Source organism: Mus musculus, chromosome 10 (genome assembly GCF_000001635.26).
Source record: "Mus musculus strain C57BL/6J chromosome 10, GRCm38.p6 C57BL/6J".
In the NCBI taxonomy this organism is placed as follows: domain Eukaryota; kingdom Metazoa; phylum Chordata; class Mammalia; order Rodentia; family Muridae; genus Mus; species Mus musculus.
In genome coordinates this window covers 82,965,515-83,253,872 of record NC_000076.6, presented here as the reverse complement: position 1 = coordinate 83,253,872, position 288,358 = coordinate 82,965,515, and the positions used below count along the sequence as shown (strand labels likewise).

At 48.4% G+C, this 288,358-nt stretch overlaps 2 protein-coding genes and 1 long non-coding RNA gene across 7 annotated transcripts in view; 2 read left to right on the top strand and 1 right to left on the bottom strand.

The window, feature by feature from the left end:
• Positions 1-23,025, top strand: part of Slc41a2 (solute carrier family 41, member 2) — a 107,190-nt gene extending 84,165 nt beyond the window's left edge. For 2 of the 3 annotated variants that reach the window (XM_006513811.4, XM_011243498.2), the window contains exon 11: positions 20,123-23,025. In XM_006513811.4, the coding sequence (XP_006513874.1) occupies positions 20,123-20,308 (186 nt within the window). In that variant the 3' untranslated portion in view covers positions 20,309-23,025. The remainder of the gene's footprint in view (positions 1-20,122) is intronic. The other variant, NM_177388.3, reaches the window with a different exon arrangement.
• A 34,943-nt stretch (positions 23,026-57,968) lies between these two features.
• Chst11 (carbohydrate sulfotransferase 11) lies at positions 57,969-269,433 on the bottom strand. Of its 3 annotated transcripts, none has more exons than XM_006513909.4 (3): positions 267,906-269,433; positions 161,719-161,804; positions 57,969-62,928 (listed from the first exon to the last, which is right to left on the bottom strand). In XM_006513909.4, the coding sequence occupies exons 1-3, from the start codon at positions 268,006-268,008 to the stop codon at positions 62,074-62,076; spliced, it is 1,044 nt and encodes a 347-aa protein (XP_006513972.1). In that variant the 5' UTR covers positions 268,009-269,433; the 3' UTR covers positions 57,969-62,073. The 3 variants fall into 3 exon arrangements, with proteins under 3 accessions (XP_006513972.1, XP_006513971.1, NP_067414.2); XM_006513908.4 differs by lacking the exon at positions 267,906-269,433 and adding an exon at positions 220,108-220,447; NM_021439.2 differs by having other exon boundaries at positions 57,973-62,928; positions 267,891-268,376.
• LOC115487465 lies at positions 112,776-139,462 on the top strand. Its single transcript, XR_003949026.1, has 3 exons — positions 112,776-119,535; positions 134,325-135,349; positions 137,101-139,462. It is a non-coding gene; the product is annotated as an uncharacterized LOC115487465 (long non-coding RNA).
• Positions 269,434-288,358: the final 18,925 nt, after the last annotated feature.

Sequence of the window (288,358 nt, the reverse complement as noted above, 5' to 3'; positions counted from 1 at the left end):
ACCTCGAATGTTGGGGCTTGCCTTCCACCCTGTTTGAGGCAGTGTGTTGTATCACACTAGCTGTCCCATGAGCCTCTAGCGAGTCTCTGGACTCTGCCTCCCGTCCTCCTGCAGAAGTGCTGGGATCCAGATGTGCCCCTCTGCACTCAGCTTTCTGAGTGTCCCAGAGGCACAAACCCAGGTCCTTACACCCATGGGACAGGCACTTTTCCCACACGGCTGTTTCTTCCACTGCATGTGACTTGGGCTTTAATTTTCCAGCAGCTTTAAGAGCTGTGCCTCTTCTCTTTCTCTTGTTGGAAGTTTTTAAATTATATGCTGATGAACTCTGGTATGGGTATAAGCTGTCTCTTGTTTGACTCTTTATTAGTCAGGAACTCATGCTCTTCCATTCTGGGGAATACGTCTTTAAATATTATTTTTGATGAATTTTCTTTTCTTTTCTTTCTTGATATATAACCCAAGCTGGTCTCAAAACTCAAAAGTAACCCAGACGGGCCTCAAACTAGTGACCTGCTGGCCTTTGCCTGCGAGTACTGGGTTACAGTAGTCTCTACTGTGCCTGGCTCTTCATGGGTCCTGTAGGGTTACTAGACGTCGATCAAACTTACTTTTAAACAGCCTCTGTTTCATTCTCTGTTTTCCTTTTAGATTACTACTGCTCTGTGTTGTGTAGAAGGCTTTTACTTTTTACACTTTAGAAATTTTCTTTTATGTAAGCAAACCCTTACCTGTGTGCTGATAAACAAATCTCTAATGAAACTCATTGGGTCTCACAGATAGACAGACAGACAGACAGACAGACAGACACACACACACACACACACAGAGACTCAAAAGATGAAAGCAGAAGGGGTCCTGGTTTGGAAGAAGAAGGAGTTTGGAAAGGGTAATAAATGGAATGCCTACGTGAATATAAAAATACATTATGTACGTGTGTGAAAATATAATGTAAGCCATTATTATTATGTATAATTAATATATGCCAGCAAAACCATTTAAAAGTGTGCTGCTATAAGAAATGTACACATTTTAAATATTAAATAGTACCAAAAGGTTCTACGTCCCTAGATCTGTTTCTCAGAGACCATCATTTTGAAATACCTTAGCTGTTTTTTCTGCCATTATTGGTAAATTTTAAAGTAATGTGCCTAAACTTTAAGTTTATGATTAATTCCATTTTGACGTTGGCTAAAAAATAAACAAATAATGATTGAGGACTTTTGGACTGTTAAAATGTGGTCCCATATTTTCCACATACTTATACCACAACTTTAAAAAAAATTGTTAAAGTTGGTTAGTGGTGGCACGTACCTTTGATCCCTGCCTTCTGGAGGCAGAGGCAAGTGGATCTCTGAGTTCGAGTCCAGCCTGGTCTACAGAGCAAGTTCCAGGACAGCCAGGGCTACACAGAGAAACCCTGTCTCAAAAAAAAAAAAAAAAAAAGAAAGAAAGAGAAAAAAAAAAAAGGATTGTCAGTATGTAATTAAGCCTACTTTAATGTTTTCACTGTGGCTTGCTCTGCCTGCATTTCTTTGTGTGTGTGTTATTTTCCTTGATGTTAGTAATTCTTTCCTTTTTCACTTGGGTCTCTTCCCATAAGCCTTAGTGTTTCAGCTGCCCCAGCTTCTCAGGACTGACTTCTTGTTTAACCACAGGGACTGGATACTCCCTACAGAGAGGAGTGCCGGAGCCTTCAGAGGCAGATGAAAAGGATGCCCGAGGAGGTTCTTGCGCTTGGCCTTCAAGGGACTTGCCCTGGAGGAAGCTGGCTAGGGAAGGTGGACAGAGAGGATTCCAGCCAGGACTCTTAGGGTTTTATAGTCTGCTTGCTTCGGCTAAACATGAAACCAAAACTCGGTTTTACTATTTTGTCTTTTTCCCTTTCACTGTGCTGATGATAGATGTGTGCAGGCCATCTTAACATTTTGGTGCTAAAAACATCTCTGGGAGGAAGAAAGGGGAAGTTTCTAGCCTTTTATCCCTTTTGAATTCCAAGGAAGCATTTATTCACACAACCCGTAAACAATGACTTGAAGTCATTTGTCAGTGCAGCTTTTAATTATTTTAGGCACTGGTTGTTTCATAAGAAAATGAGATCATTAAGAATGCTATGAATACTTTAGAACAAAATTCCATGGCAAATTTATCATTAAAGTCTCATTATATAAACCTTTGCCCCGAGACAGAGAAACACATTTCTCTTGTAGCTAGAGAGATGGTTCAGTGGGTTAGAGCAGGCGCTGCTCTTCAGAGGACCTGAGGTCCGGTCTCATCCAGAGACTCACAACTGCCTATCATTCCAGCTCCTGGGGACCTGACGCCCTCTTCTGGCCTCTGTGGGAACTGTACTCACGTGTGGAAACTCACATGTCTACTGACTTAAGAAATAAATATAAAATAATGTTTCCCTTAATGTAAAGTGACAACAGATTCTCTGTATGTAAAGTTAGAAATGAAAATTCCAGGATTTCGTCGGGTCGTGTGCTAGTCACTGTCAAAAGAAACTGATGACACCGTTTCTGTCCCTGTGCTTCTGTTAGCTGCAGGATATGAGACAGATTAAGAGGCAATTAGAGAAGAGGACGTCTTACCTTCTTATTAACAATGTAGTCTTCTGAACTCTACAATCAAACCTCTTGTCTATCATTCTTGAAGAACACTTGGATACTCTTAAAGAAAGGATCGAAGAGTATATGTTGTAGCTGCTAAGTTACTTTCAGCAAATATATTGGTCTTAGTAACAGGTATATGATTCTTAGTAACATAATTTAAAAGACAGGTTTCTTTGATTCCTGTTATTACTACATCTCAGATTTGAAATTTATACTTACGTACAAATTATAACATCTTCTATTTCCTGGCAAATTGATTTTCTAAATGACTGTTCTCAACGAGCCCCATACCCACTTTAAACAAGCAGATGATGCCCCTCACGCCTCCCTTAGGAACGTGGCGACATCTTAGTTCTCAGGCCTCCTTTAAGTAAACATCGGTGGCTATAGAGAGTGACAAGCCACCACATGTGGCACTGGGACCAGCACTGCTTCCCCACTGCCGTGCCAAAACTCCATGGCATTCCTCGGAGTCAGTCCTCTACATAATGAAGCACAGGGCCCCACAGCAGTGTGGCCTCACGTGGAACCTCAGGACAGCCACCCACAAAGCAAGTTAATTAGCTTTCTCTCAGGAAGTTATGAGTTCTCGGGAGTCTTGCTGTCTGTGCACAGAAGGTGCGCACTTCATCCGCCTTGCATGGAGCTGTAATAGCTGAGTAGCTGATACACCATCTCTTATTAAACGATGGACCTAAAGTTTATCCTCTAACATGGCCCTCCAAAGGAAAGAGCCAAGCAGCCAAGGGGGCTGGGTCTTCTTTTGGGTTTTATTGCCATGAAGAGACACCACGACCACAGCAGCTCTTATAAGGAAAACATTTAACTGGGGCTGCTTGCAGCGTTAGAGGTTCAGTGCATGGTCATGGCTGGAAACATGGCAGCGTGTAGCAGACATGGTGCTGTAGAGGAAGCTGAGAGGTCTGCATTTTGATCTGCAGGCAGCAAGACACACTGGCCAGACTTGAGTTTATAAGACCTCAAAGCCCACCCCCAAAGTGACACACTTCCTCCAACAAGATCACACCTACTCCAGCAAGGCCCTACCTAGTAATTGTGCTACTCACTATGGGCCAGGCGTTCACACAGGAGTGTATGGGGCCATTCCTATTCAAAACACCACAGTTGTATTGGCCTTATTAGCATGGTCTCACCCACGTTCCTCATTGCTTCTTATTCTTTGGGATTTAAAATCTACCAGATTTCAATTAGAAAGACTTTCTTTACTCTTTTTTAGTAGTTTTTTTTTAAGAGATAGTTTTATGTAGACCAGGCTGTCCTTAAACTTGATATATAGCTGAGGTTGGCCTCAAACTCTTGACCCTCTTGCTGGCATATTCTGGTTGCTGGTATTACAGGTGTGTGCCCCACACCTGGTGTGTTTATTCTTTCCATGTGAGTGGTCTCCTTTTGTTTCTTGGTTTTGACTGTCAGCTTTGGTTGAAGAGGTCCTGTGAAGAAAAAGATGTCATGCCAGGAGGAAGTATATAGTTTCTAACTTTCCTTCTAATTGTAACAATATCTACCTTGAAACTAGATTGGTAGAAAGCAGGTGGATTGTGGAGGTTTCTTTTTAGGAGTCTTCAGTTGCTTATCTGAAATACTGTGCTCTTATGGCTGTTGGCATATGGTACTGTGCTCTTATGGCTGTTGGCATATGGTACTGTGCTCTTATGGCTGTTGGCATATGGTACTGTGCTCTTATGGCTGTTGGCATATGGTACTGTGCTCTTATGGCTGTTGGCATATGGTACTGTGCTCTTATGGGTGTTGGTATGTGGTACTGTGGTCTTATGATTGTTGGTATATGGTACTGTGGTCTTATGGGTATTGGCATATGGTACTGTGCTCTTATGGCTGTTGGCATATGGTACTATGCTCTTATGGGTGTTGGTATATGGTACTGTGGTCTTATGGGTGTTGGTATGTAGTACTGTGGTCTTATGACTGTTGGTATGTGGTATATGTGGTCTTATGACTGTTGGTATATGGTTCTGTGGTCTTATGGGTGTTAGTATATGGTATGTGTGGTCTTTTGGCTGTTGGTATGTGGTATGTGTGGTCTTGTGCCTGTTGGTATGTGGTATGTGTGGTCTTATGCTGTTGGTATGTGGTACTGTGGTCTTATGCCTGTTGGTATGTGGTGTGTGTGGTCTTGTGGCCATTGGTATATGGTGATATTATGCTGTTGTTCTGGTAGCTAAGGGGAAAGATCTTCATAGCCAAGTGCTTTTCTCAGTTCGTGTTTCTCAGTAGAGCTTTAGGTGGGTGTTCCTGGGTTGCCACAGAAAGTCACATGGCTGCCTCTTATGGAGGAGCAGCACTCTGGACCTCTGGGGAGGCACTGGGGAAGGGTCCCTCTCAGTTTTGTCAGGCCCCATAAAAATGAAGCCAAACCGGAGCTTTCCCCAGATGTTCTGCTTAGGGTCTTACTGTCCTTACTCTGAACGCAGCTGGAATTTCACATTTAACTTAGAGGAGAGTCACATATACAGCACATAGTACCATAACACACACACACACACACACACACACACACACACACACACACACACCTCAGCTGTGCCAAAGCACAGTATTATAAAGCAGAAAGTAGCTGGGTACAGGGTGCTCGCCGGTTTTGCTGTACTTGTGAATCTAAGGCACGGGGTGTTCCAGGAGTTCTGGGCTACAGAGAGGCCTTGTCTCCTAAAGCAACAGTGTCAAAGGACGGTGGAGCAGTCACTCAGTATGGGAGCTAAAAAGACAGCTTTTCCCGTGTGGTGACAGGCTGGTAGAGTGGTCTGTGCCGCTTAGCTAGAGCGTTAGAGAATCTCGGCTTCAGGGACCAGCCAAGTGGCTGGATGTCACCCATGGAAGTTAGATGATGGGTGTGATTCCTGGAAAGAGTTAGTTCCCGTGCTGGCTACTTTAGAAACTAGGACTTCCATTGGTTGGTAGTTTCGTTTGTTGCTAAAAGGAGCTGAAAGCAGTCTAGTAGCTGTTCGTTCCTGTGTCTGAGAACAGGCCAGTCTTCTCCTAGGAGTGTGGTAGGGTTTGTCTTACTTCCCGCCTTTGGTCCTCACCATGGAGAGCCCTGCAGACATCCCCCTACCCACACCCCCGTTGCTTCTCCTTGACGTGGTATATGAAGCACTTCCAGTGAAAGTGTTAGCTTAACAGCTTTTCCTCTCTGTTTTCTTTCCTTGTTGTTGAATCATTTGTAGAAACATCTGCCGGGACGGTATCCAGACAAAAGCCTTTGAGACACTGAACAGTAACCATTAAGTGGCTGTGAGACAAAAAATAACAATCAGATCTATTTTACGGAAGGATTTGAAGGCTTCACTAGTCGGTCTCTATGTCTCAGAGGCAGCCAGATGGCTTCCCTGTAGTTTAGAAATTCCGTTCAGCCTGAAATGTTAGCCGTGCTTTTGGCCGGCCAAAAGAAAGTCCAAAGACACTGTACTATCTTTAATGCTTTATTTTTATTTTATGTTCTTTAGTGTTTTGCCTGCATGTCTGTCTGTGTGAGGGTGTCAGAAATCACGGGACTAGAGTTACAGGCAGGTATGAACTGACCAGTGGGTGCTGGGAATTGAACCCGTGTCCTCTGGAAGAGACTCTCTTAACTGCTGAACACTCTTCCCAGCTCCCACCTTAGTATCTTTTAATTATTATTTATTAGCTGTAATTATTTGGGCTAAGGAAATTAAATCATGTCTTCAGGGCCTGAGCTGTTTTATTTAGTATGTTTGCAAAAGTAAAGAACCAGTTTTTGTTGTTGTTGTTGTTGACAACTTCAAACTGTTCCGTTCCTCCTGGAGCTTGATGCCTTAATAATGCCTCAGCACCATCAGCCCTGGCCCAGTGAGGCGCGGCTGTCAGCGAGCTGGGGGCGTATAGCCTCGGTCGGCGCAAAACTCCATAGGAAGATTGCCCTGGTTCCTGGCTGGCACTGAAGACCTTGCGTCTGAGGCAGAGGCCAGAGCCAGGAATTGATTAGGACCTGGGGTTTATAGAGAGGAGGGCACAGAGGAAGACGACATAGAACTTCATGTCAGTGGTCTTGGCTGGGACTAGCTGCTTTGTGTCGTCACACAAAACCTTCAGTTAATAGGCTACCCCCCTATTGTGGGTTAGGTCTTGCTAGTGCTGCTAAGGTCCCCTCTACTTTTACAGTGGATAGACTGGGGCGGGGGGGGGGGCATGTAGCCAGTGGATGGAGGGGGAGATGTAGCCAGTGGATGGAGAGAGGGGGATGTAGTCAGTGGATGGAGAGAGGGGGATGTAGCCAGTGGATGGAGAGGAAGGGGTGTAGCCAATGGATGGAGGGGGAGATGTAGCCAGTGGATGGAGAGGAAGGGGTGTAGCCAGTGGATGGAGAGGAAGGGGTGTAGCCAGTGGATGGAGAGGAAGGGGTGTAGCCAGTGGATGGAGAGGAAGGGGTGTAGCCAGTGGATGGAGAGGAAGGGGTGTAGCCAGTGGATGGAGAGGAAGGGGTGTAGCCAGTGGATGGAGAGGGGGGATGTAGGCAGGTCAGGCTCTTTCCAGGGACTGCTTTATTCATCATTGCAAGCTCAGCTAATACATACTTGCAAAATGAGTATTTAGTCATAGAGATTCTCATTTTACTGAAAGCTGTGTCTTAGTCTCCGAATTCTCTAGACATCTTACTAGTGTGTCTTACATGTTAGTCATAAATGATCACATTTTTTTTAAAGACTCACTGAATATATCTAGTATTGGTAAGAGGTGAAACATTTGACAAGGCTCTTCTTGCAAAGCGGTGACAGAGCAGTTGGAGATCAGAAATGCACACATTTAACAAACTGAAGTGTTTCTTGACGTCACAGGCCCATGCTCCACAGGGACGGTAAAACCTTGTGCCGGTGACTAGGGCATTACAGCCACGTAGATGTTTTAACATCTGAGCCATGTGACAGTGTTTGTGTATTGGTGTCCCTAACTGTTCCTCTGCTCAGCTCGCCTATGCGCCTCCTCTCTGAGCCTTTGAAGGTTCATCTTGATCTTAGTTTCAGACGGGCCCCGGTGTTTGTTCTTCATGCTCCTTAGGCAGGTCACAGTTCGTTAGTGTGGAAGCATGTTGTATGTTCCATTTTAAATATTCCACTAGCCAAGGAAAAAGTAGATGCATTCGGCACCATAGTTCCTGTCCAAATCCCTGGCGTTCAGACCAGTAGTCAGATCCACAGACCCCGGGACAGTGAACAGTCAGATCCACAGACCCTGGGTCAGTGAGCGGTCAGATCCACAGACCCCGGGACAGTGAGCATGTCTGAGCTGCCTCAAGATGCAAGCTGATGCCCCCAGGCCTTCCTAGCCTCTGCCTCCTCAGAGCTGTCCCCAGTGCCTCATTACCATTTCCAGGATGCTGACTAGATTAATTAGTGTCTCTTCCTATTGTCCAGAGAACTAGCCTCCTCTTCCCTCCGGCTGCTGAGGCCTTCAGTGAACACAGAAGCAGGGTTCTGGTTTCCGACTTCTGAGTTATCTTCCATTCTGTCCTTTGTGCTCTCTCCTTGCCACTAAGCAAACAGGCTTCTTTTCAGCCTTCCCACCTCGTGTCAGAAATGTTCCAAACGTTGTTACTGCTGTTATGTTGTTTCTGAGATAGCGCCTGCCCAAGCAGTCCAAGCTGGGTCTAAATTTGTAATCCTCCTGCCTCAGCTTTCCAGAATACGGGGTCACAGGAATGAGCAACTGTGTACTGCTATACCTGTATTTTTCTTTATTAGCTATGATCCTCCTGGCTGTGCCTCTCCTCGTGCTGGGCTGTGTGTATCTGAGTCTCTCTCTCTGGTGTGTTCTGAATGGAGCCACACTGAGTATATTATTCGTAGGGCTTTTCTCTGCACTTGTTTCTGAGAGTTGTGTTTCACTGTTAGATCATGCCCTTGTATGAATATTAAAGAAATTCTTTACTTCTTAAGTTTTCTTTTCATTTTTCTATTTCACACATGTATTTTTTTCCTATATGTCTGTGCACCATGTGTATGCAGTGCCCTCAAGGACCTGAAGAGGGCGTCAGATTCCCTTGAACTGGAGGTACAGCCACTTGTGAGCTGCCATATGGGTGCTGGGACTTGAACCTGGGTCCCCTGGAAAAGCATCCAGTGCTCTTAACCACTGAGCCATCTCTTGAGCCCCTAGTCACTCTTTTTTTTTTTTTTTTTCCGTTCTGAGCCTTTAGCTGATTTCTGCCCTGTGACTATTGAATCTGAGTTGTTTAATTGTGGGTCTTCTGGATTCTTGTGCACTTTTGTCTCATGGACTCCCTGAGAATTTTTTAATACTATGGGTCACTTTTCAAAATTAGGGTTTTCCTTTTTTTAAAAATCTCTTTGTGCTGGGGATTTGAACTCTAGGCCTCCAGTGCAGTAAGTCATGCTGTCTCATTGGGCTACACCCCGAGCCCCCCAAATCAAGTTTTAAATGCACACAGTCAATTGTAGTCCTATGAAAGAAAATGTTTCCTCTTTCCAAAATACATGCATATTTTAGTAGTGTTTTTATTGTCGAACAGTCATGATTTTTCAAGTATAAACATAATACACAAAAGAGAATAATAGAAAAAAATAATAACTATACTGACATTAAAAGATCTGTACAGGGCATGAATGTTGAAGATTGTGTTGTCGTTTTGAGGTGTGGTTTTAGGCCACCAAGGTTGGCCTGCATAGTTGATCATGACCTTGAACCCCTGATCCTCCTGCTTCTTCCTCAGAAGTGTGGGGGTGGGGGATGCCAGGCGCGACCACCATGCCTGGCTTGAAGACTATTATTGCACTCAGGACCTTGTGCACTCCCACTGAAGCTAAGCAGTCAAGAGTGAGGCTGTGTTTTCCTAGGTTCTTTAACTTAGGAAATGTCTGCATAGTCTGAGAACAAAGGTCAGATGCACTTAAATGCTGCACGTGTGAGCGCCTGCCTGGCTTGTTGACTTTTGACCTTTGCTCTCAGATTCTTCGAATGAATGACACATGCGTGATCTGCTACTACTGTTGTCTGACTGATGCTCACAGCAGTGTCTGAGATAGGAGGGGGATGTTGGAAACCACTGTTACACCTTAGCAGATGGGAGGAGAGGGAGTCAGTGAAGAAAGGAAGGAAGGAAGAAAGAGAAAGCTGGAAATACCAGAAATCACAGTCTATCCCAACTTTAATTTTAAAAATTACATTTATTTATGTATTTATATGTTGTGTGTGCGTGCGTGTGTGTGTGTGTGTGTGTGCGTGAGTGTGTGTGTGTGTGTGTGTGTGTGTGTGAGAGAGAGAGAGAGAGAGAGAGAGGGAGAGAACGTACTTTCAAGAGTCCTCTCCATCCACCATATAAATAAGTCATCGAGAGTGAATGAATGGGTGCCGTGATGCTTGTGTGGAGGTCACAAGGTCCTCACTTTCCACCCTTTTGCCATTGCATGCGCCAGAGCAGCACTGCAGGGACACTGCAGGGACCACCTGAAGATATCCAAGGCCACATGGCTATCTGATGCTGGATTCAGGACCTAACTTGCAGTTAGGGAATTTTCTGAGGGATGGTTCTTTTTTCTCTGAGTGTAGTCAGACCAATTTCCCACCTTTCCCTGAGGACGCATTTACGCCTTACACAGGGTGGTTCCTTTTAGTCTTTGCATCTTCTGTTCGTTCGGGTTATTTTACTTTCTTTTCTAGGCTCCACACTGTTAAAACCAGAGAGGTAGGGTGTGCAGACGGCTGGGTATGGTTTGTATTCAGTGATGCAGCCTGTCCAAGGGCTTTGGGTCTTGTCAATAACTCAGGGGCCAGCAGCCTCCACATTTCTTGTCCCTCTCCCTTTGAGACCTCTGAGATTTCCTGCCAGCTCAGTGGTACTTTTAAATAACATTGTTTTAGCTAGGTGGTGGAGGCCCATGCCTATAATCTCAGCACTTAAAAGGCAGAGGCAGGAGGATCTCTGCGAGTTCAAAGACAGCCTGGTCTACAGAAGTAGTTCCAGGTTAGCCAGGACTACACAAAAAGACCCTGTCTCAAAAATAAAACAACAACAAAAAGACATTGTTTTCCAAAAGTAGCTAAGCATTTGAAGTTGTTCTCAATGAATGAGTTGTTTGTAATGCTCTGGTCAAGTCTCATTGCTCATTTGGAAGGGCTGTCTGTCTGTTTAAGGCTTGGACCTGGACCTGCCATGTATTTAATCTATAGGCAGAAATCTTTCTTTTCTGTCTGCTTTCAGTCTCTGTTCAACAGACCCAGCCTGGGATGGAGAGAGCAGTGTAGGCTTTGGAGTTCCACAGTTGGACTTTATTCTCGGTGGTTGTCTGAACAGACAAGTCACATAGCCTTTCCTTTCTCCATTCAATTTCCCCTCTGCAGATAAAGATGACAATGCCCACCACGGTCCTGTCACGCCTCAGCAGCACTCATAGAAAACCTAATCAAGACATGTCAGATCAGAAAGACATCTTATCTAAATATCAGAGGAGACTGAATTCCTGCCCAATGATAATCCTGAGTTACCCCCTGCCATTTAAATACTAGAGACCATCTAGTATTTATATGGTCTAATCAGTGGGTGATTTTTAGTCTGGAGACTGAGGCTCCAGAGGGCATGAATTCAACCTTTGCAAAGCTCTGAGTTAGCAAAGACTGTCCTCATTTCTACTTCTGAGGTTTATCTGTGTCATATCGCTAAGTGTTCCTCTGCCTAAGCAGTCACCGCTCTTCACACAATGTACAAGACGGCTGCTGGCAACCGCAGCTCTAAAGGAATGCTAATGCACGCGAAATGTTGATCCGAGCCCCGAGGAGGAGCAGAGAGAAAGGCAGTAGCGGCCAAAGCAAATATGTATTCTTGTGCTCACATATTTATTTAAATTCTAGGCAATGCATTTATAACTTGCATAATTAGCCAGGGCTACAAAGTTGCCTTTTAGAAGGCATATTTACCCAGAGAAGTTATGCATATTTCATAAAGAGCAGGCGATGTTGAAACTCAGTGTACCCTTGGCTTGGTATCTGCTGTGGAAAGCACTCGTTCCTTAGTGAATGATTTCATTTTGAGGCAAAACATATTACATTAATAAGGCTCTGATATTCACCATGATTTTTGTAATTTACACCCAGAGATCTGAAATAAGCACTAATAAATTTTGCCTACCTGAAAAAAAAATTTTTTTAAAAATGTAAACCTGTTTAAAGTCATCTTTAAAAAGAAATCATGTAAGAAGCTGACTTGATTCTGTGACCTGTTGTGCAGAGCAAATGGAATAAGAATCTGGAAGAGAAAGCACAGAGAAGAGGTCACTGTATATGTGTGACCTTGTGTGACAGAGGCTATTCCCTTTGTGGTTTACAGCTAGAACACTCTGCAAAGGCAAGTCCACTCGTTCTAAGGAACCAAGGCACGGAGGAAGTGTCACAGCACTCACTCGCCGGTGTTAGAGACCCATGCTAGAAACCGGTGCTCACTTCTGTTCCCATTCAGCATCTGAGCTATAGGTGCCGACAGTGGTGGAGGCTGTGGAGCAATTACTGTGACCTTGGCACTGGCGAAGCCTTTGATGGCATCTCGTTCAGTGCTGCTGTGCCCTGTGGGTTGGTGACTGTTGCTCATTTTAGAGGTTAAGGTAAGGAAGACTTGGGGACATCTTCTGTGGACAGCAGCAGTTACCACCGCGGAGCCTCTGCCACGAGACTGTCTTCACATAGTGCTTGGAATGTTCAAGAGTCTACAAGACATGCACACTGCCTCTTCAGGGTGGGTGCCTCTTCAGTTAGTGGGGTCCCACTGCCTCAGAGCTCATAGCTAACCACATATCCGCCACTCAGCTTCAGCAACCCTGAAGTTACCTGAAGTGGATATTTCAGAATGATAAATAAAAGCACACATGTAAGTGCCACCCACACACCAATCCCACCCCCTCTCCATTCTGCTCTGGTGTTGTCGGCGCCCTGACCTGTCATCTGTCCTTGCTTTGCCTGTGCTGATGTCTGAATACCGTCGTATTTTCAATCTTTGGGAGCTATTGAAATGTTGTGCTTTGCAGGGTTGCAGCTGTTTACCTTCAACCTTAGGCTTCTGACACACTGTCATACAGGCCTGTCTTTTGTCGTTCATGGTATACTCTGTCTCGTGTTCACATGTCTGGCCTGAGACTTAGCGCCACCCTTCTCTCTCAGGTCATGTCCAGCTCTTGGCTTTCAGAACATGAAAGATGCAGTGAGGGGTCTTGCTTCCCTCTCAGTACGTGCTGAGAAGAATTTCTCTGGCTTCCCACAAGGACCCTGAGGTTTTGCTCTTGATCCTGTGGGGATACCCAGGGACCTCAGAGCAGAAGAGCCCCCATTCCTTAGCTCTGAAAAGTTTCTCCCTCTATCCTGGTGTTTCAGGGAATGAGAAGAGAGTAGAACATTGTTTCTGCATGGGATCTTCATATAACACATACAGACCATTGTCCTTTGTGTTGGATCTGCATATGACATGTACAGGCCATTGTCCTCTGCATGGGATTTGCATATGACATGTACAAACAGTTGTCCTCTACACGGGATCTACATATGACACATACAGACAGTTGTCCTCTGCATGGGATCTGCATATGACACATACAGACTGTTGTCCTCTGCCTGAGATCTGCATATGACATGTACTGACAGTTGTCTTCCAGGAGAGCCAGCCAGTGTCCACTGATGGAGGGTTCCTCTCTGCTGAGAGACAGGACTGAGAGAACTTGGGCTTTATGTCTGTATGAATCTGAGCCTTATTCAACCTGTAAGCTGGGTGTTTGTTTCTTATCAGGGGAAAAAAAACCTTTGATAAACACAAAACCACTATTAATACCCTCAAATTTTTTCTTTCATTTTCTTCTTCTCCTCCTCCTCCTTCTTTGTATGTGTGTGTGTGTGTGTTTCAAGACAGGCTTTCTCTGCATGGCGATGGGTATCTTGAAGCTCTCTGTAGACCAGGCTGGCCTTGAACTCAGAGATCTGCCTGCCTCTGCCTCTGCCTCATCAGCTGTGGGATCAAAGGTGTGTGTTGTCACCACTGCCCAGCTACTCTCAATTTCTATTACACTCATTTTTAAAGATTGTTTTTATTATGCACATTAATTAAAGCCTCTTAAGCATTCTTCTGTCCAGTAGAACTGATACAACAAACTAAGACACTCTCTGAAGTACCGGCACTCAGGAAAGCCTGTCTTAGTGTCACCTTTGCCCTAAAGATGCTCGCCACACAAGCCTGGCAACCTTCCATGATCCTGGGAACCAACTTGTCCTCTGACCCCTGTGCATGTGCCATGACACACATCTCCCCCAGTAAATCAGGGGCACACATAAAAATTTTGATTATGGCTGGGCGTGGTGACCCACACCCTTAATCCTAGCACTCAGGAGGCAGAGGCCAGCGGATTTCTGAGTTCCAGGCCAGCCTGGTCTACAAAGTGAGTTCCAGGACAGCCAGGGCTATGCAGAGAAACCCTGTCTCCAAAACAAAACAAAACAAATCAAAATTTTTTATTACATTTTCTTGTTCTATGTGTTTACATGTACGTATTCATGTTTGTGTGAATGCATCTGTGTGTCCATATGTGCAGAGGCCTGAGGACCACCTTGGATGTCATTCTCCTACCTGACCCCAACCCCTCTGTATTGAAACTTGGTCTCTCTCTCACTGGCCTAGAGCTAGCTAAGCACTGGCCACATAGACTCTGGGTGGCCAGGGAGCCCCAGAGATCTTCCTATTTTGCTCCCCAGTGCTGTGATGCTGAGCGTGTACACCACACCTGGCCTTTAACATGGGTTCTGGATTGAACGTAGGCCTTCATGCTTGGGAGACAAATGCTCCACAGGCAGGACCTCTCCTCAACCACCCGAAAGCTCACTCCAACTGAGTAGCTACTGGCTTTTATCTCTTCCTCTTTTTCTCTTTAGATTTACCCCTGCCTTCCCATTTCTCCTTCCTCCTCCTGCTCTTCCTCCCGCTCCTCCTCCTGCTGCTGCTGCTCCTCCTCCTCCTCCTATTCCTCCTCCTGCTCCTCCTCCTCCTCCTCCTGCTCCTCCTCCTCCTCCTCCTGCTCCTGCTGCTCCTCCTCCTGCTCCTGCTCCTCCTCCTCCTCCTCCTGCTGCTGCTGCTGCTCCTCCTCCTGCTCCTCCTCCTCCTCCTGCTCCTGCTCCTCCTCCTGCTGCTCCTGCTCCTCCTGCTCCTCCTCCTCCTCCTGCTCCTCCTCCTGCTCCTCTTCCCGCTCCCATTCATTTAATTTTCTTCTTCCAGTGTTCCCTCTTTGTCCTCTTCGAGGACCTCCCCGGCCACCTTGGCAAAGGTTTTCATTGCTTAGTTTCCCCTTCTGTTCTCTGGGCATCTTCCATGCCTGTCTTTCTCCTTGTATTTGATAAAAATTCATCTTCTTTTGTGTTGTAGACATTTTACACTCAGATGGAACTGGGTGGCCCAGGGCCACCCTGAGTGTGGTCAACAGTGGCCCTGCCTTGCCCAGCACTGATGCTCTGAGCTGACAATCTTGGGCCGTTTTCTTAAACTCTGTCTGTTTAGTTCTCTCCTGGGCCAATGACGGATAGTAGCCCAAATAAATATGGTCTGGGAGTTAACATCAGCTCATGCACGGTGGACCTCTTTGGACGCCACGTGGTCCCATTACAGACCATCTAAAAGACGATGTTTGCTATCATTACAGTTTACATTTTATTTTTCCCATGACATGAGCATGGGATGGAACACACAGGTTAAAACACCATTTCATGCTCTCCTCGTGGGAAAAGCCCAGATGATTTGTGTGCCTTGTCAGTGAGTCCAAGCATCTTGTTTCTTGGCTCTTGCGTTTCTTTTCTCTCTTGCTGGGTTCTTCTTGTGAACTGTAGGAATTCTCAGTAGTCCCCCAGACTATTCTGACCACTAACTCTTCACCTGTTGAATTTGAACTGCAGAAGTATTCACTGCGACTTAACACTGTTCACTCAATATAGGTTTCATTTATAAATTCATCTCCCAAATCAAGATCAGATATTCTCTTATGAAGTTTTTTTAAATCTACATTTTACCTAGAATATCTGTTGAGGTGTAGGGGTAAGGCTGGCAGTTCCTGTCCCTTTGCCCCTTTTTTTGAGAGGTGGTAGCATGTGAGCAAGTCCAGCCTGGCCTGGAACTCAGGGTTCTCTTGCCTCAGCCTCCTGCACACTACAGTAGCCATCTTCTTTTTGTCCTATGTTCTTCTGGATAGGTGCACACCTTTTTCTGTGAGTTGCCAGATTACAAGGTAACAAATTCTTAAATCTCTGTGGGTTGCCTCTCTGGGACAACTGCATAGCTATTTAAATCTCTCTGGTGGGATTTTTCCAAGTGAATCTTAGGGGTAATAAAACAAGGACTCAGAAGCAGACTCAACAGGAGATAAGGGTGGTGTGGAGTTGTGTTCTGATAAAACTTTATTTATAGATGTAGGTGACAGGTTGATGATGTCATGAGGTGTCACTACCGATGTCTGTTTTGGACCAGGGCTTCATATACGGTTTCCATTTGTGATCTCTTTTCTCCTAAGAAATTGTTATGTGACCATGGTATATGGCTCTATAAAACAAGGGTATATACATAGTACACTTATATTAATAGATAGATCATAACAAAATTTATTTTAAAACAATTATTTGATAAACTTAAAATTTTTTACCATTAATTATAGGTGAAAGGGCCAGCAATATGCCTTAGCCGGTAAAGGAGCTTGTCTTGAAACCTGACAGCCCAAGTTTGCTCCCCAGGACCCTCATAAAGGTAGAATAAGACCATCAGCTCTCCAAAACTGTGACCTCCATGTGCACAGTGGCACATGCCACCTCCCATAACATGCATGAACATGCACATGCATACACAATAACTAGTCTTATTAAGAAGCCAGCTCTCGCACTTGGGAGGCAGAGGCAGGCGGATTTCTGCGTTCAAGGCCAGCCTGGTCTACAGAGTGAGTTCCAGGACAGCCAGGGCTATACGGAGAAACCCTGTCTTGAAAAACAAAAAAACAAGAAAACAAACAAACAAAAAAAGCCAGTTCTCATCTCATACCAATGACATGGCCATGCTTGGTCATGCTTGGTCATGCTTGGTCATGTGTGAGCGAGGAAATCTTGGCTCACTGTTTGGTTCTGCAGGATGTCAAGTGTCTTCAATATCTCCCAGAATTGATCACTATTTTGGTTTTGTAAACATCAATGCCAAAATACCACTTTGAATATATGCACAAAGTGGAAGGAATATGCTTAGACCCATCTCAGAAATTCTGTCCTAATTGCAACCTAAATTCATCTCACAAGCACACCCCCACCTCCCCACACCCATACACATTAATGAAACTCAAGTGTGCAACTCAAAACAGTAATTTTAAAAATCAAATATTATAATAATACAGTATAAAGATAACTTGGTATTTAAATGTTGAGGAATAACAGTACGAAAGGTTGTCTTTATGTCCATATTAAAACATTGTGTTTCTATAAGAGCAGAGAAGTGCACATAAAATAAGAAAAAATATCACAGACACACACACACATACATGCACACAGACATAATGTTATACAACAGTCGCAAATTCGAGCTAAAGTGTTTGAAGCAACATTCACTGGCGTCATAGGGAGAGACGGCCTGCACTGTGCACGGTGCGTGTGTCTTACGTGCAGAACCAAGGCTGCAGTGATGCCACCTGACACACAATGGAACACAGAAATGCCTTGAAGTCTTTATGCATTTGATTTGAATTAACTTTCTGTAATTGTATTTGGAAGCCTTTCCCTGTCTCCAGGTTTTTTGGGATCTCTATATTTAGTTGTATAACCCACTTAGGGCTGAGACACACAGTTGAGGAAGCTAGATTCTAGGCTGGACTCTCACCCATTTTATATCATGCCAGGAATGAGTAAATTACACGTGTATCACATGTAACTCCAGAATTATACAAATACACTTAGCATGTTACAGTAGTATCATAGAATGAGCTAGCCCTATTCTCTTCAAAGAGTTACTTCTGTCTGCATCAATCTCTCAGCCAACAGATGTCTTTCCATTGTATGCTAGAGTTTTAAAACGTTCCCTTTTAATCTCTTCAGTTCCCCATTGATCATCTAAAAGATGTTCCTCGCTTTTTATATGTGTGTGTGCTCACATGCCACAGTGTGTGTCTGGAAGTCAGAGGACAGCTTTGTAGCCTGGCTTTCTCCTTCCACCTTTCCCTGGATTCTAAGGATTGAATTCAGGTAGTCAGGCCTGCAGGGGCAAACATTGTTCCCACTGAGCCACCACGAGCACCACCGGGGGCACCGTCTGCTGTGTGGGATTTAACACTTGCCTTCTTTACTTTCCAGAATTACCATGATGCAGGCATTTGTTTGCTGAAAGTTTTTTATGTGTCTTAAAGGTAGTCTGTCTGTCTGACTAACTAGGTTAATTCTAAAATCCCTGCTTGTTTTTGGCTTATTGTGGAAGTATTCTCTTTTATTTTTCTTTTCATGGATTGACATTTTCAACTCTGAGGGGTTCCCATTAGTTCTCTTTTCTGTCTTTTCTGAAGTCTTCATTCAAGTCCCCAATTTTTTTTTTTCATTTCTTTATGTTGCTGGTCTCGGGCCTCTTGCATCTTACCAGGTTGTCTTAGGAATGCTGCTGTGATCTCTTTTCTGCACCTCATAGGTTTTCTTCGAATTGAGAGCATTTCTGGAGCATTACGTTGTTCTTTGTGGTTCATGTTTCCTCCGCATTCCTCTGTCTTATGTTGGTGGCTGGTGTGTGTGTGTTTGTCAGTCCTGACCCCATGAAGGACCTTCTGTAGGAAAGGCTGTTTGTGTGTAGGTGGGGATGTCAGTCAGGTTGGATACTTGGGGTTGGTTCCAAAGACCACAACAGCACGTCTTCGTGCATTTTCTCCCTCTCACTGATGTCTGCATGGCTGCGAGTGAGCACCTTCACCGTCTAGACTGCAGCCTGAAGGAACTGTATGACCTTGCGGTGGTGGAAGTGAGTGTCCAGAGGTCTCTTCAGCTTCCACAGTCTAGCCGCAGTGGTGTTTTGGCGACGGCCGCTGCTGCAGCCTTGGTGTGCATGGAATGTGGAGAGGGTGAGCTTTAGGTCCCTCAGGGCAAGTGTAGGAGAGACCAAGGAACAACCCCAGTAGCCACAGGATTTCCACAAGGAGATATTTCCTGGGACTCTCAGGTTTCTGTGTAAGATGCCTGCAGCTGTGGCTTGGCTGTAATGGATACAAGGCAGGTTGGGTCAGAAGAGCACAGGCTTGGAAGGGTTTGGAAACAAAGGAGAGGCTCTATTGGTCCTCCTGCATGGCTGTTAAATTGCCGCTGGTGTTGGTGGGCTGAGGAGGAGGCTTTCCTGATTCCTTTGAGACCAGCACAGATGGACTCTGGGTAGTAGCAACAACAGCCTCTGATCCCAAGGCTACACAATGCCAAAGGAGACTCTCCCACCAAGTGAGCCACACACTGGCCCAAGGCTTCTGGTGGGCCAGGCATTTGGCTGCTGGCTAGGGCAGCGTCTAGCAGTGGCTGGTATGGTCAATTTTCTGAGTTTGGGGGAGATACAAGGTAAGTGCCTCCCGTGGAGCAGAGGCTTTGCTTTTAGACCAGCTGGCTCCAGGGACTGGCTCCAAAGCCCGTGGGGTCTGAGTCTGGACTGCTGGGCTACTGTCCAGGGTGCTGGCATTTTGCCACTTTGAGCTTTTAAGGCTCTGTCGTATTCCTTTTCCTTCAAATAAGTGATGGACACCCAGATTCATAAGAAACCTTCCCAAAGAACAAATTAAGAATCAAATCCAAACCTTTCAGCTTTGAGACAGATCTTCATAAAGCAGGCCTTGAACTCAGATCTTCATAGAGCAGGCCTTGAACTCAGATCTTCATAGAGCAGGCCTTGAACTCCGGCTGGTTTTGAGTCATGGTATCCTCTCGGTGTTCCACAAGCTGGAATCACCAGCCAAGTTCCTAAGTCTACAACACAGACGGTCAGGATCCTAACAGTCTCTGCTTCCTCCACTCTCAAAACAGTCTGAGTTAGTTCTAGCTGATCCCAAGGCAGCCTCTGCCAGAGAAACAGGAAGGAAGTGTTGGCCTCACCCAAGGGGCAGCAGGGCTTGGTGTGTGATGTCTCTGACAGGAGTCCAGGGCATCTCATAAGTGCCCCTAGGAGCTTGCCTTTGTTGTGGACAACCACCCCCTTTCTGGTTAAGGTGTCAGAGCCAAAATGATAGCACTTGGCCTAATGTAATGCATGGCAGAGATTGGTCCTAGATGTGTTCACCAGCAGTGAGGTGAAGGGAGGTGCAGCCTATGAGAAGTGGGGCCCATTGAGCTTCTCAGGAGTCCATGAGATGTGCGTTATACAGAGTGCGTTCCTATTAATTAGCTGCCTCTTGCAAGTGTGGTTCTTGACCTGGACACAAGCCGTTCTTTCCAGAAACAAGCAGTTGAAGGGCCGGGAGATACAGGCGGCAAGCATCATCTCTGGTCATGTCTTGCAGGTGTTCACCCTGCTGTGGATCGCCGACTGGATGGTCCATCGCTTCTGGAGAAAAGGAAAGGACCCAGACAGTTTCTCCATCCCGTACCTCACGGCGCTGGGCGATCTGCTTGGGACTGCTCTGCTGGCCTTAAGCTTCCATTTTCTCTGGCTCATTGGAGACCGAGATGGAGACGTTGGAGACTAATGGGACCTAGAAGCTGTCGTGGGGTCACACAGGGGAAGGATACAGGCAGCCATTGCTGCCCCTCCCCAAAGCTCTTCATCTGTCCTGTAACTTATGCCAGGGTAGTCTGCAGTTCACCCTGACTCCGTAAATGGCCTTAATGTACTTTTTAAGGAATTTGTGCCGAAACCACAATGAATGGTATTTGTGCTGCTTTTTGTAGAATAAATAATTTGACACAGACATAGATACAAGCTCACATTCTAAAGTTAATTAGGAAAGAATTTAGGATGTTTACAATGAGTTAATTTTGAAACCACAGACCTAGCAGAAATAGACTTTATTATTAAGTTATAATGCACAGTTAGAGGCAAGGGAGTGTTAGCCTTGTCTTACAGCTGTGTCACACTACAGAGTGCCATGACTGATGTGACGGGGGCCAGCTGAACGTCCCTAAGTGTTCATTAGGCCTTCCTCCCTGGGAGCTAAGGTTACCAGTTACTTAACTCACAATACCCCTCCCACTGAACATAACAACCAGCTCACTTTTACCCATATCTAAAACTGCCCTGCGCCAACGTTCATCTCTGCTCAGCGAGTTCTCAACAGCTAACCCTTTAGTAGATTTGTTTATTCTTTCGTGGAGACAGGGCTTGCTATGTTGTCCCTGTAGTCTTTTCACTTGCAGTCCCCCTTGCTTTGGCTCCCTTCTCCTGGTGCTAAAAGCACTGAGCTGTCTCGCTCATCCTGTGTTGAAAAAGGTTGATCCGATTTAGAAAACCGTGATTAAAGCAGAAGGTGTGCTGAGCTGTGTTTGTGGGCCCAAGATGGAGTGCGTGCGTGTGCGCATGTGTGAGGGACAGGCCCGAGAAAGACAGAGACAAAGTAGTTTCTTTCTCAAAAATGAGTACCATTTAATATAATGCAGACCTAGGATCTGGGACGTGCAGGTGGTCCTGTTGCCCTTTAAGGCGCCCTACCTGTTGGATGTCCCAAGTTGGCGGCTTACCTCAGCATCTACTGCATCAGGGCTCCATCTCCTGGGACCGCCTCATGGCCGTGGCTGCGCTCCTCAGATGTCTTTCTGAACGTAAGCACCTAACCCCTGGCTATTCAGTAGTAAGCACTTTAAAATTGCCCGGCAATCGTTCAAGGCCGTTAAATATTTAATAATTTAAACTGCTGAGGGCATGGACTCCGCATGACGTTGATTGTCATGGCGAGGTTGTGCTGGTGAAGAACTAGCAGGTAGCTTGTAAATATACTGAGGAAGTTTCTCACTAAATCTTTATGGAGGCTGTGGTTTAGAGTTGTATATTTTTGCTTATTTTTAAACTTCGTTCAATTCTCCTGCCTTATAATCAAACATTTAAGGCATAGAACGGAATGAATTACAGGATCTCTCCTTTGGAGAGTTAGTGTCACGGAGTGACCATTCTGACAAAATAAGCATAAAGTTTAAGTTGATGAATAAGTATTTAGTTGCAAAGATTATTTTATTTAAAAATTAATGAATACTACCTTTCATTTTATTATAAAAGCATTTGTGAATTTGGGTTTTGCATTTGGCTGTACATTCTTTTGGTTTTTGTTTTGTTTTGTTTTGTTTTGTTTTGTTTTGTTTTGTTTTTGAGACAGAGTCTTGCCCAGGCTTAAACTTCAGCTCCACCTGCCTTAGCCTGTTGGGATTCATTTTCTTTAACTCACAAAGAGTATGCAGAGTAAGCCCCAGTGTTAGCCTGGTTGGCAGTGTTAGGCATATTCCTAAGCACGGGAAGATGTGTGAGCTACCGTGTGTGGTGCTGACAGCCTCGCCTGGCAGGTGGGTTGAATGGAGACTCCTGTCTGTGTTTTATCAAGGGGGAAATACAGAGGAGTGACATTTGTAAGATTTCACAGCTATGCAGGGAACAGACTCTTCACATGTGTGTCCCACCCCCAGATGTGCAAAGGGTCTACCTAGTTAGCTGAGAAAAAGCCCAATCAAGTGTTACTAGTCTTTTAGATTGGCAGCAGGGAAACCTCCACCTAGTGTGGACCAACTGTGAACTCTCCCCGTTCCTAAGGTCAGAGAGACTGTATATGAACATTTACCTTATAAAATATTTTTTATTTTATAATGAAGACCTTTAGACTAAAGAACAATGCCTCGATTCTTCAGGCCTCCAAGAGCCAGCCCTCTTCCTAGATCTGCTGTGTCAGGCAGTAGAGGCTTTATCGGAACAGCAAAATATCTAAGACACATGTAGTGGGCAGAAATAGACTCGGACTGAATGCATTGTGAAGGGATATGCACTGTTAATTACAGATCTTTGAAAGTCTCTGTGTAAGTATGTAAGTTTTATTTATCCATAAAAAGGTAAATGAATAATATTTTTATACCACACAAACCCTGCTTTCCAAAACTGGTTTCCCACTAACTTACCAGGCACATTATACACACAGCCAAAAAAGATCATATTTTTTTAATTCTTGACCATCCACTTATTTTGAAATTTCCAAACAAAGTTTCTTAGAAGCTAGTAAGATAGAAACACGCGGAGGCATGTCTTATGGAGATGTCAGAAAGTGTTGCATCAGAGATTGTCTGTGATGTAGCCAAATGCATCTTTTAAACGTCTGTCAGTGGTGGGGTGTGCCTACCTTCCCTGTTTCTGAAGTATAGTTTACCCACTAGTAGTGGGATCTGGCACCTTGGGATTGCTGTAAACCCAAATCAAAATAAAAATTGAGAAGCATTTTCTTGTGCCATTGTGGTTTTTTTCTTAATTACTCTGTCAGCTACAGACCAGGTACCATGTTTGGAAATCCCCCAGAAGGGTCCAGGTAGCCTGTGTTCATGGAACATGGTAACTGGGCTCTGATGACAGCTATTCCTGCAGCCCACTGCTCCACTGTGAGAGCTTCTGCCTTCCCGCCATCGTCATTGGACACAGAGTATTGGGTCCATCAGTCCGTCCCAGACAGAGCCTGGCTCTCACAAAACATAGCTCACATTCTGCCTTCTGTTCCTCTCTGTCTCTGACTCTTGTCTCCCCTCTCTCCCCTCCCCTCAGCCCTGAACCATGGAGTATGGCCTAAGAAGGACATATGCCCACTCTGTCCTGCCTTACATCAAATGCCTTCAGTGGCAGGCAGCTTCATGTACTGCTGACAACTGTCACCACTTATCCTTGGGACAGTGACCTGTCCTCACCAGTTCTATAAAGCACATTCATCCAGGTCACCAACAGTCTGTAATTGTGCCAAATCTAGTGGTTAATTCCCACCAAAATGAGTCACATTAAAAACATCACTATACAACACAGTGGGAGGTTGTCATCGGAGTGCATGGAACAGCTGGACATCTGTCCTAACTCTGCTCCAGGGATCTGCCCAGGTTCTCTTCCCTATACCCTGAGGCCCCCTTCCTTATTTCCCAGGTTTGTTCTTTCTCAGTGTCTCAGTGTTGGGATGCTCATCTCTGTCTCCTCAGAGTCTACTGTATTCTAGGCCTCCCGCAACATTGTTACATGGTCTATGCTAATTCCTAGTTTACCTACTCCCCAACCCCCAACAGTCCCATCTTCTCCCATCCTGTGAGTTCCCAGTCTGCTCTTTCCAATGCCAGTGGATGGTGCCGCTCTTAAATGACTGACAGCTGTTTGAACAACATTGTCACCACAGTAGCTACAGAGTACTCATTAAAGGCTGACTCACCTGTGAAGAACTTCTGTAAGTCAGTGTCTTAGTTAGGGTTTTACTCCTGTTAACAGACACCGTGACCAAGGCAAGTCTTATAAAAAAAAACAACATTTAATTGGGGCTGGCTTACAGGTTCAGAGGTTCAGTCCATTATCATCAAGGCAGGAGCATGGCGCATCCAGGCAGGCATGGTGCAGGAGAAGCTGAGAGTTCTACATCTTCATCCAAAGGCTGCCAGTGGAAGACTGAACTTCCAGGCAACTAGAGTGATACACCCATTCCAACCAGGTCACACCTATTGCAACAAGGCCACACCTTCAGTTGGTGCCACTCCCTGGTCCAAGGATATACAAACCATCACAGTCAGGAACCAATGAAGCAGCCTGTGGAGGGATGGCTCAGTGACAGAAACAATCGATGCTCAGTCCTTAAGATCAAAACAAGGTCAGGGAAGGGGAGCTGGTGGTGTGATCCCAGCCCTCGGGAGGTGGAGGCAGGAGGATCAGGGTTGCAGGTCATTCCTCAACAACAAGTCAAGTTTGAGATACATGAGCCCCTGACTCGAGAAACAAAACGTGAAGTGAAGTGATGCTTCATACTGTATATTACCTATTAGACTGACAAAAACTCAAAACTGAAGAAAACGTGCTCTTGGCAAGGCTGTAGGGAGGTGGACAGATCTGATGGTGATAAAACCAGGTAGTAACAGTCCACAGTGGGGACTCTGGCCACTTCTGACTGGTTAGAAGCCAGTATTTATGGGGACAATGGATGCTGGATGAAAGTAGTTTTGAATGAATGATCTTAAGGAAATGCAAGGCCAAAAAAAAAAAAAAAATCTATTCGGTTTCAACAAAGCAGGTTCTGAAGAGCCATGGCAGTGAGTGTTAACAACAGGGAGTGATGGGCCTTTCTCTGGAAAGTAGGAAATTAGCCAGAAACAGTGCACACACACACACACACACACACACACACACACACACATGATGGTCCCTGGGCTCCACTCAGGCTAGACTGACCGGTAAACAGAATTGCTACTTAGAATCAGTATTTCTCAGAAACCTTGCAAAGGGGGTTTCTGCTTGCCAGGAAAAGCCATTACTTTCTTATCTGCCCTAGCTCCGGAAAAGAGTCTAGTTCTCTATTAACTCAAACAAGCCTTCAGTAGATCAAAGCCCAACACTGGTTCCCAGATAAACTCGCCTACCTCCTGCTCCAGCGTAACCCCTCATAACTGACACACTTCTTCCACCACTTCTCATCTCTCTGACCCCAGAGAGCTAGCCTTGGCAAATTGAACTTTTCCTTCTCCACCCATGTGAACTCTCCTTCGTTGGGTTCACAGGGCCCTCACGTCTCTTTTCTCCCCATTGCATTACAGCTTCAGGGATAACCCACTCCAAGGAGTTTGTTAAACAGTTTCAAATGAGGACAGGGTCCTGGCAAAGAATGTTTACCCAGAATCCCCCATGTCCTAGGGGTCCCTCATACACAACCAACTCAGAATATTCCCAAACACATAGCAACCTACATCAAGGCTTGTAACAGATGAGAAATTTGTTTGCAAACGGCTGCGCTGAGTGCTCCAAGATACTAAGGGTTAAGAAAAGACTTGGGATAGAATAGAAAGTTTCCCAGTGTATGGGACCAAGCAAGGTACCAGACAAAAAGAAAAAAAAAACCATCATAGAGAGGGAACAAAGAGCGAGTGGTACATGGAACAGAGAAGACCTGCATGTGTATACTTCTTCAGATCCAAATGACTGTTGGGGTTGGGTCACCCCCAAAGCCTCCTGCATGCTGTGAAAATCATCTAGACACTTTTCAACAAACCTCTGATTCAGGAAGGTGCTATCCTTGAGACTAACATGGCCTCAGGTGGGCTGTAGCCGCGTGTGGGGGACAGGTCCAGTGTCTCAGAAAATCGGTGGCCAGCAAAGCCACCCTGGGCCAGTAGCTTCTGGGTCCTTGTGAATTCAAAGAATGAAATTCACTGGCTGCAGAAGGGTGAGTTTCAGGAGGCAGACTTCTTGTAAGTTTATAGGCAGGCGCCTTAAGATGGCAGAGACACTGTATAGCAAGTGTGTCCAGCCTTGGCATGCTACAGAGCTTTCAGCCCAGGGGCTTTTGACAGAAACTGGAGTGAGCTGTGCAGGGTGGGACAGATGAGGACTGTCCCTCACAGTACTCAACCGTCTCATCCTCAGTCAGAGGTGCTGTTAGGGAAGTCATGGGACCTTTAGGAGCCAGAGCCTCGCTGGAGGAAGTGTGCCACTGGGAGTGGTCTTTGAAGGGTTATAACTTTGCCCCGCTTCCTGTTCTTCCCCAGTGGAGATAACAATGTGACCAGGCAGCTTCCTGTACCTGCCGCCATACCACAACCATAATACCTTTATGGACTCTGTCTATTCCTCTGGAATCACAAGCTGAAACAACCTTTCTTTCTTATGTTGCTTTGGTCGGGATATTTTACCAGAATATAACAGAAAAGTACCCTTTAGTGAGGGGTGGGCGGGGTCCTCCAGTCGGCCCACCCACGACATGTTCAGGTGCCTCTCCGTTTTCATCCTATCCTTACAGACGGTTTCCAGGCGGTGTGCTTGCTCATTTGGGGGATGAGAGATGACAAACCAGATCTTTCTAGTATTCCTGGCCTCCCAAGGGCAGAAGTGTCGAGAACAAGAACCAGGTGATAAGACTCTTACAACGTAAAGCATTTATAACCGCTCACTTCCAGGAGCCCTGCCAGTCTTCATCTCTGTTCTCACCATGAGGGACTTCATGGCATGGAAGATACCGGCCCCCTCACCTCAGCTGACAGTCGTCTGCAGCAGGCATCACCTGGGAGCCCAGAGACGTCCCCAAAGCAGCCAGGCTCTGCCACAGTGCCCAGGGCTATCCTCACAGGCCTGCCTCCTCTAAACCTGGGGCTGAGTTTGGAAAATCAACTTTAGACATTTTTGGTTTGTCTGTTTGTTTGTTTGTTTTTCATGGTCATACGTTCATTCTGCAGAGTGCTGGTTCCACACAGACAATTTCTCTCTAGTATATCATGCGCTTTGGCCAAAATCACCTTTGAGGGTCAGTTTCCTCCTTTTAAAAAGCAGTTGTGAGATGTTACTTACAGATTTGATGAACTTTAGGAGTAGCATACACATAAGGCTGAACTGATATTAAGGACGGTTCTGGTACAGTTAAAATACATTTTTTTCCCCACTTTGGTGCAAAGTCATAGGTGTCGCCCTTGGCTTTGAAACTTGCTCTCATCTCCAACAGAACAGCACAAACCTGGATTGCTGTTTATGTGTTTATTTTTATTTTACACATGTGAGTGTTTTGCCTGTACATATGTACGTAAACTACATGCATGCAGGACTCATAGAGGCCAGGAGGCAGCGTTAGCTCCTCTAACGTGTGGGCGCTGGGAACCAAACACAGGTCCTCTGCAAAAGCAGCAAGTGGTGTTTAAGTGGGGATTCATCTTTCCAGATGTGTGTGTATGTATGTGTGCATGCATGTATGCATGCTTATTTCAATTTTATTTTATTTTTCTGGGTAGGATATTTAATCCCAAAGACTCAGGCGTTTTTCTCATCTATAAAATGCAGTAGCAGTGCCTGCCTCATAAGACAGCCAAGACATTCAAACAAGAAAAAGCCCAGCAAACGGGAGAGAGGTGGGATGAGCCGGAGAAATATCACTTTCTCCAAATGACTTATTCAAGTTTGAATAACAACAGCACAGGATCCAGAATAACAGCATCTGAACTTCCACAGGAAAAGCGATTGGAAAGTGTCTTTCCTGTAGGGCTCAGAAAAATAGGTTTTGTGACCTGGGAAATCGAAGCTCAGAGAGCCCCACCCGCAGGGGTCTGGGCTCTAACTCCCTAGCAGATGCCAAGAGGCCTGGTCTTCGGTTGACTTATGTGATAGATTATTTTTAAACCATAAGTTGAAAGAATCAGGAACCAGAGGCAGGGAAAGACCAAACCAAACCAAACAAAAACCTTTTCAGCTGGAAAAAAAATTGCAGATATTACTTTATCTGGGAAGCGTAATTACCCGCCGCTATAGACAAGTCTCAAACAGTGTGCTCGGCAGCTGCCCCTTCAGAGAAAAGAAAGACAAGACTGGGCCAGCTTTGTATTTTCGAGGACAGACCAGTTTGACAGAAGGAGACTGGCAAATGCTGAAATCATATCTTTCTCATGAATCTGAAGAAATTATAGCTTTTACAATAGGTATTTTTAGAAAGCCCCGCCACCGCCATGTATAAAGCCATCTATAGCTAGAAGTACCCACCTCAACCTATATTTTTTAAATATATGATCCTAGGGGCCTCCAGGCCTTCGGGGCACTGCAGAACCTATGCCTCTTTGACAGCAGCCTCTCTCAGAATAGGAATGGGAGCAGACTTGAAAAGTCAAACTGTGTAATGTGCAGGGGTTGGGGATATGCCTGTAACCTGGCCCTCTGAAGAGGTGGGCAGGGGAATTTCAAGTTAAAAGCCATCCTGGGCTATGTCAACAGTCCAAGGTCAGGATGGGCTGCACAGTGTCAAAAAAATAAAAAAAAGTAGGGCCTAGAGCGATGGCACAGTGGTTAGGAGCACTGTCTGCTTTTCCAGAGGATTGGGCTTGCATTTCCAGACTCCACATCCAGTTTCAGGGATCCGATGCCCTCTTCTGGCCTTGATGGGTACTTCAGGGATGGGATGCACAAACATCTGTACAGACAAAACACCCATACACATAAAAATAAAATAAAATAAAATAAAATAAAATAAAATCAAGACAACAAAAAGTAGAACAAATAGTAAAACAGTCAAGTCAAACATCTTTGAATTCGAATAGAGGTGTTATGGGATGAGAAGGGAGGTGTTATGGGATGAGAAGGGAGGTGTTATGGGATGAGAAGGGAGGTGTTATGGGATGAGAAGAGAGGTGTTATGGGATGAGAAGGGGAAGCAAATGTGAGGCAAGGCAAAGTCCACAAAAGAACTCAGTAGAGTTCTCTCAGTTGGTAGTGGTGTGCCTAGCATGCAGGAGGCCTGGGTTTGTCTCCAGCATGGCCCGAGTACCCAGAGCTTGGGAGGCAAAGGCAGGAGGATCAGAAGTTGGAGGTCATCCTTGGCCTCATAAAGGGCAGCCTAGGCTATATGAGATCCTGTCAAAAATACAACAGAAACAAAACCAAACAAAACCAAAGGACGTCAGCAGATAAGAACCCCAAGAAAGGACTAGGTGAGTTGAAGCCCTCCTTCTCATTCTTGGAAATTTCCAGAAGTATCTCATTTTTAGTGTGTGTTTTCATGTGTGTTCATATGTATGTGTTTAGGTGCACATGCTTATGTGCACACATGTGGATGCACAGGTAGACATCAGGCGTCTCACCTCTACCTCTCTCCACTTTATTTCTTGATGCAGCAACTCTCATGAGAGTTCACTGACTGCCTAGACTGGTTGCCCGTAAGATCTTGGGTGCCATCTTCTCTGTCCTCCTAGTCCTAGAGTGACAGGCATGTGCCACCACACTTGGCTTTTATGTGGGTGCTAGGAATCCTAACAGTTTCTCATACTTCCATGGCAAACATTTACCCACTGAGCCATCTCTGCAGCCCCCAGAAATATGGGGAATTCTTACCATAGGTGGGATGAAGCTTGTGTTCTTCAAGACAGGATGGGGTGAAACCCTGTGACTCCACACAGAAGGCTTGAAGCCAGGTGTGGGTCATGAGGTTCCCTTTCCTACACAGCCACATCGTCTTCAACACGCAACCTCCAAACTCAGCACAGAGGGAAAACACCCATCTCCCCCAGAACACTCATAATAATCTATAGTCTTTTCACAGAAAACCCTGATACCATGGAGAGAGACAGCATCATAACACACAACAGGAGGTGGTTTCACATTGGCCATTAGTCAAGTGTCCCATGTGGTACAGGTTGACAGTGTGGATCCTGCCACACTGGAATCAAACAGTTAACTGTGTGCATGGCTGATGGAGGAGGCCAGGGTTCTCACTGCTGAGGTGGGAGGTTACAGAAAGACAGAGAGGCTGGAGTGACCCAATGGAGTAGAGAAAGGAACTGTGATGTCCAGGAAGCAGGCATGGGAATGACTTGTCACTTTCATCCAAGGCCCAATTTAACTGCAAGGAATGCTGGGGAGCATGGTCTTTCTGTCTGCCCAAGAAGAAGGAAAGGAGGCAAAACTTGACTGACCTGAACCATTTATCTTCACTCAAGACATTTGACTTGATGTTCAAGAATGCTGTGGTCTAGAAGGCTGAACGGCTTGAGAGACTTCAGGAAACTCAAAGCCATATAGCTGAGAGACTCAGCAAGAGTTGCTGTTCCTAGCTACTCATAGTGGAAAATCTAAGTGAGTCACTGCCATGATAGCAGTGACCTCTTCCAGCACCAGGTCCTGAGGGACCCTAAAGACTTTTTCCAGTCCTACAGCCTCCTTACAGCTTCCCCTCCTGTCTGGGGTCAAGACTAGGTCAAGTTCCATTCTCCACCCACAGGAACATTCTTTAGTAAAATATTCTCACCCCCCCCCCAAAAAAAACCCAAAAAACAAAAAATCCCACAGTATGTACTGATTGGTAGTCAACTAACCCTCTAAAAAGTTCCAGGTAGATTTCAAATGTGTGTCATGCTTGCTAGCCAATAGATTTAAAGCTCGATATGCTTAGCCAATAAGTTTGAACTGTAACCTCGCTGATGTAACATGTGCCCATAAAAAATATGTAAACTGCTTATAATAGCCATCTGAGGTTGCTTTCTAGTCACTCACCTAGAGGGACTGACTGAGGGTTGACCCCAACTCTCCAGAAAATGAACCTCTTGCTTTTTCATTGATCTGTGCATCTCAGTGTCTCACTCGGGGGCATCTTGAAGTAAGTACCACTGACCTAGGGTCGGGGGTCTTACAGTCCACTACCAAAATGTAAAGAAAGAGGGGCACACACCAGGTCAGTGTGCATGCCACATGTTAGTGTTCTGTTGCTGTGAAATGACCCAGAGACCAAGACAATGCAAAAAGAAAGCATTTAATTGGGGGATTTCCTTACAATTTCAGAGGGTGAGTTTATGACCATCATGATGGGGAGTGTGGTGGTGGCAGACAGACAGACAGACAGACAGGCAGGCAGGCAGGCATGGTGCTGGAGCAGTAGCTTACATCTTATCCACAAGTTGGAGGTTGGAGAGAGAGAGAGAGAGAGAGAGAGAGAGAGAGAGAGAGAGAGAGAGAGAAGAGGGGAGGGGAGGGGGGAGGGGAGGTGAGGGGAGCCTGGCGAAGGCTTTTGAAACCTAAAATCTCACCCCCAGTGATATACCTCTCCTAACAAAGCCATACCTCCCGATCCTTCTAAAAACAGTTCCATCAAGTAGGGACAAAGCATTAAATATAAGAGCCTATAAAGGGGAGGGGAACACCACACAATTCTCATGCAGTCCATCATGTCAAAGGAAGGTGACCGCCATTGTATGACTTGCTCAGAGCAAATGAGCAACCACTTTTGCCCTATACATCATGATTTTCTCATCCAAGCATCTTCAGTAGGAAAAGAAGCAAAATGAAGTCACATGACATATGTGATGCTATCCCTGGCTGCCATCTTGACTACATCTGGAATGAACTACAATTCAGAAATGGAGGGCACACCTGTGGTCCAGATCTCGAGACTTTTGACCCAGATCTTGACATGGAGAGCCTGAGGCATAGTGACCATGACATGCTTAAACCCAGGCAAGGTAGAACACACCTTTAATCCTAGGAGATTGAGGCAAGCAGATCTCTGAGTTCAAGATCAGCAAGTTCCAAATCCAGGCGTGGTGGTACACACCTATATTGTGAGCCACACCTTCTGCTAGAGGCCTACATAAGGACATTGAAAGAAGGAAGACTCCCTCTTCTTCACCTGTTTGCACTTACCTGCCAGCACATCTGTTGGAACTTACTTCTTCAGGATTCCAGCTTATACAGAAGACCAGCTGAAACAACTAGACTCCTGGACTGAGCAACTACTAGATTCTTGGACTTCCCATTCACATCTGCCCATTGTTGGGTTAGTTGGACTACAGACTGTAAGTCATTACAATAAATTTCCTCAATATAGGGAGAGATTGCATAAGTTCTGTGATTCTAGAGAACCCTGACTGATACAACGTAGAAAGACATTAAAGCCTAAAAGTAGCTGTGAACACATGATCAGAGAGAGGGAAGGAAAGAGGAAGAGCGGGAAGGACATTATACACAGCAAATATGTAGAAAGTATTTCCTCAAACAAAGACTGCTTTCCAAATGTTAAATCTCTTTTCGCTTGTTTAACAAATAAGTTATCCTTCCAAATCCTTTCTATTCAAATAAAAATGACAATGTCTACAGAGAAATCCTGGAGCCTGGTCCAACCCTTCCCAGGGGGTGGAAAGTTCGTCTGAACTTTACTGCAGATAACTTGTAATTTCCCAGCAACTAGGGGTTCAGGAGAGCCCCATTTAGTTCAGCCTACATGAGGGAAATTTTGAAACTAGTCTTTAAAAGCTTCTAGAAGGTTTTCTTTTGCTTTGGGACAAAGGTCTCCACTCACCTGGCATCACATCCCTCAGTGAACTGACAGATGAAGCTGGATTCCAGAATCCTAATGTTACCATCTCACATGCAGCCACGTATGTGTACATACAGGTGGGGTCATCCAATCCAGACTTATGAAATGATCTGCACACACACAGGCACATCCAACCTTTTGCTACTCCAACATGATATCATCCGCAAGCCATGCAATCTAACTACAAAAAAAACCACAAAATCTTGTGTTTAGGGAAGCCTTAGAGTGTTGTGTAAACCAGCATCCATTGCTCTCCTCGGCCACACACAGCCCATGGGCCTCAGTGGGGGTGGGGGTGGGGCACACATCTGCCTGGACAGCACAGAAAACTCCAGAAGGTAATTTGAGCTAAGAACTGTCTATGGCTTGCCACAGAGTTTCTCTTTTATTTAACTTCATTTATTTGTCTTATGTTTACAAGTGTCTTTTTTTTTTTTTTTTTTGTCTGCAGATCTGACCATGTGTGTGCCTGGTGCCTACAGAGGCCAGAGGAAGGCACTGAATTCCCTGGGACTGGAGTTACAGATGGTTGGGAGCCCTTATGTGAGTTCTGGGAATTGAACCCTGGTCCTCTGAAAGAGCAGCCAGTGCTCTTGAGCCATCTCCCTAGAGACATAGTTCCTCTTGTAATGAAACCCTTGGATATGGAGTCTGTTCCTGTAGTTATAGACAAATATTCACAGTAGAGTCATTACAAAGTATCTGAAAATGGTATTTAGCTTCTCTGGGCACTTAAGGGTTTCTACTAATAGCAATTCAAAACTCAAATAGAACTGAATGGGAAATGCCTGTTTGTGGGGAGAACAGCTTGTGGTCGGTGGCTAATTGGATCTGGCACACTCTTGTGAGTTGCTATGGCTTTGTATTAAGGAGACAGGTGTTATTGGGCATCAGTGCAACCACTATGGACCATACGGGAAGTTAAAAGAGTCTTCGTTACATGCCATACGTGAAACCACTCCTCCTCTTGACATAGAAATAGAGAAGTCCAGTGTGCCTAACAAATAACACGCGGGAAGGCCGGTGATCTACACGTGAGAAGGTGCGTGTGCCAATACGGGTTGATGATTGTAAAGATGCCAAACATTCAACGCTTAATTTATAAAATACATGCTGTCATGTACAATTCTATTTCTCCAGATATTTCATAATGTTAAGGGGAAAAGCGAGTTGTGTATGTGCACCTTAACACTCTGCCCCAACCATGTGTTCCACCGTCGTGTCCCCCCCCACACCCCGCCCCCAGGGGTCAGGGAGAAGCCAAAAAGCCAGCATGATGCAACCCAGGGAGGAGCGGCCACAGGAGGGCCACGAAGCCTCCTCAGACCTTATTCTAAGGTGAACAGAGGCAGAACTCAAGCCCTCCCTAGTCCGGCTGTTCACGTCTGCCCCTACTGGAGAAAAGAGAAACTGCAAGGAGAGCTGGAGTCACGGAGCCTGGCTGAGGGATTCCTGTCTCTATGGAAGATGAGGAAGGGCAAAGGGTCCCACAAGGAGGCCCGCAGGGATGAAGGAAGGTCCATTGAGATCCATCTGTCTTGGGAGCGTACGGAATTGGATGCCAGAGGCTGACGTCAGGTGTCTTCCTTTATTATTCTCTCTGTTATTTAAAAAAAAATTTTTGTTACATTCTTTATTATTAAGATGGAGTACTGTGCACATAACAGCGTGCACGTAGAAAAAATTTGATGGAGTTGGTTCTCTCCTTCTGCACGTGGATTCTGGGCACTGAACTCTGCTCTTCAGCCTTAGAGCCAGGACCTTTAGCCACTGAGTAATCATACCAGCCCTTCTTGTGACATGGTCTAGGCCTAGAGTTAATGATTCAGCTACAGGGGCGGCCCAGCAGGCCCCTGGGACTCATCTGTCTCCCCAACACTAGAATTACAGACAAATGTCAGCACACCCACATTTTGTGGGTGCTTGGGATTCAAACTCAGGTCCTTGTGTTTATACAGTAATCACGCTACCCACTTAGACATCTGGCCAGCCTCTCCGTTCTGCTGGAGAGACATTTATAGATTGGCTTTGAGCTTGAGCTCAATGCTTCTGTGAACAATCCCATCTGAGGAAGAATTTGGGATTTTGTGATCTTTTCTCCAGAGACTCGTGGCAGATAGAGACACTTTTGTGGAGCCTCAGCTATGAATCTGGACAAAGGACAATGTGGCCTCAGAGGAATCAACATATTAACCATTCTGTGGGAATTTAAAACCATTCTGCACGGGTTAATGGGCACAATTAACACCAGAATTAGACAGACTGTGTAAGTAATTGAGACTATTGAACATAGCTATTGACTATACCACCCCTGGTCTGTGGATCAGGCTGCCTCACAATTCATTAGAGAATGTAATTAGCAAGACCTTATTGGATTTTATTATTGGCTCCAGGGTAGTTTTGCATGGAAAATACTTGGTAGGTGGCTTTCTGAGAATAACCAAGTGATGGTCATTTTGGTGTGTGCTTTTGAGATAAAGTTTACCAGTATAAAATGAATTTCCAGTTTCCCACCCCCTGCCCCCGCCACACATACACACACTTCTCTTCAGTCTCCAAAGGATCCTTCTCCACCATATTAAGTGGCTTGGTCTGCTCAGTCACTAGGATCCTTCTTAGCGCTTGGTCAGCCATTTTGCTTTGAGTTAACTGGTGTTTTATCTCCCAGCTCCTATGTGGCTGACTCCTGTCAACACTGGGTAAAGTGCTATTTACTGAGGGGGGAAAACCCTAACCTGTTAAGCTACAATAGGGAGAAAGAAAAGACAACTGTTTGAACCTTTCAGGAGGGTTGTCTTGGTGCACAAACCAGTCCATTACTTACAGAGAGAAACAGTTCGTTTTGGCTCGTGCTTTCAAAGGTTCCAGTCCATGACTCACTGGTCCCAAGGAAGAGCAGCAAGTCAGGCTGGAGTGTGTGTGTGTGGCAGAATGAATCTGGTTACCTCGTGGCTGGGTTGCAAAAGAGAAGGGTCTCGAGGCCCGTGGTCCTCTGCAAGGGCACACACACACACACACACACACACACACACAGGAGCCTCAAACTATCGTGCAGGTCAATCACCTGGTGCCTTTGCTGGGGGGAAGATGCTAGTTTTGTAGGTCTGGAGCAAGACTTGGGAGTCTACACTGCCTAGATGTTCTCAGATCTGCTGCTGCTGCTGCTGCTGGCGATGATTGTGATGATGGTGATGACGATGACGACAATGACGATGCTGTCTGTGCATCCTTCTGAGATGAGATAACCCAATGGCGAGGATGATGAAGTGACATGGGATGTGTAGACTGGAATGATGTTGCATCCAAAAAGCAGCTGCTTTACTGATGAGAACTCTCTACCCAGACAAATGAAAATCAAGTCTCCTCAAACCTCACCAACATGCGTACAAATGAGGTCCTAAGCTGACACTGTCTTTATAGCCATGCTTCCATGCTCATTGCCCAATGTGCTCAGCAGACACCCGGCTCTCTGTTATTTCTAAGAATGTAGGGATCACATCTCCCTTCAGCCAGGGTCCTCTGGGCTCTGTTGCTCAGGATCCCCTCTGTTCACATGCAAAGCTCAGGACCCCATTTGGGGAGGGAGGTTATGGGTGAGGGAACTGAGACTCCCTGACGGCTCAGATCTCTACTCTGAAGAAGGCACATGTTCATGGGGCACAAAGTTGTGAGTCACTGAGAGGCCTGAGCCAGTCTTTGTTCCGGAGCCAAAGTTCCCCCTATCTCCCCCCACCCTCTCTACACCCTGCTTGCCCAACACCCCCAGTCCCTTCTCAGCAGTTTGGCTTGGTCCCTGCTGTGTCAAGTTTTCGTCTCTTTGGAAGTTGTATCAGGTTCCAGCTGCAGCCCTCCCTGGGCCAAATCCACAGCTGGCAAAGAAGCAGACATCTTATCTGTCTTGGCCAAGACAAAGGGAATACACAAGGTTTTCTACGGGAACAGAGCTGATAGACGGACTATATAGTCCGAAGGGGGTTTACTAGAAAGGCTTACATGATAAAATGGTCTGGGAAGTCCAACAGAGGCTGGAGAGTCTGAGAACCTGGCGCCTGCGCAATCTAAAAGACTGTCTGTCTGATCAGTCGCAAGCTGATGCTGAAGGCCTGGAAGATTTCTGGAGAGTCACTGGTCTTTGGGGGTCTTCAGTCCAAGCTGGAGGGCTAAATAAGTGGATTCTGATGTCCGTGAAGGGCAGCGGCAGCGGCCCGGGGTGGCTACACTTAACCGCTTCTTCCTCAGAACTCTATCTCTGGGTAATGCCTGCCAGTAGCCCTCCTGCTCTGAGGGAGGGCTTTCTCCCCTTAGCGTGTCCTTTCTGGATGTGCCCTCACAGATCCACCCCAGTCAGGTCTCTTAGTTGATTCCAGATCCTATCAAATTGATGATCACGATTAACCGTGGTATTAATTGGACATATTAACTTCAGGGCTTCAGATTCCCAGAGCGTGTTTAATATGCTACTACGTTTATGGTTTTGGACATCTGGAAGTGGGTTTTCTCCTATCTGAGCTTTTGCACTAAGTTTTTGCACATGTGAAAATGTGTCATGATCCCTAACACTTGATTCATATTTAAGTCAATTCTGCATTAAACATGTTTTTATTCTGCCAGAGTTTGGAAGCAGCTCTTTCCCGATTTCTAAAAGGAAGTGGTAGTTAAGGAATTGAGGTAATCGGGCAGGTTTCAGGTATGAACCTCATTTTCCCGTGAGCCAGCTGTGTGTGGTGGATAAGCTCCTCATTTTCAACTGGAAAAAACACATGCAAATAGTAGCCAGTTCTTAGGAGTATTTCAAGGTTTAAAGACCTATTTTTTAAATTTGTATTTGTGTGTGTGTGTGTGTGTGTGTGTGTGTGTGTGGTGTGGTGGTGGTTGTGTGTATATGCGTTTGTGTGTACGTTTGTGTGTGTGGTGGTGGTGGTCGTGTGTGTTTGTGTGTGTTTGTGTGTGTTTATGTGTGTGTGTATGGTATGTGGTGGTGGTGGTCATGTGTATGTGTTTGTGTGTGTTTATGTGTGTGTGTGGTGTGTGATGGTAGTATGTATGTGTGTTTGTGTGTATTTGTGTATGTTTGTGTGTATGTGTGTGTATGTGTGTGTGTGCCATGTAAGTGTAGATGCCTACAAGGCCAAGACGTTTATTTTATTTTTTGTTTTTCCAACATAATATTTTTATTGATTGCTTGCTGATTTCACATCATACACTGTATCAAATTTGTTTCCTAGTCGTTCCTTGTGTGCCCCATCCCCAGTGACCTCCCTCCCCCAAAAAAGTGCAATTTTGTTATCTGTATACTCACTGGAGCATGGTCAAACTCTCAGCCTGTTAAGTAGAGCTAAGTCTCCCCTCCCACACCTCTGCTGGAAGCCATCTATTGTGGAGAGACACTTCAGCATTCTATCACAGTTTTTAAGAGTAACTAGGCTGTTACCGTTTGGGGGTGGGCATGGGGTGGAGGGAGGGGTTGTCACAGAAGCCGTCCACTTCCCTTTTTCTCAACTGTGCGTCTGCAGTCATTGATGTCACCGTCAAAGGAGTTTATTTGCTTTTTATGAACTGGGAGAGCATGAATCATGGGTTTCACATGGTTTCTGAAGTCAGCACAGACCACAAACAAGGCTCCCAGTTGCAGTAGGGCCAGGACCCAGACAAGGCCCTCTGATGAAGCTGGGATTATGGTCATCACCATGGCTTCAGGCGGGAGCATAGACCATGGATTTCCACATGGACTTTGGGTAGCACAGGCCACAGACATCAATGCAGATCCAGCTACACTAAGACCGCAGACCCTAATATGGCCCTCTGTGACAGGACGAACCTGGACATCACCATGACCTTAGGTATCAGTTGCAAGGTAAGTATTGGTGCAGCTGGGTCTATGTTGATGTCCATGGCGTGTGCTACCACCAAAGGCTGTATAGATGTCCATGGTCTGTGTTGCAGACTGAGACCATGTTGATGTCTGTGGGTAATGCTGCCACTGGGGGCCACATCATGTGGGTAGCTGTGCTGTCACTGGGGGCCACGGTGATTCCAGCCCCATGTTGCCACTGAGAGCCACATCCTGGTCCATAGTCTTACTGCACCTAGCGCTGCCAGGCCTATGTTGATGTTCATGGCCCTGCTACCACCTAAGGCCACGAGGATGACTGTAGTCTGTGGTTCTGCTTTAAATGCCCTGAGCTGAAGTTACAGGTGGTTGGGAGCTGCCCCGTGTGGAACAGCAGGAAGCACTCTTAAAGGCCGAATCATCTCTCCTGGCCCTATTGTGCGTGAAGTTTAAATGAACTAATACATGTCACGTGTTTGAAGCAGCTGTTGAATAATGAGTCTCATAAGAGGGCCAGCTTTTTTTAAAAATCAACTCCATCAGCCTCTATCCTGAGTGTTCTGAAATGTCATAATTCGAAAGCTCTCTGAGACACTTTATTCATATCAGACTTGGAACTTAGGAGGCCGTTAGAATATCTGTCTTTACATCTGGGAAGTTTTGTTTTTGTTTTATATTAAAGGCGTGTTTATTGGGAAGCTGGTCTCTGGCAAGTTCACTGGCTCCAAGGATTGAGGCCAAAGTAATCCCCATAGGGAGGAGTGGGGGAGAGGATAAAGAGAAAAAGGACAGAGAGAAAGAGAGAGAGAGAGAGAGAGAGAGAGAGAGAGAGAGAGAGAGAGAGAGAGAGAGAGAGGAAGAAGAAGAGGAAGAGCAAGGGGAAAGAGGAAAGGACAGGGGAGGGAGGGAAAGAAGGCAGGAGTAAAGGAAGGAGACAGAGAAGAGAGAGAGAGAGATCATTTAAATTGAAAATTATTTCATGCCTCCCCCACTCTCATTCTTATTCTGGGATAACTCAGTTAAAGTCCACTTTTCTCTGATTTCACCTTCCATATTTGTCTTTCTTTTTCATTTCAGATTTTTCATCCCTTTGCCTTTTCATCTTATGTTCTTTTAAAAATAAGTTACTTAACTTTATTTTATGTGTATTGATGTGAGGTTGTCAGGTCCCTTGGCATGGGAGTTACAGACAGTTGTGAACTGCCATGTGGTGCTGGAAATTGAACCTGGATCCCTTGGAAGAACAGACTCAACCACTGAGCCATCTCTCCAGCCTCTTGTTTCATGTTTTGAGAGATTTTTTCCATCCATTTCTCTTATCCAGTTTACTACATTATTAATTTATGCCTTTCTGTCTTTACTTTTCAAAACTTACTTCATGATCTCTGTTCTTTTGTTTGTTTGTTGTTGTTGTTGTTAGTGCTTTGAAGTTTTTAAAGAGCACATTATCTATTCATATATCTTTGTGATTTTTCTATTAGATATGTTTCATAGCCTCTGCTTTCTGCTCTGTCACTTTGCTTGCTTCCACACCGTGACTGGCAGCTGTCATTTACAGATCTCCAACATCCTTATTGAACATTATCTCCATTTGATTGTTCTTCACAATATTAACTCCCCCTTTCCATAACAAACATTTTTAAAATTGCATTCCCAGCTCCCTGTATCTAGGATGTAGATGTCAGTTTTTCCACCAACATCTTTTATTTCTGTTGCTGTGGTAAGACAACCTGATAAAGGCAACCTTAAGAAAGAAAGCATTTATTCAACTCACAATTCCAGTCCGCAGCAGTCACTGCAGGTAAGTCAAACAGCAGCTACTTGAAGCAGATCACCACATCTGCAGTCAAGAGCAGAGAAAGAATGCATGCATGCTCACAACTCAGCTCACCTTCTCCACACTTATACAACGCAGGGCTCCTGCATAGGGAATGGTGCCGCCCACAGTGGTCTGGTTCTCCCCAGATCAATGAAAACAGACTGTCTCCATAGACACGCCCATAAACTAGACTGATGTAGACAATCCCTTACTGACACTGTGTTCCTAGGTTATTCTAAATTGTGCCACGTTGACAGTTAAAACTAACAGTCACAATCAACATATGTTCCTTAGAAAACTTTGTCTATAGTTTCAAGAGGAAAACACTTGGACCACCTGGCACTGTTCGGCTGATACAGGAGAGCAGGAAAAAAGAGGCATAGCAGCTCTGGTGTTAGTAGCTGCAGGGACCACTTTGGTTTCTCTTCCTGACCAGTTCTTGTGCCACATCACTGGAGACTCAGCTTAGAAGCGATTCCCCTTGTTCCTTTAAAGATTGGCCAAAGGGCTGGAGAGTACTCAGTGACTAAGAGTACTTGCTCTTCAGAGAGTCCAGATTGAATTTCTATCACTCAAGTAGTACCCATAACCTGTGGTTACTCCAGTTCCAGGGATCCAGACACACACAAAAACAAAACACCCATATGCATAAAATAATAAAATAAAAATAAAAGATTGACCAAGAATATATTCCTAGTAATGAAGTTCCCCCAGATTATTGCAATTTTCCCAAGTGTCTCTATAATCTTACCACACAATGTTCAAGGAGACGCAACACCGCATATTCATGCCCACGTGTAGTCCTCCTTCACAGTGTGTGTGTGGGTTGGGCAGACTGAGAGAAGAAATGTTAAACATTGCTTCTGCAACTAGGGGATAAAAGACTGCCCAGGAGCTAGGGAAATGGCTCTGTCGATTAAGAGCTTGCCTCACAAGTCTGAGGACTTGAGCTTTGGTTCCCAGAAGCCAAGTAGAAAGGTGGATATGAAGGATGTGGTTGTAATGCAAGCTCTGATGATATGGGAGACAGAGGCAGGCAGGTCCTTGGAAGCCCATCTCAAACCAAAGATGGAAGGACTCACACCTAAGGGTGTCTTCTGAGCCCCACACAATATGTGCCTCCCCTCTATGGATACACACACACACACACACACACACACACACACACACCCCACTATACCTTCATTCTTAGACATTCTCTAGCTTTCTTGTGGAATGCCCCCTCCCCCCATCCCCCGGAGAAATCTGATTCCGACAACTATCAGATGGCCCTCTGGACTGGCCCCCGTGGCTGGCAAGCAGGCAGAGGTGTCAAAGCCATGTGAGTGAACTGGGGAGCCCCTCACTCTCTGTCAGTCAGCCTTTAAGATGAGATCACAGCCCAGCACTCAGCTATGTGATGATGGACATTTGAGTAGGAGCTGCTTGGCTGGATGACACTTGATTCTGACAGAGCCCAGGGGACTCAATGATGCTTCTCAGATATGGAGCCTCATTCTCTGGCGGCCGATCGCACACAGGCATCACATCAACCACTCTTCCACTCTGCTTCCTCCCAGCCCATCCTCTTGTGGCCCTGTTCATTTATCTCCATAGGTGGCAACTCTGCTTTTCCAGGTGCTGGGGACAAAAATCTGATGACGTCCCTGGATTCTTTCTTTGTGGCAGATTCTGAAACCATCTACAAGGCCCATCAGATGTAGCTACAAAGTATCCCTGAAGTCAGCCCTTGTCTTACCACCCACCAGCACGGGGCAAAACACTGTCCTCTTGTCCATGGACCACTGCAAAGCTCCCCTCACTCTCCCTCAAACCCATGACTCCCTTCCTTGCTCACCTAGCATCTTTTCAAATCAGCACCGAAAAGACCTGTTTAAAGGCAGGTCATTTTAGCCCAAAGTCCTCCTGTGACTGTCCCTCTCCCTCCCAGAAGTGACTGACTTTCACAATGAAATGAAAAGTTATAGGAAATGTGAACTTATCCACTACAGCTCTCCACTCTCTTCCCCATGGCACTGCACCCTGCAGCATCTGTTGTGTCCAGAGCCAGTTCCAACCCCAGGGCCTTTGCACTAGCTGTTCTTCCTGGATGCTTTCCTGATGGAAGGAACCTTGTCTGTTTGGCTCATTGCCATCTGTGCAACACCTCAGCTCCCACGGATCTTTCAGTAGTTATTGGAAAACTGGGTAAATCCAGTTAGATGAGACACTGGGCTCTGTAGCTGAAAGCCAGGCTTACACAAGATACATTGTTTCCTCTGGCCCTAGCTCTTTCTCCTTTGTGCTGGAGTGTTTCCTTGGATGATGTCATCGTGGGTGACCCGGTGACCTGTTTCCCGGTGACCTGTTTCTATTCATTGCTGAAATGCTGGGTTCATTCACTTAGGTAATTGGTGCGGTTTTCTGTTTTTGCTGGTCTTTCCCTTGAGTGACAGCCTACCGTCTGTCCTTTTTCTCTTTCCTCTCCTCTCTTGTTTGGGGTGGCAGCTGCATCCTGGAGCACTGAATAGAGGCATCACTGAGAACTTGGACTAAAACATGCCTGGGCTGGAGATGGATAGTAGTGAGTTCATGTCACCCCCAGTTACCCTAAATCTTACTTTGATTCCCTTTGTTTTTACTATTTGTTTTATTTTTTATTTTAAGGGTCTCATGTACCCTAGTACTTTAGGCTAGCTCAGAACTTGCTATGCAGATACGAATGGCCTTGAACTCCTGATCCTCTCGGCTCTACTTCTTGGGACCTGGTACTGCAGACGTGGACCTCTTCACCTGCTTTTATGCCCAGCTGGGAACTGAACCCAGGGTCTGATGCATGCTGAGCAAACACTTTAGTGACAGAGCAATATCTCAGGGCCAGCTGAATTCTTTTGAGGGTATTTTCCAGCTTGGAGATGAGTGCTCCATCCTGGTTAGATGTGAGGGAAGCTAGTGTCTGCGTTGTTTCTATAACACCCATTGACAAAAGCTCTGTGACCCACATCCAAACTTTACTAAGGCCAGAAGGGTCCTGCGCGAGGGAGCCCGTACCACGTACCCAGAGACGGGAACCTCCCTGCTCACTGGGGTCACCCCAGTTTTTCCCTACCCTCCTCATAGTCAAACCCTAAACCCACGGAGGCTGGCTCCCTTTCCGTTCTCAGCATCGGCATTAGCCTGACATCAGCATCTTCCTCATCTCTCTTTGCTGCTGCTGAGTTTCCAGGCAGAAGAGAAGTTAAGTCAACGGTGATGACGTACAGGCCCGAGCACCCCTCATTACACTGCAGTTTCCCGCTGGGCTTCTCCAGTGATCAATAGCTTTACTCTCTTTATATCCTTCTGCGCACGGAGCCTCTTCCTAGCGCACGCACGCACGCAGCTTTATGATAATGGACCTCTTGTGGGTGGTTTTAAGTCATCGTGTTGAACATAGGCTCTGTCCTTTATTTCCGGGAAAGCTTCTGGTTCTTTCTGATCATTTCCTGCCTGTTATTTTATGTTCTCGGGGTCCCAATTAGCTGGGTATTGCACCTCCCGGGAAAATTAACCACCGCCCTCATCTCTCGCTTTTCTCTCTATAATTTAAAATCTTCTTTCTGTGCATTTTCTTCGGCTTTATCTCCCCATCCTCCAGCTAAATTTGTTTGGGTTAAGCTATTTAAAATTTTCTAGAGCCTCTTTGGTCTCTTGTTCTTGGCACCTCTGTGTAAACAATTTCCTCCCTTACCTCTTGGCTGTTTTGTTTTTCTGCTATTTCCTCTAGATTTTTTTTTTTTTCTCTTAGTTCCACATGTTTTCTTTTGCTCCAGATGGCTTTCTGAATACCTGGGGGCTCCCGGCTGTGTGCTTATGTTCAAGAGTCACTCACGGCCTTCACTCGTCAGTAGTGAAAAATTAAATTATTACGACAGTTGGGTGTGCCTAGAGGGAACGTTCTCTGGGCCCACCTGGCAGGTGTATTTGTTACAAGGCCTGCTCCCACACGGGCTGACGGTGTCAGCAGAGAGGTGGCACTGTCTAAACATGACCCTACACTGTGTCCTTACAGAGTGCCGTGGTGTGAATGTGCTCTCTACCCCACCAAGTTCGCGTCAAAATTTGATTGCTATTGAGACAGCGTGGTGGGCAGGACCTGGGGGAGACACTCAGGTCCTCTGCTGTCACCAATGGGTTGATGGCTTTGTCACAGATGTACATTAACAATCATGTGGGTTTCTGGTAAAAGGGTGAGTGTGGACTTGCCCCCCTCTCTCACGTGTGCCTGCGTCCCCTCCCCCATATTAGGTCACAGCAAGAAGTTCTTTCCCCAGGAGTCGGTGCTATGCTGGTGACTTCCCAGCCTCCAAAACCATGAACCATGACTTTGTCTTCAGTGCTGGCATGATAGAAACTTCATTTCTTTGCTTATTTAAGTTGTCAAGGTCCAGCTTGGCATCAAACTCAATATATAGGAGAATAGCCTCTACTGTTAGCCTCCTGCCTCCACCTTCCAGGGGCTAAGAATACAGGTGTGTGTCACATGGTTTGTGTCATCCTAGGGAGTGAACCTAGGACTTCCTGTGTGCGAGGCAAATGCTCCACCAATTGACTACACCCCCAGACCAATAAAGCCTTTCCCTAGTTCTGTAAGACTTTGGAGCGATAGAAATAACCGAGCTTTCCCAAATTAACTGTGCCTTATTTATTTGCATAATGCAAAGTTATACACTAATGGATTTTAGGAAGTGTTCTCTTCAGTCTTACAATGTAGTAGAGGAAAAAAAAACCCACAAACATAAGAAATATCAGTTTGGCAAATGCTGTGTTAGTATTAACACCTCAAAAATAGTACTTAGGGGTAAAGAGTAAGCCGGTGGCTGACTGGGAGCCTCGCTGCACTCACAGAGGCTCTAAGCAATCCTTGGGCTTGGAAGCAAAATTCTAAACCCGGAAAAATCACCTTGGGCTTCGCTCTTATCATTTGCAGTGCAGATCTGTAAATTAACACATGGAAATCCGAAGTGACAGGCAGGTGTGAAACGGAACCCGGAGAACAGCTGCTTTCAGGGATAATATTGAAAATACATAAAAGCTGTTAATAAATAAAAAGAAGCCCATATGTGTAGTTTTGAAACCCAAAGCTCTTCATTCCTGGCTTCTTCCCACTCCCTAAGAGTAAATAGATTTTTTTTTTTAAGTTAACCAGTTCTGCCTAGATTTACAAAGATCCTTACACAAGTGCCAGGATAAGATTTGGTTTAGTGCAAAAGATTAAGAGGTGATAGTTCTCGTCAAGACAAGAAGAGTGTCTGGAAAAGGTAGAATTCAGCTTGGGTTCACAAAAATGGGGGCTGGAGGAGGTCGGTCCCTGAAGTGAGAAGGCAGCTTCCACCGGAGCAGCTGGAACCAAAGGAGTCCGCCAGCTCTGGGACTCCCGGCATGCTCTGTGGGTCTTGGGTTGCACTAGGCTGAAGGGATAAGCGGGTATCACATCACCTCAGCTCCCTTGCACCACTACAGCAGCAGAGCAGACCAGGGCATGTCTCCTTTGGCAGACATCATTTCTACAAAGGATTTTGTGTGACCCCAGTATTTCCAGTCTCTGCAGAGCTCACAGGAAGGTTACCACATCTGCACAAGAAGCCACCCCGTGGGGTGGAAGGTGGGCTTGTGCTGAGTGCAAGTCACAGGAGCATCCACCCTCAGGCAGGAAAAATGGACAGGCCTTGCTAGTCTTGTCAGGAACTCGATGGACTGAGTAGTGTAAGCTGCTGTGACCTTTCCCATGGGAAGGCCAACGCTATTAGAAGTCACTGAAGATCAATGTTCTGACCTGCATGGTAAGCTGTATCCAGACAGTGCAAAGAATGATATGTATACACACAGGAGCAGCGATCAAAGAAAGATGACTCTAGTCCCAGCTGGAAGGATCTGAGATGAAAGAAACATTGAGACATAAGAATGAAACAAGTTTCAATTACAGAGAAGGGAATGGAGTAAGAGAGGCCATCCAGCATTCCCTAGGGCTGGCCAGGTTGACCTTTAAAGGCTGGGTTGACCTTCCTCTTGACTTTACACCCAGGCCAGGTTGACCTTGCTCTTAGAATAAAAAGGTTCTGAAATAATTCACTGACTCTAGATCCCACAGCTGCAAGGCCTGTCATGGGGAAGGGCATCAGTAACAGCTTAGACTGGAAGGAAGTTCTCCTGAAATGGAAAATTTCTAGAACCTTCCCAGAGGCGTGGCCAGCAAGGGAATGTAAATGTTTATAAATCAGACTATGAAACACAAAAAGCCACAATGCAAATTCTGTAAAGAGTTGGGATTCCTGGGTTAGTCCACATGTCTATCCTCCAGAGTTCCTAGCAGGCTCTCAATAGTTGCTTTTTTTTTTTTTTTTTTTTTTCTTTTTGAGACATCATAACCTAGATGCCTCAAGCTCACTGTGCTAGTTGAAGATGACCTTGAACTTCTGACCCTCCTGCCCACAACTCCCCAGTGCTGGGATCGCAGGCGTGCATTAGCAGGTCTAGTTTATGTGCTGCTGGGATACACCCCAGAGCTTCCAGCATGCTAAGTAAGTGCTTCGTCGATTGCGCTACATCCCAACCTCTGATAATTGCATACCGATGTGTCCTGGGGACAATACTAGATCAGAAGAAAATGGTGGTAACAACATAGTCATAGTCTACATGGGTTGAAAGGGAAGAACTGAGACCTGGTGATTTCCTGTAGCACATATGCCGATACAGAGAGAAATCGAGCCACAGCTGTGGTAAAAACTGAGTTGAGATGGTGATAAACAGAGGCATCAATGTAAGAGGGGGAGGGGAGGGAAGGGTGGAGTCCTGTGCATAAAAACACTGAGAACACAATCTGGGGCTGGTGAGGTGGTTCAGTGGATCGCGCGCTTGCCACAAACAGGAGGATCTGAGTTCTGATCCCAGCATCTAAGGAACAAGCCAGATGTGGTGGCAGTGAGGTGCCTATAATCTTCTATCTGGAGAGACAGAGCCAGGAGGATCCTGAGTGCTCACCAGCCAGCTCTAGCTTGCGTTCTGAATTGGTCAGTTCCCTGCATACAACACCCATCCAAGAACAAAATCTAGTCATTATGGCCAAAAGAAACACACTCATAAATGAAAGTTATTCAAGATGTAGTATCTTACAGTCCTACAAAATGTCACGAGGTTACACACATTGTAACACTGTAATTCTGTTTGATCTGTCATCCAAGCTCAGGAATACTTTGTACACAAGGAAATTCAGACACCCATTATCCAGAGAGAAGATGCACAATTTTCCTATGAACAGAAGAAGGAAAAATAAATTGAACCATTTTCTAGGTGCTGTTACTCACGGTTCCAGCTAAAGGAAAGAAATTAAAGCAGATAAGCCTGGAGCCAGCAACCAGCAGAGATATGTACCCCTGTTCCCAGGCAACAGGAGCATGCGGAGCTTTCTGGAGACAATAAAGAAACATGGCAGCAGGAGCCACAGAATGGCTCAGTCTCATCCTTTGCCCTGGCACCTGGATCTGACGGAGACTGACTTTCAATGGAAATAAAAGGAGCTTTAAAAAAAAAAGTAACATTCATATTGACATATATTTCCTAAATGAGAGAAATCACTAGAAGAAAACAATAGAAAATTGGTTACAAGTTTTATTTTTTTTGTACATTTAAAAAAAATGTTGTGTTAGTTGTGTTATAAATGTTAGTTTGACAGTGCATGTGCAGAGGTCAGAAGACAACTTGCAAGAGTCACTTGCCTTCCATCATGTGGGTCCTGGGATCAAGCTTAGGTCCTCAGGCTTGGTTCTGGCATCTTATTCTCTGAGCCATCTTGCAGAATCTCCCTCCACATTTTTTAAGATTAGAAAAGTGTCACTAAGTTTGCAGTGTCACAGTGAGTTACCCATCCATTGCACACAGGTCTGATGTGCGCTCCACCACAAATAGTCAGATTTCTGCAACTGACCATGACAATGAGTCAGGACCAGAATCAACCTGACACAATTAAAATCAAAACAAGGGGCTGAGGAGTTGGCTCAGCAAAGCACTTGTTGGGCAAGTATGAAGACCCGAGTTTGGGTCCTCAGCACCCACATAAAAAGCTGGGTGTGGCAATGCACAGCTGCCATTTCAGTGCTATGGAGGCAGAGAGGAGAATCCTGGAGCTCATACCCAGCCAGTCCAGCCAATCAGTGAGCTCCAAGTACATGAACCCTTTTTACAAAAAATAAGGCAAAGAGCAGTTGAGAAAGATATTCATATTGTGGACATCTGGCCTCTGCACATACATGCATGCACATGTGCATGTAAATGCACATACATATGCACATACATTCATGCACATATGCACATATATGCATGCACATATGCACTTACATGTATATATGTGTGCACATACAAAACCTAGGAAATACAATAGACAGCTATTTTTAGGCACTTGGACCCCAAGACCCATTGGATCCCCAAGGAAAGGCAGCAAAGGTGTCAGGTCCAATATTGCTGAGACTTTTTTAATACATGGAATCTCTTGTATCTCAGGCTGACCTTGAACTCACTGTGTAGCTGAGGATGACCCTGGACTTCTGATGGCAGGAGTGCCATTACCTCCTGAGTGCTGGGATAAGTAGGTGTGTGCTACGACACCTGTTTTATGAGTTGCTGGGGATGGAACCCAAGACGTGATGTACACTAGGCAAGCACTCTACCAATTGAGCTACATTCTCATCCCCGTTGTGAAGATTTTCTGTCTGGAGAGAATTAATACCCAGCCTGGGATCACAGACAGGGAATGCCTGCAATCCTGTTAATAATTGAGGAGCAAGTTCTGGAAGACCAAGCAGGCTAGAGCTGGGTGCAGATCTGGTAGAGAGCACCACAGAAGAATAAATGTGCATGCTGAGTAAAATCCCAAAGTCCGGCTAAGAGTGGATTTAAGAACCAAGCCTCTCAAAGGTTCCAACACTGCCCAGTAGCATCATGGGCTGGAGACCACACCTTTGACACAGAGGCTTCTGAGGGATCTAGGTCTACCCAAACTGTAGCGGGACACAACCCCAACTAAAACAGCAGCTGAGTAATTCAGTTTCATTCAAATAAAAGATGTTTGCTTTCTATTGCTGTAATAAACACCATGGCCCAATGCAATATGGGAAGGGGCTTATGTGGGCCATCATTTGGGAAGAGGTTTCAGCAAGAACTCAGGCAGGAATCTGGAGGCAGGAACTGAAGCAGAAATCCTTGGTTACTGGCTTGTTTCATCTACCTTTCTTATAAAGCACAGACCCATTGCCTAGGGATCGCAACACCCTTAGTGGGCTGGACCCTCCTGCATCAGTTATGTTAAGAAAATGCCTGACAAACATGGTCACAGATCAGCCTGATCCGAGCAGTTCTTCAGTTGAGGACCTACCTGCCTTCCCAGGTGATTGGTTTGTGTCAACTTGACAGCTACATATTGAGTTCAAGGCTAGTTTGGACTATATAGAAAGACTTTGTCTCAAAACGAAAAGCACACAACCAAACCAACCAACCACAACAGCAAAAGGACAAGCCTTTAAACATGAAAACAGGCAAAGACCTTGAATAGCTACTTCTTTGAAGGAGATATAGAACTGTGTATGTATATTACCATAAAGCAATGCAAATTGTCTCAATATGTAATTCGGATATACACTGTGAGATTCAGAAATGAATCACAAAATGATTCTGAGTTCAATATTCATTGGAATACTTTAAAATGGATTTAAGGGGACATATTTTTAGGGAGCTTAAATTGATTTGGGTGGGTGATGGATAAAGATGACTTTGGTAACATGATCCTGGGTTTTCAATCATCTCCTGGCAATAAGAGAAGGCAGACGCATTGTATCTCATGAGGCTTCTTTTCAGATTTACATTGCTTCTAGGCAGAAGTGCTGGTGGTCTGTCTCTGCTGATACTTTTGGGGGCCAGCTGTGTTTCACTGAGTAGAGGGAGGTCTCTTTGCTATGGCTGGTGCAGAGGTGGGAACCTGGCTTGTTCTGGACCCAGCGGGGCCTGAGGAGCAGGAACTGGCAACGCGCTTATTGTCAGCATGGGATTCTCCAGGTTGTTTCTGTCAGCCAGGGCTCACTCACAGATCTTTCCAGAATCTGCTGGCTTCCTTCCATTCCTTGACCTTACCGCTGGCATCTGCTGTACCTGGTCACCCAGAGGAGATTGAGGGCCCCTCTAGCTTTGGGTTGGATGCCCTAGGCCCCCGTGAGGCTGTGGTGCAGGGCGGACCTTCCGGCGCCCATCCTCCTCACCGGAAGTGACTGGTCCCTGGGCTTCTCTGGCCCTCACCCGTGTGCTTCGGGCAGAAAGCTTCATCATTGCTGTGACTGGAGGCCAGGGCTCTTCCTAGAGCAGGGCTATGCTCCGTGAGCTTCTTGAATCTCCTGTGGCAAGGGCAGATGAAGGGATGAGCTGTGACCTGGCCTTTGGGGGGGGGGCACAGTTTCTCTGTCTATAAAATCAAGGGGATACAACATTTGGCACAGATGCCATTTAGAAGGGACACATTCTCAGTGTAAACTGCATGTGTGTCCACCCCCAACCCCTGCTTCCTGGCAGAGAGCGAGGGTGCTCTCCCCTGGTAAAACATGTGAATATTTCAGCAAGAAATGCTCAGATTTTCACAGAAAGTGGGACAAGCACAGACTATAATTAGCCTCATGTTAGCTAAGGTCAGGGTTTGCTGCCAAGCGAGCTTACCTCAAACCTGTCTTTAAAAAAATCTTTTAAGGATTTTCTCCCTTTAATATTCAAGGGTTTTTATGAGTTTCAAAGCTGCAGATGAGGGATGTGGTATTATTCGGCTGAAGCCTTGGGCGCTGTGCAGTGCGATCTCTAGGAGCCCCGCATTTAGGGCCCATTGCTTGGCAGGCAGAGTACGAAAAGGGGACCCTGCTTTTCAGGGTAAACGTCAGCCCTACCCTGAGCTGGATTTTTATGCAGTGTACAACCTGTGCAGTTAGATTCGTTGCTCCGGACCCTGCACATCCCCAGGTTTCTGAAGCATAGGCAACAGTGCGAGGTGTCCTTCTCCATTAAAGTCAGAGCTTTACCTCCGATCCGTACTCCCAGCCAGCAAATGGGAATGTGTCCATATCGTCCCATGGAACTTAAAACACTGCGGGGCTGGATAGTGTCCGAAACAGTAAACGTTAGCACCCACGGCCCACAGAGCATCCTTTGTGAGGTCCGAGAACCTCTCCTTTATGGCCCCAAATGCTGGTCTTCACTCATCAAGTTCCATAGCCCACATCCCTCAGCTGGTTCCTGCTTGTAATTCCCATCCACAGGCACTACCTTTCCAGGTGGTCACATGGCAACTCTCCCTGCCCCTCCTTCTTCTCAGATCCTGAGAACCAGGGGGTTCCATCTACTTGTGTTCTTGATTACTGTAGGAACTCAGGCCCCCCAGCCTGGTTGTTCCTGACCCTGGGTGCCAGGCAGTTATTTGCTGTGGGGATTGGTCTGTAGGGGTCCCAGATCCCGTTTGGTTGAGGATCATTCCTCCAATCACTTTACCTTCCCTCCACCCCTTGGGCCAGTCTTTCCTAAGCAGAATTTAGTATTTTGTCTGTGTATAAATCAGCAATCCTTTAATATAGACCCACATGGGTCAGGACAACTCTGAATGCAGCTTAATGCAGAATCAGAAACTTACCTAAAACATTACCAGTTTTTTGCCATGTGTGTGTGTGTGTGTATGTGTGTGTGTGTGTGATCTGATTGTGTGGCTTACTGTGTGAACTTCGTACATGAGAACATTATGTCTGAATATCAAAAGGTTGGGGGTGTGTGTGCTAGTATCTGGGAAGATGTCTGCATTCGTCCTTGATGAAGAGTCTAAGTCTTTCATGCTCTCTGCCCCTGGCAATGGGTCTGACCTTGGTGGATGCCCTGCCTTTGAGTGAGTGAACAATTCTCTCTGCACAGATGCCAGCTCCTGGAAATGGTGGTGGAGGGAAGCTGGGGACGTCCCAGACTCTCTGCTGCTCACAGATCTGCCCGAGGACAGGGGTGTACAATGGCTTGGGTCTACCCACAGGGAGCTCCACCCAGAGCGAGCTCTGTTCATGGAGACCGTGGGCAACTAAGGCTAAGCGTGTCTAAGACATTCCCACTGCCCACTGGCCTTTTTCTCACCTTGGTTTTGGAAGGCCACTCATCCTATGGCGCTGTCCCCACAGTGCTCACAGTGTGACTTTCCTGTGGGACAGGTGACTTGGACATGGTGTCTTCCCCCTGAGCTGCTGCCCTGAATATTTTGCAGGTGCTGCTGGCCAATAGCACAAGATACTTATAGCTCACCCTGCCATTTAACAGTCCCTGGGACATGCCCCACCCCCACCCCCACCCCATGACTTCCACTTTGTCATTGGCTTTATATAAGTCTAGCCCTTCTGAATACTTGGTCTACATCTGGTAATGACCAGTCCGATAGTTTTTGAAGGCTGGGCCTTTGTTTGGAAGATGGCCCAGCTTTCTGTGTCTGTTTTAGCCTGAATGTTGTCCTTTTTCTGCCGGTTCTCTTATGTTATCCCATGTTGACGATGTCTGTCAACTTGCTGGCCAGCTTCTGTCCCCATAGCTCAGGTTCGACTATTCCTGTTTCTTCCCGGATCTCCTCCTCCCCTCCCCCTCTTCCTCCTCTTCTTCCTCTTCTTCCCGCTCTCCCCTCCTCCTCTTCTTCCTCTTTCTCCTTCTCCCTCCTCCTCCTCCTCTTCTCCTTCTTCCTCTTCCTCCTCCTTCTAAATCTCAGCTCACTAAAGACACATAATACCTGTGAACTCTGGGGTCACCAGATCTGGGGTCAATCCCCTCTCTTTTGCTGTTGGGATGAGTGGGTTGTAGCAGTTGTTAACTATCCTAATCTGAATTCTTATCTGAAGAAAGCGCCCATGCCTTCGCCTTACTTGTTTCTATGGAAAGCACGGATCACCCTGCACGATTTATACTAAATTATGCACTAATGCATAAAGGTTGCTTCCCTCTTGGCCAGCTTTTCTTATGAAAACACATAGCTTGCTGCCTGGCATGATGGTTCAGTGAGCCAGGGGGCTTGCGGCCAATCCTAATGAGTTCCATCTCCAGAACTCACATGGTAGAATGAGAACCCACTCCCTCCACTTGTGCTCTGACATCCACACACAAACCGTCACACACGTAAATACAGAAAATTTAATAACAAAGGAGAAAATACATAATTTGGGGGTTGGGATCTCAGTGAGGGAAGTACGAGCCAGGCGGCGAGCCTGGCAGCCTGAGTCTGGATCCCCATGTCTCTGGTAGCTGGAGTCCTGTCCAAGTGTTTCCAGATTCTTGGCCTCTAATGCAAAGAATTGAAAATAAGGGATGGATTCGCATAGACTTGCAGAGAAGCAAGATAGCTTTATTCAGAGTGTAGATTATAGAGGGATGTCCTGTTAAAATTGACAGCAGGCCACCTGAGTGACAGAACTCAAACTCTGTTACTCTCTGGGGCTAAGGAGAGGGGCTGGTTACTAAGGGGGTTAATTTGGGCGGTTCTTTATTCTGATTGACAGGTTAGGTCATATATTCATTTTCCCCACTACACATGCCCCTTCCCATAATGCATTCTATCTTATGCACACCCAAGTATGCATAGGCATAAGATGCTAAGTAGGGGCTTCTCCCTAAAAGGTTTGAGGATACATTTCTGCTTTACTGTGCATGTAACCCAAACCAGTTCAGACCAGATCATCCCTTCTGTTCTTTGTATATAGATACACTGGGAATACACTTGAATAGAAAGTGACTAAATTTGCTTGTTACCTGGAGTGGCAAAAATCTGTGCTACTGTTCAGGGCTGTGAGCGCCTGGAACCTGATGCGAGGGGGGTGAGGAGGGTCTCCTGAGGTTGCTAGGTGCATTTTGGAGAGGAGTTAGTATATATAGCATATGCAAGTGAACTAGGTTGCAGTGTGTGTGTGTGTGTGTGTGTGTGTGTGTGTGTGTGTGTGTGTGTGTGCACGAGCACGTGCATGTGCATGCATAACCCAAAACCAAATGGGATTCCAAGCTAAACTCTCCTATACTTACGTCACCATTCAATTGTTGGCAGAGACTCACAGAGCCACTCATGAGCCTGGAATTCCCGAGCAGCCACGGTAAGATGGCAGGCAGAGACCCGAGGCTCTAAGAGCACATGTGACAGCTAGCATGGTGTGTGCACCAGTGAACAAAGAGAGACTCTTTCCAAGACAAGGTTGATGGCAAGGGTGACTCCTGAGGCAGACCTCGGACCTCCACATGTGCTCTGTGATACACGTGTGTCCAAATCCACCCACACACTTATATCCAAACACAACATGCACGCATGCGCGCGCGCGCGCGCGCGCACACACACACACACACACACTCACAGAGACAGACAGACAGACAGACATAATTTGGAAAAAGCCACATTGAAAGCAAACATTTTAAGATCCCTTGAGGCATTTGGGACGAGGGCAGAGTGGCTCTTCAGGGACCTTAAGGTCCACACCCAGAGCCCATTCTGGCATTGGACAGTTTGTTCTTTCTGTCTTCAGCTTGGTTCCAGGCAGTGGCTGTTTCTGACTTAACCCAAAAGGTAAAGGGCCTGACTAGGCCCGGCTCCTTCATGCCAATGGGAAAGATCCTGAGCCTTTGTCTTTTCTCCACCATGATGTACTATCACCTTAAAAATATTGCGGAAGAGCTGTGGGTGTGGCCTGGCCGCAGAGCACTTGGCCAGCATGCGCCTCATCCCTGGGTTCAATTCTAAATTTAGCCGTGGACTGTATGCCTGGTAGTTCCAGGAACTGGGCAAGAGGAGGTAGAAGGATCAGGAGCATAAGGTTATCTTCTGATACATAGCAAGCTCAAGCCCTGGGCTCCAGGAGAAAACAAACAAGAAGGAGGAGGAGGAGGAGGAGGAGGAGGAGGAGGAACAGCAGCAGTTCATTAATGCGGAGGTTATTTTTTATTTCCATATTTTGAATGAAGATGCTCCTTGTCTCCCTGGCACACCATACAGGAAGTATATACTTTGATTTCTTACTTGAATTTGGGTATAAACTAATTCTTCCTCTTTTTTTTTTTTTTTTTTTTGGTTTTGTTTTTCGAGACAGGGTTTCTCTGTGTAGCCCTGGCTGTCCTGGAACTCACTTTGTACACCAGGCTGGCCTCGAACTCAGAAATCCTCCTGCCTCTGCCTCCCGAGTGCTGGGATTAAAGGCGTGCGCCACCACGCCCGGCTTAATTCTTCCTCTCTTAAAAAAACCCTTTTTGTTTTATTTATCTGTGTGTCTATTATAAAATGTTCTTATTAAAAGACTGTTGGAAAGTCATACTTTGGGAAAATCTACCTCTTCTCAAGATGGGGCACTTTGCCCTTTTCCCTAATCATCTGTACCTGTCTCTTGGGGGCGAGGCCAGGAGGGAGGGCTTTGCCCACACAAGCCGCAGTCGCTGCACTTCCTGCAGTGTCCAGTTGAGGGCGCCAGTGACACCATCGGAATTTCCTACTGACTGACTGGCTGCAAACAAGCCATTCAGCACTTCTCTCAAGATGAAGCCAGGAAGGTCTTAGTCTGCTCGGCATCCCATGGACCTGCACAGTGGCCGTGAAGGGTCAGGGCTGGGTTAGATGGCGAAGTTACATTCAGTCTGCTTAGCGGGCCTCCTTTGAGGTGACTAAGCCCTGAGGTCTGGGCATGGTGTGAGCTCTTCTGCTGGTGGCAAAGACAGCCAGATGAGTGGACTCATCAGGAACCATACATGGTGTGTCTGAAAACAGAATCAAGGGCTGAGTAGGAGGACTCAGTCAAGTGCTTGCTAAGCAGGGATGAGGATGAAAGTTAGACCTCAACACTCATGTGAGAAAACAAAAACCAGGGCACAGAAGTGTGCACGCGTAATCCCAGCTCTGGGGCTGGCTAGCCTGCCAGCCTAGCTGAAACTGGTGAGCCCAGTGACTCTGTCCAAGATACAAGGTGGGTAGTATCTGAGGAATGATACTCAAAGCTGATCTCTGACGGACACACTCACACACTTACACACATATATACATACACTCATACACATACACACATATATACATTCACACACACACTCACATACTCACACTCTCACACATATACACACTCACACATACACACACATATTCACACTCATACACATACACCAATACACTCACACAATACACACATAGTACACACACTCACACACATAACTCACATATACATAGTCTCAAATACACTCACACACATACATACATAGTCACATACACATACTCTCTCACACATACATACATACAGTCACACATACACACATATTCACACACACACACACACAGAGACACAGTTTTTTAAGCAATGTAATACCATTTTGTTCAGGCTTAAGTTCAGTTCAGGGCAATCCTCCTGCCTCAGTGAGTGCTGGAATTCCGAGCTTGCCAGCCCGCCAAGTATCCCTTCCTTTTGTTTTACTGATAGCTGTTCTGTGTGGCTTTTCTGAGATTTGGGTTTTAGAAACAGCTTTCAAGTGGGATTTTGTGTGTGTGTGTGTGTGTGTGTGTGTGTGTGTGTGTGTGTGTGTGTATAAAAACATGGAAAAGTGTCCTGGCAACAAAGCTAGAAGATTCTGGGGTTTGGATAGCAAATGAGCGTGTACCTTAAGATCTGTATCTGGTGGTAATAAAGCCATCAAAGGGAATGGGGACTCTCAAGCTGGCTCCTGAGTCCATCTTTCCTTCTGGATCCCCCCCCCCCCCAGGTGGCCGTTCTCTTCCCATTTCTGTTATATCACGATGGACCCGAAAGCTCTCTTTTTTTTCTACACAATTCTATTACCTGAATCAGGAACCAAATAAATGTGCTTATCACTTAACCACCTCAAGTATTATGTTACAACAACAGAAAGCAGACCAAGACAATGCCCAGCTGTGGTGTTAACTATCAACTTGATGGAGATTTAGAGTCACCATGGGAACAAACCTCTCGGCATGTGAGAGGTGTTTTCAGACTGAGTTAATTGAGATGATACGGCCATTGTGGGCAGCATCATGCCCTGGGCTGGGATTCTGAACTGAATGAAAAGGAGAAAGTGAGCTGAGCACCAGCCTTCATCTTTGAAAGCCTCCTGGCTGTGGATGCGAGGTGACCAACTGCCACACCCTCCTCACCAAGACTTATGGATCTCTCACACCGTGAGCCAGAACAGGCTCATTCCTTAAGTTGTCCCAGTCACAGGAAGTGATGTGGCGCATCAGAGAGGAGCAGAGGTGAGTCTGCAGATCAGCTCTGTGGTTTCCTAGTTGCAGGAACGGACATCTGCTCAGAGGGAGACATGGTCTAGTGCCAGGGTGTAGGCTGTGAGGATTGGCTCTGCCACCACCCACGGGGGGGGGGGGCTTTATTTCCTCGCTCTTGACACAGAGGCAGGACCACACTAGCCAGAGAATCTTCCAGTGTGCGCAGAGACTTCTAGAGAAAAGCAGAATGAAGCAAAGTTTCCATTCACCCATTTAACAAGGAGGACCTGGCCACTGGGGGCAAGCAAGCTCCACCCTGGCCACTGAGGGGAAGGGGGCTTCACCCTGGCTGGATGACTAGCAGAGTCTCATCTCCACACTCACACACATGAGCAGATCACTTGCAGGCTGAAGGGCACAGCCCACCCCACTGCACTCCCCAGTCTTTCATTAATGAACCAAAAATAGTCCACACACAGAAAACAGATTCTGGCTTTTTTTTTTTCTTCTTCAATTTAATTGAAGTTACTTAGAAAAATAATCAGGCTTGAATGGCTTTTCCTGGAGGAACATTTCACGCATCTGTTGGCAACATAGAATTCAGCTTCTTTAACAGTATAGTAAGATACAGGGAGAGAATTCTACAACAGGCCCTCCTCGACTGCATACAAATATGTAAAAAACACACACTCCACAGAGATGTTAAATTCTATGTCCATATGCTTACTGAGCATGCTCAGAAGAGAATACGGATACCACCTTTTGTACCTGATGAGAGCAGATCAAAATCTGCCTGCTGCTGTCCAAGGGTTCAGCTGTTTCTAGAAGGTCCTGTTGTCTATTCAGAGGGGCTGTTTAGCTCTGCTGGGGGAAAGCTGGGGGGTGCTGGTGGGCAAAACCTGAGGGAGTGATGGAGTCAGTCCTGCTGACAAAGAGGTGGGCCAGGATGGGACATGGGTACCAGGAGTGCACAGGCTTGGGCAATTTGTGTATGTGTGTGTGCACATTTATGTGTGCATGTGTGTGTATGCATGTCTGTGCATGTGTGTCTATGTATACCCATGTGTGCATGTCTACTGTGCATGTGTGTATGCCTATCAATGTGTGCATGTATATGTATATATGCATGTCTATTGTGCATGTGTGTATATGTATACCCATGTGTGCATGTGTGTGTGCATGTCTATTGTGCATGTGTGTGTATACATGCCCATGTGTGTATGTATACGTATGGAGGAGGCCTGGGCAGAGGAAGAGAGTAGGAAAGCAAGCAAAATTCTCTGTGGTTTTGTCAGTTAAAGCAGGATAGTAATGCAATCATTATCACATGAGCTAAGAGTCCTAGGGGCTTATACAATGCTCAGGAGCATTCTTGGAGCATGGGCTAAACCTGTGTGCTCAGAAGGGCTGACCAAAGAGAAGTTTCTGGTTCCCATGTTCTCCTTGTGGCTGCAGAGAAAGCCTTACTCCCAGAACCAGGAAGAAAGGGTTGTCTGAGCCCCCCTCAATGGGCTGCCCTGATTCCCAGACCAGCTGAGAAAGGCACTGGGGCAGGGGGAGGCTATAGGGACTGCAGGCAGGGACCCCTGTGGCTCATAGTCTAAACTTTCTCGATAAATGAGTACACTAAGCAGGCATGTCCTTATCACTCTGCCTGTACCTAGTCCTAAAACACAGCTGCACCTTTGAACAGTGGCTCAGAGCTGGGACGCTGGCAGCTCCCCTTTCTAGCTAAGCACAAGAGGCATGCAGGAGAAAGCTTTTCCAACATTTTTTTTTCCTCAGTAGAAAACACTTGGATTTCCAAGCACATTTCACCAATGGATGTCTTTAGCCAGGAACACAGAAACCTTTCTACACTCTACAATAAACAGTCAAGCCGATACATATTTTGAAAATTGTCACTAGGAAGTGTGAACACAAGACAGGAGAAAGACTCCCTCATTCTGGAAGCGTATTGATACACTCTCCCCAGAAGGACAGTCTTTCTCCCTGTAAGAGAGAGAAAGGGAGTAAGTACCATCTGCACACAGCACTGGACCACAGACGGAAGACAAACAGATGCGGACCATGGAAATCAACACGAATCTCCATTTAAAACTCCTGAAGCACACAGTGAACAGTTCCAAACTGTGGGTGGAAGTGAGGAGTATCCCCACGAGGCCATTATCCCCACCAAGTGGCCTTTAAGGTGTCCTTAAGCCACCTGCCCCACTCCATAACACCCTAGGCTTCCCTCCGCTGTGCTTGGAGGGACGGGATCACTCTCTGGGGCAGTATCCAGATGAAGACACCCCAACTAGGTAAAGCAACACTCTCATAAAGTTCCCAGATGGACACTGTTTCTGCTGATTTGTGGAAGGATCTAGGAAGCAGCTGTCAATCTTTGCAGACCTCAGACAGGCTAGATCACCCTCACTGAAGGCTACTGTGTGAAAAACCAGCTAAGACATGGTCTGCCATACAGGATACCTAGGTCATGCAGCCCAGAAATGCTACATTCTCCCAGTTTCACAAGGCAGACTATGTATTCAAGGCTCTGAAAACTCCTGCAGACAGGAACCTGACTTAATTTTGTTTTCTAAGGATATGTGACCACAAACTGATGCCTTGGAGAGCCTGGGCTCGGTGGGACATGCATCAGCTACACCACGCCCAGGGCCTGAGCACCATGACTGCCTCTCTATTCCAGGGACAGCCAAGATCTGTCACTGTTCTTGGTCACACACATGACATAAATCTATTTATTAAAGGCGAGGGGAGAGAAATTGGGGAAGGTACCTGCGTTTTATAAATAGCCTCAGGCAGCCACTCTGGCTCACATTTCTCTCACATTAAATAAAATAATTTCCTCTGCGAGACAGTGTAGCAGTTACCGCTGCCCCCAGCCTCCTTGTGAGCCTAACAATACCATTTTAATAGTTTCTGTGAATAAATTACTCAATTTTATGTTTTTCAGAATATTCTTACCCCCTTCACTCTATACTGCATCAAAACAAACAAAACCCCACAAAAACACAAAAAGCAAAATTTACAGCCTACCAGCTCCCTTATCATCAGAACTATGTACAGCATCTGCTACGTACCCGGACACTGGCTGTCATGGGAATGTGGCTCAAATGTCAACCGCAAAGTATCAGAAACAACTAGAAATGAGGAATAGGTTTGGGCATTGATCAGCAAGGAACAGGAAAGAGCAAATTTCCAACCTTCTGGAGGAGAGGGAGGTCCTGGATGCTCTGCCAATGCAGGACATGGAGGGTGGGCATGTGCCTGTGGGTACCAACACTCCACCTTTGACCTTCACACTTGAACTCCGCCAGTCTCCAAATGTATGCAGTGCACTGTTTTAAGTGGCAGGCAGGACAAGATGTGGACTGGAGATCACAGTAGGAGGCCCTTGAGAAATGTTCCTCCCTTTCCTTAGTCAAGGCAGACATCACTAATCAATCACAGCAGTCCTCCATCCTTGCGCTTGGAGAATATTGTGGCTTATAGGCTTCTACTATGAAGACACTGCACTAGATATACATGATCAAAAGGGTTTCTGTCATTTCTTGTGTTGGGCAATGAACTACTTAGCTAGTTAAGTGGCCTGATCCAAATGTGTGGCTTTCAAATTTGAACTGTAGAAATACGCAAATTTGCTAGGGTCCTGGACCCTCTGGACCACTTGAGAATAGTCTAAAGTCTGTGTGAGGACCAAAGGGATGGGGGTGTTGGTTCACTGTTGAGCTGGATGCCCTGTGTTCACATAAAGCTTGCTGAAGGCCAAGGCTCCTGGTTTCACTCAATGTGCTATCTGCAGTCAAGCCTGGAGAATAGTAGATGCTCAATACTTATTGACTAGAAAACAACCATTATTCTGCCTTCGCTAGCACTGGAAAGTGCCACTTAAAGATTTCCACAGAAAGCCTATTCTTATAGCCTGCTAATTTCGGTAAAGAGAAATCGCTATCATCTGCTCTCTTCTTGGGTTAAAAAAATTTGCATTTCTTTACTACAAGGGACTTTGGGGTTGCTAGCAATCGGTTTGAACCAGTCTCATCCCTGTTTCTTAGTGCAAGGACAATTGACTTCTTTCTAGCAGGGTTTCTTGAATGGCCACAGGCACACATCCCGCAGCTGTCACCATGGGATTCTACACACGGTCAGTGGGGGAGATAACCCCCTCCCCTCCCCCAATGAGCCATAGCCAGCGAAGCACAGACTGTACTCTCCTCTGCACAGACAGGAGCAGGCTGCTGCCACAGACCACGTTTAAATAACTATAAATAAGATTCATTAGACTTTATGGAATGCAGTTTGTGGACTTCACCAGAACACAAGGACACCTTGGAGACAGTGTTGCAGTATCCACTTCTAAAAACAGGGATATTCCACCCCGCTCCCCTGCAAAGACAGCTGTCCTTCCCCGTGGAGAATTTTTAAATAATTCTTAACCATGCCGCTCGCAGCATCTCCCCCGAAGACATATTAACTTACAAAATAACCCAGTCTCCATAGAATTCTTTTGACAAATAAAAATCTTAAATTAAAAAGCAGGATTCTCTCCCTCTCCCCCAACCACCCCTCCCCCTCCCCTCCGCAGCCCTCTAATCCAACTTCAGGTAGTTTGGCACTGAGTAGTTGAACATTAAAAAGTCCAGTTTGTAGACTTCGTACAGCTGTGTCTGGTGCTCGGCGCTGATGTTCTGGAAGAACTCCGTGGTCATCTCGTCGGTAGTTCGGGTGGACTTTGCATAGGTGGGGAACTTCAGGTAGCCGCTCACTCCGGCCAGCTGCAGTACGTAATTGGAGTCCTCCTCCAGTGTCTCATACTTGCCCACGAGGTCGTAGTGGATGTGGCACGGGTGGCAGAGAGAGTAGACCGTCTGCCAGTGCTCGTTGAAGGGCTCCTCCCGCTGGGTGTGGGGGTCGATGAGGTAGGCCACGAACTCCTCGAACTTGACATCGTCCCCCTTGCGCAGGGCCTCCTGCGTGGCGTTCTTCCGCTGGCGTCGGATGATCTTGGTGCCGTAGCGCTTGTGGAAGGAGGTGTTGTACTTCTGCGTGAACTTGTTGCGGTAGGCAGACACCAGCCTCTCGAAGGGTTCCCGCACGAACAGGAACTTCATGTAGCTTTTCAAGCGGTGGTTGATCTCTGGGATGCTGTACTGGTTAAGGGTCTTCAGGTTGGCCGACACGTGGGCTTCGTTGGCTGGGATCTCCATGGGATCGCTGTACTTGCCCCGGCCACTCAGGACCATCATGAGCCTCTTCCAGTTGGTGCACGCTACCTTGGGCACATAGCAGTAGATGAGTTCGTGGTCCTCATCCACCACCAGGTGCTTCAGGTCGTTGGGGGTCAGCACCCTGCGCTTGCGGCTCATGGCACTGTTGGCCCGGCAGGTGTCTGTCACCTGGTCCCGTCTCATCTGGTGCAGGATGGCAGTGTTGGATAGCTCCAGCTGCAGAGGGGACAGAGAAGGAAGGAGAGATGAGTGCTTATCTGTGATTACCGTGGAAAGCTGATCCCTTTGTTCAAGCAGTTATCTAGACCCGGTCAGGTACAAAGCTTGCCTCCAAAGGGCAAGGTGAGATTTAGCCTAACTGCTTAGTGTGGGAGGCACACAGAGGTCAGAGGGGAATGCTTGGGAAGATGTCCGTGTTCTCTGAGAGCAAAAGCTCCTCCCTAAAGTAGATGTTCTGGTTAGTTTTAACTGTCGACTTGACACAACCTAGAATTGTCTGGTACGAGTCTAAATGAGTAGTTACTTAGATTAGATTGGTTTGTGGTCACATCTATGGAGGGCTGTCTCCATTGTTAACTGAGGTAGAAAAACCCAGCCCACCGTGGGCAGCACTATTCCCTAGGCTGGGCTCTGAACTATGTCAGAGTGAGAAAAGCTAGCAAGTGAGCAAGGATGTGTTTATTTCCCCTTTGCTCTTGCCTGAGTATGGTTGCCTTCATTTTCCCCCCAGTGATGGACGATAGTCGGGGACTGTAAGCCAAATGTAGTGTTTTCAATATGCTTGGCCCAGGAAGTGGCACTGTCTGGAGGTGTGGCCTTTAAGACCCTTGTCCTAGCAGTTTGGAAGTCAGTCTTCTTCTGTTTGCCTTCAGAACAAGATGTAGAACTCTCAGTAACTCCTGCACCATGCCTGCCTGGACACTGCCATGATGATAGTGGACTGAACCTCTGACCCCACAAGCTAGCCCCAAGTAAATGTTGTCCTTATGAGAGTTGCCTTGGTCATGGGGTTCACAGTAACGAAACCCTAACTAAGACACCAAGCAAATCCCTTTCTCCCCACTAAGTTGCTTTTGGTCAGGATATTTTATCATTAGCAACAGAATTGGAGCTAGAACGACCAATCATTTCCAGTCAGAACCAGTTCACCCAGATAGAAAAAAATCTACCTGTCTTGGTCAGCTACCATTTTGGTCCCCAACATGCTGAAGCTCAGAGATCCTGTGGAGTGTGGACCCCATTATTTAGCTTGGTACATTCTGTCATTTACCTAGCTGGCTTGTGCAATATGGCCTCTTTTTTTAAAAATATCAACGGAATTTCATCTTGACTTTGAGGTTCTGGAGAAACTAGGGTCGGGGGCTGTGTAGCAGCTGCTCTGGGTGTCAGGTGGTGGACAGTCCTGTGTTCCTCCTCACCCCAAGGTCAAGGTCTCCATTCAGATGCTTGCCCTTTGACATCCACAGTCCACTACCAACCTGCCTCCCCATCTTCATGCCCACATTCTACCCATTCTGAACAGAGGGTACTTCCGAGAAACCAGCTGTTCACCTTTCACTATTGCGCCTGCATTCTGTGCTGGGCCTGTTAGACTCTCCACTTATCTCTATTGATACAAACTTGGCTACTCTTCATGGCGCAGTACACTCTTCTGCCACACCACAAAAGAACATTCCATCTTTGGTGTCCTTCATAGCCCAACTCCGAGTGTTCTTCATGCTTTCCCCGTAGTCACTACTGACTGTCCCATGGCCACTGGCTCTTTAGGCCAGATTAGAAGCTGCCTCAAGACCTGAGACTACAGGAGGATCATTAGAATGTCTAAGGCACTGGGGTCAGTGCCCAGGGGTCAGGTGGGACCCATGAAGCCAGCCCAGAACCTCTGATACTGAGTCATAATTTGTATGATTCATCCCCGAAAAATTAATCTCTGTGTAGAATGGCCCAAAGACAGGAACCCTGATTTCAGTGAGCCTTGCATACTTATACTTAAAACCGCAAAGTGTAAGGCGTTGACCATCTTCAAAGTTGGGTACAGACACCATTCAGTCTCAGGGCTCAAATACTGCAGACTCAGTCCCCAGTGCCCTCACTTGATTAATACATATTTTTCTTTTCTGCTTATTTCTAACCAGGTCAAGATGATAAGATGGAATGTCCTGGTGTCCCTTAGGACATCAATGAGTACCAGCACCCTGATGTGACATGGTGGGAACTAGCTTATCTAGGGTGGGGCTTGTAACTCAGAAATGCTTAATGGCTTCAAAAGATATCACCAATGCAGCTGGAGAGATGGCTCAATAATTAAGAGCACTGTCTGCTCACTCAAGGCCCACGTGGTGACTCACAACTATCTGAAACTCAGATTCCAGGGCATCTGACACCTTTTGTGGGCACCAGTGTACACACATCATACACAGATGTACTCTGCAGATGATACACACACACACACACACACACACACACACACACACACACACACAAAAAAAATCAAATCAAACCACCAAAATCAAAACACAAACGTGATGAGCTTCTTACAGAGGACCCTAGGCCACGGGAATTCTACTTGGCCCCTGGCCTCTTCAAAGCCTGCTTTAAGAGACCTGGTGGGTTTAGGGGAGTCCTGAACAGGGTGGAGAAAGAGAGACATTCTTTGCTTGAAGGCTGAGACTGAGATGGAGAGAGATAGCTAGAACGCCCACTCACAGGACAATGAAGAGTTATGTCACGCAGCTTAAAAACCCATTAATGCCACGTCCCCATGTCTCAGCTACAGGAAGGCGTTCTCGTCTTCAACCAGGGCTCGCAGGAGCTGTAGTGATGGTCCTAACTTTCACAAATAACACATCCACTGCACAGTCTATACAGAGTTCAAGCTGTCTGAGGGGCTTAGCTATCTGAGGGACAGCTCTTTGGGGACAGCAGAAGACAAAGGGATAAAGAAGACACATTAGTGGCAAATAGCTTGTTCCCTACCACTGGAAGGAAACATGGCTGCTTGCCGACCACGGTCCATCAGTTTTACAAAGCAGGGGTGTGATGGTTTGTATATGCTCAGCCCAGGGAGTGGTACTATTAGGAGGTGTGGCCTTGTTAGAGTAGGTGTGGCTTTGTTGGAGTAGGTGTGTCACTATAGGTGTGGGCTTTAAAACCCTCATCCTAGCTGCCTGGAAGCCAGCTAGCTGCCTTCAGATGAAGATGTAGACCTCTCAGTTCCCCCTGCACCATGCCTGCCTGGATGCTGCCATGCTCCCGCCTTGATGATACTGGACTGAAACTGTGAACCTGTAAGCCAGCCCCAATTAAATGTTGTTCTTATAAGAGTTTCCTTGGTCACGGTGTCTGTTCACAGCAGTAAAACCCTAAGACAAGGGGTTTGTGGCCCTGTCGGTGAGTAAACCTGAAGGTGAATTCACCTTCTAGGTTTCCTATTCTTTCCCAACTCCCTGTCCTTTGTTTTTCAAAAGGGTTTGAAGAGATCATAGCAGAGAAGTTGTGCACAGTTTTGAGAGTTGATATTAAGGATCTTATTTGGTTGTAAGCTTCCAAGCATCACACACAAAGTGGGAAGTGAGAATCTTCCTTGCTCTTGTTATCAAAGAGAAAAGCATTTTGACTGTTGGTGGTCAGAAAGCAAACCAGATGATCTAAGGAATTCAGAAAAGTCAGCCAGGGAGCGGGGGTGGGGGGGGGTGGGGGGGGTGTTTCTTGTGTTCAGAGTCTTCAAAGTGCACTATCTTTGGCTGACTGAATACCAACACTGGCATTCACTCCTACTTGCCCACAGAAGGTGGTAATGTGTACAGTTCCTCTCAAGGAAGGAGCCCACTGAGACTCTTACAGAGCAGAATCCATGGAAAGATAATCCGCCCTGCGGAGCAGCCCTCACACCCAGCACTGTCAGCCTTTCCTGGGCTGGCTCCCGTCAGCATCAGTGACAGTTTATGCTGGTGTGTCTCCAACTTCACATGTGTGGGTGTCACCCTGAGGGCTTGTTCCAGCACTTTCTGGCTTCCAGCCAGAGCTGGGGATGTGGCAGGGCAGAGGGTCTGCCAGGGTTCCTCTGCCAAAATTGTGCCAGATACCTCAGAAGGAGGCTCAACCCATCGTAGTGTGTTCCCGACAGTAATGGTGGCTGAAGTCCAAGATGAAGTCCCCAGGATGGCATCCCCTTGACCCCATGATGGCCTCTACTGACAGCTCTTCACATTCTCCTCTTCCCTAACAAACGCCCTTAAACCAGCGTACCATCTGAGTAGCTTTAGTGGCATCTTAAAGACCCTCTCTCCAACTCTCTCACATCCTAATGCCAAGCGCTGCTGCTGGGCTGGACCACGCTTTGAGAGCTGCAGATCTGCGCTATGTAGAAATGACAGTATTCTAACATCTTGGACCAATTCACAGCCACCCTTAATAACAGAACACAGAACAGTTCGCCATCAGACACCAAGGGACTCTACCCTCGGCCTTGCCACCAATTCCTTTCATCTCCCTGTGATGTCCACAAAGTATAGGGCAGAGAAAGGCAGAGTCTAGGATGTCCTGAACACAGCTCCTGGCTTTGGGCTGCATCCGGCATGCTGGATTTGATGTCTATTTTTAATTTGGATGTTTTGGAAGTGAACTGTAATTAGTGTAAGGACCAAGCTCAGGGGTTGTTTTAAGAAGTCTTTAAAGTTTTACTCTATTTCATCTTAAAAGGAAGAGCCGGTCCACCCTGTGAGGTCTGCATTCTCTTTGGATGTAACACCCACGCCCAAGTGTACCCACCTCATTGCCTGTGGTTGGGCAGATAATACCAGATAAAGAGGTAAATCTGGAGGCTTCCAATGACTCCCAACGGCTCTTGTTTTGTAATTCGAACATCTGAATTCCAGGCCATGGGGTACGACTCAGCTGGTGACACCCTTGCGCGTGAGTATGAGGGACGGAGTTCCTTTCCTGAAACCCACTTACAGAAAGCTGGGCATGGTGGCACATGCTTGTTTTGCCAGCACCGTGGAGGTGACACAGTCCTTCCCTGCACTTTTTTGGCACCTCTGCCACCTGTTGTCTTGGGTTTTCAGGGATGGAGGGATTTGATGTAGAAACCGCAGCCCCAGCAAACACAAGCACCATATCTACTAGCTGCATTGGAACACTACTGCACAAGTTGCCGCTGAGCCACACACTTGGAAGCAGGTATCATCGGCGTTTCTAACTTCCAGAGAGGGAAACTGAGGCACTGGGGACGATGCAGGTTGCTCAAGGTCCCAGAGATAGGAACTGGGACTGTAAGTTCAGGTGCTGGTAGACACTGACTTGTGTGACTCCTGGAGTCAGAAGCCACACCTGGGGACTCCCACCTCTGGATTAAGCCACCTGGGGACTCAATCCTGGCAGTCCAGAGGTATCATGGTGATAGGCTGGGTCCTATTTCTATCCCAGAGGTCTGCTATACCTTCTCCGGCTGTTGCCGGTGGTCCCAGGGTCCTAGTACTGCCCGGGTAGGAACCACAGCTTCAGAGGGCCTAGAGTCCTATGTATACTAGGGCTGGACCACACTGGAACCTGGGTGTGAGCCTTGTCGAGTCTCACTAAACCTGCTGGGGCTGGTGTTGTCTGTGAGTAACCAGCTGGTGTTCTCCCTGGCATCTGAGGGCTGTAACACACCTTCTTGGAGCCTCTGGTTCACCCATCCTAGGTGCACAGCTTAAAGACCCCTGGGGAAAAAGAACCAGCCAGGCTGTGAGCATCCTGCGAAAAGTACTCAGTCAGTTTATTAAGAGCAAGTTTTGAGGCTCAAGCCCTTGCCTGGCTGCTCTCTTGCAACAGCCACCATCTTGTATGCGTGTCACACACCACTGACTCGCTCTGGCCTCTCTCCCTCCTAGCATGCTAATTCCAGGGTGCAGGTGTCTTCCACTTTTTTTTCCCTCTAATACATTACTAATTCTTGGCCCATAGGAGACACTCGAAGGTTTGTCTGAATTAAAGTGAGAATGCATGAATGCATACGAGTCAGTGCGCACATGCATGTATGAATGTATGCTTACACTCAGGAGTGAATGTAATATATGCACATATGCATGTATGAATAGATGCAGGTATATGTCAATAATGTGGGGTGTATAGGGATTGTGCAGGTTCTGGGTGACTGGAGAGGCTGCTGTGTGCTCCTCTGGTGCCTACATCTGCTGCCCCAGCCCATCCTCCTACTGAGGTTTGGAGCCAGAGTCTGAAGCTGCACCAACGCATTAGCAGATAGGCTGTTCGTCTTAGGAGAAGTCGGCTCTGATGAAACAGCTTTGATCATGGGAGGACTCCTCTGGAGCTTTCTACCTGAGTCAGCCCAGGAAACAGGAGGAGGAGTCATGCCATGCTGGAGGGCAAAGATACCAGAAGAGGTTGGAAGAGCTCTGCACAGGGCTCCGTGAGTTGGGGCGCCTTTCCAGGAAGCCAGATGTAGCTGGAGGGGCCTTATTTACATCCCACAGTCTCTGGGCTCCGGGAGGTTTGGGCCTGGTGCAGAAGGCTTCAGGCTTAGGAATGGGACCATTGCCAAGCTGGCCTGGCTTCCTATGAATGGTGGCCCAGAACAGGGACAAGGGTGAGGAAGGGACAGGGTTCCGACACCAAGGAGGCTGGTCCTTCAGAAGTCTGAAATCAGAGGGGCAGGCAGGCTCTGTGCCTGTTGACTGACACACTCTGGGGATATCGGAAGTCACTTCTGACAGGAGGAAGGAAGCTGGGCCCCTTCTCTCAGCCTCGAGGCTGGCAACTCCCCCCCAGGGCTGGGCTGTCTGTGGTATTTTAGGGAGGCAGGTAGGTGTGTGTGTGGGAGAATATGGCTTGGCCCTGCAGGTTCTCTTGGCTTCTGACTGGACAATTTGGCTTTGTGGTTTCCTTCCTGCCTCTCTCCAGAGACTCAGCACGCCTTACTGAACATTTGACTGAGCATCTTGAGCCCTCAGGCCTTGGTTCCCCATTCTGTACCATGGGGACAATAGTTGTGCATTCTGGGGGTTGCTTTGATGATTGAGGGCTCAGAAAAAAAACATATGGCACCATGCCTGTGTCTTGTGAACACCACGGAAGTAGAAATTCACTTCCTGTTTAACGTCATTGTGGAGGATTGTCTGGAAAGGGGCTGGCAGTAGAACCAGGCAGCAAAGCCTTGACTGAACCTGAATGCTGACTCCCTGTGTTGTCTGGTGACTGTAACTCCTTGACTCCACCTTAGCCATCTGACTGTACGGTCAGTGTGGGTGGTCCAGGCACCTGCTCCTAGCCACGGTCCTGGGGTATTTCCATCAGATCAGCTCTGGTGTCTCTGTTACACCCGAGGAACTGCTGGTTGGGTATTCTTCTCCGGGAGTGGGCTCTGCAGGAATGCCAGACACATCTGGCATCTGCTCACGAGGCCTGACTCATGCACATCTGGTATCTCACTGACAGAAAATGACTGATAGACATTAGCTGGAATAACATCCTGGCTGGACAGTTGAAGAAAGGGGCAACATCGCGATGAGCTATCAGTACAGTCAACACACTGTAAAGCAGGCGGTGGATTTCAGGATGCTAGAACTGTAGGCTATTGTGTGTGTGTGTGTGTGTGGTGTGTGTGTGTGTGTGTGTGTGTGTGTGTGTGTGTGTGTGTACTTGTGGAGGTCGATCTTGGGTATTAGGTATCATTCCTTAGACGCTGTCCATCACTCTCCTTCAACAACAATAACAACAACTACTACAACAGTGTTTCTTATTGGCCTGAAACCTACGCTGGGATAACAGACACACATCACAATGCTCAGTGTTTGTTTGTTTGTTTGTTTTTTGCTCCCCCCTATCCGTTCTAGGGATGGAAGCCAGGACCTCAGGCCTGTGCAGCAAGCACTGTACTGGTTGATCTATCTCTGATGCCTCCTGGTCTATCAACACCCCATCTCCCTCATTAATACAAGTTACCCACGTACCATTCCTGGTGGGGAAGAGGCTAGAATTGGGCCAGCCCAGCAGATACCACCGCAAAGTATTCCTCCCTTTCCCACCTGCTAGGCACCTTCTACCCCTTCCACAAGTCACCCACAAACCCAAAAGTCCAAGAAGCCACCCCCAGCATCAGGCCTCACTGTCTCTAGCTGCCCAGCCTTCAACAGTTACAACATTGTGAATGAATACAGCCTGTGCCTTCCCTGCCTGCAGGGCTGCTGGCCCAGGTCTAAATGTCTTGTGTGTCTCAAGCACTTGGTGCTGAATCCTTGCAGGACTCAGAGAAGGAGGGTTAGCATTGTGCCAACACATTAGTGCCTCTCTCCTGCTAAGTCTTTTTCAAGAGAGATGGCCATTTGTCATCCACACGGCAGTGTAACGGGAAGGCCACAGGGAGGCGCCACTGAGACCAGTATCGCTGAATTCACTAGCTGAGGAATGTAAGCGACTGCATTGATTTTTAGGTCACAGCTGAGGATACACAGCGGTGCACAACAGCCACACAGACAACCTGGAGCCCAGAGATGAGTAAGACACCCACAAGCTGAGGACATCAGAGGTGTAAATACCGTGTAACTGGTAGATTTTTGAGCTACTGCGTATGTGGGGGTGGAGGGGGTTGTTGCTCATAACCCAGGTGGAGCATTTCTCTGCGCCCACCTAATCCCAACTCAGCCACCCATTCCTAGGACGCAGCACTGAGGAGGACTTTCCTTGTCTCTCTAACCAGCAGCCCCCTGGAGGTACAGGGATGAATCCCAGGCCAGAGCATGGGACGAGTCAGCCAAGGGGCTTACTGCTATGTATGTGGTTCTAGGCCACCTCTGTGCACCGAGGAAAATACCCCCTCTCCTTTGCCCTCCCTACTATGGTTCATTTGTTTGCAGGTGCGCGTGTGTGCCTGTGCACACAGAGAAAACCAGAGGGTAACCCCTGCTCCTTCAGGTGCCGCTTCCTCCCCCTCTTTTAAAGACAGCATCACATGGGTCAGAAGCTGCCAGTCTGTCTCAGCTTCTAATGAATCAGATCCCATTACAGATGGCTCCGAGCCACTGTGTGGTTGCTGGGAATTGAGCTCAGGACCTCTGGAAGTACAGCCTGTGCTCTTAAGTGCTGAGCCATCTCTCCAGCCCCACGTGCCCAGCTTTTTACGTGGGTTCCAGGAACTGAGCACAGGTTCTCAGGCTGCTGCTGACTGAGCCGGTCTCCCAAGCTCTCAGGGGACATTTCTGTGAAACCCGTGGAGTGTAGAGTCCGGATGGCTGCAAGTTCAGAAACTCAGCGGGAGCAGGTGGCCTACTTTCGTCACCAAGGCAGGGAATGTGGGCTAGGCTCTCCTGGGCTGGCCTGATTTGGGAACTCATTAAAATGAGCAAAAAAACCTGAAAATGGCAGGTTCTCTTTTAAAGGACAGTGCCTCTGCTTGGGCTAACAGGAGAGACAAAACGAATCTATTTCAGGATATAATATTTAACCCTAACCCAACCTCTGAGTGGTCTATGGTCCTTGTCCTTTGGCTTCTCTGCCTCACTTGGGAGAGCTAGGACAGAAGGATATTGGTAGGGGTGGGGTGGGGGGTTCAGGGTAGAAGATGAGAGAAGCTTAGGCACTTTTGTTCACACCAGACTCTACAGGGGCCAACTGTCTAGTGGGGTGTCTCCCCTGGGTCTAGTTTCCTACATAGGAAGTCAGTACGCTGGACAGCTAAGTAGCCAGTCCCTGAGAGCGGGCCAGATGAGTGGCCTTCAGGAAGAGAGTGATCCTTTGGGCAGTGGCAGGCTGATGAAAATGAGGGGATTAGGAGAGAGGCTGGGCCAGACTCCCTCCTTGGGCCTCTGTGTGCTCATTTGTAAAATGGGCCCCAAAGCACCATGGCTCTATGACGGCTGTTGAGTCAGGCACCAGCAGGGAGTTGTGCGCGCCCACATGTGAGTGCGCCCAAGTGCTGGGCCACATGGCAGGGAAGAGGTGAGGTGCACAGAGGTGTCTTGAGCGCTTGGGTGACATCAGCCCACCCTGACCTCTGAGGAGGAAGCATGAAGAGCCGGTTCAGCTTAGGAGGAAATCTATTGATTTTCCCCAAATAGGGATGTTCGGTAAAGCCTTTGGGGAGATTAGAAACTGGCTGCCCAAAAGGTAGTGGGGGGAAGTTGGGGGACATAGGGCAGCCAGGGCAAGACCTTGGCTGATTCAATGTGTGGTATGCCCGCAGGCTGTGTGTGTGTTTCCAGGGCCCCAGGAATAGATTGGGAATAGATCGACACATCGAAGCTGGACCAGTCTGGGGTGGGGAGGCCCTTGGGAAGGAAGCTTTTAGTCGTAATTACAATTGCACTGGTCACAAAGGGAGGGGTGCTGGGAACTTTTTGTTTTTGTTTTTTGTTTTTTTTTCACTCTGAGTGCCATTTTCTGTGTCAAAGCAATGAACAGAGAGGCTCTGAAAAGCAAGTTGGGCTAGGGCCTGGGGACCGGTCCTATGGGGACGGCTGATGGTCACAAATGAAAGCATCTGCTTCCATGTAACTGTTGCTCTAGCTGTGGAGAATAAAGGCACCTGGTAACAGCGGGGACAGCCCTGCGGCCGGACTTCTATGCAGACTCACCCAATTGGGTTAGTCTCGGTCTCTTGGTCTCTTGGTCTCCACCACCCCACCCCACCCCGCCCATGCGAGTGCAAAGTCAACCTTGGGTATTTTTCCTAAAGCACTATCCGCTATGGATTTTATTTTGTAAGATAAGTTCTCTCAGTAGCTCAGACCTCACTAATTACGCTATGCTGGCTAACTAGTGACCCCAGGGACCTGCCTTGTCTCTTCTTCCCGGGTGTTGGGACTATAAAGTATGTATCACTATGCATGCCTGACTTTTTACCTGGGTTCTGAATATACAAACTCAGGCCTCATGCTTTCATGGCAAGCACTGTGTATGTCCCCAGATATGTTCTCTTATGGAAAGAATTAAAACAACAACCCCCCAAAACTATAGTCTGTCAAGAAAAGGCAGGGATACTTCCACTCTGCCCATTGGGTTGCCCCGAGGAAGGCACTGGGGAGACAGCCAGTGAGAGGTCTGGAGAGAAACAGGAGGGTGGAGGCTATTCTAGGTCACATGATTATTTATGACCATGTCTGATTCCAAGGTGGCTGGGAAAAAGGGGGGCTGACTACATACTTACCTGTGGAGATCTGTGCTCAGGAATCCAACCAACCAAGGACCAGCCATTTCCCATCTTGAGGTGAGATTGGCAGTTTACAGACCAGTAAACTGAAGGTCAGAGTCTTAACATGACTGTTAGAGCCCAAGTCTCACAGCATAAAAAATACAAAGCCCAAATTTATCCCTACTATCCTGTGCTGGGTACTAGTCTTCAGCTTGAAACAGGCTACAGACTTTGACTTCTATCTGATCCATCCATGAGAACAGGCTAGCTGAGTGAAACTCCTGGGCACAAGGAAGCCCCAGGAACAAAAGTTAGCATTGTAGAACTTTCCCTCTGAATTGAAACATTCCCTCCAGGAGCAAGGTCAGCAAAGAAAACTTGGAGGATTTAGGAAGTAAAGGAAACTCACAAGTCTCAGGAAGTCCCTAAAACAGAGAAGACTTGCAAGGCCCCTTGTTCTGTGAGGCATAACAATTGCTGGGGAGAGGGGACTCTCTGAGGCTGCCTGAAAGTTGTGCATAGAGCTCTTGTGAGTTGTCATTTATGCAGTGGTGGGCTTTTTGGTGATGTGGCTGCCTCTGAGTTATCCACATTCCTGTACAGAACCTCTCATCCATACTTACATAACTAACTCCAATGACCTCATCCATTCACTCAGCTAGTTTGGGCAGAGTTGTTTCTTTGGTCTGTCATTAATATGCTAACTGGGGTCCACACCTGTGCAGGAAAAGTCACACAGCACAATTTAACTAAACCTCACAGGAGACACCAAATTCATAACTTTTCCTGAAGTCAGTGCACAGAACCTGCTCAGTGGGATGCATCCTAATGTTAGAGGGATATCCAGGTTTTCCCTCTAAGCTGTTTGCAGCCCCGCTGAGCATGATTTTGCCTTCTAGTCTTCCAAAGACATAGTTTACCCATCAAGACACACAATGAGGACCTTTAGGCAGCTTAGGGTGTGTTTCCTTCTAGCTGCTGCAGGCCAGAGCTTCAGGATGGTGAGCATACAGCTCCTAGCACAACTATGGGTTTGCAGGGCTAGGCCCTGTCTTTCACAGATACCTGGGTGGGGTTAGGACTGAACTCCCTTTTGGCCCTCACAGGCTCTCCAGATGCACTCAGCAAGAGACCCGTGCATCTCTCAAGAACTTGGCTATAGCCCAGTAATCCTGGGACACTCTCCAAAGTGGGCCAGAACCCAGAAGGGCAAGGCATTGTCTCTGGTCTTTGGACTCTTTTAACCAGAAACATCTGGAAATCCATGTGTGATGGCTATCCTTGCTTGTCAACTTTACTCTATCTGGAGTTAACTAAAACCCAAGGGGATGATAACCTGCAACACAGTTTTGTTTTGTTTTTTTCCCATTCAATCGTTGAGGTGGAAAGACATGTCTTTAATCCAGATCTTCTGAGGTGGGAAGGTCCATCCTTCATCTGGGCTATTCCTTCTGCTGTCAGCCATATAAAGGACATGGAAGAAGGACATGCTCTCTTTGCCTGCTTGCCCTCCCTCTTGCTGGCAAGTGATTCTTTCTCTGGCATTAGAGCCTGCTTCTTCGGGATTCCAGTGTACACTGAAAACTGATTGAGACATCAAGCCTTGCGGACTGAACAACTACCGGGTTCTTGGCCCTTCTAATGGTAAACTGCCATTGTTGAACTACTTGGACCACAGCCTGCAAGCCACTCTAATAAATCCCTCTATGTATACAAAGACTCATTCTCTGAGTTCTGCTCTTATAGAAAACCCTGACTAATATACCACAGGACTAAACTGGATGCCTCAGGGTACGTCTGCAGCTCAGAGGCAAGGCCTTGGCTTGTGAGTCACAGGCTTGTTTTCCAGCTTCTTTCCCTGACAGTATCTTCCGTCCCTCCATCTCTCACTTCCTCTCCTGACTGAACATCCCACACTGGTGTCATCTTCATGGCCACCGAACCTCCTTCTCTACGGAATGTGCTTTCTCCATACCTTGTAGGGTACAAGGACGGCCATTTTGGGGGGAGCATTAGCAAGGTAGGATTCACAAGTCAGGGATCAAGAGTACACTCCTATCTTCCTCTTAGTTACTCAGCTGAGAACATTCTACAGGAACCCCAAACTCCAACCCAATAAAGGTGTCTCTCTGGCACATCTCTGCACCGTCATAAGGATAACACTGCTGTCTATACAGGTGATTCTGCTAGAACCAGGGTGTGGCCTCTGTGACTCTCTCCTCATCTTGACAACCCCAGGGTAGACACGTCACCTCTAGATCTGGCTGCTGCTGACAGACCCTACTGTTACTCTGAACACAGTGTGGATGCCCGCCCTCCTTCCTTCAAGTCGTCCATGGGATGCTCAGCCGCCCGGGCCTGGTGACAGCTCTGGCATGTCCTCACTCTGCCTACCCCTTGCAGCTCTGTCTCAGGACCTCATGGCTGACAGGATGCGCTTTCTCACATCTAAGGGACTCACAGAGGGTAGAGTCCTGTGCCTCAGAATGTCCCTCCTGAATGTCACTCTCTTACTGATTCCTGTTTCCTGACTTCATCTAGTCTCACACTTCCTCTAAAATGGTGCCTCTGATGGCTCAGGCCAGATGCTAACTGCCTCTGCCAGGGATCTAGGCTGTCTCTCTTTCTGTCATCATTAACACCAACAAGAGCTGGTATATGTGATGTGCTGTGTGGGTGTAAGTGCTGGTACCTCTAGTGGGGCTTCTGGCCACAGCTCCTGCTTAAGCACAAAGTGAAGGTTAAGAGGACGGCAAACTGGAGTTCAAAGCCCGGTGCCTCTCAGTGGAGAGTATCAGGAGAGAGTTGTTAACAATCAACAGCAGAGGGCCGGGCTCAAGCCCCAGTTACATGAAGCCAAAAATGTCTTGCCACTGAGCCTCGTGATCAATTAGGAGGCCTGGAAGGAAGAAGCCAGTAAGAACCTGGAGGTTAACACATCAACTGATGCTGTAAGTTGCTTGGACAGAGCCCAGGCTCTGCAACTGCACAGATTACAAACCCAGCTGAGCTCAGCTTTTGTTACAGACACCAAAGAATGCTGGGACTAAAACTTCAGGGGCCCAGGAAGCAACAGGTATGTTACTGTATAGCACTGGGCACAGCAGACCTTCCCATCTGTCTCCCCATCCTGGACCCCTTGGATGGTGAGTTGGAGAGGGGGCAGGAGATGGGGAGCAACTCAGAGTTAGGAAAGCAGAGATGGGCTTATCTCTAGAGTGACCAAAGATAAATGTTCACACACACACACACACACACACACACACACACAGAGAGAGAGAGAGAGAGAGGCAGAGAGACAGAGAGACAGAGAGAGAGAGAGACAGAGAGAGACAGACAGAAGAGGTAAAGAGGGAGGAGAGACAGTCTTGGCACACCTGGACCACATCAGCAGAGCCCATGCCCCCTGGGAGGTCTGATCGCAAAGAGACCGACATAATCCACTACCCCTCCTACCCCCGGCATGAAGCACCATTAGAAGATGCCTTCTGGTGACCCCATTATAGTCTTCCCCCTAGAGAGACTGAGCTGAGCCGCAGCCCCAGTCCTTTTGGCCCAGCAAGAAAGGAAGATGATGAAGCTGACCAACCACCATCACTGCTGATTCCAAGAAACTTCTAGTGAGGGAGTATGTCTCAGAAGTGTCCCCGAAGATGAGGACAGAGCCAGGCACTCAAAAGATATCCAGTGAACAAGTGTGCAAGGAATCACCACACAGGTGCACAGTCTACAGAAGGGAAGGAAAAGATACCAAACAGGCCACACCAAGTCCCCTTGGCTCTGGGACTTCCACAAGCTCATCTTGGGTGTATAAACAAGAATCTGCCAGGCAGTGGTGGCGCATGCCTTTAATCCCAGCACTTGGGAGGCAGAGGCAGGCGGATTTCTGAGTTCGAGGCCAGCCTGGTCTACAAAGTGAGTTCCAGGACAGCCAGGGCTACACAGAGAAACCCTGTCTCATAAAACAAAACAAAACAAAACAACCCAAGAATCTGAGACTGGAGGGGCCAAGGCCATGGGACACAGCGAGTGAGAAGCAAGGGTCCCTGTCTTCATGGCTATTTAGAGCCAGCCCTAGAGTCTGACAATAGAGAACGGGCCATAAAGCTCATACAGTAAGATGAATCCAGGGGGCTGTGAGGTCAACTGGCGCTCTGCCTTGGTGGTCTCTGGTCAGGGTACACTCCACTTAGACACTTGGTGTTCTCATCCTCTTAGGTCTGCCCAGAACCCCCATCCTCAACTCTCTTGGGTTCTGAGTTCACAGTTATGCTGGCTTTGTGTGACAGCTTGACACACGCTACAGTCATCAGAGAGGGAGAAGCCTCGGTTGGGGAAATGACTCCAGGAGATCCAGCTGTAAGGCATTTTCTCAACTCTTCATCAATGGAGGAGGGCTCAGCCATGGTGAGTGATGCCATCCCTGGCCTGGTGGTCCTGGGTTCTATGAGAAAGCAGTCTGAGCAAGCCAGGGGAAGCAAGCCAGTAAGCAGCACCCCTCCATGGCCTCTGCATGAACTCCTGCCTCCATAGTAGTAGTAGTACTGTACTACTGTAGTAGGTTGGCCCTGTAGTAGGTTAGCCTACTTATATTCTAATGCTAAGATTTGGAGTCAGTACTCAGATTCAGGGAACCTGACCCTAGTTAATTCTGATTGGTAAATAAAGATGCCAGCAGCCAATACCCGGGAAGAAGAGAGGAAGGTGGGGCTTAGGTTTCCTGGGCTGGGGACAATGAGGAGAGAGAGAGGGAGAGAAAGAGAGATCTGCCATGCCTTAGGAGGGTGTGAAGGAGGGGAGATAGAAAAGCGGCCGTGGAAGGGTAAGAGTGTGCAGGAGGGAGAACCAGCGTCGCCATGCAAAAGGGCCAAGAGAACGTGGTCCAGAGGGCTGCTCAACTGGGGAAAGAGCAGCCAAGATGGAGCATGGAAGTTAGAAAGTAATAACTTGGAGTTTATCGGTGGGAGGTAGATTCTAACAGCATGGAAGTTAGGCAGCTGCCCAACTACTATGCTGCTTAAGGCATATTAAATATAAATGCTGTGTGTGTGTGTGTGTGTGTGTCTGTCTGTCTGTCTGTCTGTCTGTGTCTGTCTGTCTTCTGGAAATATAAATAGTCATAGGCAGGAAAGACCCCTGCTCTGAGATTTATTAAAATATCACTCTAACTCTACACTGCCCTGTTTGAGTTCCTGTCCTGACTTCCTTCAATAATGAACAGTGATATGGAAGTGTAAGCCAAATAAACTGTTTCCTCCCCCATGTGCTTTTTGGTCATGGTGTTTCATTGCAGCAATAGAAACCCTAAGGAAGATAACAGTACTCCACCATCTGGCCATTCCACCCACCATGAGACTCAACATCCATGGGTCATTCCTTCAGTGAGTTCCAGTTGTGGCAAGATAATAAACCAGGTTTCTGATTTCAATATTGGGTCACTCCTAACTGCCATGCAGCTATCTGCGGGTCACTCCTGAAAGCCATTTGTCTGTCCTCATGCCATGCGGCTGTCTGCTTCCAGCACTGCCCCATGTGCTATATTCAATGTGGGAACCCAGGGGAATGAGTGGGGAGAGGCAGATTCCTACCCCGGGCTTTCAGAGTCCATTCTGCATAGCAGGCCTGAGAATCCACACTTCTCCACGGATCACCCGGAAGGAACACAACTGTGCCACAAATGACAGCGACTCTGTGTGTGTAAAGTTCCTGTAATGGGTGTGTATGTATGTGTATGTGTGTGTTTGTAGTGTGAGATATATGTGTATGTGGTATGTATGTATGTGGTGTGTGTGAGAGATGTATGTGTGTATGTGGTGTGTGTGTGTGTCAATTACCAGGACCTGCCTGGAACATGAAGGCCATAGACCGCCTGGTCTAATTAGGGCCCTGCGAATTCTCAGGAGGCCCAGGAGATGCCTGCTCTTGCTGACAGTGAACATGGGCAGCAGGGTAAGCGCAGACTCCCTTCCTACCCGCTGTTCTGGGGATGCGTCTATCTCAGCACATTTTAACTTTTTTTCCCATTTCCACTTTCTCTTGCCTACTATAACTATTAAAACAAGTCTAGAAACTAGAGAGTGCTGGAGGCAAACTGTGAGGGGAATAAAAGTCCCAGTTCCTCATGAACCAGAGGACTGTGCACGCTCTGCCGTGGCTGCCTGGCTTCTTTCTTACACTTCTGTTGGTGTGAAACTAATCCACATGTCTATGTGTGTGTATATGTGGTGTGTGTGTGTGTGTGTGTGTGTGTGTGTGTGTGTGTGAGAGAGAGAGAGAGAGAGAGAGAGAGAGAGAGAGAGAGAGAGAGAGAGAGATGTATATGGTGTATGTGTGGTATCTTGCCAGTTGCTGGGACCTGCATGGACTATCACAGACACAGACCAGCTGGTCTATGTATGCACATGCGTGTGTGCAGACATGCATGTGAGATGTTGACCTCAGTGTCTTTTAATTGCTTTCGACCTTATTTTTCCAAGACGAGGTCTCCCACTGAACATGGGCTCCCTGATTCTGAAAGACAGGCTAGAGAGCCCCAAGGATCCTCCTGCCTACTGCTCCAGCAATAGGGTCGCAGGCAGGTACTATCACACCTGGCTTTTTACTTGTGTGCAAGGGCTCCATACTCAAGTCTTCATGCTTGCATGCTAAGCACTCCACTAACTGAGGCAGCCCTTACAGGACACACACACACACACACACACACACACACACACCCTACCCCCATCCAAAGGTGAATTAGGAGACAGCCGACTTTAGCTGATCTCTTAGCCTAGAGGAAGATACTGGAGGCTGCTCACTCCAGCCTGTGAGTGGGTGGGGCTCAGGGAGGGGGACAGGACAAGTATCCCCAGGCAAGGTAGGGCCTTATAACCATCAAGGTACTAAGTTCAGGACTTTAAGGTCCTTGCTGTCTCTTGAGCTGAGGTTGGGCAAGAGGCCACTAGAGCCATGAAAGGCAGAAGGCACACGCAAGTGCAGGGCCCCGCAGAAAGGAAAGCACCACAGGGCTTTAATTCAATGCTCAGGTGGCTAGAGGCTGAGCTCCCAGCATCCTCCAGACCAGCGCTTCTGAAAAGCACGAGGTATGTCCAGAATGGTCTCAGCACTGTTCTCAACACAGACACTTGGAGCCAGTGGTGGTCTGACTGCCCTAGACACCTTTGAACCCAGGACAAACGAGGCAGAGCTGGTACGCTCTTCCTGTGTGGCTAGAGCCTACAAGGGAGCTAACATAGTGAAAGCTAGCATTGGGGTGCACTCCGCTGGCTAGCACAGCTTTGGGCAGGTTTTCAGGCCAGTGGGGAGACTTGCAAATCAGTTTCCGTGGAAGCACCGAATGCTGATTACACTCTAATTTCTGCTTCAGGAACCTCTCACTCAATTAGGGCTGCAGCCAGAAAGGGAGGAGACGGTGATGGGCAGTGAGGTTGCAGTCATCATCATCATCACCACCACCACCACCACCACCATCATTACCCACCACCACCGCCACCATTACCATTATCACCATCATCATCGTCACCATTACCATTATCATCATCATCACCCATCATTATCACCATCATCATAAATTTATTATTTCGGGTCTTTGTGTGTGTGGTGGGGCGGTACACATCTATGTGGGTACACGTTGAGGTCAGGGGTTCACAGCAGGAACCTTCCTCTGTCACACCCCACCTAATTTCTTTTGAAGCAGAGTTTCTCACTGAACTATAATCTCATCGACTCAGCAGGTGTAGCTGGCTAAGGCACCCTAGAGATCCTCTGTCTCTGCCTCTCCAGAGACGGGCTTACTGGCACACATGACCCTGGCTGGCTTTACATACAGGTGGCTCTAGGATCCAAATGAAGTCCTCGATCTCTACCCAGAGCCATCGCTCCAACCCTATTCATCCTTATTGTTCTTACTGCTGTTGTTTAGTTTTGAAAAACATGCTATGCATAGCAGTTATCGGCTCTTCCTGTCGCCCCTCCAGCCCACCTTCTCTGTGGGTTCACACAGTGTGCCTGGGGCTCCCTGGACTAGGGGCATGGTAGGCGCTGTCAAATGACTGGTAGGCTGGAGAATGGGGTGTCCCCTTCTGGGCTTTCAGTGTGGATTCCTGTTTAAACTCAACAATAAAGGGATTCATTTACTCATTCAACAAACACTGAGGGCATTTGGTGTGGTGGGCGTGTTCTCTCTCCTCTCTCCCACTCTGCTACTGTCTAAGGCACCACTGCAGAGGTGAGGTAGCTTTGGTGGCCTTGCTGAGTGCCACTTGCCTGGGGACATCACTGTTACTCCCTGTCATGACTGAGAGGGTGTGGACTTGTGTCACTCCAGACACCTGGACAGATGACAGCTTCTACAGCTTGCCTATCTGCTCTTAGCTAGGATACACATCTAATGATCTTCCAGTGGCTCAGTGGGGTGACAGAAGAGCTTCAGAGGGCTTGCAGGGTCTCAAATGTGTAGGACACAGAATCTGAGCAATCCAGACCTCCCACACGCCCAGGCAAAGGATGGCCACAGTTCATTCTTGAAGGCTTTGATGATGTCATTTATCATTGCTATGATTACATTATCAAGAGGGGGAGCCAAGTGAAAGCCCATTTCCTTTCAGATCGCAGACACCTATCTGCTCACTAGACCCAGGGTAGACACCCCATTGGGTGTTGACCTGGGCAGAGTCTGGTGCCCCGTGTCCTGGATTTCTCCCCAAACACCTCTGCTTTCCCATCCGCTACAATGTATCTGTCTCTGTCTTGTATCCTAGTCTTCCGTGGCCCTTGATTCTGCCTGGCAGTGAGCTGTTCAGACACACCAACCCTTGCCAATGGGTTCCGCAGGGGATACATGAGAATCCCAAACACCACATTCATGCTGAGGGGTGACATTGCAGTCTATAACATCCCGGCGGCCTGACTGAAGCTCTGTAACTAAGAGATGACATTGCCACCAATGTCCCTCAGCCTTGGCACACTGCAGCCTATCTTTGCCACCAGCATACCAGACCAGTCCCTTACAGAAAACCCCATTCTGGAGCAGGCTGGATGCCCTTCTTTCTCTCAGCAGAATGGGAAAAAGAAGGCACATACCCTTTGATGTCTGGCCAACCCCACCGGATTCTCCTGCTTCTTGTGGAAAGAGTCTATTTTTAGTCTGAGCACCAGGTACCAATTCTAGGCAGCTGGTTTACCACCGCAGCCTGCTAATTACAAGCCCCTTAATTTCTCAGTTTCCAATCAGCTGCCTCAGTTTGCTCTGAGCATGCGGAGGGTCCCTACACCTGGGAGGAGGGGCGTCTGATCTGGTCTCGCAGGAAGCCTAACTTCTGAGTGAGGTGTCAGCAAATGAAAAGGACAAAGATTCCCTTTGAACTCTGAGGCCTTTGAACCTGGAGTCAAGGGTGGAAGAGCCTTTGATGGGGGATTTGATGGGGGATTCTGTGCCATTTAGATGGATGAGAAGGATGCGGCTGCCCCTCTGATGCTCAGAAAGGGACCTGAGCTGTTGGTCCTGCTGACTGCTGACAGGAGTCAGCTCTGAATGTCATCACCATGGGGGCCATACCTGCCAATCGCACCTCACCGCCTTTCGGCACGGATGGACAGAGAAGACAAGGCCAGAAGATGTGAAAGCGCATCTGTTGCCAAATTACACTGGGATCATCCAGATGGCGGATGTCAAGATGGCGGATGGCAGGCTGTTGAGCTAGCCTACTGCAGACCATTCCTATTGTATTTGGCAGTTTACTCTTGCCACGGGTATACCCCATCCTTAGGCATGCGGCAAGCACCACAGGAAACAGTTGTGTTTGGGGGATGTAGGCATGAGGGTGCTCAGAAGACAAGGTCTTAGTCGGGTGTGTCAGGATGCCTTTGAGTGGGATTTGGGGAATTCATCTATTTTAGAACAAAGATAGAACTTGGGGACTTAAGTCAGTGATGGAGTACTTGCTCAGCATGAGTGAAGTCCTGGGTTCAATCCCCAGCATTGAAAGAAAAGTGTGCCTTGCAGAAAGCTCAATGCTTAGCATTTCCTACACCAACAACTTTGGATTTTGGAGTAAAACATGCCTCTACTGCAGCTATGCACTAGCTCCCTTGTGAAGCAAGTCCCCATTAGGTGACGGAGAAGTTGCAAGAACATCTACAGCCCTCTTGAAAGAGTGAGGTGAGAATTCTGGGATTTCACAAAAGGAAGCCATTAAGGCTGGAAGGAAGGAAGAGACTTGGCAGAGGAACGTGGGGGAGGAGCTGACGGTCTCGCATGCGATGGTGGCCCTGTATGTGAGGTAGGCTGTGGTCCCCAAGGTCACACTGAAGGTCAGTGACACAGGAATTCTCCATTAATAATGGGCAGCATGGCTGTGAGGGGCAGACAGGAGCCTGGAGGTCTCTTGGAGACTGGCTATACTATCTCAATCACAGGGGAATTCACTGCCCCCCCCCCAAGCCTCTACGAGAAATGTCACATAGCCTCAGTTAGACTACAGGATCCTTTCTCTAGCTAAGAAGCTGTTCAGCCAGCACCTGAGATTCCCCAGATGCTTTCCCACACTAATGAGGCATTTCGGTGCCCTAAGCCCTCAGCCAATGACCTTTGCCCACCCTGGATGTTCCCAGCCTCAGTCCCCACAAACTCTATAAGCCTTGAATCACCATAAGTAAAGTTGATCTGCTTCCCGATAGCTGGTCCTGGTGTGGTTATTTGCCATATGTACTCACAGGGCTCCCGAACCCCAGCTCGTTGTCTCTGATCCCACTGCCTCCGTGGACTGTATCAGCCCACCATCCATCCACGAGAGCCAGGAGAACCACATTCTAGCAATGGAATATGCCAAGGGGCCGTGAAGGGACGGAGGTAAGCACTCAGGCCTTGTAAAGCGATCTATGCAGCAGACACTCTATGAAGAAGACAAGATGGTGTTCTGCATGGTAGAAGGCTGCCCACGGCAATGCTGGCTTGGGGCTGGGGATGCACTCAATGAGCAAGCCATGGCTGAGTCTGAGCTACTATTCCTCCCTCGAAACCTTATTTCCCTGCCCCCAATCCTGTGAAGGTTCCTGGAGAACAGCTGGGAACAGCTGGGAACAGCTGGGAACAGCCCCAGGCAAAGAAGCCAAGTCACTGTCCCCCAAAATGCATGTGTGGCGGCGAGCTAGGCAAACACCCACCCCAGACACTGAATACATAGTGTTCTTTGGCTAGCGGGGGTGGGGGGAAGGAGCAGGTGGAAGAATTGCTGCTGACCACATGATGCTAAAGCACAGGGGTGTTCCTGGATTAGCTGGGTGATGTCATTTGACCACAGAATCTTTCCTACAGAGGGGGAGTCAGGGGACATGGTTGGGGGGTGGGGAGGGGGAAGCAGGGAGAAGGCTCTAGCCGGCTGCCATCCCCTCTGAGGACAGAGAGATCCGTAAGCCAAGGGACACAGGTGGTCTTGGATGCTACATTGCCTGTGGATTTCAGACACATGAGACCCACGTCGACCCCTGACTTCCAGAACCGTGGTATACATTTGTGCTGCGGCATGACAATGAGTTTGTGGGAATGTGTTATGACAGGAAACTGAAACAGCTGACAATATTTCCTTCCTCAAATAATTTATGAGCTGTTTTCTCTGTCCTGGCATGGTTGAAGCACTATCTGCGTTAAATACTTTCTAGAATCTTCCTTGTGTTAGTCCCACATGGGGCTTAGTGCCAATGGAGACAGAATTCTTACAGAAGTTTGGGTAGAACAACAAAACATGCCTCTAGCCTTCCGAAGGTGACTTCGTGTACTCATGAGCGAATATAAGGAAGGGACTGTGAGTGGCCCCATTTTATAGATGGGGAGACTAAGGCAAGGGGTGACTGGGCAATGTGCTCCTGTAATTACTGTGTCTGATGCTTTGGTGCAAGGGACAAGGCTGGGAAGCAAGGAAGGTGCTTGCAAGGCCATGGCCTTCATCATTTTATTCTGGCCCAGAGGTGCCAAGTCCTCTTTAAGATGGGCTCCCATGACACTGGCTGTGGAGTCCGATGTGATCACGAATGGAGGTAATTATGGTCTACCTGACAGTCACCAGGCCTCCCTGAGCTAAGGACAGCCTTTGGAGCATGCATTATGTTTCCCACACTGGGAAGCTTGTGGAGAAACTTACGAGGCTGTGTCCTCTCAAGAGAAGCAGGACTGGTGACCCACTAAGTCCATGCACCTCTCGGCAGGGCTCCCTGTGGGTGGCAGTGAGTGGCCATGCTTCATGACGGAGGAAACGGAGGGTAAGACATATGAGTTGAGGGAGGGGTGGTCTACATGGATGGGGGCCCCCGAGGGAGCAGGCGGCAGCAACAGGCACTCTTGGCAGCCAACTGGCCCAGGCCTGCCAGCCCTCTCTCTGCATCTCACTGCAGCTTCCAATGGCCTGGAGTCACCAGGCACAAAGGGCCTGTTGAGAATAGCCACCAGAAAGGGGCCCAGCGCAGCTTTATTACCTGGCCTCTCCTGCTGCCTCTCTTGGATTCTCAGGTAGTCTCTGTCCATCTACATACCTAGTGTGGTCCTAGATGTTGACAATGAACTGGTCATGAGAGCCAGAACTGTCCTTGTGGGACAGACAGGAGAGAGGGCAGGCGTGCACTGGAGAGCTGTTCTTTCCTGAGGCTTGCAGGCCTACAGCACAAAGCCAGGTCAACTGTCTTGCTCCCAAGATACCGTCTTTGCTGAGCTGACTTCTGCTCAAGAGGGGCACATCCCCCTGACCTCTGATGGTTCCTGACACTTTACATGAAATCCCAGATGGGAAATGTATGACTGGGCCACATCTAGAATCCTAGGACAGGGATAAGCACACTCTATTGTGCCCAGATCACTTAACATGTGTGAATTCGTCTGCCACCACCCGGAAGGTCCTCCACTGTCCCTTCCCAGGATGTGCAAGGGCATATGTGTTTGTATGACTTCATGAGTGACTGAGCATGTATTTATGAGTGTCTTACTCATGTTTGTGAGCATGTGTGGGTGTACACTATCTATGCATATGTATCTGTGTGTTACACACTGTGTGAGTGTGTAAAGGTCCTACTGTGAGACATAGGAAATCAGGTCTCTTCTATAGTGGGGAGTTGTTCATTTTTCTCAGGTAATAGAAAATAAAGCAATCCTTTCTTCAAGCTCTGCCTCTGGTCCCCAGAGCATAAACTTTATGGTTTTACAGTCTCTAGGACAAGAGTGTTTGCTTTGAAGGTGAAACTTAGACTTCATTGTTTTTGACTAATCCACAGTGAAAAATGGAGTATACCACATGATAGATACTTCCTCCATCACACTCATCCTGAACGACATGTGCTCTGCCTTTCTTTCCAGTTCTGGGAGCTGAACACAGGGCCTCAGAAATGCAAGCCAAGGTAGCTTCCACAGATCTATAGCCCGGACAACTCTGACATTTAAAACGTCCTTGACTATTCTATTTTCAAACGTTGGTTACAAATCACTTATGCTGTGACACAGTTTGAAAGCAGGTGGGGCGAGCCCCACCCTTACTCCACACACAGGGTCCCCTCCATGCATCTAACAAGCGGCTGTGGCTGTCCCTTTCCAGGGGTGGGTAGCATGCTCCACTGACGAGGTTTGTTTGGGGTCCCGGCATTCAGGGCTTTTCCATTTTGACTAAGCCCTTCGGCACTGCAGCCGAGAAAGTTCTGCCAGTCTGGATCAACAGCAGACTCACACAAATTCCTTCCCCCTTCTTCATGATTCCACAGGCATCTTTACTGAGCATCTCAGCAACCTCAGCAAATGATTTTTTTCATGTCCTTATTAAGTTGGGAACTTTCAATCTCTCGCATCGGGACATGCTCTCCGGCTTCTCTCTGCTGCATCTGAATTGCCAGAGCCACTCTCTGAGAGTTAACTAGCAAAACACGGTGATCTAAGGCAGCGATCTGAGAAGCACAGTGGTGAGCCACTCACGGGTGGGCGGTGTATACATTATGGAAACGCTGCACAAAGGGATGATTTGTGTCTCAGGAAAGACGGGGGTGGTGGAGCGAGATTTCATCACAGGCCTTGGAACAGCACAGATTTTAAGGCTTATGAATGATTGCTGCAATTTTCTAGTTAATATTTTTGGAACATGACTGAGCATGGGTAACTCAAACTGCCCAAAGTGAAGGGGAAGAGGGGGGATTCTGTGCCACCCACTGTTCTAGGTTCTCAGGGGACAGGTTTCCAGTCCTCTTGGCACGTTAATCTTCAAGAATAAAATAAGACATGATCTGAAACACCCTGGAGAACTTCACTGGGACAGAGGTCAGGAGGGAAATACAGTAGGCTGGTCAGGGGCTGGCATGTGCACTTAGACCTTGGACAAAAAAGCTGCACAAGGGTGACAAAGGCATGCATGTGGCATGTGGCATGGGGGCAGGAGACACTTGGACACACAGAGACACACACAGGCACACACAGACATACAGACAGACACATACAGAGGCACACACACACACACACACACAGACATCACACAGCCATACAGACACATAGACACATACAGAGGCCCACAGATACACACACAGACACATGTACACACACACACTCACAGACACACAGACACAGACACACACACACACAGACACACACACACACAGACACACAGACACAGACACACACACACACCACACACACACACACACACACACCACACACACACACACACACACACACACACACACACACACACACACGCATGATCGGATGGAAGGTCAGTCAGACAGAAGGAAGGATGACAGCTGGCTGGCACGGTCTCCAGCACCTGAGGTGGAAGCAGATCTTGATGTAGCTGCTGGCAGCGATTGGGCCCTCCTCAAAGCCCTTTTTTCCTCTCCCCTTTCATCAGTCTCTCTAAGTTCTCCCTGTGCTGCGATGGAGCACACACTTGGAAATGCATCTGGTCTGATTAACTCTGTTACTAAGGCCAACGCCCTGATGACGAGATCCATCTTGAGGAGGGTGATGGGGTTGCCAATCATCCGGTTTAGAAGCCAGAAGGCAGTGGCTGGGTGCTTGAGCTGAGAAAGGCACACTGGACAGCCATGTCCAAAGATGGCAGGACAATGAAAGGAGGCCCCAGCGTCACAGTGGTGCAAAATGCACACTTCCTGGTGTCCATGTGGCTGCCTCTTTCTCTGCCATCAGACCCTGCTCCCAGGTTTTCAGCTACTCAATGACCCCTCCTTTCCTGACCTAAACAAACTTACTACCTAGGTACTTGTTTGTCGGTTTATCGATTCTCTCTTTGTCTAGGGTACTGTTATCTTTCCTGCCTAACACGGAGATAGTGTTCAACAAATGCTGCTGCTGGGGCCAGCAAGGGACAGCACTTGTGTACTAAGCACCCAGCATGCATGAGCCCATTACATGATTATTAATCCTTAGTCTTCCCATATCCTGCATGGTGGTTATGTCCATTTTAGAGATGAGAAGCCAGAGGCTCAAAGGGGTGAGTTAACAGTGGAGCTGGAGCTGGAGACTGGAATTCAATGACTCCAAACCACTCTGAGCTTCCATTAACAGAAAGCAGACGGCCCAAGCTGGCTCTCCCGGGTTAGCATGGTGTACCCCTCTCTTGTGCCAGAGAAGGGCAGAGGGGTGTCTGTCAGCAGACAGCTGGCTTGCCAGCTTCAGGGAAAAAAAGATTCAGGCTATAATGCATAGGATGCTTACAATCTGGTTCTTTCTTAACATCATGAGGCACGTGGGACATAAACAGGGAGGAGTGTGTGCCCCTACACACCCTCAGAGGCCAAATCTTCCCACGTGCTAAGGAAGAGAGGCCTGCAGCCAAAGGGCCCTGGTGACGCAGGACCGACACCTTCCATTTCCCTCCTATCTCTGGCGACAAATGCCTGGAGTCAAACCAACCTGCATTTCAGGCCTTTCCAGGCTGGGGTTCTGGGACCCCAAGAGGGTAACTTTGTCTGAGGACAGAGACTGTTTTGAATTATGAATTAATACCATGTGGACTTTCTGGAAAAAGACCAGGAGAAACGGGTCATGGGCTTTATCTGAAGAGGGTTATGACTCAAGCCTCCAGAAGAGAGGGGGGAGAGGAGAGGGGAGGGGAGGGGAGGGGAGGGAGAAGGAGAGGGAGATCACCAGAATTTGTGCTGGATCTGAGGTATCCCCACAGTATGGGCAGGAAGGCTCTCCTCCTCCTCCTCCTCCTCCTCTTCCTCCTCCTCCTCCTCCTCCTCCAGGGAGGCTGTCCCCCCTCCAGCCCCCCTCTCGCTCTCATGTTTTTCCTCTAGACTCTTAGGCTCACACCATATCAGCCGGTGCTGTCTTATGGCTTCATCTCCTCACCTCCGTTCCATCTGTAATCAAGTTCCCGCCTGGAGCCAGGAGCTAGGCCAGAGTCCCATTGACCCATCAGGATCTGCTCAGAACTGGCCCCCAAGGGACCACTGTAAATACACATAGCAGCTAACGGCTATGGAGGGGCACTGCCCCGAACACTTGTCACACGCCACCCCACGGATCCTCAGAGCCATGCCCTGTTGGGCAGGGAAGTGAACTAGAACCAAGTCAGGATGTCGTGGAGGTTGTGAAGAGCACACAGCAATCCTGGCATAGAGGCGACTTTGCCAGGACTCACCCAGAGCTGGGTGGGTCCCCTAGAAAGGTGTGAACCGGGGAGCGATATGGTCCAACATGTGCTAACAGCTCTGGCTTCAGCAAGGAGGTGCTTAAGTGGGAGAAAGACAAATTTGGATGAATCCAGCCCAGACTGAATGCCAGAGACTGCAGTGGCGGTGTGGGGAGCCATGTCCAAGGCCTCTATGCATAGCTGAGCATATGGCCTGGCAAGGGGGGGGATCAAAGTGAGGCTCTAAGGGGGTTCCTGTGATAGCTGGGAAGATTGGTTGGGTTGGCAGTGTGGGGATGGAGTGGGGCTGATCAAGGGTTAAGGTATGTCACATGTGCGGCTCAGGAAGATGACAGGAGGCAAGGCGAGAGGCCAGGAGGCTGCTGTGGAGTCACACACATACTATGGACAGTAGGTAGCAAGGACTCATTTGCTCCTGGATCCAAACTGCATCTGCCCTGAACACGATGAAATCAATTCATGGGACATTTATATCATACTCAGTGGTACTGGAAAGCTCGAGACTCTACAGGAGGATGTGTGTAGGTTCTATGCAAATATAATTACATTTCATACCGGGGACAAGTGCTTCTGTGGACTTCAGTATCTGAAAGGGTCTCAGAAGCCACCCCCATCAAATAAAGGAACTACTGTTTTCTGTGTCCGTCTGTCTTTATTCGAGGTGGAGAAGACACAGACAGTTACAGGGGAGACAAGGTTTTGGCCCTGTTGGTTATGCAGGGACAATGGCCTAGGGAGGGCCAGATGATTAGGAAGGGGCTGGAGGGGCTGAGGCCTGTTGTCCTTTTTATCATCCCTAAGGACTTGAGGAAGCCATGCATCCAGGACGTCAGTGGGAACAATCACCGGGCTGTCTCCCCTGCTACCTCAGAGTCAGGCTATTCCCAGAAGGCAGTACTCTGAAGTTGTGGGTTTAAGAGGAGGCTTGAGGCTCAGTACAAGGAAGGGGGCAGGTTCCCATCAGATCGGAATTGTGTCCAATCGCCTGGGATCCATTATCGATTCTTGTGACCTACTGTCTGCCCTGGGAGGAACATTGAAATTGGACTGTCAGAGCTAGCCTAGCCAAGATGAATAGCAGGAGAGCAGTTAATGTTTCCAGCATGCTTGAAGACATTGTGCAGGGCAGGGAGGAACTGGGCAAGGGGCCCAGGGAACAGGCGAGAGACATCTGCCCCACTGGCTGGGAGCCCTTCAATCACTGGGGCAAAGAGCTATCTGCTCCTTGGAGCTTCTGAGGGGCAGAAGGATCCCCCCAGCGGCCCAAACACATGCATCTTCTTACCGAAGTCTGAGGCTGGGCCCGGGACACACCCCTATACCCTAGCTTCCACACCTACAGGTTAGGGCTGTTGTGTAATCGCACAGCATTTTTTTAATTCAGCAGAACAGCACACACCAGTGCTTTGTAAGCACTGCTAGCTACTGTTTTAACTTATTAAGCTTCTAGAATGTGCTGGCCTCAACTGAAGCGAGGCTGAAGTTAACACGATCATGGGGGGTGGGGGTGGGGCTTCCTGTGATAGACACTCCCTCCACCACCAGCCTTTGAAAACTAGATCCGGCATTTCCTGAGGCCATAGGTGATACAGGCCTCTAGTAACAGCAGAGGCAGGCAGATCTGAGTCCGTCAGTCTGGACTGCACAGCGAGTTCCAGGCCATCCAGAACTATATAGTGAGACCATGTTTTATAAAAAAAACAAAAACAAAAAAACCTGGTTTCTAGAATGAACAGTGACTTTGGTGACCATATTACAAGGTGTCTGGAACAGTGCACATGGCCCATCGAGGTGTGCCATCTGGCTTCCATGAACAAGAACCTCTGAGTCCCATTCTGACCCCCAAGTCAAGGTGAAGTGGGCTTGGGAAATTCTGAAAATCTTTGACTGGAGATGGCTGATATGCAGGGTCACCTTGTCATCTGTCTCACCAGTGTTCGGAGTATGGGGCTCCACAGCCTTGCCTGACCCCACCTGAACCAAATACACTGATGATGCAGGTCGTGGCTCCCACATCCCAAGGTTGGTCCTGGAAGTGCCTCACCAGCAACTCAGGGATATCGACTCCTATTCATACTCATGTGTGAAAGATCTGGACCCCTACAGGGGCTGCCATTGCCCCAGACTCCTCAGGCTTTTGTGGAATGGGAAGCCCCCCATCCCGCTCCCCACCACCTCCATGCCACTCTTCCAACGGGTGAGCTTCATTCTGGGCTTGCAGGGAGCACGGGTGTTTGGATTTTAACATCAGTGCTGCTGCTGCTGCCGCCTTCTCCTCCTCCTCCTCCTCTTCTCCTCCTCCTCCTCCTCCTCCTCTTCTCCTCCTCCTCCTCCTCCTCTTCTTCCTCCTTCTGCTCTTCTTCCTCTCCCTCCTTCTGCTTATTATTATATTATTATTATTATTATTATTATTATTATTATTATTAAACCAGATCTTCAGTACTGATGAAATGAGACATGTCTCACTGTATGAATAATTTTGGGGGGGCACATCCAAGGGCTCACCTGCCCCTTTTGTAGAGAGAACCACGTTAGAGCAGGGCCCTTCCAAGCAGGGAGATGGAGGTTTACATTCCGTTGTAGCAATTACTAGCAGGTTAGATTCGGAGCAGCTGTTCCAGGACTTTCGAGCCTCAGTTTCTCCATTTTGTCAGATGAGCGTTGAAGGGAGTCCCTGGGGGTTTTATGTAAGGGCCTGACCAGGGCAGGCATCTTGTGCTTCCTGCTTGACCAGGTCCTCCGATGACCCTTTCAAACCTTACAGCTGCTGAGATCAGCATCCCTGTACTGTGTCTCTCCTTAGATCCTGCTGTAAGGCGTGCAAAGCATGCCTTCTGCAGGCACAGGATGAAGCTGGTTAGGGGAGGGGGCAATACTGCAGTAAGGACAACCGTGAGGGGCAGGCACCGAGCTGTCCGCCTGACGTACCTCGCCCTCACACGGCCCTTTCCGCTGCCCTATGAGTTAACGGCTACCACACACCGGACGTTCCTCGCTCATTCAACATCTTGGCAAAAAGGGTTTCCTTTTCAGGTTTCAGATTTGTTGCACATTTAAAATAATACATCTTGGGGATGGTCTGAAGTCTAAACATGGAATTCATTTGTTTGACATATACCTTAAACACATGGGCTGAAAGTAATTTTAGACACTTAAAAAAAAACCAAAATGATTTCATGTGCAATGCACAGCTTTTTAGCATGAGATTTTTGTGCCTATATTTGGGGTCTCAGAGTGTCTAATCTGTACCCTCCCCATTTTACAGATGAGGACATTGAGGTAAGTTGTCACCTATTCAAGTGAAAAATTGCCTTTTGACCACCATTCTACCCCATAAACAAGTCAGTTTTACAATAATAAGCAAATACTTCATAGATTAAGTTTCTTGTAAACAAAAGGTGGGTGTTTCTGTGTTCTTGGACTTCACGATGGGTTTCTGTGATTTTATTTTTGTGGTTCTTATCTGGTCCATCATCATCATCATTATCACCACCATCACAATCATAAACATCATATTATTATTACGTTTGTTTTTATCATTAATTTAATTAAAATAAATTAATTTAACTTATTATTATTAATAATTAGTTTAGTGTGTGTGTATGTTTGTTTAGAGGTCAGAGGACAGCCTCAGATGAAGTTTCTTCTCAGGCACTGTCTACCTTATTTTTTTGAAACAGGTTCTCTCACTTGTAGAGAGCCTTTCTGATGAGGCTAGGCTGCCTGGCTAGCAAATGCTAGGGACCTGCCTCTACTGGTGAGATTACAGATACAAGCTGCCGCCTCTGGCTCTCTCTCATGCAGGTTCTGGGCATCGGCCTTGAACCCTCCACGTGTGCAGCAAGCTTTTCCCACTGACCCACCTCCCCAGCCCTCTTCAATAAACTTAGACAACTGTGGCCTGTGGCCCCCCCTCCACTGTATTATTCTCTCACTTCCCCTGAAGGATTAAACTTTAGTTGAAAGAATGAAACATTTACTTCTGGTCAATTTTTTTTCTTTTTAAATAGTAGATGGGTAGCCGAATAAACCCAACATTTTAATCCAGGCCTGTTTAATCTGGCGTTTCTAGAGTTGAGTCACAAATTATAGGACACGGGACAAAGGGTTGAGTGGTTCTGTGGGGACATCTGTAAGCAGGCTGGGATGCCATGACTTGCGATGGCGAACAGGACTATTCCTAGACTGGAGGGCCCATGTGGAGATCTGGGAAGGGCAGCCACAGAAGGTAAAGTTACAGAGGGCTCCCAGGGGCCTCTGAGCTCACCGCTCTGTAAGCTGGGACACAGCACTTCCTGGCTCCAGTGAGCAAGCTTCTGCGATGTTGTTTCTTTGAGGGGAGAACTAAGGTGCTTGGCCCCAACCAGTTCCAAATGAAAGCAGATGCAATGATTCTCGTTCCTGCGCTCATGCCACAGAGGGAAACTGATGCCCGAGGAACCGAAACAGCCCGTGGAAGTCCCAAACTGGGAGCCATGTTCTCCTGATCATTCATTTGGGTGACCCAACAAGCTTGGAAAATGCAGCCCAGTCAGTCAGTCACTCTCTGTGGTTTCAGAGATTAGCGGATAAGCATGGAGGACGAATCCCTAATTCACACCTGACAGGAAAGGCCTGACCTTACTTAGCAGAAGTCTGACTTAAAGACAGTATTTGATCGAGTTTAGTTGAGTTATTTTCAGGTATAAAAAGTAAATACAGACGTCTTGCTGAGCAGATGGGTGTTCCTTTAGAGACTAGGCAAAACTTCCTGATTAAGCACGAGGAATTTTCATGCACACGCACAGCGGTCAGCCCTCAAACACCCAGTTTATTTCTTAGAATGAAACTTTCAATCATGCTTGCAATACCAATTAACACTCAATGAACTTGGTGGGAAGACTGCCTTTGCTGAACAGGCTTAGTGTAGGAGACATTCACCAGAGAGCTCTAATTAAACACCCTCTGTATGCCAGACACAGCCGCGGGGAGCTTCAAACTCACAGGGGATAGAATGTTGAAAGCATCTGTACTGCCGCTGGTCAGGAAGAGAAGGAGCTAACGAGGTCAGAATCTCCTAGAGCCAGAGGCTCACAAGACACTCCATCCATAGACACACTCACCGAGTCTCACCAGCCATCAGGGCATCCCTCAGACTGGTTAAGGAGTCACACAAAGCATTAACTATTATAATCCATCCACATGAGGAAGTGCAGGGAGATGGGAGCTCTCCCCAACACTGTGTCTGTCCTGAGACACACACTCGCATGGAGACTTCTAACAAGACCCGAATGGCCTCAGACGCTCTCATACTAAGTTTGGAACGACACGGACATTAGCCTGGTACCTGCACAAGGATGGAATGCAGATTCATGAGGGGGTCCATATTAGGAAAAAAAAAAAAAAGACCTGAAGCAAATACAAAAAGATGGCCCATTTGCTGGTTCAGGAAGATAGAGGTGTTTATTGGACCATCTCTGGAATCTACAAAAAGTGTCCAGATAGTCTATTTGGAGGGGAAAAAAAGCTTAGGTGGGGTGGGTGAGAATCTAATGGAAATCTCAGAAAGCATTTGTCCAACCCCCACCAATGGCTGCCCAAAGGAGGAACATACAGATAGTGCTATAATATTCCCAGAGGCTGTCCAGGGCTCCAGCATGGCACACTGTCGCTCGTGAGGACTGCTTACATTCTCTGGAATCCTTTTCAGTCTGGAATTCCTGTCAAAGCTGAGCTTCCCCATTGATTTAACACAAGCTTGTCTTTAGATCCACATCTGAGGAGGACACTCACCCGGAGGGGTCCTACAGGACTGCCAGGGGCACAACTTCACCGCAAAGCATTCTGCCAGGCTTACCGCCACTGCAGACACACTCGAGAGGCCTTGTTAGGTGAGCTGGGCTGCTCTTGATAACAGATTACTTCCCCTTGACTGGTCATAGAGGAAAGGCTAAGCAGGATAGACGGGACTGGGTGAGAGAGAGACAGTAGCTTCTTGGATCAGCTCTGAGACAGGTGACATCAGCCTGGAAGAGTCTCCTCATACCCAGGAACCATGTCTTGGTCACCTATGTACTTCTGGGGCTATGTATGGCAACCAGCATGCAGTAAACTTGGATTCTGTCAGTGTGGTGGTTTAAGTACGCTTGGTCCATGGAGTGGCATTATTTGGAGGTGTGACCTTGTTGGAGTGGGTGTGGGCTTTAAGACTCTCTTCATAACCATGTGGTCGTCAGTCTTCTCCCAGCCGTAAAGAGGTAGAACTCTCAGCAACTTCTGAAGCATTCCTGCCTGGACAGTGCCATGCTTCCACCTCGATGATTGTCCTGGCTGGTTTTGTGTGTCAACTTGACACAGGCTGGAGTTATCACAGAGAAAGGAGCCTCTCTTGAGGAAATGCCTCCATGAGATCCAGCTGTAAGGCATTTTCTCAATTAGTGATCAAGGGTGGGAGGGCTCATTGTGGGTGGTGCCATCCCTGGGCTGGTGGTCCTGGGTTCTATAAGAGAGCAGGCTGAACAAGCCAATGGAAGCAAGCCAGTAAAGAACATCCCTCCATGGCCTCTGCATCAGCTCCTGGCTCCAAGTTCCTGCCCTGTGTGAGTTTTTGTCTTGACTTCCTTTGGTGATGAACAGCAATGTGGAAGTGTAAGCTGAATAAACCCTTTCCTCCCCAGTGCACTTTTTGGTCACAATGTTTTGTGCAAGAATAGAAACCCTGACTAAGACAATGATGATGGACTGAACCTGAACCTGTAAGCCAGCCCCAATTAATTGTTGTCCTTATAAGAGTTGCTTTGGTAATGGTGTCTGTTCATAGCAGTAAAACCCTAACTAAGACAGTGAGTAAACCATGAGGGCTTAGACATGTGCAAAATGAGGACCTGTGTGTGCATGACCTTTGTCTCTTAGTAGAGCTTGCCATCGGATGACTGAGGGTTTTAAACTGGACTCAGAACAGACATGAAACTACTTTTCCCTGGGACTTCCACCATGCAAGGCCTTACAAGGCATGTATGAGAAGCCCACTGAACATAGCTAGCACATGCACTCTTGCAAAATGGCAATTTTCACAACTGAGTCCCATGGCAAACCTGCTGGACAGGCAAAAGCATGCCCATTCTAGAGAAAGCTGAGGTCTGGGAAAATCCTGATTACTTGATCAGGACCACACTTAGCACTGGATGGGGGTACCAGGGCTTGAAGGCTGGCACACCTAGCATCAAAGGACTTCTAGTCCCCTTACTGCTGCCATTTCCAAGGAGCTGACACAAGGCCACCTTCTAGCTCCTTCTCCAGCTGCTGTTCCTCACCCAGTGCAGGGTCTGATGGGAACCTTCTCTATTACTGGGAGGCTACTGACTCCTATGGCTCTGATGCCCAGGTCATGACTCAGGCCTGAAGACTGATGACTTTCATGTCAAAGCCCAGAACTAAGTCCTGGCTAAGCATAGACTGAGGGTGGAGTGTTCGGAGGCAAAGCAAGGATTTCAAACTCCAAGGGGCTCCAAGAGCTCCCCATTGAAAAGGGCTCCGTGGACATCTGGGCCTTTAACTTCTGGTGCTCAAAGAACTTCAGCCCTGGAAAGTTCTCACTGAAGCTAACCCTCTGTGACAGTGACATGTCACTGTACTGATGAGTTATTCCATCCCCATATTATCTGTTGGTTGGCTCACTCTGTGGACATGACCTCGTGTAGGATCCTGCCGGCCTTCCCAGCTGAGGATCTCATCTATCTAACTCCCTCCCTCGGCTGCATCACTTGGAGATGGGGTGCAAAGGTTTGACTGATATGGGGAGGGTGTAAGGAGGCAGCAGCCAGCAAACATGTTCTTGCTGGTGTGCAGAGCAGCCTCAAAGCAGGAAGTGGAGAGCTTTGCCAGGCCCCACTGCAGGTCAGAGGCTGAGGTGGATTTTGTTGGCCTTCATGAATTGCCCCCTCCCCTGACTGTATAAACCACTGCGAGGCTTCCCGATGGAACTTTCTGATGGCTAGACACTCCAGTCAGGGGTCAATTCTGTCACAACCCATCACCCAAATATTCTATTTGCTAATTATTTTCATTATAATGATTATTATCATGAGCATGTGCGTATGTGTATGCACGCCTACAGGTGCATGTGTGCAAGTGTAGTGGGATGCGCATGCATGTGTGTGTACTTGCATGGAAAGCTCATGCAAGTCATTCTTTAGACACTGTCCACCATTGTCCCTCAATGGCCTGGAACTTGCTTAGGGACCCGCTGGTCTCTGCCTCCCTTGCACTGGAATTCCAAGTGCATGCTACCTACTGCTCCTAGCCTTGTTACATGGATTCTGGGGAGCAAATGCAGGGCCTTATACTGGTACACTAAGCACTTAACTGATGGAGTTGTCTGACCAGCTGGATTCATTTTTTAATGGTCCTAGACATCAGAAGACTTTCCACATGTCTAAGTGGTATGTTTTAATCATATAGTACTGCTGTGTGCTTGTGTCGGTGTGTGTATGTGCCACGGCATTTGCTTGGGGAATCAGAGAATAACTTTCAGGGTTTGGTTCAAGATCAGCCTGGACTGTCTCAAAATAAACACAAATAACAACAGTAAAAGCCTCCGCCCATTTTTCTTATATACCTGTGACATAACTTATTTAAGTAAAGCCCCTGTTTTTGTTTTATAGCATGTAGATTTTAGTGTCTTATTAGAAACCACGCAGCCCCTGACTGACCACTCAAGAGCTTTTAAGGTTTTCTTTCTGCATAAATCTGAAGTTGTTTTGAAACTATCTTAAAGATCTGTGCATGTGTACATGGTTGAGTGTGTGCGTGCACATTGGGGTGTGTGGTCCTCCGGCTGCATCTACTGTATTGTTGTAGAGGCAGTGTTGAGTTACTTACCTTCCCCTGAGTTGGTATCTCCATTAATCACAGAGACAGCATAGGGGCTGTTGTGGAGGGCCGTGAGAACTAAATCCACCAATACACGTGCAAACGTTTGTGGCCACAGACTCCCATGCTAGACATCTGTCTGCCCCTAGTTTGTGACAGCAAGCTATAGTCCAGAGCCCGTCATCATGGCCAGTCTTCAGAATGCTTGCAAATGGGAGAACAGGGCTGGAGGGTCTCAGCAAGCTCCCTCTGCCAAACAGACTGGGGTGCCAGAAGCACAGAGAGGGACCCTAACTCACACAAATAACCACGATTCTCTGTTTTAGTGTCTTTTGAGAATTATCAGGGGCCCCTGATGCCATGCCACTCTGGGAGGCGATAAGCAGAAACGTGACGACATTGTTGCCAAATTCAAGCGTGAGTGCAGAAACATGACGACATTGTTGCCAAATTCAAGTGTGAGTGCTTGCTTCCATTTCCACTGACAGTTAAGGGCAGGAAACGCAGAGCTGAGTGGCAGCCCCACCCTTTGACGTAAAGCTCTTGTGAAAAGAGATGGTGGCTTCTGTACAGAAGACTGCTGGGGCTGCAAACATCTGACAAAAACAGGTAAGGAAAAGTGTCTTTGGAGCTCTCTGGGAAATGGCCGTTCTGGGACAAAAAGAAGGGATCTAGAACTGTATTGATCTTGTGTCCCATCTCATCTTATCCTGGTCATATCTAAAGATCATCCGGGACCCTAGACAATTTAGTGCCTCTGGGGTGGAAGACTCTTTTAAGAGATCAGTCAACAACCATGGCTTAGTCACCCAAGAGTGAAGACAAGCAATCAACACGAAACGTTTAAGAAATGCCTCTGAAACTCATGCCTTGTTGGTCCTTGGATCCTGAAGCCTAGGACTCTTTTTAGTCTCACAGAACCAGAAAGGCTGCTGTCTTAGCTGTAAGTTGATGGCAACCAGATAGGAAAGGGGGTGCTTTGGAAACAAGGACCCACCCAACTGTCCGGCCAGATAGTGCAGAGACAGTAAAAAACAAGATTCAGTGTGTAAAACTGTTAAAGAAAATGGCGACATCCGACTGTCTGATTCTTTTTGGTTTTGGTGGTGGGTAAGTCCATAAAATACATTCAATATTGAAAGTGTAAAATTTAGTGTGAAGCTCCACAGCTTCTGCTCCAAAGGCCTATTTTAGCTTTTTAGAAGTCCATGGCTCTGGGCTTTGGGGCTGGTTAATTTTGGTGTCTGTTTTTTGGTTTTTGTTTGTTTGTTTGTTTGTTTGTTTGTTTGTTTTTTGTTTTTGCATGTGTAGAGAACCTTGGAGTTGGCTCCCAACACCCCAAGACCAAGTTCCCGGCACAAAAGAGATTTCTATGCCCCAGAGGGACAGAGGGCAGGGAATGAGAGACAAAACAGGAGCTAAAGTGGGAGAAGGGGAGGAAACAAGGGAGAGGGGGCAGAGGTGGCCCAGAGGCAAATGGGGGTTTATAAAGGTAAAAGGGGAAACTCTGTGTTAGGGTGAGGCATTTATTAATTAGGTGAGCCAAAGGGAGCTTTTGATTGCTGGACTTCAGTATTTGACAGGGACCTTGATACCACAGGAGGAAGTGGCCAAATAAGGGAATAGACCTTGGTAACTAGCTTTAGGAATGTAACCTAGCAATTTTTAGTAAGGCAGGGGAAATGGGGTGTAGGGCCAAAGCCTTCCAGAGCCATGTCTGTCATGCTCAGACAGGCTAGAACTATCGTAGCATGCCCTACCCCCTTTAAAGAATAGTTCATAAAATTAAAAACAAAGAAATGAAAACCCTCAAAAGGTAACACTAATAAAAAACCCAAAGGCTCCACTTAGAGGATTCTCTGGAAACCACAGTTGCACGCCTTGACTGGAAGTCTCAAAGTGTCCCACAGAAAGTGACGCATCATGACTGAACTTGTGTGGACCCAGCTCTAGAAGCAAGCATCTGCCTTTTTATTGGAACCATTATGAATCACCTACTCCGTCCTTGAGCCTTCTGTATTCAAGGGAATAGATAAGTATCTACCACAATACAGCTAACTGTCCCATAGCCTGGTCTCCGGACTGTGACCGGAGACATCTGACTCTCAGAAAGTCTCCAGTCAGCCCCATGAATCATCGTGTGGAAATGCCAGCTCCTATTAGAACTCTGGTAACTTCCTGCTTGAAAAGTTCACGAAAGACACAAGAGGAATTTTGGAAACAACCCCCGTCTCAGTGAGTGTCCAAGCAGAGGGTACAGGACCAGCCCCAGCACGGCTTCTAATTTTGACCCAGCTTGCTCCACAGGGAAGTCCACATACATAGGAAAGAACCGTTTATCAGCTCTGCCACTGTGGTCCTCTCTGCTATTTCCCAGGTGATTTGCATTCCTCGGGTCTCACATCCACCATGCCTCCTTCACAGTGGGCTTGACAGCAGTATTTACTCACGAGACGGGGACGTGGCTGCGCTAGCCTGAGAGACATACCAAGGGAGGCCACACAGCTAATGACTCTTTAAATCCCTGGTCACCGACTCTAACATTATACCTAATGATTAATGTTTTTGAAAGTACAGAAAAGGTGTTTGAAATTTATCATCAGTTAATAAATCACAGCTTATTTTTTCCCTCCTCAATAAAAAGCAGCTAACAAACCCAAGGCAAGCATATATATTAAAAGTCATAAAATGTGTCTGAGTTTCTTATACCAAACAACCTAATTTGCTTATACATAAATATCAAGGGATAGAAAAGCAGGCTTTCGAGCCAGAGTGAATGAAAGAGCAGGCAGTCATATCACACCCTGGCTTGCAGGAGGCTGGATATTAAGGTCTTTTAGGTCCTACACCTCATGTTTCGGGAGCAATAAGACAAATGAGGTTTTGCACATTTATTTCAGCATAAATTAACACTAACCATCTGGATGGATAAGATAACCCAATAGCCATAAAAACTTGGCAACTTCCACTGGAAGAAAAATTGCTTGGGAGCCAAGAATGGGGGTGGGGGGATCTACACAAGGTTTATTGGAGGAATCCCAGCCCAATCGCAGGGCTCCGAGGCTCCCTTAAGCACAGTACGCTGCCGGGGCGGCCAGCTGTTGGGGGAGAGGTTATGGGGCCAGCAATCCTTCAGAGCTGCACAGCCTTTCACTAACCAACAGTACCTTGTTCTTAAAGCTGGGCATCCCCATGACCCTCAGATGGAGGAAGGCTCAGTGTTTATCATTTCCATGTAAAGATGGCAGAATTGGGGCGTCAGGAGAGTGAGCAGCTCTGAGTTCAAGGCCAACACAACATTCTTTTAACTACCCCATCTGGGTACCCATGCCCACACCTATCCACCCATCCATCCATCTGTCCATTCATCCACCAATCCATCATCCACCCATCCATCTATCCATCTATCCCTCCCTCCCTCCCTCCCTCCCTCCCTCCATCCATCTATCCATCCATCTGTCCATCATTCACCCATTCATCCATCTGTCCATCTATCCACCCACCCCTATTTCATACCAATTCTTATTTGTTCTGTGATCCTTCTCGAAAGAAAAATGGGAAGGCTCATTCTTCATGCCCACATACCAATGCACACAGCAATGTACACAGCACCACTGTACACAGCACCACTGTACACGGCACAGCTGCCCGGAAGGGATCCTTTTCTCACTAATAATGCACCAGCCCGGGGCCCGGGCACGCTTACCTCCCGGTTCAGCTTTATCGCTACACTCCTCCCATGTGTCCTCTGCTGGTTTTCCCTCCAGCATGTGCTAAGGCAGTCAAGTGCTAAGCATATGGGATCACTCTTTCACCTCCCTGCCCTTCTCCACTGCAGGCTTGGTAGGATTCCAAGTCCTGCAGCCTGGCTTGCTTGATGGAATTGAATCATTGGCTGGCTTTTCCCACACATATGAAGGCATACTTTCTTTCTTTCTTTCTTTCTTTCTTTCTTTCTTTCTTTCTTTCTTTCTTTCTTTCTTTCTTTCCTTTTTTTTTTTTTTAGATTTATCTATTTTATTTATATGAGTACACTGTAGCTGTCATCAGACACACCAGAAGAGGGCATCTGATCCTATTACAGATGGTTGTGAGCCACCATGTGGTTGCTGGGAATTGAACTCAGGACCTCTGGGAGAGCAGTCGGTGCTCTTAACCACTGAGCCACCTCTCCAGCCCTGAAGGCAAATCTTCAACCTACACTCTCTTATTCACCTGTATCTTCCTTCATTCATCCAATAAATAGCTATTTATGTAGGAATAATTAATAATAACAGGAATTATTAACTGCCCAGCTATAGGCCTAAGAGATAAAACAATGAATAAAATTCAGACGTCAGATAAAACTGTAGACTCTAGACATTTGCCCTACATGTGGCAGTCTGGTGCTGGCAAAGTGGGGAGGGGCCCTGGGAAGCCACAAGGCCTCAGGAGGGAAATATCGCATCTCACTACTTCCTGAGAAAAATTCATCCACAGGTGCCGTTCTGAATGGCTGTGCCTGAGTCCACCACACTGCTCCCTGCCGTTACAGGAAAATGGTGTGGTGTGGCCACAGCTGTGTTTTAACCTTCTGAGATTCCATGTCCCTGAAAAACCACAGGGCCACGTCCAGATATGATTCAAAGTGAAAATGGGATTCAACCACAGAGTAAGCTCAGATGCAACTCACTTCCCACTCTTCCCCCGATGACATCAATGGCTTTCTCATGAGGACACCCTCATGGGGGAGAGCACAGCCCCTTCCATGCTGAAGGCTCAGTGGTGGCTGTCTGGGTGCTGGCTCACCCTTAGTGAGCAGAAGGCTTGAGGCTGAGGCACCAGCCCAGCCCTGCCTCCTCCCCCTCAGAGTCTATCCTTCCTTTTGCTCACCCCTCTCCTTCCACCTTCCCCATCCTCTGTTTCCCTGCCACGGGTTAGGCACCCTTTAAAGTGGACAGACTTCTGACCTTGAACACAAGACTAAGCATCGAAGACGTGTATTTTATCCTTGGGAGATACGTTCAGAGACACGCCACAGAGCTTGTTAGGCATTCTCCCAGCAGAGTCAGGAACAGGTTGTAGCAATGACTAGTTGCTATGGTTACCAAAGCTGGCAAGGCAGTGCCAGCAGCAACATTCAAATCCAGACCCCCGATTAGCACCTCTCCCCGTTGGAGGAGGTCACTGCTGGACAGAACATCTTAATAGCCAGTGTGTACCCCAAAGGAGGTGCCTTTCCGGGATAAACATATGCCATGATGGTTAAAGCCCTGGGCCATGGAGGGAACTTCTGTCTCTAGTCTGTCTGTCTCTCAGAGGCAGTGTAGGAAAAAAAAAAAAGGCTATATACCATAGAGATGAGCCCTGTATGAAAACCAGGAACAGGTACTATTGGTGGACCCACACCAGGGCAATCCTGAGTCACCTGTACAATGGTCCTCTTCATGTGACCTGACTGTAAGTGCAGAGCTCGGAGCCACAGTCCTTGCAGGTGCTCCTCAGGCAGGAGAGGCGGGAGACCTCTCTAAGGTGGGTGGGCTTCATCCCAGCAGTTAAAGGACTAAAGAGATCAAAAAGTTGACCCTCCCATGAGCAACACACAATTCCTCTTGCTCAGCCATGACGTCCCCACCCCCAACACACACACATATCGGAACTGAGACAAAAAGCTCTGAACTATGCCAGTCACTGTTCTTCTGGGTCTGTGCAACGAGAGATTGATTCTCTAGCCTGTCACACTCCCTTATACTAAGTAACTCTCTATACATAGCTTCCTCTATGGAAAGCCGTAAGGCAGTCAGAGTCCATTTGGACTTTCAGCCCATTCCAGATACTGACGACAGCCACTTTGCCTGGGTCAGGTGCAACACCTAGAATGGAGGCCCTGTGAGCTCCTGTCACGGGTATTTGGGCGGATACCGATGAGGTATCAGCCCTATGCTCTGCGATGGTCTAGGGACAAACTCTCCTCAAATCACTGACTTCAGAGTTCAATCTTTTCTTCTAGAGCACCATGAGGTAGAAACAGGCAAGCCGCATGGGGCATCTTCTCAGATCATTGATACATTTGTGGTGAATACTGTTAACTTGACAGAGTCTAGGATCACCTAGGAGACAAGCCTCTGGGCACGCCTGTGGGAGATGTACCTATTCAAGGAGTAAATAAGATGCTGATGTGCAACCATTACTATACTCTGACTTTAAAATGTTTATCACAGCCTAGAACCCCCCTCCTCCATCAGTCACTTCGCCCTGTCCCCCAACCCGACCCAAACATAGGCAGCCACCAGTGTACTTTCTGCTTTTACGTTTGTCCATTCAACATTTATGGAATCACATGACTGTGGGTCTTAAAAGTGGCTTCATTCCCTCAGTATGGTTCTGAAGCTTACTCAGATTGAAACGTGCTTGGACTCAAGTGTCACTAATAATGTGACCGCTTGACCCTTCACTCATATGGCAGCATAGACATAGACAGCTCACACCCTGCGCATCCACATTCAGGTTTGTATTACCAGAAAAGCGGAATGGCTTTGGTGCCTGCAAAGACTGAGAGAGAAATCAGGGCTAAGGCTCATGATCAGGGTGCTTGTCTAGCATGCATGAGGTCTTAGGTTCCCTTATCTGACACTGGGAGGAGGAACAGGAGGTGGAAGAGAAGGAGAGGGAGGAGGAGGTGAGGGAGGAGGAGGTAGAGGAGGAGGAGGAGGAGATAGAGGAGGAGGAGGAGGCGATGGAGGAGGACGGTGAAGAGGAGGAAGAAGAAGAGAGGGAGGAGGAGGGAAGGGGGAAGAGGAGGAGGAGGAGGAGGAGGAGGAGGCGGCGGCAGCTCTGCCCCAGGCGTGTTGTTTCTCTCATTCCATCCCTCTACAGCCTTCTGATGAGAATGTTATTATTCCTGTGGTCACTGGGGTTCAAAGTCACCCAGGAACTAAAACCACACAGCCACCATCAAATCCAGACCTGTCTGACTTAACATCTCTGCCTTCCCCCCTGGGCACCCCATCCTCCTCTTCCCTTGCAGGAATGTGGGGTGAAGCACACAGAGTTATGGGTCCAGCTACTTAAACATCCCCTCCACTTGAACAACTTGAGAGAGCAAAGGCTAAGCCAGAGGCTGGGTGAGTCTGGGTGCCATGATCAGCAGTAACGAATGGGGAGAGCTTTTCACAGCATACAGAGATAGCAGGAGTCCTTCTCCATACCTGGAGCACATGCGGGGGCCACTGGCAGAAATAAACCTTCCTCCAGGAGGACAGAGCTAGGAAGAAACAGTGCCTCCCAGGAAGACACCCAGGTCGATGCCCAGAGTAACCCTCAGCCATCCCACACTTGGTGGAGTTAAGACTGCCACAAAACCTGAAGACCTGAGTTTGATCTCTGGGCCCCAAGCGGTGGAAGGAGAGAACTCATTTCACTCATTTGTACAAGTCATTTTCTGGGGCGCATGCTGTGTGTGTAGGTAGGTAGTCTCTGTCTCTCACACTCGAAATATTAGAACAAAAGCAAACGTATTCTTCCCAACTCTCTGGCATCTTGAAGACAGTATGGAGAAATGGAGTGTCCTGTTACACAAAATCATCCCAGTGACAGTGAGGGAACTAACTCAGCAATACTGCAAACATGTCTGCAGAGCCTATTCATCTGGCCTTCTCATCTATCAAGCCCTAGTTTCTTCATCTGTAAAATGGATTCACTAAACAATTGAGCCAGGAACAAAAGAATCAAGGAACAAGGAAAATGAGGGAGGTGGGGTGGGGGTCGGGGGGACTGAAGGGTGTTGTGCCAAAGTTAATGTCTTACCATGTTACCGTTGTGCCAGGAGCCTCCTAGCTCTGGGGTCAGTGAGAGAGCCACCCACCTATTCCCTTAGGGGTAACTGTCCTTAGGTAGTGAACAAGACCAGCCTGTGACATGGAGGAGAGCTGGAAAGCTGGGGTGGAGCTGGCCCCAGGGCTATACGAAGTGTGGCCACAAATTAGAAAAAGACAGCCAGGTCCCTGCTGGGTTTGAGGGAACCAGCAGGAATCATGGTGATTGAGGTGCGGAGTGGGAGGGATGAAGCCAGCACAGACAGGGTGGCTCCTTGTGAGCAAAGTGCCACCTTAGCCCATGGCAACATGGTGGCTGAGGAGGCAGAGCCAGGCTTGGCCGTGCACCATGTTGAACTTCTTACTGAGCTCCCATGATTGCCCAAAGGATGCGGCTCCCCTGCCCTGCACCCTGCTCTCTGCTCCGTCCCTCACATTCCATGGTTTCTCCCATCTCAATCAGACTCCTGGGAAGATTTATTCCTGACTCCTCCGGGAAACATCACATAACTTGAAAAAGAGTTGATCGCACAGGGTGGCCATTGAGGCGATCGAGGCCATAAATATCCTGGACCCCTCTTAATATACACGCCGTGACAAAAGAACGCCTTGATCCACGGTGTTCACAAGGAAACACCGTTTGCTGAGCTCAATGCCTGCTCCCCGTGCCCTCCTGCTTCACACCCATCACAGGCTCAGCTCAATGACTCTTTTGTTCCCCCATCGAGACCAGTTCTGACTAGCCAGGACCAGGTTTGTTTTCTTCTGCATTCCACAGGCCATTACCAGGACCCCTTGACTGGTGAGCTGAAACCCTTGTTCCTTCTGACCACGCCAAGTCACCGGACTGTTTGTTGTTATAGAGAGGCATTAAAACTGATGCAGAGCCGTCGCAGGGAGAATGGCTTCCATTTTTTGGGAGCCAATTAGGACCATGCACTTTACACACTGGGTAATTTTGTCCTCTCACCAGCCAGGCAACCCTGCTATTAAAACCACCATTTTTTCAGATTAGAAAGGACAGGAAGAAGTGAGGGACCAGGAAGAGAAAGAAAGAGGAGGCTGTTCGGCATCGACTCATAGGGTAGAGGAGGGATGGATGATAATCTGCCTCATTTAAAGGCTGTTGTGACGTACTGGTGCTAAGGAGTGGAAGGCCAGAGTCAGGGACATGTGGAGGACCAGGATGACAGACAGGAAAATGGCTCCAAAGTCAGCCACATCCTGGTCCTTAGAACCTGTGGCTAGTGTGGCCACAAGAGAATCTGCAGTCATGACTAGTGTTAGGCGGAAAGGTGAGGATGGGTTCCTAGGTTAGCCCTTACAAAGGGCAAGCAGTTTGTGTCACATATGTCTGCAAAGAGGGCCAGGAGCAGAGTCTCACAAACCTACAGACAGCTTGGACAGGCCGCAACCTTGGCTTTGCACCAGGAGACCCATGTTGATCTCTGAATCTCCAGAAGTGTTAAGAATTCTCACTGTTATGGCAAAACACCCCATCCCATCGTCACTGTCACAGGAAATCCACATCATGTGGGGACAAGGGTGTTCTCCTGCCAAGGAGAGAAACAAGCTCAAGGATGCAGAGGACGGGCAAGGTCACGGCTGAGGGAGTTGATCCCGCAGTGTGCCATCTCTAGAAGAATTGGGTGACGGTGCTCCCACCTCCTCGGTACACACCTGAGCAGGCCCTCCAGGCTTAGTGCTGAGGTTCTCAGACACAAAGCAGTGCCAGGGAGATTTATAAGGAACCAGCAGTAATGCCACAAGTGCTGTGAGCTAGCCAGACACTGTGCCACAGGCTTTGCCCATGTCTACAGTTTAGTCTCAGAATACCCTACAACGGGTACTTACATTAGTGACCTTTCTGCTCATGGTGACAAAATGCCTGCTAGAAAGAACTGGAGAGGGGAGGAGTGTAGCTCATGGTCTGAGGGTATGTAGTCTGCTGTGGTGGGAGAACATGGCTGTGAAGCTCCTGCAGGGAGTGAGGGGTCTGGAGCAAAGAGCTCTAGAACATGACCTAGCTGCAACTCTCAAAGTCCATCCTCTGGTTCCACTGCCTTTCAAGACAGCATAGGCATCTTGGATACGTGTTCAAACATAGGAGCCTTTGGGTGACACTTGGCATGGAAACCCTAACAGGACTGGTGGGAACCCACTCCACAGGAAGGGAAACTGAGGCACAAAGAAGTGAGTTGCTCAAGGACACAGCTTAGGAGCAAGAGTCCAGTTCCAGAGCCTGCAGCTTTCAGCATGGAGTTGGCCCTCCATTCCTCAGAGTGGCTGCTCTGTCACTCACTCATTGACTTGTTGACTGACTGACTGACTGACTGACTGACTGACTCACTCACTCACTCACTCACTCACTCACTTACTCATTTACCCAGCACTCATTGACTCACTGACTTGATGAGTCCCCTGCTCATCCATGTATTCATCCACTGAATTCTCAACTTCTTGGGTCCTGAGGATAAAGACACTAAGAGCCTTCTACTCACACCATACAGTGACATCAAGTTTGCACAAGGCAAGACCAGCTCACCCAGAGGGAGATGGGCAGGAGGCAGCCTTGCTGCTGGTGGGGCCCTGGGGACCCACAGCTCTAACTAAGACAGGAGTGTGAGAGAGGCTGTGGCCAAGTTTGTTCACCAGAGTTCCTCTGTTATCGCTATTCCATGGAGGACTGTCCCACTTCACAGATGATGGATAGATGTCAGTTGTGTTTCTGGTTCAATGTTACAAGTATTTCCTTATACATTTCTCACTTGGCCAGACCATTTTAAACACAGCACAGGCTAGAAAGATCAGTATGAAGATAGATGTTATGTGAGAAATATCTGTATTAATCTGAGCTGCAAATGCAATAAAAAAACATTTTACAAGTCCTTCAGCACCTTTCTTCAGAACATGACAAAGCTTTTAGTTTCTATTTTGCATTTTATCTCTCAAGTTACTGTACATGGAGGCTTGTCCTCAGGCCTGCTATGTACAGTCTGTAAAGCCCCAGAAAGCCAGGGCTCAATGAGCTTGTGTGACTTTGCTCAGGCCATGCAGCACCTGGTCTAGAAAGAGACTCCGTCTCATTCCATGTACAGATAAGGCTTGGGTATCTTATCTTGGGTCGATCATGGGCTGAGAAACCAGGGAGAGAAACATTTGTGGTCTCTATTCAGGGATCAAAGAAAGCATTCTAAACTGCTAGGCCTCAGGAAGGTGACTTTGTTGACTCGGAACACATTTAGTTACTTCTATAAGGACATTTCCAGAACTCTGGTCACTGGAAACTGTGGAGACTGAAGAGGGGCAGACCTGGGAGGTGCTTCCCTGCACAGCTAATGGGTTGGCGCCTCTGCCACACTACCACACTGTTGCGCTCGATGCAAGAGGCTGAAGCCAGGCAGGTGGCCAGAGCTTCCAAACACCTGCTAGCAGCATCAATGGGCACGAGTCACAGTGTGGCTCACGGAGGGGGGTTTCCTTCCATGTTCCCTCATGCTGGTGTATTGGCAGACTCTGGCAGGAAGCAGGACCAATGGCCTCTTTATTCTCCCTCCTTGGAGCTGCCCACTCCTTCCTGCCCCATTTGGCACAGATACCCGCAACGTATCTGCAGGGCACTGAGACCCTACGAAGGTCCCTGAGAGTCACTCATGAGAGTAGTTACTCTATCCGGTGGCCTGCCGTCCCTGTAAGCAGTGTTCTCTGTGTGGACAGGCCCTCTTGGTCAACACTGTTAGATGTTTTCCTAGTTGGAGATGCAAACTCAGGCCATCTTGACTGTTTTTATTAAGCATCTGATGCTAAAACCGAAATCCCATTGCTCCCTCCTCCTGGACCATCATGGCAACGTTTCTCCACACCAGGACACAGTGGTCTCCAGCCACTCTGTTCTGTCATAGAAGAAATGCTGAGTCACCACCCAGTTGGCTCACATCAATGCTCTGTGGCCACATGACTACCAAGAGATGGCGGGGACATCAGTATTCCACAGCTACATTCCTACCAAGGGACACAGGTGTAACAGCTACTCTTGGTTGCCAACCTGACTAATAAATAGTGGAATGAACTAAAACCGCTGCGACTACATTAACTTCTGGGTAGACCTATGAGGGATTCTTCTTGACTGGAGCATTTGAGGTGGGAAACCCACTTTAAATCTAGGCCACAACTTCTCATATTAGCCTGTATAAAAGACATGGAAGAAGGAAGTGTTTGCTCTTTGTCTGCCTGGTCTCACTCTCACTGGTAAGTTCACTTCTACCCTGACACTAGGGGCTACTTCGGGATTCAACAAAGACATCCAGCCTTGTGGACCTAATAACTGGATTACTAGGCTTTTTCTCAGGAGACAGCCATTGTTGGAATAGTTGGACCATAGCTACTCCAATCAATCCTATAAATGTATGTGCACACACACACACACACATACAGATGATAGCCAGTCTTTCTCTCCCTCTCCGCCCCCCTCATTCTATCAGAACCCTGACTAATAGACATCATGGTTTTTCATGTGGCCGCGGTATGGCCCTTATCACTTTGTGTGAATGTGACTTAGGAATGTCTGATCACCGTAAGTTGAAGGGAGCTTTCTCAGTTCAAGGGCAGAACAAATGTCCCTGCCCTCAGTCCTTGAAGAAGATCCTTACTTGCTGTTGGGCTGGATGATGGGCAAGCCCGAGAGGGACTTGGTGTGGAACGGTAGGGTCTCTGTGATGCCAGCCATAGCAGCAGGAGTCCCAGCAAGGGGGTGATCTCCCTCACTGGGGCTCTTAACAACTACACGACTGAAGAAACAAAGTCACACAACCAGAGTCAAGCTTTCATCTGCACTCTGCTCATCCGTGCCTCCAATGTCCCCTGGCTAAGATCATAGGAACAGAAAGCGACCATGTCCAAACAGGCACGAGGTAGGGACTTGTCAGGAGGAGGGGATGCCACTAGCAGAACAGAAGGGAGAGGGGAGGGAGAGAGACCTGGCCCCACCCCATGTCCATGAGAAAAGTTGGGATTACTGGTTCTCCACACATAGCCCCAGCCCATTCTCACTTGCCCATCACCTCTGCAGGGTGTGGTTGGGGAAACCGGTTTGGTTTTATGGGTAACCCCCATATGGGGAAATGAAAGCAGAAAATAAAAGCCGGGAGAGATGTGAGGGCTTAGAGACAGGGATGGGAGTAGCCGATGGCAAACCGTAAATGAAAAGACCTCAGGCAGACGCTGTAGGCTCCAGAGGGACAGGAGGAAGGGTCTTGGTTTTGAGGGCTGGTGCTCCTGCAGCCCCTTTGACATCCCAAGGAGGCAGAGAAGCAGTGGTCAAAGGACTCTTCTGTCCCGAGCATACCTGGCCTGGCTTGACTGGACCTGGTCTTCCCTGTCTTGATGGGGCCAGTGAGGCCTTCAGCAGGATGGGCAGTGAGCCTCCTATCCATGTTGGCAAGCCTCCACTGCTGGCCAGCTGTTGGGTCAGGTCAGACTTTATTTTTAAAAATGCCCAGAACAGGGAAAGGAAATACAGATCTATCAGGAACCTTTTTCTGAGCTAATATTTGGTGAGTTGATCGTTTTCTGTGCACCAGGTACTGGCATTACTCCTGGGTTTGCTCAAGCTTTTGAGGTGCCAACCTACAGGAAGTCAATAGGACAGCTGAGTACGGGGCAGGAGGACGTGGCAGGGACCAGATTCTAAGCAGTCTAATCTCTAGAGATGATTAGCTTTTCCCACACCAGAGAACTGGGCCTTGGGTCGCACAGTGAGTTCCTAGACTTGAAGAACTATGTGTAAGGTCACACAGCAAGCTGTCAGGGCTGGCTGGGCCAGGGGTCACTCTGAATCCAAAACCCAGGTTGGATGAGCATATTGTGCTGTTGAATGTCAGGAATCCCACCCTGGGACACAGCCAGCAGGACTGTGTGTACACAGTGAAGCCTGGACTGAGAGGGTTTGTGTGTGTGTATGTGTGTGTGTATGTATGCGCGCACCTCATTCATGATCTGAACAGTTGGAATGAAGAACGCACAGACAAAGCTACTGTATTAGGTCCGCCCTATGAAGCCAGCCCGAGGCAGCGGAAGGAGCCACAAGCTTCCTTTCTAGAGACACAACCTTCACTCGATGTTTCGGAAAGCTGGGGGTGGGGTGAGGGGTTGGGGGAAGGCTCAAAACAAGCACAGCTCTCCAAATAGTGATAAATACCTCAAATTAGCCAGCGAGTTTAAAAGCCTGTGGGCTGCTCTTTTTTTCCCAGAGCGGGAACAGGCTCCTGATTGTGACCTGTTAGAATGGAACATTCACAAGTGTGGAGCCGGCAGGCAGGGGAGGCACCGGGGCTGCGCCGGGACACTGGCCCAGCTGGCTGGCCAGGGGACACAGCGGCTGATTGTGGGGCATGCGCTTAAGGAAGAGAGGCTGTGGCCAAGGAGAATCTGGGCTGGGGCCTTCCTCCTTTCCTGGGGCCATGCTCCTTTCTATAGAAATGGGGACAGGGAAATGACAGGGCTGGCATGGCTGCTCTAGGACATCTTGATTTAGGAACACAGTTTGACACTAGAGGCTGTTCTTTATTCTTATGGGACAGTGACACCAGAGAAGAGCAGTTCTCTGGGGCTGTGACCTCTGGGAAACAACTTTCTCCAAAGCATAGCTGTGGGGCTCTCCCTCTTCCATCCATGACCTATAGGCCATGGCTGCTTCTATCATTAGATGAACACCCCAGGAGATAACAAAGGACAGAATGACAGGCAATTGTCACCTTGATACCTCTTCTGCATCAGACAAGTGATCTGTAGCCTCGGGGAAGAGAAGCCTCCACTGGTGAGGAATTGGCTCACTCCTTCAATGTGGTCCCTTTGGCCAGGTACCCCAGGTATTTCCCTGACTGAGCTAACAGCCCAAGGGCCAGTGTTTCAGCACTGTGTCAGGGAAGTGCATTTGAACCCTGAGGTCTTGGGGCAGCCACACAAATCCTCTGATCAGGGAATCTGGCCGGTGACACCATCTACTCCCTGTAGCTGCAGAAAGACTGGGGACAGCAGAGAGCTGTAGCTTCCTGGGTGTTACTGTTCAGGGACGTACACACCATGGGTCCTAACTTCCCATTTGCCTTTCATCAGGTGCTAAGAAACTTTACCTTCTTCCTGAGTAACCTGAGAGATGTTGGACTTCTAACCAAACTCTCCAGACTCCAGCTTTTACGAAGAAGCCTGTGGTGGCCACGCTGCTACCCGAGGACTCTATGGATTCCACCTTGTTGAATCACAGTTCTGACTGGCTTCACCTCTGGGGCTTTACACAGCATAGCCTGGCTGGGGTCCAGTGTAGATTCTGAAGCAGAGCCCTGTGGGACCCACACTTTACAAAGGATGACCTGTGCCATCACTTGCATGCCCCCGAGGGCTGACCATCATATTTCCAGCATGTAGAGAGTAGCCGCAGGGTGGGACGCCCACGTCAATTCATCTCATTAGATTCTTCCCTGAACACTAGAGTTCCCAGAACTCCCTAGAGTACAGATGACTCCAAACACATCGTCCCAAGAAAAACCCATGTGTGGGAATTACATAGCCTTCACTTAATAAAATCTCACCTTTGCGTGCACGACTCAAGGCAAGGGCTGAGGTATGATGAACTTAGTAACTTATAGTTAACTCAACTATATTTTGGAAAACAAAGTTCTCTTCTTGTTTTCTTTCTTTCTTTCTTTCTTTCTTTCTTTCTTTCTTTCTTTCTTTCTTTTTTTTTGAACACAGTGTTTCATATACCTCAGGCATGCAGGCCTTGAATTTACTATATAGCTGAGAATGGTCCTCACACCTGCAGGGGGGACAGACGTGCAAGAAAGTCCCTCTTCTTATCCCCTTCAAACCAGGACTATGAGGGGCAGGCTGGAAGGAAACGGCTCGTGCAGTTTTCCGCAAGGGGAATCTGTATTTGTCACAGTGTTAGGGTGCTAATCCAACCGAAGCTGTGATCAGCAGCAGTGCGAATACTAACCCAGCCTCTCTCTGTGCTCTAATTGTGAGGGACCTCACAGCATATGAGTATTTGCTCTGTCACCAGAGAAAAACTCCAGAAGGAGAAATAGGTCCTTGGCCATTCATCAATACAGCTGCAGCTCCCCAGGGCAATGTGACCCCAGGATCTCCCCTTGCAATGTCTGCACCCCCGACCCCTCCATGCAGGAAAGAGAAATTCTCAAGCCCGTGACACTTTCATTTGAAGGTGGGGTTTCTTCTTTCCTGTCCATCTTCCTCCTTGCTCCTCTTAAAGTTCTACTTCCCCAAGCCCCGAGACACGTACTTTTATGTCTGTCTTTTACAGACACAGAAAGAAGCCCAGAGTGTGGCACTAACTCTGCCAGGGCTACATGGCTGATAACCAGAGTGACAGAGAGACAGGCCTCCTCCAGTCAGGGCTTTCAACCGGTACTACATTTTGGAAAACAAAATTCACTCCGTGATTAAAAATAAGTATTTTTGAGACAGGGTCTTATCCCAGCTTACCCAGTCTTGAACCCACCATGTGGCTAACTGCAAGTTTGTTTCCATTGATCTCTGTCATTCCAGGACAGAATGTGCGAAGGTCAGGGAGCGTGTGGGGTAAGAACTCAGCTTTGCTACGGGCCCGGCAGAAGGTACTAGTCGTCTGTGCGAAGCAGGGAGCTGCTGTCTCTAAAGAGCATAGGCAATGGCTTCACTAATTATTATAATTAACCTTCCGCATCTGCCCGAGTGATGCTGTTCAATGTGATTTTGATATTTTAAAGAAAGCACTCACAGTTCCATAAATGTCATAAATGAGCCTAAGCTGGTGACACAAAAATGTTTCCATGAATCCCCCCCCCCTTTTTTTGCAACTTCATAAATTTTAGGATGTCACTAAGTCCTGTTTGGTGGAGTCTGTTTCTTTATAAACCTGTGACAGCATTAGGAACCAGGAATGGCACCATAAAAAGAAAGCAATCCATTTCCCTGGGGGGAAAAAAAAAGCGCGGCAGGCCCACACATGGGGGGACAGGCCACTCACATCTGCATGACTGCCTGAAGCTTTGCGCTGGTGGCCTGAGGGACTTTCTCCATCGCTTGGCCACATATTTTGCTGCAAAACCTGAAATCTTCCCTTTTCGTTTTAAGCTGTGGTCCTCCAAGACCGTAAGGGCAGGAGCTGCAGCTGAGTCTTCACAGAAAGGCCTTGCTGTCTCTCCCAGACCTGAGAAGGCTACACACACAGTAACAACTTAAATAACATGTCGTCACTGTCACCATCATAGTGGTGTAAAAAATGACTTAGAAAAAGCTGCAGCACTTCTCCCTCTGCGCAAGCATTCATTTCACCTCCTGGGACTCACTGTGCACCAGGCCACAGGGAAGTTGGTATTTACCGATCCATAGCCAGGAGGTGGTATTAAGCCCCAACTCTTGAGGCGCCTCCACAGGAAGGGAGGAAGAGTCGTCTCCTGACTCAAGAGCTGGGGAGATCAGTGAGAGATAAGACAGAGTAACAGCACATCCAGAGGAGTTGACAGTGCTGGCTAGATGCTGGGAACCCTGGGAGGCAAGGGCTTACAGTACACATTACTACATCTTTAGCATACACGCAAGGGCCAGCCTGGCACAGCTGTCCAGCAAAGTGATGGGCGGGCGAGTGGGTGGATGGGTGTGTGTGTGGGTGGGTACATGGATGGGGAGCTGAGGGGACAGATGGCTGGGTACCTGGATGAGTGGATGGATAGATAGATAGGTGGTTAGATAGATGGGTAGATGGCTAACTACATGGCTGGCTTAGTGGGTGGGTGGATAAAGAGGCCAAGTAGGTGGATAGAGTGACAGAGAGACAGGTAGGCAGGTGGATGGAAAGACAGATGGGTGGAGAGACTGAAAGACAGAGAGACAGGCAGCCAGGTGGATAAATGGATGGACAGACAGACAGGTGGACAGACTGACAGATAGGCAGGTAGGTGGATGGATAAATAGATGGATGGATGGATGGATGGATGGATGGATGGATGGATGGATATGCTGACAGACAGACAAGCAGGAAGGCAGGTGGATGAATGGAAAGACAGGTGGGTAGACTGACAGAGAGACACAGGCAGGCAGGTGAATGGCTGAATGGACATATGGGTGGAGGACTGATACAAGAGTGGGTAGATGGGCAGAAGGCAAGCTGATTGAAAGGATGAAAGCTAAGGGCAGAAAAAGAACACAGTGGCTATTAGCAATTTCTTAAAAATTATTCCTGGGCCAGTAAGGTGGCTAGGTAGGTAAAACTTTTGGTGTGCAAGCCTATGGTCCACAGTTAGATCCCAGAAGCACGAAAGAAGAGAACCAACTCCCAAAGCTTGTCTTTCAGGCCACTGGATGTGTGTTGTGGCCTGCATGAAACACCCCTCCCCCTCCCCCTTCATCCCTCTCTCCCTCCTTCCCTCTTGAATTCTTAAAAAGAAGAGTTCCTCAAATGGGCTAAGAAAGGGTGCAGGCCTTGTTAGTGAGCACTGTTGAAATGTTGTTGAGAAGAACCTGGCAGAGATGCTCACTGCAAGGAGTTTCTCCACCCTGCTGGGGCTGATCTTTTTCACCAGGATTGACCATATGGCTTCACACTCAAGCAAAGCCACAGAGTACCATGCAGAGCACTGCAGTGATGCTACCAAGTAAGATGTGGGCCCAACTCTTCAAAGTGGGTAATTGGAAAAATCCAGCCCGGAAGGGGACTCACTAAAACTGTTCATGATGACAAGTCTGCTGGGGATTGCCCATTATCTGATGTGTGTGTTTTTGATATTTTGTGTAACAGATACCTATATTTTAAATATTTGATTAGTGTGGTGCTGGGGCAGGACCGGGGACACTGTGCATCCTAGGGAAGTGCTCTGCTCTGAGCACAGCCCCCAACCCTCTCTCTGTACTCTGAAGCTCCCTGTGCACACTAGGCAAGTGCTCTATTGAGCCACATTCCGAGTCTTCAAGTATCTCTTTCCTACTAAGAAAACATTTTCTTTTTTCCTAGTTTGAGAAGATTCTGTGTCAGATTAGCAAAAGTGTAGCCATTCCCCCCACCCCTCCTGTGAGTCCTGTACGTGGGCACCTGGTAGAAAATATTTTGAAGGGAACACATCAGGACTTTTATTTCATAGGTTCATCCCCTTCACCAAGGCACCAGGACTATACACCAACCACACTGACACTTAGTATTAAAGGAGATCGAGATGGGCAGCCGGAACACAATCACTTACACGAGGCTTTGAACATTCTTATTCTACACCCTGGGAAGGATGAGATCTCAGAACCTCCCCTGACCCGGATCAAGTGGCAGATGATAGCACAAAAGAATCCGATCAGAATCACCCACAGCTAAATCACAGATCCAACGGGAATTATGAACTAGGAGCAATGTCAGAGGGGTTCTGTCCAAAGTGAGGTGAGTCTCAGTCTGTGGGTTGATGTGCAGATGCCGAGGCAGAGGGATGACCAGTTTGAAGTTGGCCTAGGCTACAGACAGAGACAGTCTTACAAACACATGCTTGGTTAATCTCTTCCCAGCCACGTATATACACAGACGACAGCTGACTCTCTCAGACAGATGCCTTCTCCTGCCCCAATCCAGCCCAGGTTGACCCCAAGTTTTGCTAGGCCCTTGCCAAGCCCTGGGGCAGCCCCTGATTGCAGAGCAAACAGTGGGCATCTGTTTCCCCGGCTGTGGAGAGGAACAGCCGTACAACTTAAATCACATTAAATAAGCCAGTGGCCCCTCGTGGGCGCCGTGGCACAATCCTGACTCCGTACAATGCCTCCGATTTTGCTACTTCAGCTAAATCATTTCTCAGTCCCTTCTTGGGAGTCTGTAAATGTCGCCATCTGGGACTGTAAACATTAAAATAAGAAGCCATAAAAAATATCAGTAAACCAATTAAAAGCTCAAGCAGCAGAAACCTCCCTTCGCATTACATCTGAAGCACAACAGCAGACCTCCCCCACCCCCTCCCCCACCCCCACCCCCACCCCCGAGCTAAGTCAGCATCCTGGATCCGCAGTTTCCAAAGATTTTTTTATTTCTTACTTCTCACAAGAACTCATGAGCACCCACCTGGAGCCCAGGCAGGCTGGAAACCGTTTCAACACTCAGCCATGGAGCAGGAAAGATGGGGAGACTCCCCTGCCTTTGACCCCAGAGAGCAAATGTCATCAATTATGTACTGTGAAATCAGAATAACTCCTTAGAAACTGGACCATCAAGGGGGAAAACTAAATTTAAACCATAGCCGGGAACTCACCAATACCCACGAAAATCAAACCTGGAAAGATACGAACTGTTGTTCACAAATCACAAAGAGGGGAATCTGCCTGTGGTGACCGGGGTTTTGTGGCATAAAAGCTCTCCCGCTGAGTTATTCAAGCCACACTATCGCCCTAGGAAGTAAGTATAATTGTGACCGTGTCCAACTTTTAAGATAAGAAATTGAGGGCGTAAAGATGTTAAAAGGATTTCGTGAGGATACATGACATGAGAGACAGTACCAACGCTGATCTTGGAACCGAGTTTATTTCTTTGCTCTGTGACCTATTGCCGGCACGATACCAAGGCCAGGGCATGAATGCACACAGAGGTACTGTTGTGTGCTGGCTGCCCATAGTGATGTGGATCCCTGACCTTAGCTAATCAGTCTGAGCTTGCATTTCTATGAAGATGCCTCCTGCTCTCCTTCCCCCCTCCCATATGGAGCTGATTCATCCTCAGTGAGGAGACACAGGATGTTTAATTAAAAGTAACATCTTCCGCTGCCAAGGTTCCATGCTCTAATCCTGAAAGAACAGGTGGTTTCTGAGAAAGCCAGAAAGTACAGATAGTCACCTCCAACAGGGACTGATCCACAGTCCCGGTGTTCCCGTTCAGCTGAGATAAGAATCAACTTGCTGCAGAGCCTGGTGCTCTCATCTCCCACATCCAGTTCAGGGAGCTCATGCTGTAGGGAACCAGGCAGGGATCTGGGGTGGAGAGACAAAGCTCTGGCCGCTGAGGAGGAGGGATCTGGCAGATAGACACATCAGCCTTCCAGCCTACAGATGAGGAAACTGAGGCTCGGGGGAAGTTGTCATGATCAGGTGGGGCTGTGTTGGGATATGGGGGACTGGGGATAATTGATACATCCAGTTCTGGCATACTGTTCCACAGGGAAGTGAACAAGGAAGCCTGGATTTGAGCAGGAGATAGTGACGTATACATTGGATGTACACTCTCTGGGCTAATTTCTCCGGAGTGCTGAGCCCTTCCAACAGTGGAAATGTCACAGACAGTCCACATGGAAGGGATTAGACCTGAGGGCCATCTCTCCCACCCCTCTTCTGAATCCTTGGGCTGGAGTTCCTCACCTGGTCTGTTTTACCAGCAGATTCTAACCTTTGGGATAGGTCAAGGTTGCAGGTGGAGCTAGACTCCACTTCTGTGAGACCTCAAGTCAAAGAGGAATGTCGGACACCCTTCAGGAGCAAGGGCGGCTTTCCTTCTGGCTTGAAGGCATGTGGGAGGGATGGAGCAGAAGGATAAAATAAGTCTCTGTCTTTACCAGGTGTGCAGGTGGAGCCAAGCCCAACAGGGCTTGAGTAGTGGAAATGTCTTCCCAGACTTCCTCTCTTACTGAGTATGGCCCTCCTTCATCAGCTCCCTAGTCCTAGAAAATGAGCTTCCATGTTCTCTGTCCAAATCTGGTGTCTCTAACACACTGGCAACAGAAGAAACTTCTGGAGCCATGTTTCCTCCGGGGCAGAAGAGCCAGGTTACCTCTACCCATTAAAAGAGTTGTTGGTAGGTTATAAAATGCACCGATTCAGTCCATGTCCTCCAGTCCACAGGGAGGGGATTGAATGCCACCAATACCCAGGGAACTAGGGGCCCAGGCTGCTGACCCTTTAAGTTCTGGGGCCAAACAGCATTTGGTCCTAGCTTGCTGCCTATTGGACCTCCTGGGTCTAGGGACAGATCAGCTGTTATCATCAAAAACTGCCTTACCAGCTGTTTTCTGGCATCTTCTACAGCAGAGGTTCTCAACCTGTGGGTAGTGACTGCACATGAGGGTCAAATGACCTTTTCACAGGAATTGCTTAAGACTACGGGAAAGATACAAGTCTTTACACTATGATTTATAACAGTAGCGAGTTATGAAGTAGCAATGAAGGTAACATGGATGGGGGACACCACAGCATGAGGAGCCATGTTAAAGGGCTGCAGCGTTAGGAAGGGTGAGAACAAGGGTGTTACAGGAATGAGGTTTCCCTTAAGACTGGGACAAGGCAGTGACCAAGAGAAGTGACTCCTCCAACCCCCGGGTTCTCATCTAGTTCATCTAGTCCCAGGGGAGCAGAATGTGACCATGCATGGGACTTTAAACTCCTGATGGCCACATTTGGAAAGAGGGCCGTTCTTTAATAACAAATCTTTCCCAATAGCTAGTCAATATAAAATGCTAATGAGACCATCCACTTTCTTTATTTGCACTCAGTCCTGACACTAGTTCCCAACGCATAGGAGCTGCTCATAGGTTACTCAGAGGAGCTGGAGGCCACCCCTTGGTGTCACAGATTGTGAGGGCAGAGGATGAGGGGACAGTATTAATGCTCCCAGGGGAAATGATGGCACACCCACAGTAACAGTGATTGGCTGCTATGATGACATCACTTTCACAGTAACACAGTGATTGGCTGCTATGATGATGTCACACCCACATAACACAGTGATTGGCTCTATGATGATGTCACTCTCATGGTGATTGGCTGCTATGATCAGCCTTTTTGACATCCTTGGCAAACAATCCTAAGACACCTAGACCCCCATTCAGGATGAAGAAAGGCACATTGTATTCTCAAAATCACACAGCTGGTCAATGATGGCCTACAGATGATATGGGGCTCAGATCCTGGGCCCTTATCTGCTGCATGCTCCCAGTTCTTGAATTCAAAGCCAGTCAGGACCCTTCCTTCCCACTCCTCTAATGTCCCCTTTTTATAGTAGAGTTCCAAGGACAAGGTGGCTGGGGTCCTCTGTGAGCTGTGAAAGGACCCATGGTGGATATTAAGTCTATTACAAACAAAGGAAGTGGTTCATAAAGTCCCCTCAGGCAGCCAGCTCAACTGGGTTCAGATCCCGGCTCCACTACTTCCCGGCTGTGTGACCTCACGCAGGTTACTTACTTCTCTGTGCCTCAGCTCCACTGTGTGACCTGCCGGAGTGAATTAGCTTAAATGCCTGGTACTTGCTTGGCACCCATAGGGAGCAGCTCTCACTACCACGGTGTAAGTGAGACCTGGATATGGGGGCTAGGGGGACTCTGAGGTGTTCACCCAGGTCCCAGGGCTGTGCTCCATTTCCTGACAAACATGGCCTGTGAGGTACAGTCTCTGAATGAGACTCTCCGGGGACAGAACTTTTCCAGAAGAGCGTATATTAAAGCTGTGCTCTTAGGATGGCCCTAATGCTGTAAGACTGGCATCCTGTAAGGAAGAGAAATGTGTATAGAGAAGGCTGAGGAGGAGGATGGTAACATGGATATGAACCAGCCAGGGAGGCAGGCCCCAAGTCCCACCTTCCCTCACGGCCCTCAGAGCGGACAGACTCTACCTGCGTCTTCAGCTTAAATTTCCAGACTCAGAAAGGGTCTGGTGTTCCAGCACTGTCTGTGGCTCTTTGTTCCACGGCCGCTGGCCGACCAACCTGGGCAGATGAACCCTTGTTCATCTCCCCTGGGAGATTCTGAGACTCTGTGGCAGAGACTCAGGCAGGGACTCACCAGTGCCCCTTCACAGGGCTCATAAAACCTGCTCCAAGGCCAGAACACACGCCACTGGACTGTCGCCATGGAAAAGTACTCGGAGAGGTGGGCTGGTCCCTGAACAGTGAGCACTCTGTTCCCCTGCTACCTTCAGAGAGCCCCTCTGTGAGCTTAAAGGGAAAGAAAGCCTGCCTTTATTCCAGGACTGCCTCTCTTGGACACCATGCTGTGGGCTGGGCCAAGGCAGACAAGCAGTCACTCATTGAGCCAGGTCTGTCCCGACACTCCGGAGCCCCTGGACCCACAGAGGCATTTGTGGCCATTGGAGACCTGGAGACCTGGGATGAAGGCGGCGGTGCTGCTCAGTGACCCGCTGCTCAAGGACCTGTTTATTCAAACACACGAGTACCTGGAAATTTAGAGGAAGAAAAACGCCTTTCAACTCAGGCAATTTTGAGACAATGACTGCTAATTTTCCTAGCTGCGCAATGCAATGTGTGTTACTTATGTGACGCTCACAGAGAGGACGTGGGAGGTAACCTGCCCGCCACAGAATCCCTGAGGTTTTTGTTTTTTGTTTTTCTTTCTTATCTGTGGTAGAAGAAACAAGGGGCTATTTCTCCCAGACTAACTCTTTGTTCCAGAAAACCGTTTACCTGAAAGGCAGGTCCTGAAGACCCCTCTCTCTTCTCCTGGTGGCTTTTCAATTTCCAGTCAATCATGCCTGTCACCCAGAAGAATCAGCTAAATAGAGCAAGCCCCATGCTGACTGACTGTCTGTTCCCCATTAACCTCAGCCTGAAATGGAAAGTTCTAGAAAGAATGGAAAGGTTCCAAATTGACGAAGTTCTGAGCAGAGTGATGAGATCTAGGGCCATTCTGCTTGGGTGGCAAATCACCCCTTCAATGAATCCTAGAGGTTCCCACCTGCCTGGTGGTAGCTCCGCAGCTGTGGTAGTCACAGGGTCAGCTGTTGAGCTGTTTCTGCACTGTGCCTATGTCCATGTAACCTCTGCTTGATTTAATAATGGCCTCCAAGTGCAATCACGCTTTAATTGTTCTGTCTTACCCCTGTTGTTGATGCCTAACCATGATTAATGAATGAATTAAGTGTCACAGGATATAAAGAGCGTGTGGCAGCTTTAGACCCAAGAGGGAGTCTCAGACACACTGCTGTGGTAAGGACAGCCGCAGATCACTGACAACTCATGTGGTCACGTGCTCCCAGAGGCGGAAGGGCTTGAAACATTTATTCTCTCTATTTCCCTCTTGAATGAGAGAAAGACCAAAGAGAATTAAAGATGCTTTGTAGACCAGGGAAAGAACTCTGCCAGATTTTGCTCTCGACAGTACAGTTTCTTTCATTTGTTTTGTTTTGGCTTGGTTATTGAGTACCAGGTCTTGCTACAAAGCCTAGCTGAAAATCAAACTCGTAATTCTCCTGCCTCAGCCTCTTGAGTTCCGCAAATACAAGCATGGACCAGGACACCCACCTGACTGTGGAAACTGTTAGGAAATTAGAAACAAACTGGAAATCGTGAATTAGTGCCCACAGCCTGGAGCCTAGAGGTGACCTAGGCGACACCGTCAGATACTCTGTGGCTTTAAGTGACGCAGGTGCTCGGTGACGCATGTTCTTCACAGATCAGAAATGATGTGCTCCATGAAGCAGCATCTGTCAGAGGGTCTTTCCCAGAAGGTGTCCTTTGACAGAACTGTATGACAAACGGTGGGACTCTGCAGTGTGTATTAGAAAGCACGGACCTGAGCTAAGATACCTCTGTACTTGAGAGACCTAAAAGAGGTCAAGAAATGGACCCTGAACAGAAAGACTGAAAGCAACATGAAACAAGGCCTTGTCTTCTCCACTGAGCCACAGTCTCCAAGACCCGGCTCCAAGACCCTGCAGCTATGGCTTAAGGTATGTGCAGCTCTTTATCCCCCTGGCTGGGGCAATATCTGAATACCTCAGGATATGGATGGCACAGCTACCAGTATCTCAGAATAATCAGCAAAAGCCTGTGTGTGTGTGTGTGTGTGTGTGTGTGAGAGAGAGAGAGAGAGAGAGAGAGAGAGAGAGCGCCCTGCACCCAAGAGATGCCTCCAGGGCCATCTGATAGAGACGGAGCTGCATAGCATTACTGGGGCCCCTTGACCAGAACTCTGGGTTGAGGCCTGGATCAGAGGAACCAATTGAGGAACCTGCATCCTACGATTAGACAAACTTGAGTCCAGCGTTGCTTCTGTTCCTCACTCAGGATAAAAACTTTGATTGGGAACAGACACCGATTTCCTAATCTTCCCAGCTGGTGCCGAGGGCACACTCTTTCCAGCAAACTATAAGTAGAGAGCCCCTGGGGATTGCCCGGGGAGTTCTGATTTCCAAGCCAGGGCACCATCCTCCGCTCCTCTGCTCCTCCTTCCGGCTGCCTGGAATTCAGGCATGGTGACTGACTGGTTAAGCAACACACACCTTAGAACCCGTGGGGAAAAGTAAAAAACAACAACAACAACAACAAAAAAAAAAAAAACCCAAAAAACCAAAGCCAGCAAAATAAGTCAGTGACTGCCATTTTAAAATGCAGCAGAAGCACATCTTTAATTCCACGCTTCCAACGAGAGCGGGGACACCTGTGAATTTACAGACACCGGGGCTGAGGGACGAAGTGCTCTCTATTGTATCACAATGAGCTTGCCGTGGCTTCATAGGAGAGCACAGCCACCCATGACATACAGGATGGAAGTGTGTGACCTGCAGCTCAGGGGCCATACGCAGCCACATGTGCCCCACGATACCCGAGAATGTGTCCAATATAAAATCGAAAACCTACCTAAAATGTTATGTGTGTGTTTAATCTTACGTTCTTGGAACTCAGTTACGCTCGTGCATTTTGTACATGATGCCAATGGTGTATCACCGTGTGTGCATCCTGATGTGCTCATTTGGTTCAAAATTATTGTATTTCCTATCTTTTTTGTTTTAACTCTACATTTCTTGTAACACTCCCTCTATACTGACTTTCTGGTATATTCTGTCTCAAGGTAGGGCAGATGGACTTTGCTAGTGAGCTCTGGCGTGGGAAGGCCTGCTGTCCTAGTAGGAGACCCTGATCTCCAGCCTCAGGGCTCAGAGATCCCTCAGAGATGGGACCTGGGGGCTCTGAAGGTCCCCAGGCACTCGCCGAGGCTGGCCTCCACCCTGACATTTCTCCCATCAATCAGGAGACAATAAAAAGAAACCGCAAAGAAACTCAGAAGTAGAGAGGCCCGCCTAAGCCCTAACACAAGGTCATACAGATCTGCAGGGACATGGAAACGTGAAGGGAACCTACAAGTCAATCACCACCAAGACACCCGACCAGCAACAGGCTCAGTGCTCTCCTGGCAGCCCAAGAGAGCCCCCTCTCATGGCCATCCCTGCTTCCTGGATATATACAAACTTATTCCCTACTTGCTGATCACCTCTCGGAATTCCAGGATAGAGCCAGACAGAAGAGACCCTCGAGCCACACTTATATGGGAGAGGAGAGAGGAGGGTGAACAGCTCCTTGGCTGGTGCCCAGGGCTGACCCCTCCAGGGCCATTTCACCCAGTCCTGATGGTGGAGACATCAGGACGCCCCTTGTGATTGCGGCCTCCACTCCAGAAGATGAGGAATCACTCCAGTTCCAAGAGAAGTTGTTAGTGCGCATGAACACGGGTGGGTGGGTGGGTGGGGTGCACGGCTGGTCTGTTATGTTTTTCTGTTTCTTCGTTTGTTTTTCCAGGGGTAGAGATGAAACCAGGGCCTCACACATGCAGGCAAACGTTCTACCTATAAACTACATTTCCCAGCTCATGCTATGGGTATTCTACCATAATTAAAATAGGAAGGGGGCTGGAAAAATGGCTTAGTGGATAAAGGCGTCTGCCCTTCAAGCATGGCAACTGGAGTTCCAGTCCTGGGACTTACACAGTGTAGAAGGAAAGATTGGTGTGTGCTTGAGCTCGGTCTCTCTCTTTGTCTCTCTCTTGTTTCACTCTGTCTCTCTGTCTCTCTCTCTCTGTCTCTCTCTCTCTCTCTCTCTCTCTCTCTCTCTCTCTCTCTCTCACACACACACACACACACACAGAGAGAGAGAGAGAGAGAGAGAGAGAGAAATTGTAAGATAAATTAAAGGAGCTGCGTCCTCAAAGCCCCGATGCTCTCGAGGCACAGAGCAGAACAGACTGACTGGAGTGGAAAAGCAAGCTGCCTTCTTTAGCTGAGGAACAGACCGCCAGCCACTGCTCTCTTACACCTTGTGGTCACCTTCCCAGCTGGGCTTGCAGATGGCGCCCTGGAGGCATGGCTGTGACACTTTCCTGCATGGCTGAGCTAGTGAACAGTAAATACATAGCTCCAGGCTGTTTTCTAGATGACAATGACAACAGCCCGTGCCTCCTCCCCTTCAGGACCTCAGGTATGCGACACCCACCATGACCCTGAGCTGCCTGCCTAGGAGTATTCCAGCTGAAGGCAAGCTCCCGTTCTAGCTTGCTGCGCTTGTGTCCAGTTGGGACTAGACACCTTTTCCTCCTTCATGTAATCCTGCCAGGCACACAGCTATCCCCAGCTCCTGCCCAAGGACAGTTTAGCTATCTGTATTTCTTTCTTTGGCAGAGGAGGAGTTATTTGTTTTTATTTTTTGAGACTAGGTTGTGGCCAGAAAGGGTCAGGAAGCAACGGAAAGATCAAATTTTGTAGGTTGTTGTTGTTTTTTTTTTAATTATTAGAGTGAAGAAAAATTAAATAAATAAGAAAGAAACCAGGTGGTGGTGGTGCACACCTTTAATCCCAGCACTTGGGAGGCAGAGGCAGGCTAATTTCTGAGTTCGAGGCCAGCCTGGTCTACAAAGTGAGTTCCAGGATAGCCAGGGCTACACAGAGAAACCCTGTCTCGAAAAACCAAAAATAAATAAATAAATAAATAAATAAATAAATAAATAAATAAATAAGAAATGGTACCAAGCTGACACTGTCTCTTCAGAACCTTCCAGAATGGCTCTGAACCAGTCACTTCTGCTCCACTCGCTCCCACGCACAAAAAAGTGGCCAGGGACCCAAGAGACAGGGCTAGCCCTCGGCAATGAAAGGGAGTGTGCAGGGTTTCTGCTGCTCCCTGAGTTAGACCAGTCTCTTGAACAAGGGCTCCCAGACAATGGTTCATTTTCATTGATGGTAACAGCAGAGCCCAGAGTGGGGACAGTTTGCTGCACACTCTCACAAGCCTTCCCTGCTAGATTCAAAGGCCGGGCTGGCCCATTTCTGGCCAGAGAGAATTTGAGAAGAGAACCACAGATCGTTTCCATGTGAGTGAATACCGAATTCCAAATCAGGTTTCGTGAATCTATCGTTTCAGTTTTTTCGTTTGGTTTGGATTTTTGATGGAAATAATCAATGATAACAAGGCTTTAGCAGAACTCAGAAACCTATCCAATGGCGCAGTGTGGTGGGCAGCTTTCAACTAGGAGATGAACTGAGAACTTGGCCACTAAGGGGCCTGAAGAAAAGTCCATGTATGAAGGTCAAACTAGCTACTAGAAAACAGGTCTGAAAATGAAGTATACCCGTGTATAATATCTCTGTGCTCAGTCAGGGATTCCCTGATCTGGAATCTCATTCTGCACTTTTTACCTGCTGGAAAGATTGTGTGCACACGAGATCAGCACAGAGGCTGGAATCCAAATCTGAACGCGAGGTTCAGCCTGAAACCACATAAATTTTTTTAACTTAATTTTATGTGTGTATTGTACCCCCCCCACACACACACACGCACACGCACACACACACACACACAGACACACGGTATGTATGCAGTGTCCATGGCTATCAGAAGGGGGTGTGGGGTCCCCTAGAACTTAAGTTACTGAGAGTTAGATGTATGATTTCATGTGGGTGCTTCAAATCCAGGCTGAGTCCTCTGCAAGAGCAACACAAGTTGCTCTTGACCTCGGAACCACCTCTCCAGCCCAGCCTGAGACCACTTTTAAAAATAATTTCAGCAGGTTACAATTTGGACGGGAGGTCAGGTGTGAAACTTTTGCCTTCTGACATCAGAAATGGTCAGGATTATGAAGCACTTTGGGTTTTTGATTTCTCTGGTAAAGTGAGACAATTATGGTCTGAGTTGACTGTGGTTACAGAGTGCAGGACGCAAATCTCAGACATTGGACTCCTGTGCCTCACATCTTGAATAGCACCTGTGCAGGACTCTGGGTCAAAGTTCTTCTATGCTTCTGAAGTTTCAGAGTCAGACCACATTCCACTTCTCAAGGAATCACCCTGTTGGGGACACCTGGCCACCTCTTCTCTGCCCCGTAGCCTGGATACATATCATTATCCTCTTTTCCTGATACCCTTCCCTTGCCCTGGACCTGATTTTCCAAGCAGTGTGCTTGGGTAACCCTTCTAGAGACTCTCTCAAGACATGGGCTTCAATCAGAGAGTGATTTGGCCAACACTTATAGCATGGAAGAGAACCCTAACTAATACAGACGGGTTAATTTAGTCCTGGCACCCAGGGTTAGGAAGGAGGGGGAGAAAAGTCTCTCCTGACCATATGAAGTCTGGCTAGCTCAAAGTGGCGTACACTGAGCCTGAGAGGCACCATGGCATTCTTAGATCTGACCCTGGTTCCTGAACTCCAGCCATGTGACCTCCCCAGTCCATGCCAGGCCCAGTCCTTCCTTTCAGGAAGAACCCAAATGATGTGACCACAAGGAACCAGAGACGTTCCTGTGCTGACTTGACCCTGTGTTCGGCACTGAAGACAGAGCGCATGACTTTGTTCTTAGGGAGGACAGGACGAGCAGAGCAGCGCCCCTGTGGCAACCCCCTTGCTCTCCCTTACCCCTCTTCCATCCTGGCGACCATCCCCATTTTCTTTTAGAGCAGCAGTTCTCAATCTGTGGGTCACAACCTGTGTGTGTATGTGTGTGTGTGTGTGTGTGTGTGTGTGTGTGTGTGTGTGGTGGGGGGGTCAGGTTAATTGGCCCTGTGAAGGAGGCCGGATAATATCAGCTATCCTGCATGTCAGATATTTACAGTGCAATTCATAACAGTAGCAAAATTACAGTTACAAAATAGCAACGAGATAACTTTATGGTATGGGTCACAGCCTTAGAAAGGCTGAGAACCACTGCTCTAGAGGTAGATACATGATGGAGCACTCCTCGGGTGCCAGGGGCTGCCAGGACAGGGTTTGGGGGCAGTGTGCTCCTCCAGGGAAGCACTCTATCAGCCTCGGCCTCTGCAGTATCATTCACTATGATTCTAAGGCTTCCACAGACTCCAGTGGTCCCCAGCACTTCCTGAACGGGGTCTGCTCTCTGCTGCTTACTTTCTTTGAACCCCAACACTCAGAGTTGTTCTGATGTTACACGCTAACTCCACGACAGCTGTCCAGATGAGCTGGTAGGTTAAAGATCACCTCCTCTTCCCTCTCTTTCTCGTTCCTTTCTCTGCTCCTCTGGTTCTCCTTCTTCAACCATGATTTCACGATGGAGGAAGTCGCACATCCACTTCTCTAGCTCGGTTCCAGTCACTTTGTTGAGTTATCCAGATTGGAGCAGAAATCCTACTTCTGTGCCCTGTGGCAAGAGGCTGAGCCTTACAAACTCATTTTGCCTTGCCGGAGACAGATACATAACAACATGTGCGTAACAGATTGACTATAAAAATTAGATATACTATGTGCAAAATGCCCTGTAATGTAATACGCTGCCCCCTCTACATGGAAACTACTTAACACATGATAGCTAATACTACTGTTGTAATGACTGTTAATAATCACCTCATCCCCCACTGACAGCGAGGAGGACCAGCTGCCTCTGCTGACAGGGCAACCTGTATCCTACCAACGGTTTGATGTCATTAGGATTCTCTGTCCTTGCTCTCTGCCCTCTTCTAACTTGCCTTGTCCCCCAGGATCTGATGGCATGGCCGGATAAACTCAGCTCCACGCTGGCTGTGTGGGGCTGATTCTGGTCTCAGCTTAGCCAATATAAGGAATGGTATCTTAGGTAGGATTTCACTGCTGTGAACAGACAACATGACCAAGGCAAGTCTTATAAGGACAGCATTTAATTGGGGCTGGTTTACAGGTTTAGAGGTTCAGTTCATTATCATCAAGGTAGGAGCTTGCTAGCATCCAGGCAGTCATGGTGCAGGAGGAGCTGAGGTCTACACCTTCACCTGAAGGCTGCTAGCAGAAGACTGGGTCCAGGTAGCTAGGATGAGGGTCTTAAAGCCCACACTCACAGTGACATACCTACTCCAACAAGGCCACACCCACTCCAACAAGGCCACGCCTACTTCAACAAGGCCACACCTCCAAATAGTACCACTCTCTGGGCCAAGCATATTCAAACCATCACAAGTGGGTAGAAAGAGAAAGAAAAGTTGAGAGACTGACTGGATTGGAGTGTATCCCCTCCCCTTTATGATTGAGACAGCTCTGTCACTCTGTGTCTTCATGCCTCAGGGTTCCAGTGGCTTATCCCTGGTTGCTGTCTTAGAGTGTTCCATATCTTGTGGGTTCTGAGTCACTGCTCATTCTGGGGGTCCTGTGTGAGTCTCTCAAGCTGAATTCTGTTTCTGGTCAGGCTCTCCTAACCCAATAACTCACTCTGGCAATCCCTCCCAGGATCATCTCTGAAATGTGTGAAGGATGACAAGGAGACATTGTGGGGCATGTCCCCAGATAGGATATGGCTCCTAGCCTGTATGCGGAAATTGTGCAGTAAAAGCCATGGGCAGGCCCAGAAATTCTTAATCAGGGAGTGTGTGTTCCTTACAACAGCAAAATAGTGGGAACAAGCGGGCCAGGTCAACCATTGTGGAAGTTAGGGTGTGGGGTTTTATTGGTGTCTTCATGGGATCACCTTGTGGCATGGTCTCTTCCCACCCATGACAGGGCAGGTCTGTGTCACAGATAGAATCCTGCCCAAATGATGGCATTTGTGACTATGGCTGTTTGAGTACGAATGGCACCCCTTAGGCTCCCATGTGTGAATACTTGGTCTCCAGATGGTGGCACAGCTTGGGAAGGACTAGGAGGCGTGGCCTTGTTGGAGGTTGTATGTCACTAAGGGGTGAGCTTTGAGGTTTCAAAAGCCTACGCCATTTTCAGTTAGCATGATCTGACTCACGCTTGTGGATGAGTTGTGAGCTCCTAGCTGCGGCTCCAGCACCATGCCTGCCCACCTGCTGCCTGCCTGTCTGCTGCCAAGCTCTCTACCTTGATGGTCATAGACTATAATCATCTGCAATCGTGAGCTACAAATTGAATGCTTTCTTTTATAAATTGCTTTGGTCATAGTGTCTTATCACACACACACACACACACACACACACACACACACACACACACACACGATCATTAAGACAGTAACTAAAAAGGAAACTACAACAAGACCACAGAGAAGACAGATTCCCACCAGTTCTAACACCAATCCAACCACATACCCATGTCCCCACCTATGGAGGCCAGAGTTTAACATCAGGAGCCCTCCTCTGATAAAACAGAGTTCCGCACTAATCTCCTGGTTTCAGCTAGACTGGAAGGCTAGACTAGGAGCCTGCTGCTCCCTGTCTCCTTAGTGCTGGGGTTACAGGCCCATACCACTACACCAGCTGTTGTAGTCCTCCTCCTCCTCCTCTTCCTCCTCCTCCTCCTCCTCCTCCTCCTCCGCTTCTTCCTCCTCCTTTTCCTGCTCCTCCTCCTCCTCCCCCTCCTCCCAGAGCTTCTGGTGATCCAAACTAAGGTCCTCAGACTTCGGCAGCAGGAACTTTAACCTCTGAGCCATCTCCCCAGCTGCCAGTGGTTGGGCCTTATGGTGCCAGGACCTTGTGCATGCCAGGCAAACGCTGTACTACTAAGGCCCCTCCCTAGCCCTTAGGCATAATTTGTTCTGTTTCTAGATAAGATCTAAACATCAACAGCACACAGCAGATAAGACTCTTATTGTGGAACGATATTTATCAAGCTTAAAAAAATGTTCATAATCTATTATGTACAGTGACATACATCTAAGATATGATCTAATCTAATCTTTTGAAACTTTTTGTACTTTTGTGTACTCAAGAAAGAGCATTATAAGATAAATTTAAACATTTACAATAATTGCCTTGGAGCTGAGGAATTAAGTGCTTCTCTCTCTCTCTCTCTCTCTCTCTCTCTTTTCAGGTCTTTTCTATTTTTTTCCCCAGAAATGATCATTTTACTGTATGAAAAGAAGTATACTAAAAAACACAGCTTTCCAGTATATTCTTTTTTTTTTAATTAGGTATTTTCCTCGTTTACATTTTCAATGCTATCCCAAAGGTCCCCCATACCCACCCCCCCCACCAGTATATTCTTTAAGTGAGAAGTTTAAATTTTATTTTATATGAAGTGAAAAAATATTTGGCTCTAGTTTTCAAGGGGAGCCGGCTGATGTCCACGAGGCTACCATGAAAAGGAAGCACACCTCTCAAGCTGCCCTTGGATTCTTCTCTGTTGCTGCCAGCCCAACTCCTCCCCCACAGACCCAGAGACTGGGGAAGGGAAGGGACCTTCCAGGGATTTCCTGGGCAGTGGCACAGTCATGGCTCTTTATTTGTTTTTTTCTACCTAGTATCCACTCACCACTCCTGGTGACAGGGACAATCAGCTCACATGCACGGGGTAATCCGTCCATCCCCATCACTGCTAGAAACGCCTCTGCTTTATCAGCACGAGCGCCACCCCTATTGATAATGGCTCATCCAGGAACACAGGTGAGAGGTCTCACTGTAAACTTTACCACTGCTCATGCAGAGTAGCAGCTGGTACAGAGAAGGCACTCAGCAAACACGGGGCCGACTAAACAAGGAAGGCTTGCCGCACTCACCAGGCCTTCTGGGAGTTCAGGGTTGAGTCTGACACATGGGACCTGGCTCTCACTGAGCCTCAGGTCACGAGTATAAAAGAAAGACCAAGGAGGGCAGAGGGCACAGATGTGGGAAACCAAATCCCTAAATCCTTGTGTTAAAAGACTTAGAGGTGAGGCCCTTGGGAAGTGATGAGGATAGGTGAGGCTTGAGGGTGGGGCCCCTAGGACAGCATTCCTGGTTTTTTTTTTGTTGTTGTTTGTTGGTTGGTTGGTTGGTTGGTTTTTCCAGACAGGGTTTCTCTGTATAGCCCTGGCTGTCCTGGAACTCACTCTGTAGACCAGACTGGCCTCAAACTCAGAAATCCACCTGCCTCTGCCTCCTGAGTGCTGGGATTAAAGGCGTGCGCCACCACGCCCGGCTGGCATTCCTGGTTCTTAAGAAAAGCCTACTCACTCGATTTGTCAAGCTGAAATACGATGTCCTTGTCAGAGGCCAAGCAGAAGCCCGGCCATGCTCCTCCTCTTTATGTGACAGGCAGTTTAACCACCTACTCTGTCATCCTTACAGGAAGTGAAGCACTCTAAGGAAGAGGGCACCATACCTGCACACGTGACATTTAGGATAAGTGGAGAAGAGAGGATGAAGGAGGAGGAGGAGGAGGAAGGAAGAGCTGGAAGGCTAAGATGGCTTGGGGCAGAAAGCACAGGTAGGTAGAACAGAGGCACACTGGGGTGGGGAGTAAAGAGGAAAGGGGACGAGGGTCACTGGACTGAGACTGCAGTTCCTGCCCCATGCAATGGGGAGTAAAGACGCACTGCCAGCTGCACTCATCGCCATAAGCCGTTGGCAGCACTCCAGATGGGAGAATAGGTAAAGGTCCCAGGATGCCTTGGCTTGGGCAAACGGCTGGAAGGCACATGCTAGTACCACAAGCCAGGCTCCCCCAAGAAGCCAGTCTGCTGAAGGTACCATACCAGCCAGTGTGACCGTGGCGACTGGCGGGGCTGGTGAGAGGAGCTAGTTCACCTGCTGGATGCCTGGCCTAGGGTGCAAGCAGCTTGTCCCAGTTGGGTGGAGATCTTGCCGGGGTGACCTCGCTTGCTTTGGGGACTGTTTTATTCTCCCCAGTTCATTTGGGAGTTTGTTTATCCTTTCATTTCCTAGTTTGATTTCCTTTTAATAAAGCTCTAATCTTATCTTGGCTCACCCCATGGGAAAAGGGATTAGTCACAGTGTGGCCAGCAGGAGGGGAGAAGGAAGGGCTGGAGCCATAGAGACTCAGGCCTAGCAGAGTGTAGAAGCACCTCCAGAATTTAGGAGGACAGACAGCAAATTCAGGAATGACCGTGGTGTTACACCCTCTGTGGTTACTTCTTCCTCAGTCCAAGGCCACGCTTCCAACACAAGTAGCTTCCTCCCAGATGAAACCTGAGGCCAGAGCTCCAGGCCCAGCCCAGTGCCCTGACTCTGAGTTGGGCACATGCAGTCACTTCTCAGGCCCGGGTTTCCTCACTGGGATGAGAGGGATGCAAACCAACATGACCTTGAGGATCACTGCAAGTTCAGTCTGGAATGCACAGATGGAGGTCAAGGTGAGTATTACTGGTCATTTACAAAAAAAAAAAAAAAAGAAAAAAGAAAAAAAAAGATTTGCCTTGGTGGGACAGACTTTGGGCTCTCCTGAGGGTAAAGGCCCCCTCTTCCAGCCCCTGTGGAGAGTCATGCAAACAGCTCCTGCAGACTTTGTCTCCCCACTGCGTCTCAGACACTGGCCTATCTACTTCTGGGGACAGCTGAGCCAGGTCCAGTCATTCCTCCTGGTGGCTCAGTCTTGTCACTTACTGCAAGGCAGAGTCACCTGCGAGGGCTCGGAGGCCAAAGCCAGGACTGTGAGTTACTAATGGCTGGCCCAGGGTTCAGTCCCAACCCAGCATTAGAACCTCTCCTCCAGAGTGTACTGTGAAGCCTTTAAAATGCAAAGGACAAGGCTACTGAAAGGACAGCATACAGCCTAGGCAAGATGCCCAGGCAGAGACATCCAGCTGTGGGAGCCCAGGTGTGCCGGCTGCAGATGGCAGCGAGGCTCTGCTGCCTTTGAAGGAAGAGCGTCAGCTACAGGGCAGACATTGCAGGTTGGCCACAGAATCTGGCCTCGGGGGAAAAATGGAGCCAATGGGAGTCATTTTTTAAAAAAATGACAAAGAAGACCTCAACTTAGAGGTTGGTCCATGCCGTAGAGGAGAAGACTGATTTATGTATTTATTATTTTGGGGGACAAGATCTCTAGTCCAGGCTGGCCTCAAGTGCACAATGTAGCTAAGGCTAACCTTGAACTCCTGATCCTCTTGCCTCTACCCTCTCAAGGGCAGAGTTTATGCAGTCTTGAGGATAAACCAGGTTTATGCAGTGCTGAGGATTGAACCCAAGATTTTATGTATGCTAGGCAAACATTTTGAGCTGTATCCCCAGCCCCTAAATGTAATTTTGTCCATGTGCATTTAAAGTATGCATTTAGAACTGTCTGGACACTTCAATGGACAGATATTGAGGGGAAGGCCTCTGTCTGGGTAGTGGCTGCAGGATGCGTTTCCCACCAGCTTCTAGACAGTCTTTATAGTTATTTCCAATCCTGCCCCAGCTCCCTGCAGATACCCTCAAAACTGGCAGCTCAAGATAAGGAGAATCAACCGAGGTGCCCCCATTTTGCAAACAATACCCCTAAACTCCAAGGGGAATAAATACACACAGCTTGCATCCTCTGGGTATCAAGGAATTAAAAGCCACAAAGGGCATGTGCAACTGTGAGAACCCCGACCTCCCCACCACCACCACCCCCGCCGAGTCGAGAGACAAGGAAGCACGCTAACACCGATATTTTCAGCTGCCTCACCCTCCAGCTGACATTTCTAGAAAAGACATCCTCAGCGTGGCTGCCAGGAGCAAAGCCATGTGCACAGCTTTCTGGATCTGTGCCTGCCACTGCATTCAGGGTTTGTTAAGCTCAAAGCCATCACTCTTTGAAGACTGCCGGCACCTTTCTGGCTTTAGGGAGCATAGACGACAGCTGGAAACAAGTGTCAGCCGATAAAAGGGGCTGCAGGGGCTGGGACGCAGATTCTTTCCCTGGGCGGAGTGTGTGACTGATACCAGCATGACACAGGATTGGCAATGGGGATAAGTGTGCCATGGTAGTGTCCTTGCACATGACCAGGTCAGGAGGTCACTGACTATGTTATCCCACTTATAAGTTTGCACAGACCTTACCCTGCTCACGCTTCAGACTCCCCAACAAGACATTTTTACCTCCAGAGCTGAGTGGCTCTGATAAAGATTTCCCATCCAGGTATCGGTAGCACTTGAGCCTGGGCAGATGGCAGACCTAACTCTGCTCCTACTGCTGAAGTCATCGTGGTACCCACGGGTCACTTTGTGGCACCTTGTACAGCAGGCACAGCCTTTGGATCACAGATTTGACATCTGAAGATGCCACCATTTGTAGATGGAAATGCCTGTGCTAGAACTGCATCTGTACCCAGGACATCTGAATTGTTTCTGCTGCTTATTTCCTGAACAGTGGGTGCTGTTAACACTGTGGTCATGTTCACATTGTACTATGTGTTCTGACCTGGTTTCCGCACGCACACAGAATGTGCGTTGGTTACACAGATAGAGTACTCTTTCATGCAAGGAACTTGAGCATCTGCAGACATTAGAGCCTGTAGCCAGGCCCCCTATGGCTACCCAGAGGTGTGAGTACATTGCATCTGCACATGAGCACACACACACAAAGCCAAAAAGCTTTAAAAGACAATACTTTTATCTTTGCACATATGATGTCTCTGATGTTTCTCTTGTGTGTGCATATGTGTTTGTGGATACATGTTTGTGTGTGTACAGGATTGTGTCTGTGTGAATGGGGGAAGTGGAGGTTGGAGGACAACCTGGAGTGCTATTCCTTGGCATTATCTGTCTTGCTTTTTGAGACTGTCTCGCTGGGCTGGAGCTCACCAATAGAAGGGGCTGGAAGGCCAGGGAACGCACCTCCCACCCTCGGATCCTCGTACCTTGATTTCCCCAGTGCCAGAGTCACACACCTGCACCGTCATGCTGGCTTTTTAAAACTGTGGGTCCAATATCCTCTACTCCTGGAGGCCCTAGGGTCCTCCATCTGGGAAATGGGATCTTCATGACAAAGAATCGTAAACACGTGTCACTTCTTGGTAAATAATAAGCCCTCAGCGTGCATAAACTATAACAGCATTGTTAAACTAAGTTGAGGCTGGCCCTGAGTTCACCTGCCAGGCATGGGAGCCACCTGGTGGGAAGCATGGATAAGCTGGTGTCAGCAAGGGCTGGTGCTGAAGCCCAGGGAACCTGTGCCCCATCAGCTGCCATCACCAAGATTGCCAAGCCACATCGACACAGGGGCTTCCCTTCCCCCTCTTAGACAAAACTGGAACTAGATATGAACCCTAGTGAGAGTGGAAAGTAGGGAACCATAAAATTTGCCAGTGTGGCCACAGACAGGCCCTACAGAGACATCAGTCACATATCAGGAGCCTTGAGCCATCCACGCCGGCGTTTTTAGTCTGTTTACACAGCTCAGTTCACATTTCCTCTCTGCCTGTGTGCTGATGCAGACAGACAGACAGACAGACAGACAGACACACACACACACACACACACACACACACACACACACCCCTCACATCCTGCTGGCCCCATGCTGTCCCGGCCCCGCAGATGTCATCGAATGCTGCCGTCTACCTGTAGCCTGCAAGCCTGACGGACTCCCAGTCCTGTCCCTCCCATCCTTCACTGGATGAAGGAAACACAGATGGATCCAGGCCACACAAGCAGCCCCCGAGATGAGCGATCCCTCCCTCTCTCGGGAGAGCTGTACTTTGTGTGGCAGCAAGAGCATGAGGGTCTCCAGGTGTATACTGGGTTGAAGACAAACTGTGAACCCCAGAGGCAAGAAGCAGATTCGACCCAAGCTATGTGAAAAGATGGGGTGTATACACTCAACACCAGGACGTCTGTAAATGGTCAAGTGGGAAAGAGGCTCTTGACCCCCCGGAAACTGTAAAAGCAAAGGAGCACAGGAGCCCAAGACAGACATGAGGACAACACACAGCCCAGGGCACCATGTAAGCTACCTGTGGTTGCCAGAACAGCTCTCAGCTCTCCTTAAAGAGCTCTGGGTCCTGGAGAATTACAGTCAGACTGCTCCATGTCCTTTTCTTCTTCCCCCAGCTGTCATCCAGTCCGATGGCCATCTGTACATGACAACTCGTGGTGCTCAAGAAGCAGCCATGTAGCTAACCCAAAACCTCCGGCGCAGCTATCGCTCACAGACAGCTGCTACATGTCTGCTGAGTGCCTGTGTGGCACCAGGGATTCCAAGGACTGTGTCACCAAGACAGGAGTGGCCCTGCCCTCCCAGGTTTATGAGGGAAGACATGGAAATGGCTGGCATGCCTTCATAATCTCTCACTCCTGGATTAGGCAGGTAAACCCCTTGAGGGCAGAGGTGTGAGCCTTGAAAGGTATCCCTGTGGTGCTGAGGATGCTTTGTATAGACGGAGTGGCCAGATGTATAGACGGAGTGGCCAGATGTATAGACAGGGCCATCTAGAGTTGCATCTGAGACTCTTATGGTGTCAAAAATAAAGAAACCTTTAAAAAAAAAGTCAAACACAATAAGGAGAATGCATTGTTCTCAGCTCTTCTTTCCAGTATTGGATAAACTTCACTTCATCGTATATTCACAGAATAATGTGTGCCTTCCTTTAATTGCTTCGTTGAAGGCAGTAAAGTCATCACGAATTATTGCCCCAAATGGAATCATGAGGCAGCGTCAGCCAGTGTTCACATCACAGGAGAGGCTCAGTGTGACCCCTAGAGAGACCAGAGGAAAGCCGCCCACCTCCCTGTGCTGTGGCTGTCTGAGCCATCTGTGAATCACACTCAGGTAAAGGAGGCCTGTTCCCCCGTCCACAAGCACACTCTGAAAAGTGGGGCGCAGCTTTGACCCTCCTCAGCAAGTCTCCAGCAGGGACCACATCCAGCTGCCCACACTGCCCAGTGTGGGAGGTGGCTTCTAATACCAGGACGGCTTCTGTATTCTGGAAAAACAGTGAGGAGCTTGCACCCCCATAACAAAGAAAGGGGTGCCTCCTATAGGACTCTGTCACCAGCCCAGTTCAACCTGCAGCTGAGGGACCGAGGGACAGGACTCATTCATTTCAGGTATGAGTCGAACAATCTGGAAAGAGGGTTTAAACAGGTTTGTCTGAGCCAAAACATGAGTGGGAACCAGGGATCAGGGCTGGTCCCTGTGAGCAGAACCAATCCCACAAGTGGGAAAGAAGCTCTTGACCCCCCCCCCCAGAAACTGTAAAAAGGAAAGTGCGCAGGAGCCCAAGAGAGACATGCAGATGACGCACAGCACGTTTTGAGGTTCCCCTGCCTGCTGCTCTCAATCCCTGAAGCTTGCCAGATTCTGAAATGTCACACTTTGAGAATTTTTTCTTTAAATTCTCAAGAATTCCCCAAACCCCATAGTAAGCTGCTAGAAGACCAGCCTTGTTCTCTGCCATCTAGTACTTCCTCTTGCCCCATCAACTCAGTCTCTCTTCCCATAGTCCTCAAACTGAGCTATGTGTGGACGTCTCAAACATACAGTCATGTCTGAGCTTTGTGTGTGAGTGGCCCCGTGGCAGGGACTTGGTCTTTTCATGTCCAGGTCTTTCAGGCTAAACACAAAATTAGCACATGAAAAAGAAACCCAAGTGTCACATCTATACCTCTGCTCAAACTCAACTCCCCCTCCACCACCCCAGTCTCTCCTCCAAGGTTTGGTGTAGCAGCCCTGGCCTGGAGCCAAGGCACTCCCTCATGCTGTGGGGACCCCAACATGTCTGCTAAAGAGCTACTTCCTGGGCAGACATCAGTGCTGTATCTGCTTTAAATGCCCTCTTATCCACTCAGTGCCTTTGTGGAGTCCTGATGTCAGCACGCTGAAGCCAGGAGCTGGGCAGGAGCTCACATGCAAGTGGGTTCATAAACAAGAGCCCCTGGGAAACTGGGGGAAGGAGGATGGGCAGGTGTGGTCAGTGTGCAGCTGTGCAGCTGCTCAGGGTCTGGGAACTGGAGGGTTCCATGTTCTACAGTTCTCATCTTTAAATTCTCAACCATTTCTACCAAGGGGCTCCAAGTTGTCATTCAGCATTGGGCCCTGAAAATTATGTGGGGGAGTCCTGAGAACCCCTGGGGAAGTGGAGAGGCCCATTTTTTCGTGTGCTAATCATATGTTAGGCCCTGGGAATGGCTTCTGGGCAGCCCCCAACTTGATTCTACAGGAAGCTCTGGGCATGGCACTATTCCTCTGGCTTAGGAAACCAGGCTAAGGGCTACCCTGAGACAGACCATTCCCCAGCTCTGACCATCCTGGATAGGTGTGCAGGCAGGATGGGCTGGTGCCATTAGAGGCAAGGGATTCTGGGGCTCTGGAAAACAGGACCCAGCAAGTTTCAAAACCAATACTTAGGAGTCTGGGCAGGGTGCCAGCAATTTCCACCCAGCTGTCAATACATGATGAGTTGAATCATTAGACGCCAAATATGAACAGGAGAGACATGTGAACGACCTGCCTGCAGCCATGGCTGAGGAATTCAATGAAGAGAGCTGTGGTGTCATCTGATGTGCCCATTCCCACGGGGACCTGCCTTACTGAAGCTTTCTTGGTTTGGGAAGGTACGAGAGAGCTCTGCTTTGGGGTCAGCTCCTAAGCATCCCCTTTGACCTTGGTGCAAAGATGGGCAGTTTATGTCCCTGTGGGCCTGGTGCACCTTTGGCTGCTATAACAGAACGCCTGAGGCTGTGTACGTAATAAAGGGTGGAGGTTAGCTTGGTTCACTGTCTCGGAGATCCGAACTCTGGCCTTTGCACTTTTCAGCTGGTGGAAGAAGCAAGACAAGAGAACTGTACTCTGGGCATGAAACATGGAAGGGCCTGCCTCCTAACAACAAACGTTCTTTGGGCTAAAGTGGTCCCCCAAGAGTGGGAACTCCCCAGGGAATGGTACTGATGTCCTCAAAAAGGCTGAAGCCCTTAACATAAGCAGCTTTCAACACTGTGACACTGGAGACCCAGTATCAACAGGACCCACGGTGGAGACCAACCACATTTTCACCATACAGCCACTCATGAAAACTAGGGAAATTAAAAAAAAAAAAAATCTGTAGCCTGGGAACAGCTAGGTTGAAATTTGTTTCACAGACACAGACACAGACACAGACACAGACACAGACACAGACACAGACACAGACACAGACACAGACACAGACACAGACACAACTCTGGCTCCCGAGGGTCTAGACTGGGACACACTCTGGTGGCCTGGCTGCAGAGGGCTCCTGGACCCCATTGCCTTGCCGGTCAAATCTTAAAAGGGAAAGGTCAAGAAGCTTGGTCACGAAATCTTGGGGTTCCAGACCCACACCGCCAGCCGCCAGCCTGCCCACACATCAGCGCCTTTCATGTAGCACAGCAGGCACAAAGGTGGGTGGTTTGGGCTTTGCCTCCAGCAAGGGAAGAAGGCATGAAATACTGGACCTGAGACTGTGCCGGGATCCGTTGAGAAAGGAGAGGTGAGGCCAGGTGACAGATGTGCGCAAAGGTCTAGGGTAGGGGGATGGCTGGAAGGGTAATAGGGACTTGGGATGAGGCGCAGAATTGGGGAGGGACCTGCTCTGACTGACAGAAGCCATTTCCAGCAGGGAGGGGGAAGCCAAGGCTCTGTTACCCTGGACACAGAAACATGTTTCATAGAGCATCCATGGCCCAGAGTCAAAATCTGTGCCTTCTGAGAAGGAAACTGGAAGCACTTCAAACACAGTGCGCCTTGACGGGCTCGTGTTGTGCCTGACAGCCCGAAATAGAAATCTTTGCCCTTTTCTTTTATGGAATGTGTAAAACAACCCTAGGTGGCTGGGTGTGAGTGGTTGGTGGGCATGGTGGGGTGTCAGCATGAGGTAAGCTAGGGATCAGCTTCCAAGGATGGCTGGATGGAGCAGGAGTGCTGCTGTGATACCCCTCCCCCAGGCAGAAACAAGGGAGAATGGGCTCATTAAGATCCTCGTGGCAGAGACCATGTATCACTGTGGGGAGTCAGGGTGGCAGGAACTTGAAGCAGCTTGGTCACATCAGGAACCCAAGGTCACGATTAGGGAGCAGGGGGTGAATGCACACAGTACAAGTGCTCAGTGGGGCCTCCCTGTTCTAAAACAATCCAGAATCCTCTTCCTAGGGAATGGTGCCCCCCACAGTGGAGCATCATCCTACCTCAATAGAGCCCATCACAGAATCCACATGGGCCAACCCAATTTAGACAATCCCTCATTGAGATTCTTCCCCTGTGTCAATGTGTCAACAGTTAACACTGTTTCCATCCCAACCATCCCTTACTTTGCTCTTGGCAGTACTGGGGATTTGAACCCAGGGCCTTGTGAATGCTAGACAAACAGGCTATCTCTGTTCTATATCCCTAGCCCCCCTTTTTTAGTTCTTATTTAGAGTCAGGGCATCACTAAGTAACCCAGGTTGCCCTTCAGCATGTGATCCTCCTGCTTCAGCCTTCCAAGTAGCTGAGGCTACAGGCTTAAGGACCTGCTCCTAAGCCCAGCTTTTCAATATGTGCTGGTGTCCCAAGATGTCACCACATGTGTTCTGTGCTGCTTCAGAACCCTGGCAGATTATCATATAGCACTCGTGTTCTGCAGCTGGCAAGGAGCCATGGGCTCAAATAGCTGAGGGTCATCTCCTGTAACTTTCACAGGAGAGCTGTGTGACTTAGGGAGAGTTGTTAACTTCTCTGAACTTCAGCATTATCACCTGCCTATTGAAATACACCGTCTAGCCTTTCTCCCGCTGGGACTGAATGCATAGCATAAGCAACTTAAAAGAAGGGAGGATTTATTGTGGTTTACAGTTTCAGAGGGTTCAGACCATCGCCCAGGTAAGACCTCATACTGGTGGGAGCATGTGGCAGAGGAGAATCTTCACTTCAGGATGGACAGGAAGCAGTGTGTGAGGAAGGGACAGAGACCAGGCAGAGACAGGCCAGCCTCCAAGGCCCTATCCCCACAGCTGGGCTTCAACTCACAAACTTCCAAATCAGCAGCTGGGAACCCAGCATCAGTATAAGAACCTGCAGTGGTCAGATTAGATCCAAACCAAAACAGCGAGTGTGCGCCTAGCAGGGCTGGGAAGACTGGATGCATGTGCAAAGCTGGACACAGTAAGGTTACCACCACCATCGTGGCTGCCCGGGCCACCAACGCTGATCCTGTCTTCATTGACACCAGCATCACATAGTCAACAGGCACAGACCCAAGGCTGGGAATCTGCTGTAGCCTCTCCCTTCCTGGATGGACTCAGAGATGCACTGAACACCCGAGGCTCAGGGACTGCAACTGACTGACCGTCTCCTTCCGTATGCTGTGAGCCTGAGATTCAATCAAGCCTGGTGACTGAGCCGGGTGTCTGGGAGTCAGGTAGCAGAGTGAGACTGTCAGGGTAACGGGCATGCAGACAGAGAGAGACAGAGAGAGACAGAGAGAGACAGAGAAGGGAGAGAGAGACAGAGAGACAGAGACAGAGAGAGACAGAGAAGGGACAGAGAGAGTCAGAGAGACACAGAATCAGATACAGACAGACAAACAGAGATCTAGAGTCCGAGAGACATAGAGAGAGACAGAGAGACAGACAGAGACAAGGAGAAACACAGCTGGAAGAGGAGGTGGAGAAAACCAGAAGCATAGAGGATGTATGGACGTATGGACGTATGGACGTATGGAGGGCTGTGGAATGCTAGGCACGGCATAGCTGCTGTACCCATACCTAACAGCAGCTGTGTCTGCAGAAGATCAAAACAGCCAAACTTTGAGAGTGGGGCGGAGCTCACTAGGCTCCACCCCTAACCAGGGAGCTCTTGGTAGTTGATGGGTATGTGGGGGTGTGGCCAGTGGTAGGCTGCCCATCCTCAAGCATGTAGCCCCTACATCCATGCCCAGTGGGCAATACTAAATGAACTCAGTAGGTCACTTAAAGGAAGAGGGGAATGGGGGGAGAAATTAAATTAGGAGGTAGACATGCCGGGGGAGACTGGGGGTTGAAAGGAGGGAAGCTGTGGGGGAGGGGGTAGGATATTTCATTGTATACATGTATGAAGTTCTCAGAGCAGAAATGAAAATCTGGATATGACAAGTACATCTGCAACCCCTGTTTTGGAGGCGGAGGGCTGAGATAGGAGGGCTATACTGGTGCTTGCTGGCCTCCAGCCTAGCTCCAGGTTCAATGAGAGACCCTGTCTCAAGGGGATGAGCTACATCTGACATCGTCCTCTGGCCTCTACATGCATACACACACATGCACAGGCACACAGCTGTACACACACACACACACACACGCTCACTCACTCCTGAAACCAAGTCCCACCGTGCAGCAGGAGGCCTGGAGATTCAAACAGGAAGGCAGCCTGTATCCACAAACACAGCTCAGCAAAACAAGCCTAGAATCAGCTCACCCAGCAAACAGGGCTCCTTCACACTCCTGCTCTTCCTGACCCTGTAAAGTCTCACAGTTTGCCTGGCGCTCAGGGGTTCGTGAATGCTTCTTTTAAGGGTCACATGAATAGACAAACGTCCTGCTCTTTAAAAGGGAAGTTTTTAGTGACATAATTGTCAGAGGGAACGCTGGTTAGAAGGGCTTGTACGGAGAGTTACGAGGCTTTCCGAAAGCCTTTCTTATTAAAACACTCACAATAAATCCTTTCCCAAAATAGCTCCAACGAACTTGGGAGAAAGCCAGTCATAATTAGTGGGAAACCTGAAATGCAGAATATTTCTCAAAAAAAAATTGCAATTCTCATACTTTAAGTCCACACAGTAGAAGCGACCCGCTGCTAAGAAAGAGACTGTGTCTTTCATGAACAAACGGGCCTCGTGTTTGGCCGGTGTCCTTAAGGAGGGTCAACAGTCCTGCTGTGTGCTGTGTGTTTAGAGAAATCACGGGCTCTCACTGGGCCAAGGGTTGGCGGCTCTGAGTCCCTCCAGCCAACCCAGCGTCCCCATCCTCTGCAGTAGAGCACCAAGGGAATGCCATAAACGCGCAGAGCCCAAGTTGATGAGATTTCCACTGTTTTCCCTGCAAGATTTTTGAGATGAGAAAGAAGATGGAAAAATAAATGATATCCTGTAGTGCTCCACTGTAGTGCTCCACTGGACACAGACTCGGGTTCCCATGGCATCTACTGAAGAGTCCTCTGGAGGACGGTTCAAGAACCTTGTTTTCTTTTTAGAATGAAATAGCAAAACATCAGCATGCTGCCGATTAGTCTGCTGTTGGAGACCCAGCATGACCCTGGGAGCCCTGAAGGGCATGCTCAGGGCGTTGTGTGAATCATCAGACATTTGCCTTTTCTTCTGAACCTGGGGCCCCTCTGGTTTCTCATTGTAAGGCGAGGTCATTTCTGTAGACTCAGAAGGGTTTACACAGCTGCTTAGAGACAAAGCCAGAAATACAGGCTTCAAAAGTTCACTTTGATTTTGCCTAGTGCTGAGGCTTACGCAGCACCTTGCCTTCCCGTGTGTGTTCATGCTGTGTGTGTGTGTGTGTGTGTGTGTGTGTGTGTGTGTGTGTGTGTGCTCACGCATGCGCACACATAAACACCAATGTCAGACGTCTTCTTCAGTTGTCCAAACATTTCCTTTTGAAATAGGGTTTCCCACTGCACCTAGGGCTCTCGGATTTGAGTAGATAAACTGCCTGTGAGCACAGGGACCCTCCTGCCACCAACCCTGCCCAGTGCTGAACTTAAGGATGTGCACTGCCACACCTGGTTTTCACATTCTGGGGACACTCCTGTCCCCATTCTCACCCAGCAAGTGCTTTATTGTACTGGTCTTCCTACCAGCCCCAGAGGCAGGGCTTCTAAGGATATAATTAAGATAGGAGAGGTCACAAAGACCTGGTCCTTGACTGTCTGTAGAAGGAAAGAAGAGAGACACAAGAAGTGCGGGCACACTGGCAAGGCCACGAGGACACAGCTGGAAGAAGGGTTCATGGGAAACCAGCCCTGTGTTCATACTTTTAGCTTTCACAAGCCTGAGAAACCAGCTCCCCCATGAATGCCACCAGTCCTGGGCACCTTGTTATGGTGGTCACAGTCTACCACAGCACCTGAAAACAGAGATTTCAGTTCAAGCAAGCGGCAGGCTGCTGCCAGGCTCTGCCTGCCCAGATACCACCATACAAGTAGGCACAATTACGGTCTTCCTTTTGTATCCATTCCTTATTCTCTTCCTCCTTCATTCATCTATTTGGTAACTAGGTAACAAGCACCACTCATTCATTCATTCATTCATTCAACAAATATATCCCAAGCATCACACAGCTTTCTCCAGAATCCCCTGGATTCCAAGAAAGCCCAAATGCAACATCCAGGAGGCCCATGTGTGATTCACAGACCACCCACGCTTGACCTCTAGGGATCCGACCAGCGTGTCTGGCCCCTCTATCTCAGCTTCCCTGGCTGTGACAGCCACTTAATACCTATTGTTTCAAGCCATCTCTTTCCTGTTCTCCTCCTGCCAATTATGCACTGACCCCCTTTCAAACCTCAAAATTGAGGCTTGAATGTAATTGCTCCAACAATTTCCCTGTAGCTGGGCTAGAGCACAGCGCATCTTAATGAGATGCAGGATTGCTCTGTGCAAGGCTTCTCTTTGCCAGCACTCCTAGATTCTGCCTGGCAGCTCGTTCCCACCATCCTCCGTAGATGGGGGCCCCAGCTTCCACTGACAGTGAGCGCTATGTTCTGTGCTCTCCAGAGCCCTCATTCATACAGTCTCTCTGCTTGCTTGCCATTTTCAGAATGAACAGAGACTCAGATAGATGAGGCTCCGTGGATTGAGCTGCATCTCAATCCGCAGAGGCAATCTTAGAGAGGCCAGTTTCTCCAATCCCAGAATAAGCGCAATGGAGCCAAAATTAAACAACTCTTTCTGACTTCATCTTGCAACCACAGGTGGCAACACTGACTGGCCGGTGCTCAATATTTTAGCACACCAAGCTCTAAAGATTGTGTGCAGAAGACAGAGCTCAGAGTGACTGGAGCCTAGGACATGGGGAGGGGTCCTGTATCCTTCTAGAATCCTCTCCAGGGAACTACCTGACATCCAAGGAGAACTCCCATCAACTCCCTGTCTCCCAGGATCACGTGGTATTCTAACCACGTCTGTCTATCTTTCTCTTAAAGGCCCCACCCCCTGCTGCACCCCATCATACAGGAGACTACATGGGGACACACTGCCGCCAAACCATTAGAGTCACCTGCTGCCCTCACAGGGCTGCATCTCAGTGGGGCGGGCCTTGTGAGTGCTCTGGGAGCCTGGGAGATGCTACAAAACCATGATAAAACAGGTCTTAACACATTTTACTGGGGATGGCCACAGGGGTTAGTCCTTTTCTTAATCAATCTCTCTCTCTCTCTCTCTCTCTCTCCCCCTCCCTCCCCTCCTCTTCCTTCTTTTCCTCTTCCTCCTTGTTGTAGCTGTTGTCCTTGTACCAGGCCCAGTGGTGGCACCTCCCACCTGCAGAACCTCATCTATAGAGTGAGTTCATGCAAATTTCCGGCACTGTCTGTGTTTTGCAGACAAGGCAGACACTTTAACTGTATCCCTGATGTTCCCTGCAGGTGTGTGAGTGGTAATGAGCCTGTGTGAGGGTCACAGATGGGACAAAGGCCTGGCTTTGCTATCTGTGCCTTTTCACGGAGCCTCAAATGATCCTCCCAGGCCTCTCTAATGGAGGCAGGAGGATTCTCATGGTGGTTAGCAGCAGACAGCCTCTGACTTGCTGTTTTCCCTCAGGGGTTTTCACCTTTAGGGTAGGCTTTGGGACATAAACCCATGGTACACAGGGCATTGGTATTCCCATGTTCAGGAATCAATGGGCTGTGGGACTCTGCTCATCTGAGATCACAGGCAATGCCTCCCCAAGCATCCCTTGGATCTGACATGCAGGGAATGGCCTCTTAGCTTCAACTGCAAAGGTGTGTGGGCAGATGAGGTTTCTACAGCTGCTGCAGCTGACTACCCCAAACCCTGTAGTTTAATACAATATGGTTTACTCTCATGGGATTCTGGAGGTCAAAATACTAGAGTCAAGGTGTAGGCAACAAGGGAAAACCCACTCTACCTTTTCCTGCTTTATTTATTTATTTACTTGCTTACTTAATTTTGAGACAGCCTCTCAGAGTGCCCTGGCTGCCTCATACTCTGTAGGTGAGGATGGCCTTAAACTCCTGATTCTCCTGCATCAACCTCTCGAGTGCTGGGACTACAGGCCTACTCTACCACACTTGGTTTCCATGGTGCTAGGGATCAAACTGAGGATTTAATGAATGCTAGACGTGCTCTGTACAAAACTAGCTGCATCCCCGCCCAGTCTGTCTGTCTGACTGTGACAGCCTTGTCTCCCTCCATCTTATGGTTTATGACACACAGTGTATCTGCCTAGAGAGTCCAGGACAACCTGACCTTAAAACTCCTCCTTGTGGCTGCCCCTTAGTCACAGTGAGCAGTATACTCCCGTGATGTGGGAGGGCATTCTGCCCACCAAGGCTTGGAAAGTCATCAGCCACAGACCTTGGGTTCTAATGACCGGCGTCTAGGTCAGGGAAGGCACGCATGCCCGCCTCCCGTTCCCTGAGGGCGTAAGCAGCCCAGGGTTCTTGAAGGCTGCTCAGCTTTTGATTCTCCCTAGGGTCCTCTGCCTCAGCATGGATGAAGGTGCCTCCCAGACAGTTGTCTGTGTCCTGTAGCTTTTGTCCAGGATCCCCCGAGCAAAGCCTGAGGTCAGGAGTGAAGGGCTTTCCAAGGTTTGTGTTGGATTTGGACAAGCGGGCAAAAAAACGGAAGGGGATCCTGATAGAGACAGGGCTCTCTTAACTGCTGGCTCGACCACACCTGCGCAGTAATTGGATGACAAATGGCAGCAGTTTGCCTGTGTTGCTTTCAGCAAGGCCTTATCTTAATAAGATGCTTATCCTGGGCTCCCCTCTGCTGTAGTTATAGCATCATAACCAAGACAGACAGACAGACAGACAGACAGACAGACAGACAGACAGACAGAGATCTCACTGATAACTTTCCCACCCTGCTCAGAGAACTCAAGCTTGAATTTCTGCAGTGTGTGTGTGTGTGTGTGTGTGTGTGTTTATTTTAAGGTAGGATCTCAAATAACCCAGGCTATCTCAAACACACAATGTGACCAAGGGTGGCCCTGAACTTCTCATTCTTTTGCCTCCACCTCCCAAGTCTGGGGATGGCAGGTTTGTACTATGCTATGCCCCATTTTATGTAGCGCTGGGGACTGAACTCAAAATTTGGTGCATGCTAGGCCAGCACGCGACCAACGAGACTACATTCCCAGCCCCTCCCTACCTTATTATTAGCACAAAGAAAATCACACTGCTATGATTTTCTTCATGCCAATTTTCCCTCATAACTCAAAACAACTATTTTCTTGCTCAAGGAGGAAAAACGACATTTTATTATATGTAGTAAAATGAATGAATGAATGAATGAATGAATGAGCAAGCAAGTAAATAAACAAGGGCTTTCTGTTTCTCTAGCTGGTCCTCATTAAGAAAAGGGTGAGCGAGCCATTCACTGACTACACAGCTCTCAGAGGATGCTCCTGCCCATTCCCTGGTGAGCTAAGGGTACACAGGAGGGAGGCCACTCCCGGAGGAAAGGCCTAGATCTTCTCTGCCATCTTAGCTTCTCTTTCAGGCTGCTTCCCCCAAGACCAGGAATAATTAGGTATCAGCCGCTTGTGAACTCCCCAGTGCCTCAAAGAGTCACCCGGTCTCAAACACTGGCTCATTTATCCCTGTCACAGGAAAGCAATCTCAGAGAGATGCAACTGGGTTTCTGAACCGAGAGGTACCATTCAGGGGATGCAAATCACAAGCGTGGCCAGTAGGAGACCGAGGGGGACGCGGGTACAGTTGGGGGTGGGGGGCTAGGCTGTACCTTTGAAGGACAAGTCTCAAGACAGCCTTTAAGTCTCCTCGTTTTTCTAGCATGCAACTTCCCTACAAATCAGGACGTGATCTGCAAGCAAGCCCATCAGCCCGGGAATACGGGGCCTTGAGAACGTCAATCACAGAACTGCCGAGCTGCCTGCTGAGTGCATGGCTGAGCTCGCGCTGTAGTAAGAGAGGGAGGGGTCTTTCCATTCACATTGTCCCTACGCAGTGGGTGAACTAGGTTCCTTCTCAACCGTCTTTCTGGTTGCTGTTGAAGGAGAAACTAGAAATGTCCCATTGACAAAACCCATGGGTCTCTGTGTTTCACTTTTCTCTCCAGAGGAACAAATGGACGTTCTGTTTGGTTTATGGTGTGTGTGTGTGTGTGTGTGTGTGTGTGTGTGTGTGTGTGTGTCTGGTGGTTGCTATCAGGTACCTTCCTCTGGAATTCTTTACCTTATTTAGCCTCAGGGCTTTCATCGAACCTGAAGCTCACAGATTCTGTAGGACTACAGGCCAGTGAGGTGCGGGAATCCTTGTTTGCCTACCTCCCCGATGCTGGGATTGCAACACAGGGCACCACACCAAACCCCACACCTACGACACCACAAGACACACGAAACGCCAGCTTTCTTTTTAACCCCCTTCTTAAAATCAATGTGATAGGGATCTGAATTCAGGTCCCTCATGCTTGTGTGGCAAACACTGCCCAACCAAGCGTCTCCCTGGACCTTGTTTGTTTAGACACGGGGTCTCCTGTAGCCTAGGCTGGCCTCAGGTTCCACAATGATAACTTTCCATTTCTGAACCCTTTGCTTTCCCCTCCCAAGGGCTGCGATTACAAGTCTGTACCACCATGCTGTCGTTCCTGCAGAATTGGGAAGCAAACCCAGGGCTTTGTGCCTTGTCTGTGTGAGTTAGCCTTGCCGCTCATTCGCTCAGCTAGCAACTATGCACAGCTTATACAGAGCCAGCGCTCTCACCAACAGAAGCCCAGTGAACCCATTACTAACCAGGGCCACAGACCCTCTCTGGATGGACAGCTCAAGGCCTGGCCTGCCTGCAGCCTGCTCGGGCTTGCTCTCACTGGCAGGTCCCTCCTGTTAATGAGGGGACAGACCCAGAACTCTCCATCAGCACCACTCTGCCAACACCAGTACTGGTAGGGCTTTACCAGAATGGAAGATGGCTGCCAAACCACCTCCATTGACATCTGAAGAACAAGCAGAACACGGAAATAGGCCCTTGTGGGCAAGGAACATGAACCAAAAAGAAACTTACACATGGTTACTATGTCTGGGCCGGGAATGCTCAAAAAAGGAACATCTAAAAACAGCTGCCTAACATTTTTATTTTTATTTTAGGAAACAAAAAAAAGTTCCAAACCCATAGAAGTGCTAGCTTCCTGCAACTTCCCTGAGTCAGACATTGTCTCTAGCCTCCGCAAACACACTCTTGGCTTGGGAGTGCTCAGTCTAGCTCAACAAAGTGCCTGTGTGAGTCTGAGGGAGAGTTAGCCAAGCCAGGAAGGGGGACTGTACTTGTAGGCTCCCTCTCCCATTTTTTTCCCTGAATCCACCCACTGGGGACAGAGGTATTCTGAGGACCCTATGGGAAGACTTTAAAGTTAAAAAAAAAATACTGGCTGCTAAACTTGGCTGTATGTTATGCTATTGTTCTGAGGACTTCAAAGAAATCAGCTCATTCCATTTTGGAACAACTCAGAGATCTAGAAACTGACAGCACCCCTAACACACACACACAGAGACACACACACACACTTTACAGATTAAGAAACTGGGGCTCAGGGAGATTAAAAAGAGTACCCCGAATTCCCTTACCAGGGGCATCTGGCTTTACCAAGTCTTAACTGCTGTGTGACACAGTGTGGTTAACTGAGGTTAAGTAATTCATTTCCGGTTTCCAGATGAGGAAATCAAAGCCCCGGCCCCGGCACCGCCCCCGAGATCCTGAATTCCCTCTCAGGTGGTCTGGTCCTGCCAGTGACAGGAAGAGTTAGAGCCCGATGGAGTTAGAACCTGGGCTCCAATGCCCTCACCTTCAGTTAAACTGTGCTGTGGAAGACCTGTCATCGTGGCTGGGTGGCTGGTAGGAAGGGCACAGCGAGGGCTGTCACACCCCAGGTACTCATTCTTTTCCAGCCTGCACTTAGGCTCTTAGAGGGTCATGCACAGGCCCCAGCCCCAGTGCAGAGGGACTCTTCTTCCCTGAACCCCAGAGCCCTGGCTAGTTTTATATCAATTTGACACAAGCTAGAGTTGTCAGGGAAGGGGAGCCTCAAATGAGAAACTGCCTCTCTAAGACCCAGCCATAGGCAAGCCTGTAGGGCATTTTCTTAATTAGCGATTGATGCTGGAGGGACCAGCCTTTGTTCCTGGTGGTCCTGGGTTCTGTAAGAAAGCAGGCTGAGCAAGCCATGGGAAGCAAGGCAGTTAGCAGTGCCCTCCATGGCCTCTGCATCAGCTCCTGCCTCTAGGTTCCTGCTCTGCTTGATTTTCTGTCCTGATTTCCTTTGATGATGAACTGTGATATGGAAGCATAAGCTGAATAAACCCCTTCCTCCCCAAGTTGCTTTGGTTATGGCGTCTCATCATAGCAATAGTGACCCTAACTAAGACACATGTGTCTGGTCACATGCTGAGCTCACAGGACCCAGGAAAAAGCAGCTGTGTTCAGAACCTCAATACCTCATATTAGATTTTGAATGTGAAATGTCCACAGTAGGCTCCTGAATTTGGGTACTTGGTTCCCAGCTGGTGGTACTATTTTGGGGGGTGGGGTGTCTGTGGGAGTTTTAAGAGATGGGGCCTCACTGGAGGAAGCGAGTAGTTTTCAGAAGACAGGTCTCGAAGTGCAGTCTGGCAGGGTTTCCAGCCAAACTATCCCCGCTTTCTGTCTGACACCCAGATGTTATGAGCCAGTGGTACCTCCAGCCACCATGCCTTCGGTGGCCGCTTGATAGGCAGTATCTCCTAAATTATTAGAATAAATGAGAAAGGTACCTAATTCAATGCACACTGAAGAGTCCCTGCCAATGCCTAGCTAGGAAGCCAGCTAGGTTCCAGACACACAAGACACAGTCCCTTTCCTCTAGAGGGCTCTTTACCTCAAGAAGCCAGTGCAAATGACCCAGGGACACACCAGTAAGCAATGACAGTGATGTCACTTCAATGGCCACATGGTCCAGTACACAAAATTGATTCCAGACAGCGTAAGGAAATCAGAACACAGACTCCCTTTGGTTTTTTGTTTGTTTGTTTGTTTTTTTACCAATGACAGGTAGAAATGATATTTTGAGAGCCTTGGGCTGGATAAAACATCTGATTAAAATGTATTTCACCTGTTTGCTTTGTAGCTCTAGGCTAACAGAAAAATCTCCAGAGGAAGAAAAGCAGGAAGTGTTTCCCAATGGAGGGCGCTTCTGAATGAGCAGCAGGAGCAGCAGCAGCAGCAGCAGGAGCAGCAGCAGCAGCAGCAGCAGCAGCAGCAGCAGCAGCAGCAGCAGCAATAGCACATCACGCAAACAAGCCTGGCCTGCCTGCCAGGTGCCCAGAACTCTGTATGTTTTCAAACGTAAGTCTGAAAAAGCTAAAACCTTTGCATGTTTTTTTTCATTCCTATTTTATAAGCAAACTCTCCAGTGTTGAGAAACATGTAGCCGCTTGCCTGAGACCTCCAGTGCCCAGGGTGCGTCCAGGGAGGACGAGACCCCTCCCCTCATTCCCTCATTCCCCGCCACACACACATACAGAGCAGCACCCACAGAGCTTGACAAGAAGCCAGGCTCTGGTACACTTGGCCTCCATCTGAGGTCAAATTCCAATTGGCCCAGAAGCTGCCCGCGTTGTGCAATTTACAGAAAAATCAAATGATGAAGAGGCCTCTCCTAATTGAGGGTAATTCAGGAAATAACTCTTGGTAAATGGCAGCTTGTCCAGCTGTGTTACCGTTTGGCAATGGCTGAGGTCACTCCGCCATCCCAACGCTGCTTCTCCTACTGGAAATATGTCAGGTTCTGTTCGCACAGAGAGCCACAGAAAAATCCCAGTAGTTCCAATCACTTCCTCGCCATATTTCCATAGATCGTGTCAAAGAAGGGGGCGTTCCTGAATCTTCTGTGTCTGAAACAGAACAATGGCCTACAGAGGCAGCAAGAGTTAGCCACCAACTCACAGGTAGCACGCACCACCTCAAGAGGGAGGGGCTTCGTTAACTCCCCCATTCCCAAGGTGATCACAGAGGGGGCTTGTGGCAGACACACCTACAGGAGCTTTTCAAACTACGCCTCTGTGTCTGCTCACTGTCTAGGACCTGTGTGCAGTGGACGTGTTTGTACATAGACTGTTCACGGAGACAGAGGCATTCGTGGTCTTGGAAATGGGTGTCTCTAGCTCGAAAAAAAGCCTGAGATGCGACATAAATCAAAACAGACTGTGCGCTTAGTGAGTGACTCCTAACTCTGTCCTGATTTGAGTGTCCTCAGAGGCAGGAAGCCCCAGAGATGCCCGTCTGTGCACCCTGAGTTCTGAGTGCAGGTGTGCGCTGCTGTGCTCCACCTTCTACCGAGTTGGGGGGGGGGGGAGAGTGAACTCAGACCCTCCTACTTGTGAGGCAAGCCTTTAACTGAATGAGCCTTTGGAATGTGAGGTCTTTGACTTGCAGAAACCTGCATGACAGGCATTTTCCTCTAATTCTCTACAGATGAGGAAGCCCAGGTTTGTGGAGGAGGTCCGGTAATGGCCGCAGGTCATATACCTGGGTTAGCATCCCTCAGTTCTTTCAAGCATCCAATCTTCTCCTATGACCTGAATTGCATCTCCCTCCAGGTCTCCACCTGTCCTAGCTTGATTGGATATGTGACCGGGTAGCTTTTTGCTTGAATATAATAGAGCTGCTAACCATGGCAAAAAAAAAAAAAAAAAAAAAAAGACAGCCCACTGTCCCTGGCTTTGTAGAGATCCTCGCTGGCCTAATGTCATTTGCCATGAATAATGTAGCACTCAAGAGACTGCTATAGGTAGGGACAGGTTAATGTAATATTTCGTCTTTGCTAGCCAGCTGCCATTCTGCTGGGCCAACTATCGGTAATAGCCCTGCAGAAGGAGCCAGTCTACAACTAAATCAATCCCTCTTTGGCTGGTGGACAGCTGTTGGGTCAAAGCAAGATAATGAGACAGGCTCATCATTTACCAGGTGGCTGCTAATGAAGAGATTAATGCAGCAGAGTTAGGGCTGAACAATGGCTGCCCTTTCTGGCCTTCCTAGGCAGGTACCACCCCCAACATTCTCTGCAAACAGCAAACTGCTGAAGCAGACAGCCTCCCCCTTCCTGATTATTTGGAAGATGCAACTGATCTCTGGAAACCTCATCTGATGTCTGGTCCTTCCCCTTCGCTTACTAAAGGACAGGCTGGGGTATTCCTTTCAAGGGGGAACTTGTCCCAATGTGTTATCTGGGGCACAGTTTCTGTGGGTAGCTGCAGAAAGCAGGGACCCTCTTATCCTTAGGACAACATTTGCCTCCATATGGAAAGACTTCAAGCCTGAGTGTATTGTTAAAACAAGAACACAAGATGGCCTATTCTTTAGACTCAAAAGTGTCTGTAACTGAAGGCCCTAGAGGACCCTTCAGCCCTGTGCTGCTGAACTCGGAAGCCCAGAACAATAACCTCGGACATGCTGGCAAAGTCCTAGACTGGATAAAGTCAGCCCCCGCTGGGGAAAGACCTAGGCTCCAGGCAGTTCTTCACATCTCATGCGTGGTCAAAACTGAGAGCCACTGGTTTAACACAATGCCTTCACTTTACAGACAGTGGTGCTGAGGCCAAATGTTGGGGGGCTCCAGCTGTAGAGAAGCCCTTCCACTCAACAAGCAGCTGAGTCAGAGGTACACCTGCTTCATGAATTGAGGGTCTCCCTGCGACCCCGATGCCCACCTACCTCCACTTCCTCTCTCTCAAGATGAACACTATGACCCAATCTCCCTGGGACTAAAGGCTTTTCCTGTCCCTTCCAACCAGGCTCCAGCACCTGCTGTTTGCTCTTGTCCTCTGCAATGCTAGTCTCTCCTAGCATCTTATGTGTCTTCAAAGGCCTCTTCCTCTTAAGAGTCCCCACTGTGCACAGGACTTGGGGGGAGGGGTGCTAACACTACATCTTCTCTCACCTTTCCTGCTCTCTCTCTTCTGGGACCTTTTTTTCTGTTTATTCTTTAAGAACCCATAGGACCAGCAAAATGTGCTGAGCACTGCAGAAAACGCCACCCAGGTCTGGGTGAGGAACGTAACCACAGACTCCTTCCAGCCCTCCACCACGGTAGCATCTATCAGTGTAATATTTTCAGCTGGATGGACACCTCTAAGGAGCGAGAACCACCATCCAACAGCAGAGTTCTTAGAGGTGACTTCTGCTTAACCTAGCTCCAAGCCAGGACATAAAGTCCTCTCCTGCCTTGGCCGGACACCAGACTCTGAAGAAAGGAAACTGCCAGCTGAAAATGCTTATAGCACATCTACTGTGGGTTCCACACCACTCCATGGCCTCAGCTCTGCTATCTGGGTCCATGGCCCCATGCCCAGGCTGGGCCCATGCCTCGCCTTTGACATATTAGGGGAAGGAGAGTCTTCTGGAAGCTTTTTTTTCTACCTGGAGGAGCCGTGTCAAGGCTCCCTCTTCCTACAGGCTAGCAGGGTAAGAAAGACCCAGTCCTGTCATTTAGTAGTACGTGATCTTGGCGCACTGTGCAGCCTCTTAAAAACTTAGCTACCTTCTAAAAAAGTGAGGTTATCAAGAGACCTTCATCTGGAAGGGGGACTTGTAAAGGCTCAGTGAGGGGTTGGAGCATGCGTCACTGGTAGGAAAAATGGCTGCTCAGTGTTCAAGGGGCCTTGGGTTCCATCTCCAACCCAACAAAAGCAAGAGCAATGACCCTTGTTTAGAAAAGGTCTAGAATAGTCACAGATATGTATTCCATGTTCAGTAAACACCAACTGTCTTTCTCCTTCCTCCCTTTCTTCTTCACTCCATCCTTAATCCAGTGCATCCCTGGAGGAGAAAGTTCACTTCAGCACACCAAGAGACTGCCCCGTAACTGAGGGAGCAGGACCGCAGAGTTTCAGCCATATTCAGCAACACATCACCCAGAACACTTCTAGATCCCTAAACATCTGGACCCAGGGACTCCAGGAAGCCCCGTTCAGACCTAGCTATGCTGCTTGCAAGTTCGTGGCCAGCACTGAGCCACGCACCCTGCCCCCTTAGAATGCTCTAATAACAGGGCAGGCACACATGCTAAAGAAAGACATGGCAGGGCAGGCCAAACCGCATGAATGATACTGTGAAGATTTCAGGGAAGCCATGAGAGGCCGGGAGGTGGGGAGGCAGGAGGACAAGCTGTCTCACCCTCGATGGCATTCAGGGACAATTACACCCTCTCAACCAGCTGAGAGCAGTTCTCTGCCCTGTGGGTCAGCACTGACTGAGCGGGGGCAGCCTGCAGATGGCTCGGCCCACAAGTCTGTGGTTGGCAACTCCTGAACTTTCGGTGACTCGGCGCCAGCTGATCCAATCAGCAATTATGTTTTATTTTGGGGCCAGGGAGACAGCAGAGAACCAGGAAAATTATAAGACATTACAGGGCTATTTTGCTAAGAATATCGACTGGGAAGGATTTTTTTTTCTTAACCAATTGTTCTTTGGATGGTTTGGGGGTTTCAGTGCACTAAGAAAGCCCCAGATGCTGAAGTCAGAGTAGAGGCAACTGCCCCTGGGCTGATTTCACTCTTTATCCAGGGAAAACCTTGTTGGATATACATCTGTTTGCAGGAGGGGGTTGGTTCCTGCCAAGAGGATTTCGAGGGTAATAGTCACCAGTACCAGTCACTAGTAACTGCGTGCAATTTCCCCGTTCCTTCTGTGGTTGGATCCTCACTGCTTCCTACTAGTGATCTGGGCTCAAATAAATCATATACAATTATTAGTTTCACTTCTCTATCCATAAGAGGGGAAATACCATCTAGCTCAGAGCTTACCATACATATTCAGTGAGCTGAATCCAAGACCCAGGAAGTGTCTGGCCTAGCCTATGTATCCGAGATAACTAAGAAGGCGCTTCTTGAGCCGAGCATGGTGGCACACGCCTTTAATCCCAGCACTTGGGAGGCAGAAGCAGGTGTATTTTTGAGTTCGAGGCCAGCCTGGTCTACAAAGTGAGTTCCAGGACAGCCTGAGCTATACAGAGAAACCCTGTCTCAAAAAACAAAAACAAAAACAGAAGGTGCTTCTTGCTGTTAGGTGAATTTCTTGTCATAAAAAAATAAATGGTCTCATTTTTACCATCCTGTTACTAAGACCAAAGAGACACTCAGCAAAAAAAAAAAAAAAAAAAAAAAAAAAAAAAAAAAAAAGCTGCGAACACCATTTCTGGGAGCCGTTCAGGTTAGAGCGATCAGAGAGTTTGCCACTTGCCTCAGTGACTACACTGTTCCAGGCTCGGCAGCTGAGCTGGTAGGAAACTATGAGAATGTGCAGGGGAGCTCAGCCCAGCGTTAAGCCTGGAGATGACTCAGGAAGGCAATGCTGTCTAAGCTCATCAGCATGTCCCCATCTTAAACTCCGCAGCCCACCGCTAACCAGGGCTGCTTCTTCAAAAACAAACCCTGCTTAAGGACTGCGCGGGGACGGGGCACAACTGCCACTTGTAAAGGAAACTAGACCCAGAAAACTACATCCACAGGAAATGGGGTGATCTTCCTGAAGAGTGTTTGCTTGATGGGCTGGAGAGGCCAGACAGTGTGCCCAAGATGCCCTTAAAGGATAGTGACTCACTTACCAGTGCCCTCCTCTGGTTGTGTTAGTGAATGTGCCTTTCACTAACACAACACTCACTATCGCTGTGAGGAGGGATGACAGGAGATGGGATAGTCACCTTTCCTCTGACTGGTCTGCCAAAAAAAACAGACAAGGCCGTCTGTGCACACCAGTCCTGGGACAGAGCAAGTACCCATCGCAGGTGGCTATATTAGCTTCAGTGCCCTCTATGCCCAGTCTCTGACATGCCAGGGGGTCAGTGAGGGAACAAACCAGGAAAGCACAAGCCCCATAGCAGGCAGCCAGCACAGAAGGTCACTGCACCGCCTCTTGAATACAGCAGTTGGTATTAGTCCCCGAATGTCATAAAAGAGGGATGGCAGTCAAAGCGTGGTTATGTGGCCTGTGCAAGGTCACAGAGCTAGGAAATGATGTCACTGGACTTTGACACCAAGTCTGACTCTGAAATTGAGGAAAGTGACAGTTCACAGTCATCCTCCAGAGTTCCAGAGGCATGCTGGGAAACGGGCACCTAGTGCAGGCACCTTCCGGTTTGCGCAGCTAGAGACGTGGGAAGAGGGAACCTGAACCCTGAACTTTTGCTCTTTCAAATGTCACAGATACTTGGGGACCCCAGACATCAACCAGGCCCAGTGTTAGGCACCGGATGTATATGGTAGGCAAGACCCAGTCCATGGGCTTTCTACCCAGAGGGTCAGCTACAGTAGAAGTGGCTCTGCCTATGCATCTTGCATCTTGTGCTGTTCATCAATACAGGATGTCCAGAGGGAGTGCGGATGGTTCTGATGGAGTAGCCTGGGTGAGTTTCAATAGAGCATATCAGAAATTCTATGTGTGGCCAAAGCCTGCTTGATCTTTTTATAAAGATGACAGAGTAGACAGGCTAGGAAACTTACTCACAATGGCCAGGTCACGGGGGCAGCAAAGGAACCCATATCAAATCCCCCTTGAGTCTCTCTCTGCAAAAGCCAGCAGAGGAAGCCTCAAGAGGCATTGAGTTTGCAATCCTCACCTAGAGCCTCAAGACAGAGAATCAACAGGGCGCCACTGAACACCATTAGGTCACCAAGGGTGCCCGGATTCTAGTCCTATTTTTCCCCCAGAAGGGAGCACAGGTGGAAGGCTCGAGGGAGAAAGTGGAGCCAAGAAGCTTTGAAGTTTGTGCCTTTGCAATCACTCTAAGAATCTGTCCTCGCTGAGATCCGAGCATATTATCTTCTCCCTCAGGCACCACGTTCTATGGAAATACATAATTGAGATGGAGCACAAAGTGAAGCCCTGAGATCACGCGCAGGCCATCTCTCCTCAGCACGCACTCATTTCTCAGCAGTTACCAAGGTCTGTGGGCATTGGCTCGGTCCCTCAATCAGGAGCGACACTAACAGACATTCCGACAGAGGGACGGGCTCAAGAGTCTCCACACCAACTCAAGTGGCCTGAGGTTACTGCGATGGTGAGCAGGCCTCCTGACTGCTCCTCACTTCCCATGGAAGGCACAGTCCACTCCCCACCCCAACCGCCACACTCGCCACCTTGTTAAACGAATCAGTCAAAAAAACCAGCAACAGCTACTTTACACCCACGCCCCAACCAGGGGTCTTCTGTAGCGAGGTCATCACTGGGTCTCACTCACTGCACTCGGAGTTTATCCATGTGCACACCTTTCTGGGGGTACCAGTGGAGAGTTGCACAAGCTTGCAGACTTTTGAAGTTCAGAGTCCCATTGCTAGGACCTGGGACGATGTCACACGAGATTTGTTTATATTGCATATGCATCTTATGTACAGTGTCCTGAGATAACTTTGTACAGTATTTCAGTGCACCTGCATTTTGACTGTGATCCATCGCATAATATCAGACACGGGATTTTCCACTTGTGGTACCGTGAGGCTGCTCACAAGGGTTTGAGTTTGGGAATGTTTCCGGTAAAGGATGCTGAACATGAAGGCAGGAAAGGGCATGTCAAATCCCCAGAACATACACTGATAGCAACGAGGACCGGGGTCCTACCTGGATGGGATTGTAGAGCTCCTGCAGGGGACTTCTCGATCCCTTCCGGCAGCAGATGTCCACACCGAAGGGGTTCCTCCGCATGACTGGGGAGAAAAAGTGAAGCTCATCAGAAAACAGCTATAAAGGCCTGCTGTCTGTCAGAGGCAAAGGCATCTGGGAGGGAGGAAGAAACAGGATGCAAAGAGGAAGGAGCAGCTTCTAGCAAAGAGCCCACTGCTGTCCAGGCCACAACAGCACCACGCCTTTCTGTCCCCACGCCCCACGGCACAGACCACACTAGAAATGCTTTCTGCCGCACACAGGAAAACAGGACAGGCATCTAGAGCTCACTGGGATGTAGCCACTTTCAGAAGGCATCAGAGTACCCAAGGGAACACGTGTGGCTGTGCCAGGGTGTGGGATCCTAGTCTCACATCACCTGGCAACAGGGCTGTGGTCTGAGAACCTCACTGTGAGGTGACACAGTCACATACACTGACAAGATTCGAGATGGGTGTTCACAGAGGTCCTGTGACGAGGCTGCTGAAGAGGGCACGGAAGACTGCCACTGTGAGCATGAGTCCCAGTTTGCTTTCTGTTGCTGTGACAAGGGTCAGAACTTGGAAAGGGAAGGGTTTATTTCACCTTACAGCTTATAGTTCATCGTGAAGGGAAAGACAGAGCAGGAAGAGATACTGACACACGACGGGACACTGCCCGTCTTTGTTCCCCACGGTTCACTCACCCTGCTTTCTCATACCACCCAAGACAGCCACTCAGGCACCATCCACCATTAATTAGCAATCAAGCAAATGTCCCACAGACATATATAGAGGCCAGCCTGATGGAGGCAAACCCTCAAATGAGGCTCCCTCTCTTTGGGTATATCAGGCTGACGACAACTACTAGCCATTACGGCATCTTCACAGGAAGAAATGCATTCTACACTGATGATAAAAATGGGAGCAAACAACTACAAACCAGTAACACAGCTATTCACACTGTCTCATGGGATATCCTGGATGGGAAACACTTTGCTTTTAGAGAACTGTGTATGTGGTTATGCCAGTGCCACCAAGGGCCCGGGAGCATCCTGCTGTAGCAGCTCTGTGACGTTTCTATGGCGCAGGTTTCGCTGAGGCAGAAACTTCCACCTCCATCCTGATCCCACACAGTTCTGTGCTGACTGGGTCACGCAGCGTGCAGGTACCACCCTCGGGCAACACCACCTCCTCCAGGCACCTGAGACCTGCGCTCCTAAGAATGGGGGAAATCATTTTCAAGGGCCCCTCCACCGTAGGTCAAAAGCCCAGTCTCTCCTAAGTCTTTTACAATGTTCATTTTCATTAAAATAGCAACTTGAGGCAGAAAGGATGAAGGTCTGTGCTTCTGTGCTTCTGGAAAGAACCGGCACTTACAACTGCTATGAGGATTAGAACTCTACATTCCCCTGGGGTGAGGGGGCCAAGAATCCTTGTCCATAGAAATGAACCCTTTTTTCATATTTCCTGCCTACAAGCACCCTAAGCCCATGCATGGACACCTAATTATAGACAGAGGAAGAGGAGAGGACAGAGGAGAGGGAGCGAGGGAGGAAAAAGGGAGGAAGGAGGGAGGGAAGGAAGAAGGAGGGAGGGAGGGGGGAGGGAGGGAGGAGATGAGAAGGGGGAAGAAGAGAAAAGGAGAGGGAGAAGGAGCAGCGGGTAGAACACATGAACAGGGCTTTGTTCAAACACCAAACCATTCGTTACAGAGTATCGTTACAGAGTATCATCGTAATGAAGATTAATGGAGCAAGAACAGCAGAGACTCCCAGAAGTCCAGGGAGCACTCTGGTGTGTAGTGGGGACCAAGTGCACATTCCCTTATTCCCTGGACCAGACAGCCTGGGGTTTCATCATGGCTCTAACCCGGTACCAGTTGTGTGACCTCAGGCAAACCCCGCATCCTCTCCGTCCGCTTCCTCACCTGTATAAGGGAGTTGGAAGAGAATCTCTCTGGGCTGGTTGTGAAGCTTGAGTTACAATGCAGACTGCTTACAATGTGCCTGGCAACAGAAGTTTCTGAAGCCACTCTAGGTATGCCCATAGCAATGTATGATGGGTGTTGCCTGGCTGTAGGTAGAAAGATGGGAACACCTCTCTGCCTGAGCTAGCTAGGGAGTGGGCTGAGTGAGAACTGACCACACACCAATCAAGATACAGTCAAAAGACTAAGATGCCTCTAGGAAAGGGGCTGCAATGGGGAGTGGGGGAGGGGGGTACTCATATGTCAGCCTGAGGACAGAGTGAGGAGCCTGGGGCTTGGGAGATGGTTCATTTGGCAAATAGATTCCTGAGGAAGCATGAAGGCCTGAGTTCAGATCCCCAGAACCCACATTAAACCAACCAACCAGATACAGTGGCAACTGCCCACTAGTGAGTACTTCTCCCACCCTGGGAACGTAGAGATGAGACCCCTGGAGCTCACTGGCCAACTAACCTAACTGAAGTGCAGAATTCTAGGTTCAATGAGAGGACTGGTCTCAGAAAATAAGGTGTCACATGATATCAATCTCTGGCTTTTGCAAACACACACACATACCAAGCACTCTCCTCCCCTCCACACATGCGCACACAAACACACACAAACCACTCCCCTCCACATACACACTCACATATAAACACACATTCATGCACATAGGCACACACAGGAACCAACCGCCTACACACACACACACACATACATTCACACACACACACACACACATTCACACACACACACATTCACACACAAACCACTTCCCCATACACACATTCACATACACACACACCCTACTCCTACTCCTCCTCCTACACACACACACACACACACACACACACACACCACTCCCCCTCCACATACACACCTCTCCCCCTCCACACACACACACACACACACACACACACACACACACACAGTAAAGAGTAGTTAGCATAAACAACAGGTGAGCTGCCTCCCTCCCGGGCTCCTCCCTTTGAGCCTTGTGGAGACCCTGAAAGAAAAGCATCCATCCCAGTGAAAAAAGGCCACATGTCCCACCCCCTTTCCTTGCCTTCCAAACAGAAGGCTAGCAAGCATTTTCTGGAAAGGACAAGCAGTGTTTAGCTAAGTGCCACCACTGGGTCAAAGAACAATAGAAGAAGAGTGACATGAGGCATGCTAGTGAGCAAGCGAGCTTTGCTTATGGACAGGAATCTGACATTCCTGCATTAGGAAATATGCTTCCTTTGTTGGCTTGCTTTGATGGCTTAACAAAAATAGGCAGGAGGCAGGATTTGTCCCTGAGGCTGGAGTAGAGATCCCCTGCCCTGGAGCCCAGGACTCCAACAGAAGCTGTGCACAGATCCTGCAAGCCCAGAGGTCTTCCCATGGGAGGAGGGATCTTTGAGCAAAAGTCAACACCTAAAAGCCCTTAGAACTTGATTAGGCTATCCAGGAAAACACTGCTTCTTTGTCCCTCAGAGGCTGCCCCAGGAAGGTGATGGAAAAGTTCTTTGTGTTTTTCTTTAATTTATGACTTCATTTTTCATTTCCACCAAAAAGGAGGTAAGGTGTTGAGGGCATGCAGGTCCTCCTTCTGTATAATGGTATCGCAGCACTTGGAGGGGCGAACATGGCCATAAACCATGTGAAATTACACCCACGCTGTGCAAGGCTCAAGTCTCCCCACGGCAGCAGGCAGCAGACAAGCTCACCGGGATCTGCCACACCGTGGAACCCATTAAAAGCCTGCTTTTACAGGAGGCAATATTATTTAATTGGTTTATTTTTCTAAAACAAGGTCTTTAAGAAGCTTGGACCGTGTGGGGCCTGCAGCTTCAGGTCCTTTACCTGTGACTTCATGGGGGTGCCATGTGAACTGACTTTGGCACCCCAGGCCACAAAAGCCAAAGGGGCTTGCGTGCTATTTATAAGTTGAACAACAAGCCTGCCCTGTGCAGAAGGCGTGGAGAACACAAAACCAGGAGCATCCCAGGGCTCGAAATGATCCACAGTTGCAATTTTCAGATTTCAGACTTTTGCATTTAAGAATGAGCAACCGGCTCAGCAAGACGGCTTGGTGGGTACCAGTGATGATGTGAGTCTGATCTTTGGGACACTGCACTGTGGAAGGAGAGGAAGGACGCTTGCTATCTGTCCTTTGATGTTCACATGCCCGCATAATCAAACATACACATGCACACACACGCACTTAGTTAGCTAATTAATTTTCAAGGGACTGATAGACTGGCTGATAGAGCCTATGCAAATATCCAAATGGACCCTGCCCTCTTAAGCAGTTCCCGTGAGCATGCATGGTAAACAGACTCCATCAATCCACATCCGTACCTAGGCCATCGATAGTATAAACGTCCCCAGGGCCCCTTGACTGGGAGCCTACATCTTATCTCAAAGAATCTTTGGTGCTTCAAATCCAATTTGTTCAGAGTCTGAGGGGCTCTTGGATGCCATCTGGTCACTTTTGGTCACTCTCAAAGAATAAAGGTGGGCCAGTGGAGGGACAGAATGGCCTGTTACATGAGGGGAGAGGGGGCTACAGAGTTGGCACGGGCCACCAGGTCTCACATCCAATGTCACTGCCCCTCTTTGTCCACAGGGGGTTCTTAGTACATATGTGTGGTGTGAGCTAAAGTGAGACAAGAGGCCAGACTATCTGAGGGTTTAACCAACAGCATCGATTCTTCAGGAGGGAGTGACGCCAAACCACTGACTAGTAGTTCAGAATGAGGCAGAAAAGTTAGTGAGATTGATAACAGACTCATCCTCACAGGGCAGTTCTCCTTCAAGATGGCAACAGAGTTAAATTAAGACAGCGCTAGGGAGGTAAGAGTGGGTTTAAGAACCTGAGTTGGATATCCAGAATCTACATGAAAATGTCAGGCGTGTCCTTACACTCCTGTAATCAGCTCAGAAGCGGGGACAGGAGGATCCAGGGAGGGGATCCTCTGCCAGACAATCTAACCGAATGAGTAACCTCCAGGCCTATGAGAGACCTTGTCTCAAAGGATGAAGAGGGCTTTGGAGAATCCCCTCTGGCTTCCATGCCACCTGCACAAGTGCATACATGTACACACACACACACACACACACACACACACACACACGCACACACACACACACACACAGAGAGAGAGAGAGAGAGAGAGAGAGAGAGAGAGAGAGAGAGAGAGTTTGGGGAGACCTAAAACAAACAGGCAAAAGTAGAGGATAGGGAGAAGGGAGGGAGTGGGAGGCACCGGAAGAGGAGGTACCGGAAGGGGAAACACCGGAAGGGGAGGCACTGGACGTCAAGGAAGAACGCAGTTCCCTGGTCTGCTATATGAGAAACTGTCTAGGAGCTGTGGCTAGAACTCCCGCCCGAGTTCTTATGGGGACAGTAGATGACTGAGAAAGGTTAATACACGATGGCATGTTCCCCAGTACATGTAGTGGTGTATGTCCAGTGGACTCCTCAGCCGACTCGTAAGCATGAAGCCCATTCCCTTCTCTCTTCCGGCTGCATAGGCTGGGAGAAACCTGACTCTTCCAGGCAATTCCCTACCGGTGTCCATTAGTATTTAAGCTCACAAGGCAAGGAGTCCTTCCTGATACCCTGCAGGACCAGGCTGAATAGAACTCTCAGCTGCTGAAGGCCAAGGGTATAAACCTGAGAATTCAGTAAATATTCCTAGCATTATGAGGAAGACAAGCAATAGCACTCATCTAAGAACCAGGAGGCTCACTGACTGGGAAGCCTTCCCCAGGGGCCCCGTTACCCAGCATGGAAGAACAGACTTGCTCGCTCAAAACTTCACCTGCCAGATAAAAGTGGCCACTGAATGGATTCATCAGAACCAACGGCTTCCACAACCGCCTCTCCCAGTCCTGAGGGTTCTGGTCTCTCTGCAGGAATATGACCAAGTTGGGGGGCTGTGTCTACCTCCAAAAGCACAAGGTCCTGCCTAAGGAAACCACCTGTTAAAGCCTTAAGTCAAGCTCATGGGGGACAAGGAGGGCGTCTCAGAGACTGTGGTGAGATGGCTTCGTGCAGGCACAGGGGGTGGATATGCATGGCAAAGAGAGGGGGAGAGAGAGAGAGAGAGAGAGAGAGAGAGAGAGAGAGAGAGAGAGAGAGAGAGAGACTGAGACTTCAGAACTGGGTGTGATGGAGCCACTCTGGGAGAGTAGAAGGAACAACGGAAAGAATGTTTGTGTCACCCTGAGATTCCTATACTGAAAGTCTGGGAGGTGTCAGCCATGGGGACAGAGCCTTTAGAATGGGGGTTCCTCTCTGGATAAAAATGGTATCTTACCTCAGGAGGACACAGAAAACACAGAACCCCATGAAACAGGTAGCAGATGTTCTGCAGACTAATTTGTGAGTACCTTGAACTTGTAAGAAATACATTTCTGTTTAGATGCTAAACAGTCTGTGGTTGGTTGTTATGGAAGCCAGAATGGGCTAAGACACAAAAACTCGGAAATTGATCTTCTGGCCAGCAGAGAATGCCACTCACCCACTCAGAGCACAGCAGAGGATAGGGAGAAGGGAGGGAGTGGGAGGCACGGGAAGAGAAGGTACCGGAAGGGGAAGCACAGGAAGGGGAGGCACTGGACGTCAAGGAAGAACGCGGTTCCCTGGTCCGCTATATGAGAAACTGTCTAGGAGCTGTGTCTAGAACTCCCGCCCAAGTTCTTATGGGGACAGTAGTTGGCCACCTCAGAGTGACCATCTAGAACAGACCCTCAGAACGTGCTAGACCCGTCAGCTCTCTCCGAAGCGTCTTAATATTTGAGCCTGACAGATGGGCCAGGTCTTGGGTGGAATTATGTGTGAGCTGGTGACTCAAGTCCTGCAAGAGCCCCACTCAGATTGAGCTCAGCTCTGAGCCAAAGCCATCAGACCGGTGTGACCCACAGAACGGCTTCAAATGGTGACTGCAAAATAGCCCAAAATACCAAGTTTTTAACATAAAACCAAGGATGGTTTCAAATTATTAGAGATTACATATGTACAAAAGAAGTAAATATACAGGAAGTGGCTCTGAGTCTGCCACAAGGGCAGGACTGGGGACCAGGAGTGACAGTTGACAGACTTGGATTTCTTGCTAGCATGATGGAGAACATAAATTGAACTGGGGAGCAGGGAAGCGAGGGGGTCTGCCCAGCTCTGCCAATTTGGCCCCATCCGTAGAACGCTGCACTTAAAACGAGTAAACTTTATGCGTAAATTCACAGCTCCAAAAGACTACTTTCAAAAATAAGCACAGCAACGTTTTCAGGATAAGTATTAATATTTTCAAGATTCTGACCCATTTGAGAAGATCCAGCTAACAGCAGCAACGTGTAAGATTTAATCGAACAGTAGTATTTCTGTCCTGGTATAAGTTAAAAGCCCTTTTTAAAATCTTAATGATCGGGCTTATATTATTTAGATGTTACCTTCTTCTTCTGGGAACTGACATATTCAAAAGGGGACTTTAAAATTTAAATGCAATTTAAATTATTAAAAGCCAGCTAAAAAGTTTCTTAAAGGCTAAATATTAATCAAAGGCCATTTTAGAGATTCACTGGTAGAGTTCACTGAGATTCTTAGAGGTAGGCTATGCAATCTGGGACTTGAACGTTTTTTTAGAAGCCTTTTCTTTACATAACAATCTGCCTTGTGCTAACAGACGTGACAAAGCTACTTCAGGCTGACCATAAAGCATGAAGGGCAGCAGCCCACATCCCAGACTAACCATATGTTATCTCTAAAGCCCCACAGTGGTCGAATTTTATAACAGAGAAACTCAAGACTACGTGGAAAAGTGGTTCAAAGAGCAGGAGCTGGCAGCTGACCCAGGAAAGCCCCTATAAATTCACTTTATATCCCCTCCGATGAGACAAAGCAGACAGCATTGCAACACATATCTCGCATCCTCCATGCAGAAGTCATGCCGAGCCTTGAGCGGTTAAGTTTTCTCAGTCACAGCCTTGACTGCTGGGGAATTCACCCCCTGCCCTGCAGTTTCCTGGAACGCTTCTGAATGTATTTTGCAGGCTACAGATAACATGCCAGCATGCTTTCTTATGGTGTCTGGTGCTCCAAGTTTGACTTTCCAACTTGGACACGTTGATGTCTGCCTCTGGGGTTCCCCCACGCTTACAGACAAGTGACGAAGCTCTTGGCAAGGAGTCGCCTTTGCTGAAGCTACTGAAGCTGGGGCCATTAACTCCAAACCTGTTGGCTCCCTATCAGTCTTTAGCCCTGCACAGGACAGCGGCACCTTAACAGTCAGCTGTACAGGGCAGGCCACCTGTACTAGACCTGCAGGCTAGTCTCTCGCTTGGAGTACCAGCCTTTCCCTGTGACTATCAAAGGGACAGTTGCCCTTGTCTTTCTCGAGACCTCTTGGAAGACTCTGAGTCCTCCCAGCCTCTTCCTTTCCTCTTTGACTCTATCCCAGAAGGCAGGAAACATGGTGCTCTGGGTGGAACTGTGCCCCATTGCCAATTCATATTTCAGAACCTCAAAATGAAACTTTATTTGGAAATAGAGTCTTTACTAGTACAACTGTAGTTACATGGAGACGAGGTCACAGTGGATGAGGGTGGGTCCCAAGCCACATGACTGGTGCCTAATAAAAGAAGAAGACAGACATACACAGGGAAGATAGCGGAAGAAGATGGCCAAAGGCACTGGAACGACTCGATGACAAGATGGAATGGCAAGGGCTGCCTGGAGCTGCCAGAAGCCAGGGTGCAAGGTGGAGCAAGGATTCTCCCCTAGAGAAGCCTTCGAGGGAACACAGCCAACTTACACTTTCACTTTGTGTATCAACTTTCCAGAATGTGGGAGAACAAATTTCTGTGGCTTTGAAACATCCAGTGTGTGCTCATTTGTTACACAACTCTAGCACACTAACACGTGTGTGCTGTGAATCCTAAACAGATCGCCCATGCAGAGGCTGAGAGCAAGCCCCGGCCCCAGGTAAGCGGCAGATGAAAGACCATTAGGCATGCTTCCCGATGACAACTACCTATTCTTTTTCCTAATTATTCCCCAGAAGAATGCCTCAAAAAATTGTCTCTCTTCCAATTCAAGCCAAAATCTCACTGCTGCAACGCAGCACGCACACACAATCTGCGGGGATGGAGTTATTTCAGAGCCAAGGGGAGCAACCCAACTGCCATGGGCAGAGGAGGCTGGCGGTGCATGGCCTTGCTGAAGATAAGGGGCAAAGGGCCTGGATGCTTGCTCAGAGGGTTGCTGGCCAGTGGGTCTGTCTCTCCTCCAGACGACGAGATAGAATCCCACCAGAAGGACACACAGTCAAGTCATAAAGAGCCAGAACTTTAAAAGGCAGCCACCCAGCAACCCAACCTTCTATTTCCCCTTCTGTAGGTGAATTAAAGACAAGGAATTGAGCTTTCAGTCACCCACCTGTCTGATGTGTTTCTGGCACAGAAGCCAAGGGAGTCAACACTGCTTGAAAAACATGGCTGTGTGTGTCACGTCACCGGAGCCAGGAAGGTTTAAACTCTTCAAACCGACCAACCAGCTTCCCTCTGGGAAAATGGCACCGAGGGGAGGACATGACAGAAAGGAAGCATAGTGGGGGTAGAAATCCATCCTGCGGGATCTGGGGAACAGTGCAACTGGCAAAATGTTCGAGGAACAAGAACGCGGCTGAATTTGATACCCAGAGCCTGTGTTAAAAAGCCAGGCCCAGTGCTTCTGCTCCAAATCCCAGGACAGGGAGAGTAGAGAGGCAGATTCCTAGGGCTAGCGGGCCAGCCAGCCTCATCTACTTAGTAAACTCTGGACCAGTTTAGAGACCTCACGTGAAAAAAATGAAGTGGTGGCCCTGGTGGTGCACACCTTTAATCCAACACTAGGGAGGTGGAAGAGGCAGGTTGCCCTCTGGGAGCCTAAGGTCAACCTGGTCATATAGAGTTCTACATGTTCAGACCCTGCGGATGGATGGATGGATGGATGGATGGATGGATGGATGGATGGATAGATGGATGGAGTGGACAACTCCAGAGGAATACCCTGAAATTGACCTCTAGTCTAAACACAGACACATACACACACACACACTCACACAAACATACACACTCACATACAGACACACATACTCACACACAGACCCACTCATATACAGACAGACAGACAGACAGACACAGACACACATTCATATGCACACTCATGCATGCACCCACCCACCCCCCCACACACATAGACACACACACATATAGATACAGACATACACACAGAAACACACATTCACACTCACATTCATTCACACACACACATGCACATTCATTATTGTGTTTTCTTTCTATCAGTTAGTTAAACACTGGAAACATTCTAGATGGCCAAAGTTAGAGAGATAATTTCATGAATTAAAGTCCACTTACATGCATTTTAATAAACATTGGTATATTACTAATGAGTTAAACATACTACTGTAATTAAAAATACTGATGTAAAATCATGGAAATGGGGTTGGCACATCAGAATTCCAATAGGAGGCGAGGATCTCACTGACACAGACCTACATGTGAGCCAGCGATAGAAATAAAAGCAGTGCTGGACTGCTTCTGATTGCTCTTCCTTACAATGACTTCAACAGAACAGCAGACCCAGTGCTAAAGATGTAACTGAAAGCCATGTTCTAAACAAAGGGCTGGAATCTCCCCTGGGAAAACCAACCATTACCTGCAGCCCTACCAGGGAGCTCTTTTCCCGTCTCCTCTTCACATCTGCAAGGTGGGGGGATGGAACCCAGGGCCCCACTTGCCAATAACACCGAGCCATCCCCATCTCCTGCCCCCAAGAGATCTTGCAAATGAGAAGGCAGCATATGTCTCAGATTCCAAGATGCTTGCACAGGATCTTTGTCGCTGCCGCTGCCATTGAATGAGTGTGCAGGGGGCGAAGGGTGTGAAAGCGGGTGTTGGGGAGGAGCCACAGGTGGGTGGGATGGGAAGGGGGGCAAGGATGGCTCTGCTGTGCATCGAATCTTCTTGAAGTGTGGCCAGCTGGGAAAGCCACTGCAGCTGCATCCTATTAACCATACCCACGTTTGCGGCTGCCTTCCTCCCTGCGCATTTAAGATGCCTCTGGACCTGGCTCCCCAGGCTCTATGCAGCCAGGCATCAGGGTGGGAGTAAGAGCAGGGGAAGGAGAGAGAGAGAGAGCGAGCGTGCACACCACCTCAGGTGACTGCCATGCCCTGAGGAGAATGTTTAGCGTTAGAAGGTTATCCCCCCCCCTAAGTGAAAATTTTAAAAGCATCAGAACAGAAAAGTGCAGAGGAGAGTCCCATCTTTCCTGTGCCCCAGCTTCTTGTTGCTGTGCTAAGTTTGAAGGTGTGGCCTCTGGGTGTATAACAGGAGCATTCAGGTTGTGTTTAGCTACTAAAAGTCTTTCAGACTCAGCCAGGCAGGGCCTATCTGTGCAATCAAATTAAAAAGCCATCAGACAATAAGGTATCTGCAAGCAGTTACGTCAACCGGAAGCCTCAGCAGCTGTGTCTATAGGGACGGCCACTGTGTCAGGGAGGGTCCAGTTCCGGCTGGCTGACACTAGGTCACTGAGGAGGAGGAGAAGGGTCCATGCAGAACCCATCTTTTGTCCTGAGCTCAGGCACACTGACCGCCAGGTCTTGGATGAACAACTTCCTCCACACAGCTTCTCTGTGAGTTCTTATCTCTGTGTAACAGAGGAGGAAAGGGCGTAGGGTCTTGCCCGTTGCACGCAGCTGGTGAACGATGGATTCCCTCACACCTCAGGGAATGAGTCTCTGAGGCACAAGCAGGGACTGAGTGGCTCTGGACACAGAGGTGGCCACGCCTCCACACCCATCCGAGTGACAGCCACAATGTGTAAGCTGGGACACCGGCTTCACTTACAACAGGACAGAGAGTTGATGTGGTCCAGTTGGTGCCAGCCAACCAAGCCTGAGAACCTGAGTTCCATTCCCGGATCCCGCAGCAAAGGGAAAGACTCAACTTCTGAGGCTTGAACTCTGACCTCCACAAGGGGAACCATGGTATGCAAGCCCATACTCACGAGTCTATGTGCTCTCTCTCTCTGTCTCTGTCTCTCTGACACACACACACACTAGGTCAAACCGCAGAGGACGTCACATGTCCTGCAGCAAACCTCGGCCCTCTACCAAGCAGCGCCACCCTGCGAGCATCCCGACCCCTCCATGTGCCAATTTTGTCACGGTTAAGATGGAAATGATGAGAGAACGTGCTTACAGAGCTATTCTGAGTGTGACACGAGATAGGACTGCTAACTGCACTGGCTGTCACCTTTCAAGGGCATCTGCTGCTTTCACCTTTTAACGCTCTCTGAGATCAGGACCCAGCTTTCCAGAGCGACTTTCTCAGAGTTGAAACGGCAGATGGTGATGGTGACGGTGATAGTGATGATAGAGGTGATGGTGATGATGGTGATAAAGGTAAGACACTGGTGGTAACAATGAGAAAGTGAACATGGTGCATGCCTGGTTTCATTCAGAGATACTGTGTCTATCTTGCCATCATTCTCACCTCAAAGACAAGCTGCTGACTAAAATATTCATTTTCTCCTTATTTTTTTACATATGTTTATTTATTTTATGCATACATGCACACATAGGTAGGTCAGATGACAACTTGCAGGCCCTTTCTCGCCCTGGCTTTTTAAAAGAAAATATCTGCAAGTTTAATGATTTGTTTTCCAAATCAGACACACACCCTCAAGTCCAAGTGGCAAAATAATTCAGCATCAAATGCCTGTGAGGGTAAACCCAGCGGGGGAGGGGCCTCACTCAGGCGCAGATAGGCAGAGGCAGAGAACTGACCTCTGAGGCAGCAGCCTGGTGTAACCACGGGCACGGGGCCATGGCCTGTGTCTTAGCATCATAAACAGCAGGGATGTCTCTCTCAGCACAGACAGACAGAACAGGAGAGACCACCTCACCCCACTACTCCACCCTCGTAGAGACCGACAATCCCATAGACGCCACCACTCAGTGGCTTCTACAGCCTCTAATCTTTGGTCAGAGAGAACCCAGTTCTCTCAAAGCCTAAAAGACTGTACTGAGAGCAAATGGGGTTGCGGGGTAGGGCTGGAGCGGTGGCTCAGTGGAGAAAGTGGTCGCCATGGTTGCCATGCAAGCCTGAGGACCTCCTGCACCTCAGATGCAGAACGGTCTCGTTCTACACTGGCTGACACATACTGTCTGGATGACAGGGGTAGCATGTGTCCATAAATAGTGCTGGGGACATACAGATAAGAGGGACCCTGGAGCTTGGTGGCTAAGGAGTCCAGTCAAATCAGTGAGCTCCAAGCTAGGGGAGAGTAAAGAGCAACCTGAGGAAGACGTTTTTGTGTCTGCTCCTAGCACCTGCACACATATGTGTACATGCACATGTGCATACATACACAGGAATACGTACACACACGAACACATACATGCGCGAGGGGGAAGAAAGAGAGATCTTAATTATCAAACTTTTCTTCCTTAATTGTTTTTGTTTTGTTTTGTTTTTTCAAGACAGAGTTTCTCTATATAGCCCTGGTTGTCTTAGAACTCAATCTGTAGACCAGCCTGGCCTCAGACTCACAGAGATCCACCTCCAGAGTGCTGGGATGCCTTCAAAGTTTTAATTGAATTATATGAAAATAGCTGCCCCTCTGTAGGCATGAACAGCGTCAATCTCTCAACAGCCTTAGTCAGCTTTGCATTGTTTTCTGCAAAGCCTGAATACAGCAGACTTGTCCATTCTCAAAGAACAGAGTTGACTTAGCTTAAGTTACAGAGCCAAGGCAGCCCCGGAGCGTGATGCCGACATGGACCGGGCTCCTGGTGACACCCTCGTGCCACATCTTCAGATGGTGATCTCAACACGGTGAAGGGTATCACGTGTAAGACCAGTACAGAAGTGCTCACTCAGGGCCTCTCCACCTCTGCTGATAAAGCCTTCCATTATTATGAGAACCCTGGCTTAACGCTGTCATCTAATCCTAACTGCCTCTCAAAGACCCCAGTCTATGAACTGCACCTAGACATTGGGCTTCTGCCTCCTGAGTTTCCAGAGACGCGGCTGCACCATAGAATACTACAATGACTGCCAGATGGTCTGCTACCTGACAAGAAGCGAGCCATCCTGTAGCAGAAGCTGAAAGAGCCTGGCACCCTTGAAAGGCTCCTGAGGGTTCTGAGGATCCAGGTGGAGAGATCAGGACAGAACCAGGGTTCACAGAAAGCGAGGAAGGGTAGGAAAGGAACCCAAATAGCTATCTTTCATTTCTAACTTAATAAATGGCTCTTATTTAAAAAACAAACCCTCATGTCTTAATTTTTATAGTATGTGTGGAGGAGCCTTAGAAGAATCTCATCTGCTCAAGCAAGTTGATCAAAGAAGACTGTGAAAAAAATAAGGGAAACCTTGTCCTTCTGGCTGATGTAGGAAGCTACAGAGGACCAGGTACTCACCTCTGGGTAAAAATCCTCCTGGCCCAGCTGCATCCTGGAACCGAGTTACAACAAGCGCAAGGAAAGCAAGCGCGGGTTCCTAAAACTTTCAGGAAGACCCAAGACCTGATGCGCAGAAGGCAAGGCCCAGCTACATACGTCTCTAGAATTCCTGCATTATGAATATTCATATAATAACCCCTTCACTCATCCACCACGCACATGTCTACACTGCTGGAGGGTCCAACACTCTCTGCAAGGAGGTCAGAGTACCTGGGAGTTTGGAACCAGTAGCTTAATATGGATATGGACACACACACCGCACCCCGTTTAGAGCAGCTCACACCCATTAAAATAGCTTATCGAAAAGTTCTAGCTTCCTTGTGGTAAAAGGACACAGAAATGTCTTCAAGTCTAGAAACTCATCTTTAGTCTCTATTTGCCTTTACAGAGTCTGGCTCAAGCCTGGAATCTTCCTCCGTGTTTGTGATCCGTGTCTGTGGTCCTCAATTATAGATTACATTTCCAGGTGCCCAGGATGATCGAGGCTGGCAGAAAGCCTGTGATTGGCCCAGAGGGAACAGAAGCAGCAGGTGAGGCTGATCCTGCTGATCTCCTCAGGCATTCAGCTTTTACTTTCAGTAGCTAGAAGTCGCTCAAGCAAGCACCTTGGCATCTCTGCAGCACAGATCAACCGGGGAAGCCAGCATCAGAGTCGGGGCTAGGATCACAGCCAAGTGCTACACTCATACACGGGGAACCGAAGTCCCCATTGGGATACATTCATTCTCTAGAACCTCTGTGTGCGATAGCACAGGGAGATAGCCCATTTCAGATACAGGCTCTAGAATAACAAACACCAGGCTCACAGCCTGTCCATTCCACCCATCCCTACTGCCTCTCATTGTATGGAGGAGAAACCCAAGTTCAGAGAGGTACTATGATGCTCCAAGGTCACAAAAGAAACATGTGTGTCCCCTTGAGTCAGAGAAAAGTACGAAGGCTCAGTGACATAAAGCACCAAGGTAAGATGAGCTGAGCCAGCCGCACAAACCTGGTCGGACCCTAGCCTTGCTCCTCTAGCTGTGGGCTGCCTCCACAGGAAGAGGTTTGTAAAAGGAGTTCAGAAAGGAGATGGGCACTAAAAGACCAGTGTCCACTAAGTCTCCACAGTATACTGGGGACCCAGGAAGCAAGGCAGGAAGAGCTGGCTCTCCCTGGGCATAAAGGGTAGGCCCAGCCTGATGTTCTTCTAGGACGTGGCCCTCATCCTTCAAAGAGAAGATTAGCTCAAGAGCATGAAGTGCACTCCTCAGGGGGTACCCGGGGCTCCCCATTCCCCTCAGAGATGGCCTCAAGCTACTTTTAGCATCTTCTTTGTGTGGAGCCAGATACAAAACAAAACATCCCCTCACGGAACACCTAAGGTTCAGAGAGTTAACACGCCCAGCGCCATCAGTGAGACAACCAGCCACGGCAAGCGTCCAAGACTTCTTAGTTCCCACCTAGAAGTGAGAAGAGTCTGCTTTTCAGATAGTTGTGGGCATACTGGGTGACACCAGGCACACTGAGTGCCACACAGCTTTCCAACAGCCTCCTTAGCCCTGCCCCAAGCACCCCCACCCCCTTCCTTCACATCCAGGTCACTCTCCAAGAGAAAAGGATGGAAGAGAATGTCACAGAGTGGCACCCTCGAACTCTGGAACACATGGCACCAGAAAGCCACCAACTCTGTCCTTACTCTTCATGCCACCCCCGGTTCTCAGTGTCCTTCCAGAGAAGAAGGCCTATGTCTTAAGATCCCCAATGAGGGCAGTTTTACCTCCATAACTCAGTCAACTTGCTGACTTCACGTCCTCCCTTCATGGCAGGAATGCTCAAGAACATTCCACTGGCGTGGTGTTCCGTGGTGAACAGGCCAGCTTTTGTGGCTCCCCTCGGTACCTGAAAACCACAGGCCTGTGGCCACAACTGCCTGAAGTCAACAGTGCGAGATGTGTAGCAGGAGCATCTACAGAGCTTCTGTTGACACAAGGTTTAAAACAAAGAAGAAACTCTTCTTCAGCGTACAAGGCCCATCTGTGTGGTTTGCAACCAGGCAGGCTTACAGCGTGGCGTTGGAGTCCAGCCCCAGCATCCTGGACACTAACTACGGGAATACCGTAGTGCTGCGAGGAAGGTTTACACATACATCCTCTAGTCTGCCCAGGGAGATGGAAGCAGGCAGGGGAAGCTGCCTGTGGTACTGACCAGATAATAAACTCACTGTCCCATTTCACTCAAAAAGTAGAAATGGAGAATTAGACATAGCCTACAGTGCCTCCTTCACCACAGCCTGTATGTGCTCAAACTTCTCAACAGACACCCAGGGGAAACAACCAACCCAGAGCCTGATACTGTACCCCGTTGTACCCTGTCACTGATGACCCCTCTCTTGCTACTGTCACTAGAGAGCTATTAGTAAGCATTCAGTGTGTGCGTGTGTGTGTGTGTGTATACTCTTTCCTTTCTAGAATGTTCCAAAGGCGCCCTCCAGATTGAGCAGAATAGACAATGTCCTCAGGGTCACAGAGCCCTAAATTATAAATGACTAGGGGTGTGTGTGTATGTGTGTCATAGGGCAAACATGGGTGTCAGCCCTGCCATTCTGCATTGTCTAAGGCAAGGTCTCTGTGCATGTGTTGCGGCTGCTTCTGCTGTGTACGTCAGGCTAGCTGGCCGGCCAGCAGGCTTCTGCCACAGGAACACTGGGATTATAGACACACGCTGCCTCATCTGGTACACTACCCACTGAGCCATCTCTCCTGCCCAAATGCCAGCTTTAAGTTATGTATATTTTACCAAATGTATATTTGTAAGTTATGTATATTTAACACACATACACACACACCCACACTCACAGTGTGCCAGGGAGATGGTGTCAGGTCACTGGGCTATTAGTAATGCCACCATTTTTGTCTTGAGTACGGCATGTTTGTACTGGCTGGTTTTGTATGTCAACTTGATACAAGCTGGAGTTATCACAGAGAAAGGTACATCTGTTGAGGAGATACCTCCATGAGATCCAGCAGTAAGACATTTTCTCAATTAGTGATCAAGTGGGGAGGGCCCATTGTGGGTGGTGCCATCCCTGAGCTGGTAGTCCTGGGTTCTATAAGAAAGCAAGCTGAGCAAGCCAGGGGAAGCAAGCCAGTAAGCAGCACTCCTCCATGGCCTCTGCATCAGCTCCTGTCTCCAGGTTCCTGCCCTGTGTGAGTTCCTGTCCTGACTTGCTTTGGTGATGAACAGCAATGTGGGAGCATAAGCTGAATAAACCCTTCCTCCCAGCTTGCTTCTTGGTCATGGTGTTCCACTGTAGCAGTAAAAACCCTGACTAAGACCATGGTGAATCTCAGCAGGAACCCACAGATGCACTGCTGGACCTGACACTGAATCCGTGTGCTCCTCAGCATGGTACCTTCTCTGGATGTCGAGGTGGCTCAGTGTAGATTCACTGAGCCCCCCCCCCCCCCGAATCAAATCCCTGGCTCAAAAATCCTCTCCCCAGGCTTGGGAATCGTGTCTTTTAAAAGTCCTCGGCTCTGAGAGCCGTGGATTGGAGAGAAGAGTGGATGAACCATCCTTGACTGAGCAAATGTCAAACAGCAGCAAGGATTCTCCCACTCCTCAGCCTGCCTTCAGGCAGACTCGGGGCAGTCCTTGAACAAAGCAAGCGGCAAGCGCTCTCCGACCTTCCCTGGCTAGTGGGTGTCAGTCAGAGAGGGGCAGACATGCGGATGCTAGGCCCCACTTCAGAATGGTCAACTACACCACCCCAGTTCCTTGGCACTGGGTCTGCTGTGTCAGGGATTCCATGCATGGGACCTGGAGCTATTGGCAGGTCACCTCCGTGGGCTCTGGCTTCCACATATTCACAACGGGAGCAAAGACATTGCCCGGAGGGATCAATGGGCTGATGGAAGACAGGCACCCAAGCCAGGAAGAAGCATACACATAGTGCTTAATAAATGCTGTCATCCGACTCAGGGGTGTGGGGGGAGGTCCCCGACCGCCAAGGTATGCTGTGTGTGAGCAACAATTGTTCTCACACTTGTTATGAAAGAGCATGTCCGATTGTCATCGGCCCTATGGTTATAAATTGTGACCTGTTGGCTTCGTGATGACAAGAATGGATTTTATTTTAACAGTGAGCTTGCATGCTCTCCAGGAAACACTACAGTCAGCAACTTCTGAGCCTGAGAAGGAAGAGGGGCACAGAGGAGACAGGAAAAAAAGGATTCTAACACTATGGACACGCCCCCCAGCACAATGGACACGCCCCTGCTGACACAAGGACACGCCCACCACCACCCCTGGCCCTTGTGGGAGCCACACAGGCCTCACTCACTGGTGAAAGCCACGCCCATCATGCCCTCCCTCCTGTCACAAACTCCCTGTCATGGCAGACTGTGTCTCCTCAAGCATGAGCCTAAACAAACTCTCCTTTAAGCGGCTTCTCTTTGGTTATGTGGCCATGACAGAGAGAGCTCCGGGGCCTCTTCTGTCCGGCTCACTGAAGGAACAGTGTTGGCACTTGGCAAGTCCTTGTTGATGGATCATTTGGAGTGAACACACATTTCAGCCAGCCTGCAGCCATCTGGGTTATAACCTCCTTCTAGATTTCATGTTCTCCTTCACTCGGCTAAGGGGCTGGATTTGACATGAGATGCTACACTGTCCTGACAAGAAAGAGCTGATATGGCCTAGGGATAAGGAGCCAAAAATTTCTAGAACCAGACTAGCTTCGAAATCAAGTTGTTACTTCCTACTGCATAATCCTCAGAAAACCATGTCCCTCTCTGCTCAAACCACAGACAAAAGGACAGCAAGCATATAAGCACATGATCCAGGGCATACAGCAGCCGTTCGATGCATTTTACTATCGATGATAACGTTTGTCCTCTGAGAATGGAGCCATGGGCTCACTACCAACTAAGCTTGGCATTGGTGGATCAATCCAGCCTCCACTGTCTTTAAGGTGAGAGTTCCCAAGATCACGGGGTTGTCAAGAGGACTGAAGGCTATCATCCAGTGACTCACAGCCACCAGACATCCCGAGCACTCAAAACACAGCGTTTGTTTTGGAGGCTGAGGGTGGAACTTGTACACCACTGTACTCCTAACGTGAAATGCCTGGCACAGTCTTTCAGGGGATGGAAAGAAAGGGGTCTCCCTTTGAGGTGACCCCCATTTTACCTCCCTCATTCATTCAGTTCAGAGAAGAGACAGTGATGAGACACAGGGATGACGGGCAGCTCAGTCACCACGAGGTGCAAAGAGAATGAGCCAGAGTGTGAAGGCTTTGCAGATGGTAAGAGTCCCAGCTGCTCACACACCTACCAGTGGGAGGGGGCGGCGGCTTGGGAAACGCCAAGGATGAGTCAGCTTTCTCTTCCACAACAACGACAGCAACAACAACAACAACATCAGCAACAACAACGAAGGCAGGGATGGAGCCCAGAGTAAATGGGCATAGGTGAGGGACAGCATACCCGAGCCCAGCACTTAGGAAACGGAACCCCTTGACTGTATGTGGTGTGGGTAGCAGTCTGGCTTAATCCAGTTTAGTGGAATCTGCCTGGAATCACAGACTTGCTCCAGGGTGCTCCAGGGTGCTCCATGTAGACTCTCGAACTTGCGGTGACACGCCCCCTCACTCCCGCCCCAGGCATGGACAGGATGTGTCTATCCGTTTCACCGCAGGCAGCTGTGTTGAGAGATGAGACCATTAACTGCTTCTGTCTGTTTAGCCAGTTAGTGAAATGTGGCGTGAGGCTGCTCAGATGACCCAAGGGTTCGGTACATATAAAGGAACTGCTTTGTGCATCACTTGTTTCTTCCAGCAGGAACGATGATGTGGAACACAGATCTCACCAGACCCTGACCCTATAGTGGGTAACTTAGGACTCTCTAGCCTCAGGAGTGGGTGCTGTGGATTCTGTTGTTTGCACAGCACCCATGTGAGACATACAGTTACAGCAGTGAGAGCAGCTGAGACAGAGGCTGAGCCTGTCTGTGAGCTTGCGTGCATGTGCGTGTGCGTGTGTGTGCCCATGGCAGGGGACTGTGTGGAAGCAGCATGCCTGTGGCCTTTGAAGGCTAGAAGTCATAGGGTCAGGCCCAGCCATACGACCAGATTCACTGTGGGGCCTTCCAGCCTGAAGCCTGCTGTGATGCTATACCTATGGGGAGGACACGGACACATACATACCTCCTACTATAGTGTGTCTTCATGTCACGTCACTTAGGGCAGCTGTCCTTGCTACAGAAGAGCTATGCCATTGATGTCCCTCTCATGTCCTCTGGTGTCCTCACGGGGCACCTCTGTCTGCCCCTCAGCTTTGGCATGGGATGGGGACTTCAGAGGCCACAGCAGTAACTCTAGCCAACCTTGATTGTGGTTTGCTGCCCATTTGCTGAACTCTAAGCCAGGAATTTTCCATGCTACTGAGACCGGATGAGACTGGAGGCTCCTTGGATGTTGGCATCCTGCGATTTTACAGATTTTGATCAAAGAACTGCAGACGGGCCTCTCTAAGAAATGCAGTGGCAGCATTGTTGCTTTGTGGCCTGAATGTCTTGACCCTGTTTGGGTCTTGACCATTTGACAGAAAATATCCTTTAGAATCAGAGTGGTTATGTGACTTGCCCAAGACCACACAGCAAAGAAGGCAGAACTGGGGCCCAGTCCCAGGCAATGTGGTTCCACAAGGCTCTTATCCGCCATATATTGCTTCTCCACCTCTAAATCTCATTCTTGGGAGCCTTTAAGATGAAGTAGCTCTTTCAGGTTTGTTAGGTACCCACTAAGTGAAGTACCTGAATGTTGTGCCAAACACCCCTCTGAGTGGCCTTTTGTACGGCTCATCAAACCTTATAGCAACAGAGGCAGTATTGTTATAATCTCTATTTCACATAAGAAATGGAGGCATGGCTTCTCAGCTCTCAGGGACAGGAGAACATAAAAAAGATCATTCAAACCCAGGCATCTGGCTACAAGACACACACACACACACACACACACACACCCCTACCTACTTGTCTACAAAGCAAAGTGAGACCAACTTCTCAAGAACCCACCTGAGCTTCCTGGGTCCCACAAAAGGCACACAACTCGATAGAACCTGTTGGATTGAAGTGTGGGAGACTTCAAATATTTGGGAACATCATTTGAAGACCACCATCCCACATATATCCCATCAGACCAGACCAATCTGAACTTCTCTACCAATCTAGTGGTGTGTGTGCATGTGTGTGTTTCTGAGTTCATTTACCCATTTAACAAGAATACCTGCTTTATGATAGATGATTAAAGCTCTAGGTCTCAATTTCTATAACTTTACAACTTCCTTAGGATCAAGCACTGGGATAAGAATGACTCAGAGGCTTTCGTTTTACAGACAAATCACCTCTGTCACCTCAAAAAATAGACTTTCACACAGAAGACCACAATGACTTCTGAGGTGTGTGAGATAGGGCTTTCAGGAGGGAGGAGAGAAAGAAGTCATTTACCAGGAATGGGATGCCTCAGGTTCTTGCCTTTGAAGAATTCTCTGGATTCCCCATACAAGGGAGCGCAGAGTCACGGAGCTAATCTGCACAAAGGTCACAGGGTCAGGGAACAGCTTCCAAGCTCTTGCCCTCCCACACTGCAGAGGGCGGGGCTGGCTGGACCGCAGCAGCTAGAGTGTTGTAAAAGAGGTTGCACACAGAAGAGCAGATGCTCTTTCCCTGCTGGCTTCGGTTCTAGAGGCCTGGTGAGTCACCCCAGCTCCTTAGCCATGGTTTCTGTCTCCTCACAGTGTGTCCAGCCCAGTGACAGGCCTCACCTGCTCCAGGAAAGATCTCAAGAGACTGGCAGGAATAAGAGTGACTGCCACATTTTGTCTAACGGTGCTACATTGTGTCTAAGAGTGCAGACTATGCCAAAGCTACCTTGCAGCTGTATTCCAGACTTCTGCAGGCTCCTCTAACCCCAAGGGTGATGATGATGACAACAACAACGATGACGACGATGATGATGGGGCTTTCTGGGCCACTGGTGACTATAGGGAGACAGTCTATAAAGTCTCAGAGAACATGGAGACATCTGAGACCACCTCTTAGAACATTCCAGGATGGAAGTTCAGAGGCACCTGGGGGGGGGGTGCTCCTCCCACCACAAGCCACCAGAAGCCCTAGGGCCCCATCATCAAAGTCACCTCTCATGATAAAAAACAAGTAGCTTATTGAGAGGAACTAAAACACTGACAAGATCCATCTCCCATCTTAGGCAATGCCATCTTTGTGTAGACTCAGCTCTTGGAAGACAGGAAGCAAACTCTGCCTTGCTCTTGCAGCTTCTCAATCTCCATCCAGTAGAGCCCAAGCAGCAAGTTCCAGAATATTCTCTCACATAGGAATAGCTTGTGAATACAAATAAAAACTCAACTCCTAGTAAGAAAGGCCCACCACCGACACACTCCAGAGCCAGGAAGGACCATGGCACATCCCTCCCAACCATGGCTCCCAACAAAAATCACCAAACACAGAGCTCTGGTCTTCTGCAAAAAACAGCAAGAACAAGAAACTTTGCACTACCACCTCCACCAAACCCTGCCCCTGAACACTGCTCCTCAGAGGGCCACGCCAGGGCTCAGTCACATCCTGTGTAGCTTCCAGGAGCAGAGGGAAAGGCTGGCTGGACTACTAAAAGGACCCATGTGCAGAGCAATGAAGATTCATAGCAAACAGGAGAGGCTTATGGTACAACTCGTGAAACACAAAGACAAATCCGAAAAGATGACAAGCCCTGGCTCTCTCAGGAGCAGAGGCCACAGTGGAGGGAACAGAGACTATATATTTGAGTGTGTGTTTCACGCTGCGCTTGGTTTTAGTGGTCACTTTATGTCACCTACTCATTTTGAACAGAGGAACCTTCCACGGGTTGTGCCACAGAGAGGAAAACTGAAGGCCTGACTGAAACGCGTGGCAGAGCTCTTACTGTGTTTCGACAAGGTGCCAAGAGGCCATGCTCAGTCACGCATGTCACCTGCTCTGTCTCCTGCCAGCAGTGCAGGAAGTCACAAAACAGTGTCCCTGTATGCTCCTATGGGCACCCAGTGACCCTGCCCTAACAGTGGAGCTCCATGGTGGGAGGACCAGGGCCTTCTGGGATGTAAGGACCGAACCAAAGAATGCCAAAGCAAGGGGGCTGGAAGGATGGCTCAGCAGTCAAGAGCACTGGCTGCTCCTCCAAAGGACTTAGGTTCAAGTCTCAGTACTCAGATCCAGTTTCAGGGGATCTGAAACCTTCACACAGACATACATGTAGGCAGAACACCAATGTAAATAAAATTTGTAATAATAATAGGCCGCCAAAGCCTCTTGAACACAAACTTTGAATAGTTTTGATATTGTTGAGAAATATGCAAAAACACCTTAATTCTGAAAACACCAAACCTGCCCAATTTATAAAGCAGTAAGAAAGTCGTCACACGCCCTGGGGAGTCTAGAGGCAAGCCCGGCAGGCTGAGCAAGACCATAACTCGGAGCATCGAGAAGCAGAAGTGGGATCACTTTCTGAACCTCTATGAAGCTAGATATGTCCCTGATGGCAGCAGAGAGGCTAAAGGTACTCATAGTCTCCTAATCGACGCCCTTGGCTATCCCGGGATCCTGCCATGTGCCTTTTGCTGTAGCCTCTTGTGCCAGTGTGCACCACTCTACCCCAATATCCACGTCTGCCAAAGGATTCCATTCTGTGTCACATCGACATGACCACCAACCAGGTCATCAGCCATCGGTCTGTCTTCCTGGGAGGAGGCCCCAGCCATGAAGGTAGCAGGTGAATGACCAGCTGTATGTAGAAGCTACAGAGCTGGCTGTTCAAGCATGTCAGAAATTAAGTGGGAGTTCTGGAGTTCAAACCCCAAGTTCAAATTCTTCCTCTGATTTCCTTTCGGCCTCCCTTTCGCCATCCCACAAACAACCTTATCATGGGACCCAGCTCGGGAGACAGTTGTACTGATTAGGTAAAAATTGCCTAGGCTAAGCCCAAAGCAGGGCAGCTGTCAGAGAACAAGCGTTCAGTGACAATAACCACACAGAGAATATAGGAAACTGTCTGCAGTTAGACTCCAGCAGAGCAAAAATCATTTCCAACACAAGCTGCAGGCTGGCAGACAACCCAGAGCCACTTCTATTTCAGGTTCGGAAGCAGCTTTCATGTCGCTGTGCCCAAGGCCTGACTAGGTGTTCCTAGCTCCTCAGATCTTAGCTTCTTTCATAGAATCATGGGTGAGTTGGTCCTTTGAGATCTGAGCTAGGTTCCTGTTTTGTTTTGTTTGGTTTTCTTTGTGTTTTAAGGCAAGGTCCCCTGCTGGTGCTTAGGGCTCACAAATTAAGCTATATTAGCTGGCCATTGAGCCCAGGATCCACCTGTCTCTGCCTCCCCAGTGTGGGGATTACAAGCGCAGGTCAGCACACCCAGAATTCTACATGGTTTCCAGGATTTAACTGAGCTACTCATACTTGCACCACAAGTAATATAATTACCAAGCCATCGCTCCCATGCTCGCCTGGGTATTAGAATAAAAACGAGACTTCTTCACTTCCCCCATGATGGAAAATAGGTCAAATAACCCAGGTCTGGCTAATGAGATATAAGCATAACCATTCTTGCTGTAATAAAGGACTGTCCCAGACTACAAAGAGAGGGGACAGAGAGAGGCAGAGTGCCTGAGCCGCTGGCATCATGGAGTTATGGTCAGACCCTGGTGGGACTGTTTGGTGAGGGATGCCGTGTTTATCAGCATGAACCGTGACATCTGGCCCTTGCAAGCTCTGAGTCAGTTTGGGGAAATGATGGAGACGGAGGAAATTACCATAGAAGGCTAACTACCAGTCCAAAGCAAACCATCTCCAAGAGACCGAGTCTGGACAATCATGACTCTATTTTAGGGCTCTTCTCCCTGGTTACATGACACTTCTATAACCGATTCTGTCCTTAGGGTGGAAAGCAGAGTTAACTCGGACTAAATCCAGTGAGCACCAGGACATGCTGCTGAACTCCTGACTTTCCAGTGGGAAAGATAGAGCCCTCCTCCTCAAGCCAGCAAGTGTAAGGGACAAGAGAGGCTGGGCTACCCGTCCTCAGACTTCCCATGGGCAATTGGAACATTGGCCCCAGCTGCAGACACTGAGCTCACACTGAAGTGCCACCAAGCCCTGCCTCTAGCTGAGGACAGGACTCATGCCTCCCCCAAGAAATTGCCACCAGATCTGGTCTCAACTGAAGCCTGGATGAAGAACATCCACGCATGTTTTGACAGGTTCATGACTAACTGTTCCTTTGGGTTAGAGTCACCCACACAGAAGCTTCAAACCCTCTGGAAGAGACTATTAGAGATGCCTCTGGTACCCGAGGGCGTGGAACAGGCATTGCCATCCAAAGAGCCTGACTTTCCAGGGGTAAGGCACGAGAGTCTCACTTTGAAGGAAATCACCAACGGTTTCTGTCAGAGAACTGAGGACCCCTGACCTTTTCTTGTCCTTAAAGGAAATGAACTATTATAATAGCATCAGAAGAGGGGACAAGGAAGGACGTCCTGGAGCTTGGTTCTAAGAAGTCTCATTTATCCAAAGTTACAAGGGGTCCATATGCCTCTCCCAGCATGGCCACCATTGGAACACCTCATTTTACAGTTTATTGGTCACTGATGCTGGGGAGGGTGAAGAGGCCCAGAGGCACATTGTAAAGGCCGAGATTAAAATGACGACGAGGGAAACATGCATGGAGATCTACAAGAGCAGTGGCTCTAGCCACCATAACACAGAAGGTTCCCACAGCCCATCAAAGCTAGCCCCGTGGTGGCCTAGATGGAGTCACACTGGACATCAGTGCTGGCCTCTGCACCTGCTGTCCCTGCCTAAAATTTTCCACCTACTTTCCCACCTTGGCTGGCAGTGGCTGAGTGCAGACTTTGCTAATCTCAATCTTAAACCTCTACACAGTATCAGTCGCTCCTGTCCATAGCCCACCAGCCCACATCTTAGTGCACACCATGCATTTCTGGCATACACATCATTATTACTCTAGAACCTTGTATTGCTCCTTCTGCTTAGTACTCCATATGTATATGTATATGTATATGTATATGTATATGTATATGTATATGTATATGTATATGTATATGTATTGTATATGTATATGTATATACACACATATATACACACTCACATATATGTATACACACACACACACACACACACACACACACACACATATATTTCCCTTACTTCCTGAGCCTCTGCTTTGATCCCCTTAAATATCCATCCCTCTTCTTCCTTTGCACGCTCTCCCTCCCTTAAGATAGCACCCTTCTCTTTCTGTTTTTTATTACCTATCTTTACTGTGTGCATCCTGGATCTGTGGGCATGTATTCCAAGGTAGGCAAGTGGAGGTCAGAGGACAACTTCATAGGGTCAACTCTCACCTTCCACCCTTATGTGGGTCCTGGGGTGAACTCGGGCCACTCTGTGTGGCAGGTGCTTTTACCAGCTCAGCCATTTGCTGCCCCCTTCTACTACCCCCCCCTCACACACACACACACACACACACACACACACTTAAATCTAGATGGCACATATGTGAGAAAATCTGCGGTGTTTATCTTTCCAGGTCTGGCACATTCTGCTTCTTGTTATGATCGCCAGTTGCCTCCATTTTCTTGCAAATGTCACAATTTCAGTCCTCTCTGCGGCAGGATAAAATTCATCGAGCATATGGGCCACAGTCTCTTTATTAATGGACATCCAGATTCATTCTATTCCTTATCCATTGTGCATAATACAGCAGTAAGCACAGATGTACAAGCAACTCTGTAGTACACTGGCTTAGAATCCTGCAGGTATAGAACCAGAAATAGTCACTCTCTCTCCTGTAGATTGAACTGTGTGCATCCCTAAGAAGGTGTCTATCTATATTCTTTCCAGTACCTGTGCATGTGTGCCTCTCTCTCTCTCTCTCTCTGTGTGTGTGTGTGTGTGTGTGTGTGTGTTGATTTGATAATAGGGTTACTGTAAATAGAATCTAATTAAGATGAAGTCCCGGTTAGGACGTGGAGGGGAGGATTGATTTAATGACTAGCATCCTTTTAGGCAGTCGGAGACTAGAGCACAGAGACATCATTAGTGTGAAGATACAATGTTGCTAGGGCTCAAAGGCCGCTTCTTCTAAAGAGTACTGGCTCTTCACTTGGTCCCGCAGACACTTAGTGCTCAGCTCACACAGGATCAAAGCTTCGCACCTGGCTGTGCTACTAGACTAACCTTTGGGTCAGATTGCTGCTCACCTTTGCACGTAGCCACATTAGCTACTGAAGTTTTAGTCTGTTGCTCATGGGCTGATAGCTTTTCCCTTCCAGGCTGGAGGCACCACGGTAAGAGATGCTGGATTGCTTTGCTTTGTTGTTTCTTTGGAGTTCGTTTTGTTGTTTTGTTGTTTTGCTTTGGTTGAGAGTCCCTAGTCCAGTGCACTGTATGATTCTATGGATGAAACAGTATGTAACCACTATGTAACCCTGAGCACTATGTAGCTGAGGCTGGCCTTGAACTCCAAACCCTCCTCTACCTCCAAAAAACCCACTGCAATCATAGGCACTGCTACTCTGCCTGGTTTATGTGGTGCTGGGGAATCAAACCCAGGTGCTTGTGAGCACAGGCAAACAATACCAACTTAGCTACATCCATGGCTGACACATTTTCAAGGCTTACAGGAACATCGTCCTTCACAGATTGTCAACCACCAACCTAATAACCATAGGGTCACACCCAGAGACCTCCAGCCTTTGCCCTGAGCTAATGACCTAACAGCCTAACTAGCTCCATCCTTTCTTTCTGACTTGTCTTTTGCTACAAGTCCCCCTCTCCTGCGGTTCTTAAGGACTGCAGAGATAGCTGGCTTAAGGGATAAACATCTTGGGACAAGATTCAAAGCTAGATCCCAGGCAGCTGCCACTTATAGCTGCAGGGTGCTTCCACCTGGCCAATGGGCCAGCCATGCAAGCCCTCAGGCCCTCAGACACAGCCTCACAGTCACTAGTACTGAGGCTTTGCCCTCCAGCGTGAACACAATGAGAACCAACTTCCTCCCTTCCTCCTTCATTCATGTCTTCAGTTGATCTCTGGGGAGGACAAGGCCTGGCTCTTTACAGTTAGGCTCTGGCCTAGTTCAGTAGGTACAGTATCACTCTGGGCAGACCTTGAAGGATATCTACAAGCCAAGACACACCACAGACTGCCCTCATCCAGCAGGCGCTGGGAATGAGACATTCTCCCTTGGATTCTCAGGAGCAGCCAGCCAGCCTTTGACTTTAGAGTCTTCTGCTCTCCCACCTGCCCGGAGTCCTGGAGAAGCCTCTCCTGGTTTGCCTCTCCTCAGCAGGCTGCAGTTGGAAAGAAGGCTTTGCAGACAAAGTTGGCTTTAAATCACAGCTCCATCCCTTTCCAAGTTGTCACCTGGAATAAAGTCTCGTGTTCTCAGAGCTTCGGTTTCTCAGTAAAACGGGGCATCACGCCACCCTGGTGTCATAGATGACATGGGCACACAGCTCACAGAGGCCAAAGGGACATACACCGGTTGTGGCCATTAACGGCCAGTTCCGAGCAGGGGATTGGCCTCGGTTGGTGGGGTGTCTGACTAGAGGCAGCGTGCGGGATGTTCTGGATCAGTCCCTGAGGACTCATAATTCAGTCATTGGCAGCATATGCCTATAATCCCAGCATTTGTGAGGTAGAAAGCAGAGACTTCATGGTCATCCTCAGCTACAGATAACCGAGGCTGAGACCCTGGCTTGGGCTCCATCTCCCCCAAGCCCCTTCTTTCTGGGAGGTCTTTCCTGTCCTTGCAAGGTCCTCTTGTAACCTCCCCCCTTCCAGCCCCACTGAGATCCCAGTAGGTGAGGCTGCCTCTGTCAGGGGCTCCAGTTTCTCACTGTGGCACAGCTTCATCCCCGTAGCCCCAACATTCTCCCTCAGCTCATCGGGAACCCTGATGTTACCCAGCCAACAGCTGGGGAGTAGACTCCCCCGGAGGCTTTCTCTCTGGGACTGCCAGCGCTCCACCTGTAGCTCTGAAGGACAGGCTTGCTGCCAGCACCATCTGCCTGAGGGACAAGCTGTTCAACGGAGTGAGAGTTGGCTCTGGGGAAGACGGACTTTGAATGCTCTCTGTCACAGCCTGAGATTCAAACCCAGCCTCTCTGGCACAGCCACAGGGAACTCCGGGTGGCTGAGTAACTCCTCCGTGGGCTCTCAGGATAGGGGCAGTTAGGCCAAGATTCAAACCAGCTGTCACTCTGAGGCCTACGTTGGCTTCCATTGAGTCAAAATTACAGTTCAGAAATCAGATTTTCTTTTTCATCCTCTCATTCTATCCCATACAACATCTACTGGCTTCTTTTTCTTCTTTATTACATGCAGTTATCATGTGCATGTATGTACATGTTTGCATGTATTGAGTATGGGTATGCACACACACCACAGCACACATGTGGAGATCAGGGCAGCTTTGGGAAGTCAGTAAGTTGCCTCCTACCATGTGGGTCCCAGGAAGCGAATTCAGGTTGTCAGGTGTAGCAGCAAGCACCTAGACCCAGTGCGCCATCTTGCCAGCCAGAAACTGGATATTTTATCAGTCTACTTATCCCAGCCCAGCAAGCTCGAGCTGCCACAAGCTCCCTTTCCTTCTGGTTCTGTATGGAACAAAGCCAGTGCAGTTGACAGACTGAGAATCTGAATTCCTTTTTCTGTTACTGTAACAAAACACCCAAAGAAAGGTGATTTGTGGGCTGGAGAGATGGCTCAGTGGTTAAGAGCACTGACTGTTCTCCCAGAGGTCCTGAGTTCAATTCCCAGCAACCACATGGTGGCTCACAACCATCTGTAATGGGATCAGATGCCCTCTTCTGGTGCATCTGAAGACAGGGACAGTGTGCTCACATACTTGAAGTAAGTAAATAAATCTTAAGAAAGAAAGAAGAAAAGAAAGGAAAAGTGATTTGTTTGTTTTATAGTCTTGGAAGATAAAAGTCCAAGACTAGGCGACTCCATCCCTTTGGCCTCTCATGAGGCCTCTGGTGGCAGAGGGCACCACACTGGCAGGAATAAATGCAGAAGCTTGCATGCTTTCACTTCGACACATGATGTCTTCAGAGTACCACGCAGGAAGGTCTTTGCTGTCCCCACATGTGAGCTGTGCACTCTTGGACTTCTCCACCTCCAGAACCAAGAGCCGCATAAACCTCTTCTTTATAAGTTACCCAGTCTCTGGGCTTTCGTTATAGCAACAGCGACAAAATAAGTAAATAAACAGCCAGACACTGAGAACAGTTTAAGAAAAATGAACTCAAACAGGGATATGGGAAGTTACTTACTTTAAATTTGGAAGGAAAAGTCTTTCTAGGGCACTGACGTCTCTGAGATGTTAACCAAAAGAAGAAAGCTGAGCACAAGGCCAGAAGAGGAACACGTGGGGAAATGGGAAGGCAGGACCTGAGGCAAGAACACGCCCCTATTTTCATCTTGTCACACCAAAGTGGCATGGAGTCTCAGATCCTGTGACTTGGATGGGGTTGCTGGAGCCAGCAGCAGCATCTGTGCAAGCAACTTAGAAACTCTGAGGTTCAGCCAACTCCAGATCCACCCACCCAGGAGCCGCCCCTTAGCAGACAGCCTGATAAGCATCCTGTAAGAAAATTAGACATGCTCTGGCCCCCACCCACAACATGCTTGTGGAGTGAATGAATGAATGAATGAATAAACGAAGGAACAAACGTTTTGCATAGCATGTTTCCCATTCTAACCCCTTTCAACAACTCGACTTCCAAGGTCCCCTGTGCCAGACAAGGAAGGGTATCAATTTGAAATGCATAAAGCAGCTGACTGACAGCTGTCAGGAGGGGAGAAAAAGGTGGGCCTCCTCCAGGATCAGATGGCCCCTCAGCTGCTCAGCACCCAAGAGCTCGCAGCCTGAGCAGTTCCATCCCTCACAGCTTCCCCACAGCCTCCCATGAAGCTTCAGATTCCATTACTAGTCCCTAAATGGCTATCAACCCCACACAGCTTGGTTAAAAATACTTTTCACACTTGTTAGGCCTCTCCACCGTCAGATCTCTTCGAGGAATCTGACAGCTGTGATTAGCAGAATATGTAAATCCTGCCTCCTCAGAGCCTGTCTGCATGGAGCCACACAGCACAGGCCAGGGAGGAGGAGGAGGGTGAGAAGTTCGTTGCTCCTGCAAGACACAGAATTGATAGAATCTGGGCATCCCGGCTACAAGAGCAGCAGAGACTTCTAGCTCCTGAAGCTGCACTCCTCGTTCTGCACGCTTCTGAAGTCAGGCAAGCACAGGATGCACGGGCGGGAACAGCCTGCCTCTCAGCACCTCACCCTTACAATCACACCACTCCACTAGAAGACCTTGACCTTGGCGTGGGGTCTAAGAGCCTTCATCCTGATCGTGCACTTCCTCTGGGAAATCCTATTTGTAAAACAGGGAAGTCCATGCCCAGCCTGGGAAGACAGACTTCAGAAGAGCAACTCACACTGCGGAGCTGGAGTAGGCAGCCTTTGAAATAAGACCAGAGCCTGGAAGCTGCTAAGAAATAGGGTAGAGATTGTCTCAACAGGGTTCCATGGACACTCTCTTTCTTTCTCTTCTCCAGACTGTCAGAAAGAAGAAATTGGAGAAGCAAGGCCTGGTAAAGACTTACGGGGAGCTAAACTGCAGTCAGACAGCTACCATAAAAGATGCCAGCCTCCCTAATGGGGAACTATGAGGGCAAGGTGTGAAGTGTGTGCACACCACACACACACACACACACACACACACACACACACCACACCACACCACAAATACACACACACCACACACACATATACTCACATACAGTCACACACACCACACCACAAATACACACACAACACATACACATATACACCCACATACAGGCAAACACACCAAATCACAAATACACACACACCACACCACACCACACCACACCACACCACACCACACACACACAATGGTCCAAAGATTCCAGCCTCACAATGATAAATACCTTCTCAATGCTTTATGAACAGTATTCCATTCCAGCTATGACTGCTCGACACCAAGGGTGACAGACAACGACCTGAGGTCCAGTTTTACCCTGTTGTTATGCAAACAGGACTCCTAGACAACAACCTTCCATGTTTGCTTCCAGCTTCACCGCTCCCACCTCCAACCAGAGAAAGCACAGAGCTGTCCATCATGAACACCAGCTCTAGCGGAGCATCCCCCTCCCCTTCAGTTTTCTCTCTTCAGCATCTTCGTCCTTCATTGTGTTTGTGAGGGTGCGGAACCCATCGATCACTTCTTTGGTTTTTTTCAGGAAATGAAAATCAAGTAGAAATTTTGCAAAGCTCTGGATGATGCTGAGGCTTCCAAGCATCCTTCAGGACAGCCCCTCCCCTGAGATGCAAGCCCCAATTTCCATGTCGAGAAAGCCATGGAGACAGGCTGGGCTATGAGCAGTCCTAGAAGCACATGCAGAGGGATGGAAGACCTTTAGAGAGAGGTTACACATCCTCTCAAGGCTCTCACTCTGGCTACGACCAGTCCCCCCCACTCCCACCTCACCCCTGGGCACCCAGGTGAAATGGCACGGCCCAGGTCACACTTGGGCACCTGTGTTTGCATTTCTGAATGCTTGCTGCAATCCTATTCTGCCAAGCTGCACATAGTCCCTTCTTCCCGCCCCCTTTATCACTGCAGCTGGTACCTCCTGTTTGCATTAGGAAACAGACCATTCTCAAGGGCCGGCTCTGTTTACCATGTCTTCAGTGGTACCCACAGACATGGAATAAAGCAGGTAGAGATTTCATCGTGTTGGTAACAGTGGGATTTGCTAGTTGGTTGGAAAGGCGGAAAAAGAACCTATTCTATTTGAACAGTTGTGTCCTTTTAGACTCCCGGTCACTCATTTGAACAGCCCTTTTCTTGGCTGGCAGATATCTGGGACCCAAGGGAAATCCTGAGCAATGACATACTGAGGGTCTAACCAAGTCAAGACACTGCTACTCCTCCTTTATAAGCTTTCCTTACAGCTAGAAAGGGTCAAGTGACACCTCTGGCCAATGGGATACAACAGGACAGTCACTGGGAGGGGCTTGGAACAGAATCTAAGCACTCAGTAACTATGCTATTGACATTATCATTATGCCTGTTCAATGGACTAATTCCTCCTTCCCTTTGTTCCTTCCCTCCACCAGTGATAAGCTGGACCTGGCTTGTCCTAGCACACGAGAACTACTGTGTGCACTTCATCCCAACACCGAGGATAGTACGATCGAATTGCCTGCTCGCAATCAGCCACAGTAGAAATATCTACACCATGAGGATTGGCAAGTGTTACAAAGCAGAATTCTCTCTTTTTCCTGGAAAGTTAAGTGTAAACCATTTGACACCTTATCACTTCTACTTCCCTGCCTCCCCTCTTTCCAGCTACCCACTGTCCCTGGCTGTGCATCTGTCAGTGTGCACGGGGGTGAGGGTGGTGTGGCTCCATGAGCCTCCAGTGAGATTCCAGTCCAGCAGCATTGCAGAGGCCGGTTAAGACACACAGGTTACAAGGAACCAACCATCCCTGCTTCAGCTAAAGTCTAGCCAGGCATGGTGGCATGTGCCTGTAAGCCCAGTGTCTGGGAGCCTTGAACAGGAGCACTGTGCATCCAGGGTAACTTAGACTCCATGGTGAGTTCCACGCTAACCTGGGCTACCTACCAAAACCTTCCTCCAAGGAGGAAATAAACAGGTTGGCCATCCAGCATTAGCAAGGATTCCTACATTCCCAACCCCTTCTCATCTGCTGTTATTTGTATCAACTCTCCGCCTCAAGAATAGCAGACTTCATCCAAAACCCAGAGGCACCCAGCAAAGGGCTTTTCCTTTGCATCTGAGAAGAAAACAATTTAATCATTATAATGACTTTGTGAGATAGATACTACAATTACACTCCTTTTATAGATATGGAAATAAAATCTGAAGAAGATTCAATGTTGTGCTTAAGGCCACCGATCTTGAGCAGCTGGAATGCAAACCAACCATTGGAAAGCAGGCAGAGCTGACAAACTAGCCCGGGGATTCTTTTTTTTTTTTTTTTTTCCGAGACAGGGTTTCTCTGTATAGCCCTGGCTGTCCTGGAGCTCACTTTGTAGACCAGGCTGGCCTCGAACTCAGAAATCCGCCTGCCTCTGCCTCCCGGGTGCTGGGATTAAAGGTGTGCACCACCACACCCGGCTTTGGCCCGGGGATTCTTAGAGTCCATTGTTGACCTAACCTCTTGTATTAACCTCTGGTTACCTGTGGTAACCTGTGCTCACCCTTAAGAATGTGCCATTTGGTCATGTGCCTATACTGTCCCCTCCCACTCACAACCACTCACAAGACCCTGGGGAGGTGCTAGTATCTGATAACTGCCAAGGGAAATACTCTCCCACGCCCATCTCGGCTCTTGGACTGTCCAACCTGAATGGAAAAAAATCTCAGTGCTCCTGGCGCCAGCAGGCCAGAGTCTGGCCCCTTCCTCTAACAGCTATGCACTTGCAAACCCGAAGACCTGGGCTCCCATCCACTTGGCATTCAGGCTGTCTCCTGGCTCATCTGCCTGTAACTGCACACCTTCCCTAGAACTGTGTTTCTTTTCACTGCACCCAGAGCCTCAGAAGATCAGACTGTACCTATCCCAGCTAATCCCCCATTACAGAGAACCCCAACCTTACTGGCACCTTGCTACAAACTGGTACTGCCCCCAAGATCCAGCTAGAGAAAAAAAAGTATTGGCTTATGCAGCCAAAGGACATGAGCAACTTATTAATTAATAATTTTTTTAACAGAAAAGTTAGCAAATCTCTACCTGGTTAGTAGTCCAAATTAATTAATAATTGAAAAACCAAAAACCAAAAACCAAAATCCAAAAAGCCATCTGGCCTAGGAGTCCAAGTTCCCCTTAACTAATGCTTTGATGGAAGAAGTCCCAGAAGGCACAGCTGGGGACTGGATTTGCCCTGGCAAGTTTGGGCTTATACTCTGAGCAAGCCCCAAGCCATCCCAGGGAACACACACAGCGGGCCCCATCAGCGCTCTGCCTGGCTTTTGATTTTGGACTTTCATTTTGCTTTGTTTGGGTTTTGTCCAAGGGAGAAGAAAAGAGATGGGTGGACCAAAGCAGCTGCAGGCACCTACGGCAGAGCAGCCTGACTCCATGGAACGGTCCCTCCGCCCCAGGTGCTATGCAGGTGCTGAGACCACAAAGCCTTTCAAGATTCCTCTCGCAGCCCTCCCACTCCCTTAACACGTATTAAAGCAAAATCCTGAACTTCCTGAAGACACTAGGTGTCTTAGAGCTTCTTTATTATGTAAGCTAAGAAAAAAGAAGGGGAAAATCCATTCTCTTATTAGCCAAAGCCATCCAAAGCAATAGAAACAGAACTGACCGCCTTAGAGTTGCATGACCTTGAACAGGCAGCTTAGTCCAGTGCTTCCTCATCTCATCTTGGACTGTCTGCATCCCCAAAACCTTATGTTGGAATCCCCAACTGGGGAGAGGGGGTGGGAGGATTAGGAGATGGAGCCCCTAGGAGGTGATTAGGTTGTGATAGTTGGGTTGTCAGGCACAACTGGGGTCAGGTAAAACATACCTTGAAGAAGGCTGAGAGCTATTTCTACTCCAGAAGACAGGATGAGAAGATGTCTGTCTACAAGCAGGAAGAGGGACCCCACCAGAACACACCCAGGATGCCCAGCCTCCAGCTCCCAGCCTCCAGCTCCCAGCCTCCAGCTCCCAGCCTCCAGAACTAGGGCATGAGTGTGCCCCACTCAGAGAAAGAGGGCCAATCATTCTCAAAACAATCAGACCAAAGGTGTGATCACGACACACACCTGAACAGCCATCACAAAACACACACACACACACACACACACACACAGAGAGAGAGAGAGAGAGAGAGAGAGAGAGAGAGAGAGAAGACTGATCAGGTCTAAGGGTCTTGGTCATTATTCCCAAAAGAAACCTGGCTTGCAGGCGGCTGTGCAGATGCCCTGTTGCAGCTCACAGTGCCAGTGCCAGAGGCAGGGCAGGGAGGCTGCCCTTCACCTACAAGAGAGCCCCTAAAGAAACCTTTGAACATGGAGAAATTTTTTAAAACCTAGGTTTGTTCAATTGGTAAGGAAACTCACCTTGGGTCCTTCCTTTCTCCCTGTCACTCAGTGGGGTAACCAGGGTGTTCTGGGACACCATGTTCCCCACTCTGGGGGCATTCGTTCTTGCTCCACGGGGAGGATAAGGACAACAATCTCCATGGACAGCTTAGAGATCTTAGTTTTACAGCAGCCAACTGCTGGCCATCTCCCTCACCTTCCTCTCTCCCCATCAGTGAGTAGTCCGTGGATTTTGTGGTTGTGTGGAACATAGCCTCTCAAATACCCTCAACTACACTCACTGTTTTCTCAGAAGGTAGCTCTTCATAAGCCAGAAGCCAACCCCTTCTTTATGATTTCTTCAAAATCTTACATACTGTACTGGCATTAACTAGTGCATGTATGTGTGTGTGTGTGTGTGTGTGTGTGTGTGTGTGTGTGTGTGTGTGCGCGCGCACGCATGAATGTCCATGTGTGTGAATACACACACCATGATCTGCATGTGGAGGTCACAAAACAATCCTGGAGGTCAGTCCTCACCTTTTACCCAGTTTAAGACTTTTTATCCATCTTTGTGTCCTCCTGGTGAGATGGCCTCCCGGGTCCTGGCAGCTCTCCTGTCTTTGCCTTCCAATAGGGGTGCCCTGAGATTGCAAACATATGAACTACTATGTCTGGCCTTTGTAGGTCCTAGGGATAAGAACTCAGGTTGTCAGGTTTGCACAAGTGAGTGGCCCTCTGAGCCATCTTTCCAGCCACCCTATCTTCTTAAGTGGTGGCCAGGATAAGGTAGAGAAGGGAAGACAATGATCCGCCTCTCAAGAGGGGAATCGGCTCAGTGCACAGAGAGAAGAGGGGGCATAAAGTGACTTTGGTGACCACCACTCTTCTCAATGCCACTGATGCACAAAGCTTCAACTCGATGTGGTAATTACCCTGGATTTATACACCCAGCAGCTGTAAGACCTCAGCCAGGAAGAGTCAAAGAATGCAGGGGAAATAGCATAATCCTCAACAGAAAGATGCAGAAAGAATCAAAGGCTTGAAGGCATGACCAGTCGTCTCCCTGAGTCAGGAACAAGTGGAAACACACAAGCTGCGGCACCTTGCCAGAAATACCTGCGCGGGACGCAGAAAAAAAACAAGAATGTGTCCCTGCATGTCACCGTCTCCTGTTCATCTGACCACACATGAACCACTGGGACCATTAAGAGGTTGGGAGAGACTATCACCAACATGCTCTATGGGGAAAGAACTCTTCCATGGCTCCAAAAAGGAATGTATGTTTGTATAAATAAATATACTTGTTTTTATATTTATTTCTTCACAGCCATTAGCTGGAACCGGCTTAAGTTATTTTGTTAATAGTTAGCAAAGCTCCTTGGTACAGCCCCACTGGCAGAGTCAATGACAAATAGTATTCTCTCTCGTTCTCTCGCCTTGCCTAGGAACCAGTCTTTTTTACAACTACTTCTAGAATACAGATGCTATGCAAGAAGATGGGGTAGGGAGTGGGGGGCCTCTGGGTTCCAGACTGATTTACATGCACACATACCAGTGGTGCCTCAAGTGCCCTTCTCAGAATGGTCTTGTTTTATAATATCATGTGGATACATATACTGACAGCAGTGGACTTTTTGAGAAAACTGGATCCCTCCTTCCATGAAGTGGATCTTGCAAATCAAACTCAGACTGTCAGAGTTAAGGGGTACCTTTACTAACCAAGCCATCTTGCTGACCACATGTCTTCATTTTCAAGTATACAGCTGAGCAGCATTAAAGGTAATCTTGCTGTTGGACAAGCATTTGCTTTAGACCACATGAGACACCATACGCATAAAGCATCCCACCGTCCCCTGTCCAAAACACTCTCCTTTGTGTGTATGTCTGTGGATCTGGACGTGCAGCACTTTCCTGTGTTGTCTGGCTTCTTTCACTTAGCATGACATCCTCAAGGGTTACCCATGTTGCCCAAAGTGTCAGCCATTCTTTTTGGTTGTATCTGTGTCTGAAACAGGGCCCCATGTATCCCAGCCTGGCCTTTTACATTCTATGTAGCTAAAAGATGACTCTGAACTGATCCTCTTGCCTCTACTGCTGAATCCTGGGATTACAGATATCCACACTAGTTTTATGGGGTGCTGGGGATGGCACTCGGAGCTTGTCACGTGAGTAAATGCTGCTTCAATATGGGTGTATGTAAATCACCTCCAGGTCCCCTTGAAACTCAAGTTACAGATGGTAGTGAGCTGCCATGTGGATGCTCAAACCCAGGTCTTCTGGAAGAGCAGCCAATGCCCATAACTCCTAGATCAACTCTCCAGCCCACGTCACGTGTTCTTAATGTCAGCATTTTCCATGGACAGCACCGGTATTTAGCAGCACCCTAGACTTTTCTCAAGGAAACATGAAGTTAGCTGTCAATCTCAACTTGGTCCTAGACACCTAAAATGTTGAAAAAAAAAATGGTCTTGAAAGTTGGTAGATCATAATTGAGTGGCATCACCCAAACAAAGACCACTCAGCATCTCCCAGCAGCTGTCTGATGGTGCACCCCTAGGGCATGCTTCTCCCTTCAGACCAACTGCCCACAAGTAGCAGGATGCTCAGGGTCCCTCTCTCTGCTACCTTCCCAGTTCCCCCGTGAGATGAGTGAAGAGGACGGATGTGGTGCCAGAATTCAGATCACTGCATCCTGCACAGACTATCTAGGGCCTGCGTGAATACAGCAAGAGGTGATGGCTAAAAGTCCATTTGAATTTTTAAAAATTAGAGAATGTTGTATGCACATCGGGTAAGGAGGATAGGAGACTACGGTAGAACGCCACTGTTGCCAAGGAAACCACTCAGATTATAGGACAATCGGAACACAATCCAGATGGTTATTGGTGGTGGTTTCTTCTTCTTCCTCCTCCTCTTCTTCTTCTCCTTCCTCCTTCTCCTCCTCTCCTTCCTCTTCTTCCTCCTTCCCCTTCTTCCTCTTCCTCTTCTTCATCCTCCTCCTTCTTGTATTGAGAGTGAAACTGAGGGCCTTGTACATACTATACAAAGGCCTTACCATTGAACCAAATGCCCAGGCCCATAGCAACTCAAGGAGAGGGTCTTGTAGCCTCTTAGAAGCACACACACACACACACACACACACACACACACACACACACAGAGAGAGAGAGAGAGAGAGAGAGAGAGAGAGAGAGAGAGGGATGTTGTCAAGACAGACGGATACATGATGTTGACACAGTTGCATGTGGGTCACCTCAAGAATTTCATATCTCCAGGGCAAAGTCAAAGACGGCCTGTTTATCAGCACAGAAGGACAGCAGGAGCAAGGCCATCCAACACACGCTTGTTAAAATTGTGTGCCTGCAAGCATGCATACTCTGCATGTGTCTTTAAAGGGCCTCTGAATCCTGTCTCTGGGCCTAGAGAATTTTCCTATTTTGAAAATATTCTCTGGCATAAAAGTCTAAGTGTCACATGCATCTGGATATTTCAGGAAATCTGGGCTAAAAGTTATCTACAAGTTCTGGCCTTTTGCTTTTGTGATTTAAACATTTCAGAGTCTATTGAAAAACAGCATTTTTTTTCTGACCTGACTTCAATATTAACTCAGGAAGTCATATCTTAGATAGAAAGCTCATTTCCCAATAGACTCCTTCATAGGAAAACACACAGAGGCACACTCATAAGAGCACTTGCACACACACATACTCACGTGCACACAGTGTTCTCAGGAGAAGACATGTGTGAACCACATCAGGGCATCTTCTCACTCTTTGGCTCACCAAAGCCATCTGAAGCCTCCATTTCTCATGAGCTTTGTAATTAGAGCGGTTGGCGCTGAGCTATTCCCGGATCTATTAACACTGTGGTTTTTTACCACTGGCAACTGTTCGCTGTGGTCTTTGATACATGGTCAATTGATTTGATTTTGCTGAGGCATAAATGTGAGTGAAACTCAACCCAGGCTGAGGGATAACAAGGACAGAAAAGTGAGACCCGAAGCCTGGGGTCTCCAACTCATATGCACGCACACCCTCACTTACATACATTCTCTCTGCAAACAAAACAAAACACCCCCAAAAAAACAAACAAACAAACAAAACAAAACAAAACCTACAGCTCTCCCCTAATGCCACTACTAGTGCTAGTACAAGTGAGGCTGTAGAGTCTGAGGCTAGCCTGGGCTACAGGGTGCGCTGCAGGCTACAGAGTGAGAGCCTGTCAAAAGAAAAAGAAACAAAATCTTGAAAGCATAAGCTAACCCAACTGTAGACTTTATTGACTGACTTCATTCATGATCTTCAGTCTCGGATTTAAATAACTGCTAAAAGCCCTGACGAGATACCTAGAGCCTCTGAGCTGATGCCCTACTGTGTGCTATGCCATCATGGTGGATAGTCTCAGGGAGTGACACCACCCTGCTTGCCTTTGCCTTCTGCCTCTGCCACTACAAGAAACTTCATCTTTGAGTGGAGTGCCCTATAACCCATCGGATGGTACAGACACCTTCCCATAAGGAGGCAAGCTCTCTTTTAACAGCATGGTCTTACCATCCCCATCTTGCTGTGTGTAGTTGATTATCCACACCGCCTGGCTTTTATCATGGCTGTTGCACTTGGAATCACTAAACACCACGTTGGTGCTGGTGCGGTCCACACCTCACCTCACTGAAGTTTCCCCGGAGGAGGGGCGCTAGCATTGATAACCTTGCTTTGCAGATGCAAAAGAGAGTGATGTAACTTGCCCGGGTTCACATAGCAGACAGGCGCAGAGCCAGACATACATGCACAGCCACGGTGCTCCCAAGCTGGGACTCTCATACAGGGACAGACAGCCTGACAAATGGGACATCAGAGACTCAAGAAACACACAGATAACTTCTTGCTTGCAAAACTCCGCTGCCCAGAAACAGACAAGACAGCTAAGCTGGTGAAGAGACCAGTGAACTGAGGGCAAACTCCAGAGCCCATAGAAAATCAGGAGAGAGCTAACTCCACAAGTTAACCTCCTACCTCCACACATATGTGAACCTGCATACCACACATCATATGCACATATGTACACACAATCATAAATTTAAAAAATTTAAATTTTCTAATAATAAAAAAGTCCCAACAGCTCAGCTCTGCAATCTCCTTCGAGTTGTCCTCTGACCTCCACACAGGCTCTATCCCTGACCCCCGAGAAAGTAATAAATGTTAACAAATTTAAAATTCTGTTGCATAAGCAACACTGGAGGGCTCACTGAGGCTTAAGTCTATCTCCAGTCTCTAATGAGGTCACAGAATATTCTAAAAGGTGGCAGAGCTGCTACAAACCTAAGTCATGGGACCTGAGAGCTCACCTTGGTGACTACTCTCCAGGGAATGGACAGCCACACATAGGCATCTCAGAGCAGACCTGGTTGGCAGTAGGAAAACCTCCTGCCTCTTTGCACCAAGAGCTCCCAGTGCAGCGGGACTGGTTGTCTTACTTCTTCTGCAACTTATACCTCCATCCTGGTCCCAAGTTAATGGACAATGAAGCCTGTTACCTGGGTTCTTTTTCTATTTCATTCCAAGGTGAAACACTGTGGAAACTATTAGCCAGCATTTGCTTGGCGGCCAGGTTTTGCTCCTCACACACGTGTGTGCAACTCAGAGTGCATGTGAATGGTAGTGGGCGTGCACAAACCTGACACTGAAGGGATCTTCTGTAGGTTCCTAGAACACTCTCCCATGAAGCTAACATTCTTAGGACTGCTGGGCACAATCTGAGCTCGGGACACAAGCTGAGATAAGGATGCTACTGCCACATAGCCACATACAGAGAGGGCTGTGGAAGAACACAGGTCTACCAGACAGGAGGGCTTACAAAGGACCGTCAATCAGCAGGAGGGGTGGGACTTAAACATCACCATAACAACCATCACATACTGGCTGGCTGGCTGGCTCTAGAAAGAGGATTTTTATAAATGATCTTAAAATCCTGTGGAGGCTGTTGTCGGTCTCTGCACTTTGCAGAGGAGGGAAGCAAGGCCGAGGAGTGAGAAGATGTGAGGAACAGCGCCGAGTGCAGCCCTGTCACGATCTGAAGAATGAGAGCCACATCCACAGGCGGCTGTGGGTGAACTGGAGGAGTCGTGACGTGACGTGGGTGCTCTCCAGCAGGGGAGGGATTCTTACAGCATCTTACAGCTGTGAGGCTGCTCTGACTGGTCCCTTGAGCCACACAATGAATGGGTCGGAAGTCTTTCCAGAGTGAACACTGGGCTGAGAAGCTGGCTTGCTGGGTTTATGAACGCAAACACTAAACTTATACTAAACCTTCTCCCAAAGTGTGAGAAGATTTTCGGGCTCCCAAGCATCAACACTAAACCTTTTTTTATTGCTTAACATCTACCCATTGTGTGTGTGTGTGTATGTGTGTGTGCACGCGTGTGTGCGCGTGTGTGTGCATGTGTGTGTGCACGTGTGTGTGTGCACGTGTCTGTGTGTGCATGTGTGTGTGCGCGTGTATGCGCGCGTGTGTGTGTGTATGTGTGTGTGTACGTGTGTGTGTGTGTGCACGTGTGTGTGTGTGTGTGCACGTGTGTGTGTGTGTGCACTTGTGTGTGTGGGTGCGCTAGTGTGTGTGCGCGCGCGTGTGTGCACGTGTGTGCACGTGTGTGCATGTGTGTGTGCACGTGTGTGTGCGCGTGTGTGCACACGTGTGTGTGCGCGCGTGTGTGTGCGCGTGTGTGTGTGCGTGTCTTCCACCATGTGAGTCCTGTAAACTGAGCTCAGATCACCAGGCTCGGCAGCAAGTGCCTTTACCCACTGAGCCTTTCGGAAGCTTTGCCATTGAGACCTATCTCCTCCCGCGCATCTCTGCCAGGCATCGAGATATCCGGCCTTGCTGACTGCATTTAGCATAGGAGAAATAAATTGAATTGATAAGCTTTATCGCGTTACAGCCTCTCTTCCACTTTTCAGGTTCATTTCCTCCATAACTCAGCTGACCTGCTGCCATGGGGTTGACCTACCAAATGTCATAAAGGAAAACTAATGTAATATAATAAAAAGCACTGTCCTTCACAATCCCTCTGTGTGCTTGACTCCAGAATGCGCCTGCTTGTTATTAACATGGAATCCAAAGCTATGGCCTCTTACATATGCCCATGGATACATACGTGTATGAGTTGAATTCTCATTAACGCCATCAATGAGTGCAGGATACCGTTCGGGAAATAATAGACTGGTTTATAGCTCTGAGGTTTTCTCTGGTTCACAGAATGTCATCACAAACACAGAAAGCCCTGTGCTTTCCGACCCCGCCAGCCCTCCTGTCTGCCTGCCACACACATCTAGATTTAACGCCAGTAGACACCTAGCAGCCCTGCCCATGAGAGTGGAGCCTGCAGTCCAGATGGGGTTTATGTTCCTGAGGCTCACACCCTTCCACGATGCTTGTGGGATGCAGCTCAAAGGAGTCGGTCTGAGACATAGCTCAGATGTCTGAGGATCCCTGGACCTTATTGGGTGTGCAAATTACAAATCCGGGAGGACCCACTGCACGGTGAACTATGAAGCTAGCCCCAGACTCATCTCACAGTTTTAGTCTGCTAGAGGGGAAGTGGGTGGCATCAATACATCATTCATACCAGAAGTATATGGGGCTAACCTGGGATAACATGAACCTCATCCCTTCCTTCCTAGGGGGAAACATGAGGGGATGTGACTGTCCACTCATTCAATGGAGTCACACACACACACACCCCCTACACCAGCTGGATGAGCCTGTGTGACAGGATCAGGTAGAAGAGTCACTCACTCAACAGAACAACTGTGTAGGAACTGTAGACAGTAAATGTCTCAGCAACATGGAGAAGGAGTCTTAGAAACATGTTCTTGCTTTTAGGGGACACCAAAGCTGATCGAGAGCCTAGCTAGGAAACCAGAGTCTGCTTCAAGGTCAGTTTCTTCTTTAGGACTCTCATAATGTCACCAAAGAGCACCAACCTAAGAGGGTGCGTCCTGGGTGTGCCTTCTCCCACCTCCCCCTCCCCCCCTCATAAAAGCAACCTTCTAAGCCGAGAAACTGAATTCAGGGCAGAAATGTTTTAATTCTTTAGTTTGCCAGATAGGTCTGTTTACCTCACAACTCTATTATTTTACTAATATTAAGTGAAAAAACAAAAACAAAACAATTGCTTCTAAATAAAACCAAACCATTGCCCCAGAGAGGGGGTGAAAAAAAAAATCACACTTCAGTTCTTTTCTTTTTCTGCTCAAAAATCACCTCCTAACCCAGGCCTTTCTTCCCGTGGAGAATTTCATCCTTTTGGAAGGATCTGGAAGTCAGGGGGAAGCTATGCTTTTATTCTGAATGAATGTCTGCTACCTGCAGGCCTGAAGACTGGTCCAAAGGAGACTTCCCTAAGTAGCTCCTGAGCCTGCAGTGATGCGGAAGATGTCTTAGAATCCCTTCTTCTTGTTGCCAATGACCACTGGTGATGGGCCTCTGTGTTCCATTTTCCTAATAAAGAACAGCAACCCCAGGGTTAACACTCAGGTTAGGGCAGTGTGACTTGAAGGAAGATGCATCTAGAAGGATCCTTGTAATACCAGGAGCTTTGTGTGTCATTTATTCCTCTAACTAACATCAAGGACAAATAGAGGTGTTGCCATGGTCCACTGGGTCACATTTTCAGAATCAGAGAAAGCAACACCCCAGGGCTGTGTAGAGCCTGGTGACAGACATGGAAGGGTGACCTCCTGTGAATCCGCAGTCCAAGGAAACTTGGTCACACCCACGCATCATTATAAACTCTCAAGTCCTTGAAACGTGGGGCTCTTAGCTCCCTCTGTTCTTGGTCTGCATTTCAAGGGAAGGGTGAGGGCGACCGTCAAGTCTATAACCAATCATGGCAAGAATGTGGAACTAGAACTTCAATGGGTGTCAAGGACAACAGAAGCTTGAAAGAGAGTACTCAAATCTGGGTTCAGGATTCCAGTGACTGGGGCCATCAAACAAGAGTCCAACAGTAACCAAATGAATTTCATCTAACAGCCCTGAGACAAGGCTGCCTAATGTCCTCACAGTGCCACAGTCCAAAGGCATATGGTGGATGCCGGCACTATCCAGAGGAAGAGGAGGGAGCCGCCAGGGGAGGGGACAGGAAGGATTGTATGGCTCTGCTACAGGAGGCTATCCTCATAGAATATATTCTGATAGGTTGTATTCTGTAAGTCATGGGTTACTCTATCTTGTTAGAAAAGGAAAGTTGTTTGTGGCATATGTAAAGGTAGCAGGCTCAAGTGGCTAAAGAACTGGTTATATTGGGGCTGCAAAGATGGCTGGACAGTCAAGGTTACTCACTGCTCTTCCAGCTCACTGCTCTTACAGAGGACTCAGATACAGTTCCCAGCAACCACATGACAGCTCACAGCCACTCGTCCAACTCCAGCTCCAGGGAATCTGGAACTCTCCTCTGACCTCCACGGGTCCCAGGTAGCCATATGGTGCACATACATGCAGGCAGGCCCTCATACACATACAGGTTTTTGTTTTTTTTTAATTTTTAAAGAAATAGTCAGACATGTAAAGGTTTGAGTGGTGCCTGCTGGTTTTTGAGACCCATGAAGTCTAGCCAGATTCCAGAAATATAAATGACTTGTGAGGTGTCAGGTAGTGGCTGGCTCACCTCATCTACATAGTGGGAGAAAAGGAGATCTTATCAGAGGGAGCTGTGAACTAGACCTTGAGTTTATCAACTCTGCCAGGCTAATAAAGGTAGCAATCCCCCTGCCTCAGTCAGAGGGAATGGAGGAGGTGAGGCTCAGATGCCCTGGCAAGGACACTTCCGGACCAACTTCCAGAGGCGGTGACAGGAAATCTGACTCCTGAACTGGAAGCCAGAGCATAGGACCATGAGAATTATGTGTCAGCCACTTAATCTACTCAACCATAATATTCCTGGGGAGGACTGGTGGTTCTCTATAGCAATGGTCCTCAATCCTCCCAGGGCTGCTACCCTTTAATACAGTTCCTCGTGTTGCAGTGACCCCCACCATCAAGTTATTTTGTAACCACTTTGGAACTGTAAATTTTCTACTGAACAGAATCATAATGTAAATATCTGATATGCAAGATATCTGATATGCAACCCCCAAGAGGGTCACAGGCCACAGGTGGGGAACCCTGATCTAAAGAGAGGCAGATTAAAGCGCCCATGGTTCTCCAGAATTTGGATTTCCCGGGAAAGAGGGGAAGGTTGGACCGTGAGTGTAAGCCAGGGAAGGAGGTTACCCCCTGGAATGGATTTCAACAGCTCTACAAAACTTGTCAGATGACCTGGCAGCCAGAGTAGAGCATTAACAGTAATGGGTCAGTGACATCTTACCATTTAACCATGAATTTAGCCAGGACTCAGAAAATGGAACCAGATGTGGTGGGGAGGGGGGCATTGCATGCAAGTGTGCATTCAGTCACTGGATTGGCTCCTCTTCCCAATGCAGCTACATGGGATACATCTTTCCCCAGTCATTACTGATACTTATGTGTTTAATTGTGTATTATTCTATTGTCCTGGCTAGCTTTATGTCAACTTGACACAAGCTGGAGTCATCTGAAAGGAGGGAAGCTCCGTTGAGAAAGTGTCTCCATAAGATTCAGCTGAAGGACATTTTCTTAATTAGTGACCAATAGGGGAGGCCCCAGCCAACAGCAGGTAGTGCCATCCCTGGGTTGGAGGTCCTGGGTTCTATAAGAAAGCAGGCAGAGCAAGCCATGTGAAGCAAGCCAATAAGTAGCATCCTCCATGGCCTACTCATGTATCATGTAGCACACTCATGTGTCACTATACATGAGCGTAACCCAAATAAATCCTCTCCTCCCCAACTTGTTTTGGTCACGATGTTTCATCACAGCAATAGGAACCCTAAGACACCTCTTTAGGACAGACAGCTGAATCTGGTTTGACTGGCCCCAGGTCTGACCTTATAAACTCTGGTATCATGGTGACCAAAGCTTATGTGGTATCTAGAACATTCTCAGAACATACTAGCTAGCTATGTGTGGTGGCTCCAGCAAGAAGAAATCTGTGGCAGGAGGACTGCTGTGAGCTGGAAGCTACCATGGACTACCTAGTGAGTAGGTCAAGCTAGTCAGAGACAGGTACATACAGAGACACCCAGAGACGTACACAAAGAAGATACAAACTGTCTGGAAGTAAATAGTACTAAAAACCATACATACACACATAACCAGAGCTGTGCATTCTGTCACTGTCACTATTACTGTCATTCCGGGACCAGCCTGCATGCCACTAACTACACCCCAAGGAGAATCCAGACTTAGCCTGTCCTCTAACAGGGAGGAGCACTTCCTAGGGACAGGAACAGGAGAGACTAAGTCTTGGCTGATTCAGTGAGTGGCAGGATCAGTTACACAAAGCCCCTGGCCTCCAGGCTTCCTGAAGAATCCAGAAGAGGACCACTAGCCTGAGAAAGGGACAGAGGTGAGACTTGGGACAGCTTCAAGAGGCCCCAGCAGATCCTGGAACCCAGCTTTTAAAGATGTGTAGTTTGTAATGTAAGCAGGAAGACTTCTGCCCAACACTGGAAGCAGATAGGAGCCAGAGAGACAAAGGTCTTCCTGTGGCATTCTACAGGGCTAGAAACTTATCCTGCAGACACAGCATGGCCATGTTTGTCCCACTGCCATGACAGAAGCCACACAGACTGGATGGCTTCAAAAACAACAGAGTGATTTTCTCCAAGGTCTAGCTCCAAAGGATAAGCTATCATCAGGACTGGCTTCTCCCAAGGCCACCTGCTTCATGTGTCCTCACATGGCCCTTCTGCATGCAAGGGCAGTCCATATCTTCAACCCTATCATCAGTCTGTCATACAGGTCAGGGCAGACCTAATGACCTCATGACCCAACCTCTCCCCGCTACACCCTCCCACCCCCAGCCCTCCCCCACCTCCCACCCCTGTCCTCCAGTCCTCCATCCTGTGCCCACATCCCCCACCTCCCCAGCCCCTGTGCTCTTCCAGGCAAGCATTCTACTGCTGAGTTACAACCCCAGTCCCTAACAACCTCATTTTAGCTTGCATAAAAGCCCTGTCTTTTCAAACACAGCGCAGTTTTGTGTCTCGGGGTGGGGGATGGGGAGCAGGGTGCACAGGTATCTGAGAGGCCCAAGCGGCCTAAGAAGATACTGTGGAAGGCCTGTAGGAAGGAGAGTGGCATGAACAGGCTTTCCTTTTTAGGACAAGCAAGCAGTGGCTCTCAGATTGGCATGCCAGGCCACTTGGGACTGAAAGCAGGAAGGTGGAGACTTTGCAACCCAAGGAAAAGAAGAAACAGAATGTGTTTACTGGACAGAGGCCTTTTTTTTTCCCTTAAGACCAAGCTGTGGTTTATGTACTGCAAAAGCCTTGCTGTGCTCTGCTGGGTGGAGTCCCCTGGTCTGCCCTTCCGGCATATTCCCTGGCTGGCCCTGCCTGGTCACCCGTAGCTGCCTGGGCCCTGGGAACACCCAGGAGCGAAACAGGAATTGTCCCAGGAGTCAAAATCAAAACAATAGAGCTCTGGAATCAGAGCCAGCCCTGCAGAGTAGAACAGTACAGCTTAGAGGCCCCCACGGACCCATCAAGGCTCCTCTAACAAGCACCCCTCAAATAAAGCCTGGGCAGGAGGCCCATTAACACTTCACAGGGCCAGGCCCCGGGCCTTGCAGGAGAAACTTCAAAAGCACCTTCATAGTCCAATGCATCGATGGCCCTCAGTCAGGCCCATAGCCCAGGAAGTTATGGGCTGAAGTTAAGGAAGGGGCTGGGCCCATAAATTACCTATCCTTCGGCCCCCACATGGGGCTTTATTTATTGCCATTGAAGCCAACTGGGCTCCTTAAATTTAAAAAGGACCACGGCCTCTATAAACAGTATATAGAAATACCTTCCAGAAAAAAACACCAAGAGAAATTCCCCCTTCCCCATCTTAAGGAAAAGGGGGGGGGGGAAGATCCATTCTTGGAAATAATAATTCCCACTGCACTGAACCTTTTGCCTTAAGCAGTATGTAAAATCCAACTCATGGTCAGCCTCTTTTTTAAAAAATAAATAAATAAAATAAAATAATGTCAGACATAATTACCAATTTGCCCTTTGTGGAAATTAATTTCAGACATGGATTTCCTCACGTCGGTGTGGCCTGCCTAAAAGAGAAGCTAACTCATGCCGGCCAGAGAAGCCTGGCACAATCCTCTCCCCTAGACTAGAGCAGACAGACAGACATCCCCCCCCCCCAACCCCAGACTGCAGAACTCCTCCTGTCTGCCCGTCAGTGTCATAGTGAGGACACAAATCAGGCTGCCAGAGAGGTACGGATATTTCTCAGAAGATAATTAGCGGTGTAATGTCAGAGGCGTCATACATGTTATCTCCCTGGAAATTGCAAGCTGTCAGTACAGGCTGAAGAGCCCTGATCTTAAATTCTTCCGACCCAGAGCACACGATTCTTCATGGGCCCCAAGCACAAACATCAAATTCATATTATACACAGAGTTTGAACGTTTGTACAATACAACATTTGGCGCTTCCATGTTTTGTTTTACATTTCATTGATTTATTTTGTATGTATGTGTGCATATGGGTGCATGCATGACAGCACATGTATGGAAATCAAAGGACATGAGTCAGTTCTCTCCTACTGTGGATCCTGGTGCTTGAACTCAGAATGTCCAACCTGGCAGCAAGCACCTTTACCCACTGAACCATGTTGTTGGCCCACATCTTGTGTTTTGGCTTCAACCTGTCACATGAGGACAAATATGGACTCTTCTTTTTGTCTGTGCTAAAGGTTTCAGATTTTGGAGCACTCCACATTCCCTTTTTTTTTTTTTTTTTTTTGAACAGGAATCCTCATGTGGACTTGATTTTCTCGGTTTGTTAACCATCCAATCCCACTGCCCCTTAGAAACAGAAGCAGCTTTAGCCTTTACTACATCCCAGGTCTGCGTTTTAGACTCTCTGAACTCATACCATATCTGTAATGACTCTCGCAGGCAAACGGGGTCATCACCCTCATCTTACAAGGTGGGAAAATGAGACCCAGAAAGGTTAAGGACCTCACCCAACATCACGAAGGTGGAGGACTGAAAAATGGAGACCAAAACCCAAACTTGAGGAACACACTACCCACAGCCATTCATTTACATGACCTGTCCCTGGCCAACTTCAGACCCGGGACTTAGTGTCCCAGCTGGTCGCTTCCTGATGGACGGTTTCTGGTGGTTTACAAAATTCAGAGTGATTCTGGATATGACGCACTCTGAAGCCGAGAAATATCTTTTTAACAGTTCCCAAGAAGATTTTGAGATGCTTATGCTCCTAGGAGTTGAAGCTATTTCTGCCTCCCCCTATTGTCCTTCCTTCCCTCTTGTTCTTCCTGTTAACACAATAAGTACTTATGCCGGGCAGAGTTATGCAAAACATGAAACCCAACTCTAGAACTTGGGTTTATAAAAACAAGTGAAATGCTCCCATGGTTAGGAGGCTTGCTTTCCCAAACTCAAATGAGAGACTAAAACAAAATAAAATAAGCTTGTGTCAAGTAAGAATTGGATTTAAATTTTAGGAAAACATCCTGCACCCCAGACTGTAGGCTTCTTGAGGACAGAGGTTCTGTCCTTTTTTTTAATCCCAAGAAATGGCACATGATGATATTTAATAGCCATTTACCAATTTGACAGGTAAGGGTGGCGCAGTAAAGCAAGCAATCGGTGAATGGATATATGAAAGGCTATTTCTCCCAATGGCTAAGGACTGGATGATCTATAAAGAGCTCAGTCTCTATATGTTCTGAAGAGATGGATGGATGGATGATCGATGTGTAAAACTCAGAGATGAGAGGATATTTACTTCAATATTTAAATAGTGAGACTATCATGCCAGACAGTGGAGGTGAGGCACATGACTTTAATCCCACTACTCAGGAGGCAGAGAGGTGGATCTCTAAGTTCAAAGCCAGCCTGGTCTATAGAGAGAGAGTTCCAGGATTTATAAAGCAAAACCCTGTCCTAAAAAACCAAAACCAAAAGACTACCTATAAGGAATTCATTTCCTATACATTCCTACATCTGAGTCTGCTTTTTGTCCAGATACCTACTTTTAAACATTCTATCCTAGATTCAGATAAAAAGCCTGAACCAGCTGCAGCTCCTACTGGCTCTAAGACTTGTAAGGTCCCATGTGGCTGAACTATGACCTTCTCCAAAGACGGGTCAACAGATTCTGGCAACTGAACTCTCAATTACTGTGCATGTAACACACACACACACACACACACACACACACACACACACACACACACACACACACACATTGAACACAGATAATCTGTAGAGGGCAGCCCTATGTGTTGGTACCAAAACACATTTATAATCTTCTGCAGGTGTCCACCCCATTCCCAAGCAACATCCATTTTCAGGAAAGACACTTTGGGGAAGAAAGAAAAAGTGGGTGCTATGACCTTTGTAACCACTGCAGTGGTACAGGCTTCTCTCTGGCAAACCAGGCCACGGGACTTCTAAAGATGCCCCAAGGGTAGAATGAGGGAACAACCAGAGGATTAAAAAGCAAAAAGCAAATATAATTATCAATAATTTTTCTTTTCAAACATTGATAAGAGGTAAACACGCAGCAAAAAGAGAATAAAAAGAGCGGGAAGGCGCTGCTGTCACCGGTTTTACAAGGTGACTGTGCGTGAAATACATCGTGTGGAAGAGCTAAGGAAATAATGTGAACACCCCACTGGCAAACAAGGGAACTAGAGCTCACCGTGTGGTTCAATGACACATTGAGGCTCACAGAGGCAGGAAGTGGAAGTGGCCGTGTTGCCAGGATGGGGGTCTTCTGCCTCCTGCTCTGATCCAACAGACACCTTTTGATTCTTGTGAGGTCTGTCAGCTTGCACCCAGGAAGTCTCTAAACTGGGATCAGACCCATTTTCGTGAAGTTTCCAAGATTTTAAGGTTGAAGCCGGAATTTAAGCCAGTCTTCCTGACTCTGAGGCACGCTGGGTCTTCCAGATGGTAAGAGCTGTCCCATTAAAAGCCAGCCAGAGGACCCCGTCAGGGAGGGAAGGAAAGGCAGAAAACAAATTTCCCATTTCCAATGAGTCGAACATCACAGGTTTCCTTGTTAGACACAGACTTTTCTTTCAAGCTACTGTCTCAAATAGCCCAGGCTGGCCTTGAACTCACTATGTAGCCGAGGATGATCTTGAATGCATGCACCACCACACCTGGTGCTGATCTACTGGCCACTGACTTCAGGACTTTATACATGCTAAAGAAATACTCTGCCGGGCTCTATCTCCAACCCAAAACCACATGTGTGTGAGTGTGGGTTCCGCACACGTGCATGGGCAGATGCTTGTGCATGTATGGGAGGGGGTCCACACACCTGTATGTGCAGAGGCTTGTGTTGTACATGTGTGTGCATCCTGAAGTTGATGCTGGGTGTCACCCTTGATCCTTCCCCACTTTGTTACTAAGGGAGGGAGGTTCTCGGCTAACCAGCTTTTCCCAAGGATAAGCCCCATCTCCGAGCATTGGGATTACAAGCAGGGGTTTCTCCTTAGCCCCAAACAATAATTGTCTTAATTATCTCCTTCCTCCCTACCCTAGCCCACATGTCCCAACAAACAGAAATAGTGGGCTGAGGACCAGCCCAAAGTTCTTTAAGATGGCCAACATCTTTAAAATCCTCCCATCACTTCTTATTCAACACCACTGTTTAGACTCTACTGAGGATAGTGAGGGGGAAAAAATCTATACTGCAGAGGTTCCCAGATGTGACTGGGGGGCCACTTAAAGTAACAGGATGCTGAGCCTACTTCTAGAGATACAAATGAGAAGGTGTCTCGGGGCCCAGGTCCCCGTGCTGGTGGCATATCCAAGCCCCACAGGTCATTTGGGTAGCTAGCCTGCCTAGGAATCCTAGCAATATATGTATGTGAGTCACCCTGGGCGATGGCTGAATGCTTCTACCTCGGTGTGAATACCCACCATATGCCACGCAGTCTTGCGCAACCCTTACATCTTCAAGGCTGGCACACACATCCCCACTTGCAGATGAGAAGAGCTGGATGCAGTGAGTGGTGCTAGTTTGTGGGAGATCGCCAACTTTGCAAGTTTGAGTTCTCAGCTTCCCCCCAAGAAACCGTGCTCTGTGCTCTTAATCTGCACAGAGAAAAATCTCCTTCAAAGGAAGAGGAGCCAAGGCGGATGCCACAACAGCAATAAAAGCATCTGAGAAGCTAGTGTATGGACAGGGAAAGTCTTCATTTAACTTCATGCTATTGATGAATGTAACTGGGAAAGAAACCATGGAAGCAGACGCCTGATACTCTGAACTCCAGAAAAGACACATTTTCTGGGCACAGGCAAGCTCTTCTATCTGAGACCTCAGCACCACGCAGGAATGAGGAGACCAACAAGTTCATTAGCCTGCAGCTTAGCCTGCCACCGTCTGGGACCACATTTGGCAGTGAGCAAAGGGGATGGAGGCCAGAAATGTCCCACTGGCTGGAAAATGAGATCCAACTCCCCTCCAGGGACAAGAGAGGTCCTTTCAGACAGTGGAGCAAACCCTGCTCCATCCTCCCTCCCACCCCCACCCCCACCCCTGAAGTGGTCAAAGAACTCAGAATTCCTCCAGGGTCAGTGTGATGCTGTGACTCTCTATACAGGGGTTCTCCATCCAACACCTCTTCTGGCAGCAAAAGGATAGATTTCTTCCCAAAGTGCCTTGCAGCAGAGGCCAGAGTCATGTTTCTGGAATTAAGTTAGATGTGGGAGTCAGAAAACCTTGGGTGCCCCATCCACCTTGCCTGCCCACCCTCAGTGCAGTATATCTTGGGAAAATGACTTCTCCGTGGCTACATGGTACCTACGATACATACAGCTCAGCCCGCCAGGCAGCTCCCTGACAGTTAATGGAATGCTGAACTGTAGAGAACAGCTACTAGGAAGGGATTTCATCCCAAAATACTGAACGCAGGGAAGATAGGTCCTGTCTGACTGGAGCTACGTACTGCGGAAACGCTGCAGACATGCATGCAGCCCACCGGAGAGCCCACAGGTATGTGGAAAAAGAAAAGACCAGAGGACGGTCTAATATATCCTACCGGGATCACTGGCATCGAGTGCTGTACCCTCCCCAGCAGGCCTGCAAGTCATTCATTGGCTCACTGAATAAATACATATCGAGCAGCTGTATGGGGAAGAGTCATGGACTCCGAGGTCAGCTATTATCCTATCGCTATTATCATTTGGCTAAGGAAGCTGGAGGAACAAAGCCACATCCAATTAAATGACACTGGGATTCCCTTAATAGATGCAGGGAAAAAAGGTCACTAGCAAGACTTTAAAGCGGTCAGTTCTTTTTGCTTCAGTCCAAAAGAGTATCAGATGATTGACTTCAGAACAAAAGGGCCGTAAGCCTTCAAGGTCAGAGAATAGACTCACGCACACGCACGCATGCACGCATGCACGCACACACGCACGCACGCACGCACGCACGCACCAGACTGGCTCCTGGAAACCTGAGCAATCAGCTCTCCAGGGAAGTTCAAGGCGGCCTCCTCTGGCACCTTCTGATGGGTGACAGGGACAGATTCAGTTCTACTCCACCAGGGTCATGTCCCAGAAGAAAGATCCGATCGCTGAACAAAACCAGCATACCCACTTCAACTTGAGCCAAGCCAACCCAAGAGACTACAGTGCAAAATACTGATGTGAAATCAAACCTCAGAACCATTTGCTGTCCCTCAAGTGAGGGCCGTAATAATGGGCTCCTTGAAGTTTATTTTCCTGACAGGTGTGGGGTTGGGGTGGGGTACGGCGACAAACACAGCAGCTGTGAGTGAAAGGCATTCTGTTTGGTGGTGTCCTCCAGCCCTGCCCCCAACCCTACACCCCACCACACCTCCTTGTGAAGGTCAAAAGCCCTCATGCTTTGGTCCTGAGTCACAGATGTGAGGCTCCACTGTGCTGGGGTAGGTCACCATCCAACACTGCCGGCCCTCCTCTCATCTTAAAGGAAGTCAGCTTTAGATAATAAGCTGAAAGGTGCTTCCTTTCAAAACTGCGTGATTAAGCTGGAAAAACATTAATTTTACGCCCTTATGATAAGGGGGGTGTCCTGGAAATCCCCTGAAGGAAGTCTATAATTCAGAGTGTGGCTGGATTCATACACATCCCGCCTGAAGCACAAAGGCTCGCACCAAGCAAGGCTTCCCTGCCACACAGCCAGGAACTCCAGTTCCCAAGAAGTTCTGAGCATCCACCTACAGCCAGGGCTCTTCCCAAGAAAACACATAGACACAGCAAAGTGGGACCAGGAGGGTGCCAACCTCACTGAGATGCTCTCTCCAACACTGTCACTTGATACAAAAGGAGAAGGAAAGACTTGAAAATAAGAGAGAGATTTTGAGAAAAAATGACCTTTCCAGTTAAAGTGTATAAGCACCATTTTTGAAATGTGTTAACAAGAAATACGTTGGACCAGTGGTTCTCAACCTGTGGGTCGGGACCCCTCTGGCAACCTTCTACCTCCAAAAAAAACCTACTTACATTGTAATTCATAACAGTATCAAAAGGACAGTTATGAAGTAGCAATGAAAACAGCTTTATGGTGGGGTAGGGGGTCACTACAACATAAGGAACTGTATTAAAGGATCAAAGTTATTGGAAGTTAGAGAACCACTGCCCTGGACATGTGGCTTTGTTTTTGTTTTGTTTCGTTTCTTTTGTTTAGTGCAAATTAATATGACATGACAGATTTCAAACAAAAGGCCCTGAGATCCCCCTTCCCCTCATCCCTGGCAGCTGGAGACTGTCTTCACAATGCATCCTGCAGACTCCTTGACCTGTGTAGAAAAGAACTGTTGGTTATAATCACCCTTCCACCTTGTACTGCCTGGCTTTAGGTCAACCTGACACAAGCTGGAATCCTTTCAGAAGAGGGTCTTTCAACTGGGGAAAAAAAAAAAAAGAACACCCCCACCAGACTAACCTGTGGGACAATGACTGATTAATGATTAATGTGGGAGGGCCCCACTGATGGTGGTTGGTGCCACCACTGGACAGTCCTGGGTTCTATAAGGGAGCAGGCTGAGTAAGCCATGTGGAGCAAGCCAGTAAGCAGCACTCCTCCATGACCTCTGCATCAGCTCCTGCCTCCAGGTTCCTGCCCTGACTTCTCCGGATGATGAACTACAAGTTGTAGTATGAAACAACCCCTTTCCTCCCCAGGCTGCTTTTGTTCATACATACCCCAACGGTCTAATCCCACCTCATTGGCTGAAGTCGTTTCTGAAGTGACACTGTAATGGCTCCTTATGCAAACCAAGGGGAAAACCAGGGTGTTTAACTCTGACAACATCTGCCCAGAGCCTTCTAAGTGTTCTGAGAAAATGACACATAGATATTATGTATCCCTGAGCATGACTTCCTTCCCAGGACCTTCACTGAGGGTTAATAGGATCTGTCACAGAGGCAATTAACAACTAGCAATCATATCCTTTACTGCCTTCCAAGAAACCAGCTCCCTCAGAACCCAGCTGAGAAGGAAAATTCACAAACTGTGGCAGCAACAACACAGTTCTGGACTCTGCAGACTCTTCACACCACACGGTGACCTTCACTCCGGACCGACCCCGGGGTGCAATTTACTGACAGAAGGTGATGATATACAGTGGAGTCCACCAAGAGATCAGTAGAAAAAAATGGCTTGCTGTGGGCAGGGAGGGGCTGGGATGCTATCTTTGTCTCCCAAGTATGACGTGGCTGTGAACACTCTTGAACTCTACCTGTATGAGAGATGAGCAGGATTGGGCTCACCAACACTCTGCCTAGGAGGGAGAGGAGCCCATGATGTCTTGCCTCTTCTTGAGTATCTACAGGCAGCGAAGACTTGCTGGTGGGAGGTGTTTCATCAGTGATATAGCCACTCACATGTTGTCTGTGCTCCAGAAAACAACCTCTTACCTATGCTCCTGTAAGCAGCCCTATCTAAACCCACTGAGTCACAAAAACAGAAACAAGATGTTGAAGTAGAAAACAGACTACTTGGAACCAGAAAGGGAATGGGACAGAGAGGCTCTTGAGTGGTGAATACGGTCAAAAATACATTACATCTGTGTATGAAGAACGTGACAGGAAGCAGGGGGCAAAGTTACCAGCAGTCAGCTTAAGTTATTTGTCCTTCATTCAGTTCTGTCACCTGGATTCCTTGCTCCCCACAAAGATGGAACCCCTCCTGAGTGACACCGGACTCCTACCTAAAGCAAGGCAAAACTCCCTCTCCAAGATCAGGTTTGGTGCCTCTGGTGGATACCGGCAAACCATGGCTCTTGAGATCCCGGAGGACCTCGTGGCAGAAAAGACCATGGAAAACTCTCACGGATGTTGCCAAGCCCTGGTGCTCCGTTCTTTACAGAGCCTGGCTTCCAGTGACTCAACACCATACCCCAAGTAGAAACAATGACAGGCTAAGGGGTGGAACCCAAGGACACCCTACCCCAGAGCACTGGATTGCCCTCTACAGTTTTAACTTCGCTGGAGAATTCTTGAGCTCCTGGTCTGTTACATCCAAGACTTTTTCAGAAGGAAAGGCTTTGCAGCTCATACTCTCCCCTCCCCAGAGTACCTGCTGCTGAGCCTGCGAAGGTTACGGTAGCTCCTGGGATGCCCGTAAGTAGAGACAAGACGGTGACAGCTGCCAGAAGAAACAAGGTAAAGCGGAGTGCCTGGAGCATATGCATGCACAGGAGGCTCTGTCACGGCTCCTTAGGCCACAGGAGGAGGAGGAGCCATGGGAATGGAGAGCCACAGCTACCATGTGCACGGAACAGTGGGCAGGAGGGAAGATGGCGAATCTAGCACACAATGCTGCCTGCCCTGTTAGCCCTTCAACCTGAGCAAACCGGGGGCTGGAAATGCCACATTGCCTGCCTGCTGTCCACAACATCCCTCTATAAGCACTGTCCCCTTTTTGATGAACATGGCCCGAGGTCATGTGGGTATTCTCACATACTGGGGGCTCCTCCAGGCAAGGAAGTTCATTTTAAGTGGATTCATATGGAATTCCAGAGGGACAGTATAATAGTGCCTGGCCACTTTAACACACACACACATTCAGCTCCTGGAAGACCAGAAGGGCCAGAAGCTATGGACTCAGACTTCAGTGCAGGTCTGAAGCCCACTCTAACCATAGCTGAAGGTGAAAGGAATGATGCTCACGGATTAATATGGAAAATGTCACTGTGGCCACATACAGATGATTATTTAGAGATACGTGCAATGCAAAGCTCTGGGCCAGCCCTGGAAATGACCGCCCACCAAGGTACAGCAGACGAGTGGAGGAAAGTAAGAGCCACAGTCTATGATCTGCCAGCGTACACCTCTAAGGGCTTGCCTCCTCTGCTCTAAAACCAATGCTAGAACACACCTAAATCTTGGTGCTTCCACAGTGCAAATTACAAGGGCTCGGAGAAGCTGAGTAACTTGCCTGAGGTCAGAGTACTTCGGAGCAGCTAGTGTTTCTCAATGGAGGCGATTGATCTTGCCTCTCGGGGAGGTGTGACACTCACTACTCACAATCTGTGGATAGAGGTCAGAAATGCTGCAGAACTTTCCACTGCTTGGGACATCCCCAGCGTGGCTTAGTGCCAAAGCAAGCCTGTTTTATGAGCCTCCAAGCTTACCCGTATCACCTATAACACAGAGACGGTTTCCCTTCCAGTTTACAAGCGGTCTAAGGGTCACGGCTTTTTAAACAAGAGTGTAAGTCAGATTAGACGATGATGAAAGTGAACAATGCCAACTCTCTATACACCAGGCACACTTGGCTCCCCTTGGCTACTTACGCTTGGCTGTCCTCGGCCCTGCATGCCATGTCTCTGCCCCAGGGCTTCTGAATCTTTTGTTTATCCTGTCTGAACATCCTCAGCTACTCAGTCAGGATCACCAAGGCTCAGGGATCCAGCCTTGATCTCAACTCTTTCACTCTCCAGCATCTCCTTCCTTAGGCTTGCCCTGATCACCACCCTCTCTCCCTTCCTCCCTCCTTAAGGTCTGGCATGGCAGGTGTTCTTATCTATGTTATCTTAGTCTTCAGGGACTGTCACCTGTGCTGTTCTTTGCTTTTCCTTGTCCACCTGAAACACTGTGTAGGACTCAGCAGGAGCTCAATAAAGACTTAAGAAAAAATGTGATGAAGAGCTGGAGAGATGGCTCAGAGGTTAAGAGCGCTGACTGCTCTTCCAAAGGTTCTGAGTTCAATTCCCAGCAACCACATGGTGGCTGACTACCATCTGTAATGGGCATCCAATGCCTTCTTGTGGTGTGTCTGAAGATAGCAACAGTGTACCCACATACAATAAATAAACAAATATTTTTAAAATGTGATGAATAAATAGACTATCAACTGCAGAATGCCCCCCCTCTTTCCTCGTGAATTTGGAAGCTTCTATACTCGCAAAGCTTAGAGCCATCAGGGTCCAAGATGGCTCTAAGGGTGGAACTGGCTCATCTTGGCACAGAAATCACTGTTCTAGAATGGGTGTAGTACAGTTTCCTTCAGGGCCAGATACTTTGAGGTCATTCAGTCTCCAGAGCAACCAGTCCTTTCTGCCATGAGGGCAGCCACAAGACAAAAAGTCAAGCAGACTAGGAGCGTGGCTGAGTCCCAGTGAGGCCTGAGCCCTCGAGCTAGTTACAAAGAACTTTCCTTTGTCAGAAAGGATCCTTTTGGTTTGCTTCCAGCTGCTTGAAGATAAACCCAGCTCTCAGCTCACGGGCAGTACAAACAGGCTAGTCTTGGTCCTTAGACCACAGTTTGTCCACATTTGTGCTAGGTCTTCACAAGTTTCATGGTTTATTCAATTGATTAAGTCAATCAAACTCAGTAAAGGCTGGCTCCAAGTCCTTTGCTGGACATCATTCACCCTCACAACCCAGGAGAGTTGTTTCTTCAGATCCTCCAATTACTGGAAGAAACTAAAACCCACTGAGCCCTGTGTGTGTGTGTGTGTGTGTGTGTGTGTGTGTGTGGGTGGGTGGGTGTGTGTGTGTCCTCTTGACTGTTATGCTCTTAATAGACGGTCACAAAATCTGGTCCACCATGGCTTCAGAGCTCTTAGTGAACCTGTCACGGACCTCAGAGAACCAGCAGGGAGGAGCCCAGCAAGCAGAACAGCAGTTCAGCAAACAGCCCTAGCCCAGGGACGAAAATGCCAGAGCTCTAGGAGTCCTGCTGGAGATGGCCCATCCCACGGGACATGCTGGTGCAGCTGGTCTCAGAAGAAGAACAAATGGAGATTCCAGCGCCTTCTTGCCCTTTGACCTTACAGGAAAAAGAAGCTGATGGCATAGAAAATCGTGCTGCCCCAGACTGCAAGGGAATCCTAAAGATAGAAGCCTCATAATAAACACACAGGGGTTGGTTGAATAGCTAAGCCAAGACAACTTTTCCCCACCTAAATTCCCCCAAGCATTCCCCAAATGGTCACTAAGACATTCTGAGGCAATAATAAACACACTCAGAGGAGGGAGAAAAAAAAATCACACTTAGCAATAATCACTGAACATAGAAAGTAATACTTGGTAATACTCCCCAAGTCCACTATAACCAGTGTGTCTGGGAGAGTGGTGCGCTCTCTCTCTCTCTCTCTCTCTCTCTCTCACACACACACACACACACACACACACACAGAGGTTACGGTAGCTCCTGGGATGCCCATTAGTAGAGACAAGACAGTGACAAAAAAAACCCACTGAGCCCTGTGTGTGTGTGTCCTCTTGACTGTTATGCTCTTAATAGACGGTCACAAAATCTGGTCCATCATGGCTTCAGAGCTCTTAGTGAACCTGTCACGGACCTCAGAGAACCAGCAGGGAGGAGCCCAGCAAGCAGAACAGCAGTTCAGCAAACAGCCCTAGCCCAGGGACGAAAATGCCAAAGTCTTCAGGTTTCAAATACCAAATCAAGAAATGGTTAACTAGCCACCCCCACCCCACCCCCACCCCACCCCCACAAGGAATCAGGTAAGAGTAATCCTGAACTTCACCCGAGGGGCCCAAGCACCTAAATCAAAAAAAAGAAATGGCCATAAAAACTCAGTGGCATAGTTCAGCATCTGATAAGCAAGTGGTGGTTCTGCCCACCCCACCCCCTTCCTGGTCCTAGTGTGCTTCCCCACTAAGGAATGTTTAAGACAAATATTAAAACCCTAAAAGTCAGAGTCTTAATGAAAACATCTCAAGGGGAGGCTGTCTCTTCCTGTTCTGGAACGTAAGCAGGTGCCTCTCTCCCTAACACTGGAAATGTTTTGCCTTGCCTGTCCCTTAGTGTCTTCCTCTCTTCTTCACTCTCTGGCGGTACTGCTAACCACCAAGGCTGGATCCAACTTCTTGAGCAACAGCTTCAACTGGCTCCTTCCCGTCCAGAGAATTCAATTAAAGCCTATATTGGTAACAGAGCATTGATTTCCCAACCCAGAAGACTTTTGAAAACAACAACAAAGACGAAGGAGGATCTCCATTACCAATTATGCCAAGACAACAGCAAACAGCAGTGACCAACCAGCTACACGGCCTCGGAGGAACGACACTCTTGGCTTTTTATGTTAAACCTCATAGCTTGTTCGGGAAACAGTGCCTAGCATAGGTCATGAGACACCACGAGGCTCAGCAATGGGGCCTGTGGAATCAAGTCTGCAAACAGAACCTCAGATCAGATCATAAGTACAAGGTATAAAGGGTCCGGATCTCAGAGAGCAGTACAAAGTGAAGTTACACCACAGCCACCTTGTTCCTGACTCGTCTGTTTCATTGAACATTTTCCTTCTGTTTTGTTTTCCAAGAAGGAGTCTCACTATGTAGCTCTGACTGCCCTGGAACTCACTATATAGACCATGCTGGTCTCAAACTCAAGGAGATTCACCTGCCTCTGCCTCTCCTGCCTGAGGGCTAAGATTAAAGGTATGTGCCACTATGCTCAGCTTTACCCTGGACATTCTTCAAAACTCTTTCTCTAATGGTGATTTTGCATAATAATAATAATAATTTTTATTCTTTATGCTTCTATGTGAGGCACCATCAGGAGCCTCGGGCACGTTCTCTGACAGTCCCAATGTGGAAAGTGATGCTATGCCATCCTCTAAGTGAAGAAATCGAGGTCCACAAGAATAAGTAATTCACTTATAATAAAAGACTCTGCCCAAGGTCATCCTCCTCCATTAACCAGAAAACTTACCAGCCAGAACACTGCAGTTCCAGTTGGTATTATTGTCTTAAAACCATTTCATAACCAAAGCAGGCTGGCATAACATTCAGCAAACACTAAAAGATCTTGGAATCGGCCATGCGTGGACCCACCGTAGCCCTAGCTACACTCCACACACCCCTCCTTTGAAGGCAGAAACTGGCATCTTTTAGGAAAGTACTAGTTTTTATTACTTAATTATGTGTATATGTGTATGGGGGGTGCATGAGAAAGGGCCTCAGATTCCCTGGAGGGGGTGACAGGCAGCTGTGAGCTGTCCATAGATGTGAGTGCTGGAACCCCAACTCAGTCCTCTGTGAGAGCAGTTAACTGCTGAGCATCTTCCCAGCCCCAGATATTAGCATCTTGATGTTTAAGCTCCACGCTAGTTTGCTAAGCAACACCTTCCACCCACTGTCACAAGTGGTACCCACAGACATAATTACCTACAACATGGAAAAAGTAAAAATACCCCATTTTCCTGATGGGCGAAGAGGACAACACAGGAAAGGGAAGAAGAAGAGATGTTATTATCAAAAATGACAGACGAAAATTTGCTTTTACAGAGAAAACAGAATGTAGGCTACAAACTTCCTAGGAGCGGAGCAGACTCAAGCAGCAGCTGTCTCGACACCCCAACACCAGGCTCAGTACTTGGCTTCTTTTGTTCTGTGATGTTCTTCACAGAAGGTCTAGAAAATTCACCTACATGATGCTGTGTTTGGTCATTTCAAATAAAGGGTTTTTTAAAAAGGAAATATATATGTGTTTAAAGGCCTACCTCAAACCTACCCACCCACGTGAAAGCACATATAAATTTTCCTAAATCTATAAAATTATGACTCTCATGAGTACATTCCTCAAATCACAAGCAACCAAAACACTTTACAGTCACATAATGGACTGTTGACTCTCTCTTTTAAAAAGGGAAGAGGGAAAAAAATCCAAGAACTTTACACATCTCGGCCTGACAAAGGGAAGGCTTTGTCTTCGAAGGAGAGGCTCTCAGCTGCTGTCTCTCTCACATTGATTTTGGAAGACAAGCTGCACAAACAACACTTCCGGACCAGGAGAAAGGAATAAAGTTTGACGGGCGCCATTGAATTCTACAGTTACCAACTCTCAGCAGATTCCATTCTGCTCTGGGAAGTACGTTTACCCATCGCAGATCTCAAAGGCTTTTTTTAAACCAGGTAAGACAGGGCCTTGTGTTCTGCCACGGGCATCCAGATAAGCCAGCTGGCCTGAAACTCAGTTCTAAGAAAAGCAGAGAGCAACAAGCTTATCTTTATTGGCCCTGAACTGTGTCTTTGTTGCTTTCTGTTGCTATGATAAAAGACTCCCACCTGAGAGCAAAGGGGTCCATCCTGGAGGAAAGCCAGGGCAGGAGTCAGGAACCTGGAATCTGGAACTAAAGCTTAGACCTTGGAGGAACAATGGATGCTTACTGGCTTGTTCCTAGTTTCTTAAACAGCGTAGACATACCTGCCTAGGGATGGCATCGCCCATAGTGGACTGGGTCCTCCTACATCCGTTAGAGATTAAGAAAGTATCTCATAGACATATCCACTGACCAACCCACCTGAGGCAATTCTTCAGTTGAGGTTCTTTCTCTCTTCTTAGGTGACTTGAGATTTCTGCCAAGTTGAACAGTAAAGCTAACTATGACAAACTGTAAATGGCGGCTCCCCAGCTGCAATCCTTCCAACTTTCTGGTTCAAAGACCACCACTGAATCACATGGCTGAAGACTAGGACCCAACGTTGTATGAAGTAGATGTGGGTTTGGTTAAGAGTGGGTTAACAGCAGAAAACCAAATGAAGATGGACAAACCAGCGTTGCCTACCTCTTGTATAAAGACCATGGTGCGCCAGACATGGTGGCGCACGCCTTTAATCCCAGCACTCGGGAGGCAGAGGCAGGCGGATTTCTGAGTTTGAGGCCAGCCTGGTCTACAAAGTGAGTTCCAGGACAGCTAAGGCTATACAGAGAAACCCTGTCTCGAAAAACCAAAAAAAAAAAAAAAAAAAAAAAAAAGACCATGGCATGAAGTCTTATTAAACAAAGAGAATACACAGAAAAGCGTGGGCGCATGCGCACGCGCACACACACACACACACACACACACACACACACACACACAGGTACACACACACACAGGTACACACAGTAAATCTATGGAGAATGGATGTTGTAGAGTTTTTCTGAGCCCAACAAAGTGAGTGCAAGGTCCTTGTGCCAGTCTGGCTAGCTGCTGAGAGAGAAAAAATTCTCCAGGAAGCCCTTGAGAACGTTGTGTTCTCAAGGCAGCCCCACAAGATGGAGTGAGCCTAGCTGGGTTCTTGAGGCAGTGGGTGGAAGAGAGCTGCTGTATTAGCTGTCTCTGGAACTGTAACAAATAATTGAGATGATCAGCTTGGGAGTGGGGGGAGTTTGTTTCAGGTCATGGCTTTACAGGTTCTAGTCCACCATCTAGTTGGTCCTGTTGCCTTGGCTAAGCCAACACATCACAGGGAGAGCATCTGGCCGATCAAAACTCCTCTCCCAGGGAGAAGAATGAGCCTGGGACTCACTGTCCTCTCTGAGAGCACATCTCCTGTGACATAAAGACTTTCCAGTCAACTCTTAGGGGTTCCACCACCTCCTAGCAGCACCTCCTCAGATGGCAGGCTATACCCTACAATCCTTTAGGGGACACTTAAGATGCAAACTATGGCAGCTGCGGGACTGGAAATACCTACTCTAGACTATGATGTAAGTGAGAAGGGAAACTTCTCTTGTTTCATTTGCCTCGATTTGGAAGTCTTAGTTGCAGAATCTAGTGTTGCCTAAAATAACACACACCGTGTAGAACATTCATTCATGAGTTAGGGCCCTCATGGATCTGGGCTTACTGACTGTGTGTATGCACAGGAGGCCAATCACAACCAATCACCGCCCTTCGGGAACAGTGTTAGAGAATACTGGAACCCAGGAGACAGGACCTTGTAAGGTGTGATGACCTGTTGGTGAGGGTTGCCAGAGGGAAAAAATGGCCTAGCGGAGACCTTGAGGGCTAGGACAGTTACACTAGCAGCAGCAATGGCATCACATGGGAGGGCAAACATAGCCATGATAGGATGAGGGAACATCTGGAATTGAGGGAAACTTGTGCTGGAGAAAAGATCCCAGGTCAGCTGTGAGAAGGGATGGCTGGCCGTTTACACGTAATCCTGAGAGCCGTTTCTCTTCAGCCTTCCACTTTCCCCCATTTGGCTTCATATCCAGACCGATATGACAGCATGGTCACAAAGACAGGGATGAAGTTGTCTGTGGACTGCGTGGGCTATGGAAAACTGCCACAATTACAGCCCAAATGGGGCAGTATGACCCTGTTACTTATAGCATTTTTCTAAGTAACAATGTTTATTTTGCTCGGGTTTGTTGTTGTTGTTGTTGTTGTCTTGCTAGCTGCAGAGTGTGCTGCACAGACTTGCTTCAGCAGCAGGGCAAGGTGTGAACCCCACTCACAAACGCCAGCTTCAAATGAGCATCCCACTGGGTGCAGACACCCGTGGGTACTGTCCTCTCTCTCCTTGTTCAATCCATACACTGCCCACAGGAGGGAAGGAAGGAAGAAGCATCCAGCCCTTGGGAGAAGGCTGCCAATCGGGCCCAGTTCCTCGTCCCTCCCTGGGCACTGCTCAGGCAGATGTTCTACATCACACTTTGGTGCTGGACTGGGCCACAAACTGTTGTGCCAATGGTGTGTGTGTGTGTGTGTGTGTGTGAGAGAGAGAGAGAGAGAGAGAGAGAGAGAGAGGTGTGAGGCCATCGCCATGAACCTCTGATGTATTTATTAATGACCCTCAGACCTGCAATCAGTGCCCACCCTGCACTCTGACCACCAGGATGTGTGAACAATAACCAGCACCCGTGTCACCGAGGCTCCGTGGCTGCTTCCGGGCAGCATCACTGTGGTAGTGACACAGTGCCAGCTCCATCTGACACCTAAGAAAGCGAGGTTCAGAGGAACACCATGGTCAAGGCCTCACAGCTGGCAGAGAACCTTGAAGCGTGCAGAGGCCCATAGTTGTTCTTACCCATTCCGTGGTCTTAACTTCTCTCAATGCATTGCCAAGAGCTGGACCCGTCTCAGCTGGAGGCACAACCTAAAGCCTGGGCATAGGTGGAGTGTCAAGGCTGGGAACAGAGACCCTTCCTACCCAGACTAACAGCATCCATCTTTCTCCAGTTACTAATGGCAACCACCTGCTCACATTCCTTCTCCATTCTCCCACGGAGTCTGCAACCACAAGGGGAGTCTGGCCCACCTGAGCTCTCACCACCTGTCCTCACACAGCGCTGATCTTGCTCTTCTCTAAAACACCTCTAGGGACCACATCTGGAGCCAGCGGGGCTTCATCTGTGGCTGCCCACCCCTTCTCCCCGAGTCTTTCCCACCAGCAGCCTCTTCTTCCTACACCACCATCAAATGGACATGTGTGGCCCCGACACAGAGAAAACATCTGTGAGTACAATCTGAGAGATAACTGTCCTTCCAGCCATGCCCAGCAAGCCTAGGCATGGTTTCTATCTTTGCCCATCACTGAAGTTCCACAGGGGACCACTATAAACTTAGCACCAGAGTTGGGCTTCTCCAAGAGGACTAGAATCCCCCAAGTGCCGGTCTGACACAGAGCTTCCCAGGGTCCCCTCTGGCCCGATGCATCCGACTGTCTGAGGGAGCCTCAAAAGCACGGCCAGGAAGAGGTCCCCCAAGAATTCTCTGCAGCAGTGTCTGAGCTCGGCCCTCTTGCTGTGTGAAAACTCAGAGGCCTGGTACACAGCCTGACAGGACACAACGTAACATCATCAGATCTCAACACAGGATTCAATATGAATAAGCAATTTAAAATCTGTGCATCAGTGCTGGAACGTTCTGTGCAACAAAATGATTTCCCAACCACACTTTGACCTGAAGCCATGGAAAGCAAAACCTGTGGGGGGAGACCATTACACCACATGCTCCTGTCGCGGAGCTGCATTCCCATATAGAGATATACATATACACACGTATATACAACATATACGTATACGTCACAGATATATAAAGAACTGGCAACTGAACTGGAGGCTCCCTGCCTGTGAGGCAAACATTCTACCCACAGGCTCTGAAGCAAGTGCCATGGCTGCCTGAGCCTGCTGTGGAGAGACTCACGGGTGCTAACTACTTTAACAAGGCAACATGGTGGTAGCAGGAGAGACAGAAGCTACGGTCTCAAACAAAGAAGTTGGTAAGAAACAGGACAGTTTCTCAGATGCAAAAACTCACAAGATACTAAAAGCATCCTGGAGGAACCAGTCCTGCGTGTCCTGTACAAGATGCTAGTTACACAGATGTGGCCTGGGTTGGGGATGGACATGCCCCCAGTAGAGACAGCCGGAGCTCTGGAATAACCCCAACAGCAGCTGAATCAGTGAAACGGTCTCTGCAGCCAGGAAGAAAAGCTAACATTTACTGGCTACCGCCAACATTTCATGAGCTTCCTGAGTTCAAAAGCACAAGGCTGAGCCCAGAAAGTGTGTCACCATTTTTAATACAACAATCTGCCCAATAATGTTTCCCCCTTTCCTCATAAAACGATCTTTTTCTCCTGGTAAGTCTTTATTCACTTATCCACAGACCTGTGGTTTTCTGGTCAGCTCTTGAAGCAAACTCTGGCCACAGAAGAAGGGAATGGATCCTGTGTGTCAAGCTAAGACTGTGGTAGCCAGAATTCACAGAAAGGAGCAGGGCAACGCCATCATAAACCAGCACCGTGGAGGAGAGCTCCACGCTAGAAAAGGAGGACAGCACATGGAGCACCAGGCTGGACAAGGAAGATAGCACAGGGAGCCCAAGGCTAGAAAAGGAGAACTGCACATGGAGCACCATGCTAGAAAAGGAGGACAGCACATGGAGCATCAGACTAGAAAAGGAGGCCTGAACATGGAACACAAGGCTGAACAAAGAGGACAGCACGTGGAGCACCAGGCTGGATAAGGAGGACAGCACATGGAACATCAGGTTGGACAGCCCTTGAAAACAGAAGGCCACAGATATCAAGTGCAAGTTTCTAAGCAAGACCCTCAGACTCTAATCTAGGGTGGTTCCAGGCACTTGCATAGGTTAGCTTTTGCTCCTCAACACATAATTCTAAGGGTGGGTTTTGTCAATCTAGTGTATAGGCAGGCATGCAAGGATGAGAAAGTCAACTGCCTGCCAAAGACTTCTCCATTAAGAAGCAGCCAATCTGTGGTCTGAACACAAGCAATCAGTGTCACTTGTCACCCTGAGAGCATCTGTGGGCACATCTTTGTCACTTACCAACAGTTCCTACTTTCTTAAAATGAAACATTCAGTCTCATAACTCAGAGTAGATTAAGGCAGGATTTGCCTGGGGACTTTCTCTTGGGCCTAGAGAGTACAGCGGGACTTTGGGGTTGGTTTGATTTGGGCCCAAACTGCACAATAAAAATCTCCCAAGTAGCCACCCACTTTGGCAATGGTGCTGTCTCCTAGCAGGCTCGGCCTCTGAGTCTCCCAGAATGATGCAGAGGCCATGGGGGCTGCTGCTTACTGGGTTGCTCAGACCATTATAGAACTCAGGAGCACCAGCCCAGGGATGGCACCACCCACCATGGGCTGGGTCCTTCCCATCAATTAGTAATTAAGAAAATGCCCTACAGGCTTGTTACAGCCTAACCTTATGAAGGAGTGTTTTCAATTGAGCATCCTTTCTCTCTGGTGGCTCTAGCTTAAGTCAAGCTAACATAAAACCAGGCAGCACAGCAGGCAAAACATGGAACTCACAAGTTCATTGTCTGTGTTCTCATTCATTTCTAGCATGCTTAGCTATTCTGCCCTCTCAAACCGTATCATTCATGTGACTTGAAAACCAGACATTTGAAACTATCTGTGCTGCATATCACTATGTCTGAGCTAACCCATCTGGACTCTCACCTGCCAAAGAGAAAACTGTAAGGCCAACAAACCCGTAGCCGGTGCCTCCATCCAAGCAAGACAATTTCACACATTCTGGAAATAAAGTGAGGGCCAGGCTCTAAGCTTCCGGGTACTTGTGTAAAATAATAAAACAGGAGAAGGCTAACAACAGCCAGCGTCCTATGGAGACGTGGGGAAGTAACACCTGAGCCTCTGATCTGACAAATCCAAGGGAAAAACAAAACACCCGGGAGGACAGAGAGTACAGAAGACAGCAACAAGAAGAGAGTCTAAGGGTCACCCCAGGTGTAGGGTTAGAAGCACACAGACAAACTGTGCATGGCTGGATGGCTCTTGCTTAGTACCACAAGACCCTGCTTACTGAGCACTTCTCCCACTGAGCCCTCGGCTGCCTATCACACTTGTAGGGGGCTCATAGAAGGCTCCCATGTGGCAGAAGAGCCCAAGGAGGATGCTGGGGGAAAAGGGTAGAAGGCAGCACAGGGCCACACACAGTCCCGCCCCCGCCCCGCCCCGCCCCCGCCCCCACGGGATAACCAGCGCAGGACTTCAGGTATCCTCCACCTTTCCCCCCCCCACCTTTTTCTTCTTTCGTTCGTTCGTTCTTTCTTTCTGTCTGTCTGTCTTTCTTTCTTTTTGAGGCGTGATTGCTCACTGATCTGGAGCTTGCTCGGATGCTAAGCTGTCCAACCAATCACAGGAATCCCCTGTCTGCTCTCTAGAGGTCACACTCTGGTCCCTGTGCTTACACAGCAAGCACTTTACCAACTGAGCGAGCCACCATCCAGTCCTGGCCCTGGTTTTGCCTGGCTCCCTTCCTGCCTTCTTTCTTCTGTCTCCTGGGCTGAACTTGTCCGGCTCTGAGCTTCCCGCTGTGCGGCATATGCATCCATGGGACTTACGGAATTATGACTTCTTCATATACAAGCCACTCTTGTACACACCTCAATGGATCTGTTTGCAGTCACGGGGTGCATCTTCACCCCAGTCCCCTCCAGGTCTCCTCTTAGTGTCTCATCAGTGGAGTCAAGATTGGAGAACGCATAGTCTCTGGCATTCTCACATGGCTTACGTTCTGATACCCAATGGCTGCTCCCAGGTATCGGCTCATTGATTCCTTTATACTCATGTGGACAGAGACCAGAAGGAGGTGACAGATAGTTCTGCCACAGCAGCTCTTGGAGTGCCAGTGGTTATTCTGGCTGACTCTGCCCAAAAGCCATACACCCGGAGTCTCTGCTAATGCCATGCCGACACCACAGCCCACTTTCCTAGTAGCATAAGGATGGAACAGTGTGCACTTCTTCTAAAACCAACAGGCACTTGCCGGGCCCACACTCACCTCTTTGAAATCTGTAAGAATTGAAGAACAAGAACTACTGCCCCTACCCACAAAGAAATTATATCCCACACAGGGACCTAAATTAAACTAGATCCCGGGTGGGAGCTAGACAAGAGAGAAATGACAGGCAACAGTGAGCCACTGAAGGGTAGGACTGGGAGAGCAAAGGCCACAGGAGAGCGGGGTTAAAGCAAGCATAAAAACCCAAACTGGTATCCCTCGCACCCACGTAAAAGCTGGGCATGGTGGCACACACCTGTAACTCCAATTTAGGGGCGTGGGGGAAATCCTTGGAACTTGCTGGCCAGTCTCTCTAGCAAACTGGGGAGTTCTGGGTTCAGTGAAAGACAACCCCTCTCCCCACCCCCAAAAATGAAGTTAAAAGCAATTAAAAAATACTGGACATCAACCTCTGGCCTCCTCAAATGTGTGTGAGAACACACACACACACACACACACATATGGTGGGGAGAGAGAGACATAAGAAATTCAAAATGAAGTTCCCTCTCTCTTACCATTGTCTGAAAAGAACACAACAGGGAGTAACCCCCTAGAGGGAACTTAGCAATGTCAGGCTAAGTGGCCAAGCTCTCTGAACTCACTCCCCCATCTCCTGGAGTGGATCTCAGAGATCACTGAGACTCACACAAACAGCCAGGCTGCCTTCCTGACAAGCCAGATCACACAACGTGCAATCTGCGGCGTAATGAGCCTGTTAAGGGCGCTTCCAACAAAAGCATCCCTGAAGACCCAGCCTTCACGTGACCTCCACGGGAGCTGATTCCGGTCAGGAGGCATCAGTGTTCCAGTGCGCACAGCCCTTTGTTCTTCCGGCTTTGTGGGCTTTGTGCCGGTAAAACCAAAGTAAAGGAAAGCCCACCCTGGCAGCTTAAGAGCTCTGTCCCATCCTACCCGCCCATCCTACCCGCCTGTTTCAATAATGGTTGGTAATGATGCTTTTAAAATAGAATAAACATATGCTTTGGGAAGGCAGAGCCTCATGCACATGGCTGGGGGTGCTGTTAAAGCCAGGGCCTTATGTGTGTGATGGGCAAGCACCTCCAAGCTGAGAGTCTCACACCACAGATCAAGAAGGGGGAAGAACATCAGAAGTGGCAACTGTCACCGAGATGGAAGGTGGAGCCAGACAGCTGCTGTGGTAGATAGCAGGACAGAGGGACGGGTGATGACTTGGAAGATATTCCCTGATCGCTGGGGTAGGGCAGAGTGGGGCCAGGCAAGTGCCGACACGTGTGTGCTTGCACCACGCTTTGATCACGGGGCCTCCTTTCTGCTCTGTCTGTATATATCTGTTAATATGGGAGGGGAGTTGCTATGGAAAAAAAAATATCTGGCAAAAGCAACTTTTGGGATGAGGGGTTTATTTGGGCTCACAGTTTGGGGGGGGGATGGGTCATTATTTTGTAGAAGGGACGGCAGGAAGAGAAAGACCCCAGGTCACATTGCATCTGCAGTTGGGAAGCAGGGAGCGATGAACAGCAATGGGCTCGCTTTCTCCTCTTCATTCATTCTGAGCCATGCAATGGCACGTGCACCCACACGCACAGAGAGCCTTCCTCAATTAAACCTTTCTGGAAACCCCCTCCTAGACACAGGCAGAGGGGCTGTGACCATGGTGATCCTGAATCTCCTTGAAACTAGCAACCTTTAACCACCACCACACGCATGCACACACATGCAAACACACACACTACACTACATTACACTGTCTTGGCCTTTAAATGCCATCAGGACGGCTCAGCAGGTAAGCATCAAGCTTACCACCCTGAGTTTGAATCCGGGGACCCACATGGTATTAGGAGAGAAGCAACTCCAGAAAGTTGTCCTCTGACCTCCACATATGTGCTGTGACACATGTGTGCCCACACTCATACTAATAAACAATTAAATGTAAAAACAAAAAACATAATCTTTTATTTAAAAAAAAAAAACAGCTCACCACAATCCATCCTTTATGTGACAGTTTCTAAAGCAATGAGCAGTTGTTGTGTACCCATGAGGCCCTGTGAGGGACATATTCTCACCCCCACACCATCAGTACCGGTGTTATGTGTCCCTGTTACACGGAGATTAACTTACAACCAGAAGCACAGAGACAAGCCTGAGCTCAGTAGGAACCCAGCATCCATGTCCCCAAGAGCCCTGGGAGGCTCTCTCAAGATGGAAAATTTCTTCCAGCTACACACACACACACACACACACACGCGCACACACACACACACACACACACACACACGCACACACACACACACACATACACACACACACACACACACACACACACACACACACACACCCGTCCCACCATCACGAGAAAGCACCAGATACCAACCTACAGACACCAGGACTCTGTAACAGGAGGCAACACGGAGTGTTTTCCTTGTCTTGCTTAAAAAGAAACACACATACGCTTTGGGGATTAGTCTATGAGTGTGGCTTTTAACAGAGACTTTGTTTTATCGCAGGAAAATAAGAAAAACCATTAACAGAACGTATCTGAGGGCGGGGAGCACTCGTAGCCGCAGTCCTGTTTGCTAGAACAGCCCCGCGCTGTTATTTACTGATAGCATTAGCAGATGAGAGGGTGGAATTGGTCTCCTGACTTGAAATACTGTAACCCGAGGCATTTGTTAATACCATAACCCACACAAACACGAGAAGCGTGAGGAACTAACTGCAGCTGACCATCAATTCTACAGAGCCTGAGAGGAATTGGGATCGGACCTCATGAAAAAAACAGGAGGTGTGATGATGAGGGAACAGAAACACAGCTATTTCACATTAATTTCTGGTGGATATTACAGAGTGTCTCTTCAGAAAACCCCTCTAAGACAAGCGCCACGTGCTAAGAAGCATTGCATTAATTTAACACACGCACACGGCGGTGGGTATTCATTATAGAAACCAAATTCTCGATTGAATACTGTTGAGAAAAAAAGTTCAAAATGAAAGACAGCCATGATGACACTGGAAGGAGAGACAGGAGGATCTCGGTTCAAAGTCATTGTCAGCTTTATAGTGAGTCAGAAGCCAGCCTGAGCAATGGGAGACCCTATCTCAGAAAAAAAATTTTTTTTAATTCAAAATTATGTCTCTCTCCTCAAATTTTCCATCAGTTCATCAGAAGGTGGGAGGACAAACGGAAAGAGCAACTTCCTTTATAGGTCGAGGTCCAAGGAGCCTGGGCCACTTTATAGAGAATCTGGGCCGCTATGTGGTGCTTCCGTAATGAATGAGCAGGAGCCTCACTTTAAATGTCACCTCCCCAGCCCAGCACCGTCCACTCAGGAAGGGGCCCACGTACCCAACACTTTTCTTGATGCAGATAAGCTCATGATGCATCCTGTGGACACTGAAATCCACAGAGAAGGGGAGACAGAGAACTCCCTCAAGTCCGGTGGTTCAAATGCAGCCCCAAGCCTCTCCTGGATACAGGCCCTGGGTAAGTCACCTACAGTGTCTGAGCACCACTTTACCCAGCTGTAAACTGGGAGACAGATGGAGTCTCCCTCCTGGACCTGAGAATTACTCAAGTCATGCCAGGGGCTTAGAATCCTTCGTAAGCCCTCAATAAACAGTGGCTATTAGTTTCACTAATCCTAATTCAAATCTTGATTACGACATGAAGTATAAACTATTAAGATAGTATTGTTCAACCACGGCTATCCTCTCTCACCCACTGGGCCCTGATGGAAAGGAAGCAGGGAAATAGTCCAGGATAGTGATGTCAAACGGTACAGCCGTGACAGAGACCAGCGAGGGGGTGGGGGTGGGGCTCGGGAAATTAAAAATAGAGCGACATAGCAAGCTAGCAACGTTCATACTTTGCCCATATCTAAGAAAACTGCGGCAGGATTGCAAAGAGACGTGTGTGGCTGAGATAGGTCAATTGGTAGAGCGCTTGCCTAGCGTACGAGGAATCCTGGGTCCAGCAACACGTAAGTGGGTCATAGTGACACAAATCAGTGATCCCAGTCCTTGGGGGATATAGGCAGGAGGATAAGAAATAAAAGGTCATCCTCCGCTACAGAGCAAGCTCAAGGACAGCCTGGGCTCTACGAGACCCTATCTCAAAAGGAGAGAGATGGGCGCACAAGCACGTTCACTGCAACATTACCCACAATAGCTAAGATGTGGAGCCAGCCCAAGAGATGGACAAATAAAAGGAGGTACAGACACACAGGATGCTTCAGCCTTCAAAAAGGAACCCTGGACAGGTGGGGTGCTGCATACCTCTAATGCCAACACTTGAGAGGCAAAAGCATACAGAACTTGTCGAGTCTGAGTCTAGCCTGGTCTACATAGACTGTTCCAAGCCAGCCAAGATAACATGGTAAAGTCTTGTCTCATAAATAAATAAATAAATAAATAAATAAATAAATGTGTGTGCGCGTGCACGTGTGTGTGTGTGTATGTTTGTGTGTGTATGTTTGTGTGTGTATAGAAGAGAACTTCAGATAGATAGATAGATAGATAGATAGATAGATAGATAGATAGATAGATAGAACTACTGTGTGACACAGTAGGTGACAGTGTCTCAAGGAAACAAACCCATAGGAATGGAAAGGAGATTGGCAGAGACCAGAGAGAGACCCCATGGAGGGGGTAAGATGACAATTATCATCACACAGCTAACAGTCTCTATTTAGTAGATAAGGAAGTCCCTCAGGTCTGCCCGTGTGACTCTGCTCAACCCTACCATACCTCTGGCTCAATTATTTAAAATAGTAAGCTTACTTGTCTTTTAAACGGTTACTTGTCTTTCTCGTAAGAAATTTGAATTTCAACTGAATTTCAATTTGAGTGAAGGTATGAGATAGGGTTTCCTGTAGCTAGCTACAACCTCTTCACTTAGCTAAGGATGATCTTGAGCCATTATCTTCCTGCCTTTATCTCCCATGTGCTAGGATTACATCGACATGGACCACCTTGCCAGATCTGAATTTTAATTATTTTTTTAAAATCTACCTCAAATTTTACAAATCCCTTTTTTTTTCCCTCCGGTGAACCTTGGATCCCTCTAAGTGGACTGGTAGCATTTCCCCCTCCTCAGTCAGTACTGGGAAGTAGTGAGGTCTCACAGAATTGATATTCTTCTCGGGAGACCGTTCTGGGGAGCAGCGGGGCTCTCCTTGGGTACCAGCTTAGAGCAGAGATCAGATGGAAGGATTTAGGGGAAGTTAACTCTAAAAGGAGATCCTGACTGTCTTAGTTGGGGTTTTACTGCTGTGATCAGACACCATGACCAAGGCAACTCTTATAAGAACAGCATTTAACTGGGGCTGGCTTACAAGTCCAGAGCTGCAGTCCATTATCATCAAGGCAGGAACAAGGCAGCACCCAGGCAGGAATGGTGCAGGAGGAGCTGAGTTTAACACCTTGTTCCAAAGGCACACAAAAGAAGACTGGCTGCCAGGCAGCTAGGACAAGGGTCTTAAAGCTCAAGCCCACAGTGACATACTTCCTCCAACAAGGCCACACCTCTACACTAGTGACACTCCCTGGGCCAAGCATATTCAAACCACCACACTGACTTACAGTTAAAACCAATTCTATTTTAACACCCTGTGACAAAAACAAAACAAACAAACAAAAACTTCCCCACAGGAAACTCCCTCCACTCTCTGTCACATGCTCAGGAGTGGAGACCCTGCCTATCATTCTGAGACGTCATCACTTGAACTGAGCTAGTCCAAAAAAAGCAAACAGTGACAGGAAGCATGATGGCTTCAGGGAAGTGGCTGGCCACAGGGGCCAACCAGCAAGCTACTAAGTGTCATGCCTTGACCCTATGCAGGGTCTTCTACCTCTCCTCTCCATGGCCTCTCTTCAGAGGTGACCCTCAGATACTTGGGGGAATCAGCCAAATTCTGTCACCCTGGCCAGAGTTGGAATCCTAGTGGCCATGGGCAACACAGGACTGTGAGCCCCTGCTGTACCCATGATGCCTTAGGGAGAGGCACCCCAACTTATACAAAGATTCAGGCATAATTTATTGTGAGCTCAGTGTGTCACCCCAAAAGAAGCACCCACGTATTGGAAGCTTCATCCCGACACCAGTGTTGGTAGGAGGGGCTTCCCAGGAAGTGTTTAGGTCACCAGAGCCCCACGCCCAGAAACAGACTGACACCGGAACACAAGGCTTGAAGCCTGACTTTGTGTCGATCTCAGCCCACCCCTGCAAAGCATCCATGCCTCAGCCTCTGCCTTCCAGCCATGATGCAGCCACGAGGCCTAGTCTGGCAATGTGGGCTGCTATGGCCTGTCCAGACACCAGATAAACTGCTCGAGACAAAATGATCCAGCCTACGGCAGCATCGGAGCACAGACTGAGACACAGGTCTGCCTTCGACAGACCTGCAACAGACACAACGACTTCCATCCTGTGTCCTACCAGGAGGGGTGGCTCTGAGCCACGGTAGAGGAAAGGGAGAGACACAGAAGAGGGATGGGGGTGGTGGGCAGAAGAAGGAAAGGACAAGGACGTGTCCACACACCTTCAAGCCTTCATCTTCTCCTCTCCCACCATCCTTCCTAGCACACCTCCCACATAATTAGATAACGCCTTCATTATCACTTCAAACTTCTCAGGCTCTTAACTTTATCAAGTGTTATCCTGTCTGAAGCATCTGGCTTGCTCCTGTCAATCTCCACTCATGCAGGGCATGTTCAAAAGCTACTTCAAGTCAACATGTCTGTGTGGCTCGCATACATGCCTGGCACTCAGTACCTCTGTGTGGATGAAATACCAGGTGCACACTGGCAATGCCTTTGTCTGTCAGGCATAACCCCCAGCACACAAGAGGCAGAAAGCAAGAGGAGGGTCACTGAGTCCAAGGCCAGCCTGGAATCCACAGTGATCTGTCTGGAAAGCAAAACTCAAAAGAAAGCATATGTGTCTCATTAAGGGCTGATTACACAGCCCAAGTTCGTGGCCCCAGACAAAGCTTTCTCCTCCACATCCAGAGATAAAGACCCATCACGTCGCTAGACACTTAGTAACCATGGAGGTCTGAGCTTCCTGGTCCCATGACTGGCTGAAGTGCTTCCTGCTGCTCTGGAAAGCGCTTTGCTGAGACCCATCCCTTCCCTTGATTGGTTGACTTTAGCATCTCACTTTGGGAACAGGGACGGGGGTGGGGGGGGGGGGTGATATCTGGCAAGGCTAAGAGCCAGAAACAGAGTCACAGGTAAGTGTGTGCATGATTTCCGCCCAGACTCTTCCAGTTACATTCAGGATCTGGCCTCAGTGGACTCAGCTGGCCCTGTGGTGTCTCGGTTATCCCTGGCTCCAGAGCACTGATCAGAAGCAGAAAGTGTGACTTTAAAAAGGAATCCCAACATCACAGTGAAACACTGCTACAGATCTCAGAACTCCGGAGGCTGAGGTGGGAAGTTCCTAAATTCAAGGCTAGCCTGGGCTACACAGAGAACATGCTTCAAAGGGGATGGGGATGGGGCGTCCTGAGCATGGTGACACCCACCTTTAAATACAGCACTCAGGAGGCAGAGACAGGAGGATCTGACTCTAGAGTAGGCATTGGTTAAGTTCCAAAAATTCAAATGGCAGAAAAGGCAAAGCCAGACTCTGGAACCCAGGCTCTGGCCTCTGCCATCCACTACAGTAGTTACGAGACTCATGGTTACAGTTAGGTGTGTAGTTACAAGGAAACAATGTGTGTGTGTAAGTGGGAAGGTGGCAGCAATATCCCAGAATGATCAGTCTTGAAAACAAAAATCACAAGGTGACTAGCTAATCAGATGGGTCTCTGAGGAAGAAATTAATGAGCTGAGCCTGGCTGAACTATCAGGAGTTGTTGGGAAGAAAAGCATTCTGGGTACAGAGAAGCGCCAGTGCAAAGGTCCCGAGGCAGTTCTAGAGAGAGATACATTGTAGCTGATAGTCATTTATTAGCAAATTAGAGCCACAAATTGTACAGGACTGTGACAAAGATGAGCTCGGTGGGTGGCCTTCCTCCAAAGGGCAAGAGAAACCCTAAGCAGGGACATCCAACATCCACCAGGATGATTGCAAGAGCTGTGATGTCACCTGCAAAGTTCACACCCAAGGACCCCGAAATCTCATCACATACAAAAAGAAATCTATGACCTATGACGGGCCTCATTTCACAGCTGCCATGGGCTACATGTGGCCAGATGGGCCGTAAGCTGGACATCTCAGGAAAGAGACTGAATTAAATCAACTTTTGTTTCTTAAAAATAAAACAAAACAAACAAAAACCTCACTCACAGGCTGAGGACACAATCTGGTAACAGAGTGCTTCTGTCCCAAGTCACTCTCAGGAAAACTGGAGCTGGGGACAGAGCATTAGGCAGACAATTAGATTCTCCAACCCTGTCAAAGAAGAGGGGGAGGAGAGGACTCTGCAGGGTGTTTATTCAACAAGTGAGAGCACGCTGGGGGAAGCCTCCACCTTGCCTGGATGCTCCAGGGCCTCACAAAGAGTTGCTAGATAATTGGGTAAATGATGAACTGCTCTGGCTCCCCTGGGCTCCAGGCTAAAACAGGTAGAAAAAAAATCAGAGACCTTCCAGGAGATCCAGCCCACACCAGAGCTGGAGACAGGAGCTGGAGGGCTGGAGAGGCTGGAGAAGCTAGAGGGTTGGAGAAGCTGGAGAGGCTGGAAAAGCTCAAGTCCCAAAGCAATTGGTGCTGTTCTCTTTGAAGGATGGTCAACTTTTTATTGCTTCTCAGACTCACTCTGGAGTTCTGGAAACGCTTCAAGACTACATGCTTCGAAGAGCTATACACTGTCTCTACAAACCCGCCAGACGCCCTCAACTATGCCACGCTGGCTTTTATAAATGTCAGTTCTCGGGAGAAATCTATCTTCATCAAAGGGTAAGCGCTCCCTTTCTACTCCTCAAGTTCAAGTTTCAACATGAAATTAAAACCGAGTCGCTAGCTCTCGCTGCTATGCAGCTTTTATCTTGTCTTTTCTTTCTTTCTTTTCTTTCTTTTTTTTGTCTTTAACTTTTCTTCTTTTTTTGTTTGTTTGTCCATTTTTGTTTTTGTTGTTGTTGCTTTTGTTAGTGATTGATTGGGAGTGTTGATTTGTTGGTTTGTTTGTATTCGGAGACAAAGTTTCTCTGTGTAGCCCTGGCTGTCCTGAAACTCAATCTGTAGACCAGGCTGGCCACAAACTCAGAGATCTGCCTGCCTCTGCCTCCAGAGGGTTGGGATTTCAAGTGTGCTCCACCACCACCCAGCTCACTAATTTTTGAAGAATAGAAATTATCATAGGTGTACTTTGATCCGGAAACAGATCAAAATATGGGCTGTACTGATGAGCCCATATTGTCTGCAATTTCCCCTGAAAGACTGTACTGACCATGACTCAGACTGGTCGCCACGGACTGGAATTTCCACTGACAAATGCACCTGTAAGCCAATTTAGGAGCTTTGTTTGTCTTTGAGGTTTGGTGTTATTTTGTAGCCCCGGATGGCTTTGAACCAGGGATCCTTGTCTCCCACACAGTGGGATCATCAGCCTGTATCACTGTACTCTGAGGATCATTCTGTTATACGTGCCCCACAGAGTCCCTAACTCAAGCCTGCACAGTGCAGAGCAGTTATTCAACACAGCCTCCATGCAGTCAAGACAAATGATAGTTTAAGGAGCTGCCAATAGAACAAGATAGGCTGTTCTCAGCTGAGCACAGGCGCACACACATCTGTAGTTATAGCATTGGAAGGACCAAGGCCTGAGCGACATACTGAGTTCCAGGTCAGTCTGACCCTGTCACAAAAAAAGCCTCCAACATACTAAAATAATGATAAAAGAATAACGTACAAAGAACATAAAAACCGGGGCCAGAGAGGAGGCACTGCAGGTAAAGGGGCCAAATCTGACCCCTTAAATTCATTCCCTGGGACAAACACAGTGGAAAGACATAACCAACTCCTGAAAGTTGTCACCTGAACAGACAAACGCACACACATGCACGCACACGCGCTCACAATTAAATGAAAGGTAACAATATATTGAAAATGTCAAAAGAAGACTCTGAGTCATACAGTAAAGATAAGACCATTTCTAAGCAGACAGAGACTACCCATGCAGGACCCTGCTCTTCATGATACAGGCTCTGGCATCAATCAAAGGGTTGCTGGGCATGGTGGTACAGGTCTGTCCACCTAGCCACTGAGGAAGATTCTAGCTGTGGTTGTAGACTGCAAATTCTAGACCAGCCTGAGCTACATAGTGAATTCAAGACAAGGAGATCCTGGGCAACTTATCAAGATCCCATCTCAAAATAAAAAATAATTAAAAGGGCTGAGAATGTGGCTCAGTGGTCAAACACTTACCCTAGCAGGCAGAAGACTCGGGGTTCTATCCCCACAACTTCAAACAAAGGAGTTGCCAAAATCCAAGATGGGACTTTCATAAGCACCCTGGAGAACTGTTTTGTCTTGTATTCAGCGTCCCTAACTACCTAGCATAGCTTGCCAAGCATGTCACTCCATCAGACTGCCAAACCGCTATTGCTTACAGGTAGAACAAAGCAGAGGCCTGGTGGTACCAGCCCCACCCTGTGACTTCAACACAGTCTTCCACTGTAGGCTGCAGGCAGGAGTAAGAGGGCTACACTGGGTCCTCCTTGCTCCAGGGAAGTGCTCGCCATCAGTCTGCTCACAACTCCTTCCAACTCCAAGATTCCAGACTCCAGAGTTCGATTTGTCCCAGGGAGTAGTTTGGCAAAGAGGCCTTTCATGCGTGGTCACTAAACACTCACCATGGTGAAGCATGACTATAAAGTTCCAGGGACACGCCCTCCATACAGGCTCTGGGGCCAAATACACCAGGAACAACCCAGGGCCTTCCAAGTCCTTCCTACGTGCCTGGGCTGTGAAGTCTCACATCAAGCTCCAATTAGGGAGCCCCCAGCCCAAACATGCTGTGCCACCAACAGGCAGAAATCCAGACTCCCCCATCCCCAACGCTGAAGGTGCTCATTGTTTCCAAAAGTTGGGAACACCCATGTCCACCACCACCCCTCAGATTCATGTTCACATAGCCATGTGTTCTGTATATAGAGTGACACCCCCCCCCATTGAAGATTCATTTCTCCCTTAGTTAAAAATAAACATCACATTGACTTAAAACCCTTTCTCCTCCTGGATGCAGAGAGAGCTGGGGAGACTGTCTAAGACTGGCACACATCTGTTCCAGGATACAAATTAATGATCAGAGTTTCCCTAAAGAGAGAATCTTAAAGGTTAAGCAGGCATGACTGGAAGCCTCGTGGGCTGGAAGGAACCCAGAAGAGTGAAAGTCAGGGGGAAGGGGGAGTGGGAAGTGCTGAGGCTGAGCAGAGGAGGCCTCTGGGAGAAGACAGAGACAGACACAGAGACAGACACAGAGATGGACAGAAAGAGGAAAGACACGTTTTGCTATCTGACGGTCCAAGCTTCAGGCCAACCGCGGCAGAGAGTGGTGTGTGGGGCTTCAGCCGGGAACACCCCAGAAGAAGAACGGTACGTAGAAGTCTGGGATCTGGTCTTTTGACTCATGCTCTGCACATTTATTGTAAAGGTCCTATGGTAACCCAACACAGAGGACACTTTGTCCTGACAAGGGCCAGACAGTGAAGATGAGTCTGAGGGAATCTGTGTGCAGACCGTGAAAGTCTCAGCATACCAGTGCACTGCAGGTTCACCAGCTCAGCAAATACACGCCCCAAGATTGGGGCTAGGGGTAAAGAGGGAACCTACTGCAGCTCCCACACACTCCTTAACCAGATATGAATGTCCACGGGGGTGGCAGCCACTTCTCCTCCAGGTCAATGCTTTGCTGTCAGGCACTTTGGAGCACTCAGTCTTTGTCTCAAAATAAGATCAGGGATCAGTGACCCCCCCCCCATAGCAGATCAGGAAACCCACTGCCAACTGGCTACCTACCTCCCGCGGTCTGGGGAAGACATTCAGACCCAGGAAAGGTTGGAAACCTCTGTCTGAGGGGCAATTTTCTTCTAAAATTTCCTATAGAGCTCCATGTGGGAAGGTCTAAAAGAAATACTGATATTGCCAGACCCCCCCCCCAACTTACTTAAGACTGCCTTTGCCTCCTAATTGTGAAGGGCAGTCTAGTGAATTAAACATCTCAGAAGTGTTGGCAAGCATCTGTAGTGCCCAAAGAAAACCCACTTTGGTCCCTCTGCTATGCTCTTTCCAAACCCCACTCAGTCATCCTGTCTCAGCTCCGGGAGCCCCCTCAACACAGAGAGAGTCTTCAGTGAGCACGGCCCGGCTGCACTTCCAGTCCCTCACCCCACTTCTACTCTGTCCTCTGTATGCGTGTGATATATAATGCTATCAAACATGGGATTGTATGTGGGACTGTGTGGGACCACTTGTTCCCCACCCCTCCCATCCCACCCTCACCCTTGAGCTGGTAACCACACAGGTGTGTATCCATGACAACCCACATGTCTGGACTGAGTCACAACTTCTTGTGTGCATGACCCCATCAAACTTAGCCCTCAGGCTACTGCTGCCAAGGGGATCTAATGTGATAGCCATCTCAAAGATGAAAACAGCTTAGGGTCCCTGTCTCCATCAGCCCCTCCATCCCTCCAGTCTAAACAGCATCTGCAAAAAGCTGATGTTCCACAGCTAATTAGTGTGGCTGTGTAAGGTGGAGAACTTGACAGGGTTTCTCTGTGTAGCCCTAGCTGTCTGGACTCACTCTGTAGACCATGCTGGCCTCCCTGCCTCTGCCTCCAGAATGGTGGGATTAATGGCTTGTGCCAACCCCACCAGCTCAACCCCCTCCATTCCCTCATCCCCAATTCATCCCCCCATCCTCTTGCCCTCCCACCCACCCCACTCCCCTTAAATAGATTTCTTGACCTCTCAGAGCATTTAATATGCTAATGTGAAAACTGATCCATTGCCAGGATGGGACTGTCTCCTTTGTTGTCTCAAGCCAACAGGCACCTGAAAGCAGTTCTTCCTAGGGCCCTCTCATCCTTGGCAGTGACCAAATGAAAGATAATTTGTCTCTGATATCTCCCTCTAAGCAGCATCCAGATAGGGAACCATTAGGGAAAAGGTTCATTCTAACCATACCAATGAATCCCAATCCTGTGTAATGCCAGTTTCCAGCAGGAACTGTGGTCAAAAGAAGAATGGGATGTGGAGAATCGTCTGACCTTGGCAGTCAAGCCTAGGGTCAAATCCTCCACAGTCTGAGCAGTTAGCATGTACCTGTCAGACCTCCATCTCAAGAGCAGCTGTATGGCAGTCTCAGCCTCTGCCTCCTCCATCAGATCAGCCTCAAGGTCAGGCTAGGCAAGCTGCAGACCTCCTCCATCGTCCATCTGCTTTTCTTCCTTTCTGCCAGACATCCTACTTTCATGAACACCCAATCTACAGGGGCCAGAGCTAGGGAATACAAGTGGCAGGATACAAACCCAGAAACCCCTCTGTATCAGTGACTGTTCTGCTGCTGTGACAAAACACTACCACCAAGGTAACCTATTAGAGGAGAGTTTATTTGGGCTTACGATTCCAGGCAGATAAGCTGATGGCGGAGCAGAGGCATGGTGGCAGAACCATGCCTCTGCTGAGCTGAGGACTCACATCTTAAACCTCACACATGAAGAGAGGGCAAACAGGAAATCGTGTGAGCCTTTCCCCACTGACAGGCTCCCTCCAGTAAGGCCACGCCTCCTAAGCCTCAAACAGTAGCAACCAACTGGAAACCAAGATTACAAATGCATTAGACTATGGGGGACTCAGGTGACTTAGGGGTCAACCACTTCTGTCTTAGGGTTTCATCACTATAAAGAAACACCATGACTAAGGCAACTCTTAAAAGGGACAACATCTAATTGGAGCTGGCTTACAGTTTAGAGGTTCAGTCCATTATCATCATGGCAGGAAGCAAGGCAGCGTGCAGGCAGACATGGTGCTGGAGGTGCCAAGAATTTTACATCTTGTTCAGAAGGAGGGGGCTCTCTTCTGCACTGGGCAGAGCTTGAGCACTAGAAGATCTCAAAGCCCACCTCCACAGTGACACACTTCTTCCTCCAAGCCACACCCACTCCAACATGGCCACACCTCCTAATAGTGCCATTTCCCATGGGCCAGGCATATTCAAACCACCACACTCTCTCTTATTATGCAAACCCTAAAAGAATGACGGACAGGACACTGAGGGATCACGATGTGAACAGAACAATGGAGAAACACTGTGCACAGTAGGAAGCTATAACCAAAGAACCTGATATGAAAGCAGAAATGATAGAGAGACACAAGAAAACTGGGGAAAGCCACAAGACCTGAGGGGTGTGGGAGAACATTCTAAAGCAGAGGAAACAGAAAACGCCAAGTCTCCTAGCACCAGCACCGATAAGAACTTGGTTCCTGTGAGGAACTGAAAGGTAAGCGAGCAAGCAAGTGTGCCTGGAGCCCAAGACAGGAAAACAGCCTTTTGAGGTCAAAGCAAGGACTCGGCTTTCGGTCTGGGGTGCAGTGGAAGCCACAGAGAGTGCACAGGTTTCAACGTTTCTCAGCAGTTTAGGCCAAGGTCGGGCAAGTGGTTGGGGGTAAAGGATAGGAAAGGGTGGGGAGCAGCTTCCAGTTCTATAAATCCCCAAGGGAGAGGTGACAGTGGCTCTGGCAGGGTGGCGGCATCACACTGTCCAGCTGGCACACTGTAGGTGAGGCTGGGAAAATGGAAAGGAGCGTCACCAGAGGTGTCATGGGATCCATGGAACACATAGAAGCACGGCCATGCTCTTCAAGGCTTAGCTGGGGTTGGAAACAGGCTCTGCCCTGCCCATTAGGTGTGAAGAACCAAACCATGCGGCTGGGGAGACAGAAGTCAATAAAGAGCTTGCCAAGCCAGCATAAAGACCTGAGCTGCATCCCCCACCCAGAACCCATGTTTAAAAACATAAACACTCATACAAGCGGTATAGTGCAGTGTGCCTACCACCCGGGCACGGAGAAGGCAGAGCCAGGAGGATCCTTGGGGCTCACTGGCCAGCCTGTCAGGTGGATGTGCCGTGACTGAGCAAGACAGCTGATATCAGCCCCTGCCCTCCACATGCAAACACATGTGTGCATAGACATGGATGTGCCCCCACTCACCAAAGAACCTGATCATACGGTGGGTATCACACCTCGTGCCTCTAGTACCAGCACTCAGAAGGCAGGGGCGGGAGGATTGCTACAAGTTCGAGGCCAGCTGGACTGGAGTGTGAGATCCTGTCTCAAAGTAAATAAGTAAGTAAGTAAATAAATAAATAAATATCAAACCATGTGTCAACATGCGCACATGCACACATTTACACAGATGCGCACACATGCCCGCACCAAAGGGCTACTGCCTCCCGAAGCTCTGGAAAGTGGCTGCTACTGCTCCTGGCCATACGTAAAATCATATGTAGCGCAGGGCTGAACCCCACTGGCTTTCCTGGGGGGGGGGGTCCTGAGGACTCTGATAATTTCTGTCAGAGGAGCCAAGCCTGTGCTCCCCCCACATGTTTAACTGCTAGCTGAGCCCAGTCCCTGGGCCAGACTCACAGATAACCAAAGTCAACCGACCACATCCTCTGCAACAGGAAACCTAATAACTGGCTATTTTGGCCCCATTCTCATTTCCTCTCAGTCGCTTCTACCACAGCTGCTGGACAGTCAGTGTCACAGCAGAGAAGATCCAGGAGAGCTGGAGGGAGCACCTCAGAGCTGGGGACATTAAAGGGCCTAGAGGACCTGTGGGTCCTTGAAGGGTATCTGTATGGGTGGGCAGAGACTGTGGGCAAGAGGGGTGACCTTGTGGTGAGGTCCTGGAGTGGCGTGCATGAGTGTTGCTTTAACACCCAGGAGTGAAGTCCTCTCACAATTTCAAAGGAGTAACTTGAAAGTCAAAATGTATCAAATGTTTATCCTGTCTGTTTTTAAAGTTTGTTTTGTAATTGTTCAAGAGGCTGATTAGGTTACAATACGTTAAGCCTTGCCTTGTAGGCATAGCTACAGAGCACACACAGGGAAAGCCCTATCGCATCTGGGGGGGGGGGGGTTGGATTTTGTTTTGTTTCTCTCTTCTCCTCTCCTCCTACCTCCCACCCACACTTCCCTTTTAGAAGGTCTGTTCCCCTGATCTGACTTCATCATCAACACAGGGCTTCTGGGAAAGGATCCAAGGCCAGGGCACTGATAACCATCTCTCTTCTAAGAGTGACACATGCCTTGTAGAGGCGCCTGGCCCTCATCAGAAGCAGCCCCCACACCCGGGCTTCTTCCATCAACAGCTGAGAACCACGGGTACATCATCATCTTGGTCGGCTGAGACAACATCTCACCCGCCAACCGCCTGCCAACCGGAGGCGTGCTCCTTGTCTCACTTGGTAGGCTGCTAACAAGATGCCTTGCCTTGGGTGGCTTGCAAAAAACCTGACATTCACTGCTCGGCTCTGGAGGCTGGGAAGTCCAAGATGGAATCACGGAAGATACAGGACTCAGTGGAGGCACCCGGGGTCTCACGATGTCCTCTTGAGAGGCAATCGTCAGTCATGGGACTGCCCTGTACAGAGGCTCTAAGTGCACATCATCAGTTGTCTACGTCCCAACATCCAACCTCCTAATGCTGTCTGCTTGGGGACAGGCTTCAGGTATGAACCCTGGGAGGATAGCACTCCCTGACAGACACCCCCTGCTCTCCCCCCCATTACAGGAAGTGCTCCTCACAGACACTAACCGTACACAGAACAGCGTTCTCAACAGGGCACCTGTAGCCACAGTACAGTATGCTTCCATCACTCATAAGCTGGGTTACCTGCCATTAACTGAGTCTACGTAAAGATAAGGATGAGGACAGAACACTTCAGCAGCTACTGGGAAGACTAACTTAGAACAGATGAAAGGGTGATGGGTAAGCCAGCACATCCATCTCAGCCCTGAGGACAATCTACAACTAGAGAAGTGGCCGTGTCACCAAAGCTTGTCACCAACACCCGAGCTTCCCTTTCCTTCAAAGCCTGTGGGAAAAGTGCTCCCTGGTGACAACTGTCTCCTCAACTGTCTGATAAACCCTCCTGGGCTCCGTCATTCAAACACATGTCAACAACATTTACTACAAGCCTGTGGCCGGCCGGCAGCAGAAGAGCCAGTCTGGACCCTCCTGAGACCTGTTATCTTGTGTGGACGGACCTGGACACTAGCCGGATCATCCTAGCTAGGACACAGTCACACGCTCTGATGGGAATATGAATGTACACAGCATTCTAAAAAACAACTGGATCCTTCTACCAGGAGCCTTGGGATGTTTACAGTGTCTCGGAGTCTGAATACATCTTTCAAAGAAGTCTTTAGAGCCAGGCGGTGGTGACTCTAAGTCCCCTTTGATCCAGCACCTTCTAGGCAGAGGCAGATGGATCTCTGCAAGTTCAAGGCCTATGGAGTGACTTCCTGGACCACCAGAAGTACACAGAGAAGCCCTGTCTTGAAAAAACAAAACAAACACAAAACCCATACACATAAAACAAAAGACAGAAAAACAACTTGTTTTCAGAACTGTCCAACGAGAAAGCAGAATTCCATTAAAATGCATCCACGTGACAGGATAGTCTATTTTCCAAGAGAACTGAGTTTCAGTGCTTAGTGGTAAAACCAAGACATACCATAATACTGGGTTCAATTCTCAGCACCCGTATGGCAGCTTACAACTGTCTGTAACTCCAAGATCTTGACACCTTCACGCAGATATACATGCAGGCAAAACACCAAGGTGATTAAAATTTAAAAAATTATTTTTAAATGACATTTTTAGAAGTGAATTCTCTTTCAAAAGTCTCTTTTATACATTTGAGTTCATTTCATAATCAGAAATCTGAGCATGTGCTCACACACACATGCACATACATGTGCACACACACACACACACACACACACGCATGCACACACCACACACTTGAATGTGCCCACACATACCAAATGCTTTATTGAGGCGCTGTCGAGTAGACAAGAGGGTTGGCGGTAGACAAGGAGCCTACCAAGGGTGGTGCTACCAATCCATCAGATCAATTTTACTCCAAGCCCATGGACTCCATTAAGACAAGAGGTCTTCTATGCATTGTTCTTGATGCTTACTTTGCATTCAAGAGGTCCCTGGCACAGTATAAATCATTCAATAAAATCCTGTTAGCGGAAGGAGGGAGTCCACTCAAGCCTTCCTTCCTCTGAGGTGTTCTCTGACCTGTCCTAAAATAATAACTCCTTCTTCTCATTCCTTAACCTTATCATGGAGGACTGCTGCTACCAATCTCAGGTCTGTAGTCACTCGCTAATTGCAGGCTCTCTGCATGCAGGGACCAACTCTCATTGCGACAGGTCTCTCCTGCCTGATAAATGTCTGGTGGAGAAACACTTGCATGCTGGCTGGGTGGGGTGGGCTGGTGTCAGTCTTTCGGTACGACATGAACGGCAAGTATTTGCTGTGATTATGACTGGGTCGCATAGAGACGGGTGTGTATGCTGAGAAGTGCTAACAAAGTGAGACCTGCTTCGGGAAGAAGGCAGGGAGAGTCTACCTATCTCGAATCTACCTACATTGATTGTAGGAAACAGTGCTTTTAGCTAAACCTGCATTCTTATGAAAAAGAAAAACTGGTTTTTTTTTTTCTTTAGAACTCCAGAACATAAAAACAAAACAAAACAAAACAAAACAAAACAAGGAGCTGCTGTGGTGAGAGACTGCAGGAGCCTCTCTTCCTCCCCCTCTGGCCTTCAGCTATGAGCTCCAAAATGCTTTGTTGTGTCTATCAGTTAATACCAGTGCGGGATCGCTCATAAGAAGGCAGCAGTTGGGCCAGAACCCAGGTTCCCTGAATACCCTACCCTACTGCCCTTTCTGCCTAACTGCCCTGCCTTCCTGCCAGGTTTTATAGATGAGGCAACACTCTGTGTATTGGGCACAACTCCTCATTCACTCCTTGACCTTCCAATGAATGGCAACACCCTTCACGTCTTGTGCAGGAAGGCCCTTCCGATGGGCCCATATTTATTTTTAAAAATTCAATGTGGTTTCTATAGTCACAGGAAACAAAATTTCCTCCAAAGTATGACAGGGGAGAGCCTACTTGCCCTCTGAGTGAAGTGGACAGAGAGGATCCCGCTAAAAGCTTGCTTGCTGCCCCTTGCTGACTCTTCTTGCAATGCTGAGGATCAAACCCAAAGCCCTGTGCATGCTGGGAAAGCATCCTAGCCCAAAGCTCCATCCCTGGCCCCTCAGCTAGGATTTTAAGCCCACAAGCTGTCTTTAGGAGGGTGCCTCACACTCATTGAACAAAAGCTGTTTTGTTCCAAGTGACTACAAGATTACCTGCTCGGTTTCTGGTTTCAAATCTGCACTTCCGATTGCAAACAACAAAATTACACTTAGAGCTCTTCACCAGATAGAATCTCAGCTCTTAAAGAACTTCGAAATCTATTTCTTACATCTTTAAAATAACCTCCGGTCCCATACTTCCAAATGTAAGTATTCCCTTAATGAAACCTTCCAGATTTCAAAGCCCCAAGTTCAAGTATAAACTCAAAGCCCTGTTTCTGTCTGTCCACAAACAAGTCCCCTTCTAAACCTGGTGCCCACCAGTGATGATGTTGTATTACTTTAAAAAAAAAATATATATATATATATATATTTAGTATACATGAGTACACCGCTGCTGTCTTCAGACACACCAGAGGAGGGCATCAGAACCCACTACAGATGGTTGTGAGCCACCATGTGGTTGCTGGGAATTGTACGCAGGACCTCTGGAAGAGCAGCCAGTGCTCTTAACTGCTGAGCCATCCCTCCAGCCCATGTTGTATTACTTTTTAAAAAGTAAGTCTCTGGGGATCCAGGGAGATGACTCAGTTGGTTAAGAATTTAACAAGCAAACCTGAAGACCTCAGTTTGATCCCTAGAGCCCCCCCCACACACACACACACACAAGTTGGGTGTGGTGTGCTTATAATCTCAGCACTGGGGAGGCAGAGACAGGTGGACCCCCAGGGGTCACTACCTAACCTACTCAATGAGCTCCATTAGTTAGAGACCCTCTTTTTAAAATACAGTGGGTGGTACCTGAGGAACAACCACTGCTAACCACGGGTCTCCATGTGAGTGTGCACACATACCAGCACATACAAGAACACACACACACATATCAGAAAAGAATCCTTAGGGATGCTTCCTTCTGTGGTGGTGAGGTGGCTATGTCAAAGAGGAAGCTGAGAAGGAAGACACAGAGGGCAGTACTCTACAGCGGGGGTAGGAAGACCAGACCCTCCGTGCATGGGCACCTCAAATGAGGGAGGAGGCCTTTGCCCCAATTCTGTACCATGCCTACCCGGGCAGCCCATAGCTGCAACCTGAGCCTAGATATACTGAGAGCTGGGCACAGTGCACAGTTCTCTAGGGATGAGGCACACTCCCCCTCCCTCCTGCCACTCCTCCAGAGGCCCTCTGAGAGTGAACCTGGGGCACCATTAGCAACTGAGAGAGTGAAACTTAACCTCCCAGGCCTATAATTTTTGCAAACAGTGAGTTTTGAATCCAGCCAAAGAGAGCTTTTAAGCTACTTCTTACTTTGAACGTTCGTGAATAACCTTCCCTCCCACCAAATGATAACAGAAACGATTCCAAAAATGGCCCCAAGATCACTTTGAGAAAGTAGGCCTTTAAATTCTGGCTTTGTGCTAAAACAAGAGAGTTTAAATTAAGCTTAAATTTCATCTTCTGGAAAACAAAACCCTAAACCTTCTATAGCTTCCTAGTCTCAAGAACAGAATTTAAACTTGAGAACAAGAGATAATGAGGTGACAGCCAGCACTCCTGTCCATACTCCAGCCTCCGAGGCCCAGTGACGCAACTGCTTCTCTCTCAGTCTCTGAGCCTGGAAATTCTTCCCTTGTTGATTGATGCTACAATCAAAATCAACCACACTATTCTCTCGCTCTCTCCGTTGGTTCTCCATAACCCCATCGTGTCTGGCCCCCTAAACCAGTCCATCGTGCATATTTCTGTCCATCTCGGTACAACACATCTTCCTGGGGCCAGGCTTTGTGCTGGGGCATCATAAAGGAAACATAAGTCTCTCCAAGGGTGCCCTGTCTTGCTGCCTCTTCTAGAGATGGGTTGGAACGGTGCAGTTTGCTAGGATCCCTGAACAAGGCAAGCCCCGGGAGTTCACCAATGAACTACCTAGAAGCTTGCACTAAGTAGAGTTAGTTCACCAATGAACTAACTAGGTACCTTTCAGGCTCAAGTGGCTTAGGCACACACATATAGTTCTCCAGCCAGCTTCTCTTACTCAATACCTCCCCAAGGATGGAGCTCAAACCCAAGAGAGAACATCAATTCACAAAAGGGGTGGGGGGAACACCAGGAACATTTCCCCCATCTTTTCAGCTACTCTAACAGGGTCCAGCAGCCACTACTCACAGAGGTGACTGAGCACTGGAAAGGGGCTACACTGAACAGACAGACAAGTGCCAAGGACACACTGGAATTCTGAAGACAGTGATAACAAATAGAAAAGATTATAACTCCTTTTTCTTTTTGTGCGACAGGATCTCACGTAGCCCAAGCTGACCTAGAATTCATTATGTAGTCAAATGGCTTAGTTACTTGTCGTTGTCATAAAGCATTTAAAGCTATATAAAGCATTTAATTTGGGGGCTTATGATTCCCGGGGTTTTGAGGCTACGACCATCATGGTAGGGAGAATGGCATGATGTAGGCAGTGGTTCTAATGCTAAGGTCCTGTTCTCCAATTGGTTCTTGATTGATCAATAAAGATGCCAGGGGTCAATTACTGGGCAGAAGGAAAAAGACGGGACTTCTGGTCCCCACAGGCAGGCTAAGAGACACAGGAGCAGGAGAGAGATTTTCACCATGCTTTGGAGGGAAAAAGTGACCAGCCATGTGAGACCTTGGGCTGAGCAGTCATAGGTCGCTTCCCCGGGTGGGAGATTAGAAACGCAACTAAGCTGAGGACAGTTTTGGGTTGCTGAACAAGTAGAAGGTAGCTGAGCAACTAAAGTTGAGGGCAGATTTAGTGTGCTGAGCTGAGAGTATTGGGAAGGGTAAGCTAGCCTCAGGAGATTAGAAGTGTCCAGCAATTGAGTCAAAAAGGCAGGTTGAAAGATAAGCTCGTGTGTGTGCGTGCATGTGTGTGCGTGCATGCGCACACGCGTGTGAGTGTGAGTGTGCGGGTGTGTTTCATTCATGGATCCAAGGGAACCTGGACTGGGCTGGGAGCAAATTTCACCTGGAGCTTAAAGTGGGGTAGCAAAAACTACACACAAAAGCATCAGGCAGGCGGGCCTGGCGCTGGAGCTGCAGCTGAGAGCTCACCTCTAATCCACAAGCAGGAGGCAGAGAGAAAGAGCTAACTGGGAATGGTATGGGGTTTTGAAACTACAAGCCTACCTTGAGACACACCTCCTCCAACATACCACACCTCCTAGTCCCTACCAAACAGTTTCACTAAACTTAGATCATTCAAAACTGCACCTTCAGGGCCATTCCCATTCAAACCACCACTGAAGAATGACCTTGTACTTCTAATCCCCCTGTCTCCATTTCTCAAGTGCTAGAATTATTCATGAGCACCACATACCTCACTCTAGCCTAAGGTGGTCTGGAACTCACTACGCAGCCCGAGATACTAGGAGCTCATAGTGATTCTCTTGTCTTGGCCTCCAGAGTGCTGGGCTCAGAGGTGTGAGCTGCCACATACAATGTAGGCTCTGGTCTAGATGTGGGGCTCCTGCCGGAAGCGTGGCACTCGGTCTACAGGAGCCAGTCCACAGCATCTTAACATGGTAGGGATGCAGTCAGAAAGCCATCTACTGCGTCCCAACCAAGAGCAGGCAGATGAGGTTTCATCTAGAAGTAACACGTGGATTGGATTTTGACCTCAGGACACATCCAGACTAAAGACAGATGGGGGACATCTGAACACGGATGACAGCTCCTGTCCCCAGAGGGCTGGGCTCAGCAGGGATAGAGTATAAAGTAAGAGGAGAAGAGCTATCACTGCATGGCCCATCTACATAGCCCACAGCCGAGCTCAAGGCTCTTGTGAAATAATTAGCTCTTGACCTAATTAGCTGAAACCAAGACCAGGAAGACGGGGCCAGGGGGTGGGGCAAGACGTATATAGGCTTCGGTGATAGTCAGTCATAAGCCCAGATCCTGGACTAGCTTTCCAGGCAGGCAGGCAGGCCCCTTAGCCACAAATCCTCAGTGTTTCCATCTGCACAGCGGGATTGTCAGTTATCTACTTCATAAGGGTATAGGAGAGAGGAAATGGGGTAACCCAAGGATACACTGGCTGTCACACTGAACAAACTACTGGTTTTCCCATGTTATTAAGTATCTAAAAATATGAAAGGGTTTCTCAACTACCAATACAGTATGTGCGTGTGAAATCCAGAGGTCAGTCGGTATCAGGCGTCTTTCTCAGAATTACCCACCGCACTTAGTTTTCATTGTTATTATTATTATGTGTACAGTTGTATTCTCGTGCTTGTGCACATGTGCCACAGGACAGGTTTGGAGGTCAGAGCACAACCTCGTGGGATTGGTTTCCTCCTTCCTCTTTTACATGGGTCTTGGGGATTGAACTCAGGTCGTCCGTCAGGCTTGCCCAACAAGCAGCCTTACCCACCAGGCCATCTCCCTTGTCTGCGTCTTTTTATTCTGAGACAGGGTCTCTCACTAAAGCTAGAGCTCGCCATTTCAGTTAGACTGGCTGGCCGGTGAGCTCCAGGAATTCCCCTGCCTCCACCTCCCTAGTGCCCTGGGGTTACAGCATACCCACACCCGCCTTCTTAGGAGGGTGCTGGGATCCAATTTCAGGTCCTTATGCTTGCACAGCAAAAACCCACTCAGGGAGCCGTGTCCCCAGCCACCACAGCTACTCATAATTTTGAGCTAGACGTTTGAAGAACACAGGGCCTGGCTCGAAATCACTGTTACTCTTTTAACCAACTTTAACATCCTTGGTCTGGCGAGAGTAACAGAGCGGACGGACCCCGTCTCAACCACGAATGCCATTCACAGAGCAAGCTCTGTGACCCTACAGTGAAACAAGGTGCTGACTGTCCCTTAAAGTCGTTCTGAGCACACAACAGCACAAAGTGGAGACAAAGGCCAGCCAGCTCTGTCCTCAATATGAGTCACAAGGACCCACTTACGAGCCACCAAGACAAGAGACACCATGACACATATGGCTGCTTTGGCCCTCCTCGGAGGGAGTTGGGATGGTGCAGGGACCAGGGCCCCATGCAGGTTCTTTCCCAAGTGTCACTGTTCACACTTTCACAGTTTCATGCCGGCAACCCGGGCAGTAATTATGTGCACAATTGGGGGGGAAAGACCTACTGTCTTTGCACTCAGCCTGAGAAGAAAAGCTGATTTTTTTTCTTCCTATCTAATATTCGTGCTTTTGCAAAATGCTCCAGGGGGCAAAGCTATAAGCACTGTCAGGGAAGTGAGCCAGTTAGCACCCAGGAAGGGCTTCCTAGGAGTCTACACATCAGAACTGCGCAGCAAATCGTACAGCACATGTGTGATGTGGGTGAGACCCTGCTCCGGTTTCAGGATGAAATGTCACCACTGCTGCCGAGGGCAAGAGGAAAGCCAAAGAAGGAATATCCTACACTCATCACAATGTGTTCTTTATAACCCTCTACCCATGCATCGTCCCCACGGAAGCCTCGCCACACCACTCAGAGGACAAGCAAATAAGGTGGCCGGGTCTCAGTGTGTCACCTGCATTTGGTTCCATTTCATTGACACCTTACAACTGGCCGGTACTTGCCCAGATCCTGGGGACAGCAGATACCACGCCTGATGCAGAACCATTTAGCAGGTTGACAATGGGCGGAAAGGTCCCCACTTCTAAGTTCTGGTCATTCTTTACAATCCTGAGGGTCGGCATGAGGAGAGACACTCTCCCTCTGCAGTGAGGACCCCCAGCTAGGGTCTGGAGCAACAGACAGGAGATCAGACAGGTTTGGCACAGTGCTCACGCCACAGGGGTCTATACTTGAGGTCCTAAGAAGGGAGATTCTGGAGCCTGCCTTGTCGCTTGGAAAGCTGTGGAAATTATTAATAGAGTCCCGTGAGGATTAATGAATGGGTAGGAAACGCCTGGGCCAACTTGGCCTCTGTGGATACCTTTGCTATTTTACCTGCTCACGGACTCCAGAATCTCGTCTTTTTCCATCTTCAAGGCCCCTTATCTGAGAGGCTGCCCTGGCCTGCCTATTTCAAACCGCAAGCCATTCCCCAGGCTGTCATCTCAAAGCCCCTTCTTTTTTTTTTTTTTAACTGTTTTCTCCTCAGTATTTGCCACTGGCAAACAGACCCTAGAGAAACATCTCTGTTCTCCCTGCCTGACTAGGTTTATCACTGACGAGGGCCCAGACTTTTGTCTGTTCTGTCTCCAGAACATAGAACTGGGGCTCGCTTGTAATAGGCACTCAACAAGAATAACCTGGAAGTCACGGAATGGGCACCGTGGACAGCCAAGGCCTGTGCGCTGCTCTCTGGGTTCCAAATTCGGTGCCTCTGCACCATGCCATAGGAAGTGACCAAATCCAGTGAGCTAACACTGTGGACCAGTAAGAAATGTGATCCATCTTCTGGGATTGCTTCAAGTGAACGGCTCTGAACTGAAACCCAACCACTGGGCCTTTCCAACTGAGGCGACTTCTCAGTTGGCTTTCTCCTCCAAGCTCTTCTGTCAACCCAGACAAGCTGGAGAACAGGAAGGACTCCATGCTGACAGACCCCGTTTCTCAGACTCTCTCTGTGTCTCTCTGAGACACATGTGAGGGGGTAATGTTAACAGCACCCCTTGCTATGTTGCTTAACTAACCTCAAAATGACCACACACACACACACACACACACACACACACACACACAATGCTGGGTTCACTGTTACTCAGGGGAACCAAACACTTCTGATGATTACTGATTTTTCTCAAAATAAGTTCAGATGACCCTGAACCCCAAAAAAGGGTCTGGGAAGGTACCACTAGACCTTCATTATTTTATATGCCAATAATGAAGCTGGGGCTAAGGAGATGGCTAAGTAGGCACAGTGTCTATGTGCAAGCACGAGAACCTGAGTTCAAATCCCCAGCACCCACCTAAAAACACAGGCACAAACAGTACATGCCTGTAACTCCAGCACTGAGGGGCAGAGGCAGAGGAGCCTGAGACTTCATCAGACAAGTAGCCTCACTGAATCAAAGAGCTCCAAGTTTAGGAAGAGAGCCTGTCTCCAAAGATAAGGCTGAGAGCCGTCAAGTCAAACACCCGACATCAACTTCTGGCTACCACCAGCACATGCACCTCATGCGTACACTGATGCATGTGTGCACACACAAGCACCAAGAAAATGAAAACACGGCCAGGCCTGATCATGGGTGCCTACAATCTCAGCACTTGAGACGAAGAGGCGAGAAGACCAGAAGCTTAAGGTCAGAGTGGTCTACAAAGCTGTCTCAAAAATGAAAACCATAACCATGCATAAGGAACACAGATCATCAGAAACAGCCCCACACCCTCTAACCTGTCACCTGAGGTTACACACCATGTGTGACATGCTGGGCAGATATCCTGAGAGTTGGGACAGACAGGCAACCAGAAAGTGGGAGCCACAGTGGCCATCTTGTAATTATTCCCTGCTCTGGACATACTTCACTGGATGGAATGTGCAGAAGAGACGCTCAGACAGGCTGACAGAGGCTCTGATCAGCTTGAACAAACCTTCTATCACAGATGGAAGGCAGACGTAAGAAGACCTCAGCGCAAACCAGACACACAAGAGAGAGTACAATCCTTTCTGGGGACCATCCGGCTTTCATGAGCCACATTTCAGCGTGAAAAAGAACAACAGACTCACAGCTGGTATGGCCAATCAGCGGAATTATCCAGAACACAAAGGAAAAGTGATTATATGTCACCATGACTAGAAAGGACCCAATCCTAGATATTTACATGATCATACAGTATTGTGTGTAAATTATTTGTAAACAAAGCTGCAGAGGCAGAGATTTAATGCTCTGCTTCCTGTACTGTGTGAAGTTGAGGCTACAGCTTCGTTTGGTCCCTCGCACGAGAGATGCTCACTCAGAATGTGAAAATCTACCAGGAACAGAGGCCACGTGCCTGCCTGTGGTGCTGTTTAGCTCCTGGCAAAGCATCCCTGGAACGGTGAGAGAGGTTTGCAATAGCATTGTAGAGTCGATTCCCAATTTGTCATTGTTTTGGTCTTGCACTCAATAAATGGTTCCAGACCCAGCTTGAGAAATAGTCATGCCAATATGCACCAGGTTATAAGTTATTACACATATACTACTTCTGCTGGCTGGAAGTTATTCCAGATATTCTGTGCCTCTGGCTACCCAGCAACTTTAAATACACCTAATTCCCTTCCGTAAATACCTTCCTCCTTAAATTATCTAGGCCACTTACTACTGTCTGCCTTGGGCTGTAATAAAACAAAAGCAGAGAGATTTGGAAGATTATAGAGGAGACAACACTAGAATCTGTTTGTTCCTGATTACCAAGCCGGGCAGGTCCCTCTTGTTCTGAGTGATGTGACTGGCAGAGATGGGTTAGAAGAGAAAGCTTTGAGACTCACCTACCTACTCTAAATGTTTCCTAAGCCCCTCTGGGATAGCAGGATGCCCATGACAAGATCTTTGCCCCGACAAGTCGGAAGCCCAAAGCACAACAAGTCAAGTCATAACCAGGGTGCATTTCTGAAAGGGCTGGAGGAGTGGCCCAGGTCATGAATGTGCTCTTCCCAGGAAATCTGTCTCTAGCTATCTGAACTTCAAGTTCAAGCTCCAAGTTAAAGAAATGATTCCCCTTCCCTTCCCATTCTGGGTCTCAACCAACCTCATCAGTAAAAGTCATAAGAATTTTCAAAAGATCCTGGGGCTTGGGAGGGCTCTTGCAGGCAAGACATGAGCACAATCCTTAGAAGTCAGGTGAAGAGACAAAATAAAGCAAAACTGGATGTGGTGCTACCTTGGAAAGCCCAGCCTTGGAAAGCAAAGACAGGCTCACTGGCCGGCCAGCCCAGCCTACTCAGCAAGAGCTGGGTCAGTGAAAGACCCTTCCCCTCACCCCCCAAAATAAAGGAGGGCTGTGCCCAAAGGACGCCGGTGACTCCAGACAGTTACCACTGATCTGCCCATGTACCTGCACACATGTGAACCTGCACATGTATGTGTACCTGAACATGTGAACATACAGACACAGAGAGCATCAAGTCCAAGGGCTCTGAAAACAGAGGGTAAACAGAGAGGGTTGGGCAGGAGGCAAGCTGTGTAGATGTGAAGGGGCCAGGGGTTAAGCCAACCCAGCACTTCTGCCCCCCAGCCAGAGCCGGAGCCTACCAGAAGTGCCTTTGTCCTTCCTCTTATTGAGGTCACAGAGCACGCTGTGGTTTACAAAAAGTCCCTTTGGGATTTAGAAAGGGGCTCAGAGGGTATCAGCTGAGGAGGTACAGAGCCGTTTTCTGTCCTACTAAGAAGGAAAAGGCTGCACATTAAAGGTCAGCACAAGGCCGAGATGTCATCTCCTGTGACACAGTCAAATCTCATCTGTACGAAAATGTGGGGGGAGAAAAAAACACCCACGTGTCATAAGGCACAGAAATTCACAGAGGAGGGACTGCAGTACTCAGTTTCAGACCCAGGCCTTCCGCTCCCAAGTCATTATTAGTTCATTCAGTCCATGCTTATATCAGTTGCCCTCAAGCTGTGTGTGGGTGTCTGCTCTATAGATCGGACCTTATATGTTCTTCAAAAACTGAAATATGGAGATGATAATGGTGGGGGAAAGGCTTGACATGGTGAGCACCCTTATCAAGTGCATGGGTACTGACTCAAGATAAACAAAGAATGTGAGCCTGAGGAGGCCGAACTGCTAGCCCGGCTTCATTTGGCCTCTCTCCCTTCCCCCAGTTCCTGCTCAGACCTCCCCTCCCTCCCACAGTCAAGGCCAAGTCACCTTGTAAATGTCACCCTATCACATTTGATTCCCACAAAAAGTATAAATCCCAGGATATTGTAATTTACAGATCAGATGGGGCTCATGATTCAGGAGAAGAAAAAATAAATAAATAAAAATAAAGTATGTCAGCTGAGGGACTTCTGTTTTATTTCTCTGAATCTTCCCTCAGAAGATGCCTGCTAGCCAAGACATGTATCCCATGGCCTCCAGAGTAAAAAGAGGTCTGTCTGAGTTTAAGGAGGGGAAGGGTGGGTACCTGTGCTGGGAGCCTTTGATTTCCTGTTTTTAAATAACTGGATGGATTCAGCCCATCATAAGCACAGCGATTTTCAGCCAGACAAACATAGACAGCACTTGCCCCTGATATTCCAATTCCTTATTCATCACCTCTATTCTCAAAAAGTCCCTAGCCAGCCTTTCAGTGGCTCTGGGTCACCCTGGCACCCTGGCATTTCAAGGGACAAGGAAGTGAAGGCCCTGGCTGGAATCCACCGGGCTCACCAGGGAAGGAAACTGCCTCATCCCGGGGCTGCTCTGAAGTCCTGTGAAGGTCCAGACACTTACTTCAGCTACGGAGGGGAAGGAAGAGCCCGGGCTCAGAAGGTCTCACCATTCAATTATTAAACCTTGTTTTCAGAGACCCAACGGCCCCAGTGTTGAGATCAACCTGGCAGCTTTTCAAAGGGAGTTTGAATAGATAAGACAAGAAGGGCCCTGAGTATTGGCGTGATTCCAAACCTACTCCATGTATAAGCAAAAAGGTTCCCTAATGTAAAATTAGCCATGTGTAACAACATGGAGATAAATGATAGCGAGCCAGTGATTTGCACAGGGGTAGGTAAGGCGGGACACACATGAAAGTCTGTAAACTTAAAAGGCTGTGGCTCGACTTTTGTCTCACACTCCAATAATGACTCACCAGAATGGTATCCTTGTATCAAACAGATTTACAGAACGAGATATAAAATAAATGTTGGGATCTAAACTAATTGAGTGTGTGTGTGTGTGTGTGTGTGTGTATGTGTTACAGTCCCTTATCTTGAAATGACTAGGACCAGAAGCTTGTTGGATTTCACAGTTTTTGAATTCTAAGAGATCTACAAATGTAAAATGAGGTATCTTGGGGACTGGACCCAAGATGAACCAACCATTCATCTGTGTGCCGCAGTCCCCTTAAACACACAGCCTGAGGTGACCCCCACACATCTTCAGTCTCCTGTGTTGTGACTTATGACCTATCATGTGAAATCAGGTGTGGAATTTTCCACTCGAGTTGCCATGGTGGCTCTCAAAACCTTGCAAATGTTAGCACCCCTTGGGTTTCATAATCTCTGGTAAGGGATGTTCAGCCTATGTATGCATTCTATACTATGGAGAGAAAAAAAAACCAAACAAACCAGGCGCCTCTGAGTGGCGAAGGATGGAGACTTGTCTCCCTTCTATACATCTCAAATGTACAGATCAGAGATTAAAGTCGTGCTCACAGATGCAGTCTTTGCTCAGCCTGACCCAATGGCGTCTTTAAATTAAGGCTGTACTCTTCCCATACATTCAACCTAGGCAACGAACTCCCAGGTGACTTCCAGAGAATACACTGCAGAAGAAGAAAGCAAGACAGAGACTCCTCCCTGGCAGGCTTCTCCAGGAACCGCAGCATTTAAATAAAAACCACAATCCTAGTGAGAAACACAGAGGGTGGGGTGAAGAAGCATCCCTCACAAAGTACCGCCTGGGACTCCCAGCTTTGCAAGACGTGACACGGCTCCATCAAAGGATAATCCCGCTGTCTTGGGCAGGCAATGGGAGACATTTTAATGGGAGGGGATGGACTTCCACAGGCTGTATCCACAGAGGGACTCACTCGGGTGAAGAAGCAGGCATGTGACTCTGATCTCCAGCTCAGAAGTTCACACCCACGGAGGTGTCCGTCATGAGCATGGATTTCTGTACGTCAGTGGCTAATTGAGACCACCCTTCCCCATTATCCAGGACACAGAGAAGGATCTTCGGGGCCTGGTGCCTCGGGAGCCGTGCAGTCAGCCCCGATATTAACAAGTTTAAACTGGGTCCAGTCACCAGAGAACTAGGAGTCTGAGAATGCCCAGGCACGCCCTGCAGCAGAGCTGGAGGGAGAAGCCAGCTGCTGCTGCTGACCAGCCCTGAACTAGAGCTTCCTGGAGCTAGAGACAAGGGTCAACTACTTCATCCATTCAGCTAGCAAATAGTTTATGGAAAGGCCTCTATGTGTTAGGCCCTGTATAAAACACCCAGACTAGAGAGAAGCCTAAAACCCTGTTCCTGACCAAAAAAGATATAAATAAATAAAAATAAATAAATAAATAAAAGAACTTCATGAAGATTATTAACTCAGGAGGTTGAGGGTTTCAAAAGAAAACTGCCTAACTGACCATAGCCCACTCCTACTAAACTCTAAGTGGTGTAACGGATGGCCAATTACTCAAGTTCGCAATTACCCAAGCTTATGAGCTAGAAAAATACAAAAGACAGTGGACTTCAGACTAGAATGTCAGGAGGCATTTGCCAGCCTAAGAGCTAGGCAGAGTTTGTGGGGTTGTTTGTTTGTTTTTTGGTTTTTGTTTGTTTTTTGTTTTTTGTTTTGTTTCATTTTTTTCCCTCCCGCATACCCTCCAGCCAGCAAGGAAACTTAAGAGTTCATCTCCTTCACGGAACTGCTTTTCTATCTCACAGACAGGAATCCAGAGAACCCTTGCCAGAGGGCTTCAGATCTGATCCGAGAGATTCCCCAGGTAAAAAGACTGACTGTAACCAGGGGACTTCACAGACTCGTCACTTTAAAATTCAAGGGGGGGTGGGGGTGTGCGAGAGCAGGTTCTCCAGGTAGGAGAGTTTGCTGCTATTGCTGAAGACCAAGGTTTGGCTCCCAGCACCCACATTTGGTGGCTCATAACAACCTTTAACTCCAGCGCTAGGGTGTTCAAACCCTCTTCTGGCCTCTGTAGGCACCTGCACACATATAACATGCACACACATGTAGGTTCCACCCCACCCCCACACATAAAAATAAAAATTCTTAAGGGGTCAGAGAAACAACTCGAAGTCAAGGACACTGCTCTCCCACAGGACCCTGGTTCAATTCCCAGCACTCACACAGAGGTGGCTCCCAGCCATCTGTAACTCCAGTTCCAGAGGATCCAACACACTCTCTGACCTCCATGGGCACTGCACACACACACACACACACACACACACACACACACACACACACACACACACGCAAGGGAGGGAGTAATTTAAAATAAATCTTCTCTTAGAATCTTTTTTTAAAAATTCAAAGCAGAAAAAAAAAACGATTTGATCTCAACTATCAACCATAGATATTAACAAAATGAAAAAAAACAAGAGATAAAAAAAAAACAACACTGTTTCCAAATCATAAATTTATGCCCATATTACTAGTACTGACAGGGAGTTCTGCGGCACTATGTATAATTTCAAGTAAGAACTTTCAATCAAACGTCTGTAGGTTCGTATCCAGGTCGATGTCTTGAAAGTTGCATTTGCCTGGCACTAAAAGAGGGCTCAGCAAAAGCAGGCTCCTGGTGATATGAATTATAAACAAATGTCATTTAGTGAAAAGAAAGGAGACCAGGAAGGGAAGGGCCCAGCAGGATCAAAGACAGTATTCAGTGACCCACAGGCTTGGACAAGGCTAAAAGTTCCAGAAGGCTACACTGAAAAAAAAAAACCCTACAGCCACTTCCAAGTCAATTGATAAGTTAAATTCTGATGATTAGAAAGCTGGAAACGCAAGGCCCTGGCTACAGGTTGTGAGTTTTTTCCTCCGTGTCTTGAGTAAAGCTTATTTCGTAGTTCACCACAGGATTCATGCTAAGGGAATTCTGATGGACAACTTACAGGTGCACAGAGGTTCACGTACATTCCTTCCATACACTCCTGGTCTAAGCACTTCTGCTGAGAATTACCGGGCACGCACCATCCCAGCAAAACTTGAATAGGCCTGAACACAGCTCTGAAGTCTAGACCAAATCACTGGGCCCTTTGTTTAAACAGCATTAGCTTCATTATATCTGCATACCAGCCTGTCCTCTAGCCCTCTGGCTTGGTTCTGGGTGGCCCCTGGAGCTTGGCACTCTTGAGATGCCCGTGTGTCTGGTCCCACCCTCTTGCAACCCAGAATGCCAGCAAAGTCCATTTTTAAATTCTCTCACAAGTTTCACAACCACAGGTTTGAGTAAGGAGTTTGCTGACATTAGACTAAAAATATGAGCTGCAAACAAAAGCCATCTTTTACCAGGACTGGCTGGGGTGTCCGGGTAGCACAAGACCATATTCTTGGCAGCCAGACCTCCTTAACAACTGTTGTGAGCCCCAAAAGGAAGAGAGGCCAGTCTGTCCCTGCGCTGTCAAGGAATCCCTGCCTGTTTGATGCAAGGAACAGCTTTACGGCTCTGTCTGGCTTGATGAATTCGCGGCTGAGTCTACTGAAAGTGTTAGCTATACACGTAAAGAAGGCGGGAGGCAAAAAAAAAAAAAAAAAAAAAAAAAAAAAAAAAAAACAGCCTTATTTCCCTGGAAAGATACGTGTTTCCACCCCACCCCCTTCCTCCCTGCTATTAGGAAAGGAAATGATTATTGTAGCGACTCTGAGGAGTCAAAATATGTCAAGGTGACCCAGTACAGGTCTATTGATCCAGAAGAAATGGGGAAAGGGGTTCCCAAGTCTAAGGCTGGGTGGCCACATACAGAACCGTCTTAGAAAGTCCTACCTGTTGGGCTTCTAAACCATGCAGCACAGCCCGGCCAGAGCACTCCAGGGCGCCCCTCTCTTCTCTAGCACCAAACTTTCCTTCTGGACCCCCGGGATGAGGGGTGCCTAGGCCCTGCCTATCCTGATAGGAGACTTGGTATTTAGCCTAAGCCAGAGAAGACGTGAGGAAGGATTCGTTCCTGTGCTGCAGAAGTCTCTAAATGCTCAGAACCCAAGAAGAAGGGATGAAACTGCACAAAGTATCTCCAAGAGCTTTGATGGTCAAAGTGCAGCCCAAAGGCTCTGGAGTTCCTAGCTGGGGGGTCTGGGGCCAGGAGATGGTAGACCAGGCCCAGGAGCAACAGCTGCAAAGTCACCACCGTGCTGGACCCTGGGGTGTTTTCGCAAAATATCTCCCCCGATGGAGAGAAGAGCAGGGAACCTACCCACTCTGTCCCCACACCTGCTCTGCTGCTGAGCTTGGAACACGTGGTAGCTGGGCTTGGGGCTTCCCAGGCGGCTGCAGGGACTCACTACCCAGCCGGGGCGTGCACCACTCGCCCGGGGGTCCCCAACCAGGAAGAGGCAGCGCTGCCTGGCGCAGAACAGCCGGCTGCCAGCGCCTGCTTCACCTCAGCCCTCAGCAGCAACCCGGACAGAGTTTTGTAGTCTTCCCATCAACCCGGGCAGCTTCCAACAAGCCCTACCTTTCTATGCCACCTAGCCAATAGACAAGACACAAAGAAAAAAAGAAAAGAAAAGAAAAGAAAAAGGAGGCAACAACACGCGCCGCTGTCTCTCCTTGCAGTCTCAACCTCTAGCCTGGAGATGGGAGGAAGAGGAAGCGCACCTTCTCTTCCCATCCCAACTCCGTGACCCGCGGATCCCGGCAGTAAAGAGCCCCGAAGAGGCCGAAGGGAAGAGGTGAGGTTGGAAGAAGCAGAAAGCAGAGCGAGAGAGGAGAAAATATCCAACAAAACCACGCTAACGCGCCCCCTACCTGGGTGCAACATACTTTGGAAATAGAAGATGACCAAGATAAAGGATCCGAAGCAAGTGGCCAGCACCATCCGGCAAATTCTGTTCATCCTCATCACTTCCAGCAGCGCCGGCTTCATGGCTTTGTCCTGGCCGCGGGGACCCGGCTGTCCGGGAGGCGCGTCCCGAGCGCAGAAGCGGGGACCCCGCCGCGGGGGTACCAGCACCGGGGAGGCTCAGAACAGAGCTGGCTGGGCTCCGGAGCTGGCTCCCGCTAGCTTCACCGAGGCTCTCCGAGGCCCCGACTCTGGTCTAGAGGGTGAAAGGCGCAGGAGTTGGTGTGCAAGTGTGAGGATGCGTGGCTCCGGCCGCGCGCTCCTGCCGGTCCGCCTCGCCTCTGCTCGATGCTCCGCCGCCTCCTCTGCTGGCGCCTGCGGCCGCCGCTGCCTCCTCACGGGCCGGGCGACCGGGATGCGAGAAGGAAGGTGCCGCCGCCGCCGTGCACTGGCCTCTGTGACTGTCCAGGCCCCCCTCCCTCCCTCCCTCGCCAAAAGCTACTTCATTGCGCTCCAGTGATCTATATATTCCAGGGCTGGGTTTTACCAAACGCAACTCGCAGCCCCCGGCGAGGGGAGGGCGCCGGCGAGCGGGGAGGGCGGGGCCGCGCCGGGGCGGAGCGTCGCCTCCCCCCGCCCCTACCCGAGACGTGGTCGCGTCCAGCTGTTTCCCGGGGAGTCCGGAGTGCGCAGCACGCTCCCGCAGGGTCCCAAAAGCCCTCAGTCCCTGGGCGGAGCTGGGCCGCTGTCTCGAGGTTGCGTGAACGTTTCCATGACACAACCGGGATGGGGGAAAACCATGAATAAGATGCTGTAGTGCTGCCACCCGTTCTCCGGTGTGGCGAGAAGCAGGTTAGGTGACAGAGGCAAACAGGAGCCCTGCTGACACGCGACCATTTACAATCCCTGGGCGGTTTAGCAGGGGAAGTTGCCCCACGCTCCCCTAAGAGCGGATGCCCTTCTCATACTGATCAAAAACTGGGCAGTTCCGTTTTTCTTTCAAAGGACAGCTCAGCTTGAGGGCTGCTTTTGCAAAGAGGTTAAAGAGAGCGGACTTAAAGTCAAGGTTAGGGAAACTGTTCCGGCATCCCAGGATCTGGTGACTGCCGCTGCTAGCCTTTCTGACACGTGCCCTCACCCGCACCCCTCGGGGCAAAGCGGGTTTGTAGCTTTTAAAACTGTTTCACCAAAAGGTACAGCTTTCTGTAATTTATTCGAAGTGTATGAGAATCAGTCGGACGGATGTGAAAAGACGCCCCTAAAAGTCCAACAAAGTGTTGGGAGTGGAGGCTGGGAGGGGGAGATCCAAGCCAGCTTAGCCTTGGCAGGTAGAGAGAAAGATGGCGCTGCTTACCTGCATTGTGTAAAATGTTGTTAAATGCTCAGCTCCATGCATTTGGGTGGCCAAGGATCAATAAGGTGGACGCGGGTCAATGATAAGGAGATCACTTTTATGCCAGGAAAGCAGGGTTATTGTAAAGCCTGACCTTTCTACTTTACCATTAAATGCATTTACAGAATGCTGGATTCCATAAGACATTGTACCTTTGAATGTGTCTCTTCACAGGGGCACTGATAAATTCTTGTCGAATCTGAATGTAATGGGCCTTATCCTCCCCTCACATTTGACAGACTCACAAGTTGCTTTCTGATACATGTATCCAGAAACGCCTCCAAACCTCCTCTTCCTTCTCCTGAAGTTTTCCCTTCAGCAGAGAAAGTCCGCAGGCTTCCTGTGATTCAGACAAGAGTCAATTACAGGGAGATATTTATGTAGCCAGTATTATTTTGCTGCTCCTTTATGAATGAGTTGCTTGCTGAGGTGGCCGAGATATACATGCTCCAATACAAGCCACTCCCCAGGGAGTCCCCACATGATGTGAGTAGGCACTGCTGTATAGTCTCCTCCTAGTGCACTGGGTGGGAGGATGGACCCCTTGTAGGGGCATATCCCCCAGAGGGCCTGCAGGGCTGCTCATTACAGGCGTGCCATTATCTTCTTTAACCAAAGCACGATGAAGAGGGATTTGCATGCCTTTCATTCCATCATCTTTCTGCCCAAGGCAGAAAACCACACTGTTGAGCCTGGACATTCATAATAAGCCAGTTTGGGTAGTCACACACCCAAGGAAGACGTGAGAAATGTGAGTCTTTGGGGGTTTTGGAAGATTGAGTTGAACCATGTGCCGGAGAAGGACGGAGAGCCTTGCCAGGTATCCATGCTTGCATCCTCAAAATCTGGGTTGGCCCAACATACAGAATCGGAAGAGGCTGTGCCAGTGACTTGCCACGTCTTCCAGGAAGTATCCCCTAATTTCTCACTGGGCTTCTCTTTCCTCCTCTGTGCTCCAGATCCGACCCCACCTCCAGCCACTGTGCCCTATAGACAGAACTCTCCTGAAGGATCAAGGTGACTTCCTCTCCCTCCATCCCACTCTGATACCCAGTACAACTGGCACACAGCGGGTGGAAGTCACAAATGGCGAGGTATTTATCTCTTAGACTAGGAAGGTAAGGTAGAACCCTCTCAGGTGTACGGTCATAGCCAATGGCAACAGGCTATGACCCTGCTGTCCACAGCATACTTGTAGTCAGTGGAGAGGTTCTGATTCTTAGTCCCATGTCAAGCTGTAAACTTACCAACTGCAAAGGAAGTCTCCACTTTCTTTCTGTCCCTGGTCTAACAAAAACTTATTTCCCCTTTGCCTGTGCTACCTTACTGACATTGACAAGAAAAAGGACAATCAACTGATAAGATGTGGAGAAAAAAAAGAAGATTGTATCTTTTCAGTGATGACCCAAAGTAAGACGACTGCTTCTAAAGCCAGGCTTTGGGCTTTGGCTTTAGCTCAGTGGTAGAGCTCTTGGCTAACGTGCATGAGGTCCTGGGTTCAGTCTCTGCTCCAGCGAAATAAAATAAGTCAGCTTTGTTTTCCCAACATATCTGTTAAGACAGGCACGGTTCTATGGCAATGACAGAGAATCCCTACTTTTGGTGCCTTAAAGCACTTGGGCTACACCAACAGCTGCTGTTTATCTACTGCGATGGGCAGCAGGGCTGTACCTTGGATGTGTCTTGCAGACGAGGTGAAGCAGCATTACTAGAACAGAGATTCTCACCCCTCCTAATGCTGCAGCCCTTAAATACAGCTCCTCATGTTGTGGTGATCCCCAACCATAAAATTATTTTTGTTGGAACTTCATAATTACAATTTTGCTACCGGTATGAATTGCAGTGTAAATATCTGTGTCTCCCGGTATTCCAAAGCAGCCCCAAAAGGGGTTGCAACTCAAAGGCTGAAAGATGTTGTTCTAGAATGGTGCCCTTTGCAAGGCTTGAGAACAGGGAACATCTCACTAAATAACTAAGTCATCTTAGCCCTCAGGGGGTACATGGGGTTTCTGAGCTTCATTTATTGGCCAGGACCTGTCACAAGGCTGCCTGGAATCACACCTAGGTCAGGAAGTGTGGTTCTCCTATGAACCACAAGTGGAACATGTGTGGGGAGCCGCCTTCCTGCGACTGACTCGGCTGGCTCTTCAAATCTTGTTTCTGTCATTTCTCTAGACCCCCCTTTGCCCTGGGGTGGGGGGGGGGGTATTGTTAGGGATGGCACTGAGCTCAGTACTGTGCTGGGACCTGCCTTGAACACTTTCCAAAAACAAAAATGCACTTGCAGGATTGAAAGTCTAGCATGGCCTGGGAGAAGGGGAGCTGATGGAGCAGAAAGTCCTACATATGCCACGGCCCTTGTTAAATTGATTTTTAAAAGAATGAAATAAATGCAAAAATCCATAGCTCCAGGTGGCACCTTTTGTGAGCAGCAAACAGACAAGGTGTATACCCAGTCCCTCCAGTCCCTCCAGTCCCTCCAGTCCCTCCAGTCCCTCCAGTCCCTCCAGTCCCTCCAGTCCCTCCAGTCCCAACGGGCTGAGCTCAGGCTCATGCCTGTGGATTCTGCCCACAATGTACTGTCCTGTTACGATCTTTTAAAATTGGCATGATGCCCCTTTCTGCACTTTGTTGGAGTGAGAAATGGACCCAGAGTACAAAGAAGACAGAGAGCCCTTCAGCATCGTCCAGGAAGACGGTGAATGTGTCTCCTACCAACATGGACCGGGGGGCCTCCACTGGCTCCTCCAAGGATCATTTTTTCCCCATTTGCATCTCTGCAACACCTCTGGAAACAAGGTACACTCAGTTAGCCTGAACACAGTCAATATTTGTGGAGCTGAATTTAAAACCATTTGCCCGCAGCACCAGGAGATTTAGGGTATAAATTTTCTACAGGTAGGTAAACCGCAAATACACAAGTGGGTCACTCACAACACGGCTCTGCGAACAAGCTCTTCCTCGCCTTGCCAGCTTCTCAGAACTAGACTGGAAAGAAAGAAGGGGAGAGAGAAAATGGGGAGGGAAGAGGACAAGAGACATCTGGACAGAGGAAGGAATGAAAGGAAGGGGGAGAGAGGAGAGAATATAGAAAGGAAAGAGAGATGGAGGGAGGGTCAGAGGCAAGGAAATGATCAGCAAGACGGAATCAGTAAGGAGAGGATTATGGGAAGAAATGCCTGCCTACCCTGTCTCACTTCAAATGCTACTTCATCCCTCTCCCCAGCTGAGATCTCCCGGTGACCTTCATCTCTCAAATGGCCCAGAAATAATTTCCTTACAAATAAGCCTCACCCAGTTTCCCCATTGGCTCCTAAACGCTCATCTAGAACCTTGGAAGCCCTCCAACACCCATCCAAGTCAGCACACCCCAGCCCATACCTCGACGACGGCCTTGCGTCCTGTCTTGTCTCAGTCAGGGCTACCCTTCTCTAGACATGGCCTCATCCCACAAGCTTTTATACACTTCCTTTTCCTATTCACACCCTCCTTTTACAGAGGAGGATACTGAGGCACATCCCAGGGGCTCAGAGCTAGGACAGGCAGAGCCAAGATCACAAAGCTAGCCGCAGCACCCATCCTCCAGGGTCATCCCCTGTCTCCTGTGCAAGCGGGAGGCGGGAAGAAGGCAGCACCACCCCCATCTCTGGCTTTGGTTTGGTTTGGTTTTTCCAAGATAGGGGTTCTCTGTGTTGCTCTGGCTGTCCTGGAACTCAGAGATCCACCTGCCTCTGGCCCTCCCCCGCCCCACAAGTGGTGGGATGAAAGGTGTGCACCACCCACCACCGCCCAGCTACATCACCTCTCTAAGCCTAGCTCTCCACCTGGTGAGTGCTGAGTCCCTTCACTGACTTCTCAGCCTTACCAGCCCCTCCACACTGCCTACTGATGCCTCTCCCAGATCAGGCCTCCAGGACCCCCTCCTGACCTCCAGCCACAGCCTACCTGAGGCTCACTTTGGTATTCATGTATTTATCGGGAATTTGTTGAAGTGCTCCTCTGCATTTGCTTTCCCCAACCTCCATTCTTTTTAACCCTCTCCACGCCCTCCACTCTGTTCCAAGCAGGCTTTGAACTGCCTTGGCCTGCCCTGGGGATTTGATAAAGGCTTTCAGTGAGAAAACCTTGAGACTCAGAAGTGCCAGGGAAAGAAAGTGGGCTTTGAGAGGGGAGACTTGAGTGTCTTCCCACCCTTTGCTTTGAGAAGCAGCTTTTCTAGGTGCCAGGGAAGGTAGGGACCTGCCATAGTGGCTTCATTGTCATGAGGATCCAGTGCCCTAAACATGGTTCAGAAGTTTCTGGTCCACTAGCCTGAGGGAGCTTCAAAGACCGCACCAATCAGATGGGTTTGGGCGAACTATGTGACCAATGCATAACAAAGAGGACTTTCTGTGATTTGGTGCCAGGGCCAAATAAAGATGCTGAGAAGAGGCCCCTGGCAGTGATGGCATACACCTTCAGTCCCCATACTAATTAATTAATTAAAAGTGCATTAGTACCAGCACTTGGAAGGGATCTGAGTTCGAGGCCAGCCTGGTCTACAGAGTGAGATGCAGGACAGACAGGTTGTTTATTATAAATAAACCCTGTTTCAGAAAACAAAACACACAACAAGATGCTGAGAAGGCTGGCACAGTGGTACATCCTTGGAATGCCAGCACTCAAGAGACTGAGGCAGAGGATTGCTTCAAGTTGAAGGCTAACCTGTGCTATATAGTGAGCCTGCTCCACTTTACTCCAACCTAGACTCAGAATAGGCACCCACCAACCAATCATCTTGCTCTCCTTGGAGTTTTGCCTTTTCAAGAGTTTCATATGAATGAAATTTTACTGTACAGAGCCCACCAGGTTCATTTATTCACTGGGTGAAATTTTAAAAAATACTTTGAAATTTATTAACCTCTGCCCATGTGTGTGTGTGCATGCATATGTGCATGTGTGTTCTCATGTGTGCATGTGTGTGAGCATGTGTGTTCCTGTGTGTGTAAGCTCAGAGGTCAACCTTGGGTGTCTGTCCTTCTGCACCACCCACTGTCTTGTGACAGGGTCTCTTACCAATGTGAAATACTCTGTGCTGGCACAAGCCCCAGGGACCATGGTGTCTCCATCTTCCCAGCACCAAGACCACAAGAGCAAGCCCTGACGCCCAGATTTTTAACAAGGCTTCTAGGAATGAAACTCAGAGCCTCATGCTTGCAAGGCAAACCCTTGGCCACAGAGCATCTCTCTGGGTCCCTGAAATTCAGTCCTTCATGGTACATCTTACTGCTGTGCAGAGTATCACTCATGTTACACCCAAAGCCACGGATCCTCATGACACATGAGTACACGTGTGTCACACAGAAGACAAACTGAGCCTTGCAAGTATCAAAAGGACTGACAGACAGTCGTTAAGCGCCAAAGGTGGGATTTGAACCAAGGTTATGCAGCACCATGGCCCACCCTTTAGAGTGGATCTAGCATGTTTCTGTGTCTCCTTGTCAGCACAGTGAGATCTGCCCTCACAGCTGCGAAGGGCTGAGATGCGAGACACAGAGGAGGAGGCAGGCAATACGGGGCTGGGAGTTACCTGATCATCAGGCTCTCAACCTTTGCGCCCTCAGTCTTGCTCGCACTCAGGCTCCCCTGGGGCGTGTCAAGTCTACCAAGTCTCCTGGATGAAGGCCCTCAGCCTGCCTCTCCTGAAAGAAGACGGTGGGAGGAGCCAGGGAAAGCAACTGTACCCCGTCCCACCCTCTGCCTCTCCTTGTGCCCCGGATGAAGTGAAGAAGCATACCCTCTGGGTTGGTGACTCTCTCTCAAGATGAAAGGACCCCCTCTAAACCTGTAGATCCCCCCAAGCATTATGAAGTGATAGAGAATCCAAAGACAGGAATCACCCAAACACTCAGTGTTAGAGATTTCTCTGGACAATCTCTTGGGTTCTGAGGCACTGGCAGCCTGAGAAGTGATTGTTGAATATTTTACCCCTAAAATGCAAAAACTCCTGGGTATCAAAGAAAAACGAGCAATATGAAGTAGATGAAATTGTGGCTGAAAAATGAAAGAAAGAAGCTTTAACTTCGCTGCTAAAGAGTCGATACAAGTGGCGCACGCCTTTAATCCCAGCACTTGGGAGGCAGAGGCAGGTGGATTTCTGAGTTCGAGGCCAGCCTGGTCTACAGAGTGAGTTCCAGGACAGCCAGGGTTACACAGAGAAACCCTGTCTTTTAAAAAACAAAACAAAACAAAACAACAACAAAAAAGAGTCAATACAAACAGTTGAGGTGACTTCACCTAGCTCAGTGACATGAGAATAAAAAGCGTGCAGGAGATTATTCCTCGCTCACACACAAAGGAAACAGTTGGATAGGAACAAGCATTGAACCAAAGATGGAAGACACCATTTTAGCCTACCAGAGAAGGAGGGTCTTTGTAAATAATGCTTCCCCTTTTATGTTGGAAGAGCCATAATAAGGAGACATCCATCCGCTGCTGGTAGTCGGATTCCTTCCCATTCTCCTGGGAAGTCCTTTCTCCCAGCAATGGGGCAGATGTACCACACCACGTGGTCTCAGGCTTTGGACTCGAGCAGATATACATTCGCCTTTGGGGAATCAGCACGTGCCATTATTAAGCTCAGTTTTGTCACCTGTCAGGTGGGAACATCTTTCCCAAACTCCTTTTCTACCTGCATCACAGTTCCTGCTGTAGCTTATATCCAGATCCCAGGCTGTTACACACTGCAGGTCTAGATGGAGAGGCTCACACAATAGCAGGGACACAAGCGTCAAAGCGGACTTGGCCCATCTCTCCCCATTGATGGCCCCTTCCTCCCATACAGTATACTAGAACAAAGGATTCCAAAGGTCAATCGAGGCGAAGTGTATTCTATTATTTAAATGTGTTCTATTTTCCCCATGTGTTGTGATAAAAAATGTCTGTGAACGTCAGTTTTATCTTATTGTGGTTTGTTTTTCTGGTTGAGTTTTGTTTTGTTATTTGAACTGTCAATTTGACACAATCTGGAGTCACCTCGGGAAGGAGTCTCGGTGAGGGACTGCCTAGGCTGGCCTGTGGGTACATCTGAGGAGGTTCATCAGGATGAATGAGAAGACCTCGTACTGTTGGTGTTGAGAAGTCACCAGAGAAGACTGCTTGGGCGTGGGTTTAAGCCGATAGAAAGTCTTTATCAGCCAGCCGGTGACTACACTGTGTGCTCAGAACCCCGAGCCTTTCTCAGGCTGAGCTTTTAAGCACAAAACCCACGTTCTTGGTTGACATGCTACAGTTAACAAGGTTAGGAGAGACTTTCCTAGAATGATGGACTTTGATGGATTTGCTTCTTTGTTTTCATTTTTGGCAGGTGGCGCTGTCTGTGTGCTGTGTTTTACAGCCTGAATGGCACTTCCATCATGGAGTCTGTTGTGCTAAGGTCTGGAGGCCTGTTACACTGTGGGTGGCAACATTCCCTAGGTCAGAGATCTTGGACTATATAAGAGTAGAAAAGGTGAGCTGTGCACTAGCGTGCTTGCGCTCTGCTCTTGACTGTAGATGTACCGTGACCAGTCCTTCTTATTCCCACCGCCGTGACCTCCTTGCTCTGATGGACGTAACCTGGATTGTGAACTAAATAAGCCCTCCCTTCCTCACATCACTCTTGTCAGAGCATTTTATCACAGCAACAGAGAAAGAACTGAGACAGTGTTCGAATCTGATCTGGGGTGAGTTGAGCGATGGGGGAAAGAGTCAGGCCAGGCTCAGGGTCTCCACACATCGTGAACTAGCTGCAGCTATGTGGACTGAGCAGCGTCCCACACAATTTGAATACTGATGTCCTAATTATCAGTGTGAATGTGTTTGGAGACAGGACCCTGTGGTGGTTAGTCTTTACTGTCAGCTTAACCAGATTGTTTCTATCGTAAAGTCTCAATGGAAGGGATGCCCATCCTGAATGTGAGCAGCACCATCCCACAGACTACGGTACTACACTAAACAAAAAGGAGGAATTAAGTTGGGTACCACTGGGCATCAGTCTGTGCTTCCTGACTGCAAACGCACCATGTACGCGTTATCATGCCTGCCCAACCCCGGTGGATTGTACCCTCAAACCATGAGCAAAACCCATCCCTTCCGTAAACTTCTTCGTCAGGCATTTTCTCACAACTACTGAACAGTAACTAATAAAGGCCCTTATGGTAGAAATCAGCACTAAATAAGGTCATGAAGATGGGTCCTAATCCAACGGGACTGGAGTCATAAGGAAAAACAACAACCGCTTTCTGCGCATGCTCAGAGGAAAGGCCACGTGAGGACTCATCAAGAGAACAGAAAACTCCAAGTCTCCCTAGGAGCGGGCTCTGCTGGCTACTTAACGTTGTACTTCAGCTTTCAGAGCCACGAGAACATGTTGTCTAAGTTGATGGCATTTTGCTACCGTAGCCTGGGTGACTCACAGTGACGTGGGTCCATCACTTTATGGAAGATGTCTGTCATGCTCAAAGCTTCCCAGAGTATTCAACCATGCCTACTACGGTGGGAAAGGCAGCTATGCTCTCCCAGCATTCTGCAGAGTCTGCTACTCCGACACGGTGGCAGAAGTCTGGCCTGGAGCAGTTGTGAAGTTTGCGGAAGCCAATCCTAGGTCCCTGTAGGTGAGCCGTGGAGTTGTGCCAAGGAGCAGTGTAACAAATCTTCATGAACTCGGTGACTCAAAACAAACGCGTAGTCTGACGCATGCCTGGGAGCCACGAGTCCGAAATCAGGATGTCTGTCGGCACAGCAGTGCTCCTTGGAGACACTATAAGAGAGTCCTCCCTGGGCAATTCCAGCCTTTGTTGACTCCATGAATTCTCAAGCTTGTGACATACTACTTTGACCCTGTCTGTGGCTTTCTTTGTGTTTGCCTTTCCTTATATTCTGACTCTTAAAAAGACCCCTGTTGCTGGATTTAGGGTCTACTCAGATAATCCTGGGTAATGGAGATCTATAACATACCCGCTGAACAAGTCACATCTACAGTTCCCAGGGTTACAGTGTGGACATCTTCTCAGTGGCCGCCCTTGAGATCACTACAGACAGGAAATCAAAACAGTTTTCACAGAATAAGTGATCTGTCATGTGGGTGCTGGGAATTGAACCTGGGTCCTTTGGAAGAACAACCATTGCTCTTAACCACTGAGCTATCTCTTCGGGGCCCCTCAAAAGGCCTTCTTAATGGCCTCTATCATTAGGGTTGGTGAGGGAATGCCTCTGGCCCCTCAAAATGATATTTCCCAGAAATACTGCTGAGTTGACTGACAGGTATCTGGAACAAAAATCTTATTCTGTGAGTTTAGATCTCAAATATTCAAGATGTTAAGTACTCTTTATGATAATGACTAATCTGCTCTCTGAAAATAAAATTAAGACCGCTGATCAGCCACAGAAGAGCAGTGAATGCTAATTAGGAACAGCAGGATATGAGTTCCCAAAGCCGCAGACCCAGCTGGGAGTGATACTGCTCAGAGAGAGGTTCTGGAGAGCTCGCCTTATATACCTCAGAGTAAGGACAGAGCATGAGGCTCAGATTTCATTCCATCTGGCACCAGCCCAGAGCAAATCACTCCCCTTCACGGGGTCAGTACCTGCCTGAGATGAACCCCAAGAAAGCAACATGCTGATAGACAAAGGTTGGTTAAGCCTGTGTAAGGATCTGATATGGTGACCTCTTAGCAGGAACACTATGCAGGGGAAGGGACTCACTCTTTCTGCCTAGATTTAATTGCTAAGTCAATGCTATGTAGATAAGAAGGTGCGGTTTTACAACAAGCTTATGCTCAGAGTGTTGAATTTTAACCAAGCCAATCATGAAATCATCCTGTGTGACAGATTTCAAACCGCACAGCTATGTTAGCCAAGAGCATCCAATCCAAGTCACCACCTCCAAATGCCCAGAACCAAGATGTACTTTCTCAGCTCCAGTTATCGGGACCCTCTGAGGTGAGGCTGGACTAAGACATCACTGGGCTCAGGTCTCAAGCTGTGTATTGGGCTCCGTGGCTCTCTCTAGCCCTGAACTCTGCTGATCCTTGTGGGTTTCCCCGTGGTGAGGGCTGTTCCCCAAACCTCAGGCTTCCCTTTCTTCAGCTGGGCCCCCACCCTACCTCCTAACAGCTCAGCAAGGCTTCTGCTGCATTCTGATTGGCTCAGCTATGATCACCTGCTTAGCCAGCACCTATCATGGTGGCCAGAGACTATAGCACCGCCTCTCCCCCCACCCCACCCCTCACTTCTGGCATGGCGGTTAGTTTTGACTGACAACCAGATGAGTTCTGGAATCAGCGAAGAGACTGTCCTCTGAGTTGGTCCTTGAGGACATTTCCAGATAAAAAGAGGTCCCAAGAAAAGGAAGTGCTGTTGTCTCCCATTGCTTTCATGGTAGACCAAATTCTTCTGGAATTTTCCAGACTGTCAGCGTTAGATCAGGACTGCCAAGGCAGCCATCCTCATGGACTGAGCAGTTATTAGTCTTTAGCCCCTCTGGTGTACAGATGACCAGTTGGGAACACCCATCATGCATCATGTGAGCCAAGCTAATAAGTCCCTTTTGTAATGTCTTTCATCCTATCAATCCAATCTTTTAAAGGACCCTACCTCATATGCCTAGGTGACATGTCCTACGCTAAACCCAGAAGTGGGGGCATCCCATCCTCATCATGAAGGGAGAATAATACTGAGAAGCCCAAGTGAAAGATGCTGGGACCTCATCCTGGGGTCCACCCTGAGAGGCCAAGATAGATTCTGTTGTAAGAAGACACTGGGTGTGTTCGTTTCTTATGGCTGCTCTAACAAATTCTCATAAAGGGGAGGTTTAAATGACGTAAATGGATCATTTTACAGTCCCAGGAGTCAGAGATCCAAAATCAATCTACTAAGGCTAACATCAAAATGTCAGCAGCCTGGACCCTTCTGGAGGCCAAGGGAAATATCTGTTCCCTTGCCTCTTGTATTTACTGAGGGCCATCTGTCTGCTTGGTCTCATGGTCTCTCTACTGTCCCAAAAGCCACAGCATATCATCTTCCCCCAAAATTCCTATTTCCCTCTGCTGCTGCTCCTTTCCTCCTCCTTCTCCTTCCTTCTTGTTTCCCTCTTATAAAAACCCTTACAGCAACAGTCCCGTTAAGTCCTGAGTAAACGCCTCTTCTCAATACCCTTTGTCACCTTTGCCTGTACTGTTTCTTGTGTCTGTCAAGGTTGCCTGGCCACAGGCTCCACAGGTTAGGACATGGACATCTTTGGGGACCTGCCACAAAGAACAAATGAAAACTCAGTCTTTACAACGTCCACATTTCAACTCCCAGTTAGAGCAAGAAACACCGTACAGGAAGAAGCCTACTGTACAAAGACCCAAGCTCAATTCTGAGTTCGTCACTCATCTGTCTCCTCTCTGAGGTGTGGCACAGTGTTCATAGGCACGTTTATATTATGTTTTAAGGCTTTACACAGATATGATTTTTTTTGTTGTTTTCGAGACAAGATTTCTGTGTGTAGCGCTGGCTGTCCTAGAACTCTGTATAGTCCTGGTTGTCCTAGAACTCATTTCATAGACCAGACTGACCTCAAACTCTAGAGATCCGCCTGCCTCTGCCTCCTGAGTGCTAGAATTAAAGGTGTGAATCACTACCACCTAGCACCCAGCATGAATTTTTTTTTTAAGGAAATGATAGGGGCTGTTAAAATTTACTCACCCTTGTCATAGTGATCCACACCAAAGCCAGGGCAAGCAGCCTTTCTTCTCTCTCTCTCTCTCTCTCTCTCTCTCTCTCTCTCTCTCTCTCAAAAAAAAAAAAGGCAAGGACTGTGTGCAAAGTGGAATTTCCCTTCAAGCCAGGATACTGAGGTAACATTGCAAGTCAGGGCTAAGAGAGAAAGAGCTTGCTGTGAGAGAAGCTGGAACTGAGGTTGGTTGGTTGGTTCTGACATTTTCCATCAGTTTCACTATGTAGCCCAGGCTAGCCTTAGAAGTCACAATTCTCCTTGCCTCCGCTGCCCCAGTCTTGAACTTGCAGATCTCACCTCGCCCAGCTTGACTGTAGTATTACAGCCAACCACAGAAGAGTTGGGGCATTTATTACTAGGGAATATGGCTGGGCCAGACCCCGGGGTGAGAGCTCGTGCCAGCAGAATCTGATATTGTTAAGCCCCTGCCTGCTACTTGACAGCCCCCCAACACACACACACACACACACACACACACACACACACACACACACACACGCAGCCCCAGCCTTGTCCATTAAAGTGCACAGCCAGTCTTTTCTAGAGTTCTGGGCACTCCACTTGTCTCTTTCCCTGGGACGCCTTGGATCACACAATGGCTGACTTTTTATTGCTCTGGTCTCCCCAAGTCTTAGCTCCTCACTAGAGGAAGGGGAGGCTGGAGGTCCTGGGGTGGGAGAGGTGCATGGTAAGGGGTGTACCCCTCAGCCTTTCTGAGGCAGTGCCTTCCAATCACGCAGCCTCCATCACAGAACCCAGTTTTATTTTCTCCGAGTCCCTTGGGTACCCACCCTTTGAGCCAACCTGTCATCTGTATTTCTGCTTATATCTCCAACGATTTCATTGTCTTGTTCAGAGTGACACCCCCGCGTGGACACAGTCTCCACATTCAGACCGAATTTGTTAAGAAAACGGGTGAATGAACCCAGCAATTCCTTTTCTCATCAGCAAACTTGAACTTGAATTCCTCAGTTCATTGGCCGTCAGTATTCCCCCGGTCTCCCACACCTATCAGCTTTGAGCAGTCTTTGAGCAGTTGTTCTCTGCTACAAGATAAGGAAAAAATCCAGCTTCCCTGAGGCCCCATCGGCATAGCCAGGGAACAGAGTTTGGACTTCAAAGGAAGCCGGATTTCACTGACTCTTCCAGAACCAGGAACTGGCCAGGAATAGCAGGGGACGAAGGAAGCAGAGCCGGCCGGGCCCTTGCAGCTTGTGCAAACACCATTTGGTAGGTTCTGACCCAAGTCTATTGGGGTAACAACTTGGGCTGAGTGGTTTGAACCGGTCACTATCACGGCCTCCATCCTAGCTTTGTCAGCTTTGTCTGTTGCTGCAGGCAAATTCCCGATGTCTGGATTGCCTCATTTTCTCATCTACAAACTGACCAAACTCGCCACCTTTCCCTCCCCAGGTGCGGCACTGATTACATTGGTAAAATGGGAAAATTGCTTCCTAAGCTGGTTACGAGGAGCAGTCGCTATAGCTGTTACTAGGCACCAGCCACTTCCTGTGTTTTCTTTGACCGCTTCCAAGCACCCTGCATGGGCAAGTCTCGCTCTTCATATTTAACTGAGAAGGTAGCAGAGGCTCAGACAGTGTAAGGGAGTCTCATCCCCTACATCTGCTCACCGGCCCAAGTACCCCCAACAGCTAGCTGGGATAGTTGTGCTGGCAAGGCAAGGGCTAAGTCCTCAGCATGCTAACTCTGCAGCTACTTGCTACTAGTCTGAGTTCTTTGTCTATGTGTACACCAGAATACAACACTACTCTCTGTTTCTCCCCCATCTCCACTCTATCTGACACCCCACAGCTAATTATATAGCCCAGGCTGTGCCTCAAACTCATAGCAATAATCCCACTCGGTCTTCCAAGTGCTGGGGGCACAAGCCTGTGACATAACATTTGACAAAAGTTCTTTTAATTTGTGTTGAGAACGTACCAGTGCCAAGATAGCCACTGAAGATTAGAGGGGCCTTGACCCTGCAGGAGCTCAAAGGAGAAGGGTCGGTGTATATCTTAGCCCTCTTTCAGCGAGCAGTGGCCGGTGTTCCCAAGAGCTATAGACAGTTCTCTAGAAGGAAGGGCATCAAACGGAGGTAAGATGAATAAGCAGGCAATGGTTACACTAAAATAGCCATGGAGAGAGGATGGAGGGAATGGAAGGGCCAGCCACAGATACTCTCCTGGGGCTCTAGGCTATTCTGTCTTAACCCCTCTGAAAACATGACTGGCACATAGTAGGGCTTTTTAAAAAAAAATACTTGTTGATCAGATGGGAACTGAGAGGAGTTGGGCATGATCACTTCCAGAAGCCGACTCAAGTTAAGACTAAGTCATGGGCACATTTTCACAGCTAGCAAGACGTGTCCAGGATTAGAAGGAAGAATTTTGACAGTGGGTAGAGTAACTCTATCAATAGCAGAACAGTCACATCAAACACAAGATGGCTGGGCTGGAGAGATGGCTCAGCTGGTAAAGGTGTTTGCTGCTGAGACTGACGACCTTTGACCCCAGGGCCCACATGGTAGGGTAGAAGGACAGACTGACTCCTCTAGGTTGTCCTCTCCCTCCATACCTGAGCTGTGGCACAAATGTACACACACACACACACACACACACACACACACCACTAAATGAATGAATAAAAGGAAATGCTTTTACATTTTTCCAGTTACATTTATTTATTGTCTGTGTGTATGTATGTATGTATGTATGTATGTGGCCACACACACAAAGTAAGTAAATCAATGCCCTTTTAAAATTTAGTCACATTTATTTATTGTTCTCTCTTTCCACCATATGGGTCCTGGAAATTGAACTCAGGTCAGGCTTGGTGGCAAGTTCCTCTACCCACTGAGCCATCTTGTCAGCCCTACATAAAGAAATTATTTTAAATGCTGTACAGTCAAGTGTGGGGATGCCAGGCAGCAAGCAGTCAAGGGATCATTTCCAGGTATACCCTGTTAGATCTGTCTTGCACAATGGCAGGTTAAGTAAGAAGCCAGCCACAAAGGCACGTGGTATGTGGTTCATTGTGGGAACTAAAAGGGGGCAGGGGAAAGAGGGGGGAGGGAGGAGCCCATGTCTGGCCAGAGTTCCTCCTGTGCTCTGGGCAGGCGGACATGGAAGGGCTGCCAGACGCTTTCCACTTGGCCCCAGGTGAGCATCTAAGCCACCGACCCCACTCGACAGGGAGTGGACAAGGGGCAGCCCCCGAAGCCAAGGGGCCCCAGGGTGACACCCTGTGCCCAGGGGTTATGGGAGAGAGGGCTGAGGGAGAGAGGTTTCCACGGAGGCGAGAGTAAGCGCGGATGAACAGAGACAGTCTATGGCTTTAGAGCTTCATTATAGAAAGGCAGGGGGAAAGAGAAAAGGTAAAAGACCAGTCATGGCCAAGAGGAGAGAAGGGGAAAGGGGAGAGAGAGAGAGAAGAAAGGCTGGAGAGAAAGAGAGAGTAAGAGCAAGAGGGAGGAAGAGTGTGAGAGGAGAGGACGAGGAGAGAGAGAGGAGAGGAGAGAGGAAAGCAAGAGAGTGAGAGAGCGAGGAGGGGCCAAACAGCCCCTCTTAAAGTATGCTGCTATCTTTTCTGTTGCTAGGTAACTGGGGAGGAGTTTAGCCTGAAGGTCAGAAGCTTGGGAGATTGCCTATGTGACTACTAACCATGCTTCTCTTGTGGGGGCTGAGGGGGCAGTAACTCCGACAGGAGCCAGGGTCCAGGAGACATGAGAGAACTCCTTCTGTCCCATGTAGGTGAATTATCACCACCGGGTCCTGGGGTTCACCATCTCAGCTCGACTGGAGAGCAGACTGTTTTTGCATAGCCCTATGCCCCACAGTTAATCACACAAACTTGAGTGTAACCCGTGGTATTCAAGATCCATAGCAGCTGCTTTGGAGAAAAATGATGGAGGTCAGAGGTCAGAACCCCAGGGACTCCTGAGGACCCAGGAGGGTCGTGCTACCCAGGAACTGGTGACACAGGTTGGCCATTTGTGATAACTCACTGAGCAGACAACCTGGGTTTGTACATTTTCCTATGTTAATTTTTATTTAGAATTTTCATGTTTTAAGTGAAGACGTCCATCAATTCATTCATTTGATTTTTAATTTTGGCTTTTTGAGGCATAATTTGCTGTGTTGCCTTGGATGGTCTGGTACTCACTATGTAGCTCAGGCTGGCACTGAACCTGTAGCAATTTCCCTTCTGCCTCGGCCTCCCAAGTGTGAAGATTATAGGTTTGAGCCACCCACCTCAGGTGCATAATTTTAGTTTAAACATTAGTCTCAGTACCAATATTCTGGAAGATTCCTATGATCCCCACAAGTTAAAAATGATGTGAGCTGATGTCACTAAAGCCTTTCGCCTGGAGCAGAGGAGACTCTCAATAAATACTTGTTACCGTTACTATAACCAGGACAGTATTTGCATTTGGCACGGGAGAATTTTTAAAGGATACCAGGACTCATGCAGCAAAAGTCCACCTTAAGAAGGCAGGGGTGAGGACGGTCAGGATAGAAACAAGGTGAACCCCTACTGCTACCTAGACCTGCCTATTTCCAAAGCCAGAGCTAATCTCCCATGGGAGGGAGCCTGGAGCCTGGAGCCTGGCAAGCTCCTTCAAGCCCCTCTTGATCTGCATGGGTTTTGGGGTTCTCTCTCTTTCCACTACACACACCTTTTGTAACTTTTGGCTCCTGGATACAGACCAGGCATGTGGGGCTTTACGGAAAGCAGGTCAGCTGCCCAGAAAAGCAGGCACAAGTGCCAGCACACATTGCCACCAAGCTCACTGCATCCTACAGTAAAACCTCTGTCACTTAGTGAGAGCCCGCCCCTGCCTGCACTTTCTCTCAGGACAACTCTGCTTCCTCCTGGGCCTGGCTCTTCTTCCAGAGCAGCTACCCTCTCTCTGCCCAGGGTCTAGAACCCAACCCCATTCTACCGCTGCCCTGGTACCACAGGCAGGCAAGCATGTGCTCACACAGACAGTCCCACACTCCTCAGGTGGCTCACCATCTCTCTTATGAGGAGCAGCTTATGATACAGGAGTCTGTCTCCATCTTCCAGAACCTTGAGAATCTGCACAGTTCCTCAAATATGGCCCCATATGATTCTGTGTCACCATCATCAGCCCCATAATGCTCTACATCCTCCTCAGCAAACCCTAGAGCTGTGGTCCTCACCCTTCCTAATGCTGTGACCCTTTAATACAGTTCCTCATGTTGTGGTGACCCCCAACCATAAAGTTAATTTTGGCTCTACTTCATACCTGTCATCTTGCTACCATTGTGAATCATAACATAAACATCTGATATGCAGGATACCTGATATATATGACCCCTGTGAAGGGGTCATTCAACAGCCCCTACCTCAAGGAGTCAAGACCTACAGGTTGAGAACCAATGTCCTAGACCCTACAGCAGAGTCTGGCCATACAGCTGAGAACTGAGTTTTACTACTTCATGAGAATCTTCATCCACAGCAAACCTGAGAGCTTAGGACCTTTCCAGAGAAAAGGCAGGAAGAGAAGAGGGTTCAGGCTGCAATGCTTCTGAGGCAGATGCTATGGTGACGTGAGTTCACATCCTGCCATCCCTTGAACACAGATGTACAAGGCACAGAAGAGGTTGGGGACATGTGGGACTAGTCACGGGGGGGTCAGATACTGAGTGTTTCCTCTTCCTCAGTAAAGGGAGAGATTCGCTACCAAAGGTTACAAGAAGAGAAGTCACACTCTAGCAGGTAACTTTACCCCACGATCTTTTTTCTGAGGGGCTGAATCTAGATCTCTCCATGTGTCTACTATGATGTAATATCACAAGACGGAGTGCCTGAAACGGCGGGCCCTGGAGCATCTCTTACCACTCTGAGGTCAGCAGTCAACATTTCTGCACATCTTTTGAAGTGACTCTTGTGGCCTCAGTGGGCAGAAGATGGGGACTGGGACATTCACAATGGCAACACACGAGTTTCTGATTGGACAGTGGGGAGGGCTGAGAGTCTGGGTCTCTCTCCATGGGGACTGTCCCCAGAGCTAACTGGAAGGGCTTTGTGGTGGCTGGGCCACAAAAGTGAGCATGCCACAGAAGAGCAGTTCTTCCTCAATCGCGGTACAAAAGAATGTACACCACCTTCTGTAACTTCTAGACACTCACTCTCTAAAGCAGAGAACAGACCAATGGCTGTCTGGGGTTGGAACGGGGGAAAGAAAGGAATGGGTAATATGAGCCCTGGCAGAGTTTTGAAGAAAAGGGTATATTCATTATCCCAGGTGTGGTGACAATTTCAGACATACAAAACTATCAAATTCCCCCAACATTTTTATGGCATACAGTAATTCCTCAATAAAACACTGATAAAAATAAAACATTACACAGAGAAAATAAATATGTATCAGCTTTTGTTTACTTGAAGCAACTTCTTGTAGCACAAATGTATATTCTTCTTTGTTTGTTTTTGTTTTGTTTTGTTTTCAAGGCAGCGTTTCTCTGCTTAGCCCTCGCTGTCCGAAGCTCATTCTGTAGACCAGTCTGGCCTTGAACTCAGAGATTCGCCAGCCTCTGCCTACCGACTGATGGGATTAAAGGCATGTGCCACCACCGCCCGGCTACACATGTATAGTCTTTTCTCTTTGTCCCCTTTTTGTTTGTCTGTGGTTCTGAAGAGTTTCAAGTGTCCACAACTGACTTGAGATTTAATGGAAGACTACTTGAATTTTTACGCTTCTGTCTCCACCTCTCCAGTGTTGGCACTAAGACACGTTCCGCACACGCAGTCATTTGGTGCTGGAGAACCCAGGGCCTCCTGCATCTGGCTAAGCACTCTACCAACCGAGCCACATCCTCAGACTCAAAATGGTTTTGTTTTGTTTTGTTTTGTTTTGTTTTTCATTTCATCTTTTACAAATCTAACAGATGCTACACCGTGGAGTGACTTAGGATTTTATTGCACCGGTTTCCTCGTCATCACGGGACTGTCATCAACGCCGAACAGACTAGAGAATAATGCTGTTTCAGTTTCTCCTACGGCATGCATCCTATCACTTGCTGCAATTTTATAGTTAGATATTCTCGGCTTCTCCCCAGATGTGTGACCTTTCTTTTTCCAAGCATTGTTTTGGGTTCTGCAGCAAGGTAGCTTGCTCCCTAAGACTTCTTAACAGAGGCATTGCCTGTTTTGAGACTCCAGCTATGTAGAAGAAACCCTCCTTCACACAGGCCCAGGACCCGCTGTTCATTGTCTTTTCCAGAGACACTGGGGGCCATAGCTGGGGCCACATGCATCACTGACTGCATAAA

Coding starts and splice junctions, on each gene's coding strand:
- Chst11 (NM_021439.2), bottom strand. CDS start 268,008: ATGAAGCCGGCGCTGCTGGAAGTGATGAGGATGAACAGAATTTGCCGG. Junction 161,805..267,890: donor CCAAAGTATGTTGCACCCAG/GTAGGGGGCGCG, acceptor TTTTCTCCCCAG/TCATGCGGAGGAACCCCTTC. Junction 62,929..161,718: donor AGCTCTACAATCCCATCCAG/GTAGGACCCCGG, acceptor TCCCCTCTGCAG/CTGGAGCTATCCAACACTGC.